General features: G+C 50.0%; 8 protein-coding genes across 21 annotated transcripts in view; 1 reads left to right on the forward strand and 7 right to left on the reverse strand.

Moving 5' to 3' along the window:
* The window catches only part of UQCRC1 (ubiquinol-cytochrome c reductase core protein 1), a 7,429-nt gene extending 5,018 nt beyond the window's left edge, over positions 1 to 2,411 (reverse strand). Inside the window, exons 1-4 of the mRNA XM_074914603.1 lie at positions 2,285 to 2,411; positions 1,630 to 1,770; positions 1,060 to 1,146; positions 6 to 88 (exon numbers count right to left, since the gene is read on the reverse strand). Coding sequence (XP_074770704.1) covers positions 6 to 88; positions 1,060 to 1,146; positions 1,630 to 1,770; positions 2,285 to 2,356 — 383 coding nt within the window. The 5' untranslated portion in view covers positions 2,357 to 2,411. The remainder of the gene's footprint in view (positions 1 to 5; positions 89 to 1,059; positions 1,147 to 1,629; positions 1,771 to 2,284) is intronic.
* A 426-nt stretch (positions 2,412 to 2,837) lies between these two features.
* SLC26A6 (solute carrier family 26 member 6) lies at positions 2,838 to 8,421 on the reverse strand. The gene is made up of 18 exons (XM_074914604.1): positions 8,294 to 8,421; positions 7,834 to 7,973; positions 7,618 to 7,728; positions 7,168 to 7,340; positions 6,909 to 7,073; positions 6,628 to 6,780; positions 6,373 to 6,455; positions 6,131 to 6,278; positions 5,910 to 6,023; positions 5,726 to 5,803; positions 5,489 to 5,584; positions 5,259 to 5,365; positions 5,101 to 5,170; positions 4,834 to 4,926; positions 4,617 to 4,721; positions 3,898 to 4,074; positions 3,719 to 3,773; positions 2,838 to 3,418 (listed from the first exon to the last, which is right to left on the reverse strand). Exons 1-18 carry the CDS (start codon positions 8,419 to 8,421, stop codon positions 2,838 to 2,840), a joined length of 2,577 nt encoding a protein of 858 aa, XP_074770705.1.
* A 2,973-nt stretch (positions 8,422 to 11,394) lies between these two features.
* Positions 11,395 to 45,607, reverse strand: CELSR3 (cadherin EGF LAG seven-pass G-type receptor 3). Of its 5 annotated transcripts, none has more exons than XM_074914729.1 (36): positions 42,490 to 45,607; positions 34,119 to 34,751; positions 32,276 to 32,498; positions 31,718 to 31,833; positions 30,757 to 30,845; positions 30,175 to 30,332; positions 29,799 to 29,962; positions 29,205 to 29,330; positions 28,859 to 29,028; positions 28,449 to 28,634; positions 28,192 to 28,302; positions 27,779 to 27,947; positions 27,392 to 27,533; positions 27,073 to 27,193; positions 26,570 to 26,753; positions 26,378 to 26,479; positions 24,029 to 24,123; positions 23,097 to 23,306; positions 22,524 to 22,707; positions 21,870 to 22,019; positions 21,482 to 21,647; positions 21,013 to 21,180; positions 20,555 to 20,681; positions 20,177 to 20,383; positions 19,897 to 20,071; positions 19,223 to 19,335; positions 18,842 to 18,921; positions 18,074 to 18,200; positions 17,301 to 17,441; positions 17,013 to 17,149; positions 16,808 to 16,919; positions 15,971 to 16,139; positions 15,634 to 15,834; positions 15,126 to 15,453; positions 14,373 to 15,047; positions 11,395 to 13,692 (listed from the first exon to the last, which is right to left on the reverse strand). In XM_074914729.1, the coding sequence occupies exons 1-36, from the start codon at positions 45,605 to 45,607 to the stop codon at positions 13,665 to 13,667; spliced, it is 9,405 nt and encodes a 3,134-aa protein (XP_074770830.1). In that variant the 3' UTR covers positions 11,395 to 13,664. The 5 variants fall into 5 exon arrangements, 3 of the variants coding, with proteins under 3 accessions (XP_074770830.1, XP_074770829.1, XP_074770828.1); XM_074914728.1 differs by adding an exon at positions 25,743 to 25,757 and having other exon boundaries at positions 14,373 to 15,453; positions 15,971 to 16,144; positions 16,813 to 16,919; ... (1 more) ...; positions 19,262 to 19,335; positions 21,482 to 21,659; XM_074914727.1 differs by adding an exon at positions 25,743 to 25,757 and having other exon boundaries at positions 14,373 to 15,453; positions 15,971 to 16,144; positions 16,813 to 16,919; positions 17,328 to 17,441; positions 21,482 to 21,659.
* A 5,004-nt stretch (positions 45,608 to 50,611) lies between these two features.
* NCKIPSD (NCK interacting protein with SH3 domain) lies at positions 50,612 to 104,923 on the reverse strand. Of its 3 annotated transcripts, XM_074913945.1 has the most exons (14): positions 104,676 to 104,923; positions 82,221 to 82,333; positions 81,367 to 81,568; positions 76,866 to 76,953; positions 76,551 to 76,568; positions 74,086 to 74,714; positions 66,203 to 66,373; positions 64,941 to 65,027; positions 63,354 to 63,492; positions 57,930 to 58,010; positions 56,530 to 56,658; positions 54,531 to 54,623; positions 52,818 to 52,990; positions 50,612 to 52,280 (listed from the first exon to the last, which is right to left on the reverse strand). In XM_074913945.1, the coding sequence occupies exons 1-14, from the start codon at positions 104,844 to 104,846 to the stop codon at positions 52,077 to 52,079; spliced, it is 2,298 nt and encodes a 765-aa protein (XP_074770046.1). In that variant the 5' UTR covers positions 104,847 to 104,923; the 3' UTR covers positions 50,612 to 52,076. The 3 variants fall into 3 exon arrangements, with proteins under 3 accessions (XP_074770046.1, XP_074770045.1, XP_074770048.1); XM_074913944.1 differs by lacking the exon at positions 76,551 to 76,568; XM_074913947.1 differs by lacking the exons at positions 50,612 to 52,280; positions 52,818 to 52,990; positions 54,531 to 54,623; positions 76,551 to 76,568 and adding an exon at positions 54,654 to 54,805.
* A 9,479-nt stretch (positions 104,924 to 114,402) lies between these two features.
* IP6K2 (inositol hexakisphosphate kinase 2) lies at positions 114,403 to 137,565 on the reverse strand. 2 transcript variants are annotated; one of them, XM_074914250.1, is made up of 6 exons: positions 137,484 to 137,565; positions 121,448 to 121,745; positions 119,116 to 119,338; positions 118,086 to 118,261; positions 116,605 to 116,780; positions 114,403 to 115,187 (listed from the first exon to the last, which is right to left on the reverse strand). In XM_074914250.1, exons 2-6 carry the CDS (start codon positions 121,647 to 121,649, stop codon positions 114,690 to 114,692), a joined length of 1,275 nt encoding a protein of 424 aa, XP_074770351.1. In that variant the 5' UTR covers positions 121,650 to 121,745; positions 137,484 to 137,565; the 3' UTR covers positions 114,403 to 114,689. The 2 variants fall into 2 exon arrangements, with proteins under 2 accessions (XP_074770351.1, XP_074770352.1); XM_074914251.1 differs by lacking the exon at positions 137,484 to 137,565 and adding an exon at positions 137,289 to 137,464.
* Positions 137,566 to 166,827: 29,262 nt separating this feature from the next.
* On the reverse strand, positions 166,828 to 181,956 carry ABHD6 (abhydrolase domain containing 6, acylglycerol lipase). Of its 2 annotated transcripts, none has more exons than XM_074914552.1 (10): positions 181,895 to 181,956; positions 178,174 to 178,243; positions 176,346 to 176,489; positions 173,198 to 173,354; positions 172,696 to 172,809; positions 172,338 to 172,470; positions 170,928 to 171,085; positions 170,032 to 170,086; positions 169,474 to 169,574; positions 166,828 to 168,738 (listed from the first exon to the last, which is right to left on the reverse strand). In XM_074914552.1, the coding sequence occupies exons 3-10, from the start codon at positions 176,462 to 176,464 to the stop codon at positions 168,562 to 168,564; spliced, it is 1,014 nt and encodes a 337-aa protein (XP_074770653.1). In that variant the 5' UTR covers positions 176,465 to 176,489; positions 178,174 to 178,243; positions 181,895 to 181,956; the 3' UTR covers positions 166,828 to 168,561. The 2 variants fall into 2 exon arrangements, with proteins under 2 accessions (XP_074770653.1, XP_074770654.1); XM_074914553.1 differs by having other exon boundaries at positions 176,346 to 176,492; positions 178,173 to 178,243; positions 181,895 to 181,950.
* A 7,971-nt stretch (positions 181,957 to 189,927) lies between these two features.
* On the forward strand, positions 189,928 to 195,807 carry DNASE1L3 (deoxyribonuclease 1L3). The gene is made up of 8 exons (XM_074914299.1): positions 189,928 to 190,062; positions 191,714 to 191,802; positions 192,434 to 192,526; positions 192,826 to 192,938; positions 193,486 to 193,598; positions 193,961 to 194,118; positions 194,994 to 195,090; positions 195,347 to 195,807. Exons 1-8 carry the CDS (start codon positions 189,931 to 189,933, stop codon positions 195,470 to 195,472), a joined length of 921 nt encoding a protein of 306 aa, XP_074770400.1. The 5' UTR covers positions 189,928 to 189,930; the 3' UTR covers positions 195,473 to 195,807.
* A 9,363-nt stretch (positions 195,808 to 205,170) lies between these two features.
* Positions 205,171 to 278,034, reverse strand: FLNB (filamin B). Of its 6 annotated transcripts, XM_074914681.1 has the most exons (47): positions 277,686 to 278,016; positions 253,584 to 253,832; positions 252,501 to 252,598; positions 251,471 to 251,618; positions 248,268 to 248,386; positions 247,436 to 247,513; positions 246,469 to 246,631; positions 245,014 to 245,211; positions 243,188 to 243,325; positions 241,843 to 241,969; positions 241,150 to 241,286; positions 240,593 to 240,786; positions 240,143 to 240,256; positions 239,469 to 239,612; positions 239,001 to 239,124; positions 238,582 to 238,742; positions 237,942 to 238,032; positions 237,520 to 237,689; positions 235,278 to 235,395; positions 234,369 to 234,631; positions 233,158 to 233,755; positions 232,753 to 232,926; positions 232,204 to 232,366; positions 231,665 to 231,825; positions 230,375 to 230,542; positions 229,711 to 229,800; positions 228,767 to 228,890; positions 228,338 to 228,494; positions 226,588 to 226,777; positions 224,449 to 224,696; positions 222,623 to 222,697; positions 221,797 to 221,899; positions 220,781 to 220,921; positions 219,056 to 219,184; positions 218,428 to 218,601; positions 218,118 to 218,276; positions 217,524 to 217,727; positions 216,764 to 216,916; positions 216,336 to 216,458; positions 215,486 to 215,752; positions 214,907 to 215,044; positions 214,701 to 214,816; positions 212,702 to 212,834; positions 211,487 to 211,663; positions 208,794 to 209,012; positions 207,641 to 207,844; positions 205,171 to 206,964 (listed from the first exon to the last, which is right to left on the reverse strand). In XM_074914681.1, the coding sequence occupies exons 1-47, from the start codon at positions 277,975 to 277,977 to the stop codon at positions 206,777 to 206,779; spliced, it is 7,902 nt and encodes a 2,633-aa protein (XP_074770782.1). In that variant the 5' UTR covers positions 277,978 to 278,016; the 3' UTR covers positions 205,171 to 206,776. The 6 variants fall into 6 exon arrangements, with proteins under 6 accessions (XP_074770782.1, XP_074770776.1, XP_074770778.1 ...); XM_074914675.1 differs by lacking the exon at positions 229,711 to 229,800 and having other exon boundaries at positions 277,686 to 278,034; XM_074914677.1 differs by lacking the exon at positions 229,711 to 229,800 and having other exon boundaries at positions 222,656 to 222,697; positions 277,686 to 278,009.
* Positions 278,035 to 282,570: the final 4,536 nt, after the last annotated feature.

Below are 282,570 nucleotides of genomic sequence, written 5' to 3' on the forward strand. Positions count from 1 at the left end.
TTTGCTCACGTGAGGTGTACCCATTTAGGTGAGCACCCATACTCTCCACCTCCTTCTCAAAGGCAGCGCAAGGACGCTTCTTTGTGCCCTAAAAGAAAACAGATAAACACAATTATTCCCTCTCAGGCAGAGCAAAAGTAAGGAAAAGAACAATAAAAACCTAAAACAATAAAGCCTGTCACATGATTCATAAAAGCCAGGAGCAAGTGCAAGAAGCAAGAGATTTAAAACTTGGCTTGTTTATTCTAGCTAAATGATGGTTGAGGTGTATTTTGAAATACAAATAAGAACTCAGCAGAGAAGGAGAAGACCTATGCTAAGAGACAACAGTGTCTGACAATCACATTCATGGAAGTAAACCAAGAACAAGCCTAAATCAAAAATAAGAGGTTTCTAGCTATCCAAGCAGCAATATTCAGAAGCAGCCAGAACAGGAGTAGAAAACTACTTTTACAACAGAGCTCGTCTCTTAAGGAGCAAGCCAGATGCTGCGCTGCCTACAAAAGCACAGGCTGGACTCAAGTCAACAAGTCCCAGGCTTAGATGCCTTCTGCCCTAGGGCTGTTCAGCAGACACACTGCTATAAAAGTAAGGGCCTCTAAACTTTGCCGGTCCACTAAGAAAACCAAAGAAAAATAAATGGTTACAAGAAATGCTGCTTTGAGGTCTGCCTGTTAACCTGAAAAAACATGCTTCATAATATAGTCCTGTATGTGCGCTACACAGTGACTCAGGGATTGGAACCACAGCATCAAAGACTCAGTCTCACTTGTTACTGACACCTTTTTTTCCTTTAAGAGGAGAAATACCAACCAGAAAGTGAGAGTTGCCTTAATTTGTGCATGCTTGCAAGTTGCCACAGATTCAAAGTGCACCATACAGGCTAGGTACATTCTGAAGTTTATTTTTATACTATGTGCAAGGACTCCAGGACTCAGATGACCTGATTTACACTCTCTTTTAACAGCTACAACCTTTGAAGTGAGAGTGCAATATATAAATGAATATTTAGAACAGCTCTCCACGCAGTCCTGTACCAGACCTACCATACCTCCTTACCTTAAAGGCCAGATGTTCCAGGAAGTAACCGGCTCCGTTGTTCTTCTTGTTTTCATGGCGGCTCCCCACCCCGATCCACACACCCACCTAATAGCAAAAGCATCAAGTACACATATTGAAAAAAGAAAACAAACAGCATGCTTAAGCCTCATGCCACAAAGGTAACAGCAGGGACAAGAAGGCTGCTCCACAGACACTGCACTAGTAGCACCAAAATAAGAGCAAGCACAAGCAGCTGTTTCCCGTACACATTTTGGCTTTTTATACAGCAGCTTTGCAAAAGCCTTTGCTAGTTTTTCCAGATGTATAACTACTACTAGTCACTTAATGCTTACACAAAAACAGTAAGGCTGAGAAAACTTGTAAAGCATGATCGCTCTACTACAGACTCATACAATGCCAGGCTAGGCCTTCTACTGTTACATTAATCCCACCAGTGAACAAAGAGAACTGGTAGGGTTTCTGTCAAAAACTTCAGTTCTAATGGGGGTTTGTCCTTTTTGGAAGACCAGCTACAAACAAGGCAAGGCTGACCATTTCAAGTAAGCCCTTAACCTGTCTTAAACTTACCGTACACGTTGGCTGATTGGACTCCTCTGAAGCTACTCGGAGACCGTTGTCTAGAGTGGTGACCTGGGTCTCAGGGATATTATGGAGTGTCTGGGCATAGGTGGCAGCACCTCGGTTCCTTGTCAAAGTCAATAAAGCTGCCTAAAAAAATAAAGGCTGTCATCACTATTAACCAGCAACGCGAGTCTGCAGACCTCCAGAATGCAGACTGCTGGGCAGAAATCTGATCAAAGCCAGGCCAGACAACCTCTTTCACGTTTATACTGAGATGTTCCTGCTATTTGTGAACCGGTGAGCTGGAAACCCTCCACAGTGCCAAAGGTTTCGAGCAGGCCGAAAACCCCAGGGAAGAGTCCTACCAACCGGTCAAAGCCCAGAACCGGAGCAGAAGAGGGGAGCGGCCAGCAGGGCCCCACAAGCCCCGTAATGGGTGAAGGCCGCCGCTGCCCCCCGCCTGGCCCAGCCCCTCTCCAGAGACAGGAGGTTTCCATGGCGATCGCCGCCCGCCCCGCACCGGCCGCAGCATCCCCGTGACCTTCCCAGCCGGCAGCCTGGGCCCGACAGCCCCACGGCACCGCAGAGCCTCCCGCTCCCCTTGCCGGCCTCCCCCCGGCCCACCTCGCCACTGCCCCCGCCGCCGGCCGCGGTGACTCACGGAGGGGCGCGGGCCCCACAGCAGGGCCCGCCCGGCCGCGCACCCCGCCCGGCACACAGAGGAAGCCGCCATCTCGTCCCTGTCGCCGCCGACCGAGCGGGCCGCAGTGCGCCTGCGCGGCCGGGCGGGGCCCTGCGGGCGGGGATGCGCATGCGCACGAGGCCGAGCGTCCGTCGGGCTCTGCGGTGCGCATGCGCACTTGGGGCGGGCCGCGCGGCAGGAGGGAGCCCATGCGCGAGCCCGTGCGGGGCTGCGGCGGCGCCCCCTGGTGGCGGGAGGGGGCGCCCCGGGGGATGGGGGGGGTCCCGGGGGATGGGGGTCCCGAGGGGGACTCCCCGCCCGTACTACTCCTTCGGCCGCAGCCCGACGGGCCCGGAGCGGGTCGAGGGGAAAAGTGGCAGGAAAGGACCAGAGGGAGGGGGGTGGCGGGCCAGCCTGCCCGTGCCGAGGGCCAGGCCCGGGCCTGGCCGCACAGTGCCCGCCAGTGCCAGGGTGCAGCCAGGCGGCCCTGCCAGAGGTCACCTTTATTGAGGAAACTGCATTAAAATGAAGCCTAAAAAACGCTACACCCTTTTAGATGCGACGCCAACCCGCTGCTGAGAGAAGCCCCCCCCGAGGCGGTGTCCGGGGGCCCCTCTGCCACCCCCCAAACCAGGGCCCGGCCCGGCAGGACAGGCCCGTGCTGGGGCTGGGCGGGGGCACCCAGCGGGTGTCTTGGCGTGGTGGCCGCAGCAGCTCCATCACAGGGGGAGCCCACGGCCAGGCCAGGGCCCCAGCTCTGAGTCCGGAGGGGCCGGTGGAGGTCCAAGGCCTCTGGGCCCTGGGGTGGGTGAGCTGGTGCCATCAGGGTGGCAAATCCCTCCTCACCCACCCGGCTCCTCAGGGAGACGTCTTCCTCTTGCAGGGCTACATTCTGGTGCTGACATCCACCTAAGGGGGACAGACGGGGAGGGGTTGGCTTGGCTGCACCCCCTCCATCACAGTGATGGGGACGGCGAGACTGGGTGCATACCGTGGCCCGGCGTTGCTCCCCGCTGATGTGCACCACAGCGTCGTGCACCGAGGGGAAGAAGCAGTGCTTGGTGATGGCCGTGCTGAAGAAGTTGCCCCGCTCCAGCTGGGCGAGGACGGGCACTGTGTGGATGGAGAAACATCTGAAGCTACAGCACCTGGCTGAGCCCACCCACTTCCCCCAGAGCAGCCTCACTCCCCCTGCGCTGCAGGGGACACCAGAACCATCACCAGGGATGCGGCTGCCTCACTGGGGGCTGCGGGGGCTCATACTGGGTCCATGGAACAGTCTGCAGCACCTGTCCCCTGGGGAGACCCTGGGGATGAGGACACCATGGAGGGAGCCCAAGGCCAGCAGCTCTGTCCCGAAGGGGTGGGCATGCCTGGCTGGGGCTGATGGCTCTGCAGAGCCTCCCTCCTCACCTGGGCAGCCAGCAATAAAAACGTCCACTTCTATCTCATGGAAATCCCTGAATATCTGCAAACGGCAGAAAAAGTTTCATTCATGAAGAGGGACAGGCAGCAGCCATCTGGCCACCTGGCAGCGCCCTGGGGATGCCCTTGGCAAGGCTGCCAGCCCGTCAGCTTCCCTGGCCCCTTACGTTCTTCAGGATCTTGATGGAGACGGTGTCCACGAAGCTGACGGGGCTGAAGTCCAAGATGATGGCGTGGAAGCCAGGCTGGGGCAGCCCCAGGGTGTGCAGGGTGGGCTCTGAGGGTGTGCCGCCCTCTGCCCCACTCAGCTCGATCACCGCCACGCCTGGACCATTGTGCCCATCCTCCATGTCCTGGGGGAGGGAAGGAGAGCTGGCTGTGCTGCACAGGGGCTGGCAGCACCCCTGGCTGGGCAGTGTGTGTCGTTCCCCCCTGGGCTCACCTTGCCGTACAGCACAGTGGGGCTTGGCGAGGCTCTTTGACTGCGTTAGGGCATGGGCAGTGGGTGACCCTGGGAGTGGTGCCTTGCTCACACTTTGACTCACTTTTGGGCTCTTTCCAGATGCATCAAGACCCACCCCTCACCCCAGTGACTCTTCAGAGCCAGGTCAGCCTTTGCTCTTGCTCTTAATTCTGATTAACTCACCAAATGGCTAATGACTCACTGGCTCCACCACCTAATCATTAACAGCCCGGCTTTCCCCACTGACCTTGGGTGTGATGCTATGGGCCAGCTCTGCCCCCCTGCCCCTTCTCACCCAGTGTCCCCAGACTGAACCAGGAGCCCCGCAGGCCACTGAGCCCGGCAAATGCACGGACAGGAGGGCTGGGGCCAGGCCTCAGGTACGGAGTGGCCCCCAAGGGGTCCCTGGGGGCAGGGAAGCACCTTTTTCCTCTTTGCCTTCTCCTTCTCCACTTTCTTCTGCTGTTTCTTCAACTTCTTAAGGGCCTTCTTCTTCTTCTGAATGAGACGGTCCACGTTGATGCCGCTCTGCAAAACAATGCAGCTCTCTGTGTCCCCAGATACCCCACTGCCACCCCAGTGCTGGGGGTGTGGGGGGGCATGGGGAGCACCGGGGTGGGGGGCCTGGTGGCTTTTCTACCTTCTTCTTCAGAGCCTCGGCGTACAGCTCCACATTGGCAAAATAGAGGGTAGAGGAGGAGCGGAAGATCTTCACACCAGGGACCTCCTGTGCCTGGGGGCAGATAAGAAGGGTACTACCCCAGGGACAGAGCCCCCTGTTCCCCTTCAGTCCCTCCCCCAAAATGCCCCCCACTCCTTTCTCTAGCAAACAGCCCTTGAGGGGTGCTTTGAACTGCCCCCCCCCCACCATTGCAGGCAGCCCTTCTCCCACCACCAGTGCTGTTACCATCTGGTATTCAGCCACGTCCCTGTAGACATTGGTGTCGGAGATGCGCCCCAGGATGGAGTAGTGGGGGCTGCGGGGAGCAGAACAAGGGACTGAGGTCACCATGGGCTTCCCCTGCCCTTGGGACATGACACCAGCCCCAGCCCTGGGGTACTCACAGCTGAGTACGGAAGATAACAGTGAGCAGCCCAAAGGCCACCGAGGCCCCCAGGCCGATGTCCAAGTTCAGCAGGAGGGTGGCCACAAATGTCACAATCCAGACCATCTGGAAGAGGGGACACAGTCAGCTGCAGCAAGGCCTCCCCACCAGCACCTTCAAGCCTCAGGGAGGTTGGAGAAATCTTCTCCAGGGACAAGAGCAAAGCCCTGGGGTTGATTAGTGCCTCACCAGGTCCACCCTGTTGGACTTCCAGAGCATGCGGAGATCATCGAACTGCTTGAACATGCCCTTGAGGTTGACAATGATGATGGCAGCCAAGATGGCCTAGGAGAGAAGTCCCTGCAGCTATGAGGATGCTGAGGGCAGGTCTGGGGAGGGCCCTTGGCTGTTCTCCTGCCACACCACCTTGCCATGGGATGGGTGCAAGGGTGGCATGTGACATGGAGTCTGTGGGACCAGATGTACCTTGGGCAGGTCCCGGAAGAGCTCTCCGATCTTCAGGATGGTCACCAGGATGACCAGGGATGAGATGACACCGGCTACCTGAGAGGAAGGAGAGTGGGAGGTGATAGGTGAGTCCCACATTGCTCTCTGCAGTCCTTGCCCCCGGTCCAGCCCTGTGGAGGGAGGCAGTGCTGCCCAGGCCCACCTGGCTGTTGCCCCCTGTGCTCTCCTGCACCAGACTTCGTGACATGGAGCAGCTGATGGCGAAACACTGGAAGAAGCCCCCCAGGAAGTTAGAGAGGCCCAGCGCGATCAGCTCCTGCAGGGACAGAGAGGTGGTGGGGGAGCATCATGCCTTCCCCTGGCTGCAAGATGTACAAGCTTGGTTTTCACCCAGCGAAGGGGCCCTGCATGTCAGAGCATCACCTGGTTGCTGTCCACTTTGTAGCCGTGCTTCAGGGCAAAGATCTTGCCCAGGGAGATGCAGATGGCGTAGCCCACCACGGCAATGGCAAAGGCATTACCCACCACCTGCCCAAAGTAGCTGACATTAGGGACCACGGGCGGCTTCAACCTACAGCCGAGACAGGGAGACGGGGCTCAAAAGGGGAGCCCATGGGCAGCGTGGTGCCCCAGTGCAGCCACCCTCACCGCCCGGCCCTGCTCACCCGCTGGGGATGTTGCCCACCACGGAGATGCCAAACTTGGCTTTCAGGTTGACACCATAGGAGATGCCGGTGGAGACGATGATCTGGGGGAGGATGGCTGGGGTGAGGCAGGGTCTTCCTGCACAGGGACCATGGTGGAGGAGGAGGGGATGCATGCCCTGGACCTGCACTTGCCAAGGCACCCCATCCCACACCTCCCCACCCTGGAGGGGACAGGGCTACATCTGCACAGGGAGCGGGGACAGTTCTGTGTACCGTGATAAGCTCGATGGGGATGGGCATGGGCAGCTTGGCAGCAAACTTGTGGTTGAGCTCTTTCACGATGAAGATGGCCACCATGGCAATGATGGCTGTCACCAGGGTGCCCACGTTGGTCTCTGGCAGCTTCCGGCAGATCTCAATGAAGGTCTAGGGGACACAGGAGGAGGGGACAGGCTCTGGAAAGCAGATGCCTCCCTGGCAGGTTTTTGGGAGCCTCTATGTGCCCCACAAGTGAGTGCCTGGGGGGTCCTGGGCAGCAGGGAGGCCCCACTCACCATGAACATTGAAAGCGGCCCTGAGTACTCGCCCACGGAGACCCCAAAGACATTCTTGAGCTGTGAGACGAGGACATGCACAGAGGCAGCAGTGGTATAGCCACGCACCAGCGGGTCCGAGAGGTAGGTCACCACAAAGCCGAACTGCAGGAGGCCCAGGGCCACCTGGAAGGAGAGGTGGCAGAAGTGACCCACAGCTTGTGGCCCTGGGACACCATGGCTCCCCATTCCCTGCCAGGCTAGGCTGAATCCCCCTTACCTGGAAGATGCCCGTCAGGACAGTGATGGTGGCCACCAGCTCCACCCTGGCAGCGTCCCGCTGTGCCTCATTGACTGTTGTATTGCTGCCATTGACAGACTCCAGGAAGTTCTCACTGGGCAGCAGGGAGTCTGTCAAACTCCCGATCATGACGGAGATGACGGCAAAGGGGCCTGAGAACAGGCAGGGTGTGGGCAGGGAGCCCGAGGTCAGCACCAGGACCTCTCTGAGGTTCACAGGCACCTGTTCCCTTGGGTCAGCTTCAAAGTGCACCCACTGTGCTTTGGCTCTGGTTTGGACAAGCACTTTCTTGGTGAGGTAAAGTAAAGGCACGAAAGGTCCTCCCCCAACCACTGATGCGGAAATTCTGTGCTGTAGATGAAGACTTGCACCTCTCATCCTTGCTCCCTCCCCACCATCCCCATGGGACCATGTGGCCCCTCAGCTCACCCACGGAGTTGTGCCTGGATGTCCCAAAGAAGAAATAGAGGAAGACGGGGTAAAAAGAGGAATAGAGGCCGGTGACAGGCGGCAGCCCAGCCAGCAGCGCGTAGGCAAGCCCTGGACATGGTGTAGAAGGGAGACACATCACAGATGGCCGAGCCCTGGCACCCCCCCCCCCCACCTGCAGGAAGCCCCCGGCAGCCTGGACATGGCATCACTCACCCTGGGGCAGGTGCATGATGCCCACACTGAAGCCCGAGACAATGTCCCCCAGGAGCCAGTCCTTGACTGGGTAGCGGGGCAGCCAGTGCAGGAAGGGAAGGAACCGGAAGAGCAGGGACTTGGCGGTGGAGGCCGAGCATCTGGCGGGGAAGGAGCAGGAGCCAGGACTGAGCACAAGCACCGGAGCTTGGGGACATCAGTGGGGGGTGGGTGGGGTTCCATGGGAAGAAATGGGTCCCATGGGATCCTTGGTCCAGCCACTGGAGACAGGTGTCCCTCCAGGCAAGAGGACACAGTGGGGACATGGGTGTTTGGGCTTGGGGGAACCAACCCCCAGGTCTGCACTGTGTCTGCCACAGGGCTTAGGACAGCCAGGGCCAGGCTCTCCGTGGCAGTGGGACTGGTGTTCACAGTGCCTGGTGGGGTCCAGGCACATCCCCCCTGGCCAGTGCAGTCCTACCTGGTCTTGCGGAGACAGCCACGCAGTGAGGGCTCGGCGGGAGGTTTCCGCTGGGCCACCTCCTCCAGGTCAGCCTCACTCAGCACCTCGCGGGGCGCCCGGTGGCTCAGCGCCATCTCGGCCACCATGGCTGCCCAGCCGTCCCACGTACCAGCTCACTGCAGGGGGGTGAAGGACAGCTCAGCCATGTCCCCGCAGCTGGGGGCACCCAGCACCCTACCCACCCCGCAGCCCCTCCTGCAGACCTGCCCGCCCCACAGAGCCATCCCATCCCAGCCAGGTGTGCAAAATTGGGCCCAGGGCCAGCAGTGAGCTGAGTTTTGGGAGTCCTGAAGCAGCAGCAGCAGCAGCTCATGATGGAAAGCGTCAGGCAGCCGGTGTGTGGGCAGGGAGGGAGCTAAGGCCTTGGTGATCAGCGCTGCCCGCTCCTGCCCCGTGCTGGCCCCATCCGCCCCGCTGGGGTACATGGGTGGGGGCTGCCAGCAGAGCTGCCCCGGGGGGGCTCCCCCTCTGCCTGCCCACGCAGGACCCACCTCAGTGCCAACCACTCTCCTCCTCCACATACCGCAGCGCAGCCAGGGCAGCAGGCCAGCGCAGCCACCGAGCAAAGCCCCAGCCACCCCACAACCCCATCTGCAGACTTTGTCCCTTTACACATGAGGGGAGCAGGAATGTCAACGCCCGGCAAGCGTCACAGGCTCACCATCTCTCCACCAGCGCCCTCCCCAGCCCCCCTGCACTGCAGAGAAGAGGGTGAGCCCGTGGGCATGGAGAAGCAGGGCTGGGCTGGGGGCTCTCCCTTCACAAGGCTGGAACGGTGGGACCAAGGTGTCTCTGTACAGATCCACCCGGCTGGTGGCCCTGGCTGGGTCCCGAGATGCTCTCCCTCTTGCAGTCAGACCCATGAGCCACTCACAGCCACTGTGCCAGCCCGAATCCCTGCACTGCCCCCGGCCCTCCTACCTGCTGTGCCCAAGTTGGTCACACCAGCCAGGTGCACACTCTGCTCCCTCCTATTTATTAATACCAGCCCGTGATCTTTGAGACACCGCTCCCTGCCTCCTGCCCTCCCTCCTGGCCTGCCGAGGAGCTGCCCACTTCCCAGCCCCGCTGCTGCACAGCACCCACCATGCTCCCCTGGTGCCCTGTTGTGCTGATTCTGCAGCTATGGCAGGCCCAGGGCTGTCATCACCGTCCCCAGGGCCATCCCATCCTGGGGACTGTCCTGGCCAGTCTCAGCTACTGGCCTGCAGCTATGTCTTGGGTGCCACCATACACCTCAGGTTTTTCTTACCGCTGGGCACATCCTGGTGCCAGCCCCCTGCCAAAACCTGCTGGGCGTTCACCTCCCCAGGACACTGCTTGGGGTCCCACCATCACCCTCCTGTGCCCCCAGGGCTCCCATGGGCATCCCCTCTCCACCCCATGTCCTGGAGCAGGAGCTGTGCCTGGGTTACTGGCAGCCTCCAGCTGTGGAATCCAGGGTATCTTCCACAGGCTCTGGCCTCTGCTTACCTGCTGGGAAGGGGTGTGCTGTGCCCTGTGGACTGCCCCGCTCTCCCACAGCACGCGCAGACCCAGCTGTTATCTTGTTCCAAAGGTCTCCAGCGGGCAGCAGTCCCGCTGAACCCATCACACCTTCCTGGGCTCCACCACGACCTGGTACTGCCATTGGTTTCGGAGCTTTCTGAGTCACGCTTGGCCCAGGCCCATGGGGACATGGCAGCGGAAATCCAGGCACCTGTGGGCTGGGCTGACTGGTGCCAGGGTGCAAGGTAAAGCCGGGGCAGGGCAGGTGCCTGGGAGTCCTGGGTGCCCTGGGTGGTGGGATGGGGCTGGTGAATGGCACAAGTGGTAACACCCAGGGTCATGCTCTCTAGGGTCAGAACCAGAGGGGCAACCCGTGGCCACTCTGGCTCTCCCTGTGGTTGGAATGACCCAGGTCTCACAGCAATCACATGCCTCGGCTGCCCTTCAGCAGTAGGGCTGAGCCCGCTTCCTGCAGCCTTTTGCACATCCCCAGCCCGTTGCTGTCCCACCCTCACGTCCATCAGTCCCACTGCGGCTGGGTAGCGGCACGCTGATGCCGACACAGGCGCCCGCACGTGGCTGGTGCCTTCCCATCATTTATCTGCTCACCTGGCACCGAAGCAGAGGCCATCACAGGGCTCCTGCTTGGTAGCAACTGATAGCACGGGGTGCCATTTACTGCCTCCTTATCGCCGCTACCTGTCCCCAGCCTGCGTCGCTGCTCCATGTGTTCCAGCCTCCAGGCCCCCACCCGCACCCTGGCCCAGCTGCTCTGCCTGTGGCTCCCCCTCGGCTGCCATGGCCCCCCACCAGCTCTCCCTGGCCCCCCACCCCCGGGCCAGCCTTGGGAAGGGCTGCAGGACAGGACTGCAGCTCTCCACAACACCAACATGACTCCCTGGAGGCCACTGTTAGTCCAGCCCCCCAGTGCTCAGGGGCTGCCCTAGGCTGGGTCAGGCTCAGGCCAGTGCTAAGGACGGAGACTGTGAAGGACTGAGGAATGACAATTGATGGTGACCCTTGCTCAGGGTGCCGTGGATCAATACTGCCCTTTGCTCAGCTGCTCTTTCCCCTCCAACAGCAAGGAAGGGAGGGACGGAAGGCACCAGGATCACTCTCGGCCTCTCCTCCTCATGCTTCTCTCTCCTCTGCAGCCCACATTGCCCCTGCTGAGGTTACACTGCTTTTGGACAGTCGATTTTCTCCCCTTGGCCTCTCCCAGGCTGCTGGCTGGGGGTGCTGGCTGCTCCAGACATGGGCCCCACAGCTAATCACAGCCACCATGGCACCGCAGACCTGCCAGCCATGGCCGGGGCCGTTTGGCACCACTGCAGCTGACCGCATCGCTTGGTGAACCAGCTGGAACACAGACAAGTTCAAGCAACTGACAGCAACTGAACTCCCTGTCACCTGGTCACCCTGCCCCAGGCCACAGTGACTCCCATTCAGCCCAGGAGCTGGCTGCGAGCTCCTGCCCAAGCTCCCTTACAGCATTGCCTTGAGCCCTGGCGCTGCCCTCGAGGCCCCAGCCATGAATCTCGAGCACACGGAGAGACGGCAGAGACCAGCAGCATTTTATATACTTTTATTTCCAAATCTGGCGCTTCCATGACACACTTTTACACAGCCAGGGGCGGGGGGCCACAGGCATCTCCCTGCTCCCTGCTCCCAGAATTGGGAGATGGAGAGAGAAAAAAAATACCCAACCAAACCCCCCAACAAAACAAACCCAAACCCAAGGAGGATGCTCCCCAGAGCCCAGGCCACAGCACTACAATCACGGACCAAGCCACAGACTGACTCCTGCTTCATGACCATCCCAGTTCTGTGGGGACAGCCACTGGCTCCGCTGCTCTCTTCTTTTTGGCACTTGTCACTTGCTCTCCATTTGGCATGAACACAGAGAGCCCCTGTGCCCAACTTGGCAGAAACATGGGCCCTACAGCATAGCAGGAACAGGACCCCAGGACTCTGGCACTAGTGCTGCACAGCCGGAGAGAAACATGTAAACGAGCTTGTTCCCAAAGGCAAAGACAGGCAGCATGTGGGGCTGGCTCGCTTTCCCTCTGTGCTGCTGGTCCTGAATGGCATGTAAACATGTCAGCAGGCCCTTCCTGCCCCACTCCTGGGAGAAGGGTGGTGGCGAGCCTGCCTCGTCAGGGCTATGCTGGGGCAGGCAGCCCCTGCCAGGCCCATGGCACCCCCATCACCCAGCCCTTCAGCTCCCTCCACTCTCCCTGCTGACTCAGGGAGGTAGCCGAGAGGCCTCAGCCTCCCTGGGGGCCTGGAGGACAGCAGCACAGGTCCTCCTGTAAACATGTCAGGCTAGGCTGCAGTAAGATGCTACAGCAGTATGGCAGTAAGGCAGTAAGGAGCATGCTGTCATGCAGCTCCGAGAGCACCATGGGGGCAACTGAGCAGAGGCATGACTCTCGTCAGCTGAAAGGGAGCGTGCCGGCCCCCCCGAGCCGAATGCTCCTGGTCCAAGGCTGGGGTAGGCACAGAGGAGTGTCACCTTGCAGCAGGGCCAGTGGAAGACCAGTGCCAGACCCCCACCAGAGCAGAGAAACCATCAGAGGAGCCTGGATTTCCCGAGGGCAAAGTGCTGTTCATCTCCCAAAATCCAGGCCACTCTGAGCTGGGGTCCTCTGCCAGCCCAAGAGCACAGGGACATGTGCGTATGTATGCAGAGCCCACAGGGAACCAGCTAGATACAACTTTTGTGGGCAATGCTGGACCCTGAGACTGGAGCCACATCATGTTCCTGCAGATGCTAATCCTCTGCAGAGTGAGCACGGGCTCTGGGAACGGCCTAATCTGCTGCTGAGCAGAGCTAGGGTCATCCAGCTCCTTACCTGGACCCACAAACCAACAGAGGTTTGCTCTGTAACAGTCAGGTTAAAGAGCACAACATACAGTGGGTACAAACAGTGCTCGTTTGCTGAGCAGAGGAAACCAGCACTTACAGGAGTGGGACCACCCTGGTACACGACGGGACTGAAGAGCAAAGTTTGCTTCCTCCCCCAGTGGGTGCTCAGTTCACTGCCCCACTTGTTTGTGCTCTCCCTGGTGCACAGTCCCGGCTCACGGGTGGGGGGCAGCCCCAAGGGGGTCTTACGGGAGGGCAGAGGGGTGCCTGGCTGCAGGGCCAGCATGGCTGCAGAGAGACTGAGTGCCAGGCAAAGGCCACATCGAGACACGGGTGGAGCTGCACGATGGGAGGGCAAGGGGCAGCGGGGCCAGCTGTCCCGCAGTGCGGATGGGACGAAGCAGTGCTGGCAAAGCCATAAGGGCTGCCTGGCACTGTCTCTCCAGTCCACCAGGATCACAGTCCCTGGTACCCCCAGGAAAGCAGGCAAAGGGCTGTTGGTGAAATAAATGCTCCAGGTCCTGGGAACAGACCATCCGTAAAAATAACCATAGAAATTTCTCTTCTCTCTGATTACAAAGATACAAAAAGGTAGAAAAACCCTCCTGCGCCCCCACATCCTGGGCTGTTTCTGTCCCCCCTGCCCTGCCCACCCTCCGTGCACACACACGCACACACCGCATACAAACATCTCACAGAGGAAATGCTCGGCAATGCCACCCTCGCCCAAGCAAGCTCCTGCCATACCTGTCACACTGGGCAGGCGACGGTGGGGAGCACAGCGGCAGCTGAGAGCCTGGAGGCTCCCAGCAGTGGGTGGTGCGGGCTGCTGGCCCCTCAGCCCTGAGGGCAGGGGAAGGCAGGGTTGGTTTTGGGCCCCTGACCCCTGGGGACACCAAACCTCAGCTGGCAGCGCCTGGCTAGGCAAAGGGCCCAGCTTCTTCTGTCTTTCTTGTGGACATCTTCGGCCCCTCAGGAATGGCCCTCGTTCCTTGCTATTCTTCTCGGAGGAAAGAAAAAGAGTGTTAAACCATGGTATCTCCCCTGGGCTCCAGCTGCCTCCCCCAGCTATGCCAGATGGGGAGAGAGCAGAAATCCACTCCTGTGTCAGGGCAGGAAAACTGTAGCCAAATCCCTGAGTTCAGGGAATTGGAAAGGAGTGACAGGATGGGATGGGACAGGATGGCACGAGTACCAACAGGGAGCAAAGCTGGAGAGGAAGAAATGAGATTGGAATGGGGTCCCTGGGGAGAAACATGGCTGGGGCAGGCAGGGCTCCTGAAGGACTCGGGCCCCCTCCTCCTCTCCAGCCAGCCCAGCCCTCACATACATCCGCTCGTGGGAACTTACAGCCGGCACTGAGCAAGGAGACCAGCCGTGAGGTCAGCCTGGCTGCACAAAGCATCTTCCCTGAGCCCCCACAGGCCACAGGTAAGGGCCATCACATCGCTGACGTTTCAGCCCATGCTGCACTGCAAGCGCCCAGAGCTGTCACACCTGAGGGTTCTCCCTACCCGGTCACTATTCATCACTAGGAGGCACCTGCCACTCACCCTGGGGGCTCATCCCTACACAGCCTTCTCTCCCCAGACAAAACCCACTTTGAGAGAGGGAACCAGGCAGGAGGACGATGCACAAAACCAGCTGAACAAGGCCTGGATGAGGAAGGGACACACTTACTCTGAGTCTGGTGACAGCTCTGAAATGCTGTGAGAGGTGGCGGAGCGAGGTGTTGAGGGGCACATTGCAGAGGGTGTCGAGGAGGTCTGCACGGCAGAGGGGGTGGCAGTGGTCTGGGGGCCTGAAGGCGTGCTGGAAGATTGCACGGAGGACAGGACGGAGGAGTTAAAAGAAGCAAGGATGGAAGAAAGGATATCTAACTGTTCAGTGGAAGGATGTCGGCTGGGAATAGCCTCCAGGTTCTCTCTAGAAGGCTGCCTCCTCGACAGCGGCTCTAGGCTTTCCCTAGACAACTGCCTCCTAGAGAGACTCCCCAGGCTGTCCTGCGAGGGATGCCTGCTAGGCACTGTGTCCAGAGGCTCTCTGGAATTAGATCTTCTGGACAGAAAGTCCAGCTGCTCCCTTGAAGTTTGTCTAGCTGATGCTAGCTGGTCCCTTGAAGGCTGTCTTCTAGAGAGCAAATCCAATTGTTCGCGAGAAGTATCTCGATTTGGCAATGTGTCTATTCGGTCTCTGGACACTTGCCTACTTGGCAATGTGTTTAGCCACTCTCTAGAGACCTCTCTTACTGGCCCACAGTCTAGCTGCTCTCTTGACCCAAATCTGCAGGGTAAAGTGTCAAGGTGGTCTCTGGAGCCCTGCCTCCGGGGCAGCGTGTTCCCATGATCTCTCTGACTGGGCCTAGCAGTGAGTATGTCCAAGTTTTCCCTAGACCCGTGTCTGCTCAGGATACTTTCCAGGTGTTCAGTAGACCCATGCCTGCTGGGGATAGTGTCCAGCTCCTCCCTGGAGCCATGCCGGCTGGGCAGGGCTTCCAAGCACTCTCCTGAGTTGTGTCTGTTCAGCTGCTCCCGGGACATCTGTCTCCTCATCAGCATGTCGAGCTGCTCCCGCGACGAGTACCGGCTGGCTGGCTGTGACAGACTGCCTGCCCCAGAGTAGATCCTGCCGTAGGAGGCAGCGGGGACAGCCCTGTGACCCAGCGTGGAGGTCTTGTACCACGTCAGCTCATTGGTCATCCTGCCGACAGACGGCAGGCCTTGGAGAGTTGGAGGGTACTGGAGGCGGTTCTTCAAAATCCCTGCACCAGACAGAAAGAGAAGTCAAATCTCTGCGTAACAGCGAAAGAAGCACGAAAGCTGGGGGAGACAAGTCATACCTCCCCAAAAACACGACAAGATGGATCTGATACTGAGCCTTCAGGGACATGTCAACCTGAGACAGGCAAGGCCACCCTTGCCCGCTTGCTCCAGGCCGTTACCTTTTCTTTGCCGTTGGGTCTGGGTGAGGGAGTTCTCATCCCCACTGGTCAAGGCCAGGTCTGGCTGATTATTGTTGGCTGCATCTTTGTTGATGTCGAATCCCAGCTTCCGCTCGGAGCCCCACTTCTGCAGGGAGCAGGGGTGAACCTCACACTCACCCAGAGCTGGCCAATACGACATGAGGTCGTTTCCATCCATGTCTGGCAAAGCAAAACAGGTCCCAGTGAAGAGGGAGAGAATACTTCTGTGAGCAGCAATCAAAGCCATCACAAGACATAGCTTGGCCCCCAGAGACCTGAGCTCACCCCTTTCACTGCCAGACCCCCCAGGACTTGCCTTTGGGAGTGGTGTTGGTGGGGTTAGTGAGGAGGCGCTCGCTGTGTGCCGCCCGCTTGAACTGGCGCTGGAAGCGGCCCCGCAGGCGTACATTCTCCTCACTCTCCGAGGATGGGATGGAGAGGCTGCGCTCTTCGTCCAGAGACAGGTCACTGTCCGAGTCTGAATCCTGGTCTGCAGGGACATGGTATATGTGGGAGAGACTCCTGGTGGCAGGGCCAGGAAGGCAGAACCACCCCAGTGCCGACCACCCTCATGAAGACAACAGCCTGCCTTGCCCCTCAGTGCCCTTCCCTCGGCAGCAGCCTGTGCCTGCTGCCTTGGCCCTATCACCAGGTGCCCGTGAGAGAAGCCTGGCTCCATCTCACTGCACCTCCACATAAGGCAGCTGCAAACAGCCATAAGATCCCTTTGCCTCCTGTTCCTTCAGGCTGAGCAAACCCCCCTCCCTCAGCCTCTGCTCGCCCGTCCCACACCCCAGCCCCAGTTGCGAGTGGCCCTGGCCGGTCTCACTCCAGTGAGTCAAATGCCGGTGCTGTACTGGGGAGCCCAGTGTCCCAGGGATTCTGCAACAGCCAGTGCCCCCCACCTTGCCTCCTCCATTTCTATCTCCTCAGAGACTGGCTACGCCCTTTGCCATCTGTCTGGGAGGAGGCTGTGCTAAATGACACAGTTGCTGCCTCTCCCTCTTGTCTACAGTATGTTTGGAAGTCACAGATAACACGGGGTGGAGAATGTAACCACACAGCCAGAGTTTGCACTGGGAAGAATTTCCTTGAGCCAAGTGTTGACTTGGGACGCACGGGGTCAGCCCCAAGCCCAGGCACAGGGCTGAGCCTTACCTCCCCTAGCATCGCGGTGGAACATGGCCACATCGATGTCCGTGGGGCCGGCGTGAGCCAGCAGGCTGTGATCTAGGACTGAGCCCTGACGTGCTGTCATGTTGTCTCTGAAAGACAGGAGGCCCACACCGTCACAATGGCAGGAGCCCCGGCTCTGCCCGGGCACTCCCGGCACCTCGGAGCCCTGCGCCGCTCCTTACCTGAGGTAAGCCCGCTGGCTGGAGTGGGTGCGGGCAGAGCGCACGCTGCTCACCGAGGAGATGGTGGAGGCCCCCAGGGTGATGCGGATGAGCCCGCTCTCCTCAAACAGCGCTGTGTTGTTGTAGGCATTGGGGCCCTGGCGAGGTGGGGAGAGAAGGCACGTGCCAGGTTAAGGAGGTGCTGCGGCAGCCCAGGGCATGACCTTCCCACCAGCACCTACCATCCCCCCAGGGAATCAGGGATGTCCCTGTCAGCTCCTGTCCCAGACAGGCAGCCTGTCCACAGACCCCTGGGCTGCTCCGACTCTTGCCCACCTGCGTGCTCCTCGTGGCCTCCTCACTCTGCCCCTTCTTGCTGAGGCAGGCCAGCTTCCAGGCCTCCCGCACCTCCTCGTTCAGCACACAGAAGAGGACCAGCACAGCCAGGCCCTGCGGAGAGAGACACCTGAGAGAAAGCCCCTTGCTGCCAGCTGACTTGCTCACCTGCAGCACCAGGGCAGTCCCTGGCTCTTCTGGACCCCAGCATGTTGGCCCAGGTAGCCACCAGGACTGAGATGCACCAAAGAGCCCCCCAACACCGATCGGTACTAAGCCCCATGGTGGCCATGGGTGAGGGAGGAAAGGATGGGGTGTCCTCCTGGCTGTCAGGGTCCCCTGAAGAAACACCAGCCCTGGTGGTGGCAGGAGGTCTGCAGGGTGCTGCTGTGGGTCATATTTGGGGTGTCTGACACCTCTGCTGCAGGCCGCTCTCCTGCTCTGCCCTCTGAGAGCATGGAAGCCCCTTCCCTCCAAAGACGGTCCTTGTTGCCCCTTGGGTGTCACCTCTGAACCAAGCGCCTTGCAGCCACCTCCTGCTCCGTGCCACCGCTCACCGCAGGCAAAGCAGCAAGGACTGACAGGAGTCACATGCTGCCACACCGGTGACAGCAGGAGGGACAAGGAGCCTAGCAGGATGCTAGGGGCTTAGCACAGGGCACCCGCTCTCCACAGATGGCCACGGGGACCACAGGGATGCTCTCCTGGGCTGACCCTTGCCCTCCCCTGCAGAGGCAGGCAGTTACCTGGAGGCTGCAGAGGACAGTGTAGAGGTAGTGGAAAGCCAGGACACTGTTGTTGACAGCCAAGAGGCCAAAGAGCCAGGTAGTGCTAATAACTAGAAGCAGAACAAAGGAGCTCCGTAACGTCATGCTGGAGAGAGAGAGAGAGAGAGACAGACAGGCACACACCGAGAGGTTAGTGTGTATTGTTAATCTACAGTCTAATGCTCACAGACAGAGATCCAGAGGGGAAAGTGTGCTCCTGCCCAGCCCTCCCTGCTGCGCCCAGCATGGTGGGCACATCCCTGCACAGCAGCTCAGCTCCCCCTGACTCTCAGGCCTTCCCTTCTGGATCACACATAGCAAACACAGGGGCCCAAACAACACAGGTCATTTGGAGCCAGAGAGGGCTGAGCCAAGCTCCAGGGCTGGCCCAGGAGGGAGTGAGGAAAGGTCTCAGAAGGAGCATGTAGGAGAGGAAGAAGTAGGTGCTGACAGTTGACAAGAGCAGAGTATTGAATCCAAGCAGACATGAGAGGTGACTCTGAGGGCAGGCAGTGAAGGGGGACAGGCTGGCAGAAAGTGTGGAGATGGGGGTGTAGGAACAAGAGGAAAGGACAAAGTTTAGGAAGGGTTAATGTGGCTGGCAGGTGTGGGAGAGGAGAGTGGCTGCAAGGCCGACACTGATGCACAGAGGGGCGCTCTGTGATGAAAGATGGAGGATGGTCACTGAAAATGCTAAAAACCATGAGCTACAGGAGGTCTGTTGGGAGTTTGGCCACTAATACTCACAGAACCGATTTCTTCTTGGTCTCCTTTTGGCCTGGGGAACAGGACATCTTGGCCACAAGCAGGAACATGACACCATTCATCTGAAAGTGTTGGCACTCATTAGAAACTGTGCCAAGGGCTGGTGACCTGACATCCCCAGTGCAGAGCATGGGCAGACTCCAGGTCTGCCAGGCCCACATGAATATCCCCTCCTTTTCCCTTCATGCCCGAGCCATGGCCTTCCCCAGGTTTGGCTGGAGCAAGGAGGGACAGAGAGAGGGCGTCTAACTGAGAAAGGAGAGTACAAAGAATGGGGCAGGCAATGTGCAGCTAAGGAAGGGACCCACGGTGTGAAGAAGGGAGGCAGGAGAGGGCTGTGGGTGAAACAGGACAGGGTTTTACCACAATGACGACAGTAATGGGGCCTGCAAAGCTCCAGACCAGCTTATCATGAATGGAAATCCAGCAGAAGTCGGGGTTCCCGTAGCCCTCAGGATCCAGGCCAACAGCCAGCCCTGTGGGAGGAAGGGAGAGGTCAGGTCCAGACCCAGCAGCCTTGGACTTGCCCAAGCCATGTCAATCCCATCCCAGCACTGAAGGCCATGAAAGGACTCTGTCCCTGCTCCTTGCCCTGCGCACAGGCTTCCCTGCCACAGGGGAAAGAGCCAGGACTGCGAGCTCCAGCATCAGGGCCTTTACTTCCTTTTCTCTAGGTGTCCCTGACACAGCCCAGCCCAGCAGACATTTACTGCCAGCCACGGGTCACCCAAGCATGCAGGCTTGGGAAACCAGGAGACCTTGACCACAAGCCCTGGGACAGCAGCAGCCCCGTGCCCATGGAACAAGCCAGGGGGAGATGTGCTGAGGAATTACTTCTCTCCAGGAGGCGAGACAAGAGCCCTCAATTTGCAGTCGCCAGCTGACCACCACAGCACTGCTCATTGCCAGCACTGCTGGCCATGGCAAGCCCACCCTCAGCCCTTCTCACTGGGTAAGTGAGCCAGGTAACACCAGGGGATAAGGGGACTGCTGAGAACTGGTGCTTTTGGCACAGCTGTAGGATGAGCACCTCTTACCGGTGATGATGGCAGGCACTCCCCAGCCGATGGCATAGTAGAAACGCATGGCCCCGAAGTTGACATTGCGGGCTTCCGTCTGCATGCGATAGATGTGGAGGCCCTGGACGAAGAGCCAGGCGAAGGAGGAGAGGAAGAAGCAGTGGAGGAGGATGGCAATCACAGTGCAAAGAAACTGAGGAGACAAAACCTACTCAGAGACGGCCCCACTGTGCCAACGCTAACTGCATCACCTGCCTTGCCCTCACTGCCATGGACATGCTTGTGCAAGCTCACAGACCTGATTTTCGGTGCGGTTGATGCCCAGGAGAAAGAGCAGCTCAGAGAAGAAGAGGGTGACAGATATGTTGGAGTGGATGCCACGTGTGTTGGACTTGAGGCCTTTGAGGCAGGTCAGGAAGGAGAAAGTCAGCAGCAGAGCCACCAAGGAGAGAGACACCAAGGAATAGGTGACAATTGCCAACGTCTCCAGGTCACCTTCCAGTTGCTGCAGCAGCAGAGAACAAAAGGCAAATGGTGGCGTTAGGGGGAGATACAGGAAGCCTGCTGAGTTCTCAAACTCTACTTGTGTCCCACAGGGAATTTTCTGCCTGTGCCTGCTTATTCTGGGACTCAGTGGCTAACAGCCCGACCTCCCTGCCCCGCAACCCAAGGTTACCTCTCGGTGCGAGCTGTCCATCAGAACCCCAAAGGTGCCGAACTGGGAGCATTGGCAGTGGACGTGTGTGGTGTTTCGATACACAAGTTCACAGTCCCTGGCTGTCCAGAAGCCAGAGGGGTTGGTCCTGCAGCCACCAAAAAGCAGAGGGCACTTAGGAGAGAAGACAGATGAGTGGGGTGTGTGGGGAAGAAACTGCAGAGAAGAGTGGTGATTGGCAAAGCTTTTGTACCAGCAGATAACAACTGCAACCTACAGCTGAAGTACTGGAGCCAGAGCCCTGCAGGGACTCTGCTGTGCCCTCCCAGCGGGAATGAACCCCCTGGGAGAGAGCAGAACCCTCCCACGCCCTGGTGCTGCCCAGGCACACAGCCCGTCATGGCCTGGGAGCCTCATAGAGCAAGGAGGTGCCTGGGGAAAGCAGCTCAAAGAGAGTGGCCCAGCTATGCTTGACTCACGGGTTGGAGTGGTTCCACTGGACACAGAGAGGTTTGCTCCTGTTAGCTGTCTCCAGCAGGTGAAATTCCAGCAGGAGAGGGGTGTCCAGGGGCCCTCGCAGGAAGGTGTGATTGCTGAACACAGAGACGCTCACGATGGGGGAGTTCATCACGGGATTCTTGGGGAGCCTGCAAGGAGTGATGGAGCTCTACTATCACCGTGCGTGGCAGCTGCAGCCCTCCGGGGACTTGCCAGATGCCCTGCACGGTCGCCTTCGAAGGAATATCTCTGCCCAGCACACACCAAGGGGTCAGGAAGCAAGGGGCAGAGCAAGGCCAAGGCGCCAACAGGCAGAGCACTTCAAGACCATCAGACTGGGAACCAAACTCAAGCCGTTGCAGAGAGACACAGCAACTGCCAAGGGAGCAGAGCAGAGTCTAGCCAGCCTCTCTCCACTGGTGCCTGTGGAGGGCAAAGGGGAGGACGTACCTGACACTGCGGCGATCCACCTGGTAGCGTGCAGGCAGCAGTCCCCCCAGGGTGCGGTACATGATGAGGATGATCACAGTGAGAGCAGGCTCAGGCTCCGGCAGCACCTGCCTCGGGGAGTTCTCCACAGTGTAGTTCCCTTCGCCCCCAGCCAGCGTGGGCACTGCTGTGGAGGCAGCTGAGGCACACAAGGGGATGGAGAGAACACACACACGTTGCTCTGAAGGCAGCTTGTGAACCCACCAGGAGCCTTTGGGATGTGGTGAAGTCAGAAGCTCTGAGCTCTCAGAGGTGACTTGTGGACCTCTGACAGCCAGGTCTCAGCAGGGGCACGTCTTTCCTTCCACGCCCACCCATGCTGTTCCCTGAGTGATGTTCACATGCTCACCTTCAGCTTTTGGGGGGCTCAGCACCGACAGCGGCAGCACAACATGGGTGTGGGGGTCCCAGGCGGGCTGGCCACGAAAGAGGCTGCTGTGGTAGCGAGGGTAGCGCCGGCGGATATGGGAGTGGTTCTCCATGCGATCAATGCTCAGCACTGCGGAGGAGCAAGGAAGTAAAAACCAGCTCTAGGATGGCCTTCTGGAGAGCAACCATGCTCCAGGGTACCCCAGGTTTGAAGGGACCATATGAGCCACAGGCTGGGTTGTAGATGTATCCCGTGGTTGGGTATGACATGAGATCCCAGTATCTACAGTGCTCCTTCCCAGCCCAGATCCTTGCTCTGCTGTAGGACAGGCCACTTCTGCCACTGGGACCAGTGGCTTTTTCACTAGAGACTTGGGTTTTATTGGGGGTAACTCAGAGAGGGCAGCACACTCGTGGCTCTGCTGGCTCTTGGGGGTGTGTCTGCTGCCTCAGGCAGGGATGGGACCAAGACCAAACACTTCCCCATGTTTGAGAGAGCCACCAAGGAGGTGAAGAACCTGTTCAGCACCCCTGCTGAGGTGCAGTGAGACAAGGAGAAGGGGACAGGGTGTGACGGAGGAGTGGCTCCAACACCACCCCAGTCAGGCCCCACCACCAGCCAGATCCTACTCACTGATGTTGGGGGTGACGACACCGACGGGGTTGAGGTAGGTGAGTTTCATGTTGCTGGCCAGTGTGCCCGAGTAGTCCCGCAGCTGCTCCATGAGGCTGGCACTGCCGTGCTCGCTGTGCGGCAGCATGGCCCAGTGCTCCCGGTTCTCGGGTGCCAGCACAGAGCTGCCCGCACGCAGCAGGTTCTGCATGGGAGAGACACAGGGCCGGGGGTGAGGGAAGCAGAGCCTTTGGGCCCCATCCTGACCATCCCCAGGCTGTAGCACTGTGCTCTCTGTCCAGCTTGCTGCACAAGGTATCAGGAAAGACGGATACCTTCTCTTACAATGGGCCCCCCCCCCTCAACGCTCATCAGCCAGCATCCTGCAGAGACTTTCACCCTATGCTCCAGCCCTGACCACGCAGGTGGCCTCCACAGGTCTCGCTGCTGTGGGTCAATGTCTGTGTGGCACTGGGGAGTCCTGTACTCTGACATGGTCTCACAACATCCTTGATCCCAACAGAGACCGGGGCTCAGGGTGGCTGATAAAGAGAAGCAGCATCAGAAGCCACCCTGATCTGGTGAAGGACTCACCTCATTGAAGTGGGCATCCTGGGTGGCTGTCAGGCCAAAGCCACGTTGCTGGCTCTCAAAGGCCATGAGGCGGGAGAGCAGGCGGAAGGTGATGTGCACGTCATTGCCGAAGTAGTGGTCCATGTGGTCTGTCACTGCTCTGAGCCGATGAGCCAGCTTCTTGGCTTCAATTGTGTTGAGCTCAGTTTCATTTCTCTCCAAGCCCTCCAGCTGCCAGTGAGGAGAAAGGAAGGGATTAAACAATTAAGCAGATTCCTCATTGGAAAACTGGGATGCTGCAGGCACTCTGGACCCAGACATGATTTTTGAAACCACAGCATAAGCCAAGGACACTCACACTAGTGGTCACTAGAACAGGGAGAATCTCTGGCAGACAACCAACCTCCAGCAACACACCAGAGGTTGCACTGGGCCGGGCCCAGCTAACCCAGTACGATACCTGACAGAGGCCAAGAAGATGAAAGGACATGCAAGCATCTAGCAATAATTCCCTGGAAACTCTCCTGGTTTCAGCTACAGTTCAGTCTTGGTGGGATGCAAGTGTTCAACAGACCTGCCTGGATACTTTGAAGGGATTTGTCACTGAAGGGTCTGGGGCTTACAGATGTCCCACAGGGCAGACATCCTGCCAGCTGCAAACAATTCAGCCCTGCTCAGTTATTTGCTTTCCTCTTAAATACTGAGGCACAACACACATTGTTTCTGATGGGGACACTCAAAGGATCAGACTAAACCAAAGTGAACTTCAGCTCAGACCAATGCTCCCACAGAATGGATCTGGGGGCAGGAGATGAGAAGAGAAAGGAGCACTGTGGCAAGGCCCTCTCCTACTCTAGGTGCCCACGGAGAGCTGAGTTCTTTGAAACCTGGACATGAGCCCTTGTTCATATGGCTCCTGCCCTGTCAGGGCTGCAGAGCTGAGAGAGGATTACCAGCATGGAGAGCTCCTTGAAGGCAGGTGAAGTGCAGTTGAAGAGATCTGGCTCCAGCCAGCCTTTCTCCTCATCACAGTGTCTGACAGCTGCACCTAAAGTCAGGAGGAAGGAAGGATATGTCTGAAATTCAGCTTAGGATACATGGCTCCCCTGCAGCATCCTCCATAGTAGGGACCCTCTGCACCAGCTAATACCAAAGAGCAGCACCAGCAAGTGATGGGGAGGGCCTGTAACACACCAGGGCCATCTTCCTGCTTTGCACCACTGCAACCCATTCCACCCTTGGTCTGCATCACCTCGGCAAGCTGTGGCTGTCCCCTCCCTCCAGAAGCTGGGTTCCTATGTGTGCTTCTGGGCTGCATCACACCAAGTGTCATCACACAGAATTGCAAAGAGGAACAAGTAACGTGGGAGGACATGGGCTGGGGAAGCCCCTGGTTCCTGGTGGGGACATGTCTGTGTCTTCAGGGCATATCTGATCCCAAACTACTGAAGCCCATGCAGCTCTAGGGACCCCCCAGCTGGCAGCCTGCAATGCCTGCTGAGGTTCTGCCTCTCTCTACAGGGCAAAGTCACCCCAGAAGAACAACAGCCCTGCGGTGGGGCTGGCAAACCCACCCCCGAGATGAGCCCCTGCAGTAGAGTGGGGTGGAGTATCCCCCTCCAGCAGCATGGGTTCAGTAGCCAGCGCAAGACCCCAGTCCCTGGCTGAGGCCAGCAGTGAATGGGACCACCACTGAAAGTGCTGCTAAAGCCGACACGGAGAGCAGTGTCCTGGGCTGGGAGTGTCACCACGCACAGTTTGGGCAAGAGGAACCCAGGTGATCCTAGTGTACTTGTCAGGACTGTGGACGAGGCCCTGCTGGGGACAGCAGCAGGGCACAGGGAGCCCTGTCAGGTGCCCATGGCTGGGAGAGGGCAGCAGCATGTCCAGGGTGGGGAGAGGGAGCCTGGATCAGACTCCAGCTGCTGCTCAGAAAAGCCTCAGTGACTAGTGCGCCCCTCCCACCATGTCCAGCTCCTAGCTGTCCTCCCCAACCACCTTTCTCCCAGCTGCACAAGCACAGGAACCAGTGCCCTTGCAGCTGGGAGCAGGGAGAACAAAGAAACCTTCACACTGCTGCCTTGCCCTGGCAGAGAACAGAGATCGGCTCAGCTGCAGATCTGGGCAGGATCTGGCCCCCGGGTCCCTCTGCCTCCCCCTGCCAGCCAGGCAGAGGGAACAGGACCTTGTGCTGTGAATGCCCACCAGTTCCTGCCCCCATCCGACTGCCCCCCTCTCAAACACCTCTCCCCTTCCTCCACCCCATGGCCATTCCTCCATGGCCCCCCTGGCCTCACCACCCATGGCTCAGCACCAGCTCCTTCCCCTCCCAGCCTAAGCAAGCAGGTACCAGCCCGGCAGAGCCAGGATCCATCCCAGCCGGGGAGCAGAGCGCAGACCTGCCCCAAGCCAATGCTGCAGGCTCAGGTCAGCGGGTGGCAGGAGCTGCATGCGGCTGCAGCCAGGTTTGTGCTGGTTAGAGTGTTGGGAGCAGGGAAAAGCTGTAGGAGCAGTGAGGCCAGGCAAAGCATTGGCAAGACACTTGGCAGCTCCAGAAGCAGTGGGGAAAGCGCAGGGGTGTGCAGGGTGCCAGGCAGGGAGCAGGGAGGGAAATCCACGTGACGCAGCCCTTACAGTACAGGGGGAAGGAGATGGGAACAACCTTACCTGCACCCCTCAAGCCTGAGCACGGAGGGCGAGAGAACCGGGGAGAGAAGCGACAACAGTTAGGAGCCAAACTTGCCTCCTCCTGGGGCGAACGGCTGGAGAAGGACAGGGTTTGTATTGTCCCCTGGGGCTTGTGCTGCCCTACAGTCCCAGACACTTTGCTCACGCCTTTGCCACCACGAGAATGGCCTCCTCCAGCTTGGGTCCCGAGACACTCACCTAACAGCATGCTGTGCTCTGCTCCCCTCGCAGCACAGGGCGAGGACGGGGCTTGCAGAGCCGCAGCAAGGCACTGGGGGCACCGAGCTACTGTGCCAGGCCTGACCCCAGCGTCAAGCCTGCTGAAATCAAAAAGCAGCAGGGAGAAGGTGGGGACTGAGGCAACAGCACAGCCCTGGGGGCTGAGTGATGGGCCTAGACCCCACATCCCGTTCGCAGCCCTAGCCCCATGGCCCAACCCCTCTGCTCTCCCCCAGGCTGCGGCATTTTCTCCTCCAACTTCCTTCTCCCAGCCCTCAAGCCCAGCTAAACAGGACTGGGACAGCATGAGAACAAGGGATATTGCTGGGGCTGCTACGGCCCCTGGCAGGACAGCCAGGCAGCCCCTTCCCCTCCCCATCGCATCCCCCACTCACCAAAGGAGCCTTTGGGACACAGCACTGCAGCAGAGAAGCCAAACTTGGTCTGGGGCCACCACACACCTGCCTTCAGGGTTTTGGGGCAGCCGTCATAGAGCACTGTGGAGACACGCACCCCGGGGGACTGGTCACAGAGGGGCCACTGACACCAAGCCCCACAGCACCAGCTCCCCACATGCCCACACTCACCCTCGCAGCCGCTGGGCGTCACCTCAGCAAAAGGGCTGTCGCAGCTATTGCACTGGCGCCCGATGACCCCGGGCCGGCAGTGGCACCGGCCTGTCTCCCTGTCGCAGGAGCGTGAGGTGGAGCCCACAGGGTAGCAGTCGCAAGGCAGGCAGGTGTCACTGCCTTTGGGGCGGTAGTGGAAGTCCTGGGGGGAGACAGGGACAGCCATCAGGCAGTCCATCAGGGCAGCAGCCAAGGACGGTGCCTGGGGAACCATCGGAGCCAGGGCAGAGAAGAGCCAGGCTCTTCTTATATAAAAGCACTCCCAGAGCCCCCACTGTCACTGTGCTGGGGCAGGAGGGCTGCACAGAACAGCTGAGTAGGGATCTGGCCCAGAAGCAGGCACACAGAGTAGGGTCTGGGCAGCTGCCAGGCCTTTGGAGGGGACAAGGAACAGCACCAAGGACAAGCAGGATTCCAGGCAAGCCATGGGCCACGTCCCCATGGGCACAGCTGCCCCTCACCTTGCAGTGGCACTGCCCGTTGGTTTTATTGCAGTCGGGGTCAAAGCCCTTGTTCACATCACAGTTACAGGGCCCACAGGTGGGGTTCCCCCACCAGCCCTTCGGACACTGCTGGTCCATCCTAGGGAGAGAAATGCCTCCACTGTTACAGCAACCAAATCTCCCCGGCCTTCTCCTCCCACCAGCCCAATTGTTCAGCAGCTCCAAGAAGCCAGGTGGCACCAAGAGGTCCCTGGTCACGTAGCTGGGAAGAAAGCACAGAGCACAGCACAGAGCCAGGCATGGAGTCCATGGCCCTGCCCTGTGCCCCATGTCTCACCTGTGCTCGCAGTACTGCCCGAAAAAGTTCCCTCCGCACTCGCACACGTATCCCAGGGGTGAGCCTGGCTTGCGGCGACACACCGACTTGTTCTTGCAGGGGTTGAGATGACACGCATCCACGCAGTCCCCTCCATAATACCCTGAGGTGTGGGCAGAGAGCACTGTGTAAAGCACCTTCCCCCTGAGAGGTGCTAGAGCACTGAGGAGTGGATTCAGCAGGCTCAGGAGAGATTCTGCCCTCCAGAAAAATTAATGAGTGTCTGACAGGGATGTGACTTGCCCAGGTGATGGACAGGATAGCAGTCGCAAGCCAGGAGGGAGCCATAAGGGGAGAGGACAGACAGGCATGGAGAGCAAAGGGGTGGCAGAACACTGCAGGCCCTACCTGGCTGGCAGATGCAGGAGTAGCTCTGCCACTCATCCTTGCACACGCTGTTGGCTGGGCAGGGGCTGGAGTCGCAGGGGCTCGGCACGCTGCAGCCAGCCTCCACCCGCAGGGCATGGCTGGGCTTGGGCAGCACAGTCCCGGTGATGCTGTCACCCAGTCGCACACCCTGCAATGCAGGTGACAAATCCAGAGTGAAGACAGAACAGACACACGAGGCTCCAGTCCTCCTGCCCTCCACAAACCCCCAGGGGCAGCCACCCCCCATCACCCCTGCTGCCCCGCAGCACCCCAGAGCCTTGAACGCTCCAAGGAAGTGTCACCAGCACGATGGATGCTGGCAGCAGCTGCCAGGCCTGTGTTTCCAGCCCTCCATGTAACCAGAAGAGGAAGGCTCAGAGCAATGGACTTGCCTGTATGCAGCCCCTCAGACCGTTCTGCACTTCACCAGAGCCTAGGACTCCCCCCACGTGTAGGTGTTTCACCTTCAGGCCATGCAGTTCATTTCCGACAACCACCGTATCCTGCAGAAGGAAAGGGAATAACATGGGGCAACTGGCATCAGCCCTGTCCCAGCCCTCTCTGAGGGTGCAGAGGCACAGCCCGGCCCATCTATCCTGAGCACCCCCACAGTTCCTGTTCTGGTGCCGGGGTCTCAAGCAGCACCTACCTGATAGAGCCCAAAGTCCAGGGTAAGGGTGATGATGTAGCGGGAGTCTCGCCCACTGCGGACATCCCGCAGCTCCAGCTGGAGGTCATGCCATCTCCCATCGCTGAGCCGCAGCTGGTCCAGGAGGAGGCTGGTGCTGCGCCCGGACCCTTTGCTCACCATGAAGGAGAGCAGGCCCCCAGCCAGCTGCAGAGGAAACCAGCAATGGCAGAAGTGAGCCAAGGCCTCACCAACTTTGGCTGCCTCCAGCCTCCCCTGCCTCTAAGCACAGCAAGGGAAACCCAGCCCTGCTAAACACCTCTCCCCACAACCACCCTCTGCTTGGGCTGGAGTCAACATGGAGGGCAGGGTCCTCCTGCTCTCATGGGGCAGACGCCAGCAGAGGTTGAAGCATGGTGCTGTGGCCCTACCTGGCAGAGCAGGGTGGTGTACTGGCCAGCATGGGCCTGCAGAAGCACCCCGTCCAGCTGGCGGGTCCGAAACGCCAGCCCCAGGTACCACGGCACTGAGATCTTCACATCTGTCTTGAAGTCCCAGGTCAGGACACTGTTGCCCTGGAAATAGTGGGCATGGTGCATGGCTGGAAAGGAAACTGGAGGTGAGAAGAAGGGATAGGGACTACACAGGGAGCACTAGATGCAAGGACAACAGAGCTAGTGCATCTCACATGGACCCCTTACTCTGCCTCCACAGCAACCCCAGCACAGTCTTGCACATACCCACCCTGCCCATGCCCAGCAGTGCCCGCTCACTCACGGTGACGACAGTCTTTGCCCCCAAAGCCAACAGGGCAGAGGCAGGAGTAGGTCCCCCAGCTGACAGAGCAGGTGCCACCATTCTTGCAGGGGCTGGAGTCACAGAACGTGTGCTTGGCATGGCAACCTGGAGGTATCAAAGTCACCCACATCAGCCTTGACCTGCTCACCACCTCCCCCAGCCCACACTGAGAAGCACCACTGCCCACCAGCCCTTTCCCTGGCTGCCAGAGGGATGCTTGAGCCCAGCTGCTCAGCCTCTCCACACGTGTCCTGCCTGCTCAGGGATGAGGACCAAGGCTGTTACTGCTCCTTATGCCAGAAGAAAGACACTGTGGAGCTGGACTGACTACCTAGTATCTCTCAAACATGCCAGCTCTGCAGGCTCTGCACTTGGCATCAGGGGACATTCCCAGAACATTAGCTGGGGTGGGGACTGGCTCGTGTCGGGGGCTCTGGAGGCCCTGTTCTCCGATGGGAAGATGCTCAGCTACAGCTGTGCTCCCATGAAACTGTTACAGCTCAGCAATGCTGCTGTGTGAGCAGAAGAGGCAATTTCCAGGGCAGGGGCTGGCAGGAGCAGAGGCACTGGTACCTGCAGCAGTTCCATTGTTGGCGATGTAGGAGGCCAGGTCAATGCGTTTGCTGTCGATGTATAGGTCTCTCATGCACCCCACAAAGTCACGGTGAGTGACAGGGAAGTTTTCCGGCAGGTTGGGGACCCCTCCGAGGAGCAGGGGACCTGTGAGATCCAGGGACCTACAAAAGACAGAAGTCCAGGGCTTTAAGAGCTACAGTGGCCTCAAGCCAGTCAGCTGACTCACCAGCACAAGGGGTTGGGAAGCAGTCATCCTCGGGGACAGGTACACACAGCCAAGGTCCCACACGTGAAGGGCTGACTCCACAGGGGACCCAAGTGCCCTGCTCCTCTCGCCACCGCAGCAGTGCCCAGCAGTCCCCAAGGAACTCACTTCTTTGAGCTGGTCTGCACACCCTCTGCGGCACAGGAGTAATTCCCAATCTCGCTGCCAAACTGCAGAGCCACTGAGGCATCACACTCGTCCACTGTCAAGATGGCCACTTTGTCCTTGGAGGGGCCCTGCACCACCCCCAGGGCGCTGACCTTGGGCTGAAACCAAAGGCAGGTCGTTAGCAGCACACATGCCTTCAGACCCAGGCACCCGAGGGCTCGCACAACAGCAAGGAAAGGGCCTGAGCATGGCCCAGGCACCACTGCACTGCTAGAGGTGGGAGCGAAGCAGGAGGGACATCTCAGCTGAGCCCAGCAAGCAGCGCCAGAGATGGACATGGGCGAGGACACTGCGTGGGGTGCATTCGTGCAGCCTCCGAGTGCAGTCCTGAGGGTCAGTCACCCCTGCACCCAGCCGTCTGTTCCACTGCACCCACCCCCAAGGACTGAAAACCATCTCTGCCTTCCCTCACTAGCCTCCCCCATGGGGCAGAGCCAAAGAACAGGAGAGGCAGAGTCGCTTGCTCATGCCTGGCAGGGAGAAAAGCCCAGGCGTGTGGTGGTACAGCTGGGGCACACGTACCTTGTTGTAGTAGTGGAGCTGCAGCGTGTGCCACTGCCCATCACTCACACCCCCTGGCAGGTAGGGGCTCACCACTGTGCTGGACTCTCCTGCAGAGACAGGAATGATGGCACACTGAGGGAAGCCGGACAGCCCTCAGACATGCCCTCCCCTCCTGTGGGCACCAAACCTCCTGCGGTACCGATGGCCTCATGCTGGGATGGAGAAGGGCTCCAGGGAGACAAGCTCAGAATGCTGGCCTCTGCCTGCTGCAGCCTTGCACAGGAGTGTGGCAGGGGGAACTGTAGCCCTGGGACTGTCCGTCAGCATCCTGGGATAGCTCCTCTGTCCAGGCTGACTGCTGGGGTGCCCTGGCACTGTGCATCTGACCCCCTGCCAGCTGCCCTCTGCTTGCCCTGAGGGGATCAGCCCAACCAGAGCAGTAGCAGCCACCAGGCACTGTGTGGAGGGGAGAGGGGAGGAGTGCTGGACACAGGACAGGAGGGAAGGAGCAGTTGTTAACACGAGGACCCAGGGCTCCTGGCAGCTGATCCTGACAGCCCTCAGGGCAGGCAGGATGGGCACAGGATGGGCGCAGCAATGGCACAAGGTAGCAGGGATGAGACCAACAGGATAGCAAACACCCTCCCAGGACGGTCCTCCTCTCCAGACTGGCTCACTGCAAGGCAGGAGGTGAAGCCTGTGGTGATATAAGGGGGCAGAACAACAGTAGAGGCCCCTAAAGGCTTTGTCCTGGTTTGTGCTCACAGCCTCCCTGATGCACCTGCACTCCTAAGCCTAGGGAAGGACCAGAGACCTACACCCATCCCCCGTGCCATCCACTGATGTTCACCAACACCTCTCAACCCTGTCTCCCTTAGCATGGGCTCCATCCAGGGCAGCACCTCGCTCTCGCTGCTCAGAGCAGGCCTTCTCACAGCTCCCACGGCACAAATCCCGCGACAGGCAGGGCCAAGCCTACCTGTGGAGTATTTCAGCTGGACCTGCCCCTGGATGATCTCCACTGCCAGGAAGTCGTGTTTCTCATTCAGGCGCCCGTTGTAGAGCAGAAGGCCGCTGGGCTCCACGGTGCTGAACCTGGGGCAAGGGAGGAAGCAGGAGGGCAGGGTATGCACAAGGAGCATGCAGAGATCCCTGCTCTCCATGGCATGCACCAGTGTCCCAGCACAGGGACAGGGCGAAACCTGGGCTTGGCCCTGGGTGCAAGCCCAGCTGGGAAGAGGCTAGGAGCTTGATCCAGCAGATGCTTTAGGGGCATGGAGGCAAAGAGCTGGCAGCAAGTAAGGGCAGAAATACTTAAGGAAGGGATGAGCTGATGCCAGGGAAGACATGCTAGTGCAGATACAGAGCCCTTTGCTAAAGGCACCAGGGCAGCCCCATGGCGAGGCAAAGCCAGTAATACAGAATCTGGAGAGCATCAGCGAGTCCCTGGACAGGCCCAGGGTACACAGGACCCACCAGAGCAGGGCCAGGTGAACCAGCAGGTGCTAGTGTCCAGTGGAGGAAGGAGAGGACTCACGAGAGGGTGAGGGTGAGGTGGAAGCGTTGGCGCAGGCCCCGGAACATGACGAAGGACCGCGGTGGGAAGGACCGTGTGGACACCTCGCAGAAGGGCGTCTCGAAGCCACCCGCTGGGCACTGGCAGCGGAAGCCCCCATCGGCACTGTTGGTGCAGGTGCCACCGTTGCGGCACACGCCGGGCACGCAGCGCCCTGAGCGACTGTCCACTTCACAGTTCTCACCTGGTGGGAGCAAGACGAGAGGCTTGGGACATGTCCTGGCTGGGAGGCACACACGTAGCGGCCACTCATCCACTCCTTGCCTCGGGAGTGCAGACCTCAGCCCAGGTTCGGGGCAGGGCAGCCAAGGCGCAGGAGCTTGTAGGGTGGCTGGGGGCAGGCGAAGGATGTGACAACCCAGGTGTCACTCAGGCGTTCCCCACAGTAGCCAGCAAGCTGGCTACTACCACAAGCCCTGCAGCCCGAGCCACTGGGCTGGATGGGATGCCAGCTTCAGCTGAAGGGGCAAGTTTGGACCCAGGATGGCACAGGAATGGGACAGGAAGGGACTGGCAACAGCTGGGCTGCACAGTCCTAAGGACGGAGAGGCAAGGACAAGCCAGGAAAGCCCTGGCGAGGCTGACTGCCTCCTTGGTCACTGCCACCGCACAGGCCTGGGACAGGCATTGCAGCCTTGGATCCAGGGTGTGGATAACGCCCAGTGCCACTGAGTTCCCCTGCCAATAGCTATGAAAATCTCACCCACAGCACCAGGAGCCTCCTAACGCTGTGTGCAGGCCTGAGGTAAGAGCAAAAGCCAAGCGGAAACCAGAAAGATAAGGGACACCAAATATGCTTGCACCTTGCTGGCATCAGTAACGGGGATGCCCCAAGGCAGCTCAGCAGTGCAGTGCAGGGGATCTGGCCAGCCCCTTTTCTGTGCTGCCCCCGCAGCACACAGGGAACTGCTCAGCTGCAGTCCTACGCCCCAGGCCCTGCTCCCATTACTTGCTCCATGGCACATAAGGAGGATGAGGAGACAGCATGAAGTGACAGGGAAACGAGCTCATTAACCCATCTGCTAATGGCTGTTCACGCTTCAAATGCCGGGGGTTAATTACCACTGACTCTGCTTATCTCACCAGGAGCCACCAACAGGAGAGCAGCTCCAAGGCAGCCATCTGCTGCCACGCTCCCTCCTGGCAGGGAGGGCAAGGCAGGGGCTCCCTTCCCAGAAGCCACAGGCCACCTTCCCTCACCCCCATGTTGCCAGTGGCTGGGCATGGATATCCACAGTCTGCTGGGGACTTGCGGTAACAAGACATTGGCCAGCCCAGGGACTCCCCTCGCAGCTAGGATCAGATCTTCCTGGATCAGATCCTGCCTGGTGGGGAAGCTAGGCCCAGCCTCCCCTTCTGTTTTGGGTGGGCAGCAGCTCACCCACTGCATGTGGGGCCAGCATGGGCTCCACACCTCTGCCAGACCAGCTGAAGACTGGCATAGGCTTAAACCAGCGCCTCTGATAGTTGCAGAGCCCATCACCCCACTGGCATGGGGCAGGGCTGAGGAGCCTCCTGTGCCCCTGCCTGGCATGGCCCAGCTTGGTCCTTCTGCTCTGTGAAAAAGGCTTGGAGGCAGTGGCCAGGGTCTTCAGGAGCCCTCCATGTCACCTCCCTACAAGACAGATTTCTATGGCAACCTCAGCCCTGCACATCCAGCACCATGGAAACACAGATAGCTGGGAGCAGAGCCGGACCTCTGCGGGCAAAGAGGGGCTCTGACACTGGGAAGAGCACCCTGACATGGTGACAGCAGCGCCAAGGGACCCGCTCACCCATCTGCCCCCCAGCCCCGGGCACTCACCGCTGAAATGCTGGCGGCAAACACATGTGTATCCCCCCTCCTTGCGGGTACAAATCCCACCATTCAGGCAGGGGTTGGAGTAGCAGAGGTTGATCTCTGTTTCACAGTAGTCCCCGGTGAAACCCTGTGGGCAGCGGCATCGCAGGCCAGTGATGGGGTGGATGGGCCGAAAGAGAGTGGAGGGGGAGGCAATGAAGGGTGCTGAGCTGTCAAACTTAAGGACAGAGATGCACTTCATGTAGTTCTGGCAGGGCTCCCGCAGGCAGACATTGTCATCAAAGGGCAGCACCTCCAGCATGGAGGCACCCGTCAGCGCCATGCGCTTCATGTACAGCTGCTCCTGCAGCTCCTCTGAGCTGAAGTAGCGCCCGCCCCGCGGTGCCAGTGCTGAGAAGCTGACGTTGAGCACTGTGCCGCCCACATCCGTGTCATTCTGGATGTTGAAGATGAAGATGTCCTCCTTGGGCGTTGCGAGCACTGTGGCCACCCCTTCCAGGAAGGTGGACAGCAGCGGGGAGAGGAAGCGCTCCTGCCACATGTTCTCCAGCCGCACCGTGATGCTGTTGGCTAACATGTCCTCCGTGATGATGATCACCCGCAAGACGCACTGTGCTGTCACGCTGTGGATCCCATCTGTGGGAGAGAACAGGGACACCCTGCAGGTCTTTGCCTGCTGCTTGGAGGATCTCCTCCCTCCCACCTCGGGGCAGAGCCCCACACCCCAGTGCAGCCCCCAAAAGGCCCAAGTCCTTGGCTAAGGAAGCTTGAAGCCACAGCCCCGGGAGCTAGCAGGGTGCCACCTGGGCTGGAGGGTGCCACTGCACCTTCTCCCTCCCCTCAGGCTCTCCACTGAGACAGCTCTCATGTTTCCTCCCTATCCTGGATCTCAGCAGCAAACTGAGCCCTCAGGAACAAAGATGCTGGTAAGACTGGGGCAGAAGGAAGTCCCAGCAGGAGGCCGGGCAAACACAGGAGCCGATGCCAGGGCTGGGGGTGGTTTGCTTCCCCGCTGCGCCCTGTCTGCCTCCCCCACGCTGCCTTTCCCTGTGCTCTCCTCCTGCCGTTTCCTTCCTTTCTCCTCCAGGTCTCCAAAGCTTTGTGCTGGTCTCCCTGCTTCCCCCCTTCTCACCATCTGCTCCACGTCTCTTCCTCCTTCGGCCCATCTCCGGTTTGTTTAATTCTCTTTAATCTTTATTTTCCTTGGAAACAAACTCCCTCCTCTTGGGACCGCGCACCACGCAAGCAATCTCCCAGGCGTGAACATGGAGTGTGCACACACACTTGGAGCATGCCCGCCTGCTCTCTCAGGACCTTGGCCTTCAGCAGCATCTCACCCCCACGTTTGGTACACTCATGTGCCAGAAGCTCAGGCTTCAGGGGTGCAGGCAGCATAGCACCAGGACAGGCAATGGTGCAGCTCCCACTGCAGCACCCACCCCAGTAGCCGTGCAATTTTTGGTCCCCTGCCGCACCCCATCTACTCAGCTCCCAGAAATCCTGCTACTTTGGAGGGTCACACACTGCTGCAAATTAGTGAATACTGGCCATGATGGGAGCTGGACAGACAGACAGATGTGACCATGCGCCTAATTCCTCAAAAAAACCCTGCTACAAGCACAGGCAGGCACATTGCACCCCTCCCAGTGAGACAGAGATGGCAATTACTCCAGCTGGGGACCTGCCAGACAGCAAGCCTCATACTTTGTCCAGATAAAACTCCCACTGGTCCCTTCCAGATCACAGTTGCCCCAGCCCATTCCCTGGCCTCACCACTTTACACTGCCCAAATGCAAGCTGCCTGGCCCTTTGCTGGGGCTGTCACTCTGCCCAGGCAGAAGTTTGAGCCGTGGTTTTATTTTCTAGTCATTAACTCTCCTTTCTACATGACCCTAGTCTGTGGCTTTGCCAGGAGATATCCCACAAAAGCAGCCTGCCAATGTCCCCCTCACTCAGACCACCGCAGGCACCTTGGCTAGCAGCTTTGGCCAGGGCACTCAGGGGGGAGAAGCCCATCTGCTGCTCCAGGATGACTCCTCTCTCCCAGTCCCCCTCAAGCACAGGCTCCAGCAGGCAGGGCCAGCCTTCAGCACGGTGAAGCAAGGACCATGCCAACCTCTGTGGCCCCAGAAATGCTCAATGAGGCTCATTGAGAGCCTCACTGCTCCTGCTGAAATGGGGTAATCTGTCTTCCAGCCCACTGTCAGCACCCCAACACTGGTGCCCCACGGGCTTCAGCAGCACATGGCTGTAGCCTGCTGTTCCCATCTCCCACTCTCCATCCACCTGAGAGACCCAAACCCCCAAGTTTCCTTGGAAACCTGGCTCTCCAACATACCAATACAACATTTACATCAGCACATCTCAATAGTGAGTCCCAGGACTATCCCAGGGTACAAAAGCCTTGCTGTAATATCCCCTACATGTGACCAATGAGTGGCAAACACAAGCCACCCCCTTCTCCTGGGGACAACGGGTCCAGCTGCCTGTGCCTCCCTGCAGGCAAGGTCACTCGAATGATGGGCAAGGAGTTTTCTGGGATATTTCCCTTTCCCTCTCTGCCAGGCTGACCCCTGGCAGGCAAATCAACTCGGCAGAGACAGCTTCATGCATCCTCTCCTGGGCATCCATGTAAGGTTCAACACTCTGGGCCCCAATTTAAATACTGACATGGGAGATGGGCTTGTGAAAAGGTAGGCAGGAGGGTGGATCTTGCTTCAGAAGAAGAACAGCTAAAGTACAGACCGCCAGCACCACCAAGGGCAGCCCCTCCTCTGCCTCAACCCAGCTCTTGCCCATGCCCCAGCACATGCTGACATGGGCAAACCAGGCGCCCAGGGCTGGGCTGCTCTGCCTCACAGCCAGAAAGCTGCAGGATGAGCCCTCAGCAGCTCTGGCTGTTCCCAGCCCCAGGGGCAGCTGTGTGGGTTATAACCAAGCACACTGGCATGGCCACCCAGTTAGAAGCACCCTGTGCCAGAGGTGTCATGGCCCGGCCTAGCCCACAGTGGGACCACAGTGCTTTACTGGTGTGAACACAGGAGAGCTGCTCCTTTACTCGCACACTGTAATCTCTGCCCCTCTCTCGGCCCAGGTACAACACCAGCCTGTGCTGTTCAGAGCAGGGAGGGGACACACAATCATCGAGGCGATCCTGTCCTGAGCCGTGCAAAGGCGCAGGACAGCCTCATGCTGCCACACCTCTCCTGCCAAGCAAGCGGGAAGTAACTGCACAGCACATCTCCCCAACACAGAGGTAACTAGGCCAGTTACAAATGAGCACCACTGCCAGGATGCACAGGACAGACTAAGGACCAGGTCACTGCCACCAGGCAGCCCTGGCCAGCCTGTGTCGAAGCCACACATGAAACAAGCCCAGCAAACCCCGCTCAGCACTGATTCATCTCCTGCAACTCAGTGCAAGGTGGCACAAGGGGCAGCAGGCTTCCCAGCACCCCATTCAGCACCTGCCCCGACGAGGACCAAGGGTGTACATGCCAGTCCCCCATCCCTGACCCGTGCCGTAGCTGCAAGCCTCGTGTGTAAAGCTGTCTTTACTGTTCCTCTTTTCCCATGGCTGCTGCGCTGCAAAGCCTTTTGATTTCCTTCAGCACCGTTTGAAGTTTGCAGTGCAGGAGGATTTAAAGATTGAAATGTCTCCCTTTTTTCTCTCCTTCTCTCTTCTACTCTTCAGAAGGTGAAAGATTTCTGGTGACCCTGCAAATTCCTGTGCAAGCACCAGCCTACACACCGGGGCTGGTGCTCTGGAGATAAGGCTTGCGTAAGGCTGAGGGAGCAGCAGTGCCAGTACAGTCACTCAGGAGCTAATCTCCTGGAGGAAGGGGGGGTATGCTTCTCTCTGAAATCAAACTGCTTCTGCCCCATGTAGAAACAAGGTGAGAAACCACTGCTCTGTGTGACATGCTGATGGCTCTGACATGGACGGCAGCATTAGCAGCGGTTACCAAACAGCTCCATCCAGCACCTGGCTGGATGTGCCAGGGGACTTAGAACTGCCTGGGCTAAGCACAAGTAACTGGCATCATCACCTGTGTCCCCTGAGGCACCTTCTCTCTGCAAGAGGCTCATGGGCTGCTGAGATCACCCAGCCCTGGGGAAAAAGGAGCAAGGGGAAAGCACAAGCTGGTTCAGCCACATATGCTCCCCAAGCTACCAGCAGCCTGGCATCCTTCCCTGAGGGACCACCTGGTGAGGCAGCACCAGCCACCACTCCGACACTAGCTTCCTTCTCAGCGCCGCGTCCCCACTCCCTCTCCTCTCCCTTTGTCCCCTCCTCGCAGTTTGCTTCTCTGGCCAAGTATGAGCTCAGTTTGAGCCCAGCTGCCTCCTACTCTCCTCTCTCCAGCTCATGGTTCACCCAGAAACAGCCACAAGGCCCAGGGGAAAGCTCACACCCTCCCTGAGGGCCACTCAGTGCCCAGCTATAGGCAGGCAGACATCTGCCTGATTTACGGCTGTTATTAGGCTGTGATGCTCAGTCTTGGGGCATGCCAGAGGCCAGCAACACCTCCCAGGAACAAGGAGGCTGTGGCTGGGGAATAAGGTGGGCTGCAGGGTGCCTGACGCCCAGTCCATGGCAGGACAGCCCAGGCTCCCCACAGCAATGCAGAGCCAACCCCAGCCCTACAGCCCTCCTTGATAAGCTCCCCCATAACATGCTGTCCCACCTCAGCATCACACCCAGGTCTGCCTCCCCCTTCGGCTCCGTGCAAGGGGAAGCAGATGGTTAAGAGAATGACCCTCTGCAAACAGGGAGAAAAAAAAGCTACCAAAAGAAAGCCCAAAGCTGGCTGGAGGCACTGACCCCCCTGGGAGGCATTTTAATCACGAATGCTCAGCCTTTCTGATTAAATCCTGTGACTGGAGAGCTGAAGCCTAGTGAATATTCATGCAGCAGAGCAGGAGCCCTGGAAACACGCCTACAGGGAAAGGAGCAGGGGCAAGGGATGCAAGGGGCTCTCATCCCCGTGCGGGGCAGCACCAGGTCATTATGTTTACACTTCCAAGACCGACAACTGCCAGCTTCAAAAGCAGCAAAACTACAGAAAGAAGAGCTCTGACCAGAGAGCAAGATATGTAGCTGGCTCCTCCTAGGGAGCTGCACTGTCCACCTGGGAATGAAGCTCCAAGCCTACACTGGAAACCACTTGGGGAGGAGCAGGGCTGCCCATCGCTGCCCAGCAGTCTCCTGGGTCTGCCAGAGTCCATCTCTCCTGTCCGCCTGTGCTGCCAGAGGCTCTCTGATCCCTGGGCAGCACCCCAGCCCACTGTGCAGCACGAGACATGGGCTCTAACCAACACTCCCACCCCAAGAGCCTTGGAGTCACTAGCAGAGGTTCCCCTTCCCCTACAGCAAACATTTTGGCCTTCAGCCTCCCAGGGAGGTCCAGGGATTGGGAAGAAGGCAGCTCAGCTCAAACGGCCTCCCTGAGGGGATGCACTCCTGTCCCTCATGTGGGGGCAACAGGAGCTGAGGAACAGGCTCGGATGCATCACCACCTGTCCTCTTCTGTGCAGCAGAGCCAGGGTCTGAGAGAGCAAAAGCCACTGCTCTGACTGCAACACCCTGAGCAGCCACCCCAGAGATGGCGAGGGTGCTCTGGGGACAGACAGGTAGCTTTCACATTTGCAGCTGAGGAACAGTAAAACACTTGCTGACAGAAACTGGGAAGGGAAAAGACAGGTATGGGTAAGGTGAACAGTCTTCACCACTTCTGAAGGGCTTTAGCAGACCTCTCAAGATTTTGATGATACTTGGCAGGTTAAGAGATCTCAGAAGTAAATCAGACTCCCCTCACCCAGCATAGAGAATGAATGTCACTCTCCTGGTAGCTCTAAAGACAAGGACTAAAATATAAGAATGAAGAAGACTCCAGAACTGTTCCCTAACCAGCAGCAGAAATCTTTAAGTCTCCCACCCTAACTGTGGTCAGCACCTCCAGCTGTGATGGACCCAACAGGAGAGGAAGGTGCTGAGAGTGGGCTCCTCAAGAGAGGAGAGACATGCAAGTTGTGAAAGGCCAGGGCAGCCCTGGGACCCTTACCCATCTTGAAAAGATGGTTCTGATGTGTTCAGACATTGGAATCAAGACAAATGTGCTCTAGGGGGTCTTCCCTGACAGGCTGGGATTTTAGGTGAGATATCCTGGACAAATGGGTCCCCTCACCAGGGCAAGCTCCTGGGCTGCAGGCCAAGGGGAGCTGTGTACAAAGAGCTTGAGGGGAACGGGGGCAATGCAACAGTCAAAGCTGAGTGCAACTGAGCCTCCACCCTTGCCACCAGCCCAGCAGCCTGTCCCAGTGAAACCAGTCTGGAATGGTTTAAAGTCAACACAACGTCAGTCTCCTACAATTCCCCAATTTCACACTGAGCTGGGGTCAGTTTCTGGCTGTCAGTCCCTGTGACAAGGCACAGGTTTGTGATGGCCCAAGTCTTCCCTGCCTTCTCCAAGGGCCTGTGCTGAGAAAACACAGCTCACAGGCAGGCAGAAAGGCCCCTTGCCCTGTGTTTTAGAGGGATCCAACCTCCCTCAAAGGAACCATAAAGCTCACAGGCAGGCAAGCTGCTGCCTCCTTGGATGCTGACCCTCAGGGCACACACCTAGGTGCTATTGTTGCTTTCCTGCAGGAGGAGGGTGCTCCGGCACAGCACTGCGCCTTGTCAAACAATGAAGCTGGGTCTGAATGTCCTGGCCGCCAGCTCTGCAAACCCTCCCGCCCACCCTCCCCCTGCACACAGCGACAGCATGGGGCTGACGGAGCTGCCAGCTGGGCGGGGGGCTTTGAACAATAAAGACGGAAAACCCAAACCAGACCTCCACCTCCACAGCCAGTATCAAAGCCAACAAAAGGCCCTTTTTCCAGTGTCTGACTTCCCTCCCCGGTTATAGCTCTTCCCCTTCCATCTTCTCCCCTCCTTCGTGCGCGCCCCTCTCCCAGTCTCCCTTCCCACTGGAAGATGACGACACTCTAATTGCAAGGGCCCCCTCGCCGCGAGGCGGCTCGACACAGGACTTCAGGACGTGATTGTCTCCTGCCTTTGTGCAGGGTTAAGTGTGCAAGGAGGCAAGGCTTGCATAAAAACACTCGGGCAGAAGCTGGAAAGGTCAAAACCACCCCCCATCTCCAGCAATGGGCATGTGTGCACCTGCACCCACAATTACATTTAACCCCCAAAGAACCCCAATCCACTGGGGGGCTGGTGCTGGCCATGCAGGATTGTCTTGAACAGGTCTCAAAGCCCTCACTCTATCTTTTGAAGGAAATCCTCCCCTCACTGCACAAGCCGGATAGAGAGAAGTGAAAAGGGAGGGCAGCTGGTAGCCAAGGACCAGGGAAGCATCACAATTTAATGTACAGCTCCCCAGGCACTCTTGGTAATTCGGTGCTTGGCCCCACCAAAGAGGGCTCTCGCCCTCCCTCCCCCAGAGCTGCTCCTCGGTTCAGCGATGGACAGATGCCTCCATTTCAGATCATGCATCTGCGAGCAAAGAAAGGCTGATGATGAAGGCAAAGCTCAGGCAGTGGAGAGCTCCAGGTCGAAACCCTGCTTGCTCACAGACAAGCCCCGAGGTCCATCTTTGCCCTGCCCTCAGGTAGGCTGGAGGGAACCCCAATACTCCCCAAAGCCACCCCAGCAGCTACCACTAGCATCTGCATTTGGATACTCTGGCAACACACATGATGCAAGTTTTAAGCACCGTACTCCGAGGTTCGTCACAGATGTCCCCTGCAACACTAAGTTGGCTGCAGAAAGGTGGTACCAGCTTTTAGAAGCCAGACTACCAAGCACAGGTGTTGGTAGGTGCCACAGCTAGAATCCAATCTGAACCATTTCCTACCAACAGACAGGCATTTTAAAAAGGGCTCTCCCGACACAGAGTTCAATCCCTTCCTCCCGAGCACAACTGGGAAGCACTCTGTCCTGGCAGGGAGAAGAGCCACCCCGGCTTGGGAGCAAAGCAGCATGCTGGTCCCTGGGCCAGCAGCTTGGCCACCCCAGAAACTGGCTGCTTGCCCAGGAAGCACCTTACAGCACACATCACAGCTTCGCTGGTGACAGCACCTCCAAAGGTGTCTCACTAGCAGCTACAAGCGATCCTCACAGCTGAGTAACGATGCTTTGTTCTTGCAGACCACCTCCGGCCCCTGCCCCCTTACAGAGCGCTCTCCTGCAGCATGCCCCCCGCTGCCACCCTTCCCAGCCCCTCCACTATTATCCCCTGATATTGTAAGGGACTCCCAGTCCAAATCTTGTTGCCAGTCCCCAACCCATCCCCCGCAGGGGACCATGCAGAGCCCCCTGAAGGTACTGCACTAAAGGTTTAATGATTCAATGATTTTCAGACCCTACCTGTGACAGTCACCAGCATGGAGGCCACGAGCGGACGGTTGTTGTCCAGCTTACGGCTCAGCCTCAGCTCCCCGCTCGATTGATTTACAATCAACAAGTGCAGTTCATTTCCCCGCTCAAAGGTGTAGAAGAGGCGATCAGACACATCAGGGTCATAAGCTGGGATCTTCCCTATGACCCCCGAGGGGAAGGTGTTGGACTTATTGGACACATAGTTATTGAACAGGATCTGGAAGTTCTTCAGAACAGGGCTGTTGTCATTCTGGTCAATGAGTTTGATGTGGACTGTGGCTCTGCTGACCAGAGGGGCAGAGGTGGCCTGCACTACAATAACATACTCGGGTTTTGTCTCATAATCCAGGTCTATCAAGGCTGTGAGCTCCCCAGAAAAGATGTCCATCTGGAATATCTCAGGGATGTTGCCTTCCACGATTTGGTACATGATCTGGGCATTGGGTCCCTCATCTGGGTCAACAGCCGTGATCTGGGCCACGACAGAGCCTACGATGCTGTTCTCCTTTACCAAGACCTCAAACTCTTCAGCAGGAAAGACAGGAGCATTGTCATTCACATCCTGAATGGTAACCTGGATATGGACAGGAGTTCGCTGAGGAGGGATGCCCCTGTCCACAGCATAAGCAGTCAGCTCATAGATGGGAACATTCTCACGATCCAGCCTGCGGACAGTGCGAATAATCCCCGAGGTGGGCTCTATAGTGAAGTCTCCATCCCCATCCTCCCCGTTCTGGAAGGTGTATTGCACTCGCCCGTTGGTGTGGGCATCCCGGTCGGTGGCAGAGATCTGGAGCACGCTGGTGAAGGGAGGTGCATCCTCAGATATCATGCCCTGGTAATGAGGGCTGACAAACTGGGGGGCGTTGTCATTAACATCATTCACCATGATTTCAACATAGGTGGTGTCTGCTTTCTGGGGGATCCCGTTGTCCTTGGCAGTGATAGCCAATGTGTACGTGACCTGGTCCTCATAGTCCAGTTCTGCCTGGAGAGTGATGGCCCCGGAGTCCGGATCGATGCGAAATTGAGGGACGTTGTCTTCTAGGTAGTATGTAATGCGGGCATTTTCCCCCACGTCATCATCCGTGGCACTGATCACCACTACGGTGCTGCCCACAGGCCGGTCCTCGTTGATGCTCACAGAGTAGTGGGCACTCTGGAACACGGGCCGGTGTGTGTTGGCATCAGTGATGTTGATGTGAACGTGGCAGTTGTCACGCAGGGTACGGTCGGAGGCCGTCACAGTGAGCACGTAGCGTCTCTCCTGCTTGTAGTCCAGCGGCAGAGACAGAGTGATGAGCCCCATCCCGCCTTGTGTGCTGATGGAGAAGCGGTTCCGTGTGTTGCCTCCCGTGATCTGGTAGGTGATAGCACTGTTCACGTCCCGGTCGATCGCTGTGACGCTGAGGACGCTGGTCCCCACAGCCGCATCCTCGTTCAGGCGGATGAAGTACTCCTTCTGGGTGAACTCGGGACGGTTGTCGTTGACGTCCATGACAGTGATAGTGACACTGGCAGAGGCAGATAAAGATGGAGAGCCGTGGTCCCGAGCCTCTACCCCAAAAAAATAGTGCTCAACCGATTCCCGGTCCAAGGGCCCACTGACGGTGATCCACCCCGTGGCACTGTTCACCACGAAGGGCGTGTCAGACGAGACCCCCGTCAGTTTGTACTCCAGGCGCGAGTTCTCACCGTAGTCCGCGTCCACAGCCTGGATGTGGATGACAGAGTGGCCAAAGGGAGCATTCTCCAGGACAGAGATTTGGAAAGGAGTGCTGACAAAGATTGGGGCATGGTCATTGATGTCCACCACCTGGATGCTGGCCATGCCAGTGTTGTTAGAGAGGGGAGGGCGTCCCGCATCCTGGGCCCGGATCCTCAGGGCATACTCTCGCTCCACCTCAAAATCCAGTGGGGCCACCACCTGTATCTCCCCAGTGATGCTGTCGATGGAGAACTGGCCCCGGCTGTTCCCGCTGATGATGTTGTAGTGGACCAGCGCGTTGTTGTCCTTGTCCAGGTCCGTGGCAGTGACGCGCAGGATCTCGGTGTGGGGCCGTATGTCCTCCCTCACCTGCACAATGTAGCGCTTCTCGCTGAACTGAGGGGTGTTGTCGTTCTCGTCAAGGACCGTGATGTAGACCTTGACCGTGGCGGAGCGGGGCCCCGGCTCCCTCCCCTGGTCGTTGGCCTCCACCACCAAGGAGTACCTCTCCATCTTCTCCCTGTCCACCGGCCCGCTGGTGGTGATGAGGCCGGAGCGTGGGTCGATCTCGAAGACGGCGTGGGCAGCCCGCTCGTTGACGAAGCGGTAGCGGATGTTGGCGTTGGGCGGGGAGTCGACATCGGTGGCCCGCAGCTGCAGTATGGGGTATCCCTCCTCCACGTTCTCCCGGATGGTCTCCCGGTACTCGCCCTGCTCAAAGACGGGGTCGTGGTCGTTGCGGTCAGCCACAGCGATGGCCACCATGGTGGTGGCGGAGAGACGGGGCGCCCCGTGGTCGGCGGCCGTCACGCGGAAGTAGTGCAGCTCCATGCTCTCGCGGTCGAGGGCCTGCGTGGTGGTGATGAGCCCGGCCTGCGGGTCGATGCTGAAGAGCTCCCGCGAGCGGCTGTTCATCAGGGCATCCATGGAGTACACCAGCCGCCCCGCCTCACCCCCGTCAGGGTCCTGGGCCGCCACGGCCACCACCGCCGTCCCCGCCGGCTGGTTCTCCGCCACCTCCGCCTGGTAGTTGTACTGGGGGAACAGCGGGTGGCGGTTGGGGGCTGCGCGCCGCCCCCGCCGCCCCGGGGGTAGGGACGGGAAGGGCAGCGGGCGCGACGGGGCGGCGGGGGGAGGGCAGCGCGACGGGGACCGGCGGCGCGGCGCCGTGGGCAGCCCCGAGGGCACCGCCGCCGCCCAGCACGGCGCGGCGGCGGGGCAGCCTCCGCGGGCCGGCGTCCCCCCCCAGCCCGGCGGCGGCGCGGCGGCCCCCAGCCCGGGGGGGAACAAAGGGAGCAGCAGCGGCAGCAGCAGCAGCAGCGGCGGCGGCGGCGGGCCCCGGTGGTGGCGGCAGCAGCGGCGGCGGCTCGGGGCGGCCACCGGCTCCTCCGCCGCCATGGTGCCTCGGCGGCCGCCGCCCGGCCCGGGCGCACGGCGGCTGGGCTCGGCGCCGCCCCCGCCTAGCGGCGGCGATGGCCGCCCCCCGCGCCGCCGCTGCTGCTGCTGCCGCTGCTGCCGGGGGTGGCGACGGCGACGGCTCCTCCCGCAGCCCCAACATGGCTCCCGCCGCCCCGCCCCGCCCCCGCCCCCGCCCGCCCCGCCGCCATCTTGAGGGCGGGCGGGAAGCCGTCGGTTGCCCGGCCGTGCCGTGGCGGTGCCGCCTGCCCGGGACAGCGGGCACGGCGTCAGGGGTGCGTGCCCTCGTGTGCGGGACGCGCCTGTCCCGGGGCGAGGGGCGCGTCCCCTGCTGCCAGCCGCGCCAGGCGCCGCGCGGGGTTGCCGCCGCCTCCACCATGTGCCGCGCATCTACCGCGGTGCGAGGCGCGTCCGCCCGCCCGCGCCTGAGACCCGCCGGGCGTCGTGCGGGCCCTGGCGGGAGCCCCGCCAGCCCTCACGGGCGCTGCCGGGCAGGACAGGGCAAGCCAGCCTGCGGCGTGGGGGCACCGGCCGAGCTGCCCGCCGGCACGGCCCGCTTGGCCCAGCCTGCTCACAGCCGCCCGCCAGGGCTGCGCCTCCAGGCGCGCAGCGCCAGCTCCGGTGATGGCTGCCGGTGGCACGGCCTGGCCTCCCCTCGCCGGTGCTCGCCCGCTGGGATGTGCTGAGGGGCTGGGTCCCAGCCAGCCCCTCGGCCTGCCTAGTGCCGCGGGGACGCTTGCCTGGGCCTCAGGGACACAGAGCCTCCAGCCGAAGGCAGGTGGGGATCCCGGGCCGTAGGGACGGCGGCCCTCAGCGTGCAGTTCCGCTTACGCCCACCGACACCGCTGCCGTGGCACTGCTGGGCACCGGGCAGCAGGCGCGGTCCTTGTGCCACCACAAGCATCTCCGGGACCAGGCTGCTTCCCCAAGGTGCCGGGAAGAGACCGTGGGGCAAGCCGCCCTGCCGCTGGCAGGAGGGGCGAGGCAGGAAGACACCGGCGCTACACCGGCGTTTTGGCAGGAGGCACTGCCGATGCTCCGCAGCCCTAACAGCTCCCTCCGCCCAGCCGTGGCCGTCTGCAAGCAGCACCATGTCTGGCATCTTCAGGCATGGGTTTTCTACGGTGTACATGAGAAAGGGCTTCCCCTTGTGCGGTGCCGCAGGGCAGTAGCTCTCCCAGGCAGTGCCCAGACACCTGCAGCAGCATCACAGCCCCAGTCAGCCAGCCTCACCACCCACGGGCACCCGCACGCGTGGCAGGGATTTAGCTGGCCCTCTCCTGCGCCCCAATGCAGACCTCAGCTGCCGCCACCCACCAGGTCAGTCATCACTGGAAAGAAAGTTGCAGGTTGTTCTTCCAGCATCCATGAAAAAACCCTGTTTTTCTAAGGAAAATTCAGTTTGTGGCCCTTGTGTCAGGATGGTTCATTAGTGCATCAGCCTTGCAACTTAGCTGTTGGTTTGATCTCAATCAACCAATATCGCAGCCTAATCCACCGAAGCTTGTAATAGGCTTAGGAATAACAGGGGTTTACGTCCTCATTGGTGTTCAGTTCACTGCAGCGGGGGAAACATCCTTGGCTGCATCCTGTTGAAGAAGAGGGGAGCGTGAGGCAGGGTGGCTGGGGCGCATCTGGAGAAGAGCCATGTCAGGGAGGAAAACACCGTAAATCCGGGAGATGGGGAGAATTTACAATGGGGTGGGGTAGGGAAGGGCAGGGAGTACATGAGACACACAGTGCCTCCATGCACATCCCAGCTCCAGGGGGGCTGCAAGAGCCCCTCGTGGTGCTGTGCTGGATGGGCTGTGGTTCAGGGTGGGTAGGCTGGGGAGCAGGGGGATCCCAGTGCCTACACCACAGCCAGGCTGGGCACTGCTGGCACACCTTGTGCAGCTTCTGTGTAGCTCCCAAAACCACACAATGTTAACAGCAGGATGGATTCACACTGAAGATGGGGCTTCTCTGCTGGCCCAGCCCTTGCTCCCAGCACTGCTGGAGTCACGTGCAGTCTCCAACACTCCTGGGGAGCCAAATCCACTCCCACCCTGCGGGAAACCTAATGAGGCTGGGCAAGGTCCCACGGTCCCTTGGCAGAAACGTGAGTGGCTGCTTTGGAGCTGCACGCTGCTTATGACAGCGCGAGCCCTCTGCACAGCAAGGAGGAGGTCAGAGATGTGTTGACCCCTGAGCACAGCACGTCTGGGGACCTCAAGGGGGTCCAGCTGCCACTGCCAGGGTGGTGCCCTCTGCACCAGCTGTGGAGAGGACTGCATCATCCCACATGCTGCAGCTGCAGTGCTGAATCCTGGTGTCACCAGCGCTTTGCCTCTGCCCGATGTCCCATGTTCCTGTGCTCCCCTGCCAACCATGACCACCAACTGGCTCTCACCTGGCTTCGGTTGCACTGATGATAACAGATGGTCCCCTATCAATTATTGTTAGTGTAAACGAGGAGGTGGGAAGAGCACTGCTGCTTGCTGATTTGGGGTTTCACTGCAAGCAGGCTCCCACTCCCAGGATGGAAAGCAACCACAAAGCAGGGCCTGCAACACGGCCAGCAGGTCCCCAGAGCACCTTGCACCATCCTCACAGCTGGTGGGTCTCTGTACAGGGCTGGTGCCTCCCTTCCACCACCATCAGCCACACAGAAGCCAAGGCCAGGCTTCTGCACCACCCGGGCAACAGCAGAGTGGGCAGAGGCAGCCTGGGCTGAACAAATGTCTCAGGTTCACCATGGGAAACACCAAGCAAGCCCTAGAGTGGTGCTAGTGCAGCTCAGCACATGCTGGAGAGAAATTGCCATGGTTGATGCTTACACCTGGTGGGTGTGGATTTCTAAGCCTCTGGAGAAGCTGACACGTTAATTTAAAAACTCCATAGGATTCCTGAACATCAGTACCTCAGCCACCACAAAATGCCTCCGGCTTGGCTGATCCAGCACCAGCACCGACAGGGCTGTGGCTATGCCAGCTCTGTGTGTATGGTGCCCCGGAGGGATTTATATTCTCCCCCTCCAGGCCCTTGCACACCTGCCGAAGCCCTCTGGGTACCGTCAGGCTTACACTGACCGGCAGAGCAGCCCCAGCCCCAGCCCCGCTCACAGCTTACCCAGGAAACCTCATCTAATAAAGGGCAGTGCAGCATCCGCATGTGACAGGAACATGCTGGCTTTGCGCAAGCCCCCGCCGCTGGCTAGATTATACATCACACCTCCTCAAACCGGGGATTTGCAGCCAAGAAACCCAATCAGGAGAGAGGCAATGCTTTTAAAAAATTATGAAGGCTTTCAAGTTTATTTGTTCTAATTACCCAGCTGACAGCTCTGGGGAGGAGGAGAAAATCATCGGGGTATTACTGCCACAAAATAGTAGTAATCGAATCATTCCAGACAATAAAGCAGAGGTGCAGGTCACAGGCAGCACATAGCTCCCTCCCGTGCCAGCCCCCCAACACCCCTCACTGCTGCACCGCAATAAAAACACACAGATATGAGGCAACACCACTCCAACGGTGGCCTGTTGTGGCTAATAGCAACACAAGCATGTTCTCTGTGTCTGTCACCCATGTGCAGAGCAGGAACCACTGAGCGGGCTTGGGGGTAATGAGCTTAGGTGCTGCAGCTTGATTCCCTGCGATGTGCAAAGGCCTTTCCTTGGCGGTGGGTACAGGTCTCCCCCAGGACCCCCACGGGAGGCTGCTCCCCAGCTCTTCCAGCCCTGGCTACAGTGACAGCACACTGGTGGTGCAGGTGGGGTGATGCTCACTGGGCAGCTGGGACATGGGGTGAGCGAGCCCCAAAGACAGCAAAGGCTCAGGGATGCTGAAGGGACCTGCCAGCTCTGCCTGTTCAGGCTCAGCCCAGCCAGGGCTCTGCCAGCCAGCCCCCCGTGGCAGGCAGGGTGCTGTCACAAAAGGCTTTGCCCAGGCTGTGCTCCTGGCTAGCAGGGCCACGGCTCCTGCCCGCTTCTGGGCTTCCACCGGGCTCTGGGCTTGCCCTAGCCTGGCACAGGAAAGCCTGGGCTGCGTTACTGAGAGCAAGTGCTAGAGGAACATCCCACTGCTGCAGCGGGGCAGGAGCCGACCACATGCCCAAGCAACACCCAGAGGCAAGCTGAGGCTAGCTCAGGGGGACGTGCACTGAGCAAGGGGGCACAGCAGAACTACAGCAGGGTGGGCACTCATGAGCACTGGCAGCCCCCACGCATTGTGGTTCCCCCCTAGATGTGCAGCTTGACTCACTGCAAGGCTACAGCAAGGAAACACTGGCCAAAGAGGCAGGAGCTGGGACACACCCCTGGCCACATTTCTGCAGGCAGCTGTGCTTGCTGCAGCCTCCCCTGTTTGAGGGGGTAGAGCCTGCACCTGGCATTTACACCTCTACTCTTGGCCAGGGCTGTAGCCCACTGCCCCTGTGGCTGCCCCAGGACGCAGCCAGGAGCAGACACCAGCTTCCCCGCTCCCAACTTGGTGCTTTACCAAGCACCTGCTGCCCTCCCACCACACGCAAGCCCTGTCATCCAAGGCACCCCCAAAGCAGCACACACGGGGCTGAGGTTTGGGAACAGACACCCGCAGCCAGAGCATGATTCATTAGCACTCGATACAGACCGTTAAACCCTCGCTGCACGGGCTTGCTGCCTCGGCAGCTCTGCTGGGAGCCAGCTGAGGCTGCGCTGCCTTGCAGGAAGTGAACTGCCGAGTCCAGCTCTGCTAAACCCTTAATCTGAAGCAGCGATGCTGGGCAGGCCCACAGGGGTGATGGCTGCGGCCCTAGCAGGGGTGCTGCCCTCCACCACTCCTTACCTGCCATCAATGTGGTAGGAAGACACAATGCGAGAAGCTGAGTGTGGGAAAACTACTGCATTGCTCGTGTTTGAAAATCAGCACCCACTGCTTTGCCTTAGCAGGCAGCAGGCAGCCCAGCCACCCCCACCGCTTCAGCCCCCCAACAGGATGGGGCAGGCAGGGCTACGTTCACAAGAGTCCAGTTTAAGACATTTTTATTTTTCTGCATGTTACACTTAGTGTTTAAGAAAATACAGGATCCCTTTTGACATTCATACATTTTTACAGGGGAAAAATAGGTTTCTCTGCGAGGGTGGTTATTAAGTTTGGGCATTCCCAGGCTGACTTCAAGAGGTCCTCACCTGCCTTGGCTGCCAGGCCAACCCCCTCCAATCCTGAGCATCACTGCCCCAGTGCCCAGAGTCTGGGCCTGCAGAGCAGAGCTCGTGTCATCACCTCAAGCTAAAAGAACAAAATACAGTTCCCAGCATTTCCAGTTCCACCTTCCAATAGCTCCTACTCTGGATACGGCAAAGGAAGAGCTGGGGACAGGGAGCGACCAGACTGTGCAGATACAAATATCTAAGAGACCCACGTTAGTGTGTGTGACTATCTGTAACAGGGAGTTAATCCCATTTGCTAGAAACCTAGAGGAAAGATAAATAAGGGTTCCCCACACTCGTGCATAGTCACAAACAGCTACTGGACACCAGGATCACACTGCCTCTGAGCGCCGCCACGTGCAGAGGGAGGGCAGCGAGGCAGAGCTACTATGAAGCTCAAGGCAAGAAATCCACACGCTTCACGAACAGAGCACGCCTGCCCACACGCAGCCCCTCTGCTCGGGGCCCTGGGGCAACGCTGCGAGAGAGGAGAGGTGGCAAGCGGCAGCTTTCACTTGGCAGGACACGTCTTTGCGCTGTGTCCGGGCCAAAGGCTTCCTAAGGGCAGCATCACTCATGTTGTTGTTACTTCTAGGCTGCCACAGTGTGCAAGAAATTCAGATTTAAACATCACTATAGAAAGCAGATTGAAAAAAGCAGCTGCTGGGGTAAGATCTCTATGACCCTAGGTGGGCTGCTACCCAGAGGCAAAGCTGATGGCCAGGAGGGAGTGAAGGGCTCACTAGACGAGGCGTTAGACAGCGAGCGAGCTACCTCCCCTTGGCAGGGCTGCAGCACATTGGCACTAGCAGCAGAAAACAAAACAGATGTTACAAAAGCTTCTTCCAAGCACCAGCAGACGCCACTTGGTCACTGCAGGGAGAGATATGCACATGGAAAAGAAGTGACACTCTAAGGCCTTTCTCTTTGGGACACCGGTGCAGCTAAACACCCCCCACCCCAGCTGCTAAGTCCCTCGCAAGCTCTCTGCCCTTCCTGCTAACACCAGCCCCACAAATACCTCCTGCCTGAGTCTTGCAGGCAAACCACGTGCCAGCGCCCACCTCACTCTGACTTCCCCCCAGCACCAGGCCCTGGGGGCACCCCATGCCCTTTCTGCCGCTGGCGTTTCTAAAGGGCTGGCAAACACTGTCCCACCCTTAGGCCTCGCACGGAGGGATATAAGGTATGAGCTGTACTGGAAGGGAATGGGGAGAAAGTGTCAACAAGGGACATCGTCGATCCAAGTGGTTCAAACTCCAGTCCAAGCTGAGGGGCGGTTAGCTGGTACCAGGAGAGATTTCTGGGAACTCCTTATAAATCTCCAAGATGATCAGTTTGTCCATCTGGCACTGCTGGCCCTCCTCCTCCTCCCCCAGGATGCGCTGCAAGATGCCCTGCAGGTCGGAGAGGCGGTGCTGGTGCTGCAGATAGGGCGTGGAGCGGATGATGGCGTGCATCAGAGATAGATACTCCATCCTCAGCTGCCAAGTGGGAGGGGAGACAAAACACAGAGCACAATGAAAGATTTAAAGTGAGATAAACAAGCATGCCAGCCTCCGTGACAGCATGAGCACAGGAACAGCTGCTGCTGCACCACCAGCCAGAGAGCGACTCCAGAGGCACCTGCTTTTCCTTAAGGCTCATTAGTAGCTATGGAAAACTCTGCTTTCCCACAGCAATCCAGTGCTGCTCTTCACCCGCTCTTAAATATGTACGCATCCCTGCCTCTTGCAACACCAAAACAGAGAGATCCCTCCTACTTCTACTACTCACAGAGGGTCCCTGTTCCCAGAGGGACCTGGTGCAGACCACCAGAAGCCTGGCAGATCTTTCTTCAAACACACCTTTCTACCACTGTGCACTGGGCCCGATAAATCCCCACTTACTCCTCAGCCCCCAAGGTTGAGAAATGTCGTGCCCACCCAAGGACTCCACTCTTGCCTGCACGAGCGGCCCCATGGTGGGCCAGGAGAAACATTGTGCTCCCTTCCCCAATGCCTATGGGTTACTGTGAGCACCTTGTCTCCTGGGGAGAGATCAGCAATCTGCCGCACCAGGATGTCTATCAGGACCATCATGTCTGTGTGGTAGAAGACGCTGGCTGTATCCTTGCTGGCAAAGATGTCCTGCAGAAACTTCAGCACTGAGTGCGGTGGCTGAGGCTGATGCTTGAAGATACACACCGGATCATCTGGGGGAGGCAGAGACTGTGCTAAGCCACATGCTCCCCATTGACCTCCTCCTCCATCTTCAGCACACATCCCTTCATTTGACCCTACAGGCTTTGGAGAGGAACTGCCCCTGGCCTCGGCCAGCCGCTCCCTGCCTGTGGCTAGCTTTTGTGCTGGCAGACCTTAGTGCCTTGCACAAAGCTGCGTAATCAGGATGGCAGCTCTGCAGGGTATCAAGCCGAGACCAAACTCATTAGTATTAGCATTAATCATTGTTTATGTTTCACCTACCATCCCAGGTGAGAGCTCATTAGCACATCACCTCTCAGTGCCTCCCCTTTTTGCTCAACAGCTACCACTCATTTTCTCCCTCATTTATTAAGCCTGGTCCAATAACCACTCTGAAAAGCCCATCAGAGCCTGTACCAGAAACAAGCTTTCACCACAGAGACCAGGCTAGTACCATCCCAGAAGCAAGAAAGAAACACTGCCATGTTTAAATGAGTCACCACATCCTGTTGTCTTCCAAAACACATCCTGTCAGACTCCCAAGAGGGGCTCTGGGACACTGCAGCCCCCCCAAACCCAGCAGTTGTCAGGAAGGCAGGCAAAAGAGAAGCATCTTCATTAGATTGGGGCCCCCCTCTTTATTCCCCCAGCCCCTTGCAGTAAGGTGATCTCTGCAGGGAATCTGGCAGGGAAAGGGCTAAACAAAGGCTTTGGGAGGAGGCCAGACAGAAGAGCACCGAAATGCCGGCTGCCCTCAAACTGGTATAGTGAGGAGACAGTGATTTGCAACCCCAAAGAGAGCTAAAGCCAGAGTAAGATGAGCTGCAAGCATCACAGATGAGTTATTTACCAGCAAATCAACAAAATGAATCTCAGGCAGCAAAGCCCCTGTGCTCCAGAAGGTATTAGAAAGCACAATAGTGGCATGCAGCACAGGCAGAAATACCTGGCACCGCTCTTCCTGCGGAGATCTCCAGCTTTCTAGCAATCTGCTTTGCAAAAGCTCTACACGTACAGTGGATTTCACTCTATGCTTGGAGCAGACACAAAGCTAACCCTCTGCCGGCGGTTCTGAAATGGGAAGTTCCACTCTAAGCAGCATTTTGGAAGGCAAGACCTCACTCTGGATCTGTCCCCTGGGGCAGATGATTGCCAGCACAGGCTGAGGTTTGTGTGCCAGTGCTGATGGAGCCCTGTCTGTCCAAGGACAGAAGTGGCCCAGGACCAGCTTTCCTCCCAGACAAGAGCTTGCCTGCGTTGCAGCCAGCCATGCCATGAGATGGGGCGGATCTGAGCCAGTACATGGAAATAGCAGCCCTCTCTTCTAGATGCCATCAGCATTACTATTCTTTGTGCAGTTCCATCCTCAGCAATGCAGCCTGTCACCCTCATAAACTCACCAGGAAGCAGCATGTCCTGCTTGAGCTGACAGCTCCTCAGCTACCTGCATCCCTGACACATCCCACCCCTTAACGAGCACCAGGCTCGTCTCCCCGAGTCACCATTAGCTGCACCCCCTGCCAGGCACGTAATAGTGCCGCAAACACTCACCTCCCCTGTTCAGCAGCAGCAGCAGCTTTTCTGTGAAAGTCTTGACATTCGAGTGCTTGCTTATTGTAGTCATGATCACACTGTGTTCTGGAACTAAGGGAGAAACCTGTTCAGCACATCCCTTTGTTTCCTGAAGACCACGGTAATAAAATAAATGGTGGAGGGCTCCTATTTCGCAGCAGTGCTCTGGGGAGCTTTGGGGAACCAGTCTATCAGGGCTACAAAGTTTCAGCCCCACAGGGTGGGTGAGCAGGGAGAAGGAAGGTAGAATAAACCTGGAAACAACACATGAAATACTTGAGACTTTGTGCTTTCTATATTCATCTAATTTACATGTGGGCTCCAGTCCTGCCAGCCAAATACTGTGAAATACCTTGAAAAGGCTTTATGTTGTCAAACAGTAGCTCTGCTCACAACCCTCTGAAGCCAAGGGCTCCGCTCTCTGCTATATTCTTACTTCATATCAGTAGTGCCCTGCTGGAATTTACTGCCTCTCAAGCTCTTATAAGAAGGGCTGACCAGGTCCCAGGAACATGCCAGAACGGAAATGTTTTTCTTCCCAGCACTTGGCACCAGGCTATGCAACAGTAGGGGCTGAAGAATTCTTCTAGGAAATGTCCCCTAGCCTGCTTTGGGAGTGATTTGTGGTAACTAATGTATGTTCATCCTAGCAGATCTTATGCATGTGTGTGAGCGTGCACACTCAGAAGCATCCAAACAACACAGTGTGGCTATTTCTGTGGCACAGGGTTGGCAACCCTATAATATTTCACAGGCTGCAAAGTGCTTTAGGATCCTTTATGCTGAAGGGCATCAAGATAATATGTTTTTAGAAGAGTTTTTGAACTAATGCTGCACCACTTAACTGTATAATAGATAAACCTTGCAGGCAGAGGAATAAAAAATTCAATCTACTAATAAGCAACCTGAACATCATTTAGCATGTTCTTAGAATCAGAGAACAAGTCACTGCTCTCAGCTACATCCCAGGTGGGCAATAATCCCCCAGAAACACACTGCCTGTCATGCATTATTGCCTAATTACTGCAGCCGGGAAGTATATGGGTAAGTGTGAGAAGGGGTAATGAATGAAAGTAGCAGAGATATACTTAATCAGTCTGCGCAATCAACTTTCACACGAAATTAGAAACTTTCCCATAAATTTTAATGAAGCACAACTCAAAATAACAGGTAAATTACTGGACACGTCCTTGTTGCTTTATCCTCCCCTCTCTCCACGAAGCCCAAGATAAAGCCATGAAGCAGAACAATAGGAAGTCTTGTTCTAAAGACAACTGGAGCAACAGGACATTTTGGGTTAAGGAGGGGCCGCCCTTGGCAGGACCCTAAACTACTCTCCAGTCTTCCAACAACAGGCTTCAAAACTCACAGGCAGCGAGAGGGCAAATGCCCTTCTCTAGGGACCAGATGTGTTGTCTTTTCTCATGGAGCTCAGGAAGGGAGGACAGAGAACAAGGGCAATCAGGAGAGAGCACAGCTCAGGTCAACATTGAAGAGCCTGGCCCCAAAACACAGGCACTGCACTGAATGAGCTTAGGAGGGGCAGATGGGCAAGCAGAAGGTTTGTCAAGACCTACAGAAGGCAGAGGACTTTCTTTCTGGACTTATACTGAGAAATACCTGCTAAGGCATCTTCTCTCCTAAATCACCTGTGCCTACAAGTTAACTAACCCCACTCATGTTCTGCAAGTGCAGTCCAGTAACTGCTTTGATCCAGGCAGTATGGAAGTACAGAGAGAAATCCGCTGGGCTACACATTGCTGCTGTGCCCCAGAGGGTCAGCTGGTTGGACATGGGCTCTCAGACAATTTTTTCCTCTAGGGTTTTGCACAATATTTAAACACAGTGTATTACCAGAAGCTACAGGAGCTGGAGAGGTTATCATAGCACCATGAAGACCCAGTGGATCCTCCTCATTCTTCATACCCTCACTCCAGACCACTGAAATCCTGCCAAGGCAGAGCAGCACCAAACCAACCTGGAATGTGAAGATTGAAGGCCAGAAGGACATTGACAAATAAGTCAGGCAGCTGGTCGGTGGTGTCCGAGGGCAGCCCGTCCTCAATCACATCCAGCAGAAACTGCACGAACTGAGAGTTGAGATGTTCTGTGCAAGGAGAAAAAGGGCATTTATAGCACAGTAAAAATAAACCAAGCAACAAGGGACCATGCAAGTCACTTATCCATGCTTTTATGCTTAAAAACCATTAACGGAGTGCCAGTGTCAGCCTCCAGGGAATTAACAGCCCTGCAAGAGGACTAGACAGACCACTGAAGTGTCTTTGTGCAAGAGATAAGTGGCTCAGAGAACTACCCACAGTGCAGGGGAATGCTGAAAGTTGGTCCCTCACTGGCAATTTTTTGGAGTAAATAAAACACCAAATCCTGTTCCAGCTGTTGTTGCAGCATCACTGCTGCCAATGAAGGCTGCTTCAGGTAGGAAGAGATTTTGTGTTCTTGACCACCGATTCAATCTATCTATTTAAAAAAAGTAATCATCCAGATTATTAGTAATAACCCGTTTTTCAATTTAGCTATTAGGAAAGCTCATGTAAATAAGTCCACCTGCAGAAAATAATTGCCAGGGTTACATGAGGAGAGAAAAGCGGGAGGTGTGGAAGCTCATTCCACAGTCTCTACTGCACCATCTTAAATCTGGTATGTATTTACTGGGGTATTAAGGGGAAGCTAAGGAGATGCTTACAAAAATCTCTACTACATTTCTAGGAGGATGAGCCCAGAGTTTCCCAAATACAGGGAACATAACATGGCCTGGAGAAGCAGCAGGCAGGCAGGGCTTTCTGGCTGAAGTTTAGAATGAAAGGACAGAGGATAAAACAGGCAGATCTGGCATGTTTGCACTTCCTTACTGACCGTTATACCCTTAATCATCTCTGCTTCCCCTAAGGGCTAGAAATACACAGGGCTGCACCCTCCTGTTAGAAGGGAGACCAGGAACAGGCCACATTATGCAGCTGACAGCTTTAGTGGGCGTTCATGGAGTGATCTGGGCTCTCAGCCTCATCAGCAGACAGAATGTCTCTGAGGCAAGTAAGAGGTGCGTGCTTTCACGCAGGGCAGAGGTAAAATAAAATGCCACTTAGAGCAATGGGAAAAAAAATCCACCCCTTCTGCAGCATGGCATCAGTCCTCTACTGCTCTAACCCAGATTTGTGCTGCTCTCTGGAAATCTGGCATCTCAGCCCAGAGTTCTGGCAGCCAGGCTCTGCTGATAAAGACCAGACCCCGCTCTTGCCCTTCTTGCGCTGGGCTTTCCCCCTCGCTGCCTCCACCCTGGCCACGGGGACAGGTCCCGTCCCTGTGTCTGCTGGTGTGCCCCACATGTCCCACCAAGCTGTAAGCGTAAGCTGCTCTTACCGTAGTGATGATACGGCAGGGGCTCCCCCATGGAGAACATCATTGCCAGCACCAGTGCAGAGTAACACATCTTTTGATGATCTGCAAGATAAAGGTTCTGCTATTAGTTGTTCTGAGGATGTTCCCCAGCTGCAGCTGGGAAGTCACACATTTAATATAGACATTTAACACTGATTAGACTGCTCCTCATTCCTGTATGTACTGAGCTATAAGGGTGTTTTTCCCCCTGTTTAAGCACACCACACACCTTCTGTGCCATGCGTTTCCAAAGCAATGTAAAAATAATCACAACAAGAATTCTTGATTTTTTTCCTCTCCACCTAAAGAGGATCTGGGCAAACTGGATCTGAATAATTAAAAACCGCCCCTGCACAGTCCCAGGACACATCCCATAGTTATGTAATTACTGAACCCAGAAAAAGCATCCATCTGGCCACCTCAAAATACTGACTGTTCCAACCAACACCACCCCCGGACAGCTACACTGCTTGTTACCATCTCTGCACCGCTCTACTTTCACTATCTCAGCTCTGCCTGGAGGTATAAAAGGTCTCTGGGGAGGCCAGATCACTGCTCATGGCTCAGGCTGTGCATCTGCCCACCTCCCAGGCCACACGTGTCTCCAGCATTAATACATCCCGCAGCCTGCTAGTCCAAAACAGTTTTTGCTGGCAGCAGCTGTACCTGAATGCTCCACAGAACCACAGCCAGTACCTTTCCCGAATTGTAATTAATGGATACACCTCAATAGCTATTTGCAGAAGCAAAGAGAGTCATAGAATAGGATCTATGTCATCAAATGTAGCCTCCATCCAGTTCAGCAAATCTGAAGATGATCAGAAAAGGAGCATTATTTTTATAAAGTAGGTTACCACACATACTGGCTAAATAAAGTTCAGCTATATCTCCCAGAAGGAGCCTAGGGACACTTTGTTACAAGGAAACTGAGGGTATATTTATAAAAAACTGACCAAAATTACTTTTCATTAAAGGAATATGTCCCTTCAATGTATGATACGTCTCCCAACATACTATTTTCTTGCACGATACATGTGGGTTCCAGAATCTCCTCAAAACCCTTCAAGACATTGCCCTTCTCTATGCACAAATCAACCCATCTCTAAGCACCTACATCCAGCAGTTTGGTTTTGACTGCACAGACTGACACCTTCACTGTCACCACATACTCCTGGACTTGGCCAAAGGACTTGCAACACTTGGCGGCTCTTAGATTTACTGTTAGAACAGGGGAAAAAATGCTAGTGAATCATTCCAGCCTTGTGTCCCAGGAAAGTCAGCTCTGTGAGCAAAGCCTCTACAAAGAACATGCAGACTTTGTCAGAGCTCCACAAGATGCCAGAGTTTTCAAATAGCAAATACTTTGAGTAAAAATAGATCATTTGGGGCTTAACCAGAGACACTACAGCATTAACAAGATTAAGAGTTTGTAGGAGAGTGCTCTAGACCATGTGGCAGCAAAGGAAAGCTGGAAACTGCTGTTTACTCTTGGTAAACAGAGAGGGAGGATATTCAATGACTTAAATATAATTCATACTTATATAAGAAGCTCTCAGCTATAAGGTGTCAGTGATGCCAAAGCTCACTGTAGCAGAAAAAACAATCTGACAAACTGTTCCCACACAAAACTTCTTCATTCTTCCTTCCACAGCTTCAGGAGCTGGGTATCAGAGGCAGGATACTGCAGTAGGTATGTCTACTGGACTGGCTGTTCCCATGTTCCTTGTAAGGCTTTCATGAACAAAACGTTTTCCCTCATCACATCAGGAACAATGAAATAATGATCTGAGAACCAGAAGCCAGTGATAAACATGTGGTTGTAGCAAATATGGAGGAAGAGATTAGAGATGGGAGGGGGGAGGGTAGTTTTACATGTCCTTGGCCCATCTGCCATGAATTGATGTCCATTCATCTTGGTTGACAGCAAACTCCACTACTAGGTGGTAAATCTTGTTGTATTTGCCTAAGGATGCTGAATCAAAGGAAGGTGAAACCAGTCAGAAAGCTGAACTTGGGGCAAATACAGATTAACCCAGTGCACTCACTCAGCACAGACTTCACAAGACTCACCATGCTGAAGAACAGAGAAACTGTCAGTCAAAGAACAGCTTATTTTTTACCTTTCAGAGCAGCACCAGTGGCTTCAAGAAAGTTAATAGCATTAATACAACCCTCCTGAAGCAGAGGAACTCTGCTGACAACAGACTGCTAAGCATCCCTCAAGTGGCCGTGAAGGGCAGGATAGATGTGGCTGTTTGCCCACCAGACTGCATCTCCAAAGTCTGTTGAGGTACTGGTTAAGAAAGCTGCTATTGCGTATGAAAGATATCTCTCAGATGCCTTCAACCTCTTAGCTTCCAACCTTTGCTTCCAACCTCTAAGCACAGCAGTGCAAAATCCAGGCACTGAGAGCAGACACAACTGTCTACAACTGAAGGGAAAAGAGCCCCACAGCTGACTTGCATGTATGCTGAGCTGCAACAAGGGACAAAGTCATGATTACAGACTGGATTATCCCTGTCTGTTTTCTCTGGAATTGTTCTGGCTAATTCTGCCTCACTGTGGCTTATTATAAGCTCTTCTGACACTGATAGATGTGCAGGCCAGCCACAGCAAAGGGAAGTGGCTGTCCAAAAGCAATAAGACCCAAGCATCTGGCAGAAGAACTGGCCAGCAGCCAACATGTCTGCATCAGCCCCAGGGTAACGCGCCTTCTCATCAAAGGCACCCAGCATCCACGCACAGAGCTTCTGCCTCGGCTGCTCTTCAGTAACAAGCCAGGAGGGATCCCACAGAGCTGCTGCAGCCAGTTCAAAGCTCCCCAGTTGCTTAGTACTGGCAGCAATTGCTCTGGCCCCTGTCATCCACAGATGGGATTAGCTATTCCATGGTATGTCACAGATAAACTGCTATTCCCCAGTTTTTAGTACCAAAATGAACTCAAGTTGTTCTAGGATTCAAGGTCATGTCTTCATGCAAGTTACCACTTGCCATTTGCTGGCAGAACAGGGAGCAGTAAGCACCAGAATGTTAGGATGGAACTACTAATGCCCTAAAACACCTCTGAAGAACAGACATGTTTGGGTCACTTCTATGCAGCTCTGCTGGGAAGACCAAGGGGACTAGATGCCACACAGATGACATCTGTGCAAGCACCTGCCACAGGCTTAGCACGAGGAAGGCAGCACAGGATCAGGGCACCGATTTGGGAGGCTCCTGTAACCAAAAGTGGTCTGTCAGCAAAGGAAGAGCAGCTTTCCACACTTTGACTGTACTGCTTATATATTACAGCAAGGAGGGTAAAAAAAAAAACAAACCCTCACTTTGAGACAAAGCTAGGGAAAGAAGAGATGCTGCAGAGCTGCAGGTTGGCAGTTTGGAGGACACAGCAGAGCCACTTTTCAGTCACTTCTGCTGCAATACTTTTTAGGTCCCCAAAGCAGAGCTAACGCTGGGAGATATGCCTGCTTCAACCAGAAGTGCCATGTGGAGATCAGCAAAGTCATGCAGGTCAGAGCTGAATGCTCCATCATGTCAAGAGCCTGAGTTAGCTGTGCTATCTGGGATGACACAGCCCCTGGCAAAACGCCCTGGACAGCAACATTGTGACCAGACAAGTGATAAGAAGGGCAACCAGCCCACCCTGCACAAAGGCAGTTTGAGGAACAGAGCAGGAAACTGAAGCCTGTTTGGGCATGGTACAGAAAACGCTCAACTGGAGACAATCTTTATGAATTAATGATGGATGCATGATAAAGTTTATTTTTGGCAGCACAAAATCAGGAGTAATGTTGCCACAGAAGCACAGTCATAGTCCCATAACCAAGTATGATTTGCTTCTTGAGCAGTAAAATCTCATCCCAGAGAAGAAGTTTCTCATGCATAACCAGATAAAACACCAGCAGTGTGGTAAGCTCACTACACAGACTTGATAAGCAGTAGTAGTACAAAGAGAAAGCACAGCTAATGCAGGCATAATCATCTTGGTTCCACACTACATCACCAGTGCTTTGTCCTGCTCCGAGCTGAAATAATATTTTTCAGGCACTCTTCACCTTTGAAATGCCTGCACTTCAAAGCATCTAAGCAAAGACGAGCACAAAGCCTTCTGCAACAGGCTTTATTTTCACCTCTCATACCCCTTTCCAGATTAGCCCCGTCATCCCTGTCCATCACACAGTCGGGTTGGCACAGTCTGTGATGGGATGCTGGGAACGGGGACTTCTATTATGCATGTCCAAGATGGTCATCTTGGACATTTACTTGGCTCACATCAAATGGATGTGACTGTCCCTGTTCTGCGCAGACTTGTCAATCCCTACACAATCTCTTCACAAAATTATAGTTCTCCACAGCTCCATGATGCCTGCAGCAAACCAACAGGCTAGATACTGCAATCAGGGCAGCAAGGCTGGGGCTCTTCTGATTCGATCCACATGGTCACTCAACAGCTACTGTAATTGTGGGTCATGATTAGTAGAAAACAATGGATTTTCAATATCCCTTTAAGGGGAAAAGTAGTATATGCCACTGCCAGCACTGGTGACCTACAGGCTGACTCCAAAATGGGGAGTAAAGCTGTGACTGCCCAGGGCCAGGCATGTGTGGGGACCTGGAAGGGAATGTCAGGGGAGTATTACTACACATTTACCTTCCTCAGCATCTGATCCTGGCTGCTGGGAGATAAAGGACACTGGGCTAAGCAGGAGATCTGAGGGACAACACTAGCAAAATCTGACCACTCCACCACCACTGAGCATTTGAGCACATGGAGCTCAAAGGACAGGAAGGACATTCCTGTTAACAGCAGGGACAGCTCATCCTAACAAAGGGAGCAGAAGCATGATCTAGAAGGAACATGAGGGTGAAGTCTGGGTATCAAAAGCAAAATGCTGGGGAAAGCAGGGCTGTGGCACTATCCTGCAGAGGACCAAGACTGCAATTTTGTTAACAGCACTACCATCTCCCTTGGTACAGTGGTGGAGAGAGCTTTAACCAGCACACATCTCAATCATCAGCAAGAAACACTGCAAAGCTCTGAGGTAGAGTGCAGAGAAAAACTGCCTATAAGAAGCTGCAGAGATCTTCCTTGAGAACTGCAGGTGTCTCTTGTCAGCATCATGAAACAAAACTGGAGCTCAAAATGTGCTTTAAGACATCTACAAGAAGCAATGCAGATCATTAATGGCATGTTCAAAAGCTTGCACCACTGGACTGAAACATCCCCTCCCCTGCACTCTCCACTTACAGCTGTAATAACCTGAGCAACTTCAGAACCAGACACCATTCTCCACAGAGCACTGGGCACACAGAACAGTCACACAATGAGGGGCTACCAGTGCTGCCATAAATCATCTAATAGAAAGACATGTTCCTGGGGACCTGGGTACAGCAGCACTGACTCACCCTGTGTGTGAGTCTGCATGTCCCGAGCCAGCTCCATCGGCAGCACAGAGTTTACAAGTGTTGAGATGACTGCAGCATCCAAGTTGCACATGGCTCCAAAGCACTTCAACAGCAGCAGCCGTAATGGCACCCTGTGCTCCTGCAAAAACAATTTAGTAGATGAAACGATGTCTCAGATGAGAGCTCACTCTAAGGCAGAGACAACTGGCTAGACATTCCTGCTGTTGGGAAGCTACAGACCCTCCCAGGGTGACAGTGAACCCAGCAGCTCTATGAGCTTTTAACCGCAGCATAGGAGTAATTTTACAGTAATGTTCAGCACTGGGCTGCCTACATGTTGTTGGCATGTGTGGTCTGAGGGCATGTGGCAGCCAGAGCTCAGATCTGAAATGCCCCACTTCATTCACTAAATATAATACAAATCAACTACCTATACCCGTCCCTAGCAAAGAGATTTAATTTGCTGGGTAGCCAGGTTTCTCTGAGCACAGTAAACTTTTTGTGAATGCTGCTCTGGAGGAGGTCTTCGGACAACACTGTATTTGCAAACCCTCTTCAGCATGTGATGGTTAATGACCAGGATGGGAGCAGCTCCTCCCCTGTGAAGCTGTTGGGTTTGTGCTGGGAGCAGAGGCTTTTGGGACATGCAGGGATTTCAGCAAAGATGACACTCAACCTGCAGCTCCCCACAGGAGCTCTGGTGCTGGGGTAACCTTCATACTCCAGCTTCAGCCAGCAGCGCCAGGGTTCAGAGAATGTAAGTGTGCCAATGCCTGGCACTAGGCATGACAGCAGCCAGAGCAGGAGAGCCAACTGCTCTCCACCTGGTCAGGCTTCCTTGAAATCTTCGTCAGAGAAGAGCAGGCAGTGAAAGCCAGCAGGCTGCGTTATGCCCAGCCTGCCTTCCCACTGCTCCCAAATATGCTACAGCCCCCTGATGCTAAACTCTGGGTTTAGACACAGAAGTGCCAGATGAAAGCTAAATGACACAAGGCTTGATGTGCTGTAGCTGGGGACTTAGGAACAAGACAGGGACAAGTTTCCAACCCCCTCAGACTCCTACAACAGCAGATTCCAGGAAGGAGCAGTGTGAAGCAACACTGCATAGGCAGTGAAAGCAAAACTTACATTTCTTCCTCTGAATGTTGATTTCCTTCCTCACTCGCAAGGCTTCTACTCACAATCTACTTTCCTAAAAAAAGGTATTTACTTTGATACACAGGAGTGCATCAATTAAAAAGGAGTGGTCACAGCCTGTCAGCTTTCCCAAGGTATCCTTGGAAATCCTTTCTCTAGATATTAGCAATGCTGATTTTGTCCCTCAATGGAGCTAATAAAAAGAGTAAGCTTTACCCTTCACACCACTAGCTACTGCTTCGAAGTCTACAGCATCCTCTGCTCTTCTACACAACCTGCATACATAGCACTGGCATTAGCCAGCATGCAAAAGGGATGTGCTGCAACTCCATCTAGTTCGCAGAACTGCCCTATCCAGGAGGAACATCTTACATATATTCATCAACCATGCTCTTTTGCATCTTCAGGGAAATGTCAAAAAGAGAGATTTGTTGCATTCTGTCACCTTACCATCTGATAATACGCCACAAGGGACAGGACAGATTCAAACTCATTCTTCTTGCACATTTTCTTGCAAACTTCTGGGTCTGCATCTGTCTGGAAGCAGAAATGAACAGGTCAGCCCAGTGGCACATCAAAGCAGCAAGGTGCCTGCTGCAGGGACCTCAAGGGAGGCCAGCTGCGTTCCGATCTCAGTAGCCCCAGCCCAACCATCTCACAAAGAAACTGAAGGAAGAGTGCAAAGGCAGCTCAAGAACTGCCACCCTGCAGATTCTGCAAAGTGAATTCCTGAGAAACATCTCTGCCATACAGCATGTCTTGGGCTGAAAACATCTAAAAAACCCATGACCCCAGCAGCACCTTGATGAGTGCATCATGCAATTACAAAGGGCAGCTCCAGCACTGTTCCCATCCTGAGATGTACTGTACAACTCCTACCCCTAAATTATGAGGAAATGGTTGCACAAAATCTCCCCCTCTGCCTTGCCCTGCAGGCCCACAGTGAGGCGGCACATGCCGTATGTTGAGTGACAAAGATACTGGCATTTATTACACAAAAAAGTATCTGCTCTGCTTATGTCAACTGGAGAGGAATACAAAAGAGCAAACCCCACACTGACACCCATAACACAGACCACGTCACTGCACTGAGCGGCAGCTCCTGTATCATCACACTTCCTCTACACAGATGGGGTATATACATGCTAGTGACAGCACTGGGACAGTATTTCCTACTGCTGCTCACTACAGGGATGTACTTCTGTGCACACAGATGTGATGAGATACTTTATATTTGCTCACAAAAATAGCTTTGAAGCTCACTTTCAAGACAACTAGAATTTTCTTTGTATTTAATGATCCTCACCCCACAGGTACTTCCCAGTCACAGAGGACATTTGAAATCAGACATTTCATATGGGCCTAGGAGTACAAAACACTCACAGCAAACTTCTAGGTTTCCTGCAGGATGACAGTTTCGTTTTGGAGGCGAGGGTTTATATTCTCCTATGATAAGTAAATAGCACAGCTACCATGAAGAACAGTTCTGTAACTCTCTCGGAATAGCTCTGTAAGGTGGAGTGGAAGGCAGCTCAAGAGACTGCAGGCCCTAGGGAGGAGGGCAGGGCTTCATGCTGACAGTAAGGGATGCACAAGAAACCGATGCCCTCCAACACAGCAGATCTGATGGCAACACAGGGGCAAAGGAGGTCAGAAAAAAGAAACTTCACCGGGACTGCCTGCTTTGCCTATAAAGAGAGAAATTTACTCACCAGGATGCGAAGCAGCTCCTCCAGGTAGCAGCAGATTACATTCTCATCCTCATAGAGTGCCCAGCTGCGCTGCTGAGCATCGTCCTTGTGCCTGGCCAGATCTGCAAAGATCACCTCCAGCCGTTGCTCGTCGTGGCAGATCTGTCCTGAGGGCAGCCCTGCACTCAGATTCTGCACAATAGCAAAACCACTGGTTAGTGGGGTCCTGACAGCTAGCTGTTGTCTGGGTGCCTGTTTCCTCTAATCTTTGTCTCAGGACTGGCAGCTGACCTCATTCAGTCAAGAGCTGGCAGCAAAAAGACAGCAAGTTTAAGACACATGTTATTTCAGTGCTCATACTTTTGGGGCCTCTACCCGCCTCCTTTCCTCGCACAGCTAATGCAGTGAATGAATCTGAATAGGTGCCAGAACTGGTGCATTGTCTTAAAGTCTTTAAATCCAAGCTGCCACCATCCTGCTGGAGCATTACCTGTCTTCTGGGGATGTTGAAGAACGCAAGAAACCTCACTCAAACAAAGCTACAGCCCTTTCTTACTGCTTTTAGTAAACCAAAGGCTGATCATGCCAACTAACATTCCCGAGGCTGTGGAAATTTGTACCCAAGTCCTTCCTAGAACACATAATTGTAACCTCCTAGGACACATGCACACCACAAACTTCTCCCCTTCGCAGCAAACCAGAGGGTGTTTCCAGAACACCACCAGCGGTCTGCCTGCTCAGGGAAGGGGGAACGCTGCGGTAAGGGGAATGCCAATGTTCTGTAAGAGAGGAACTTAAGGCAAGAAGCCAGCTCGGATGACCACAGCCCTCTGCACATTTCAACATACTTAAAAGCCCCAAATTCTTGGCCAGAATCCTACGTTCAGCGTCAGCTAAACCCTCATTCACCCTTCCCACAGACAACCAAAGATGCCACATCTATCACAAAAGCAGTCCAGCGCTCCAAGAGCATGGGGCAACCCAACCCTAATGAATCCGAAGGGACTCTCTTACCTCCCCACAAAAAACACTGCTTTCCGTCTGGATGCAGGCATTGGACAGGTGTTCAGAAGCCCTTTAGAGGAGACACTGTAGACTCTGAAAAATCATTCTGAGAATGAGGAAAGCCAAACCAGCCTGGCATGGGCCAGGACCACTGCCAGACAGTGGCTGAGCACAGCTCCAGGCTCACCCCCAGTAAAACAGATGTGTCCCAGGACACAAAACCACCACACTGCAGAACTGCCTCCAAGAAGAAGTTCTCTTCACTGCCTCCTCCCTCCAACCTGAAAGGGACAGATCTTCCTTTAATCCCTGACTCGGGAACAAACGCTTGCATGATACTCTACACACTAACTGCTCAACACTGGGTCTGCCATCTTCTGCAGCAAGGACAGGAATCAATCTTGGGCTGCTCTATTTCTGCTTTCTTCCAAACATGAGAGCTCAACCACCATTCACAGCAGCTCTGAAGCTTGTAGCTACAATTCAGACTAACTCAGCAAATCTTACTGCACGTACTCCTCTCAAACTGCTGTCATCTGCATTCCCACCACTTCCACCTCATACATAACCCTTGCCATGAAGGCCTTAGTCTTCAGTTGCCTTGCCCACACTTTTCCTCTCCTTCAAGAGAGAGGAGTAGTCAGCAGCAGTTAACCAGCCCCAACAGCTGCTGTGGTGTGCAATTTAGGATAACCCTCTAGGGCCCAGGTATATCATATGAACCACCCGGTTTCCTGAAAGCAGGGCAAGAAGGGGGGACCAGCATGTGGAACCAGGTTGGTTATAGGTGATGAGCCCAGCTGGCACCATTAAGAGAGTGTAAGGACTAATTTACAGAAGAACTTAAATTATATACATAAGGGTTTAGCATCAGTGACAGCAAGCAGCAGGAGATCAGCAAAGTGGAACAGAACAGAGCTGAGAAATTCAAACAACAGGGAAAACCCACTCACTGAGACCAAGTCCTTAATTTTTGGATGAAGCTGTCTTGCAGCGTGCAGTGACAAGTCACGATCATTCGGGGTGAAAAGGCCTTTACCACTACCAGTCAGGACACCCTGCTACTGCACAGTGTCTTCTGGGAACCTGAAGAAGACTTAGTCCTTTCCTGGCACAGCTCCTTCCAACAGGCTGGCTGTGAGGCCGAGGGCAGCAAGCCTTTAAGGACCTTCACGTTACAAGCAGAGTAGAAAGATTTTGTATGGAGACACGAGCCCACGTTTTGTGTCAGTGCATTACACACACAGTCGCACACCCACAACACAAGTTGGTGTCACACGAGACTGCCAAGTGTAGGAGTAGCACCTTCCTGCACATCTTCAAACCTTCAGATCTTTCTAGGAAAACCACTCCGGGTTTAACAGTAACATCTTGTCTGCTTTATTAGAGACAGAATTGTTAGTAATTTGCTTTGGGGTATTTGGGGTACGAACTAATTAGGACTTCAGTACTTTAATTATGTAACAAAAAGTATTCGTGTTGTCGCTGCTCATTACATAATTTTTGTCAGGCAGGTAATGAAGGAAGGAGCATGCTGGTTTAACACAAGCCTCTCTATGCCCTTAAAATTTTGTGAAGCTGTGGATGGCTAGCAGAAAACCAAGTAACCAGCTGTGAGAGAGGACAGCAGCTTTCAGGAGCTGAGCACAAACACAAGGAGAATCTCCCCCTGAATGGTGATTTATCATAGAAGCAAATACGTTAGTTAAGAGATTTGCTTGGTCTTGCCATCTCCTCCTCTTTTTAGGATGACCTACAGCACTGCAGTGTTACCTGCCTGTCCTCGTATGTCCCAGCTGCTTGGGAGAAGGTTCTCTGTTTATGTACCAACTCACATCCTCCTCACCAGAGCAGTGCAGGGCTGGTCCTACCTCAGTCCACTGCTGGGATGCCTTTTTGGATAAGCATTTTAATGAGTACTCGTTTTAATGATCACTCTCTTCAGCCTCTTATCACTAATCTCCTTCCTCCAACCCTTCATCTGCAGCCCTTATGGCTCCTAATGGACTTGGATGAGATCAATCCATTAACAAGCACTTCAATCCGACTGGTATAACTACATCACGCATTTCTCAGTGCACTCTCAGCACCATTCTCAGCCCTCCCACCACCAGGGCAAGGTCTCTGCTTATTAATCTTGGCAGCTACTTCAACCTGCAGCTTTGTCATATGGTTGTTTCCAGGAAATCTGCTGGAGAGCTCATAAGCAGGAGGTGGTTTCAGTATTTCTAACAATGCTGCTTTGCATTATCTTGCTGTTTCAAATAGTTCCCTCCTCCCATCCCAGCAGAACAAACTGCTGCCGAGATTTTGTTCCTCCTGAACAGCCCAAAATCATTTTGGGAACCTCATTGCACCTACACTGTTCAGAGGTGGTCATACCTGTCATGAAAACCTGGATGCTCTCCTGCCAAGCTCTTCCTCCTATTTTTTCCTTGCCTCCTCCCATGTCCCTCCCCACCACGACAGCAAGCGTGGCGGATCACCAGTGTCATGGGTATACACACCTACCAGCAGTTTTCCTCCAGATGAGTCCAGTTTTACCTTGGATCAACCATACAGAAGCTTTTCACACACATTTCAAGGGTCTGGTCTGGGAATTCCCGCCTCCTCTGGACAGCAAACCGTTTCCACTACAGCACCATCTATAAAAACCAGGCTGCTAACGCTGCTCTCAACACACACAGACTGCCAGGCTTCTCAGCAGTCACTAAACCAGCTGAAACACGGTGCAAGAGAGATGCCTGACATGAGCTGAGCCAAGCTCTGCAGGGCGGGCCTTTCACACACTCTGTCGGCAGCAGCAGGTCTGCTCCCGGCCGGACACCATGGGACACAGCCCTCTGCAGGGAGGCAATGCCCACTGCACACAGATGTGTGGGGAGTCACGGGGAGAGAGAAGAACTCTGCTTTCATCCACCGCGTTAGCTATGCTTCGGTCAGGTTTCCACATCCTTCGCTTTTCAGGTGCCCTGACCACCCGCAGCCCAATGCACATTTGCTGTGGACGTGCTCAGCAGCAGTGCTCTCTGGATGAGTGTGGCCCAGCTACAGCTGAACTGAGACGGCTGCATGTGAAGACTCTGGCACAGACCTTCATAAAGGCTCCTGTAGCAATTAGTGAGTAAAGGACTTGCCTAAGCACTAATGCATTCCTCCCACCCTCCAGACTCAATTCTGTTACAGTATTACACTAAGGAGGAGCCCTGCATAAGCACCCTAACAGCCCAGTTAAAGGACTCATCCTTGAAAGCACTCACCCTGCCAACCTTCCCATTGTCCCAGGCGAGCAGAGAGACAAAGCTCCCGCAGGGAAAAGCTGAGTCTCAGAGTAGCATTTGTGTCTTGTCAAAAGCAATTGTCCTTTAAGCAAAGCCGACTCAATGAATGAACAGGAACTGCACACAAGAGGCAGCCCATGTGGATTCAGGGGAAGGAGAGGGAGCTTGGCCATATTAGCCATGAGGTCTGTCAAGGTTTGTTGGGGACAACAGGCAGCCACTAGGCACTGGTGATGGGCAGCTGGGAGCAGGTCAAAGCCCAGCACTAGGGCACAAGGGAAACCCCCTTCAGAAATATGTCACCTCCCACACCACCTTCTTAACTTGTTCCTCCATCTCCAACACATCCAAGAACCATCTGACCCCACCCAGCAGCAGGGGCTGATCTGCAAGACTGAACTGAATTATGCACCTGTCAGCTGTTTTCAAGCTTAAATCTAAGGCAACCCAAAATGGGTCTGAGTCACAAGTGCAACACAGCAATGCTAATTTAATAAAAAGCAGATAAGTGATTTCTAAGCACTCCCTCTCAAGGTGTAGCTAGCTTGTGTATTAGGCAATTTTGCTTGCCTCACACTCAGTTTAATAAATCCTCAAATCAACCTCCCTAGACAAGATGTCTACAGTACCACCCCCTCCTCTCAGACAGGAGATAATTCAGCAGAACAGAAGGCAATCACATATCACCAATACATACTAATCCGAGTGATTCTCTAGATGCTTGAAAACCAGGCAGCATCTATATTATCTTTAGTTACATCCAAATTTCAAATGAGTTCCCATGAAAGCCATCTCCAGTTTAGACAGTCACTGCAGCAGTGCCTCTGAAAAGAGGTTTCATTTCCCTTTGCACATCTTGCCCAGTCACCAGGCCACGCAGCAGGAACCGGCTCAAGGACAGGAAGAGGGGCCACTTCCGAGGCCAGGCCAAAGCCTGAAACGGGGAAGCCAAGGTTTGTGCCTGCAGGTCAGGCTTCCCCAAGTAGTATGGTACCTCTGGAGCATCTTTCCTAAGGTGTGAGCACCTCAGCACCCTCCTTGTCTTTGTTGTTTCCACAGTGTAGCCTCATGTCTCTAAAAGCAGGAGCATGATACTGTCCCAGCAGAAGCTTCTTTTGTTCTCTTGAAAATGAATGCTTGAGCTGGCTCCATGCTGGAAGAGCAGCAAGGTAAATAAGAACAAAGTGCCACTACAATTCAACCTTCAGAAAGCACTGGGAATAGAAGCAAGGTAATGGATTCTGGAATTGATTTAGTAAACCACTGATCTGGCTTCAAATTAAGACTGGAATAGGAATAGAAATGATGTAACTAATTAAAGAATGTGATACAAAAGGTTGAAGCAGGTATGATATATACCATGAGCAGACCAAGGCTTTAAATCAAAGCTGACCTCTTGCTCTGTTTTAAGAGGTAGAAGAAAAACCGTGAAAAATACACAGAAGAGGAATTGATCACGTATTTGCATGGACTGGGGTGTAGAGGGATTTCAAAAGTTACAAATTAAAGAAAAAAAGCCCTTGACTTGGAACTGACAAGTCAGCAACAATTCTACATAGAAACCCCTGAAATTGTGAAATGATTTGGTATAATGAACACCACAAAGCCAACAATTATAATTTGTACTGTTAAACTATGCTAGTGAAACCACAGCAGTATAGCCACCCCACAACTACATCGACTGCTCTTTCAACTGTTAGAGCTGGTCTTCTACACTAGGTGAACAACTTCAGCTGGGACCAGCAGATGTATCAATGGAGCTGTACCTTCTGCGTGGGACATTCAGGAAAAACACACACCACAACATTTACACCTGAGCACTGTGCAAGCCCACCCAGGCTCCGCTTCTGAAAGTGGTACCACTCACGATAGGTATGATGAGGTATTACGAGATGGGACAGGACCTTCCTGCTCTGTCTCCATACAGTACTGGGCATTTTTAAGTCTTGTGAATGTCCTAGATGACAGATACCATATCAGTTACAAGTCGATCCATACTTATCCCTGCACCACCATCAGAATTTCTTCCCATCTTTTTCAGGCTGGTCTACAGCAATAGCCATGAAGTTCAGGTTTTCAAATCCCCTCTGCAGAAACCTGGCCCTGAATAACTTCGGTGGAATTAAGCTTATTGTATCCAAAGAACAGGTATTAAAGACAAAAATTATATTCAAATCTTGTCCAAGGTGCAAATAAAAGAAAACTGAACTTCTTAGCGTGTAAGTCAGAGCCAGAACATTTGCTTGAAACAGCTAAATTTTTTTGCTGAATCTAGATCGCACATTGACACGGTATTGTTATTGAAGAAGGAAGCAATTAACTGTTGGGTTATGGCCACAGACTTAATGATTGCTTATAGGACCTTCTATTCAGTGCAGACAGTTAACCAGATTATGATTTGATCTAAAATTTGCATGACATTAGTTTTCCATATTCAAATGCCTCTGAACAGTTCATTATAATCTTGCCATTAGCAATGGAACTCCAATCTTAGATGTTTATACGAAGCATGCTCCTCAGGGTTGTATTTAGCAAGCAGGAGCTGAAATTTAGTTCCCTCCTTGCATGTCTGCAGCAGAGGAAGGAGGAATATACAGTCATTTTGGCATAAGGTTTATTTAGAACAAGCTCAAGATAATGCTTTTCCTCCAGTGGCTGAAAAACTACTTTTCCATGGTCTTTAAAAAAAGTAGGGCTGGGGCCTATGTAATAGAATAGAGAGGTTCCCATCTACAGAAAACTAGTTTTCATCACTTTGATGAAAGACCAGGCCAGACATATAGAAGTTTTGAGTGCTCCATCATCAAAAGAGACAAGAATGCATGCAGATTTACAGTATGCAAAGGCATGCAGAATCTACGTACAGAATGTGTGGCACCAAATAAGAAAACAAGTTTATACAATGGATTATTTTATAAATGGTTTCTATACAGAAGCACTTACTGAGAAGGCTCCATTCTCCTCAGCTTCTATTTGTCATGTTCATAACAGAAAATACCTCTTTAAAAAGTCACTATTAATTTCTGTCTCTGATTTTATGCTGCCACAATGGTTCTCTGCGAGCTTTCACAACCAGTGGTCAACAACTTATCAGAGCTGTTTCAGCATGCCTCAAGTCCTGCTGCGTCCATTCGCACCGCTGCTTTGTCACCAGCGCTGCCCCTGGAACCTGGAAGGCTGTCATCTCCCACCTGATGTGCTGATGTGGTTCAATTCACTGCTGCCCATCTCATCACCCTCTCCTCAAACTGCAGCTTTATCTGAGACACCCACCCCTCTACCACAGCATACCAGTGCTTCCCAGCACGAAGGGCCCTCTCAGCTGGTTTCATGTCTCACCCCCAGCAACAAACTCAAGGTTATGTCATATATCTGCAGCTCATTTGGGGAATAAACTCACCAGTTTTTCACTACCCTACTACCAGCACTCGGACTTGGTTTAATCCCCTGGTTCCCTTGGCTAGACATTTACCCCCATATCGAGCACCCCTCCCCTTTCCTTTGGGATCTCCCTGCACTTCTCATTCCAAACGTTAGGAGAGCTCACTGAGTCGAAACACCTGCCCAATGCTAGGAAGTGGTTTGCAGCAGCCCCTGACCCTGCCCCATGCACATTACCTTACTCTCCACCACAGAGATGAGAATCTGCTCCATGATGCTGCTAGTTGCTGGGATGGAGGTCTGGATGTGGCCGATGACCACGCCAATGGCCACGCGGGACAGCTCGTAGCTGAGGTGGGTGTTCCTGCGCACCAGCTCAATCAGCTCAGCACCTATTGTCTTGGGCACAGACGCCACCAGACCACTGGGTTCTGGTGGCACTGTCTCCACCTCAGCTGCCTTCTTATCCTCCAGGCAGAGGGAGTTGAAGGCATCGAGGCTTGCAGGGGGGGCCGGGGCAGCTTTCTTCACCTGAGAAGTCTTCTCCCCGTCCACAGTGTTGGACCTCTGGGACCCCCCTTCAGCTGGTGGTGCCGGGGCAACCCTCTTGGTCTGGGGAGATTTGCTGGCCCCATCCTTTGGGGAAGTCCCATAGCGGGAGTGGGCCACGGATCCGGCGTCCAAATTGCGTGTTATTGTGGTGTGGACGCTCCGGCTCGGGACAGGGGGTGGGGTGTTGGCAGGACTGGAGGTGGCTGTCGGGAGAGCGGTCTCTGACACAGAAGAAGCAGTGTACAAGGTATCCAGGGATGTTGTGCTTATAGAGGAGGCACTAGAAGCTGACCCAGGGATAATTTCAACAGCATCTGAAAGGGAACAATTAAAAATGCCTTAGCAACAGCATCAAAGGAAAAAAGAAAAAAACCAAATTGCTACAGCACAGTCCATTAAAAGGCTCATTGTGCATGCCACCACAGCAGTTTAACTCCTCTTCCTGCCTCACTTATCTCAAAGCAAAATTGTACCAGTTCTCTCCGGAGCATTCCCACACAATCACCTCTTTAGAAAGGGGAAAACTACTCTATTGAGATGAATACCCTTCAAAGGGCTTAGTGTTTTACGCAGGGGAAGGAAGGGAGAGAGGGACAGAACTAAGGGACAGAAAAGTCTTTTCCCCCTGGCTTAGCAAGGGCCTTTTCCTGCGTTCAGGATCTAAGCCCTCACTTTTGAATGATGGTGCCTGAGAACTGCAAGACACGAAAGGCTTCACATGCCAGCCGGCACCTCCCTATTGCATGCACCTCACCAACTGCACACCATGGTTAGCACTCACAGTGAAGGAAACATTTGGCTGACAACACCTCTAGTCTCTCCCTTTCAACACTCTCCAACATTCCATCATGAGTCCTGCAGCCCTGCTAGCATCCATCGCTTTCACAAGCCTCCACATTATCTGCTCTGCTGTATTTCTCCCCCTATCTCTAGTTTTGACTAGTTCTAGCAGTGGCAGCTGTCCCATCTTCCAAGAAAAAAATCCACTACAGGCAAAGAGACAATAAGATTTTTCTTTCCTTTAAGCTGGTCTAATATATAGTTTTGGTAAACCTTATCCATTAGTTTCTAGGGGGCAGAAATGTATCCAAGTCCTTCCCTGACTATGAAGACAGTACTCAGGCAAATACTGGGCTACCTTCATCTACAGCTTCACAAGAGCAGCTGATGTCAGTGCTGGAAGAGAAGCAGCACACCCCATGGGGAGCCCAGCTCTCGGGGAAGGCAGTTTCCCCCACAGCAAAGGAAGGACCAGTGGGACAGACATGTGAAATGTCTTTGCTGCACCTCTGCAGGGAACTCCAGCCCTTCCTGCCCCATTGGTCCTGGGAGTTCTCCACTACTCCATCCACCACTCCACCCTAAGGCAAGCACAAGCTAGGCAGAAAAACAGGGCCCTTCTCTCCCACAGGGGTTCAGCACCCCTCTTTTTTCTTCCTTCTCCTCAGAGTGGAGCACTCACAAATCATAGCTCTCACCATGCTTCATTAAATAAAGATAATGAGCTGAAGGAAACTAACCATTGTGAACTCCCACTACCACAGTGAAAAACGGCTCAGTACCATGAAGTAAGCTGGTGCCAAACCCAAGTTTCACCTCTGCAAGTCAACAGCTCTGCCCTGCTCCTCACAAGGAGACACAAGTGGGCTTGAGATGGGCTGTGTGTCACTAATGGTGTGACTGTCACAGCACAGGAGAGCTCTTGGGCAAGCTGACAGCAGCTTGTCAGGATGACCACAGCCTCTGCCAGCCCAAATGTGCCAAAGATGGAGAAGGTCCTGCTCTGAAGTGCTCCTGACTAGTTGCTCCTCTGCCTGCAGGCAGCACGTAGGCAGCTGTGCCCCTAGTATTATTACTGCTCCTTATAGGCACCAGCCACCAGTTTTACTGAAATCCCATCTGAGCACCATACAAAAAAGTGCCAGACGTACTGGGAGCCAAAAGCAAGACTTGAGCCTGTCCCGAAAGTGCTACCAGTGAGCTCCCCATGGTGAACTACCACAGTCTGCACTGCCAGGAAAACTCCCTCTGCCTTGCTGGGAGAAGGCCATAGTGTCTGTGGGAGGACACCCACAAGTATCTTAAGTCACTGAGGTTGTGCACTGGCCAGACCAGCCATGCAAGCAGGCAGTTTGCTCCTCGAAGAGCACCATGTTTTCCAGGGCCACCTGCACCAGAAGACCAGGAGGATGCTGTATCTGGCACCCATCCACAGCATCAGGCTTCCCAGACTCTCTGAGATCAGAAAGGGCTTGAAGGTGCACTGGTCACCAGCTCACAATCATTAACATTGAAACCTATAGGAATGTAGGATATATACATATTCATATATAAAACCTATAGAAATCTAGGGTATATATAAAGATGCTCTTCTAAGCACAAAGCAAAATCATTTGGGCACCATGACAGTTATATTGCCCAGTGTCCATTTCATGCCCAAGATCTGGAAAGTGGTTTGTCCTTACTTTTAACAGAGGCAGCAATCTGTGCGTTCTTGCGTTTCTCTGGAGGTGGGGGGGTGATAGGAGCAGCACGCCGGGGCTGTGGTGGGATCTATAAGAAAAAATTTCAGAGCAATCAAAGGATGTTGACAATAAAGACATTTTCTGTTATGAAACCTTTCTCGTGTGCGTGTGTAAATTTGTCCTTACATCTCTCTCATCATTCCGGGAAGTTTTCTCAGGAGGACAGATATTAATAGGCGGCTTCCTAGAAGAACAAAGCAGGACTCAAGCCGGCTCCATCCCCTCCCTGTGACAGGCAAAGCAGCCCTTGTTTAATTGCTGTGTTCAGCAGCACACAGCACACACATCGTGTAGACCTGTCAAGCATTTACTCCTCCTTTATTCTAAATGCAATCCCACACACTCGCCGTGACTCCACATTACTCTCAATAGCTCCACAGAGGCTGCAAACAGAGTGCGTATTTAGACACTCTTCTGGAGAGATCCATTACATCAGCTACAAATACCCTTGCAGAAAGACAAAGCCAAGGACTGGAGACATGTAAATGCCTTTTCCATGCTTTCAGAGCTATTTCTGCCCATGCAGGGAGAAAATAGGGCTAGACCCTCTGTACAATCCTACACTACCTATAGCAAGATCAGCTGGGAAAAGCTTTTGCCAGGGAGTTGCATTAACTCTCTGCATCTGGGGTTTCTCCTGTAAGTCTCCTCTGCTAGGAATACCAAGCCAGCAGCATATGAGGCCCAAACCTACATTTCTACACTCATCTTTTGCTGTCAGATTCAAACACCACGATCATCAACATCGCTCCCACCCAGAATTACTCCAGTAAGGTGTAACCTTAGGGTTAACCTCTGATCAGTAGGACACCACTGAACACAGCAGCCAAGCTAGGTGGGCGCACATTGCATCAATATTCTAATCCTCACATCCCAACAGCTCAGGGCCAGAGACTCAGTTCAGGGTCTCAGGACTTCTGCGATTCTGTTTGCCTGAAACATGCCTCTGTTTTAATGGGATACTGCAATTGCTGCCTGCAACTGCACAGGCCAACGCAGGATGGGAAAAGAGGTGATGGCCTGAATGTCTCGGGTAGCCCAGGTTGAAGCCAGCTGAAATCTATAGTGACATCCAGGCCATCACACAGTACCAATCTTCCACGTTTGTTTAGCCCTGGAAGAGAAGTTTTTCTGTGACCTATCAGTGCTGAGCAGCCCTGTAACACAGGGCACAGAGCACTGCCAGTCCCCACAATGAAAAACTGAGACAGGCTCCTGAGAGGGCTCTACCTTAAATAGCTCAGAACAAGGAGAATGAAAAATGTACTTTTTTTTTCACTGGATCCAAAAAGGGCAGAAACCTCCTCTGAAATGGGAGCAAAGACATTCCTCTAAATAAGACGCCTTCAGGACCCATCTCAAATATTCAAGACTCAATGCCAAAAGCTAACAATACAGTGCTCGCAACCCATGTCTAGACCCTACCAGACAAGCAAAGACACAGCAGTTTGCACAACTTACAAAGAATTTTAAAATGGGATCTCTCAGTTCCTTTATCCCACCCAACACCTAATACCATCAACCTTTTACTATGTCACATAAGTCTCCTCTTCACAAGCGCCTCAGCTAGTGGATTAGTACGAGATATTGCTGCAGATTCCCAGCCTGAGCTCTTCTGCTCTTGTCAATCCATCCCACATTGTTCTCTGGGTAAAACGCTATATGATACTTGCATACAGCTTCAAAAATGATCTGTGTCAGTCCAAAAAGAGACTGCACAGCTGAGAGAGGCCAAACAGATCAGGAGGGGGCTCTACATTGCGTGGTTGAAAGGCTGGTCCCAAATCTGGAAAGCTCAGCTGTGCTAAGAGCAGAGCCCTCTCTGCAAAGCAACGGAGCTAACAGCATGAGTCGGAGCTGCTTAGCACGGCCACATTACCAAAGCAGCAGGATTTAGCACACAGGCAGGCTCAGAGCTTAGAGCAGCCACATGACGTTATTTGGAGATAGCTAGGGTTGGGTCATTCTGGAGTATTTCCACGGCTTCATTAGCCCTTCCAAATTTACCATGCAAATTTAACACAGCTATTACAGACTAGTGCTTAAATTAATAGATGTACAGCTAATGTTAGCTCAGAGCCCTGCCAGCCTCATTAGACAGCCATGCACCACAGTCCACGCGGCTGCCATGAGAACGTGAAGCATCACATGAATTTCTCTGTGCTGATGCCTGCCCAAGCTGTGAGCTGCCCCATGGTCAGGAGTTACGAGGGGTAATCGGCCATCTCCTCACTCTGCCCCACATCCCAGCCACCATGTGGGGCCAAGAGGAGGATATACAACACCAAAACCCCCTGATGGAAGGTGAGGAAAGGGGAGAAAACATCCTCTGTCCAGCTGCCACGGGGAAGGTGACCATGGAGGAGTCCCTGCAGCTAAGATCCCTCCTGTCCAGAGGGGAGAAGAGGAGGGACCTTACCAGTGGTCCAGAGAGAGGCACCTACATACATGTTGAAAGACTCTCTTTCCCCAGGCCTCTACAAGGGGCTCTGAACCTCCCCAAATCCACAGATTTTACATATGTGCTTTATCTCCTTTTCCATTTTGCAGGGACTGCTAGCAGAGACTTGGCTCCCTGTGCTGCTTGAGACCAGACCTGACTCAACCACAACACTCCCATCCCCTTTCCAGCTGGGCAGGCAGAGACCACCACCACTCCTTCAGCTCCTGGGAATAATGCTATTATATTAGAAACCTGTAAACAAAACAAAACCAACCAACCAAAAAAACCCAAACCAACAACCCTGCCCACCACCTCCTCTAGGCAAGCTCTGCCAAGCCAGACACACTGGTCTGCAGCAAAAGCTTCTGGAAACGAGCATCACAAAGCCACTGAGCATGCACAAATACAGCGGACTATGACTAAAATACCCCGAGAGCCCAGCTGCCTCCCTTAGCAGCTGGTAACTGTTCCAGCTTCCCACCTTATGTGAACTAGGGAGGAGCTGAAGAGAGGCTCATCACAGGTGCCATCACCAAATACTTCATCCAGTTCAGCCCTAAGAACAGAGCCACTGACAGGAAATTTGCACCTCAAATTTTATTTAAGTTTTCAAATGCGAACACTGAATGCACCTGAAAATACCAAGCAGTGAAAAGCACATCCCAAGACGTCTGCTTCTCTGGAGTTAGTGAGAAATTTTCATTTCAGTAGGTCTCCTCTTTGGCAGCTGCATAACCAGTGGAAGAAAGCAATGCTGCTGTATTTTCAAAGCACACAGGAAATCCCTCAACTGAGCTGTTAAAAACTCAAGGAGCCCTTTCAGCACAGGACTAAGCTGGAAGCCCTTCGACAGCATCCTCACTGCCACCCAGACAGAAACAGTTCTTTGTCAGACAAGGAATCTGTCTTGCTCCTTTTTGGCAAGTGACCAAACCACAGACCAGATAAAGACGAGGAACTGGCATGGAGAATGGGCCGTAAGGTGCTCCATTCACTTAGCCCATAACACACAGGCTTGAGACCAGAGCTGGTTTGGCTGCCCAGAAAAGAAAATGAATACTAAGGAGAAAAATGGGGTTTGTAGGGATTGCTGTGTTCTGCATGAGCCAGAGCTACCTTTCATTTCTGCAGACTCACAGTTCTTCAAGTGTAAAACAAACCTCATCTGCTAGGAGTGACAGTGTATCAGTACGTTATAAACACCGCCTCCGAACACTTATCGCAGATACATGAAGAAAAACTACAGTGCACATGTTCATCTGTAGGAGAAAAAAAATCTCTGTGCTCATCCTTGCTTGGCGCCTTTAGCCCTAACATCCAGCTATACCTATACAGTGTAATCGGCCACATCATTCATTCCCAACAACTGCGCATCCGTCCTGGGCGGCTACTCTGAAGTCTAGATGGCACCGCACAGTAACCTTGGAACTGCGTGCTGCTGAGATTAAAAAAAAATCTGCTCTAACTAATATTTCCTGCAATTTACCTTTAATTCACCATGACAAGCAACATTCAAAGCAGGATCTTTGGGGTTTTTTAATATTTTGAGTAGCAAAACTAGGCAGACACTGCAGACAAAATGCTTAAGGACCAAAGATTTTGTTGAGCAGATTTAACAAGGGGGAAACAAAGCAGTGCTGAGTACTCGGAGGGAGTTCTGCTGCTCACATCAGAACTGGTTTTCAAAGTATTCTCCAGGGAGCTTGCAACTCTTTTAGAAAGTTGTCAGGAGACAGTCACACAATATAGAGTGGATTTCACATGTCACCATAAAACCATGGACCCTCAAGGATTCCCAAAAAGCATCACAAGTGTAAATGGCAGAGGGACTGTTTCAGACTTTTACACAGAGACAGCATCAATTTACACTGCCGTAATCCCAGGTAAGCAGCACAAACACTTGATTTGTGACTTCAGCTGCAAAGGCACTTTATTAAACATGACAAGTGATGTCACGCCACCGAAGGAAGAAGCTAGAAAGCGTCCAGCCACCCTTACTTGATAGAGACCTTCATCCTCCTCCTCGAACTCAGTATTCGGAAGACTGTGATGTCGCTCGTATCCTGTCCGGCACACCCCATTGGGCTGCCGTGCCACATCCAGATGGTGATCACTGGAGGACTGTGTCATAACCATCCCCTGAGGGGTGGGAGAGTGACCTTTGCGGGACACTGTCTCCTTCCGGTGATGGATCAGTTTTCTGAAACAGAATGATGACATCAGGAACAGCAAAGCTAAAGGAAGGGAGTGACTGTGCTGCAACGTTTAAATGATATTTTTTAATGATTTATTGCATTTGGGCTATGTATACCAGAATGGGTTACAATACTCTGAACACCAACTCCAGTTTCATTAACAACTAAGGAAGCACTTCTGGGGGAGGAAGGAAGAGGTTTTGCAAAAACCCATGATTTATTCATCAGTTCGCCTCTTCCTCGGGGGAGAGTCCCATATTGCATTGCAAGCTTCAGAAATTGCCTGCACTTTAGAATCGCTGTTCAACTGAGATTAAACCAGTGTGCCTCAGCACAGAGTGTGAGGTATCACAGAAAAACAAAAATTCTCCTCCCAAGCAATTATTTGAGAACATATAAAGGGCCTTGTGTCACATGCCAACAACCTCTACAATTCCTGGCTGGCAGAGAGGAGAAAATGCATCTGGAAAGGCTTTGGATTTCTCCTCCAAGCCTACAATGCAGCGGAGTTTTTTTTCTTTACATCCACAGGGATAGAGGGGCAAGACCAAAGCACTACTTTGCTGGATGTGGTTGTCTCCCAAGAATAGAAAAAGACACAAGTATCATACACCGATCACCTTCCATCTGCCAGCTCTCCCAGACCATTGTACTTACTGGAGAACATCTCTCTGCTCCAGGTTGTACTTTCCCCCATTCTTCATGGCCGCATTGTGCACAGCCTCAATGGCACGGTCGATAGACTGGAGAACCACATCTTGCTCCAGCACCTGAGAAACACAATATTCCACACATTACTACACCGCTGCAGCTGTGCCTCTTTTGCACCAGAGCTAAGAGCGGGAGAGACCACAGTATGGGAAACCCCAGAGCAGGCACCACACCAGTTAAACGGCCAAACAGCTCCCAGAGCCAGAACCCCATCTCAGTACCTTCTCATTTTTCCCTCCTTCCTTCAGAGGAAATATATTTGAAGCTGTGCTTCAAACCCAGTCTCCCTATTCGAGATTTATGGTTGAAAAAGAAAGTCACTGTTTAAGCACTGAAGTCCCATGATCCCTACAAGAAGACCAGAGACAGAGCTTCAGGAGCATGCAACAGCGCTGAATATTCAGCCTCCTGCAGGGAGCTTTCGAGATCCCACAGCAGAGCTCAGTTTATCCCAAGCTCAATTATTTCTGCTCTTGCTGCCCTGCTACGGAGCAAATACACAGCTGTGAATGTTAAAGACAGAGTCGAAATCTGGTAGCCTTCAGAGTCTGTTGGCTTTGGATTTGCATTTTTGCTTGCTTTTTTCTTGATGGTTTTTATACTTGTTTTGCAACTTCAAGTGTCTTTTCCAAATCTCCACCCAAACTGTCATAGCAACATTTATTTCTCCTGCCAGCCAGTTTAGCACTAGTTACTGCAGCTGAAATAAACACCAGCCTTGAAACAAGAAATACCAAAGACATCATTCCCTGGGCTTACACAGGAGGCTGGCAGAGCTGTAGCCAAGGGGCATGGGAAGGTAAAGCCAGTTTCCACACTCGGGACATTACTCAAGGCTTTGTTTATCAACAGTTGACATATCTTCAGAAGACAAGACCTTTACAGGACTAAGGCTGAAGGCAAAGGACATGCTACCCCAAGTCTTTGCCCTGGATCTGACAGATCCAGTCTCCAATAAGCAGCCGCCGGTGCCTGCACCATCACCCCGGTACCACCACGGCAGCCTCAGCCCATGCACGCAGGGGAGGAGCAGGAGCGGAGGGGGTGCTCAGATTCCAGCGCTCATTGCGGCTATTTGAACATTAAAACCCCCTTCATCTTTGCTTGCTTTGCCCCTGCCCTGCATCAGAGCAACCATTTATCCAGTCAAGGAACGGCTGGAATCTCATCAAGGATGCACCTTAATTGGCCTTAGGGGGCTGTAGAGCAGCAGAAGGCAAAGCCCTCCCCATTGGGGCCCAAAGTGCCTGCCTCCATAGCACGGGCATGCAGTTTTCTGATAACATGCTATGTATTATTTATATTCTGATTAATTACTAAACCAAATGCGAATTAACAGCTACCACAGACTGCGAGGAAAAAAAACAGCCTCCAAACAAGGTGGGGACAAGAGGCCCCCTCTGCAATACTCAGCTTTGAAAAAGAAAAATTTAGGAGCTTTTTTTTTTTTGTTGGTTTGTTTTCCCAAGAGAGAGAGAGATGGGGAAAAAAGCAGCTGGGGAAAACCTTAAAAATAAAACCAGGTATGTTAAAATACATCTACCAAATTTGTTAAAGTGTCAGATCAGAATCCAGTCTTGGGATGAAGCTTCCAAGCAGGCCCATATGGCCTATGGAGCATTACATTACCTCTTAACTACAGATCTAACTACAGAAACGGAGAAAAGCACATTTGAACAGATTTAAAGAAGCACTGGAAGGAAAGACAAGTTATTTCAGAGAACGCATTTCGTTTTCTGAGAAAATTATGGCAAGTTGCATGCTTTCTCTGGAAAATGGGAGCAGCGCAGAAGTCTCCAGCCCTGATGTCCACAGGGGAATGCCAGTGCTGCTCTGAACACTGGAGACCCCTGCCCTCTACAGAGCCTGCCTGCCATCCCTCATGCTGCTCCCATGTGAGCTTCCACCCCAAAATTCAATACAGCTCCTGCTACAGCCTCCAAACACCCGCCCTAGCACACTCCCTGGTCCCCTGCTTGTAGTCCCTCCACATTCACCCCCCTCCCTCCCCCCCTCCAAAACCATCCCCTCCATGAGATGCACCCCTTCACACTGCCTTCTCTCACCCTCCCCAGCCTGCCAGGCTTTCACTGCATGTGTTTCAACCCTTTCTCAGTCTGATCTTCCAGGGAAGATCGCAGTACAGACTGCTGAGTCCTGCTGAACGGCTCAGCCTCTCTGCCCTCTTCGAGAGAGCATATTGACATCCACAGCCCACAGGAATACAGGCTGAAGCTGCTACATGCTGTGTGATGCCATTTGTTATGAAGAGGGCACTTCTTTTCTGATAAAACACAACATTTTCACACTAATGCAGCAGTGCTGTGACAACCAGCTTTTAGCTGCTGTGCTCCTTCCTTTGTTTCTGCTCCCCAACACTCTATTAACATGGCCCCGTCACAAGGGCTGGAATAAAAAAAGCAGCATTAACTTGCCACTTGCACTTTATGACATTGTTGATGCTGCTTGTAAGTCACCTCCTTTTTCCTTGCTCAACTGAGCTGGTCAGGGGGCAGGATCTTCAGCACAGGGGTCGCCTCACATTCAGGATTTGTAGGACACCCAGCATTGAGGATCCCCTGCACCATAGTCATAAACTTAAAAACCAGAGATCAGTATCCTGGATAAATCCTGTGATCAGAAAGAATTAGCATGCTCCTTGGGTTAACCAAAATGGCATTCCTTTGTTTGAAGAGGATGGACATAAAAGCACGTTGCGGCTAGAAGCATGGGTTGCACGGGGGCGAAAGTCAGGTTTGCCAATGTCTTGCCTAAAATCTCCTTCCCCCTAGGACTCAAGAGATTACCTGCTCACAGCAATTCAGGATAATGCACATGCCTCACTGTTCTACCCATGCAGCTTAGGGAGACCAGTCACTCTGCAGTGCTGGCAGGGGATTCCTGTCTGCATCCAGCACCTGTTCTCAAGGATGCTTGCAGCTGGGACTGGGCAGGCAGAGATCCCGAGTGGTACAGCCAGGCAGCACATGCCTGCACCTTCTCACACACTCACAGGCAATCCTGGCCACACACAGCTTCACAGTCTGCAAAAGAGAGGGGTCACAAACTGGCACCAAGGTAATAGAGCTGAGCCTTTGAGATCAGGCAGGAGAGATGGGTGCTCAAAAGTCTGCTCTTGCCCCTGCAGGGCCCTGCTCAGTGATCCTGCCCCTGACCTTCCCACGCTCCAGGATACCAAGATGAAACCCTGCTCATAGCAGGCTAATCTAAGGCTTACACGGAAGCAGGGAAGCGCATGAGAAGGGCATCGCTGTACAGCATGCTGTCATAGGAGACATACTAAGTAAAACCCAGGAATTCAGCTGGATTTACTGAAGCTGCGCTGGTAACCGCATGGGTGGGGGCTGCAGAGCCCCGGGCAACCACTGCAGCACGCTAGCTGTTAACTATATCCTTCACCAGTTACCAGCTCACCAGTGGCATGGCCATGCCAGCGACTCCCAAAACACAGAGAAAGCAGCAGGGATAGGGCAGTGATGGTGGTGAAAGTACTGGCCACGCGTGCCCAGGCTTACGGGGGTCTCCTTGGTCGGCGTGGGGTGGCCTGTGGCCAAGAGGCATCAGTAGGACACTCCATTCTGCCCAACATACCGTGAAAATAAAGGGGTATTTTGCTGAGGTATCAATCCACATTCACATGGCATCTCACCCCAGAAAGGAGTGGCCACCACCTCCTCTGACAGGCATTTCTGGTTTAATCAAATAAAACGCTGCAGCAGAGATACACTGGGCTCTATAAACAGCCTGTCACGACCAGCCTGGCTACACCAAGAGGCAGGGGAAGAGCAGAGCAGTGACCCTTGACGATCACGAGCTAGACTTGCTGATGGGGAGCCATATCAGAGAACCAGGGCCACCATCAGCACCCTGCAGGCGAGTTGCCCTGCAGGAACAAGTTACAGCTCAATTAGAGACACGAACATCAGCCAGGAAACAGAATTTCTTCCTTCATAGCCCAGTGTAGGAGAATCGCAGAGGCATCAATAAATCATTACTTCCTCTCTGCTTGCTAATAACATGAACAAACAAAGGGTTTCCCTAGAGCCCACTGCCAATTTCCCCCATCTGCTGGAGGGGGCTCCCCACCTGACAAGGGACAGAGTCACGCCTCAGCACTGCCCTAGGGTGCTCTGCACACCCCCCCAGCCCAAAGCAGGCAGGGAAGGATGCCTCTCCCAGGGCCAAGGCCAGGCTTAAGAACCATCCTTCCTTCCAGGATGTCTTGTGGGTGCCTGAGCACAGCCAGTATGAGGCACAGCCATGCACAGGAATGCATTCACCCCCACAGCTCACATTGCTCTCATCTGCACTGCCCCAAAAAGAGCACATGTGCACAGGACATGTTGCACACCTCTGCTTCCCCACGTACGGGCTGATGAGAGACCCAAGCGTTTCAAAAAAATACTGTTGGTGTCCTTGCTGCACAGGCAGCACGACCTGCTCTCCTGGGGCTATGGAAAATGTCACCCCCCTCCCCTTTTGTTTTGAGTTCTTCCACACATACCAACGGCGTTGTTTAAATGCACTCACACAGAAGAACTTGCTCAACAGTCTAGAATAATCATACCTTTCAGAAAAGCATTTTCTAGACAAACAGGCTGACAGCTGCATCAGCACAGACAGGCTGAGCCACCCTGCGTGTGCAAGACTCCCACATTTATGAAAGTGGCCCATTAACGTATGGCAGGCTTTTCTTTGCCTCCGCAGGGGGCTGATCCAAGAAAACATGACATTCTTTTCTTCCTGCCTCCCCAGTTTTTAGTGATCAAAGGCATTTGCTCTTCTGCATGTGCAGGAACCAGTGCCCTCATTCCTGCCGGCTGCTTTTGCAGCCATAGGGGTGATCAGGCGGGGCTGCTGATTTTCACCCTCACGTCATTGCTTCTGCTCTCACAACATGACAACAAAAGACAGACAAACTTTTGTCTCCAGTGACAGCTCTGTTTTCATACAGCTGCACTGACAAGGACCACTGCTGAAATTAGGATACTTAGTCCACTGGTGTACACAAGCACAGGCTGGTTCTTTGTTACTCAAATCAGAGCCACCTCTTAGGTCACATGCCCTTTGTCCCCAGTCACCACCAGAGTGTCTGCACCCTGTATTCCTTCCACATTTAAATTATTGCAGCAGCAATTTACAAAAATCAACTAGCCTTTGTCTGTGGCAGAGTGATGTACCAGATATGAGTTCCCCCTTCTGAACAACACAGCTCAAACAAATGGTCCAAGTTTTGATTTTAGCATTGCTGTGGATAATTCAGCTCCTTTCTCCTCTCCTTTTTGTAGCCCCAAACAGAAATTTTTAGTCCCCAGGCTGTTGGCTAAGAGATATGCATTAACTTGTGCTTGTCAGCATGAAGATATTGTGCCTTGCGGCACTTAAAAATGTATGATAAAAACACAAGTGAAACAATGGGCAACTGTCCTGGTTGCTGAGCAAATAAGATGAGAAAAGCTCAAACAAACCTGCAGCATCTCTGACTTGCTAGCAAGTGAACAAAGACATGGCTGAGCTCTTCTGACAAAGAGACAGCCCAGAAACAGATCTGGAATTCCTGCGGATATGCTATAGTGGGTTTCTAACAGATTGGTGTTTTTCCACTGTGTGCTGACAGCAGCCGCTCGAGCAGACAGCCTGGACAAATGAGAAATGAAGAGAAAGGATAGCCGGGGAAAGGGCTTAAGTTGTGCAAATCATGCTGAAGCAAAAGCCAGAGTTCCTGGCAAAAGAGATGTATGAGAGGCATTTGGAACAAACAAAACCCTGAAGGCAGCAGAGGGATGCACAGCCACCAAACTGCAACCAATTTCCCACCCTGGAGCAGGCAGCTTCAGAGTCAGAAAGAAGGGGGCAAAGACACACTAAGGAACAACGAAACACATGGAACCCACCACTGCAATGTGTACTTCCCAAGGTGGAAATGCTTCATCCTGGGTCTCCCCAGCCATGCTCACACCCTGTTTACTGGCTGCGATGATCAGAATCGGCCACTAATTCCTTCCCCTCGTAATTCTGTACCCTCCAGTAACCAGAACATGTCTCTTAAGCCAAAACACTCTAAGAGGATAAAAGCAGAGATAGAAGTTTTTAAAATAGTCAACACATACTTACATATCTTGCCGTTCTTTGCTGCCTGAATTCTTACTGCTCTCTATGCTTCAGGGGACACTTCTCTGGCTCAGCCTGACCCAGACAATAGAGCTGCCCCCCTCTTTAGGATTACCTATTTAGTATCCTTTTGGCACACAATGGTCAAGCCAAGTCATTATCAGACATCATCAACACTGCATCTGTGCAGGGGAAACATACCTTTCTACTTATATGCATGTATATATAAATTATACACACAATATATATTACACTGGAAAATAAAACTGCAGATAGCCTCTACTTTGATGAAAGCTCAGGATTATGAAGCAGGATATCTAAATGCTGAAGGAAAAATGCTGCAGAGAAGCGCTAGCAGTTATTCTAGCAGTTTTGACATATTAGTATTAAAAGTTGCCAAAAAAGCCCAACAGAAGGGGTTGTGTCAGTCTTTGCACGGTCTTCAGTTTGGTAGCCCAAAAAACTTCTACAGTTGCCCTTTGCTCACCGAGATTCAGTACAGCTCCAAGATCACTCGCATGCAACTAGCACAGGTGCATAAGAAAGCCCCTATATTAAGTATGATCAAAACCAGAACTAATTTCTAACCTCGAGTGCTGGGCAGACTACAAGGTGCTAGTCTCAGCCCATCTTTGTTTTGACTGAATTGGCAGAAATGTGGATGGGGGCTGAAGACCCAGCCACAGAAACGCTCTACAGTTAATCAGGTTTGCCAAGCGTTGCCAGGACAAGGGGCAAGGTCAGAGACTGAATGAGCCTGGGAAACTCTGCAAGTTCTGGCTTCTCTTCTGGCATTCAAGGAAGAAGGTTCAGTTTTCCCAAAATATCTATTTCCATAGCAGAGATTATAGCAAAATGATGGAAAGGTGACAGTTATATGAGAGGCAGGATCAAGAAATTCTCATTTCTGACACGTTCAGGAGAACTCTCTTCCTTTCCATTCACCTCCAACCTGGAGTATGTTTCCAGCACATGAGGATCAAGTAAGTAAAGTCTCCAGGGGTTAGGCAGGAAAAGATTAAAGTCAGCAATTCAACCGATGCACAAAGACAGATGCAAGAGAATAGCATGTATGTATGTGTTAACCAAAAGGGACTTTCCTTCTGCATGCCACAGACTGGCACTGATTTAACAGAATGCAGTTACCTGTTTGAGAAAGAGGTAACTCATGATTCATCTTGCAAGGGAATTGATGATTTATTACCTTTTCTTCCAAAATCCTCCCTCTCCCATGACCAACCTTCTAGCAAGAGACAAAAGGTGGCAAACTGCAGCTATGATGTTCTCTGGGCATAATTACCATGTTGCCCAAACCCAAAACGGTGGACAAACTGTAAAGCATATCTTACTGACTTAACAGGAAAGGGGAGACTGGAAAAGAAAATCAACCTCCCGCCTCGGCCCCAGTGAACATGGGAAAGCAGACCTGGCAGCAGGCACAGGCATACAACCCAGGAATGCCAGTACAGAGGAGAAAGGGTAAGGAGGGTGGACAGGTCACCATCCCAGGAGGCACAGAACCTGTGGGCTTGGGCATGAACAATTCAAGTCTGCCATGCAGAGAAGAACTGCCACTTTCTGGTATCCACTGTATGAACAGCCATATGTACTTTATTAAAGCCACTAATGAGGGAAAAGAGCCTCCATCCTCACAGGGCAAACACAGGAAAGTCATCACCTATTTTTATTCCTGGACAGATGTAAATTGCACAAAATTGTAAACCAGACACGAGTCCCCAGGATCTTTTTAGCAGCACCGGGACCAGAGCTGCCAGGTCCGGCACAGCTGATGCTCCTTCCTGCAAAGCTGTCACTCTGAAGATGAAAACCTGCCTTGTATTACCATGAACAAACCTGAGAGAGACCTCAGAAAGTTATCTCCAAACAAAGATGATTCCAGTCAGAAGGATCAAAGGCAGCTTGCTTGCTGCAGAATCAGTTAACAATCTGGCTAGAAAACAACTTTCCTGTGTCCTGGACTCCGCGTGCGGAGCAAACACTGCCTCTTCTGCCATAAGGGATGCAGCTGCCCCTGCACACCCCAAAAGAAAAAGAAAGCCAGCAGGGCTGGATCAGAAACCACATTAACTCATACAGAAAACCCAGCACTTCCCACTGTAATAAGCATTCCTCTTCTTCTTGTGCATCCTTCCTGAAACGCAGCTTATCACAGTGATATGATCAGATTGTATCTGTGACCTACTCCATAACAAAATGACCCCTAAACCACCATACTCAGGGTTTGGGTTTTTTTTCCGTATTTGTTAACCAGGAGCAGAATTGCTCCAAGCAACTACAGAGTAACAGCAACCAGAAAGCCTGGGTTTACGCTCTCCCTCTGCTCAAAGAGAGCAGCTCCACATTCACATGGAGCAAAGTTTGTTCCAAAGTGGAAGAGGGATCATTTACAACAGCCTTTTTACCATCACCCCTTCACACAACTCCCAAGCAATCAGGTAGACCAAGATCCTTGAGGACTACTCCTGCTAACAGTGTTTCAGGCCAGGGACCCAAGAGAGCAAGCACACTTACAAAGTTTCTCCAAAGCAGGTGCCCAAAAAACCCCTTGTTCCTATATAATGTTCCCATAATATAGATCACACCAGCAATTTCTCTTGGATTCACAGGCCCTCCTGGGTCACAGGCACAGGTACCTGAAATACCAGTACTAGGAAACCCCAAGAAACCCACCTACCCCCTCCCCAATGTTTTCAGGCTGTACAGACCAGTTCCCACTGGTGTGGAGGAAAGAGCTCCCCTGTGCTGGGCAGGTACTTCCCAACATGGGAATCCCAAAACGACTCTTCTATCTAAGTAGAACAGCACATCCACTCCCCACAGCCTCCTTCCAGCTGCCAGCAGCCTTCATGACTTTAACCCAGGTACAAAATACTCATTAAGGGATTTGAACAAGTATGACAGCTATGGTCCCAGTAAAAGATAACCTTTGAATGCTCATTTGTTTTGAGGTGGGCCATTGTAAAGCTAAGACAAGAGGGAACACCTCCTGAAAGAAAACAGGCATCTCCTTCACTCCCGTATCATGGATTCTGGTAGCTATATACTGTGATATGTGCAGAGTAGTGCTATCGAACAAGGGATGCTTTTCATGCTTTTGGCTTACTAGTGCTATACACAAAAATTACATGAAGTTAGGTGTGCCAGCTAATTATAGCAAAGCCATTTAAAGACTGTTGAGGGTGCAGGTGCAGGGCAGCAAGGGAGGGGGTATCAGAGGGGCTGAAATACTCCACATGAGCTGTGCTGTCAAGAGGTAGATCATGCTAATTGGCCAGAGACAAAATACTCAAGCATGCCAAGGTGCTTGTTAGCTCAGGGTTGCTCCTGCAAGCACATTTATTCCTGGTAAAGCAGATGTTTCTGCTGGAGCAATCAGCACCCAGACACTCACCAAATCCAACAAGTCAATGTAATCAAGCTTTATTGGGACAATGATAAAGTTAATCCTAACTCACGCCAAACTCATAAATGAAAATACCACTGAGATCTATAGCAGTGTCTCACAACTACAACTGTTATATGCATGATCATAAAGACAGAGCATAGGCCAAAAAAACGCCCAGAAAATTGTGAACTAAAAACCCTGCAGCTCCCCGAGTTACTTTTTCACCAGCAAACAGTGGGAGTGGACAGCACACAGTTTTTCTGTGCTGTAAAACTGAGACCGGCTGACAGTTTCCATTGACCTACAAAAGTACCTTGAGAATTGCAAGTTTAGCTATGTTTATCAGAGGAATGAGGCTAACTTGCTGTTATCTCCAGATTGAGTTCAAGAACAAATTCTGGGGTTTGTTTAGTGGGCTTTTCTACCTTGAAAAAAGATTAAAGGGTTCAACTGGATTTGCTGACATTTCACCTATAAGGAAGTAAGACGTGACTCACGGAAGAAAAGCAATTCATTAGTGTCCCACACTATCTGAAGCAAAAAAAATAGCCCACTGCTCAAGCTGCAAGTTATAATCCCATCTCCTTCTGCAGTTTAGAGTAGCACAGGCTCCCCAGAAAACATGAAGAAATGGGAACAGGAGGGGAATGTCCTCTTAGGACATTGTGCTACAGGCAGCAGAACAGCCATAATCTGTTTTCCTCACTTCCTGAGGCAGTGAAACAAAAAACCCTGCATTTGTGGGACTGTTCACTTCTCATGTGCAAAACACTCACCCAGATCACTTGTCTTATTACAGTATTGATTTCTTTTATCCACCTCTTCACATGCCACACATACCCATGTCAGCATCCACCTCGCTCAGCGACATCAGCGAGAATGAATTGCTGTGTTTCAGAAAATCTTCCCAGTCCAATTCCAGTGGGACAAATCCTGCAGGAAAGGAGACACCTCACCTCCACCCAACCCATCTGGTGGCCTTCCTGGAGCAGGACCCCTCCAGTGCACAAGGCCACCACAGGGCAGAGGAGGCGGAAGCTGCCTGACAGCAAGCAAAGGGCTACACTAACTCTCAAGCTGTGTGGGTTGCACAACCCATGTGCACGCTGTCTTTCTCACCCCATTTTTCCCCCCTTCTAAACTCCTCCAGGTCAAGGCTGATCACTCTGCTGCTTGTAACTCCCTACAGCTGAGCTAGGAGAGATTTGGGTGGTTCTCCACATCTGAGAAACCACATGAGACCAAACATTGCCAACAGTGGTTTTGTTGGGAGAACTTTTTGGTTAAGCAATTAATAGCACATCAATAGAGTTTAAAAGCTTTTAAAGTGACCAGAGCTCAGTACCCTTTTGAGATCTTAAGCTTCTGAAGGAGAGCCTAAGAGTACAGCCAGCTCACATGCATTCATAGATGTAAAAGTCTCACATGCCAGCCCGTATCACTGGAAAATACTTCTAAAGGAGCCCCAGACCACAGACAAGATGCTGCTTTCCAAAACTGGATGCTGGATGGGTTTCTTTCCATCCCTGATGTAAAGAATTATACTGTACAGGCTCCTTGATAATAACTGCACCATTATTTCAGTGCTGCTGCTATCTCTTCTCATCAAGCTAATGGAAGACAGACATGTGAAATCAATTTGAAAAACAAATTAAAGGGGACACATTTTTCACTTTAAGTCAATAAAGGTGATTCTGGGGAGGACAAAAACTTTATTACTTAAAACTCAGCACTTCAAGGGACTTCGTTTTTTTGATGTCAAATGGAAAAAGACTTCAGCTATAAACACTTTGATTTGGCCAGGCTCAAGGAAATCCCTAAGCTTCTGCATTAAATAGGTAATGATTTTTTATGATCATCATTCTTACTTGAGGTACTGGCATTTCACACAATTATTCTTTTTACATGCTGAAAACCGTGAATTTCCCTGATATTTGAGCTTCTCCCGAAATATTCCTCAGGGACAGCCAAGCCCAGGCACAGAGGGAAAGGGACCGGACCTGACCTGGTGCTCCCCTTGGGTGCAATTTATGACCTGGGCATAGCACACTTGATGTTCAAACTATGCTAACCCCTCCATCCCCCTGCAAACATACATCCTTCCCTCAGGAGGAGAGGGAAAAAGGGTATCTTCAAGCAGCCTGGAAAATCACAAATTCACTGAGTTTACCCAAACTGTCACCACATTAGACTGAGAGGCCACAGAGGTTTGCATTTGTCTGCTTGGTGAGGAACTTCAGCTTAATTTCTTTAGGCAGGTATGTAGTTTTTACAGGAGCTGTCACAGTTCTCTGTACAACCATCGCAGCACAGACACCACACTGAACTCGACTGACGGAGACCCCTTCACCCGGAAAACGTGTCCACCACCATTTCCATCTTCCACGTGCGAGCAGGTCAAAGTCGCCTGTGCGGTCCATCAAGGCTTCCTTCCCACCTCCAGAGAAGGAGGCTGCAACTCAGCAGCTGAGCCCAGCCTCCCAGTCAGCGAGCTCGAGGGCAGTGGAGCTGGAGCAGGCAGCAGGAAAGTGGGAGATAACACCTCATCCACATTAGCAGCTGTGGAGGTATCACCCCAGGCACAAACCCCATGGACAGGCATTCAAGACCTTTTCATTAAGACATTATCCAGGCTTCCACGTGATTCCCTCCTCCTCCTCGTGGGTGAGTGTCTATTTTTGCAGCTCTTGCCTCATCTTCTCCCTCATCCCTTTGTTTTTATTCAATATAATAGAAGGTTTGTAACTGGGGCCTGCCCTCAGGTTTCCATACTACAAGGCACTGTCCCCACTTGTGATAGAAAAGAACAAGAAATAATTAATAGCTGTTACTTAGAAGAGATCTAATCTTAACTTGGAACCAGTGATTTAGTAAGAAACAATCCGCAGCCTGGAATTATCTAGTGTGCTTAGTCCGACAGCTTTTTTTTTTTTTTTAAATTAAACCTCTTGAGCAGCTGAACAAACTCAAATATCAGCCTATGGTGGCATTTCCAGATCACAGGCACAAAAATCAACATCTCTGAGACTGCTTTTGTGCACACCACCACAGCCTGAGCAGGAAAGAGGGGCAAAGCAGTGTAGATGGGACCCCTTCATCATGACAGCAAAGGTAGGCACCTAATCAAAAGCACATCTCACTAGCATGAAAGGCAGTCTGAGTCAGACCAATGGGCTCACTACGTTCGCAGCTGGGTGACACTGCTCCTTTAGCTATACCAGACAGACAGGAGGAAGGACATGGGCTTCACAACCAGTAATCAACAAGTAAGCAGCTTCCAAGGAGGAAGGGAGTGACAACTTCTTCTAAACAATTTCAACAAGCAAACAAATAACCAGAAAAAACAAACCCATGAACTTCCCACCTCATTCTGAAAAGCCCACACTGCCAAAATTTACTTCCCCTTCTTGCTTAAGCCTTATGCTAAAAGGGAACAGGTATTAGTGCTTTGTTCCATTGCAAGGAAGCAAACAGCCCTGCATCGCAGGGCACGAACACAGAAGAGCTGAAATGAAGCTAGCCCTCCTCTCCTACTGCAAGGTGGTGGGTCTTGTCTTTGGGACAACTGTTAGCATTGATGGATCTTTGCAAAGAATAGTGCCCACCATACCCACAGCAAGAAAGCAATAGGAGGTGAGACGGAACAGAGAGAAGCAGCTGCAGTTATGAATCGTGTCCTCTGTTCCACTTCTCATATGACAAGCTTCAAAACCCCTTTTTAAAATCAAAGTTTTTGCCATGTGATAAAAATGAAGACAAATTAGGCTTGACAAATCTCTCCTGTAAAGGTCAAAACTTTATTCCCAAGCCACTGGCTGGGGAAGCAAAGTGATGCTCCTCCAGAAACACAGCTAGGACCCACCACAATTCCTGCTGCAACTCAAGACCAGAGGCGAGTGAGGGCAGACTGGGTCCACAAAAAGAATTTCCAATGGACCTAAGCAGACTGTAATTTGAAATGAGAATTTTTCCTCCAAATACAACAAGCATTTTGCAGTTCCACATGCCAGCTCACAGAAAAAGCATGAACTGAGGTCCTCCAATAGTGCCAGTGTTCATTTCTCTCTGTGACAGCTTCTTACACCCCATTAGCAAGGAGCACTCAGGAGCAGCCCCAGCATCGAGCTCAATTATTTCTCCCAGACCTCGTGACACAGCTTTGTCATTTCCCAGGCTAGCCTGGTGAGCAGAGATGGGACCTCCTTCCCCATCAGAAGTTAGCACCTGTTAGCACAGCAGTCTGCACGCACAGCCTCAGCAAAGGCAGCAACACCAAGCCTGAGTAGCAGCGTATCACCAGCCCAGCTGGACCAGCATCTCTCCCCAGTGGCACTGCAGCAGCCCCCAGCACATCTACCCATCACCAACCACTGCCCAGTGCAGGCAGCAAGTGGCACAGGCAGCTCTGCCCCATCCTCCTTGGCAAAGCACCAGGAGCACACCATTAGAAAGAGATCGGACGTGGAAAAAACAGGGCAGGTCTGCAAGAGCCTGTGAACCAAGGCTGATCTCCCAGTTCAACAGCAAACACTTCCAGCTCTCACAGCCCTTGCAAGTCCACATACAAATGTGCCTCTCGTGAAATAAACTGAGCCAACTGTTACCATCATGGCCAAGAAGAAAGCCTTAATTTAAGGTTTTCCTCTCTGGAAGAAATGCAATGCACATGCATTGTCATTTAAAAATCTCTGCACACAGAGCTCTATTAGAACCTGTGGCTTGTAACATTTTGGTTATAGCACTGGCCACATAGGATGTCAGCGTCTGTGAAGTCTAATCTTCCTGCAGACTATTTAATGCTATAGCTGCACGCTAAGGCTGCTTGTACTTCCCTCCTTATAAACCCCTTCTGGAATTTATCCTTTCTCCAGAACCCAGACTGACAGCTCATATGCTGAATACATAATCCTGTCTGGGAATGACAAAATTCAAATCCTTTGTGAGGGAGTGAAGCTGGAATACTCTTAAAAATTCTTTTTGTTTTTATGTACCTCTGAGCTATACAAGTAAGGGAAGAAAAAGAGGAGGCTGCTTCTGTTCCAGAACAAGAGCTTTCCTAACAATGACCTCAACAGACAGGTTCAGCTGTTTTCCATGTTTCAGCCACTGACAGATGTAAATACCCATTCTAAACCATGGGATTTGCCCTTTCCCACAGGCATTAACATGCCCCAGATCTTGCAAGAGATCTTCTTAGGTCAGCCAGTTACCATGATGTAGTCTGCTTTTGTCAAAGCCTTTCCTAGTGTACAGGCTGCTCTGAGCAGAGGTTACTCTTCTAAGGAGGACGACTCTTCACATTGTTTTCCCATCACCACTAACACCAGTAGATTTTTCTCCAAGGACAAGCAACATGAATTCCTCCCTGCTCTTCAGTGTCTTGCTTGCTCTGTACTTCACACAGAGCAACAATCACAAAAAAAATCAATTTCCATGAACTTTCTCGTTTATTGGTTTCAATACAAATCTCCCCTCCTTTATGTTGTTTGGGTTTTTTTTGTTGTTGTTGTTTTTTGTTTCTTTACTAAGACTTCACCTGATGGGATGCTGGAAATCCTGGAAGGAAACACAAGAGTAAGAGCATGTGAAAAAGGTGCACAAACACAAGCACAGAGAAGCTGCAGCTTGGCAAGCCCAGAGATGGTCAAACTTTGTGTTCAAAGACATCTGCCAATTCCCTTCAGCTCAGAAAAAGCAGCGAGGCTGAGTTGTTGGTGTCCTGCTCAAGGTGAGGGCAGCATAAGATTGATCTTCTGAAGCATCAGAAGGCAGTGATGGCTTAAGTTGGGACACCTTTCAGTAGACCTGTTGTGTAGCACATCCACCAGCTTGACTTGATGTTAGCACTGTTATTTTAGAGAGACATACCTACGCTGCTGGGCAGTCATCAACAACTTACTTTCCCACAGGCTGACAACAGTGTTGATCAGCTTAAGGCTGCAACAACTAAATTTCAACATTAATGAGAAATTCAGCTGAGCCACAACCTTCCTGTGGGGCCTCTTGCCCGTATCCTCACATACAGGCAGGAGAGCAAGGTCTGGCAAAGAAAGTCACTTACAGGGAGTCCCATAGTGAGCTGGTAGCAGATTTGAACAGAATCCAGATTCCCATATGTTAATCATAGAAGCACCTTGCTCAATAAATATAAACAATTCAGTCATTCCTAATTACCTTCTCCTGCAAATGGGGCGAGAAGAAGGGTGTCTGTGTTTGCTGTCCTCCAGCATCATCACCTCACCAGCTATTTTGAACAGATGCTCCTAGTTCAAAACCGGCAGTTCTTCCCTTTGAAATGAGAAGCTGATCATCTTTCAGATGTAAACCAGGGAAGGAAGTCTAGCCATTTTCCCCTGATGAAAAACATTCAAAATCCATACAGGAGGCAGCCCAAAAAAATCACAGATTTGATCAGTAAAATTGCAAGATAACAGAAGGTGATCACTTGTGCAACACAGTGAAATGCTCACAGCAAGAGTGGCACTAGAGAGTGGGGGTGCAAATGACCTGGCAGACACTGCAACCCCACGGGGAGGCTGGAAACCAGACTGTGTCTATCAGCTCTGGGCAAGTGCCTCTCCAAAGGCCTCGAGGAAAATGGCACATTTCTTCTTTCCAGTCTGCCCCCTCCCTCGCCTTGCCCTTCCTCCAAGGTGAACACAGCCCTAGCCACATCGCTCAGGAGCGGACGTGGGCTCTCAGACATCTCCCTACTGCTTGCTTACTTTGACCAAGACAGCCTTCATGTTGTTCAGCCCTGAAACAGCCTCAATGAGTCCAGCCCAAAGGAAACCCACCGGGACCATCCACACGTCCACCCGTGTCACTCCACCCACGCTCAGCCATTATGCAGCTGCAGGAGTGATAAGCCCAGACTGCCAACATCACTCATACATGGGCATCCAGGTCACAAAGGCAAATTTTATCTGATATCAAAAAACCTAATCATTTTTAATAAGAGTAAAAGTGAGAAGAACAAGTCTTTACAGCCAAGCAAAAAGAGAGGCTAAAAATCATTACTGTGTTTCTACTTTAATAATTCTGAACTGTGAAAGATTGCAGAACTTCTAAAGTTTCAAGTCTTTAGCTACAGTAATTAGAAATGGTTATAATTGCCTGCTTGTGTAATTTAGTCTCAAGAATAAAACATCTCAAAGCATTAGCAGCTCTGACATGACAGCATCTCTGTTACTGTGACAGCCAAGAGAAAAATGCTTCACTCTTTCAGTTTCTTGCATGTGTCAAGAAATGCAGCATCAGCGGCAAAGCACTACCAGCTGCTTATTCTCCAAAATAAAACTTTATTTTTAGCCTAAGCGCTTATTCAGGATCTGTGCGAGTATTGCAATTAAGCTCTCACGCCCATTGAAAGCTCCGTCAAATCTGCAGATGACAAATAACGATGCAGGCTCCAGCGCAGGAGATGGTCTGTACAACAGTCTGCACAATCATCACCTTCTGTTCAGTAGCATTGAGAGAAAATCTGCCAGGGTTCAGGAGCACCGAGTTTAAAGCTGGATTTTGCCTAGATGGAGGCAGAAACTCTTACAGCAAAGCACAATTGCCAAATCTCAGTTTCCAGTGACTTGCTATCAGAACATCTGAACATTTGACTGACACCGTACAACCAACTCAGTGCTCCACAACTGTCATCATCTCCATGCTAGCATGACAGGTTTGGCAGTACCTGACCTACCCCAGCTCACTCCTTCCCCAGTGAAGTCAGTCCTACACTGACACCGGCCTCGGCATGTGCTGCTCCACCAAACCAACGTACTTGCTATCCTGGCAGAAGAACAACCAGATTAGAAACAAAGAACTTTCCAGCAATCAAGTGAACTGAACTGAGAGTGGGAATGACAAGAGCAGAGACAGTGCAAGGGAAGGCTGGACCATGGGGCTGAGCGTAGGATGTGGGATCAGGCTCAAGTTGCAGCCGTGAGCTGTCAGACCCACGGTTTGAGCCCTGGCACACCCTGGTCTGCAAGGAAAGGCAGCTCCTATACTACCTCACTCTGCACAATGCGTCCCAATCTCAAACCCACGTCAGTGCTACAACACGGACCAGGACAAAGGGGTTTCCTGCAAATAGAGAACTCTCAAATGTCACTCCTTTACAGAAACCCCTTTTCTCTTTGCAGCCTGGGAGGTGAAATGCCATTCCTGTGCCTGCCCGTCCAGAACTACCTGTACCCTGCGGCTGTGTACTTGCTCATGCTGAAAGAGAATTTTAAGTTGTTGCTAGGCTGCACAAAGCAGTCTCTTATTTTTATCACATGCCTGTTTATTCTTGTAGAAAAAGATATGGCAAATAGCAATCCAAGGCATCCTCAAAATGCTTGTTACACTCTCGACTGAGTCCATTTTCTCACCAGACGGTCCAAAGTTTCTTGGCCATCAGCATACACACCTTCACACCCAGACAGCCCCCTTCTCACTCCTCCAGAGGTACAAGATGAAAGTGTGACCAACTGGAGAAGGCCTCAGCTAAGCAGAGAATCTAAACCCACACTGCAAGCATTCTTCAGTTATTCCAAATAAATTCCAAGTAATTTTGAAAAGGCTGTTAATAGTAATATCAGAGCTATTTCCTAAGAGCTTAATACAGCTGAGCAGCTGATTTGTAGCAGCCAGCATGCTAAATCATTCCCATTTCACCAGGAAACACCCCCTTGCAACTTAGCATTTATTTTTGCAACCCAACATTTACCAATTCAGCATTTTACGGCTGCCATTCCCCTCCTCAGCATGTAGTATTAACACTTCCATTGACCAGGAATACAGTCTGGGTCAGCGCAGACAAGAGACAAGGCAAGACCAGTCATGATGCCTGGTGAAGACGAGAGCTGAAGCAGACTGCTGCTCCTGTATATGGGTGCCACTGCCAGGAGCAAACCACCAAGGCCAGCCCCTGCCCTGCTCCCTGCCCCACTGGGAGCAGATCAGCTTTCCTGGGGTAGGCCAAGTGTCACCTGTAGTCTGGCATCCTCAGGACAGCCGCTCGCTTTGTGCTCCTTGTGCTGCTGCAGTACAGCCTGAAACCTTCACCCAAAGCTGGAATAATTCCAGATTCCTGTTACAAAATTACATGTCCCATCATAATGACAGCAATATACAGGCTATTTAACTCAAAGGAAGGACCCTTATTATTTGCTAGACTTGGCATTTGTCCCTTTCTGACACCGAGTGAACCTCCTGCTCCTAAGGAAGCTTTATAAATTGATTCTTTTACAGCTTCACATAAAGCTTTGAAAGGCTGGCCTTCTGGAGTGACTGACTTCAGAAGACACCCTAAGCTCCAACTGAACCTCCACATTTTTCTGCCACTTGTACATCACTTAAGCATCAGCACACATCTGGAGACCAAAGACCAACCTCACGCTGACAGGCACCTTTCCATTCAATCAGAAGCCATGGCACTCATGCTGACAGCTTTGCTGCAGCAGTATTTGCCTGGCATTAGATATTAGCATTTGTCTCTTGCTCCATCACTAGCTGGAGGCAATTATCCTACGTGCTGTTACTGACCGGCACAGCACCGGGTACACATTTTCACTTTTCCTGGCAGCAGCACCTGTCAGCCCCCAAGCTTGCTATGGCTTTGCTTGCTACCACCGTGCCTGCCAGCACCGCTGCTCAACATCTCTGCCATGGGCGTGCAGAGCCAGGGTCCAGCCATGTGCAAGGTCAGCATTTCAGCAAGCAGCTCATTCTGCTTGTGGCTTGCAACCCGGCTACGTTCAGCAGCACACAGCCCAATCCTTCCCTTGTGTTGCTTGGTGGCTTCAGTATCTATCCCCAGAATGGCACTCAACTTGAAATTATTCTTAATAACCCACAACAGAGCTAAAAGGGAACTACAGAAGAGTAAAATAATCAGGAATATCGGCTGAAGTTGGGCACCTCTAATTGACCTAAATTAAATACACATCATCTGCACCTTCTGGTGCCCTGGCTTAGCCCTAACTTGTTTCTTAGAGGTATTATATGTTTCTAAGAGGGGTTTGTTGAGGGTTTTTTCCCCCCTACAACTAACCATCTTTTAATAGCAACACTGAGCCACAAGGATTTCAGTACAAAATTCTGCCGCATTTGCAACAAGATGACATCAGCCAAGAATAAGCTTTAAATAATAAATGGGAATTATTTTTTCCTCTAGAGAAGACAAGGCATGAATTTCCTGTATCTGTGAAAGCTGAGCAAAAAAACCTGAAAATCGAGGGAAGCTCAGAAAAATCTAATGCTCCTAAGAGCGATGGCAGCAGCAACAGCAGCCCAAGCCTCTCCCATGAGCATCCTCTCAGCAGCCTGCTGCGAGGGGCTTTCAGGAGATTTGCTGCTGTTGGCTGTGACTGTTGTACAACCTATTGCTCACCTGGAACCTGACTGCACTGCTAACAAAGCCGAAGGCTTACTTTTACAATGGTGACTCCTGTTGGCCACCCTCTCTCCCTGCTAAGCACACTAACACTAATCATTAGCTGTGTTTTTTCTCTGTTGTGATTGAGGAAGCACTAATTGCCTCCCAAATCACTGTCACTAATTAGTCTCAGTGCCCTTATTAAATCAAAATTGGGTGACAAACTGTTTGCGTTCTCATCCTGGACATTCAGCAGCCTCAAGCAAGCAAGCTTTCAGCAAGCAGATGACTTCTTCCATGTACAAAAGGGTGTTCTGACTTCAGATCAGCTCTTCAGAGATAGCAGGATGCAACAGCAGAAAGTCAGTCACAGACACAGAGCATTACAGCAACTGCAGAGCAGCAAATTAGATCCTGCTGCCTCATGCATCATCAGGCAAGTTCTGGTGCCGGAAACATAATGGCCAAAAAAATATGAGTGGATGCAGGGAAGGATCTTCTGTTTCCTGCTACCAGGTCTAAGGGCACTTGGAAAGCTACATCTGAACTAGAGTGCTCACAAAGTCACCAGCAATGCTGCTTAAACATTAGTGCATTACCAACAGACTGTCAGGAGTCAACCTGGCAGGCTGTAAGCTATCTTAAGGGTGTGGCAAAATATAACCTGAGAAATGAATGTAAAGTCAGCAGAGAAATGCTTTTTCTGTAAGATTTTGAAACTAATATTAGCAAGGCGGAGAGATGCAGGAAGGCTGCTCCAGAAGGCACCCCCGGCAGCGAGAAGACATCATGCCACACAAACAAATGAAGCAGAGGACTGCAGAGAGGAAACTCATGAGCAGCAGCCTGAAGCAATGCCACCGTGGGGTTTTAAAATCTAGTAGTTTAATAAGGTCTTTGCTCTGTAACTAAATAGCTCCTGTAAATAGCTTAAGGGCTTATTGATCACAAGATGTCCCCTCCTGACAGGGCATTCTGTCAGGCTGCAGATGAGCCCCAGTCTCGCAGGCAGGATGGCTCCTGATCCCAGCAGCTGGCAGAGAGACCCGGCGTTAGGGCAACACATACACACTCGTCTCACTGAAGTGTTCTGCAAAACGCACACCCACACTTACTTACAGGCTGAATTACTGCTAATCAGAAATTCAATGGCATCTGAAGGAGCGTCAGCAGCACACTGAAATAAAGGGGGTTGTCACCATTTTCAGCCCGACATTAAAAGGCCCACTTGTACCATTCATATGCGTTTGTGCAGTTATCCATTCATTGATGCAGAGTTTTCAGCATGCAGTTCCCACAGCTATCCCCTGAGGCCCAGAAGTATAAAAGCCCCATGAATTAGCCTTATATGAAAGGCCTGTTTTAGTTTCAGAAGCTGCGTTGTCCATCAGAAGCCTCCACTAAACAGACCCCTGCAATGTAAAGCCATAAGTGACCTCCTCCTCCCTGTGACAACGGCGCAGGCACTGGGCTCACGCCTGCAGCTGCTGGAGGTGCCCTCTCTCCTCTGACCCCAGTTAGGGCTGCAGCAGCCTGCTCAGACTTTCTGTAATTACCAGTATCATCAACTTGTCTGTAACAGATCCCCGGGATGGGCCAACTGGATGAACCCCTCGGGCCGTATCCCCGGGGTGGACCCAGCTGCCATGGGATTTCCTGGCCCCCAGAACAGTATGGCTCTGCTATTGGTGTCACAGCATGTTGACGGAAGGTGGATGATCACCCCCCCTCACTGCCCTCCCAGTGCTGGGGTGCCACGCAAATAGGAAGTCCTGTGGCTGAACAGCTAGCACAGCGATGGCCACACAAGCACTGCTTACTTATACCAACTGGGGCTGCTAGTTGGGGAATTTCAGGGTTATCTAGTAATCATGTGCACTTCGGAGAAGCAGGATCCTCCTCACCAACTCCCCAGGGCATCACGTAGGTATTTTTCTGTCTTCCTCTCCCAGTTCATCAGGAATGAAGCCAGCCCTTTTGCCCCACAGCCTGTGAGTCGGTGCCCAGGGAACCCGTACCTCGCCCAGCTCCTCCAGATGAATGTGCTGAGCTTTCATTTCGTCCCTGACCTGCGAAGCTGGTGCTCCCTAGACCTCGTTCTCCAAAGATGACACCCACAGAAGATGTCTCCTGCCTCACTTCAAACTCCCGGTTCTCATTCCCGGGAGGTACGATGTACCCGGAGGTGCCTGTGCGCTGAACTCCACCGCAGTGGGTAACCACGGCCACAGCCACACACCCACTTCTCCCAGCCCCGGCCAGCGGCTCCCAGAGGCGCCAGAGAAGCGACCGTGAGCAGCCAAGGCAGTGCTCTGGGGTGCTCCACACCACCCAGCTGCTCCCACACCACCCGCCCCCCGCCTGCGAGGAGGCGGAGGGCAGAGCCGCCCAGCCCCGGGACCCCCAGCCCCGCCGGTGCACAGGACGGCCGGCACAGCTACCCCCACGCCGGCAGCCCGCGTCCTGCCGGGCCTAGGCCCGCGGCCCGCCCGGCCCGGCCCACCTGCAGCCGCTGGAGGTAGGAGGCCGGCGCGTAGCCCGTCTCGCCGGAGCCGGCGCGGGTGACGAGCCACCAGTGCTGGTTGCTGCGCTCCAGCAGCAGAAACGTCTCGCCAGCGGCGAAGGGCAGCGAGTTGGGCTCTGCCGAGCGGAAGCTGTACAGGGCCCGGTACATGGCGGCGGCGGCACCGGCACCTCCGACCGCCGCGGTCCGGCCCGGCCCGGCCCGGCCCGGCCCACCCCCGGCCCGGCCACGCCCCCACGCGTCACCGCGGCGCCACGCCCCCGCGACACCGCCCCCCTAGCGCCCCCTGGCGGCGCCTGCGGGCGCCCCGCGCGCCTGGCCCCGCCCCGCGCGCCTGGCCCCGCCCCGCGCGCCTGGCCCCGCCCCGCGCGCCTGGCCCCGCCCCGGCGCCGCCCGGCGCCGCGCGGCAGGGGGCACCCGCGGCTCGCGCAGTGCTCGGGGGCAGCCGCGGCGGAGCCGTGCGCGGGCCCGGGGGGACCCCGGGACGGACCCCACGGGATGGACCCCCCGGGACAGATCCCTGGGATGGGCCCCCCGGGGACGGACCCTCGGCAGGGTCCGTTAAGACTGACGCCGCCTGGCCGTGTCGTGGTGTTCCTCCTCCACCGCGTCTTCGCCGGGCTTTCTGCCGGCTCCTGGGGGTCTCTGCTCCCACCTCCTACCCATCGCCCGCCCTTGCACTGGCCCGTCTGACCACCACGTCCAGACCGAACGCAAGCACATCACTCCCCCCCAAACTCCTCCAGCCCAGCCGGGACCCGCTGTGAACCCCTTCATCTGGGAGTCCCGCATTTCACCAACCAGTGCCATCAACTCCCCAAGGTCCCCAAGTGCCAGCAAGCCCCCGCCCCAGGCGCCAAGCGCTGCTCCCCGCGGCCCCTTCCCCCTCCAGAGAAGGAAGCGTGGCAGTAGGGCATGGCCAGAGCGGCGCCTGGCCCCACACGCTGCCCCACGGCGGGCACAGTGACCTGGCACATGGCCGTGGGGACGCGGGTGCACTGCCCGTCAGGCCAGGAGCGCTTGGATGTCCATTGCTATGTCTTGACACCTCATTCCAGGAGAGCAACCCTTTGGGCCACCACCCCAAGTAGCCCAAGACCCCTGTGAGCCCCCCAGACATCAGCTACTCCCTTCAGGCCCCTGGTGCTCTTGCTGGGGGTCCAAGCCCCTCCTGCTGCCCTGGGCAGGTGGGTGGCAGCCCTTCAAGCACATTGCCCCCTGTCCCTCTTCCCCAGGCAGGACTTTCTCTGTGCTGCCCTAGGGACAAGAGGAATTTTCTACCTGGAAAAGCCAGCACTGAGCCCAGGAAGGTGCTGATAGCAGCAAGGCAGGGGTGTCTGGTTACAGCATCCAAGCGGGGATGGCATAGACATTCCTGCAGCCAAGCCCACCGCAGAGACACCCCTCACCCATCCTGCCCATCCCTGCCACCCCGCTGGGATGCAGAGATGGAACAGTCCACAGGGCCCTGCTCTCAGCAACAGGGGAGTTTAATTCATCCAGAAACCATCAACAATCAAATCCAGCCAGCGGTTATACAATAACAAGCGGCTTCTGGCTGCCATGGCCCCCTGCCTGCTCCCAGCACAGTTCCCCCAGTTCCCCTGGTTTTCCCAGCACTGGTGAGGTAATTGTGGCTGAGCCTGGTTACAGCAGTGAGGATGGAGGATGGGCTGGGAGTGAATAGTTTCCTAGGCTCCCCTGCTGCAGGCCTACCCGGAATCGCCATGGTAGGCACATTCAGGCTGAAAAAGTGATGGGGCACTTTGAATGGGAACCATGAGATGTAACTGGGGCTAAATCCCTCAGGAACCTTGTGGGGTCTGGGCTTCATGCCTGGTCATGGTCCTTTCCAGATGCCCAGCAGGACACGGCATGACAGTGGGCAAGAGGCGAGCAGACGGGGAGCAGCACTGTGGGACGGCAAACCTTCCCACTTGTGGGGTAATTACTCCTGGTATTACCTGGATCCTGTGGGGCCTGTCCATCCCCTGTCCGTGGGGCCACAACCTGCCCTGGTTTTGGCTGCAGTGTTTGTCCTGCCTCGGGGTCTGCTCACAGCCGCGTCCCTGCTCCAGGTGAGCCCCGGCCACTCCCTGGCATGAGCCCAGCTGCCGTTTGCACTGGATAATGGCGCTTTATTTCCATGAAGTCGGCAGCACAGGCTATGCCGGCAGGCAAAGGAGGCTGAGGGGGCTGCAGGCACCCACCTCCCGCACTCACAGCGGCTGGACCCCAGCCTCTCCCTCTGCTCAGCGCAGCGTGCCGGCTCTGCCAGCCAGCAGCCAGGAAGGGGCCTGGATTTCCTCTGCAAGGGCTCCTGCGAAGCCTCCTGCACTCAGGTACAATGCACTGGGGGCAAAGAACCTCTGAGGGCGTTGGGAGCCCAGGACAGATTCCTGCTCCGGAGGAATCAGCTCTGAATTGCAAGCGCCAGGTGATTTATCTTGGATAGGGAGGGGCAACGAGCAAGGCTCCCGCTGCGTCATTTGCAGGTGACTTTTAAAGCCGAACTTGAGACTTCAGGTAGTAACACTTGCATCCCTTACCCTTAGAGCCATGGGGACCAGGATTACCATAAGCCCTTGAAGGACTCGGCGCGTGCACGGCAGCCTCTGCTGAAGCACCGGCAGCCCCCACACACCCTCTTTCCTTTGGGGCCATGGAGGGGAAGCATTGCACAACAGCACTCATATGATTGAAATACAAATTTGCCAGCTCCACGTACACTTATATAATTCTGCACTGCGTGGTCGTCAACACATTGCAAAACAGCAGCGGGATCAATCGTTCTACTTTTAGGTATACAAATATTATTGTACCCTTGCCAGCGCTCTCTGGGCGAAAAGTCATACAGGGTGGGAGGTACTGCAGGACCCTGGGCCTGCAGCTCTGGGGACTACACCATCAGTGTATCGTGTGGGGCCTGTGGGTGTCCATGAGCAGAGCAGGGAGGCATTGGGATGTCTCCTTGGCATACCCCTATTTCCTGATGTCCTGGCAGCCCTCCCTCCTGCAAAACCTCATTAAAAGGCTGTAGATGGGACACCCCCACCCCCACCCCCCCACCCCCCCCAGCTGGATGCCTCGAGACCTCCCCTGCCAGCATCGGCCCTGCTACCCTGCTGAGTGGAGCGGGGTCACCTGGGAAGGGGACAGTGCCCTGCCTGCATTACAGGTAGCCCTGTCTCGCTCCTGCAATCTCACGGCACAACTGGCAGAGTGGGAGCAGCCCCAGTCCCTCCGCAAGCAGTGCCATGTGCCCTCGCCTGCTCCAGGGATGCTGCCAGCAGCTCCTGCAGCTCTGCTGGAAGCTGGGCCGGCCACTTCCTCTTGAAGAGGAGGTTTGCAGGTGGGAGAGCTGCCAAGGTTGCCATGGACCAGAGACACCTCTGCAGTGGAGCAGGAGGGTGAGGTGTGTGAGGCACAGGGCTATGCTCTTGCCTGTCCACCCATGGCCAGGCCAGCCCAGACTGCGACGCGTGGGGCAGCTGGGCAGTGCAGGGAGTTGGGCGGCTGCTCCGTGGTGACTGACACTCAGGACGGGTGCACGTTCCTGCTCCTGAGAGAGATGCGGAGCTAGGCTCACACACAGGAGGCAGGGACAGGTTTGGGCAGCTCTGCGCCCTGTGTCATGTGTATGGCCCTGAGAAAGCTGGAGCGTCTGGTGGCCGGGAGGGCAGCCCTGTGTCCAGCCTGCACGGTGCTCACACCGCATCACTTACAGGAGGTCTCACCTCTCCAACTACATCTGCTCCCTTACAGGAGGAGCCCCCAAACCAGCACTGCCTGCCAGCAGCAGGGAAGGGCCCTCTGCCAAGCAGGAGCAAACCCCGCTGCTGCCTCTTGCCAGGGACATAGTGCTCTGCACTGAGCCCCAACATACCAGTGAGGGGCTGCTCACTGTGGAGCCTGATGAACAGAGGAGCCGAAGCCGTTGGGGTGGTGGGTGGCTCTGGGTCCCACTCTGCTCTGCCTGCACGCGGGGACGGGGTGTCCACAGGGCCTCCTTGCGCAACCCGTCCTGCACAAAGCCCATAGCGGGGCTGGCGGGGGGCCCAGGCCCCTCCCGTGGCCGGGAGGAAGGAGCAGCCAGTCGCTGCCAACAGCTGCACTTCCAGGAAAGGAAGAAGACAGAAGGTCGGGAGAGTTGAGGGATGGCGGCGGGGGGACCAGGGGAATGCTGCAGGAAGGATTGAGGCACTGCAGGTTGCGAGGGGAGCAGCACACAGCCTGGCCCACCCTGAGACTCTGCTTCAGGAAAACAAGCTCTTTGGCTTCACACAGTGGTGCCCTGTTCTTTATTAAGCTCTCTGCTTGCATCCTGACCTGATGAGCCCCTTGCTGGCCCACGCACTCAGCCTGCGGCACGGCCCCTTCCCAGCTCTTCCCTGCCGGGACAGCGCTGCAGGCTGCAACACCCTGCTGCAGAAAGAGCTGTTTCAGGGGAATACTGCTTTTTCTGCAATTGGCTCAGCAGCCAGGCTCTTTGTCTCACCTTCCCTGTGGTGTAAAACCTGGGTGCATGGCGAGAGAAGAGGCGGGGGGGACCTGGGACAAGGTGCTTGGTAGCAAGAGCACAGGGTGCACTGTGATGTGCAGCACCATGCCCATGCCATCCTTCCTGCTGCAGGGCTGCCCGGAACAAGAGACACGCTCTCAGGCTCATGTCTCCAACCAAGACAGTACTGCATTGCCCAATATCACCCCTCTCATGCTCATTCTCTGTTGCACACGTGTCCATTGGGGAAGAACTGCGAGGTGAGGGTTGCCTGGGGTGCAGCAGATCCTGGCCCTGCAGGCCAGAGGAGCTCCCCTGCTTCCCTTTCAAAGAGAGGTCAAAATGACCCTGTGGGGCCAGTGCAGAGCAGATGCCGGTGGAGACATTGCTACAGTGCAAACCCAGGAAAGAAAAGACGACAGAGCCTGTGGCCTCATCCGGAGCTGGCAGCCTGGCGTGGCAGACACCAGCCTGCAGCGCGTGAGGCTGGCTGCCGCTGTCACCCTTTGCTGCCCACACTGTTCATGGCAGGGGGGGCAGGGACTGTGTCCCTGCTTGCACCCCTCACCTGAGGAGGAGCCCTGAGCAGATGCGTGGCTGCAGGAAGCCCTGGTGGGCAGGTAAGGGGTGCTGGGATGAGGATCTCCACCAGAGGAGCAGGGTGCTTGGCATGGTGGAGCCTGGCTCCAGGCACCCACTGGAGTTTGCTTTGCCGTCACACAGGCGTCTGAGTCGCAGGCTTGTGAGTGAAGGCTGGGCAAGAGGCAGCTGTGAGAGGCCCCTTAGCCAACCCTCATTTCCATACAATGCAGGGAAGGCAGCTTTGTCCCTGGCAGCTCCCAGCCAGGGACAGAAGCCACTCCTGGTGCCTTCTGCCCTGACCTGCGTGGCTCCAGGCTGGGGCACCACTGCAGCTGGCCAAGTGGCAGCACAGGACCCTCAGCACCCTGTGCCGAGGATGGACCCATGTGTGGGATGGATGGGTGGAAGGCCGGATGGATGCCCACCCTCAGCCCCACTATGTCATCACCATGGAAATGGCTTAAAAGCAGTTTTATTAGTGTCCAGTTACACAAACTTGACCCCAGCACCATTAGAAACAACAAAGGCACAGTTGCTTGGCCACACACAGCACCTGCTGTCCTCAGGGCAGTGGGTGCCATGGAGCCATGAGGGCACAGGGTCCCTCTGCCCCCACACACTGGGAGCCCCTTGTCCCCAGCAAGGCTTGGGGCAGCAGGACATGCCCTATGCCTTGCTGAGGCCCAAGCTCTTTGCAGCCCAGGGGCCATGGGGTGAGCCGGGTGCACCGCTCTCCTCTGGGCAGGTGTCACAGCAACATTGGGCTGCTGCCCTGCAGGGATGCTGCTGCCTGGCCACGAGGAAGTATTTTGTTCTTGCTCCATAAAAGCCATTTGTGTGTCCCTTCCTGCTGGCAGAGACCCAGCTTGGGGGAAGAAGTCCAGCAGCTACTCAAGAGGCGGCAGCACAGGATGGGGACAGCATGGAGACAGAGGCATCCTCTCCTCCAGGGGGGTAATGGATTGTCCCTTGTCTTCTTGCTTCTGCCTTGCTCAGCTCCAACACCAGGGAGGCCACCAACCAAAACATCCTGGCAGGTCCACAGATCCCCGCTCAGCCCCCCACCTCAGTCCCCAGTGCCTTGCTATCAAAGTGGATCACAATTCACCGGAGAAGCTGGCGCCGGTTGCAGGAATGTGTTTTATCTCTGGCCAGCTGACCTGTGGCGATTCCCAGCAGCCACCCCAGTTTTGGGCTAGAAGTGACCTATTTACATAGGACGAGCTCCTCGCGAGCCCAGGGCCAGCATCGCATTGCGCAGGGGAGGCTGTGGGGAAGCAGGGCTGCAGGTGCTGAGGGGCCTGAAGAACCCCTGGAGCAGGGCCAGGCCTGGCACATTGCAACCACCCTGGGCAATGGCCTGGCTGGGGCTGGGCTGGCAGGAAAAGGTGGGTCCTCTCCGAGCATCAGGAAGAAGCCAGGGAGGAGACCAGACACAGGGGAGCCGAGAGGAACAGGGACGTGCGCTCAGCATCATCCTCCATGGAGCTGAGGCTGCAGTGACCGCAGAGCAGGGTGTCCCTGGTGGGGTGCAGGCTGCCTCCCTGTCCTGCTGCGGAGGTGCCTCTGCTGGGGTTCAGTGCTCCCCAGGACAGATCGGGGAGCCAGCCCAGCTGCCCCTTCCCTGCACTCCTGCCAGTGCCCGCAGGGAGCTTACTGCCCAGGGAGGAGCAGAGCTGCAGGGAGCCATGCTCAGAGCACACACAGTGAGGGCAGAATATGTCCCTGGAGGGGAAAGTGCTTTCTGCAGAGGCAGAAGCACGGGTACCCCTGGCACGGATGCCCTGGAGCTTGCTGGATGTTTTCTCTCACAGGGGCACAGAGGCCGAGCTGCTTCATCACTGCCCCGCTGCCAGCCCTGGCCAGCAGCGGCATCTCCAGAGCATCTGTCAACGAGATCAGCCTGGTGCCGCCTAACAGCAGCTGCCCAACACCGATGGAGGAAAAACAGGAACAGAAAAGCCCTCAAGCCTCTTCCCCAGCCAGGCTGCTGCTTTCCCATTATTCCATCACTCTATCTTTCGCTGCATCCGAAAGGCAGGCGACCCCCAGGTCCCTCAGCAACCACAGGCACCCTCCCTAGACCCATAACCTGCTCGCCTCAGTCCTGTCCTCTGAGAAGCCCAGGCGCAGGGGTGACAGGCAGCGTGGCAGTTCACAGGCAGGGGCCGTGGGAGCCCTGCTCCCACCCCAGCGTGTCCCAGGCTGGCAGTTACGCAATTGCCTTTCCACAAACACAAGGAACTGCTCCGAGGGATTTGTGCATAACAGCATGGAAGGAAAACAAACCTGCTCTTGAACTCCGCAAGACAGTATGTCATTCTGAGGGACTTGCCATCTGGGTCGCCCCCTCTTTAACCCTTGAGATCATGGTCTGGGCCAGGATACCTGCAGTTTAAATCAGCATGCAGGTGAGGGAGGTTTTTCCTGCTGACATTTTCCTCTTGCAGCTTTTCAAGCAACTAATGAAAAAGGTCATCTCTGTCCCAGCCCACCCACCCCACGCCCCCCGCATCACACTGTCACAGGCCCAGGAAGCTCCCAACCACCTTGTAGTCGCTTTGCAGCGCTGGCACAGCCTCTGTTAATCCTCAGACAATGTTGGCAAAAGGATTTTAGTAGCACAGACCAGAGCCCACAGGGGCCAGGTACGTCCCCCTGACTTCCTACAACAGCACCAATTCCACCTGTTGATTTATTATTATTATAGATGCACCCCAAAGTGCTCCAGGCCAGGCTGCTGGCACCATACTGAGCTGAGAACAGGTTTAAACCCAAGCTTACACTGCTAGCAGCATTTCTGAGAGGGCAGCTCCCTGCCTGTACCCAGCACCCTGTCTGCAGGCAGCAAAACAAAGAGGACTTGTTCTGGAGGCAGCTTGCATCAGAACAAATGCGATTGTTCTCATCGGATTTTATGAATTCCCTCCAGAGTTCCTACGTAACACTAATGCATTAGAGGACTTTATCCCTGCTAATTTCAGACTACAAAGTCAAACCGTGTATCAGAAGAATCTGCACAGGCAGGCTTATTCATATGCAGCACCAGTGACAGAAGACGGTAGGGTAGCGCCAGCCAAGAGGCTCGTTATTAGCTCATTAGCAGAGGGCATCGCATCCTAAGCAACAGGACAGAAAAGTAAACATCACCTTGGAGCTGCAGCCCCTCTCCCTGTGCAGGGCACTGACACTCACACCTACGGCACATGTCGGGCCAGCAGGCAGGAAGGGCCCTGACCCCTGCACATAGCATCTTGCAATTGAAAGCGCCAAGAATAAACAGCCCCATCCTCGCCCCAAGGCTTTTTACAGCCAGTGCCTGTGCCAGCTCAGGGGCAGCACTTGGGGCCCTTTTCAGTGGCACCCAGCACCGGAGACTCATGAGGCAGCAAGAATGATCAGGTTAAGGATGGTAAAACCCACCTCAGAGGGAAATCCCCCATGTGAGGTGACTGCAAGATGTAAAAATACATGTTTAGAACTGATATCAGTTTGTGCCTGAACACTATGGAACAAACAAAAAAAGCAACCACAAACTAATGTTCTAAGAGCAAAGGTAAAAAACCTCTTCAAAAAGTACAAAAGAGCACAGGACAGCCATCAGAGAGACTTTGATCAGGAGAACTTGATAGCAACAGCTGGGGAATATGAAACTAAAGCTGCAACTAAAGCTGCAGGGCTACAGCGGATTGAAGAGGGTGACCTTCCACCAGCAACCTGCAGCTTTCTGGTCCCATCCCACCTCTCCTCTCCTCAGGAAGCCGAATGATGGGCTGGGGAGATGATCCCGCCATCACCCGCCTCCCCAAACTTTCAATTCTGCATAAACTGGCTGCCTTACCCTGAACAACTGTAACAAGCAACATCCCCCACACTTACCTCAACACTTCCACACCCGATTTTCTTTTGCCCTATCATGATGACTTACAAGCTTCACAAAAGCTGAAGTCATTTATCTAAAAATGGTTTGACAAAGCAATGTTCCTTTTGAAAGAAGAAACTGTGGTTTAGAGTTACTCTGTTATCTTTCAGTTATTCACTGTCCTCTCACCTTCTGACACTTCCTTCTTGTCTTTGTCCCAAGTAAGATTTTAAGCCTCTTAGGATACTTTTTCAGGCTCTGCAGCTCTCCCCTAGTTGCTGCCACTGCAGCTAATCCTGTAGGAGTTTCTTACGCATGTTTTGGCTCAGCTTAGATTAAAAAACGTCAATAGCTCTCTACAAATGGGTTACGCAGCAAGAGATCTAGTTTACAAGATCCTGAAAGAGGAAATAGGTTGTTGGGAGATTCTGAGAGACAAGTGCTCCCTTATGAAAGTCACATCATACTGGCTGGAAGGGACCGCTACAGGTATCTCATCCAACTTTCTGCCGTTTGGTCCCTCTGTGTCAGTCTTTTCCCCCACCTACCCAAGCCTCTCCTCAAAGGGCAGGTGCTGGGGGCTCTCTGCTGGACTCGCTGGTTGCTCTTAACGGGAGGCCCAGCACAGAACTGCTGTCCCACTGGCAGACTCCCGAGGCAGGTGAGCCTTGCTGCTGTTCATACACTGCTTCTGCACTGCACCGCCAGAAAAACCTGAACTTCAGCTCTTCCTCAGTCACCAGCAACAAAAGCAGCATCACTTACAATGAACAAAAAGAATTTTATTGGAACGTATACACACAGGGATAACAGAGGTATCTGAGTAATCAAATATGGAATGTTTAAGAAAGTTAAAATAAATAAGGATACCAAGTTTTGTCAGTGCTAGGTCCAGCACCAATATAAGTAAATGCCCTCTGAACAAGTCTGACTCTGACAGGACCATCCCTGCAGAGCCTGTAAAGATTCCTACCACCAGAAAGTGGCCAATAATTTTGGAATACAAAGAGTCACAATAGTGCCTTCTACTGATATGCATTCACACTGTTTATTCACTACTTTCGTCTCTTATTTCTTTAATAATATCTATTAAATTCTGAAGTCCAAAAACATAACCCGTGTCTTGGCCCTCATGCACCACACTATCTTCTCCATAGTACTTGCATGTTGTGTGGGCAAAGTCTATCATACGGACATCCACAGTACTAGCAGTTGGTTTGTAGGCATATGCTCCTGCTGACTCATCTGAAGACTCCTCTGAAAGGTCCTCTAAGTCCTCTGGGTCTGAGTCGACAGAAACTTCCTGCCTTTCCTTTCCATCATAAATGATCAGCAAGGAGCTTGAATAGAAGCGGTAAGACTCCTGTTTCTCTAGGACAGACTTGAGTTCAGTCAGTTTTTTAATAACAGATTCAAAGAGTTCCCTGCGCAGGTATTTGCCATTATGAAAGAACTGGTAAAGTGCTTCTTTAAATCCTTGAACTGAGAGTTTTCTTCCATGGTATTTATTCATGAACATCAGCTGGCCAGTGCCTGCCTGGTAGACCTGCATATACAAACACACAAGACAAAAGGAATAGTTAAAATTGCTAGTAATACTGACTCAAAACCTTGAAGAACAACAAAAAAAGACATGCTACAGAAAGCTTTTACAAGACAACATACTACTCTCTTAAAATTGCTTTTGCACAGTTACAGAAACTGTGAACAACAGATCCAGCAGTGTCTGTGGAACTCACAAGCACGGAGGAAATGGAAAATTCCTTCAGTTTAGATTTGAGCTTTCCCACCGGGAATGTAATAATGAGGAGTTTAAGTGAGATTAGGAAAGCTGCTGCCTCAAAAGTCAAGCTACAACTTGTACCACAGCCACTCATCCAGCTCATTACCTGTCTCTGCTCTCTGGCATACCAGTTGACTCCCAGAATGCTGAGCTCTAACTGACAGCAAACATTCCTATATAAAACTAAGGTGTGCCCCATAATCCTCTGTACTTAAAGAAGTCAGAGGTGCTCCTGCAGGATGATTCCTTCCTATAGGAGAGGAGCCTATACACCACACAGCTTGATAATGCTTAGACATCTGGGTCAAGTAAGGACTACAGATGCCTCCAAAGTTCCTCCTGGTTTTCCAGCACAGGTCTATACTGGAAGGTGAACAATGAACAGGCCCTGCTCAAATCCCAGCACACTCTGGTTAGAAATGCAGCTCCCACACTTCCATTTCTGCCTTGTGCTTTTCTCCGAAGTTAAAGAGTGAGCCAAACACCGAACATGCCAATAGTCATGTTGTGGAACAAGTCCTAGCAAACACTGCTGGCATTCCTGGAATCTACTGGATGGGAGGAGAGAGGCTTCGGAAAAGACTCAAATACAAACAAGTTGTTTCTCATTTGTTACTCCAGGAATACAGAAACAAGTAAACAAAAAATTCAGGTGAAAGTCCACGCAACTCTATCTCCTTATTTGACCATGAGTCTTATCACATTTACCAAGCCACTTCTTGTCTGCACTTTGCAACAAGTCTCCTTTAAGCAGTGGAAGATTTGTAGCTTTTCAGCATCTGTAAGACAGAACTGATTGCTTCTTAATATTCTGGCAAATTTCCACATGCTTTATTCAGAACACATGTACTGGCAGACCTTCCTTTCAACTGTTTCCTACAGTATCTTGAAATCTTAATCAAATCAGTATTTTTACTACACAGTTTTGCTTTGCTGTTATTGTGCAGGAGACTGTTTTTGTGCTCAGAGAGTGATTCACTGATGCAGAACACATGCCGCAGGTTGCTCCTGCAGATGGTGCCAACCAGTGATAGCCAAAAGCCTCGTTCCCCATACTGAAGGAAATGAAGCACAGCATCTCAAGGGCAGCAGCACATGGGACGACTATGTAAGCCAAAAATGCCAATAACAGAAATGGGTGCAAGTCTGGTGCCCTACACATAATTAGTTCTCCTCTCACCTGCATGCCACAAACTCGGACTCCAATAACAGCTGATGTACTCTGCTGACACTTGCGGATCTGATTAGCCTTCTTCTCTTCGGATGCATCATCTCCATGCTGTCGGGTTCCCATCTTAAGGTCCAACACACATGGTACTTCATACCGAGAGGTTAGGTTTTCCAGCAAAATGAATTCTGGTTAGTTAAGGAACAAGCTTCATCATGAGGAATACAGGTTTTAAAACCATTATCACGGATTTTATAGTGCTACAGTCTTAACTTTAAGCATACCCCAAACATGCCCGCTATACAGCAGCCTAACGAAAACTGCAGCTACATAAACCTGGCATAAAGCAGAGTGGATATCTAGTTCTAGTTTCACTGGGCTCTAGACAAGACAAGTGAATTTCCTCATTAAGAGGAAAAAAACCCAACCAGCATCATATAGAAATATAAACTGATGGTTGACTTGGGAATTATGAAGTATTTCCTGCCTAGCAAGAGGATTTTTTTTTTTTCCAGGAAGTTAAGACTTTGTGTGCTTCAGTTACCATTCAAAACCAGTGAACGATTTTCATAGCATCTCTGTAACACAGAAGTTAAAAAGCTCTTCAGAACATTTGTAGTAATACTGTTCCAGAGATATCACACACTTTTACTTAGGTAATTTAATAATCATCTACAGTGAAATGGTGAGGATACCAGGCATGAAATGCTTTCTGTTGTTTTAAACAGTTTATTAGTCAGTGATACTCTAGCAATCCATTCACCAAAACTCCTCTCACGAGGAATTTGTTTAGTATACAGATCTTCATATTTTTGCAGGATATATCAGTTGCATCCAAGCCTGCATACAGTTAAGATTTTTTCCACAGAATGCCCAGGGTGGATGATGTTTGCCTACAGTTCCATAGCCCAAAAGCAGTGTGCTGCACTCTCATGGATTTGGTCACTTCTTGCATTTCTCATGCTCCAATCCTACACAACAGTTTATATTCGGCTTTTCTTTATCAAAAAGGTTCCCTACAAAGAGACTACAAGAAGCAGACAACTCCAGGCAGTGGAAGATCCTCTATATTTAGAAAGTTACTGAAGAGGCGAAGATTACCCTAGTTTTTAAGATCACCAATATCAAAACCAGTAACAAAGTGACAGAACCCTTCTCCTTTGAAAGCTTTCCTTAGTAAACCTTTTTTTTTTTTTTGTGGTGAATCCCAAACACATTATGTTGTAAAACCTGTCCACTAACTAATCCACAATTTGTAGACTGGAATTAAGTTATGTGAATTTCCTAGCCTAACAACTTTATGACATGCCGGAAAAGCCCATATTCTGGAAAGTGCTGGCAATCCCTTCAAAGTCACCATATAAATCATGGCTTCAGAGTCTCTCTGGATTGCAGTTAAGCCTGTTATGTACTTTTATCTGGCACGTTCAAGAAATAAAAAAAGCAGAGCCCTACTCATTCCATTGTTATGAGGTATTTTCAGGAAAGGATACTATATTGATTCCGGTGTTTTGCATTTTCCTTCATCCGCTGTAACTGCTGCTGGTGACACTTCATGCTCCACGGATTATGGTGTTTAAACTGTGAACTGACATTTCCTTTTTTCTCTACAGTATAATACAAGACTTCAGATTTCTTCAGCCACTCAAATTCTTCCTCCAATTTGTGACTAGTAAACAGAACAAAGCAGCAAATTAGAAGCCAAGTAGAAAAATAAGCACTTTAAAGGGGTTGTCAGTGGATTTAACTTTACGAATTATTTTGCTGAGCTTCACTAACAGCAAGCATAAGCTTTATTTTGCTTTCTGTACAAATGAACAAGTTGCCCATCAGTAATATTTCAACTTTTAAAAAGCTACTTCCATATACTAATATAAATTAGCATATAGCCAAGTATGTCACAAAACATTTAATAATTATATATTCTTTGCCTGTGTGAATTACTTTCACAGAAGTAATGCAAGAAGCAGCAATATGCTTTAAGATTTATCCTTTGCTAAGGTCACTGTTTTTAGCACAATACATCACAGCTCACAGTTTACAGTGGGCACAATTAACAAATGAATGAGGGGAAAAATGTCACTAAAAAGGATAAAGCAGGATTCCTATATAAGTATGCCATACATAGAAACACTGAAATAATTTTTTGGGTTTGTTTTGGTTCTGGGGTTTTTTTCAACTATTGTGCTTTTGCAGGTGGGGTTTAGGTTGGTTTTGGTTGGGTTGTTTTGGGGTTTTTTTTCAGAGCCTTCAAAAATAACATTGGGAAACATTTTTCAATTGACCAGAGAGGGAAAAAAAAACACCCACTTAACATGTTACTGGGCTGAGGACATACTAGTTTCACTACTGAACCTGTCTGCACTGCAGAGGTCAGGAAAAACAAAAGAAACAAGAGAAGAAAAGAAAATGAAAGTTGAGTTCTAGAGAATTCTCTGGAATTCTGGAGACCAGATCCTAATCTGGCAGTAAAAAATGTTATGCATCAACACTCCACATTCCAGTTCCTCCTATTAAACTTACCTTTTCATTTTTTCCTCTTTCCTGTGCTGTCGGACCCATTCCTTAGATATCTTCTCATTTTCTAACAACATTGTCTTTTTGTTAGTCCATCGCAACAGCTTACTTTTGGGTTCACAGTCAGAATTATCTAAGTTTTCTAGGTTATCGTGGTCCCCATTTAATGGATATGCTATTAGACATAAGTTTCCATCTTCATCCTCTTCAAAGCTCACCGACACCACACCTAAAGAGAGAGAGAGGATGCAGACAGTTATGAATTGCTGAAGTGACAAGCAAGCCTTTTAGAATGCATGATTTTACACTAAGAATATAGCAACTTTTGTTTTTTTCTCTTACCCTGGTCCTTAGTTTCTATCTTGCCACAGGCCAAACCTCATCTGCCAACCTAACAAATATCAAAAGACCTAGACAAAAATGACACCTCACAAAAGACAATTTATCATATTGACAAAACAACAATACAAAAGTTTTTTTTCTCTCTCTGATGCAGTCAAGTAAGAATCAAATAATAACAGGAGACAATTTCAATTAATAAAGGTTTTTATTAATTTTAAAAAACCTGACTGGTCTGACCCTAAGTGAGATGTAAAACATTTGTTAACATCTTGCAGTGAAAAGTGACCTGCACAAAAAAACCCCTCACACCAAAAGCTTTAAGTTTTGCATGACAGCAAAGCAAAAAGCACTTATCCAAACAAGACTTGGTTAATAGATCCCCAGGGGAAAGGAAAGATTTGCCAGTAGAGCAAAACAAGGAAAATGTCACATTACAACAGAAACTAGTCCAAAAGCTTCCACTTAGAATCACCACGTTTAATTATACATTTTCTTCTCCTTTCTGGAATATATTTTATTGATATTGGTTATGCAGCAATCTTGTGAAATAACAAAAATGCAATACAAAACAAATCTGTTTGTGGTACAGAAACATGGTGAACCTTGAAAGCATTTTTTTTTCTCATCCTCCCCTCAAGAATCTTTAGAGCACTGCATTTAAGAGTCTTAGTGGAGCACTCAATGCTACATTAGCAAGTTTCAGTGTTTAATGAAGAAGTCATAATTTAATTTTTATTTTCAGTCCTCTCTCTTTATTCTCAAATCAATCAGTCTGCACAGTTCTTGCAGCTCATCACTAGGCCAGAGGGGAGAGGTCTCGTCGAGAGATTAGCACTTCTGAGCTGGGCAGGCGGCTCCGAGACCTGCTGGGGCAGGGAGCAAAGCAGCTCTGCCTGACAGTCCTGCTGCCACAAAGGAAAGGACAACAGGAAAAAAGGGGGGAGCCGGCTAGCAAGTGACCTTTGGATTTATCCTGGAAAAAAATAACAGAGATGGACCAAGTGAGGCCCCTTACCCCTAAATCCCTCCCCACACTCCCCAAAAAGCCACATACACTAGTACAATTGTTCTATTACATTGTGAGTAGTATCATTCAAAGATGACATTTTCTTCCAGTCCAACAGAACTTGCAGTTAGATGTGTCAAAAAGTCTCTGTAAGGGTGCAGGGAGTATTAACTTTTGAACCATCTCCTCTGAAGTCTTCTGCCAGTTTCACAAACAATATGCAAAACTTCATCACCCTTATGGTCGTTAAAATCAATGTGCTTTAAAAAAGCAACTCCATTTTAAAAAGTGCTTCAGACATATTATTTATTAATCACCAGTCAGCAGTTGGATGGAATAGTGAAGAGAAAAAGTGTTTCTGTTAACTAGTGCAATTTTTAGGAGAACTGGAATTTCCACTCCTACATAACATCTGACTCAGCCTCATCACGGTTACTTGATCCTTGCCTACCTAAATGCCATGAATTTTCATTTCCTTAATGGCAAAAACAACACTGGAAATATTCAACAAGACACCTTACTGGCATGTATTTATTGTGATCAAAATGAGAGAGTCAGAGAGAAATCCAACAACAAGAGCAACCACAACTAAGCTTACACAAAACACTGTCAACCAATCTTAACAAATCCCTGTAAACAAACATTAAACAAATGGCAAAAAAAGTAGAAATCCAAAAAAAAAAAAAAGCAGCAGAGAATTACTGAAAACATTCATACGCTCTTAGCTACTTACCGTGCCTAAGGGAGATACATGGGCTATCACCAGCAGAGCTGCTCTACTCTAATGCTGTTAGTCAGCCCAAACACCAACTTGGCAAGCATTTCCACCCTGCATCTCCACAGCCTGCCTCAGACAACATCAAAATACATGAAAAGAAAACCCTAAAATCTCTTCCACACAGAAGAGATTTCAGAGATAACAGAGAGCACAGCACACTTGTATTTACAGAAGGAAAAAGCCCAACCCCATCCTAAGGTTTGGCAACTTACCCTCATATTGCGGAGTGAATTTACGCATTTCTGTTGGGAGAGTCTCATAGAACTGGTGTTCCCTCTGAATAAGGGGTTTACAAATGGTCTTGTCATTAAACCGGAGGACACAGGAGTGTCCTCCAACCTGGTGGACAAAAGGCTCGAGCAGGACTCCCTTGGAATAGTGCTCCACTTCCATAGCTCCAAATGCTGGGCTCATCCTTGTAGCACATTAGACAGAGGGCGGCGACAGTAGTGTAGGCAGTTTAGAGCCAGAAGCCTCCGAGTCCTGAAGGTGTTTATTCGATTCAAAAGTCTGTTAAAACAAACACAAGAGAGCGCCGGGCCGTCAGTGCCCCCGCACGCTGGGGCCTGGGTGAGCAAGGCCGAGAGCCGCTGTCGCGCGGTGTCGCTAACACAGCCGGCCGCGAAGGCTCCGCCGCGGGGAGCCGAGCTGGGGGGAGCCGAGCCGGGGGGAGCGGAGGGGGGAGCGGAGCGGACGCCGCTCGCTTCACGGAGGCGGCCGACTGCGGACGCGCGCAGAGCGCAGCCAGGCAAGCACGCCGCGGACACGCCCTCCGGCGCGCCACAACCAATAGGAGCCTCCGCGCGGCGGGACGGACAGCCCCGCAGGGCGCCCGCTCGCGCATGCGCACCGGCGGCGCTGGGCAGAGGGCGAGTACCGCTAAAACTCCTGACTTTTTTTTTTTCCTTTTTAAATTAAAAATTATTGATGGTAAGTCCTGGCGAGTTCTACCGCAAGTTACACCTAACGCCCTCCAGCGTCCGTTCAGAGCCAGACGCACCAGCGTTCCCAGCGATCCCTCCCGCCCCCGCGCTGAAGGTTACCAGCACACTGCCCAGGCCGGCCACAGAAATTCCTAATTAAAACCAAGTTTACAATTCCCCCCTTCCAGTCAAGGGCAGCAATCACAGAAACCTGCCGAGGTCCAGACTGAACACTTATTTCACTGGTTTACTCACCACAACATGTCAGATATTTAAAATATTACACAGATACTAACTTTTCAGATGAAAAACAACGCTGAAGCCGTTTTCCAAGAACGAACTTTTGCGTAAATACAGCAGAAGGCCAAGTGTTTCATGCCATCTGCATCCAGAGGATCTGCTGCCGTACCCCTGTGACTACACACTGCTCAGTTTTGGCCAGTCTCCAGTTTCATGCAACTTGCACTTGAATTTACAATTAAAGGAGCAAAGCTAAAACACAAAACATGACTCTCTTGCTCTCTACCTTCCGGTAAATTTTTAAGACGAGTTGCTCTAATTTTAGACCTGAGCTTTAATGATTAACATTTTGCAGCCAAAATCAACCTCATACTTATTTTGGTTCAAGATCATTACACGAACAATAATGCACTTAATTCAAAGAGACTACAAAGTGTTCTAGGTCACAGGTCTATTTTTATTTGTCCTCCTTAGATATTTAACAGCTTTACATTAACTGGAAAAGCAGAGACCCACGGGCTTAAAGCAGCGGCTCTAACAACTACAGACACCTACAGCATGCCCTGTACGTAATGGCATTGATTGAATTAAACTAAAGTGTTTAAAGAAACAACATATCGATCAACTGAACTCCATCTCCTGTAATGTTTACCTGCACCTAAGGATAATAGATCGATAGAGGTTTTTACTCACTACACATCAGTTGGCTTTTTTCCACTCTCCTTTCTTTCCAGAGCCTTAGCTGACAGAAAGTTACCAGCTTTTTTTTTAAGTGCATTATTTAATACAGAAAACAATACTCAGGCTCTCTCTGCAAGAATATGTAAAATTGAATCTGGAATAATATTTCCCACAAACAATACTCTCTTCTGATATTCTATTTTAAGATTAGAGTAAAACCAGTAAACTTTCCATCTCTATTTGCACTACTTTCCTAGTATTTTTCACAATGCAGCTACTGCATCCCCAGAGAAGTTTCTCATCGACCTCAACATCAACAGCTTGACAACGTGAAGACACACAGGTAAACCGCTGCCTGTTCCACGCAGGACACAAGCCAGTTCCAAAAGCCTATTTAACTACGACCAAGCAGAGCCGCGCTGTGGTGCCCAGGCCTGACCTGGAGCACAGGGCGGCACAACCCGTCCCGCAACCGCCGCCGGCAGAAGGTGGCACTGTTAGTGCTTTAGTCACAGATCGGTTCGACGGCTCCCCACAGTACCACCCACACCACTCAGGGCCATGCTACTCCTCACGTAAGGCTCGACTGTAAGGCGGCTTACCAGCAGGTATGTAACATACCTCCACCTTTCCCCAAACGCACACCTAGCAAGCAACATCAGCTCCCGGGTAAGTTGTTCCTTCCATTTCCTATTAGAGAAATCTTAAGTCTGTATAACGCACCAGTAATTTTACAAGTCTCAAAAGTTTTCATCTGGATTTCCCAGAGCCAACAATGTCTCCAGTCTTCTGGAATTTCCCAGGAAAAACTAGAAGAGTGCTGACTTTCACTGGGAGGCACAGTTACATAGGGACATGATCTTGTGGTGACAAAGCTTTGCACTGGCACAGCCACTTTTAACAGCATCACAGTACATCAGCATTACAGGAGTCACCCTTTCCAAAACAGCATTACCATCCCGTGGCTGCCTTCCTAATTACACTGATGCAGAGACACTGACTGGGAGCTGCAGCATTTGAAACTGAGAAAGCACCTTGCAACATCCCTTAACCTCAAACACCTCATTAGTCCTAGTCCTACTGCATCAGTTGCATCAGGAGTTAAACCTACAAATGTTTACGCTATAGAAATGACTAGCAAAAAGAACCTCCAACACAGACAGTGCCCAACACCTTGTTTACCCAACACATCTCCAGGGAGCTCATTAGTAGCAGCTCAACTTGTTTGCTTTCATATATACCCAAGTGGTCTGGACAATACTTGCATGTGGTGCACCACATTCACTCATCAATGGAAATGCCAAAGCACAATTGGACAAGACTACTCACACTACTGTTTCCTGAAAAAGTAAGATCTGGCAGCACATCACACAGTCTAATTTCCCATTGGAGGGATAACAAAGCAAGGTTTTCATAGCTCTGATATTATAAAAGTATCAGTTATTAAATGTTTAGGTTGTTAGGGGTTTTTAAAGAGAGAAATATTAGAAACGTCTATACCTAGTCGAACACAGTGTATCCAGTCTGCATGACCACAAGGCAAATGTGAATCTGCCAGAGATAAAAGGGGAAACTCACGCAAGTGAAGATCGAGTTTACTGTGCCTGCATTACACTAAGCTCCCCTCCTGTTTCTATCTTCCAAAACCACAGCACAACTCCCACACGTTCTGCTCCTACTATGAGATTTCTGTAGTATGTGGTCCTGCTGAAAAGGCTGTAATACAGCTATGTAGTGTAGAGCTGTGTGCAAGAGGACTGCTGAAAAGTGTCAGCAAGGAGTTCCTTGCTATAAAGCCTTTAACCAAGCTCTTTCATTGTGCAAAGCAATTTACTGCATTCTTATAAACCTATAATGCATATATGATTTGAATAGAGCAACAGTGCTCAAGAAGGCAGCAGCAAGCCCACACAATCTTGTCAGTAATTTATATTTTAATGAATCCAGGTTTTAGTTTGCACTTTGAACAATTAATGTGTTTTAGCCTGTCAAGATAAACAGCGCTTATTTACCTAGTATATTGTTTGCTTTCAGCCAATGGAGTTGTTCTCACTCATAAAAAAAAAAAATCTGAGTAAGATCTTAATGGTTTTTTTGCTGCATGCTTTAACATTACCACTACAAACAATCAGGATTTGTTTGTCATTCTGGCTCTACTTAATATTGCGAATCTTGCCACTTAGATTAACAGGATCCAAAGCACAACTGCCCTGCCCATCAGAAATGCTTTGCACTGTTTCATTTATAAATAGCTTACTTCCATAAACACCTTACTTCCATAAACAACCTCATAAGTATGGTTGCACTTTCTCAGAAATAAAAACTTTGACCTAAGACCAACAGCTTCAAGTGGCACTGTTGTTGACCAGCGTAAGCACAATGCAGTTCTTCACTGCCTATCCTCTGATCCTACACTCGGTTTGTTTTCAATGTTCTTGAGCAAGAAAAAGCACAAAACAGCTGTTTTTAGGCAGTTTTCCCAGATACCAAACACAGGCTCAGTGTACCCTGCCCTTTTCCTCCTACGTGCTTTTAAGTGCCTTTAGCCAAGATCTTTTTTTCAAAGGACACATCAGCCAAAAAAAGTAGATGTACTATTCCTTCACGTGTCAAGCATTTTAAAAGAAAAATCTGACATGGAAACAAGTAAAAACTTGTCTAGACATAATAACAATAGCTTAAGCAATGTCATTCTTACAGTAAACAGCAGATGATGTTTAAAATCCAAATCTGTAAAAGAGAAGTGGCACTTCAGACATTTTATTGGCATTCACATGTGACAGTGACCATCAAAAGAATACTGCAATGCACTCATGTATTCAGACTTTTAATATTAATCTCAGGTGACAGCGTTCTTTGGAAGGCATTTCATGTCATTACCAATTCTCGACTTAGTCCCACACATAATTGCATTAACGAACACATCCTCTAGAGAGCACAGCTCTCAATTAAACAGCAGCTCATTCCTTCATAACAATCTCAAAAATAACACCTTTCCAAAACTTTGTTAATAGTAGAATTACTGATACAGAGCTGCCCTACTAACCAATCTGTTAAAACTGGGTTCTGTCAAGTGTAGGCTTTTACTTTGGGTGGTCAATAACTGTAGCTCCAAATAGCCATAAATCAGCTTTAGAGTGACAGAAATAGCAAGGCAGAAAAGCTTTCTGCCTGTCCTTTTCTCAGTTCACTGGGTAGTGCGAAGAGGAAGCTGATGGGTGGGATAGCTACCTGCAGACCTGCTCCAGGACTCCATAACCCTCCTGAATCGAAACTAAGCTCCTTCCCAAGGTTCCAAGGAAACAGAGGAATGGCACAGTCAGCCAACAGGAGAAAAAATAAAGAGTATTAGTGACCCAGTGGAGAAGTCAAAAAGAAAGCCACTTCAACACAAAAAATAGGAAGAAATGAGTAACAGCTGAGAAAGGACTAATATCAATGTGGAAAGTGGCATGATTGTGAGAGCCCACCACCTGTTTCATGCACAAATTGAAAAGGTACATCAGGTCTGAGTTGGTAAGTCATTACAATGCTCACAAAGAACAACCCTTCACAACTGCAGCAGAATAAACACACTTTAAGAACCTACAGTACACCTATCAAACTGGAATAGTTATGGGAATTTTATATGTACTTACATGACCAAGCTACATGTTCTGTTACTAGTATTCTGTTACTTTACAAATAGCAAGTTACATTCCTTGAATCAAGGAACTACAAAGCAGAGGATCCAACATCAGAATATTAAAAATATTAGATATGTTAAATAGGCCCAGGCTCAAAGTTCTTGCAAAACTTGTGATGCCTTTTGATAAAAACCAATGCCATTCCTCCACACATAACACTATTTTATTAGCAAATTTGCCCAGTCTAACATTGTAAACAAACTGCTTCTAACACTCACTTCAGCTGCTGCTTGGCTGATGAAGTAAAGTTACTCTGGTGTGCTCTGCTCCAGAAGTCCTTGAGACTAGAATGGAGATACTAAATCCTCTAGTGTCTAGTCAGCTGCCTTCAAAGAGTATCAGAGATATATAATTACATTTTTAAAGATGAACTGCATATAGATTAGGGAGGAAACCCTCTACAATGGATGTTTCTCATTCTTAATGGACAAAAGACCACTGCATTAATTTATCACAACTGTTTTAATTGATTCCTTACTTGGAGGATGTATTATACATCTAAATGAAATGCAAGTCCCACACTAGGATGCTTCTGAAGCCTCCTATATCTTCAGTAGTAACAACTTAACTAAATTTAAGCAATAAAAGCTATAGTTTCTAACTTTTTCTCTCATTAAGGTAGAAATGCAGAACATGTGTAATAATGTACTCACATGAATCCTATGGTTTTGGAAAAAGCCTAAGAGAAGCCTGAAATTCTACATGATTGAAGGAAGCAAACACTTACTTTATTCTGATAACTAATTTTAAAGAAAAAGTTTATCTTCAGTACAAGAGTACATTGACATTGTTGATCTTCAGCTTAAAACAGTCCCCTAAACAGTAAGTAAAGCAAATTTCATACAGGAGACTTAATAGCTTTCAACATCATGGAGAGAAGAGGGGCAGTTCCACAGCATCAAGTGGGGGAAGGACATCACACAGGTAAGCATATTGCTTTTTAGTCCTCTGATTTTTGGTTTTCTCTAAATGTAGGAACAAAATACGACACAAGGTAGCAACATGCTGTAGCTCTTTGCAACATTCACTAACAAAGTTGGCTATTGTCTAGAAATACACAGACCCATAAAGTATTGAACATACTTGAAAAGAAAAGAGTAGGAAGAAAGCCCTTCTTTTTTGTTAAGTATAACTGTAAACCAAGTGGCTGTGATAGAAAAAAAAAAGATGCTGAGCTGTAAGTTTCTACACAAGTCAAGGTTATTTAAGCTCTTCTACAGCAAATCAATGTAATGATCATTATTAAGTTATCTCCACATGACTTGTACTCAGATATGAGTAAGCATGAGGTTTTGTAAAAATACCCAGCAGGAAGACTTGCAAATCCAAGAGTAAAATACCAACTCCTCCACACCTACATATTGAGACTACACGTGCATTTCTTTTCCAAGGAGAAATACTTTTGCTATAGCCTTCACTGGTAAATCATGAGGGTGATGGGAGTCAGGCACAGTAGTTATGAGTCTATCATAACCACCTACAGATACAACAAGCCTAAAAAGAGTACATTCTTCTTGGTGAATGTAGGGTGCCTTGGCTAGACCAATAAAAGAAACCACCTGTGCTTGTTAAAAGTGCTGATATTCTCTCTGTCCTTATTAAATGGCTGGTAATTGCAGCACCACATAACTTCTCCAGTTAAGAAGGAAAAAAAAAATCCTTGAATGAATTTACTTAATCACAAAAAACAGACTGACTCTAGGAACCCTGAATAACACATGAACTCATGCACAAAGTTTCTACAAAACATGTTTGCAAAACTCTTTGGGAATGTGACAGAGCTAACTGGATAGCAGTCTTGGCCCATCAAGGTAGAATGCTAATCCTATTTTTAACATTAGACTGTGAACAAAAGATTCCCAGCAAGAAAGAACACATGCTTATTATTGGGTAGAAAGTATCTATTCATCAGTTCAATAAATTAAAGCAACAGCCCTTATCCTCCTCCACACCCATTACAGGAACTCCCTGTATCAAGTTGTATACATTTTCCTTGCTGTATTATTGGAGGAATTTGACAATAAAATTGAGTAACATCCACTGGGATTAGATTTTAAGAAAATTCTATGCTCTGTGCCAGAGCTCATTTATCACTGGCACATGACAAGCCAAACAGAGCTGAAATAGTATTTAGGGTTTTTTTAAAATGTTCCCAACATTTTGGTAAACATTTAACATCTCTTCAAAACCACTAAATAATTTTTTAAAAATTCTTAGGCAGTTTAAAACTACAGAAAAAACATTCTGAAATGCCCTAGGTTATTCTGAGGGCCTCAGGTCAGAGATGTTACACCTAAAGGTACAACTTCTCCAGATCTTTTTTCCCCTCCACTGAAAGAGAGGAAGGACAGTGCAACACTGGCTACAATGGCAAAGGACTCCCAAGTGCTACATTTAAGGTCCTGTTCTGCTATGAACTTCTCAAGACTGTAAGCCAGCACCCTTAGAAATCCTTTTCTTTGTAAAAAGAGCATCAGGCCTTTTCTATCTAGTAAGAATTTTGTCTATAATATAGAAATGAATACTATGCACTGAGATGCTCAAAAATGTATAGAAAGATGCACTCTCAGCACAAACCTTTTTTTTTAAAACTAGCAACATGTTTATGCTATCTCCTTTTACTTGCTAAACATGGAGTTAATAGTTTTGTCTTCCTTTAAATATAACTCAAAGAGACCAGTAGTTACTATGAGAAATAAACACTATCATACAGGTTAAGACATTTATTTACACCTGTAAATTTAACACTACAGCTGAAGAGCCACCTCTTGTAGCAAATACCAAAAAGACTTTTGAATACAAGTTTTACAGATTAAACTGAGAAATACAGAACATTAAGCACAACATATCAAGGGAGCAAACTATAAACAAAAAAATCTGAAGTTGTGTTATGTTCTGTTATTGTTCTTCATACACAGTCATTACCCCTATCTTCCTTAAACCAGCTCTACATTACCAGGAGAAACCCAGTTCCCTAATCCTTTTGTCCGGGAAAGCCAGGCAAGTAACCAAGGTGGTCTCCAAGAGCTTCTAGCTTTCTCTTAACAGAAGCATGCAGAGCAGACCCTCAGTTGCAATTTCTTAAACCTCAGTGAGGAGGTTATGTACTCAGTACAACTAATATTTCAAGATTCCAAAGACAAACAGCTTTCCCTACACTATTCGTCATCTGTAAATTTAAGAGCCACCTACACAAAGCACTGGAGAAATGCCAGCGTTTTACTTCTCAAGTAAAGCTATTTTATCTGCCTAGAACTAAAATAAAGCCAAGTTACAGGTTACTAAGCATATTCAGCCAGAAAAGAGCATGCAGTTCTGTCCCATGCAGTTTTTTCCTGGGATTGTGTAATTTAAGAACTAGCCTCTTTTCCAAGTAAAAATGCCATGGAAACTTAAGAAACCCGAACCACCAAAACTAAGCTACTTAAACTTCCTATTTAGAAACTGATCCATCTTAAAACAGTATCTGGCACCAGCAGCTAAAAAGACCAGTTGCTACAAAAAGACAATACTGCTCTTTGTTGTTGAGAAACCAAAAGAGCACTCAGCTTTTAATCTTCTGAAAATATGACAGCAAGAGCTAAATTGTGTGGATTACACACATGAAAGTGTTATTCAAGATACCAAAACCCCCAGAAATTCCAACATTAAGATCAAAATAAATCCAAGGCCATGCATTTCACATTACCATGAATTTAGCAGTCTGGGAATGATATTTCTAGGCACTCAATAAAAGAACATGGTATCTTTGTGAACTGGCCCTTGATTTGTGACCAATTTGCCATATACAAGAAGTTGCTCAAGAGGACAACTCTCAAGTCTTGTTCAAAGATCACATTAAATTAACTACACAAAGCTCTTCTCTATCTGTATTCCCTTCAGAAATCCTAGTCCCTAATACTTTTTAAACCATAAGCGCTAGTGGCCTACAGGACAAGATTGTTAAATTTAAGCTTAGATGCCAAAATCCTACAATCCAGTCTAACTCCTTAAGCAAAAATTTCCAGAGGAGCACAAAGTAAAGATAATCTATAAACAAACTATTACAGGAAGAATGGTGCCCAAAATGCAGTTATATATTTTGTGCATCCCATTTATGTGTATATTCATCTATACCATCAACATACTGCAAATGAAGATATTTACTAACTTTTTGTAGAAAATAGTTAAAAAGTAGCCCAGAAGGAGAGAGTCAGAGTTGACATGCCCATCCATTCACATTTTTAACTAATTCTTCAAGTGCAGGTTCTGAAACTTTACTTCTGATGATCATGATAGATGAAGTTTTTGCTCCAGGATAGCTCAAGTTCATAAGATGCATTTAACATATCTTTTAAAATTGTATTTCTGTTTCAAAACTTTTCAAACTACTGAAAACACATCTTAAATCAGGTAACACAACACAGACTTGCATCTTAAAAGGAAAAGTTTGTATGATTCAGTGACTTCTGCATGCTCTTTCCCTAGAAAGAGTTAGGATCCAGTTATTTTCCTAAAACCTTGACCGTATAGCTCGTTCCAAGATGACTGAGCAACTACAGAAGTTTAAACCCCCAAAACATTAAAAAAATAATTTCACTGTGCTTCTTGCTAAACTGCAGCAGACTGGACTTGAGCAAGTAAGAACAAGAGAGGAGTCTTACAAGACAGACTCTGATGTGGCACAACAAAACCAAAGGGAAGGTTGTGAATGCTTCTCCTGGTAAATGTAACTCATTACAAGCACAGTTTCTCCCCAGTAAAAGGGACAAGGACATTTTGTACAAGCACACCTGCACAGTACTTCAAAATGCCTTTTTTAAAAAATTATTATTTACGTATTTCATGTTTTATCTTTCAGTGATCTCATAGTACACCATCTGGGGCCAATTACAGGCTCACCATAATAATCACTGTCAAAGAACTAATCCATTTTAATCTCATACAGTTTACATATTCAAACAGCAGTAGAAACCACTTGAAAAAATTCTTATCAATTTCAGCAATCTATAAAAGGAAGCTTTCGCAGGAGCTTGGCTGTATTGCTCTCATCCCCCACAGGCTGAAATACATTTAATGATGCAAAAGAACCAGCTAGTCTTATTAGCCCTGGTAATGGGAAACAACTATAGTAAGTTAGTAAGCTAAGAAGTTTATTCCCTTAAATACATCTGTTGATGTACAGGCAATTTTTATACCAGCCAGTGACTCTACAGCACAAGCAAGTGTAGTCTGCACAACTAACCAAAAAGGGAAGACTCAGACAGGATGATTGCCAAAAACCTATTTTCTCTTCAAAAACCTGCAATATAGCACCACCATTCACACTGTGCTCACGTTCCAAATCTGTATTTCTGAAAAACAGCATAGTGTCAGGAAAAAAAATAAACCAAGAAGACAAGCTTATGAAAGATCATTTTATTTTTTGGAAGCAAACTGTGTGTAGTGAAGTTAAATCATTATTTGCACTTTAAAACAAGAAATAACCATTCAGAATTTATGTTTAAATAAATGAAAGGTTTTGTTTCAACAGAACAACTGGAAGACAGTCCTCCTCTCACCACACAACTCTCTGCAGTTCAATCAGCATTTACTTCATTTACCCCTCACCCTTGAGACTACTTATTTCCATGAATTCCGAAATGATTCTCCAAACCATTTTGTTCCATCCCCATCTAGAACTGTACCCTCAACTTCAATATTCATAGATGTATCTTCAAAAACTGACTGGATCTGTTAAGCTAGAATCAAATTTTTCTCCTTAAGTTAGCTTGAACAGATTCCCAGTTACAGTGCTAGTTATAGCCATATGAACCCACCAATTTAACTCCAGTTAAACTGAATCAACCTTCTGAAATAGCTAACACCTCAGAGACATCAAAATGATGCCTATCAGCAGTTTCACTTCTCATCTTTGTTCCAAAGAACTACATTAATCTAATTGACGTCACCATTAAAAAAAATCAACTGCCATCACATTATCCCCATCTATCCATAACACAAGGCAAATAAATTACTGTTCTTTTGGAAAAATATATGAAAAAGGAAAAGAGCAAATGTTAAAAGAAAGAGGTCATCTTCAATAAGCATGAACTTAGACAGCACTCACAATTCCTGATCAGGTTTCAGGCACTGCAGAAAATTTCTGCATCACAGCACTGCACAGCTATTTGGGTACACTCAAAGCCCTCTGTGCATCAAGAAAATAAATTCAACATTTTTGCTGCGTTCATTATAACAGAGATTGTCATAAACTCCTCAAACTTCTAAGCATGATTTTCTAGGGAATAATAGCCTAAATAATTGTATCTTCTGTCTTGAGCTTGTTCACTATAAATCTCAACAACATGGGTCATCACTAACCAGTTTCAGGAAGTCATTCAAATTTTTTTTTTTCTGTTCCTTTCAACTTTTTGGATGTCAACACAGCAGTACAGAAGACAGAGACCAAGTGAGGTAGTACAACTAAAAGGCTACTCCATGAATTCAGTACTAACCTGCTCTGTTTGGCTATTAACTGGCTGATGAGTGTGTACACAGCTCCAAACCAGCCACCACCTGTCCTGTCTCTTGCTCAACCATTCATCACGGCACATGCACAGTTTGTCTTCATAAAGCAAGACCTCAGTGGACAAAGCCATTTTATGCACAAGCCTTTCCTTTTCCAGTAAAACAATGCAAAACCGGGCACTAATTGGTTCCAACTATCTCAAATAGACAATCCTCCATATATACACACCAGCAATCCAGATGCAGGGTCAGCAAAGACAGCAGGTTAAGTATCTGATAACCAGTAGAGTGAATGAGTACTTTTCTGTATCTATTGCAAAGATTATCATTACTTTACATTAACACTGCCCACCTTTCTGAGACAGAGTCAGGACTCCAAAGACTACTGCAAAAGATTTCAGTGATGATTTCAAGCTCCTAAACATCTGATTAAACACAACCAATGTTAGACCTTCATTTGAAGAAACTATTTTGCTTGCATTTTGTCTTCCAGTATTTCAGACTTTGCAGGAGGAGAAATTTCTAGCTACTTACTGCACATCATATTGTGTCATACAGCTTTTATGCAAAAGGCAGGAAGAAAGAATTATTTTGAAACAATATCGTTATTATGAAAGGCCCAAAAATGACATTCTAATGAGATATGTCTAACAAAAGCTATGGAAATGCACATCTGCAGATATATCTTAAAACCCTAAACTGTGGCCTCTTAATATTTGAAAACTATCTCTATATTGTTTCAAAGATACAATAACCTTGGGCAAGAGAGAAAGCCAGATGAAAGAAATGGTGAGAGGAAAAATCCTCTCCCCGCAATGGAAAATTTTCATCTCTTCAAGCAAGGCAAAGAGATGCTCAGCCGGACCTGCGTTGCCTGGAGACCAACCGCAGCTTCTTGCCAACAGGGACAAGCTAAGCATCAGCAAATTCAACAACTGATAAGTGGATGAACTGAATGAGAGGTAGCAAGTTTTTTCCACACACCAGTGTAAAAACCTGATAGCTCTCAGATAATGGTTCTAGCTCATGTTCACTAGATACACAACAATTATTATGAATGTAAAATGTTAGCCTAATAAAGCTTCAAACTCCACTGTGCTTAGCTCTTACCTCCCCACACTTCTTGGTACAGCTAGAGCAGAGGAGCGCATTCAAGTCAAAATTTTTAGTCACAACTCGATTTCTGTGCTTTCAATCTTTTTGATGCAGTATCTAAACTTTTGGAATATGTTCCTACCCATTAAACAAGTTCTGTGTTTAAGCACTGGTGCAGAAATATTAAGGAAACCAATGAACTACATCAAAAAGGAAGAAGCTACACCTCAGCTTGGTATTAAAAACCACATCAAATCATGTTTCACTTCAAAACCCTGCCTTTGCCCCTAGCCGTTCCCATCCAAAGTGCAGCTCCCCAGGCAGGACAGCATCAGAGGTGTTACCAAGGAGACACTTGTTTTACCTATTGTGGATCTGCTCCCAACCTCGGGCAGGCACTGACTTGGCTGTGGGAGCAGTGCTCTTGACCCCCCCAGAGAAACACCTCGGCTGTCTCCAGATTTCCAAACACCATCAGATGAGAATGGTCAAAAGTAACTGACTTTTAATACCAGCTACTCCAGAATTTCCCCAGACCATATCAAATTCAATTCACTGGAAGTATTCAGATAGTAAAGAATTTAAGATTTTTAAGAGTGGCTTCTATTTAATTTATCCCTTTAGATACAACATCCTTGTGGGATTTATGTTGCTAATGAAGTAGGTCTTCCACCATCAACCTGACAGCATGCACTTGCCTGCCTCCACCTATTCCTAAACCAAAGGGGCAGAAATTTGTGTTCCTAGCACCACAGCTGACAGACTGAGACACCCTTTTAGTGGTCTTTTCTTATCCTTTGAAAAAAAACCCCATCCACTCCCTAGCTCATCAGAGAACAATTAAAGTACCACCATACCAGCGACCTGGCTGGAAGGCCATCCACTGACAGGCAGCAATAAGTTTCTTTCTTTAACATCTTTTCTCATCCTGTTTTTCCAAAACTGCAGGCCTGACAAATCCAAAGCCTTCTTGCAAGCAACTGGTAGGGAAAGAACTTTTGAGAGCATAAAACCCATCATTCATATGACTGACCACTACCCAGTTTTCCAGCTCCTTCTGAAATTACCATATGACATGGTTACAATGACTCTGATCTACCTTTTCTCAAGAAGAAACAGCAACGTAAAGCTTACCTTACTTGTATGATGAAAGTACCACAGACAAGATAACAGATTATTACTTCAGAAAGGTATAAACAGCAAGGACAGAAAAGGTAGGAAAATAAGCTTTTTAATTAAATGAATTAATATAAATTCATGAAAAGCTACCTGGCCAAGTTTAAGGTCTGAAATTTTTACAAACCAGTAAATATGAATGGCTGTAATCCTTCCCTGAAATCCCAGGAGACAGAGCACTTAAGATTATTCTTTTCTGAAGAAATTTTCCCGAATTCTGGAAGCTAAATTATTAAGTTCTTCCTCATTTAGTAACATAATCAAGAAAAAATTATAATAAGCTGGAAGATGCTAAACAGGCCAAAGGTAAACAAATGAATCAGTCCATTTAAAAAATACACATATTTGTGTGTGGATGCATGTGTAAATAAACCCAATTTCCATTCCTTAATGTTATCATAAATCCTGAAAATAGACAAGTTAATTTCAACTTAAAGACAATTTCACATTTTACAAATAGCTTTTATCTTATCTATAAGCAAAGATATGAGGAAAGATGACAATACTTATGCGTTTAAAAGCCAAAATAACCCTGACCTTGTTATTCTCAAGTGTCATATTTGACCTGTTCTGCTATTGTTTCACTGCTGCATGTTAAGTAATGACCAATAACACATCATCTGACTGAGAAGTTAAAACAAACTCACATTAGCTTTTATGTTCCAGAGCTAAACATTAAAGCAAAATTCTAATTACAGAATTTGACACAGAACTGCCCCCTTATATATTCATGAGTCTAAAAAAGCATATGGGCAGGGCACTGGATGCATTTCCAAAACACCTGAGTATATGGGACACATAAAGGCACTGTGTCAAAAAAATAAAACGACAGGCTAGAAGTAGAGGGCAATTAAATTCCAGCATATATCAGGAAAGATATCAGTGTTAAACAAGCATACTTTTCACAGTGGAATTAAGGCCAAGGACATATCAGGGTGTAACTACCAACAGGCTGTTATTCTATCAACAACGATAACAGTTATTTTCTTAAGTGGAATGCCGATTTCCAAAGCCTCAACTGTGTTTTTGTTTAAGAGCCCGAGGGCCGCAAGCCGCGTTAACAATGTATTATATATAAATCTGTGATGCTCAAACCAGCTGGTAACAAGACATCACCCAGTATTTCCGTTTTACACAGAAAAAGGTTATTGGTGAGCAGCACGTCCAATTATGCACCACATCCCGAAGGACCCTTTTTTCATTCTGTAATATTACCAAATGTATGAAACAGTCGTCAAACTGGCAGCACATCCATCACTCGGGCAAAACGGAAAACCAACGTCTTATGATTCACAGATGAGAACTGCTGAGTAACAGCAAGGGGCGACAACCAGCTCCGGGGTCACCTAGCCACGTAAGCCCGCATAACTGCGGCCCCTCCGCGCTGAGCGCGGGCCGGCGCTGCGGAAAGCCTCCCGCCCCGGTAACCCCCCCGCCGCGTCGCGGGGGAGGGCACGGCTCGGCAGGGAGCGCGATGCGGTGTGCCAACGGGGATGCTCCGTGAACGCCGTTGCCGTTGTCTCCCCACCTTCCCCGAACCCGGAACAAACCCGCATCTCCCGGGGTGATGCCAGGCCAGAGCCCTGTTCCCTCTCCGCCCGGGGGGGGGAAACCAGGACAGGCCCCCCCCCCCCCCCTTCCCGCTGAGCCCGGGCAACGCCCCTCCCCCTGCCGCCGCCACACGCCCGAGGCTGCTGCCGAGCATCCCCAGCGGTTAGCCGGGCAGCCGCCCACCCCCCGCCTCCGTCGGGCCAGGCACCTACCTCCCGCGGCGGGCGGGGCTGGGGCCTGCAGAGGCAGGGCCCCGCCGCGCCTCACACGCCAGCGGCAGCCCCCGGCCGCCCCCTCAGAGCCGACCGCCTCAGGGGAAGGGGAGGCCGCCAGCAGGTTCGCCAAGAGCCCGCGGCACCGGGCGGGCCAGCCGGCGGGCCCGGGGAGCGGCGGAACGCGCCCGTTACCTGCTGTTAGGCCAGCGCCGGCGGCGGCTTCGCCTCTTTTGTTCCTCAGACGTCAAAATGGCGGCGCGGCGCCGGCCCCCCCTCCACCCCCAACCGCACAACACGCCCCGCCCTCCCGCCTGCCTCCCTATTGGCTCGGCCCGTACCGCCGCGCGCTGATTGGGCGGCCGCCAGCGCCGCTGTTGCTAGGGGCGCCGGGCGCGGGGCAGGGGCGCCCCGGCGGGCTGGGGGCGCGCGGAGGAGCCGCCGTCCCCGGCAGTGCTCGGCCCCGCAGGGCCGCCCTGTCCCCGCTCCGCAGCCCCGCCTGGCTGCGCAGCCCTTCCACGGAAGCCACGGGGCCTGGGGAGCAGGACTGCGGGGAGAAACAGCCCCTCTGTGGCTCCTTGCCGCAGCCTCCCCCGCCTTGTCCCCTGTCTTGTCCCCAGGCTTCGAGCATCCACCCGGGCGCCCTCAGCCTGGTGCTGGCCCTGTGCGGAGTGGGTTGGGTTTCTTCTTTCTGTGCCCCTAACCGAGAGTAGCATCTCCTTGACTTGCTGCAGCAGCCATCGACAGGGCTCTCGTTAACTTTGCCTCAGTGCCTGCTGTGTGCAACACATGCCATTATTTTGGACGTGACTGGGGACTGGCCACAGGGGCACTTTGGCCACTCGCGTCACTGAGGAAGCAGAAGAGCATCTGTCAAGTCCCTGAAGCAGGGGAGGCTCATAGGGCCGTATGCCCGAGCTCATCCGTTAGGTCCGCATTTTTGTTTCTATACCACCAAAAATCTCATTCAGGCATATGTAACCACAAGTTCCGCATGCTCCCCCTACTCAGCTTTACCCTGAATGACTTCTCAGAGCCCGTGACTGAATGTTTTAAATGCCATTGCAGTTGTTGGGCTTTGCATGCAAGCCTGTGAATGTGCCTGTAACAACAGAGCCACCACCGTTGTAAGGAAAAAAGACTGAATAATGAGATTATTGCAGTTTAAATTACTAAGCAACAGTCTCTCTGACAATGAACTTAGTAACGCACTGCCATCTATTTAATCATGCTAATGAGACAGAACAACTCCACTTAGATACAAATTACCCTGCATTTCATTTAAATAAAGGTCAGAGAGCTAAAAGCCACACAAGCCACCACAATTCTGCTGTACAACACACCCATCAAAAGGCATCCTTTGTTTCCAGTAGGGACCCAGCCCTTCTGTCCACGGGCTGCCAAGGCAGTGCTGCACGCACAGAACATCTCGCTCAAACCTCCCCCACCTCCGCTCCCCAACTGCTGGCCCCTGCGTGGGCCCAGGGCCTGTCAGGCTCAGGAACAGCTCCTGGGTTTGGAGAGGTGAGCATTGGATTTGCCAAAGAAATCCAGAGGGTGAGAGATCTCTGATTTCTCCCTGTTCTAAAGTACAAGCACGTGTACAGTTTTGTGTAAGAAACAATTATACCCTTTGATTCTCACTGCTTAAAATATGTTTCTTGTCCATCGGGCTGACAGTCAAAGCCAAGCAGGGCCGCCTCATTTATCTGGCTGGCACCCTCATGATTATCTTAATTTCAAAATCTGTTTTTGTATGTGTCTCTCACCATTTAAAACTAGTTACTTTCCTTGGATATTTAAAGATTTTGTTTTAAATCCATGCCTCTTTGGGCTGAAGCTTGTCATGAGAGAGCAGGTCTGTAATTCACTCAAGAGATTGGCAGTTATGGCTGGAGATTATTGACACATGCTACTAGTTTTAATCTTCGTTTGCAAGCCCAGATCCGTCTGAGGGCTCATGTCTCATTTATGTTCCCCAGCCACAGGGAAAGGGGAGCTCAGGTGCCACCCCATGGGATCCCTCACCAGCGTATGGCTGCACAATCCCTCCAGAGGCTGGGAATATTCCCACATGCTCATGATGGCATTAGGTTTCCTCAAGCCTTGCTCCTCACTGTGCTTCTTTCCATTCCTTTTAATTAGCGGGGGAGCAATTCCAGGCTATGCAAGTCACTCAGCCATCTCCTACCTCCCCCGCGATCAGCTTCCCTGATACAGTTCATGCCTGTAATAAGACGTCAGCATCGAGCTCAGCTTGGCAAGCCTTTCTCTCCCCCACTGCCCTTGCCCGCACATGGCTTGTGGTCACTTCCTAAATGTCCAGCCCCCATCCCATCAGCTTCAGCTAGCTGTGCTCCCAAGACACGCAGGCAAGGCTGATCCTTTGGCTGCCTGGCACTCCAGGTAACCCCATACCACTTCTTGAGAACATTCCACCCTGAGTAATGGTGTGCGGCTGTTGAATATAAGACGCCTAGCTCTAGGATAGGAGCTTGCAATACCAACACTCCTCAAGCCTCCTCCTCCTCCTCTCCAAGCCAAAGGAGATGCAGCATTTAATCCAGTGAGGATCTGCTCACACAGGCAGTCGGAAAGGCGCCAGTTTCTCCCACTGCCAAAATCATTCACAAAATAAACAGGCAATAAACATCTCGCTTCCACAAACACCTTCCTCTCCCTTGTGTGCACTGTGTATGCATACATATATGTATATACATATACATTTTTAAAGAGCTGGTGAAAAGTGCCAGACTGACAGTTGAAAGGAACAAGCACTTCCCGTTATTTACAGAACTGGTACAATATAGGAAGTAGCAGAGCAAACTTCTCCCTCTTGGGCTGTGTCAAATCCATGATCCAGAGGAAACACCCTTGAGCATAAAGTTCATGTATATTCATTTTTTTGTCTCCCCTGCTAAGGATCTAGGAATTATTCCTTTTACAGGGATCAGAGGGCTGTTAAGAAGTTCCCTAGCTCAATATTATTCTTGCTGTAATGAAGGTCGCAAAATTTCATTTCTATGAAAACTATGACCCTGAATCAAAAAATGTAAGCCCCCAAGATTCAGACACTTACCACCAAATCAGCCCAGTTCCAAGCCAATGCAGTTTTCTAACTGCATAGTCCTCATCCACAATCTTAAACCCGTGCTCTGTCTGCATACTGTGGTCTGTGCCATTTTTACCATGCCTGTGGTAGTTCAAATTAATGCACATGGTTCTACTTATTATTTACTTGCAAAACATTTCATCAGACAATGTGTCTGATTCAGGACTCAAAAAGCCAGGCCACTGAAGGAGGACAGCACTTAATTTAATGAAATAGCAGGGAAATGTCATGCTTTAAAGATGTCTTGCACGGAAATAGATTCCATGCTCTATCCTCAGTCCTCTCAGGGTCAAAAATAATAATTATGAGAACGGAGCTGAAAGAAGAAGGATAATGATGGGACTTTTTTCACACAGGGCAGCAGCAAAGCCAGCTGTCTGAGCCCCAGCATTTAAGTCACCTGCCAGGCAGGCCTGTCCCTTGCCAGGCACTTTCTATTACTCCTGTACAACTACAAATTGATGGATGTCACAGAAGAAAAACACAACTAGACTTTGTTTACTGGGATGGAAGCTCAGCTCTGGGATTTCTCAAGAGCTGCAGAGATGGAGAACTGATAGCTGCTGCTCGACAAGCCAGGGCATGAGGGATCACAGGTGAAGGATCTGTGCTTTTCTGCAAAAGGCTGATTAATGGAAAGGTTTTTCTCCACCCCAAGTTCCTTTTAACTGATCTGAACAGACCCAGGAACACAAGCAAAAATATCTGTAACTCATGGTTTAAGATTTAATTGTTGGCTATGCTTCAGGCAAGTGGAGAGCACACATGATCCACCATGTGCTGAAAATGGGGATGGCAGCAGTGCCCAGCCAGGCAGGCTGCTTACCTGCCAGGAAAGGGCTGGATGCCACAGCCCAGCTCGCCTGTGCTTGTTGGGTTTCTGCTGAAGGCCTGGACTGACTGCGTATGCCTGCAGCCTGCTGCAGCGTGCTCCACTGCCCAGAGAAGATGCAGGAGAGCAATCAGAAAAGAGGGCAGCAACAAAGCGCTCTGAGCCAGCAATGGATGCAAACCACTCCTTGGCCCGTCCCAGGGAGATCTTCAGCCTCTTCACAGAGCAAGAACTCTTGCCGGACCCACACCTGGGGATCCTGGATGAGCATCCCAGCCCCAGAAAGCCTGCCTTGCCCACTCAGCCGTACTGAGCTCTGGAGATGGTGTCTGTGGGCTGCTAATAGAGACCTGGCTTGGGCTCCTGATAACAAAACACCCATTAGTGCTATGTCCCTTCATCAGTCCTGTCTGCTGAGGCTGTAACTCTCCATCAGGACTCTTACCTAGTGAACTGCTGCCACAGCAGAATTCAAGTGTTATTGTAGGATAAAACAATCACTTGCCAAAAAACACAGGAAAAGAACAATACATAGATAGCAAGTGCCCAAAGGTTAGGAGAGGCCAGAGGGTTTTTTCCATGCAGTCTTTTCTAAGTTTTCCTGCAGGGTAAGGCAGAGACTTTAAATGCACAGGCAGAGCTTCCCGTGGGACCCCACCTCCTGGTGTGCACTGACAACACTGGTGGGATGCAGCCGTGGCCTCTCCGGCATGGTGGCATCACCCACACGTGGTCTTCCAGCTCTTCTGGGAGAGTGTGCTGAGAATCTGAGGCTGGTGGGGTGTGTGTTTGGAGCAATTCACAGCCCTGCTGTAGAATCTGCAGCCAGAGTGGAAACCCAAATACACAGGTTTAGGCCAGCCCCTTGCTCCTGCCTTCTGTGTCAGCGCTGCTGTGCTTTGTGGGCCACCATCTTAGCCACAGCTGAAGCCAGAAAGAGCTGACAGTTTTGGTTTCCTCTTGTGCTCATAGGCTTGCAGCAGCTCTGTCCCCTGGAGCCTGCCCTCCTGCAGCTTTGCTATCCGATTCTCCTTTTTCTGAGCCTCCTTCAGGTGCTCCTTGGTGAAAAAATCCCCCCACTCCTTTACACATCCCACAGGGCTGGGCAGCAGCACAAGGGCCATTCCAGCAGGCTGGAATAATTATCTCTATTTGTGATATTATTTGTGGAATAATTATATTTATCATGGCAGTGCTTAGGGCCAGACTCCCATGTCTGGGATTGTGCTTTCTGCTCCAGGCTTTGCCCAGAGACCCTGGGTCTTTGTTGACACACCCAAAAGCAGATCATGTGTTTGCTCCAAGGCACTGCTCTCTGCCCTCTATATAGTCACAGTTTCATGGCTTTGCCTTCACTGAAACAGCCTCACCTCCCCAGCTTGCAAAGAGGAGCACGACTCAGAGCTGATACTCCTCCAGAGAACAGTTTGGGAACTTCCCAAGCTGGGTGATACTGGGGTTTGGCTGGCATCCTGTGGTCGCACGCCCCGCCACACCTACCTGCCTGGCACTGCCAAAATGTCACTGGTACTGTTCAGCTCAATTGTGCAGACTATTTAGGGCAGGGAAAAGCCAGTTCAGATATAAATATCAATCAAAATAAGTCAACTTGTCCTTCAGCTGCTTTAAACTTGCCACCCCCAGCCTTCAATTTCCATTTTCACTTCTGCAGCTGCTTTGCACAGCCTGGTTTTGCTCAGAGATACACCACAAATCCTGCTCCTGCTGCACTTCTGTGGGATCAGGGCCAGTCCCAGCAGACCCTTTGGGAGGCATTTGCAGGCAAGAGAAGGTCAGAAGCTTTGGCTCAGCAGCTACAGACATCCCTCATCGAGTCCCCCTGGGTGAAGAACCGGTTACAGAAAACTTCTTGTCCCCATTCAACAAATTTAATGCTTGCAAGATTTTGCACCAGTAAGTCAAATGAGAGAAATAAATGCTGGCAAAAATAGAGATTGGGAGGGGACTGTCTGTATTTCACACATCACAGGGTGCCTTTTGTACAGGAAGGAAAGAGCTTGTGATGCTTCACTCACCGCCATCCATCTCACTGCAGATGGGCCAGCACTGTCTGTGATACCTGCTTTCTTGCAGAAATCAAGCGTGGCTCTGGCTTGTGACAGCACAGACTCACCAGCAGCTCCATTCCCTGCCTGACAAGCCTCCAGCAATTGAATAGCCACAGGCTCGTGCTGCAGATGCTCCGACATTAAACTGCTGCCACAGGAACCAAAGCCTCCTTCCCTTTCCTTTTCATCCTCTGCTCTGTCCCTGGAGGCAGCCCCCCATTGCTGTCTCATTATATCTCCTGTGGGGGAGCTTGAATGTGTTTTTCCCCCTGTTCCTTCCCCTTGCCTGCTCCTCCTGGTAGCTTTTCTCTGAGTAGCCACCTACCAGTCTGCCCCTTACTCCAGCCGTCATCAGGGAGGAGATGATGCTGTAGAAGTCAGAACGTACCCCCATGTATCTTTTAGCTTTGCAGGTGAGCCCTTTCATTTCACTTTGAAGGGAAAAATTCTACCAGGTGCTCCTAAACAAGGTCCAGCTTGCCTCAGAATAAATCCTCTTTATTCATGGAAGAGCAAAATCCTTCCCCTCACTGGAGTTGCCCCCACTGAGGAGCAGATAGTGCTCGTGGCAGAGCCCACGGTGCTGCGGGGCAGGCTGGAAGCAGCTGCGAACCCCAGGGCTACAAGCCCCCTCAGGGCCACGGCCATGCAGGGAAGCTCAGCCTCATGTGATAGGTGCCATGGAGGAATGGGCTCGGCTATTGCAGATTTAAGTTATTTCATGGAAGACTGCTCTATCGGATTGCTCCGCTTGATAACGGACCTGTCTTCTGCCAAAAAGTGCTGTAACATGCATCTGTGCCTGGGACCTGCACCTTCCTGCTAGCCCACCACCCAGCTATAGTTTTCCCCACCAGCTCTCCATGGCTAAGGGTGCAAACCAGAAGACCAAGAGTTGGGAAGGATGGGGACGAGTGGTGCTCTCTCCCAGCTGGGATGATCACGCTCCATCAGGTCTCCAGGGAGCTGGGAGCCAGCATCAGCCAGCGCTCCTGGCCCACCACTCCTGAAACACCAGCACTCCAGGCAATGCCAAGAGGACAGACTGAATCAGCATCAACTGGGTATGTTGTTTCTTGTGAATTCAGCCCTCCCATCTATCCCTTCCCTGCAGTTTCTCCTGCTGATTCAGGGACTCTTCCTCGGGCTATTTTTAGTGCTGGATTACATCATTGCCAGCTTCTGCCGCTTTGAAACAGTCACTGTCTGCAAACATCCAGGCATCAGTGACCACGAGCCGCAGGGCTGTAAGGATCGCAACTTTATCACTCACTCGGCAGACAATCAAGCTGCACTTGCGGGCTGACGGATGGAGCCTGGTTTGGGAGAGCAAACAAGGAGCATCGTGACTGTGCTGATGCCTGATGGGGAGGAGGGGGGCCCTGCCACGAGAGCCCCCATTTTCTCCAGGACCAGGGGATGCTTTCCAGCAGCACTGACATTGCCTTGCCTTGCAATACCAAGCAAGTTAATTAACCCTCTGTGCTTCTCCTCTTTCCAAAGAGAGAGTTTATGTTGACCTACTTCCTACAGAGAAATGTGCAAAGGGCTTCAATGTCCATGACGAGCAAGTGGCACCAAAAGCTCTAATTATGGTGGCTGTTCCCAGTACCCAGACCACTGCGGAGCCAAAACAGCAGAAAGCAAAAACAGAACATTGCGGCTCTGGAGCAAGTAACAGAGAAAGCTGCTCCTGCGAGGAGATCACGATATCCAGCCTGGCAACTGGCTCTTGCTTTTGGGCAAGAACAACTCACGTGCTGACTGGCCACGTGGAAGGGTGGCTCAGGCTGCGAGATGGCACAAGCAGCCACATGCAAAGAGTAAAGTTCGCCTTGCACTTCTGCAAAGATGCTGTGTGTTGGGCATGGGAGTCCTGGCAGCCCCTGGGTGGAGACCTGTGGGCAGCTAGCTCAGGGCAAGTGATGCAGCCTTGAGGCAGCAAGGAGAGGCAGGGGATCTCCACGGTGAGCCCTTGGCATGCCTGTGAGGCTGCAGATGCTTCACTTGCCTCCCCAGGCACGCCCCAGACAGTGGCACTGCATGTACCACCACCTCTACGGCCCCGCAGGGGCTGCCTGAGCCATGGCGAGTTTTAACCTCTCTCCTCTCCACCTCTCCATCTCTGAGCCTCCCTGGTAGCCAGGGCTACAGAAACTTGTGCAGGAGCCATTAGGAAAAATGATGAAATAGAGGGATCCAAGCTGGCTGAGCACCCTTCCCCAAGCAGTACCCCGGTCCCCACAGCCACCCTCTGCCCTCCCACTGCACCCCAACTGGCCAAAATCCCACTCCCAGAAGACTCTGCCCAGAACAAGGGCTGGAGCTCTTAACGAGGAAATTCTGAGTTAAATTCCTTCCTCCCAAGTCATTTGCAGAAGGGAACAGCATGTGCTCCTAGCACAGAGATGACGTCTTGCTGGCCTCCTGCCGCTACTTGGCTGCCTGTCACTGCAGGACCAAGGCTCTCCCAGCGAGGCAGCGGGAGGATTTGGCCGATCGAGAAGGACTGGAGAGCATATTCATGGTGCCTCTGCCCGGGGAAGGGATGGCAGGGGGTGCACTGCCAGCAGCACAGGGCAAATGCCTCGCCAGAAAAGCCCTGCATCCTCTGGAGGGAAGAGGATGCAGGTCACCAGAGAGCTGCAAAGATCCCCTCCATCCCCCAAGGGAAAAGGAGTAACAGTTACACTGCAGATTACACATGAACCCAGCATAAAGCAGTTATTAGTGAGGGCTCAATAACCAAACCCAGGATTAAGTAGAAGGACCAAAGCCTCATCCAGTGCAAACAGCCACAGCTGCGTGGAGGCTGTGAGCCCCATACTAATTCATCCTCAGTTCCTCAGCAGGAATAATGAAACAGTTAAAGCAGCCCAAGGAAGCTGTTCATTTTATATTTGCATTGAGCTGCTTAAAAAGTAAACACAGTGTAAGGCCAGACTCACCAGCAGCTGTCACTGACCTCAAAATCAAAGATGTTGTGGGCTGATCCAAAGTAGGGCAGGCTTGCAAGCAGAGCAGGCGTAGCAGCCACACTAGAGATGGGAGGAACGTGAGCTGTGTCTGGCACAGAGCAAAGGCTGCTACCCATCTTCCTTGGCCAAATCTGTCAGTGGGGTCACAGAGCTGGTGAAGTTATCTGAAAAACTATTCCTATTTTCTGTCTCTCATTTTAGAGGTGAGGCAAATGCTGCCCTGATCTGGGCAATCTGTGTAGGGATTATTAAACCAAACTGTATCTGGGCCAAGGTTAATGAAAGAGCCTGCAAAATCCTCCTGGCCACAGCGTTTTGGTTCCATCACTGGTGGCTTGGCTTTGTGCCGGCAGGCAGGCACGAGGCTGGAGGCGTGCATGTGTGCCGTGAGCCACAGGGAGCTGACCTGGGCTGGCGCTGATTTCCCGTCCTCCCAAAGGCGACAAGAGGGTCACTTCACGCTTGCTTGTGAAGCCCATGGAGCACCTCTGCTGACAGCTGGCAGGGATTATTGTCATTTGTTACCATGATCACCCTGTGGGGACACGCTTTGTGCTGCTCAGTGAGGGCTGCAACCCCCTCGGAGCAGCTCCAGCCCTGCTTGCCCCATCTGGGGCTTTCAGGACAGAGCTTGTGCTACCCTGCCATGGCCGGTGCCAGATGGGAGAGCCACAGCTGATGGGCATCGCAGGCAGAGCCAGACTGCACCTGTGTGATGTGTGGGTACCCATCCAGGAGTTTTATTCAGCTGCCTGCAGAGTCCCAAATCCTGCATCTCTACTTAGGCAGCATCAAGGTGGCCTCACTGCTATGGGCTCTCCTGGGGAAGATGGGGAACGTGTTCAGGATCTTTTCCCTTTTTAGGTGAACAAAGAAGCTCTTCAAAGTGTGGGCTTGTGGTTCTTTCATTTTCCTGCCTCGCTGAGGACTTTGGAAAGGGAGAACTGGGGGCATCACAGCATGAGCTCCCACATCCCTGCTCTGACAGGCTCCTTATCACTGGAGAAGTTTCCAGAATCTGAGCTCTGATGTTAAAACCATTAAGTCTCTGGCCGTCAATGCAAAGAAAAAAACATGGCACAGCAGTAATCAGAGCACTAAGGTTTTCTGCTTCCACCAGCTTGAGGCTGTCCAGATCCTGCTGCCTAAATCTGCCGGGAAACCCAGCCTCTCCGGTCTCAGCCACTTCTCCAGGGCTCTCACTAGGGTGCTTCTCTTCAAGTGCCAGCTGCTTAATAGAAACTGGTTGTTCCCATCACACTTCCTTCATGCTGGCCAGTGACGCCAGCCCTGCTGGCAAGCAATCAATTCCCTATTCACCCAGTCACAAAAATTCATCAAAAATCACCCTGGATCCATGGAGACAGGCTCCTCAAAGTGTCAGAGGAGGCTGAGGGCAGAGCTGCAGCAGTGGTTCATGGTTTGTAGATGCAGCCCCATGCAAGATACTTGGCACCAGCCATTCATCCTCATCCTGCATGGCAGGGCCAGGAGGAGCTGCTGCAAATGAGGGAAGCAGAGCCCATAACCCATCTTTTGTCTCTTCAACATCCACCCTTCAATAAGGCACAATTATCTGTTTACTTAAGAGCAAGGGTAATTAACCACCCAAATGGTGACTGAGGAATGTGACAGTCACAATAGTCTCTATTATGGAGCAGATCCACTAAATGGAGATCATTGTTCTTCCTAGCCTTGTAAACCTGGCAGCGCACCCCAGCACCTTCACCCACTGCGGACTGGCACTGAAAACATGCAGGGAACTGGTATCCCTCAAGGGCAGCACTGGGAAGCAAGGCCAGCCGGGTCCACGCTCTCTGTGGCAGGACTGGAACAGGACAAAGCCGCCAACTTGCAAACATTTCTGTGCAGCGTAGGGATTGGTGCAAAAGGTTTCCAGCCCTGCAGATCACAGCGCTAATTTCAATGCTGTAAATATTTGACTTTCATTTGCAATTTAACCTCCCTGCCTTCAGCTGAGAGTAATTTCCAAGTAAATAGCTGACTTCACTGTGCCTAAGGGGATGTGAGCTGCAACACCAGCCCCCAAATTCCAAACTCTGCAGAGACTGCTACCCCAGCAAACATCCCTGGGACCACAAGGCTTGCAGTTGGGGTTAGCTCGATCCCTGTCAGGATTTTCAATGTCTGTGACTCCCCGGGGGTGGATCTCAATGGAGGAGGCTGAAGGTCTGCATTAGATGTGTTGACTCTGACTGCCATCCCAGCAGGGCTGCAGGCTCTGCTGGCACCTTCATCCCTCTCGCAGCCATGCTGGGTATATTTCTGTCATCGGGCCATGCTTGTGAGATGCCAGTCATGTCACTGAGCTGCATTTCAGGAAGGACCCTTTTGGCCGACACAGCAGGCACCTGTGTTTACCCATTCCCGTCTCGTGCTGGCACGCACACGATTACAGCTTTCGGTTTCAGCCTCCCATCTATTTATATCAAATGCCTTTGAGTGATGTGCCACAAACTCCCGGGAGAGTTACTGTGCTGGGCCAGCCTGCCCGGCACCTCATCGTCAGAGATCACTGTGGGGTGACTCAGTCACAGCCTGAGAGCACCTACGCAGGGAATAAAGCTACTGTAATGGTCTTACTGCCATCCCTGGCACACTTACAGGGCTCTGAAGCCGCACTCAGGAAATATGTTGGATCCTGCTGAGATGCAACTGAAGCGTGGGATGCCAAGTGACTGCACGACCCCTGTCCCCAGGGACAGGGACATGCCATGCTACCCAGTCACCCACAGCTACTGCAGTGCAAGGTCACAGCCTGGATGGTTCTGCTCTGCAGCCCCAGGGCTAGGAGCTAGTCAGCAGGACCCTGACACATGGCAGCAGGATTTTGGGGTCGGCACTTGGAAGACAGAAGAGATGGAGCGAGTAGCAGAAAGAGATGCTGTGGTGAGATTCAATCAGAGGCACCTACAGAGCTATTGCCATGAAAAATAAAGAGGTAGCCCCAGACAAGCCCACCCACCCATTCCCATTCCCACAGTCATAACGAAGCGTTACGCATCCCTGCCAGGAGGCTATCTGCTCACGTCACGCCTAGGCAAGAAATGGTAATTGCTGGGCACATGTAATCAGGAGCAAAGCCTATTTATAGCCCCATATAATAAGCTACTTCTGAGAGAAGATGAAAGGGAAGAAGATGAGTCAACAAAGTGGGGCTGAACTTTCCCGTTAGCGGAGCAGTTGGTTCATGTAAAGAGAGATGTTACCAGGAGAGCTCTACCCAGCAGCATCACTTCCAGTGGATAAGGGCTGACAGCCATGTCCTATCCAGGACAGATCCAGCTCCCATGGAGGCAGCTCTTGGTGCACACCTGGGGAGAGATGCTGGAGCTGGCAGCCAGGCAGGGACTGGCCAGACCCAGCTACCGGGTTATGGCATTTTAGCTTCATCCTGCTCATCAGGTCCAGGCTTTTTCCTTCCTGGTGGTGGGGAGAGGCTGGGGGCTTTGGCATACCTCGCTGACACTGCCCTGGCTGCCTTGTGCACTCTGTGCCATAAGAAATGGTTCTGTGGGGATTCTCTATGTCCCCACCCAGCCAACAAGAGGTCATAAAGGGAAAGGGGGTGTCTCTGCCTCAAACACAACATAACCAAGCTTAGCTCCAAAGAAAAGCAATCCAGAGCTTGGCCCACGAACCAGCCCACATGCTCCAGTGCAGGGAGGGTTAACCATTGACAATGGTCCCCATGGTCACAGCCCCGGGACCACTGAGTCCTCTCCCCAGCTCAGTGAGCAGGCAGCCCCTGCCTAGCCCAGCTGCTCATGCAGCCAGTGGCTCACACGGGGCTATTTTTAGCCTCCTCACTCAGCCTTTCATTTTAAAGCCACCCACGGGAAACATTTCCATTTTTTCATGAAAACAACTCTGCTGCAAAAATAAATTATAAGGACATCAAAGTGCTAAAATAAAGGAGGAAAGAAAGGCCTCCTTACACTGGGGAGCAGGGAGACCAGAGGGGTGGCCCTGCTTCCTCCCAGCAGGTCGGATGCAAAGTGACCTCCTAAAGCTCCTTCAGAACAAAATAACAATGCATCAAATGAGAAAAGCAAATTAAGATAAGAGGGTAGAGCTACAGCAGCAAGCGGATGCACTGGCAGTGACGCAATGAGCCCTCACAGGGCAGCTGGCTCTCCTCCATCTGGGGTGGGGTGGGCCTTCCCCAGCCACCTATGCCAGGATTTCACTGGGTTGCATCCCAGGGAAAGCCTGGCTGCATGTCACCTCTGCTCCAGATATGGGCTCTGGGTCCCCAACAGCTCATGAAGATGTGGTACCTCCCACCAGGGTCCTCAGAGCCCCCCAGCACCAGCTCTTGGCTCCCTGCACCTTTCCAGGTCATGAGGAAGCTCTCATTGATCTGATCCATCCCAGTACCTTTGCTAACCCATGGCATTGGGAATGCAATGTTTCTGAGCTGTAAAAATAGCTGTGGGCGTGCTAGGAATGGGGATGGGCTGCTGCCAGTCCTACCATCCCACTGCCACGCCAGCTGGCAGCACGTGCTCCCTCCTTTGCCTGGGAAAACTGGGAACAGCCTGAGCATGGGGTGATGCTAAGGTCACCCCAGCCTCTGTGTGGTCCCCCATGCCTTGAACCAGAATGCTGGGGGAAGTCCTGGAGACCTTCTGTGCTCCTTCCCCATCTCCAAGATCTCAAGGAGAAGCTTCTGCACCACCACCAACCATACCAAGGCATGCCCATGCCAAGCGTGGGGCAGGCAGCAGAGATACCCCCACTGCCCCCGTTGTGGCTGCGGGGAGCACAGCCTTTAAATGAGGACAGGCAGGGCAGGGGACAAGCCAAGAACCTGACCTCCATCTGACATCATGGTGGATGAAACCCAAACCTTGACCAATGGTATCTGTTACCTAATTAATAGATTATAGTATGTCCGGGAAAATGAACCTTTCCCAGGCCAGTGGCAAGGGCTCTTGGAGGGGGGAGGAGGTAACTGCCCATGCCCCCACACTAGTATTCACTTGTACATGCAGCCCAGCTGGGCAGGAGCAAGTTCTGGGTTTGGCTGTTCTAGTTTCAGTGATTCGAAGCCTGCATCCCTCTGCAGAAACCACACAGGGAGAAATCCTGAGAGGAGCAGGGCATGGGGCCTCCTTCTCCCCTGCCTGGGCTCCCACGGCAGCCACCACTGCCCTCACAGCACCCAGGGCACAGCGGTAGGGAACAGGCAAAATTGGCCATCATCTGCCAGTGTGCTGGGGAGAAGCCACAGAGAAGTCACCCCCCAGGCTGGTGACACACAGAGTGAAGACCAAAGCCTCTTCCTTCTGGCCCGGCACACTCACAACTCCTCCCAGCGTGGGGTCCTGTCTGCTGGGAGCTAAGCAAGCTGCAAGGACCATTTAATCGTGGTTTACAAGGCGTCCCCCTGTGCTGATGCTGCGCAAGGCAGCGGTGTCCGGCACGGAGGTGGGGCTGTGTGTGACCCTGACAGATGTGCCATCACCTCCCTGCTGTGCAGCTCAGCCTCAGTGGGACCAGGCTGTGCTTGTTTCCTTCGGCAAATGACTTGAGTCAAACGTGTAATGTATTTCCAGGAAAAGGCCCTGAACTGTTGCTCCCTCTCTGCAGCCATCTGATGCTGGAGCCAGCTGGTGGCTTCTCTAGGAGACTCACCTGCCTCAGGGTACCCTCTGTCCTGGGCAGCTGGGTAGGGCTGAGCCACACCACCCTGGCAGCAGCTCTGGGTTATACCAGCTCTGACTTTGGTGGCAGCCCCAGAGCATCCTGCAGGATGCATCACCATCCTTCACGCCTGCCAGGCAGCCCTGGTCCTAGGTGTGATCCCTCATGCCCTGCGCTGCTGGGAGTTTCCTCTCAGGGTCTGTAGGAGAGATCGTTGCTCCAACTGCTGCCATCAGCTCTCTGCCAGCCATGGACCTGTGTCAGCTGGTACGAGCCCCGGCATGGCTGACTGCAGTAACTGCCCTGGACAAGCACTGCAGTGTGTCCTCCCCGGGATGCCTGCAACTTTGCCATCCCCCCAGGGGTCTGTGCTGTCCCCCTCTCTGCCAAGTGACACTTACATGTGACAGAATTTGCCAAGGACATGCCTGGGACAGGCAGACATACTGCTTAGGCTGCCTGGCACAGAGAGGGGCTGCACCACGGTCAGGTCCCCCCTGCATCCCAGGGGGTCCTGGGTGCTGCGCACTCAGCGGGTAGTGGCTGGGCTCAAAACCGCTGCCTACGGCCGAGCACCCAGCATGGCTGTTGTTGCTGCGGGTCCCCCTTGCTCACCAGCAGTCTGGCAGCAGGGCAGGGGCAGGTCCCCATGCAAGGTCCTGTGCCACTGCCATAGGTGGCTTGTGGATTTGATGATTTAGACAGGGCTTGTCAGTGGAACGGGCCTGGGGACAGTCCTGGTGACATCAGGTAGGGAACGTGCCCCACAGTGAAATATTGTCAGTGTTCCTGACCCAGGAGCAGTTACTGGCCAGAAGCAAATGGGGACATGAGAACAATCAGAGGGAGTGCCCTGCTCCAATAGGGAGCTGCTCCCAGGGCTCGGACCCAGCCAGGGGTTGGCACTGAAGTGCTGATGGGGTCCCCAGGGGTGGCTGCAGGCTTGTCCGGCTCAGCCCAGCTGCTGGTAGGGCAGAGAGGAGAGGGCAGCCAGTGCTTGCTGCAGGGAGGAGTCCTGCTTGGAGGCCAGAGCAGCATTTGGTGGGCTCAGCAGCCCCCTCTGCCATATCCACTACCCCTTCCCTGGTACCTACCTCCAGCTGCAGCATTCCCCTACTCAATTAGGCCACGATACAGCTTTCAAGAGCCTCTCCAAGAGCATATCCAGCATCCTCTTCTTCTTTTTTTTTTTTTTTTTTTTAATAGTGTTGTGAATTTACCTGAATGGGAAACGAAAAATGAATTACCCTGGCCCCCCAAAACTCCCTGCTTCTGTTAGCAATTAACTGTGTTACCTGTGCAAAACAGTATGTTTGAATAAGAGCCTAGGTTATAGTGACACTATTCAAGTTAGAATTAGATATACTGTATTTAACTCCTCTAAGGACAGGGAATCAAGGCTTCATTGTGTGCACAAACAATGCAGGCCTTAGTAACAACTTGAAGAGAAACTAAAAGACTAGACTGATAAAGAGGGAAGGTGCTGAAAGTTGAGTAATTACCAAAGAAGCAGAAAGTCAGCAAAAATCTATGGTAACTGGGGGAAAGGTAAAGGCAGTAGGGAGACTGTGACCCCTGACTCAATTTAAAACCAAAAAGACTTGCCCCCCCGCCCCCCCTCGGTCTTTGTGCAGAATAATTAGAAGACACTATAACTTTAAAGGGAGCAGAGGCATGTTGTTAAAACAGTGAGGGACAAAGTGATAAGAAACTACCCAATGGTCATTACAGTAAATGTGTATTCGTTTAGTCTGAAGTATATAAATACACTGAAGTTGTTTTGCGCGGTGTGCTAGCTTTGTGGACTTACCACCTAGCACCCATCTTTGTGCAAACTTGAAATAAATAACATACCTCTGTTCTATGTGTATACTGGCGTATTGCACACCAGGTAAACAACCCTACTTGTGGGACAACAGCTGTACTTGGTGGAAGGTCTCTCCTCAGCCCGATTTTTAAATTAAAGAAATACCCTTAGGGGGAAAAACCCACCTGTAGTATCATCAATGATGACATCAGCCTCCGTTTGCCCCAGGTGAGCCCTTGGGCATCCCTTGGAGTGGCATGTGTACTTCAGCCTTGCAAAATATCTCGGTGCATGGCGAGGTGGGCGAGGCGATGCTGCAGCTTGGACAGCACGCCTGCACAGCACTCCTGGAGCCCTCCCCTTCAGGATCACATGGAAGAGAAACTGCCTTTGGTTTAATCTCCTTGCACTCCAGTTATTTAAAGAAGCTGCCATGGACATGGACTTTCTTTGGAGTACCGACCTGCACCAGCTGCTGGAGCCAGCCAGCCTCGTCATTAGCAGAGGTGCAAATTTCAGGGGTGTGGGTGGCTTTGTTTGCTTTGGATTTTGCACATGCACTTGTTTTCCTGAGTATTTGTTCCTGCGGCTCCAGCTGGGAGCTTACCCAGGAGCCCAGCTCAGACAGCTACCCCTGCAGTTCTGACTTCCCCCGCATTCCCCCTTGCTCCAGTTTCAGGTAATTTCAGGCTTTGCTGGCTAAAATTACCGACAATCAATTAATCCCTTTTTGCAAGATGGGACTTTCCCCACTCCATGGAGAGCAAGTGGGGAGGTGAAGCCAAACCACACCAAGTGAAAAAAACCCGGAGTGAGTGAGAAGGCAGCTGGCGAGGCAGGACATTTCTGATTGAAAACACAGGGCTGAAGTTCACACCTTCCTGGGGACACACATCCTCTGTAGCTCAAAACCCTTCCACCAGCTGAACCCCTATCCCTGCACAGCCAAGGCTCAGCTCCGCCATTAATTCAGACAACTCGGGATAAAACCAATTTCGAGTGCTGCTGACATGGGGTTTCTGAGGCCCCTAGCGCTCCGTACCCTGGTGCCCCACCACTGCAGATCGTTTAGTCCTGCCCACAGCCAGCACTGCGGGCAGGACTATGCCCATTTCCCAGGAGGATGTGGAGGAGAGGTCAGATGCTGTTACTAAGTGCCTGACCCCATGGGCAACTTTTTAATTGCTTTTGGCCACAGGAAATCTGCAGTGGGGCCAGAGCTGAGCGAGGCTGAGCCCAGTGCCCTTCCTAACGGAGAACGTTCCTGCAGCTGCATGGCTGCTGGCTGATGCCCCATCCTGCCCCAGCAAACACACTGGGGTTCCATCCCCTCTGACACACTGCGGAGGGCTTCCTTTGGTGCTTTGCAGCATTGGAGAGTCCCTCAGCTCCTGGTGGAGTTGACACTGGGTATGCTTCCCAGGTGCCCCCTGGAGCATACAGAAACCCACCAGAATAGGTTGTCTTTGCAGACTGTGCTGTATGAATGTCACCCCCCCCCCCCCTCCCTGCTGCCCAAACACACGCATCACCACACTCATAAAAGCAGCTGGTTTTCTTATCCATCTCCCTATGGTCACACCTCTGCATGTGGCAGATGCCAGCGGCACGGTGATGCGCCAGAGGCCTTTTAATAGCCACGCGGTGATGCTCAGCATCACTCAGAGGTGATGATTTCTGTCACCTTGCCCAGCAGCATGGGGAGCTGGAGCTGCCTCTGCTTCAACTCGCCTGCCTGCTCTGCATCACACAGTGGCATTTCCCGACTCAGGGCTTCCCCCAGCTGCCCAGGGCATGCCGAGAGCCACAGCAGAAACACAGTTGAAGGGGACATCCCACAGCAGAAACACAGTTGAAGGGGACATCCCACAGCAGCAGCGCCTGGACCCCTCCCCACGGCACATCTGCTGCCAGGCCAGGGGTGGCACCACCCCACAGCCTTTGCAATGGACTCTCCAGGGTGCACCGCCCCCTGAGTCCCTGCTACTAAGGGTGGTGACATATGTTTCCAGTGCCAGCATCCATGCCAGGGACACCAACAGCCATTTAGGTGTCTCATGAGAGACAGGGTGATAGGAGGTGATACTTCACCTCCTGCAATCCTGGCCACACACATAAACTCCTGGGGTTTTCGTGCCCCATACAACAGCCTGTTTGGGTCCCCAGCATAAGTCCAAAGCAGAGTGGGCAGACAGACATACACATATATACAACCCCCTTGTATACAAACACAAGCAGACCCCACGCATACAAGCACCCCAGCGCTGCCCTGCCCACCCGGGATCACAGGGCTCAGCACAGGATGACTTTGTCGTTTATTGCCTGACGCTGGAGCGCTGCAGGTGCACTTCCCTCCCACCGCCCTGGACTTCACCCCACCTTCTCTGCCCTCCCCCAGATCAAGCTAACCGGCGTCCACGGCTCTATTTTAGCATGAGAGACCGGTTGTTTCCCTGTCAGAGGTTCACGTTTTTATTTAACTCCCTTTCAGCTTCCCAAATTAGCATGGACAGGCTTGTGCTCTGTTTGCTTTGGAAGAAGATGCGTTGCCGCAAATTATTTTTGATTCAAGTAAACAAAGCCTCTACCTCTCTTTTTTTTTCCCCCCACACCTCTTTGATGTCAGTGGCTAATTTCAGTGCTCACAGAAGTGAGCGCAAGGGTTCTGGCTGGGGCCCAGCACTGGGAACGCTGTGGGGTCTCTGCCCTTCCTGCCACTGCTGCAAAGCCTGCACAGGCCCAGCCCTGCTGCAAAAGGCTATTTGTGCCCCCAAGCCCCAAAACAGTCCCACGCTGGGGGCTCACCCTGACAGCAGCACCTAGAGCACCTGTTTCCAAACCCCTAGCAGGTAGCACAGTGGCTGGTGCGGTGCCAGGCTGCTCCGTCCCTCCTGCTGCCTGTGCCTGCTGCAGCCAGGACAAGGGCCAGGCTCCCCGCTGGCACACTGCAGATCTCAGTATCATTTTCCCCACCCAACATGCCACGGCGAGGGTTTCCCAGCTCAGAGCAGCTGGGGAGAGCCACAGGTGGGCAGGCATATGACTGCCCCTGCCACTGGGCATCCTGCAGCCAGGCCAGAGAAAACCACACTTCGAGACTGGTGTGAAATGTGCCAGCCTGATATCGCTCCTCAATGATGGGGATGAGGACGCATGGCCATGCTGTGAGCCAACAGCAGCCCATTCCCAGCACGCACACATGGTTGCGAAAGCAGGGATTTGTCCCAGTTCGGCTGTTCCCAGTGGCTGAGCCAAGGGATTAACTGGTGCAGTAACTCCTCTTTAACCTGTGGGAAGCAGCTTGGGTTCCCACTTCCCAGCCGGTTGCTTATCCCTCTTCACAGACCCACCCAGCCCCACCGCTCTTCCCTCCAAAGAAAGTTTCTTTTGCTGCCTTCATTCCAAAGCTTCCTCTATGTTTGCAGCTGGAAGGAGGCACACCTGGGGCGGGGGGGCTGGCCACAGGGGCACAGCCAAACCTGGGGTGCAGGTATTAAATTAGAGGGTGCCAGCAGTCTGCCCTTGGCCATCATGGGGCACCACAGAGGCTGCAGCAAGCCTTGGGTGGCACAGCCTGGCACGGCATGGCATGCCAGCACCGGGTGAAACCATGGGCAGGATGAGACTGGGTAGGACCCCCACAGTGGCCCCTTGGGTCAGAGTCCTGCAGCTGTAACGGTGCTGGGGGACTTTTCAGGTAATGAGTTGCGCAAAGCCCCACGTCAGTGAGGGTACATGGGGCAGTGTTTATTTAGCACTCATCCTAGACTATTTTTGGGACCTGTTTTGCAACTGGATAGAAACTCCTCACCCATCAGCACGCGGTTACTTCGGGGACATAGCCCTTCCCAGCACGGCGAGGGCCTTAGCCCCATGGCAGGGACAAAGCAGCAACTCTGCAGCCTGGTGCAGAGCCCCCCTGCAGTGGGGCCAGACCCCCTCAGGGGACAGTGACCCCACCAAACCCCCGTCCCCTGCAACCCGCCCTCACAGCCTCCACGGACAGCCCTTCTCCCCACATTGATCCACCTAGACACACACAAGGCTATTTATAGCTGGGGCTGATGTTGATTTGGATCAAGTGGAAGATAACAACGTTATTCTTAGGTTTATCTCTCAACCCATAAAGGGAAATAGGCTTTGCTGGCTCAGGCAGGCTCTGCCCAACTTGTCAGGACATGGCTGGGCACTGGGACAAGCGACTCCCACGGTAAGGATGGAGGAGGGATGCACCTCAGATGCACCAAGAGCACATCAGATGCAGTAGGACAAGCCCCAGCATGCTCATCCCCATCTGCTCCTGCCACTCTTGGTGGGGTAACAGTGGCATGGGGAGCCCACGGCTCCAGATTCACAGGTCTCAAAAAAACAGAGCCCACCTTGGTTGTGCCCCCTGAGCCCCTCCATCCCTCCTGTCAGGGCAGGCAGGTACCCATGGGGACTCTGTCCCTTCCAGCACGACCATGCACTCACCGGGATGGGATGCTGGCATTGTGCATCCTTCTTTGGGAAGGAGTGTTCAAACTAAGAGCTCCAAATGCCAGAACAGTTGCTTTAATTATAAAGTCCCAAAGTGCTTGTGTTTGCTGTGCTGAGCAGCATCTAAAAATATCAAAATCTCTAACTCACCCTGTAATGAAACATTTAGCAGAGGGAGCCACCACAGAAACCAAACCAGTGGCGCCAGGAGGCTTTTCCCATCAGGAAAGCTCATGAAGCCACCATGTGCTCCTCCAAAACACTCCAATGAAACCATGTCTTTGGAGGGAGGGAAGACAGCTTCCTCATGGCTGCATTTCCCCTTTGCTTCAGTTCCCTGCATGAACCCAGGGGCACAGGATCTCGGTGTGATGGGGTCCAGGAATAAATGTAAGGATGCCCTAGGTCAGGTCAGGTGTGCCTGAATTCATCCCACAGGGCCTTAGTGCCTGTAATGACATAATATCTTCTATTTTCTTTTAGATTTTATGTTTCCTTTCTGATTACACAGAGATGATGATGTGACTAAAAGTATTTCAGCAACAGCTGCCTCAGGTGGGTGATTTGTCCTGTACAGTGCCAGCCCCACAGCCAAGATGGGGGTAAAGCAGCAAGCAGTTGTGAATAAAGTTTCAAAAAGGGAATTTCTGAGCAATTTTAACACTAAGTGGTGCTGGTCAGCCTAGCCTACGACAGCCAGATTACTTCATGAGTACTCAGACAAGTTTTAATGGCCAAAATTTGGCTGCACTGAAGGAGGCAGTTGCAGGGCTGCAGCGGGACAGGGGTCCAGCACCAGCTCTTGGGTGCCCTCAGCTCTGACATGCCCACAGCCACGCATGGGCTGATACAGGGTCTGTAATTACCTTGGGGCAGATTACGGAAGGACACAGGGATTGTTAAGGACAAGTGGTGTCACAGAGCCTGAAAATGAGGAACCAGCTCCTGCTGGAGAAAAAGTGGGGGGAATCACTCCAGCGGCAGTAATGATCCCAGGAGAGGGACCCCCACCCCCAGTGACTAAATCTTAGACAAATCACTCCCAATTTCCCCAAAGAAACTACGAGAATCTCATTGCTCCTGGTATCTGGAACAAGGCCTCCATGTTCCCACCACCCACCAACCTTTGTCCCTCCAGACATTCAAGGCCAGGATGCCAGCTGTGGTCCTGGCACGGGGAGAGGTGTGAGTATGATGGGAGCCAGCTTTGGCCACGAGCACGCTGTGGAGGAGTGCCACTGTTACATCCCATTCCTGCTGTCTGAGACTTGAGGGCACATCCCAGGAGAGTTCCTGGTTGTGGTTCAGCTTTTGATTTACAGCAGCTCTTATCAAGAAAGCTTTCCGTGTTCTTTGTAATGGGAGAAAGCAGCTGGGACCATATAAAGGTTTCTGCTGCTCTTCCAGTCCCAGCACTTCCCAATGCCACCCATATCCTCATGCTCGTCTCCCTAAGGGCTTGTCCTTCTCAGAGCGGGGTGATGCTCCCATCCCAGGGGTGGCCAATGCCACTGTGGTGGCTTTGCCCCCTTTCCTGGGGATCCCTCAGTTTCTTGGAGCAACATGAATGACTCCAGCTGAATCCACCAGAACAGCCAACAACCTTCCCAGTTACAGGAGTGATCCACAACCCCGATGCTGACACATGCAGTTTTAAATGCAGCTCAGAGCAGGCAGGAGGGTGCTGCCTGGGCATGTTGCCTGCCAGCCCTCAGTGGCCTTTCACATACCATCTTCCCTCAATCAGCAGGGTGAGATGTTGGCCTCCCTCCTCCCGTGCCTGGCATGGGATCTCACCCAGGAAAGTTGGAATTGACCCCAAACTGCTCTTTTGGCAGGCGCCTCACTCACTCGATTAAAGGCAAACCCACCAAGAGCAGTGCCCCAGGGCTGCAGTGAAGTCAAGTGACAAGTGTTTGGTTGCTAGTGGGCCCAGCACAAGGGCACGGTCACCCAGCTCCTGAGGGCCGTGGGGATGAGCTAAAACAAGAGCCTGAAAAAGCAGAGGAATTTTTTGCAGGCAGCCACTCCCTGCCTCATCTGACCCACCACTCCCACCCCAACCCTGGATACCTCTCATGAGCTGACTGCTTTTCACTGGTGGACCACTGGCATGGTGGGGGGGCTGGAAGCGGTGGGAGGGGAGCACTCCTTCCCCACAGCACCCACCCAAAAGTGAGAGGCCGAGAGGACCACCTGCCCCCCATGGGATGATCTCAGTGGCTGGTGTTTATGCCACCAGCTCTCGGTGCCTGGCACACAGAGATGAGGAGAGAGCTGCCCTGCACCCCACTGCTGAGACAGCATCCCAGCCCAGGGACAGAACACATGCCAACAGCACCATGAACAACCATGCTTCATTCCACAGAGGCCAGGACACCAGCGGGCACAAGGTTCCCACCAGCATCACTACCCTCTCCAGGGTTTGTTTTTCTAAACGCTGCCCATGCCCTGATGCCCCCTGAACCATGGACGCTGTGTGTCAGCTGCACACCTCACGCCCTGGCCCCCACCTTGGTTTTTGTAACTTTTCCCTGTCTTTCCCCCCACACATCATGAGCAGCTTTGCCCCAGGAAGCCCGATGCCCAGGGCAGCCAGCGCTCCTGCCCCCCACCTGTGCCCAGGGGCACGCTGCCCGCAGCCCAGCCACCCTGCCCCAGGAACCGCAAGCAGAAACACAGCAAGGTCAGGGGTGTGCACAGCTCAGACACCTGAAATCAAGTAAACATGGGTGTTGCTAGAAATTGTTGGTTAGAATACACAGCTCTGCACCTTACTGCTGGCCCCAGCTGTACCCCAGGATCAACCAGGGGAGGACCAAGCTGGAACTGGGGATCAGGGAAGCAGCAGGTTTCGGAGCAGAGAGAGGCTCACATCTCAGCCCTGGCAGGAGGCTGAAGGCCCATGGGCAGAGCTGACCTGGGGCCCTGCACACAACTGGGATGAGCTCAGCTGTCCCTTGCCCCCAGCACAAGGTCTGGGGCAGGGGTGTTGGTACCTAAAGCCCAGGCAGGGGATGGATGAGTGGGCTCATACCCCGGGCTGAACTATTATATAAGAGCAGGAACACATGCAGGCTGCCTGGTGAAATCGTAAATAATGTTTGTGCCAGAATCCCAGCTCCAGAGCCAGCAGGACTGGGGAAAGCTGGGGCTGGGCAGGTGAGGGCTGCTGGGATGAGCATGGGGAGCCCCCAGGGCAGGATATGGCACTTTAGGGAAGACTAGACTGAGAGGCTCCCTCTCAGCCTGTCACTTGTGAAAGCAAGACCCAAAACAAACAAATAAATATTATCTGGAAACACAAAAGCCCTGACAAATCTCCCAGATCTCTCTCTCTCTCTACATAGGCTGTGTGGCAATTGCACAAGAGGAAGAGGCTGTTGATCCCATCTGCTCTGTGCCAACACTGTGCTAGCCTCCACCCGGAGCCACCTGCTTGGGCTTCAGACATAGCTAAACCCAAAGGCAGTCAGTGAGACAGGTAATATTTCCAGGTAGTCTGTGGCCAGATGTGTCTCCCACTAACCAAATCCAGCTCAGTAGCTTCCAAGTACTGCAGTGAGACTTGCAGGAACCCTCCCGGCCATGGCGCTCAGGTTGCATGGATGGGAAATGATGGCAGGGGAGTGTGTGCTGAAGAGAGATGTGGAGAGGAGGATGTTGCATGGGCTCTCCCAGGCTGTGTGGGATGGGAGGCCTGGCATCACTTCTCTAGGGGTACAGGGGGCTTAGATCCCACATGCATCACCCCCATCTCCTCCAGCCCCCCTGGGGAATAGGGTGCACATGCTGGCACCACTCCTGGCAAGGGTGCTCTGGCCCAGCACCTCTCAGTTTTCTCCTTTTGCATCCCTCACACCATACTCTCCTCTGAGCCAGAGCCCAGAAACAGCCTTTGCGAGTTGGTGACAGCATTCCCAGGAACACAGGGGGGTTTGCTTGCAGGCCAAATCAAGGCTCTTGCAAAACAAGTTAATGATTTAACTCCTTTCAGGGGTGACCTACCCTTAAACTTCAAAGTCTGGACATCTTATGGAAGGAGAGAATTTGACCCTGAGAGTACCCAGCTCCCAACACAAAAGACGAATGCTGGGCTTTGTCCCTGAATGGGTGACACACAAGTTAGGGAGGAATGGAACACCCAGCTCTCACGGTGAAAGCTGCCAGACCCTGCCTGGACATCAGCCCAAATCAAGGAGCAGGACCACAAGGGCGTGCTGGGCTGTGCGGGGTGCAACTTCAGGGCTCCCTTCTGCCCCTTCAGGGTGCTGCATCAACGCCCCATGCTGGTCACTTGCTGCCACCTGGTGCCACCTCGCCACAAGTGCTGGGGACCTGGGGTACTGAAACTGGGGATACCACAGGCGTCAACACCCGTGACTCCAAGCAGCCCCACTTGTCCTCCAAAGGACAACCTTCACCCGGTTCTCCAAACAGGCCAGTGCCCTCTCTCCTGCCTATGGGGTCAAAGCCAGGACTCCAAATATTTCCCAACCTCCTGGATGCCACCAAGGGTTATTTCCCCTAAGGCAGATTGTTCCAGGCACCGGATCTGGAGGTGGCCCCAGAACAGCTTGGGAACAGGGAGGCAAAGCACCTAGAAACAGGCACGGTGGTAGATAACAAGAGTTATTCATGTTACTCCAAATCAATTTTGTTTTGAAATACAGTAATAGGACCCTAAGGCCAAGAGAGAACTGTAGGGACTGTACTTTAGTACAGTTTTTGTCAAGCAAGACTGTGTTCCTTTCCACTGGAAAAATAAGGAAACTCAAGATTAACTCAAGCGGCAAGGTAGCTGCAAAACATGCAAAATTATTCTCACTTGTTACCAGCGGTTCCCTGTGGAAGTGGAAGGAAACACACTGTTTTTCACAGCTCCATCAGTAGCTTACTAATTGAGCTGGAGGACAGGGTTCTTAATGAACACATAGCTGAGATGGCCCCAAGGGAGTATGCTGGAGTAGGATACAGATGATCTTGGCAAATAGACAAAAAAAGGGGGATGGAAAGAAAGGAGGATTTAATTCATGAAAGACCAGTACAGAATTCTGCTCTCAGGTATGAATAATCAGTGTGCAAAGGCAGGCTAGAGGGCAGGATTGCAGGAAAGGGTGACTCACAGGCTGAGCAACGTCACTCAGGGGGGTTGGGGGGATGTTATTGTTACTATTTATTTATTTTAAAGTCAAGCTGACTGGGATGTTTGCTCTTAACACGCACATGAAGCAAGAGACCTGCTGTTTGAAGCCAGCAAAATCTGAGCCCAGAATTTGTGCTCAGCTGCCTGCATTAGCCCTCCAGGTACAGGAGGAGCAGCTGCCAGAGCCTGCAGGAATTTATTCTGGACACACAAGTCTGCAAACACATGAGCGTGCTGCAGGGAGTTATGAACACACTCCCAACATCCGATGGGGTTAGGAGAAGTAATAAGCTTAAATTTCATCAGAGATTCAGGCTACCTATTAGGACACCCTGTGCACCCAGCAGCTCCTGGGGACCTGTGGTGGAATGTCCAAGACCAGTGGGGTGATTCAGGGCTGATGCGGGAGTCAATCTAGTGGTGGCCTGGATGATCTCTCAAGGTTTCTCACAGACCTACATCACTACTATCCCATGAAATGGCTGTGAAGAAGCATAGACTGTTCCTTCAGGGCACAGGCAGGCTCTGACCTGGTGCCTGAGCTCTCCTGGGCTTCCCCAGTGCTTGGGTGGCAAAGGCAGAGGGCAAGGCAAACCTGTGTGAAACCTCCCCTGCAGCTGTATTTGCCTTGCAAGGACTTTGTGTTATCCACCCAAGGAATACAGGTCACCTGCACTGAGTCAGTCCAGAGCCCAGGCCAAGGAAATGTCTTGCAAACTTGTGGAGAAGCACAAATCCCTGTGCTTTTACCCGAAACTTGCCAGCTCACTCAGTACTCCCATCCACCTTTTCCCGGAATGCAAGAAAACAAATAAAATCAATAGAGCAACACACCAGGGCTGTGCATGGGTCCTGCCCTCTGGAGCAAAATGGAATTTTCTGGGAAAGAGAGGGGTTCAGAAAGCAGAGTGATGTCATTGTCTTTACTGGGCACCTGGCTCCAGGCAACAGCCAAAGCCCTTGTCAAAGCACCCTGTTAACAGCTATTTGATGGGCATTATAAAAAAAATAAAAATAAGGCAGCGACCCTGTTGAGATGGCTGAAGACAAAGGTTTTCTGTAAGAAAAGAAAATCAAGATTCCCTCTCCACATCTCAAGCTGCGGGTGGGAGGCAGCAGGCAGGCAGCGCTGTCGGGCAGGGAATGGCAGGGAGAAGCCACCGAGTGCTGGTGGCCCAGCAAGTATTCAATGAACAATCCCCAACCGCCCCCAAGAGGCCGGTGTTCGGAAAAGGGCCTCCCAGAAAACAAACAAAAGCCCCACCAGATCCTGTATGTTTTCCTTGCGTTCGCCATATGTCTCAGCTGGAGAGTCCAGGCAGGGGAAGCATCCTCCCATCAGCCACAGGCGTAACGGGGATCGTGTGCCCCCGCTGCTCCCTGGCCTGCGGGGACACGGGTGGGGGCACTGCAGTGCCCACTCCCACAGTGGGTGAGACGGGCCGTGTACCAGGGTGCTCCTATCCAGGCTTCCGTGGGAAAAACACAGTTTGTATCCAAGAGGATTGTGACACACATTGAGTCAGGGGAAGGTTCAGGTGGGTGATGGGCTCCTGAGGTGAGGGACACCCATGGCAGCACCCAAACCACAGTGCCAGACACCCTGAACATCACTCCACCTGTCAGAGGATGCTCTGCAGAGGGCCACACTGGCAAAACTCCCCTGCAAGGCATTAAATGCTGTTACTCTCCTTTGCTGGAAAAAAGGGAGAACAATGCTTCTCCACTGCAGACAAACACTGCAGCTGTGCAGAGCGGGACCCAGCCCAGGTTTCCCCAGGTGCCCATGTTTTGCAGGGACCACATTTTCGCCTTCAGCAGCAGCTGGACACATACCAAGTGTCCAGGAGCAGCTGCCACCAGGTCCATCCCTCCAGCTCCCAGCAACACCCCTGGAGCAGGGCAACTGGTACCACCACAGGCCTGGATACTCAGCAGCAAAACAGCTTGCTCAGAGGCATAATTAGATTTATTAGCAAGCCAGCCTTGTGTTTTGCAAGCTCTTTTCAGGATGCAGTGAGTCAACTATGTCAAGACCCATAACAACCAAGGGCCAATTCCTTACTTAGTTTTTATAGGAGTTTCTACCTCTATAAGCCTTGCCACCCAGCCCAGCCCCAGCACAGAGCTGGTTTATTCACATAATTGCAAGGAAAACAACACTTAAACAACAGGCAACAAACCAAAATGCAAACTCCTCCCTCCTGCCATACCAGCATACTCAGACTATGTTCAGATTCCCAGTGCCCAGACTCACTGTGAGTGGGATCCACCGGCTTCCTTGTTGTTCCTCCAGCTCTGCCCACAGGATACCCAAACCCACCAGGAGGGGCAGGAGCCTCTGCCCCTTCCTAAGCCCCACACGCAGCCTGGGGATGGAACCTTACCTGGGTGGTGGCCAGGGCTCACTGGGGGCTCAGTGCCAAGGGGGCAGCAGGTAAAAGCACAGAAGCAGCCTCTGCGTGGCATGGGGCTTTTCTGGCTTCCAGCAGGAAATGAGGGATAGTGGAAATGGTGACCGCTGTTACCAGGTGTGCTTTCAGGTGTGTTTCAGGTGCAGGCAGTTCCCCTCCCTGACTCTCATCAGCAGGCTCAGCTGCTGCTACTGGCCAGTCTGGGCATGGGCACAGCTGAAATGAGCCAGCAGCCACCCTTGGCCGTGCAGCTGGAGACCCCTCCTCCCAAATAGACCTTGAGATTTTTATTATTGAACCATAAGAGGCTGCAACACATGATGAAGATGCCCTGAGCTGCTCCAGCCCCTGCCTGCATGCAAGTGGCCCCCTCCAAGCCCCCTGAGCTGCAATAATTAATAGGTCTCCTGCAGCCACTGTCACCTTGACCTGTGCATCACTGTAGCAGTGGGGCCAGGGTGCCATGGCAGGGCCAGGGCTGGAGGACAAGGTGACAGGAGGATGCTCCCCCCCTGTCAGCCCTCCCTGCAGCTCCTCTGTTACACAAAGCAGCTGCCAAGCCTCAAAAGCCACCCAGGGAAAGGAGAAATGCAAATTATTTTGCCTGGATATTGATGTAACACTATTCCTAACACACTGTATGAATTCAGTAAGACTTGTACTTCCAGCTGAAATTGTTTTTTAACACACTTCCAAGAGTTTTAAGATGAATCTTGGTACTTAAAACCTAACTCCCCTGCCTTCTGGGCTTTTATTTTGCTTCTTGAGTGTTTAGGTTCACCTCCTCTTAATAAAAACAAAAAAGCAAAATTCGTATTGTCTTTGAAGAGATGAGACTTGAGCCTTCCCAGACTTCATCTCTCTTGACATTATTAAATACTCCTTGAGGCAAAACCTGCATCTCCCAGAAATCTGGGGAGGAAAGAAGAAGCAGAGCAAGTCCCCTGTGCCATGCATCATTCCACACTGCAGCCCTCTTCTTCCTCAACGCAAAAAATAATCATTGCACGGTGGACTCCTTAAATCACTAGATTTTAATAGCCATATAAACCCTTTGCATACAGCAATCTGTGACATATGAGAAACCATACAGATACCCAACAACTATTTCTGGCTTTTACCACATAAAACTATCAGCAATTTTTTTTTTTTTTTTTTTAAATCAACTCCTGTAGTAGAAACAATAATCAAGCAATTAACAGCAAATTTCTAATTTTCTAAAAGAACAATGTTTCTTCTCTTAAAAAGAGTAGAGAAGCTGATGGGGAGTTTCACATATATGTACAGATCGGGGTACTTCAGAAAGATGGTGAAAAGAGGGCTGTCAGCACCGCAAGCATGTGTACCCAGTCTGTGGGGGGGTCTAGCAGCACCCAGTGTCAACCCCTGAGGAGAGCTGGGGGTGATGGAGGGGTGACAGCTGCCTGCTGCTTTGCCTTGGAGAGGACCACGCACCCCCTTGCCCTGCAGCAGCCATAGGTCCTGCCCGAGACCAAGACCAACCTTCTCCCCCTGGGGCACATGGTGAGGGATCACACCAGGGGAGGTGCAGGATCTGTCCCTGTACATCACCTTGCAGGCTGCAAAGTGTAGCTTGTCTGGGTTGCCTGTTTCTATCTATAATTTCACTCGTCCAGGAGTTATAAACCATTGAGAGGACACACGAGCACACTGTACCTTTCCACACCACCACCCAAGCACCTCACAGGTAAGTTATCCCCCTCCTCAGCACCCAGCAAGCCCAGAAGCCCGCAACCCTGTCCTATTCGAAGACAGAGCCCACTCCTACTCCTCACACCTGGTTTCGGTGACATCGACATTCACAGAATTCACGGAATTCATTAAGAAAATCATTATTTACATCAACGTGTTCAGCAGCGTACATAGTAAGAAGTGAGACAAGAGTTTGCCCAAGTTTGCTGATTGTCCCTTTTCCTGTCCCCGGGCTTATTGCTGACTCAGGCTCGGGGACCAAATTGCCTCAGGTGGTTTCCATCCCTCCAGTTCACATAACGGTGGTGAAGCTGCTGTCAGCACCCCAAGTTCCCACTCGCTATGTTCATCCTCAGGGGGGGACCATCCCCTGGGCAAGGCGGGCTGTGCACGGATGCTGTACCCTGGGCAATGTTAAGGCATTACATATATGCAGGAGCTGTTTGGGGATTTGAAAAAACCCACTCAAAGTGTAAACATTTTTGCACATACAGTCATTGGACTTCCACACGTGGAGTTTTCTGTTGTTTTCTGGATAAATCACGAGTTAAGGAGCTACACAAGGAGCACTCGAGCAGATGCCTAGAGCACTGGGGTTCTCTTACAGCACAGCAGCATGCAACGCAACGGACTCTAAGTAGTAGAAATATTGTAAGTCTCAGTCCAGGAAGCTTCCTCCTTCCTACGCTTCTTATATAGTTTAGGTAAATGCCATTAACAACTACGTGCTGGTAACTCGGGTACGATGGGTGGCTGTGTAAGGAGCTGCAGCACATGGCATGGCTAGCGCTTGGTGATATCAGCTCATTTCTACTTTATCTCTAAGTAGAAAAGGGAGAGATTCTGCTTCCGTTCCTGTATCTATGGAGGTTGCTCAATGACCCCTAGGTCGCTGTGCCGACAGTGCTATAGGTTTAGGTATCAGTGATTCTGCCTTCCTCAGGGACTTTGGCACATTCACCCCGATTCGTACAAGATCCCTGAGAACTTATCAAAGCTGCAGTACTTTACAATTTAAAACATCCAGCATGGGCACTTGGCTCCCTGCCAAGCTCACGCCTGCTTCTTGTTGTTGTCCATGCTGTGCAGCAGTGCCAAGAATTCCAGGATGAGGTTGGCCGTCTTGCGGGGCCGCTCCACCACCACCGAGTGCCCACAGTTCTCCAGGATGTACACGTGGCAGTCCGGGATAGCGCTCGCTAAAACACTGGCACCAGAGACATCTAGGACCTGGATGGCAGGGGGAAAATAGTCATTCCCATTGGCAGAGATAGGTTTTGATGGACAGTGTAGAACCCCATTTGAGCTGCCTTTGCAAGTCCAAGTGAGATGATGAGCAGGGATGTGGACACAGTCCTTGAGATGCCAGCCCCATCCCACGGTACCCGTGCCTGGGGACGAGACAGGGAGGCTGCATGGTGCAGGTCTTGGCACGTGGCAGGGAGCTGTCTTGGATGCTTTTCGCAGCTGGCTCAGTACAAAGGGTTCATTGCAAGCAAATTCTTGCATCTTTGCATTTAAAGAGCCCTTTGCATGCCTGCAGCTTACGTCTTTCCTCCTCCCACTTTCTCCCTCTGTAACCAGCCCTGCAAAGCCCCATTGCCTTTGCCTCGCCGCCTGCCCACAAACGGCATATTTCTCCTCAGTTGCCAGGACAACTCTCTTTGCCGGCACTTTATTCCTCTTCCCAGCCCACGTCTGCTGCAGTGCTGGCACCTGCCCCCCACCTGCCCCCTTGCCCTCCCCAGCCCCAGCTCTGCCCTCTCCTCCCTACAGCCCCACACTGGCTGGCAGCTTTCTGCCCATCACCCTGCCGAGCCCCTGTGTCCAAACACACTGGGGCTGGGGACACACGTGCCGGCTCACCGCAGAGCAGCAGACAGCTTGGGAGCACAGCCCCTGCCGTGCCCCCATGGCTGGAGGTGGAGACGTGGTCCCGTGGGGGAGGCAGAGGGGGCCACATACCTGGTCCTGCTTTCCCCAGATGACCTGCGTTGGTGCTTTGATCTTGCTCATATTCTCATGGAGAGAGTGCCTGGACTTTTCATCCACGATTTCTAAAAACACTAGTGGGGGAAAGAGGAGAGTCAGTCCTACAAGGGGGATGCTTTGCCTTCCCTTTTCACAGGGGTCCCTGCAGGACAGCCTTGCCAGTGTCTGCTCACTGGGAAACCCAGGCAGGGCTGATGGGCAGAGCCCCAGCTGGCTGTCCTGGCACTGCCACCAAGCCCCGCTTCAGAGAGACCCTCCTCCAAGCCCATCTTCCCGTAGCTACGAGTACTACTTAACCCAGCTAGGAGGGTGAGAGTGAAGCAGCCATCCCATTGCCCTTGAGACCAAGGTGCATCCTCAAATCTGTTAATGATGTTGCCCCCTCCCCTCCCACCCTCAGCAGGGCAGCAGAGGTGTACGGGGAACAGACAGCAGCAGGGGAGATGAGATGGTGACGGGGACAGCCTGTCCCCACACCCCCAGGGGTCTGGCTGGAAAGCCCAGTGAGAGGGGCTGCCGCCGCACACTTACGTTTCCGGTAAAAATCATTGTGTGGGATGCGAACGTCGACGAGGCCCTGAAGGATCTGCAGGGAGAGCAGAGAGTTGCTGGGGGAAACCCACTCCCCACACTGGGCTGCGGGTGCCCAGGAGTGCCCAGAAGCACGGCAGGCGGCTGGGACTGCTCCCACCATGCCCTGTGCAGCCTGGCCCCGGCGCCAGCTTCTTCCTAAGCACATCTGGCTGTCACAACCATGCTTAAGTAACATGTATTTCAGCAACAACTATTTTTGTCTTTTATGATGCAAACCCGAATTTCTCCCACAGGCCAGCTATCCATGGCCAGCAGGCTGCCTCAGCCATGACTGTGCTTTTCTTCCTTCTTTTATTCTTTTGCCAAAAAAAAAAAAAAAAAAGGTCTTGGCATTACCTTACATTTTTTTCTTACTCTCCTATCTAGTCATCCCAGACTTCCTAAGGAAAACTAGCTTAATGGCCAGCCCCTTGCCAAGTTCCTCTTGCCTGACAATGAGGTGATGAACATTTCCATGGCTTTTGATTAAAAAGCAGCAAACAAGCTCTCTCCAGGCTGGACAACAGCTGCCTTAGTTATTTAATGCTTCCTGCCAGTCATATTTACTAAAAAGCCCTTTGACATCCCAGCCCACTGCCAAAGATCTTGCTGGAGGAGGAATTTCAGCAGGCGCTGATGGAGGGTGGTGGAAAAAGGGAGTTTAAAGGGAGAGTGCTAGAAAGGTGCTGAGAGCTGGGCTGGGGGTGTCCTGCCTGGGTGATGGGGGGATGGAAGCACCGGCTTTGCTCCCAGCATCGCTTTGGCTGCTGCCATGCAGGCTTGGGAAGAAGTAAACCTGCCCCCCACCTTAAGCCCCCCTTTGCCAGCCATCACAGCCAGTCCAGGCTCCTCACCTGCTGCGGCACCTTGAAGCGAACATAGGAGCAAAGCTTCAGCATATCCGCCATCTCCTCAGGAGTCGAGGGAATTAAAGGGATCCTGTCGATGCGTTCAGACTCTTGCAGCTCCCGGAGCTGCTTAATGAACTTGCTGTCAGTGGTACTCGGCAGGCCTGGGTTGAATGAGAAGGGGGGAACAAGCTAAAACCTGGATGAGACCCCAAGAGCCACAGAAACAGGGCATCTCTGTACTGACCTCCATCATCCCTGACTCTGGCCTTCCACTTCCTCAGCCATTAAAAAGAAAATTAAAATAGAGGAAAAGAATAAAATCTGTACATACAGCAACCTTAATATGTACCCAGAGGTACCCCAGCCTCCCTCCTGCTCCAGGGCTTGACACCGCTGAGCCCCATAGGCTGACACAACATGTCACAGGCGTGAATACTTTGGTAAAAAATGTAGTGCTTATTTTTATGTGGACAGTAGATGCAAATACTAATGGCTGTGCCCAGCCTGCTACAGCAAAGGGTCAGACAGAGTATTTCAGAAGCGCCGTCCACATGCACCACTGCGAGGAAGAAGCCCCCAGCAGCTTAACCCCAACCCCTCCGCAGCCCCACACAGAGGTTTCACATCCAAAACCACCCAGAGAGTTGGCTGACACCTCTCCCAGGGAGGAGGGGGAACCTTGCCGCCCCCAGAGCCTGGTAGCTAGGTAACCTTGTGCTTTACTTCATTACTTATCTGGGAGGCACTTTGCTCGCGTAGGGAGAGGAAGGAGCTGCTGTAACAACCGGGATGCAGCAAAGCCCTCCCCGGTAGAGAAGGTCCCTGGCAAACACTCCCTGCCTCCTGCAGCATGTCATGCCCAGGCTCCCCCGAGCCCCCCGGCCAAGGGGACAGTGGGGACAGAGGGGTGGTGCACGGCACAGGGACACCCTGCTGACCTGCGCCTGGCCCCAAGGCACTCTTCCTGCTTGGAGCACCCAAACGCAGGAGGAGCGAGCTCGCCAGCTCCCAGGGTCCCAGCTCTCCAGGGCTCTCAAGCAGCCAGACTGGGGAGACTTTCCCCATTGCTGCCTGGGTTCTTTCTCCAGACCAAGAGGCTATGGTCATTACCATGTAAAACAGCTGCCACCCCAAGGAGAAAGACATTTTCCTCCAGAGCAGGACTTGTCCCATTTGCCCTAGTCTCAGCTCTAACCACAGCACAGCAGGGCAGACTCCAAAAGCCTGTCAGGACAAGGCTGTGATTTCCTCCCGTGCCCTGGAAGCGTGCCCTGCCATAGATTTTCAGACTATACATACAAATTATTTCAAAAAGCTTTGCACTAAAAGCCTATTTTGCCTCGAGCACTGCTCTGGGCTTTGCGCTGGCTCCTGCTTGCCCTCTCCCCATCTCGCTTCCCCTGCCTTGCCCACCTGCGGGACAGATGAGAGTCAGGCTGCAAATGTCTTCTGGATACTGAGCAGCATAGACACCGGCAACGTTTCCCCCCATGGAGGTGCCAACCAGATGAAAGGGCCTTCTGTTCAGCTTGATGCATTCCACGAACTGTCAGGGGAGCAGAAAGAGCATTATTAGGGGAGAGGAAGCAATGACATGGGGTCATTAGAGAAATTCAGCTCAAAAGCTTGAGGTCAGTGGCTGTGGCTGCCTGGGAAGGGAGGGAATGGGGCTGTATGAGGGAGCGCTCATGGGGCTTAGCATCCCTCATGGCCCCACATCCCTCACATCCTTGCATACCTCTGCAAAGACGATGCGACGCTGGGGCATTACCTGGTGTATTCGCTTAGCTTGTCCACTAATGGAGTAATCGTCCAAGGCTGAGCGGGTCGTGCCCTCATGCCCCGGCATGTCAACACACACCAAATGCAGGTTCTTGGGCAGGAACTGCAGAAACAAACCGGGGTGGTTACAGCACAGGGGAACCACTGAGGAGCCCAGGGATGGAAACTAGTGACCATTGGTGGGAGCAGGGGGGTTGCTCTCCTTCTGGTAGCCCCTGGTTACTCATGCACCAGAACAAGTCAGCTCACGTACCAAGGATGACATGATGAGAAACCACGGGCAATACTTGCTTCCCATGGAGGGGGTGCTCTCCCCCTGCAGCTCTGCATTTCACAGGGATCCAACAAGCACCGAGCTAAGGAGGGTGTTTCTAGCACGTTACAGTGATCGTCATATCCCATGCATGCAACTTGTTGGGTCCCCACACTGCCGTCAAGCCCAGGACCACTGACTCCCACTAAGTAGCAAAATGGTAGAAATGGAGACCCACCTTGACTATAGACAGCCACATGTCTTTGTGGGCTGAGAACCCATGTAACATCAGGATGGATGGTCGGTATCCAGGTCTCCCTCTATAGGAATAACAAAACTGATAGTCATCGTAGTTTGCATATCTAACCTGCATACCCAAGGCTCGGCGCCAGTACCTGGAAACAAGGAGAAAACACCACCAGTGAGTGAGGCAAGATCAGAGCCCAGCAATAATATAAGCCAGGTGACATGTCCAAACTCAGCTGCAGATTTACTAAGGCCAGTTAGGTTTGGCTCACATTAGTGCTGTTGTGGCCCTAACTGGGACTAATTCTGAACATTTCGTCCCTGGCCAGACCCTGTGCTTACATGTGATCCCTTATGGGTGTAGTACAGGCTGCTGGCTATTCATGGCAGCACTGCAGATGGCTGGTGGAGATGCCCTGTTTGCTAAAAACTTAAAAAAAGTACCCTAAGTTACTAATTTGCACAATTCTCTCAAGACAATGGAAATGGGCCAAAATAACAATTCTGAAACTGAAAACACTCAGAGGTTGGCATGAGGAGAGGGGCTCAAGGGAGAAAGGCAGCACACATGGCAAGGCAGCATGCAGGGCAGGCAGGCCAAGGGAGGCACTTATTCCAGGAGGGTAAAGTGGATTTGTCACAGGTTTATTTGGGCACATCCCTGCAGCCATCAAACAACATCACACCACGGACAAGCGCATTGGATCCCAGACAAAACAACTGTGTCGTCCACAAGCACCACAGGAACCCATTCACCATATACAAACTGGATGATCTTTAAAAATATATTTATACAGACTCAAAGGACTGGAGGGGGCCATCCTTATATAGGGTCAAACAACCCAGAATATACCAGGCTAACCCAAGGGAAACCTAGGTTATTCCTCTGAAAGTGGAGGCAGACAGCTCCTGCCAGCCCACGCTTGGAGCCTGCTCAAGGAGATACAGAGAAACTGCAGGCCAGAGGGGACCTGGGCAGAGATTATCAGTGACACTCTGGACATGATGTGTCTGTGCAGTCCAAGACAGAGGAGCAGGCACGCTTTCTCTGCATTTCCCCTATGCTCAGACATAACCCTTGCCAGTACAACTACCAGGCTACTTCTGATGGCCAAGATACCAGAAAATACTTTTATATGCTATACCAGAATTTATTTCAGACACAAGAGCAAGGTCATCAACATGCTGGGCTGTCCTAGCGCTCTGCCCACTCAAAGCTTATGCACAGTGCAATCCTCTTTTAGCATAAACCCTTTTTAGAGGGAGTTAGTGGGATTTAAGCAGCATCTCAGCTCTGTGCTGGTCCTACAAGGAGAGGTGAATTTCTCCTTGAATAAGTGTCTTAAGAGTCCTCGCCTCAAAGGCATCAGTGTAAACTATTAATGGTCAAGGTGATAACATTTTTAGCAACTGATCCTGATGGATCAGTTCAGCAGAAGGCAAAATAATCTGTGCAAAGCTGAACCGATCGCTTGCAAGGTGTTAACACTCTTAGCAGCAGTGGCTAAACTGATTAATCCCTGGCAGCAGAGCAGCCAGAAGCCATCAGCAACGGGGCCTGGCGTGACCCTTGGCTGCACCAGCAGACTGGCAGTGAGGAAGAGGAAGAGGGCAGCAAGCAGTGAGAGAAGGGAGAATCATCCCCAGGGATGTCCTGGGGACTTCCCAGGAGCATTCCTGCAAAGCTGGAGCCGCACAGGGATGAAAGGGGGGAACATGCTGCCTGCCCCCTCTCCTGCCTCTGCCGATGGGGAAACAACAATTTCACCCCAAATAAGCTGTCTCAGAAAGAAGCAAATGGGAAAGGAAGAGTGAAGGTCAAACCTGCTCTCCTCACCCACTGTCCCCATGAAAAGAGGTGCCCATGAAACACAGAGTGTTGCAAGATTCCAATGCTGCCAGAAACATGGGAAGAGAGGGAGAGATGGGGGCACTTACCCTTCAAAAGAAACCAGCCCTGCTGATCTCTGCTCGCACACTCCCTCCCTCAGCCAAACACAGACTGACCTACCGACGGTGCATATTCACTGCCGTCCCACTGCCCGCTCCTTTTTGCAGAGCAATGTCTGGCCTCACAGGTCCCCACACAAGGCACAGTGGGAAGAAATTCTCCCCATGCTGATCCAGTTGCTGGGATTTTCATCCCATTCTCCCTCCTCTCTCAGCCCCCAGATGCTGTGATGAAAAGATTGCTAATAAACGTGCCGTTAGGAACAGGCTTCATCACGCTGCTGCATCCGAGTGCTGGGGTGGGCCGATGTCCTCCTCTTACAGGAGGTCACTTTGATGTGAGCAAAACTGCGGGAGCCACCATCTGTCAGGAGCACGTGAGGGCAGCCTGCCATGCTGCCTGCTGCTGCCTGCGCCGGGCAATGAGACACTGCACCGGCTTCTGAAGGGAGCGTTAGTTATTTCAGCTTTCCCCTGCAACAAATTCAGACAGGAAAGCTGCCAATGTGCTTATCACTGATTTCCAGGGATGGATGAGGACTGAAGGATGTAGTTCCTGCCTCCCAGTATCAGAAAGGATGAGATGTAAGGTGTAAGAGAAAGCATCACTCCATCTTCTCTGATGCTCCAGCCGAGAAGAGAGAGGGAGAATGAGAAAAGCCTTGTCTGTAACTACTAGCAAGAGAAAAGTCCCTGCCAGCCGAGCAGGCTGTTAACCAGGAGGGAGAGTGTGAGCCCAGGCAGCTGTGGCAGAGCTGAGGACACCCACGCTGCCTTGACGAGTTGGGAAGTCAGCAGCCTGCCAGGGCTGCCAGGCTGGGGGACGGGCAGCAATGGCAATGCTTTCGCAGCTGCAGTCCTGTCCTTGAGGGAAACAACCCAGAAACATTCAGAGACATCCCGCAGCCCAGCTGACTCAGCCCTGACAGACATAAGCCTCAGCAGCAAAAAAGCAATATGAAAATGCCATTTTCTTCTCCTAGAGATGCTTAAAGCTACACACAGCCAGTATGCCTGTGGAAAACCCCACCTCACCTGCTCATATCACCATCACGGGCAGGGACACCCAACTTTGTCCACCACCTTGCTGCCTGTGAGCTCTTAGAGCACCTCTGTGTGTGCCAGGGCACAGGGACCTGATGGAGACCAGCAGTAATTCCACCCCCGTGATAAAATGAGAATGAACTCACCAGTAATAGATGCGGATGAGTGCTGAGGGCCAGAGAAGGAAGGAGGCCACAAAGGCCAGGATGGGGATGGCCAGGGTGCCACCAGCGATGACAAACATGTTCAGCACATCCAGGTCCATGCTGCTCTTCACCACCTGGCCTCACCTGCCCGCATTTAGGGAAGGATCACAAGTTAAACACCAGAAACAATGACAAGTCAATGCTAAACAAGATTTCTGCTGCTAGGGAGAGAGGAAAGAAGCTTTGTGAGAGAAAAGGATACCTCTCAGGAGCACAGCAAAGCCTCTTTCAGTTTTAAAACTCGATTATTTCTTCTGGCTCCTTAATAGATCTAATTAATGCAGTGTTATCCTCTCAGGAGAGCACATCACAAACAAGCACAGATCATGTCTGTGACAACAGGGTGCAACATGGCTCTTGGGGCACTTTGCTGACGGGGGAAGCACAGCCCTTCTCCGCAGGGTGCAGGCAGACTTTCACCACTATGGATGCAGGCAGGGCTGCTTTAATGCAGGCTCCACATTGCTTTTTGGAGGCAGGCATCCAGCTCCAGCTCCCCTCCCCCTGCCCGATCCCAAATCTCCAGCACACAACCACTGACCTAGAATTGATGATGGCTTGAGCCTGGCTCTCATTAGTGGTCCACACAGGCATCAACTAATCGAGGGAGCAGAAGCTATTAATGGGCTCAGGAACTGAAGGAAACAACCTGGCAGGCCACTCTTTGGCAACCAGCTCTTATCTCAGACAAATTTATACCCTCCCCCACATCCTCGCTCCTGCCCTACAGGGCATTTTTCACTTGCTGTCCCATCACAGGTCCCCATCCTGGCTCCCGAGCATCCTCTGGACAAATCTCAGGGGAAGCAGGCAGAGGACACAGGGCAGAAGGGCAAGATCTCACGCAATGCTGCACTCACCCCTGAACTCACCCCACCAGATGCAGCTGGGATATATTTTTCTCATTAAGAGATTAAACCCTGTCGCATACACATCTGCTGTAATTCCCCCTGCAAACCAGTTTATGTCTCACCCTTTCCTCAGTGCTAGCTCTTTTGTCACACATTTACAAAATGAAACATCCTCAATGCCTGCTCCCCCTCTCTCACCAGCCATCTTCCCCATCACCACCACCAGATTTTTCCGTGCCAGGACAGGCAGATTTATTTTTGCTTCCTGCAAGACTGACAGCAGTATGTGGTATGTCGTATGTTATGCCATGAAACAGGAACAGAATTGCTGCAGTCACATCCTCTTCCCCTCTGACGCCATCACACTAGATCACATCAAACCCCCACATTTCATGCAACCAAGAAAAACAGTTTACAGAACCTCTGATGCAACAGCCAGGTTTGCCCACTTCCCCCAGGGAAAATAGGAGTAAGTGAAATTTGAGGAATACTGTAAAGATTTCCACCAGGCGCCTCCTTAACAAAGCTAAACCTTATTTCCTTCTTCAAGCCTCAACAACACGCTGTTATTCGTGTAATTAACATTTTGCAAAAAGATCTTTGATCTCTGCACGGCTTGTTCATAGATAAACACTTTGTGCAACAGATAAACCTTGTACGTGAGAGCAGGGCTGCACAGAGCCCACCCGAGAGCACTTGCTGCCTTTTACTAAGTCACTAAAACAAGGAAAAATTAAGCACAGAAAATCGTCATCATTCCCATCAATGACCCATAACATGAGAAGGCTGAAGCACGGGAAAAGTGTGGGGTGGTGGGAGCCCTTGTGCTCCCTGGCATGGGGTCACCGCCTCCGCTGCCTCCACCGCTCTTGGAAAGCAAAACAAGAAGGAGAAAGCCCTTGAAAAACCCAGCTTACTTTGCAGAGGTCCCCTCCTCCTCTCGGCACAGGTCCCGCTAGCTGTGGGTAGCAGCAGTGTCTGAAAACACTGTCAGAAGAGGGAAAAAAAGAAAGGTCAAAATCACAGTCCTGATTTTTCTCCTCCTTTCAGGCTCAGTAGCTGGGCAGACTGCGAGTTTGGACTATTTAAGCCACCAGCTTCCCTTCAAGATGCCTCATCTTCACCTTCTGACCAACCTTTCCCCTGTTTATGTAAATATGGTCTTTTGTACAATAAAGTCAAATGAGGGCACTTGTTCCAAGCAGGAACAAAGTGCAAGCTGCCATCAGAGATGAAGCAAAAGCTGGCGCAGTGGGGAGAGCCGATGCCAGCAGCCCCTGCTGTGGCAGGGCTGCACGGCACCCACAAAACGGGGCGCATGGCTCAGCTTCGGGTGATTGCAGCTATTAGAACAAAGCTAGCTAAGCTGCTATCTTCCAGAGGAGCTGCTTCCTCTTTGACTTAAATGTAATTTTGCAAGTGCTCTGAGTGCTCCCCACAAGTCTTTCCTGTGCGAGTCGGTTGAAGTGTAGCACAGCCGCAGGAAATTACTGAGAGGAAGGAAAACATCAGCCTGAACTCACCGGCAGCTTTTGGCTGTGGACATTCATACCTGACGTGCAGCGGGAGCACTGGAGCCCCCCGACATGAGCACTGAGGGCTGTCTCAAGCCAGAAAATCCCCAAGAGATCCCCCCTGCCACGCCTGCAGGGCTGGGGGTGACCCGGGGGGGGCTCCCGTACCCATCGTGCAGGAGTGTTTTGTCAGGGCCATGGCAGCCACCACTCACCATGTGAACCCAAGCGCCCAATGCTGGCCATGTGCACCCAGCAAGCCCCGCTCGGGGCCCCTGCTGGCCATGGGTGCCCCGGAGGAAGGATGCTTGGGGAGCCCTGCGTCACAGCCAAGCCTTTTTCTGTGTGGGCAGAGCATCACCACCAATTTTCATGGCTTCCACTGAGGGAGATGGTGAGAAGGAAAATGCCAGGAGATCCAGCTCCATGGTCAGGGGCAGCCACGATCATCATGCCCCAGCACCCCCCGCCCATAAAGCCACCCCTCCAGCCAGTTGTGCTTTGGGCACGCTGGCTCCCCAAAGCCACAGAGGAGCACCTGTGGTGCCAACCTCCTGCGATGGTGGGGATGTCCAGGGGATGATCATCCTCCTGGCTCCACCAGTACAAGGAACAGGAGCCAGCAGCATCACCCCGGGCTCCAGCACAGTCCTTTGCTACCAGCTAGAGAGATATAGTGGGTTTAAAAATAAAAGTGAGCCCCTTTGTAACAGCTGTAAGTTTTCAGACCACAGCTCATCCATCATTTTGAGGTGCCCTGTGACCAAGAGTCACAGCAAATGACCCCAAGTATTGCTACTGCTCCTTGGAAGGATCTCCAAGTACCTCATAAATTAACTCACAAACATCAATTAGGCAAGTCTGATAAATGCCATGTGATCACAGCAGCAATAAGGCCAAGTGGGCTGCACACCTGGCAGGGCACGAGATGCCAAACCGGGAGCACTGGTTCCCATGTTGGCAGCCGAGCTGCAGGCACTAACCACCACGGCCCCTGCATCCTACCTAGGAGGTCCCCCCCAAAACAAGGCACCCCAGGTAACGGGATGAACCCCAGACAGACGCTAAGGGGAAGCTCCATGTCTCCTACTTCCTCCCCTGTGCCAAATTCAAGTAGGGGCCTCATCATCTGCAAAAAGGGGCTAAGGGCTGAGAGGGGTGCAGGTTGCTACAGAGGACAGCATGTTGATGACAGTCCCCAAGGCCACTGGCACAAAGGGACAACAAATTACTGTGAGCAAGGTTTGAATCTGCATTGTTATTTTTTCCCTTTCAAGCTCAGTGAGTCACACTAGGGAGGCTCGAAAAGACCCAACAGTGCAACTCAGGTGTCTATATCGATTTTTTCCAAGCCCCACATAAGATACGGCAGCAGCACTCCAATATGTGGGATCAAAAAACCTGCACTTAGCTCAGACAAAAAGAAAGCAATCCCAGAAATGTGAAAGCAGCTGGGATTGTTACCCAGGGAGACAGAAGACTCTTCACCAGGATCAGCATCTCTCGAAGAGCCAAGCACTCTGACCAGGCAAGAGCTGGAGGGGGGCACCTGGGGGGACCATGTCGGGGGGGCTGTGGCACAAAAGCCTTCACAAGGTGGAGGGGCTTGGTTGGGAAGGGGTGAGCGACAGCCAACGTGCTGAGCAGCCCCATGCAAGGGCAGGGAGGGTTTTTACAACGCAGGAATCACTCATGTGCGCTCACTGACCAGATGTGCCAAAATTCAAGCTCAAATGTTGTATGGGGCTGTGCCCATCGGGGCTGGGCTGCAAAACCAGGGCTGCTGCCTGCACTCAGCATTTCACTTACTGCTCCCTGCACCCAGAGCCACCCATGGCCGACCAACAATAGATTTTGAAACTCTGAATAGCTGAAAGCTAAGCAGAACATTGAGGCATACTTTAATTATTTTTGAAGAACTGAAGAAGAAGAAACATTAACCAATTTTAGGATCCCACTGCACAAACAGGGGGCTTTGATGGGCCTCAGCGGCTGAGAGGGGGCCCCCAGAAACCCTGACTCACACCACTAACCGTGTAAGAAGAAAACCCAAAAACATTCAAGTAAGCCATTTCCCTTGGAAACCGCCTCCCCCTTGGCATCCTCAACAGCCAGAATAATAATACTGACCATAGACGACATAACTAATATTATGATTCCTCAGTGGTATATTTTGCAACATGATCTTTTAGATGCCAGTCACAGTGAAGTCATAATTTAGGTTCTATTAATATTTGAAAGATCTCTGTCCATCAGCCAGCCAGCTCTTGGTCTTAATCCAGCCTCTGGAGGGCTGGGAGTAGGAAATGTGCCCTTTCACCTTCATTTATTTATAGAAGGCAGAAATGAGATCATTATTTCTGCAGTGTCGTCTCACAAAATGTGCATCTCTGACCCATTTGTATCTGTGCAAAACGGCTCGTAAACATGAGCCAGAGAGTCTGGGCTGGCCCCAGCCCCACCGCTGCACCTCGGGCTGGGAACACAGGGACGAGCCGTCAGTGTCACCGCCAGCCGGACTGGGGACAAGGCGGCTGAAAATCACGACCGGAGCCGGCTGTGCTGCCAGCCAGCCGCTGGTTTAGAAATTCATAACGTGCCCGTCCTCCTTCCGCACCCCGTCGCCATCCCCATCCTGCCGCACACGCACGCAGCGCGGGGTGCCCAGCACATCTGGTGTCACGAGTGCGCCCGGGCTCAGCCCTCTCCTGGCGTGGGGGGGTGGGAAGGAGGTGGAGAGGGATGGGGTAAGGGTACCAGGGGCCACCTCTAGGTCCCCTCTCCCAGCACACGGCCCCTTCCCTCCCCAAAGCATCCTCCTCCAGCAAAATGATGGCATCGTCCAAACAGCAGCAGCTGAGATGCAACGCTGCTCTCCTCCCCTTTGTGCCCCGTTTTCTGATGATGGGAGGCGGGATTTTAAGTAAAATTAATTAAATTTTAATAAAATATATTTTAAAAAAATATTTCTTGCGTTTTGGCTTTTCTCCAGCTCTCCCGCCCACCCTCCCTCTCCACCCCCAGCGATGCCAGGGTTGGGACCGGAGGGAACTGCCCCCCCTCCCCGGTCCCCCCCGGTCCCGGCGTTGCTACCGTCAGCCCCGCATGCCCCCCCGCCTCTCACCGTGCCGGGCCGAGCCGAGCCGAGCCGTGCGGGGCCGCAATGGCAGCGCTGAGCGGCGGAACGCGGCGGCTCCGCTGCGCCCTCCCTCCGCGGCAGTGCCGGTGCCGGTGCGGCTCCGCGGGGGCGCAGCGGAGCGCGGCGGCGAGGCGGGGATGGGGGAGGCAGTGCGCCGTGAAGGGCGGGGGGCGAAAGGGAGGGTGCAGAAGGGTACAGCTGGGTTAAAAAGGGGGTGAAAGAGGGATGCAATAGGGGTGGGGGGTGTGAGGGAACAACGGGTGGTGAAATGGGGGTGCACGGAGAGATGCAATAAGGGCTGCAGTGGGCGTGCAAGGGGGGACATAATGGACTTCCCTAAGGGTACAAGGAGGGGTACACCAGAGGTGGAAGGGGGGGCTGCAATGGGAGAATGTGTGGAGCTGTAATGGGAGATGTGACAGGAATTCAGTGGGGGTGCAAGGGGGGCATCAAATGTGATATAACAGGGGTGCTGGGGGGGGGACATAATGGGGCTTCTATAAAGGTACAAGAGGGCTGGAAAGGGTGTGTGTGTGCAAGAGGGGGATACAGTGCAAATGGGAAGATGTAATGGGACTCCAATGGAGGCCACAATGGGGCTTCCATGGGGGATACAAGAGGGGAGAAAGGCCGGCTGCAATGGGGGGTCACAGTGGAGCAGCAACGGGGGGGTGATGGGACTTCAGTGGGGGTGCAAGGGAGGGATGCACTAGAGCCACAGCAGGGGTGCAAGGGGGATGTCACGGGGGTATAATTGTGGGACATAATGGGGTTTCCACAGGGTTGCAAGGCCGACACAGCGTCACTGCAATGGGGGGGTGCAACAGGAGGGCAGTGGGCGATACAAAGAGGCTCCAAGGGGGGTACAGCAGGTTGCAAAGGGGATGCAAGGTGGCTGCGATGGGGATACAACAGAAATACAACAGGAGTGCAAGGGGGCTGCAATGACGTGCAAAGGGAGTGTGAAGGGGTTACAACAGGGTGGGAGGGGGCTGCAGTGAGGCTGCAACACGGGTACAAGGGGGATACAACAGGGGTGCAAGAGTAATGCAAGACAGGTGTGTGGGGATACAGTGGGAATGCATAGGGGGGGTGCAATATCACTCCAGCTGGGGGTGCAAGAGGCAATGCAACAGGGAGCACAAGGTGGGGACTACAACAAGGTGCAAGGAGAGACGTGACAGGGGTGCAAGGGGTAAAGTGGGGAATGCAGTGCAGCTGCAACAGGGATACGAGAGGGATGTAAGGGGGTATGCAAAGGAGACACAGCAGGGATAAAAGGAGCATGTTGTACAATGGGTTGCCATGGGGATGCAACAAGGATTAAAAAAAGAGAATGTGATATGACTGCAACAGGGTTACAACAAGGAGACACAAGGGTGGATACGACAGGGGTTGCAACAGGGATGTAAAGTGCATGCAACACAACCGTCACAGAGATACAAAGGGGAATGCAACACTGCACCCCACACAGAGACCACACAGCCCCCTTGCGCGAGGCCTGGAGCGAGCCTGGGTGTGGGAGATACCTGTCCCTTCCCCAGGTTCTGGGATGGGGCTGTGACCAGGGAGCACAGAGCTCTGCCATGTTTCCTGCGGAAAGGGCACAAAGGTTGAAATCAGAGCACCCCATTGATACTTTTACACCTGAAATAGGATTTTTAAGCCTTAGGTCACAAGCCTGTTACTTGCCCTCTCTTCCCAACAGATAACACTGTTTGCTCTCAGGAGCTGTATTTCAACCTACATTTAAAATCTGCTCTGTTTTTTTCTTAAAGCTGCCACCCAAATCCTTTTGCTATAAGCAAATTTACTTTCATTCCCCCTGGGTCATTTATCAGTGGTATGCACCTTCAAGATATGCCCAGAAATATGAGAAAACTTAATTAAATTGGAAATGAGATCAGCTCCTGAGTAAATGTGAGCAAATTGGGTCAAATCCTTACCACATCTGTGCTTTGATAAAGGATGTCCCTTTGGTCTGGCAGGCTGGGAGAGCCGAGAGAAGAACTGGTGTAAAGGGCTTTCCAGGTCAGAGTTTACTACAATAACCAAAAGCTTTTGATAACATGAGCTGTCAGAAGAGATTTATAACTGAAATCGAGGTTTTTAGGTGGCCTGGTGAGGGTGAAGAACATCTTTGTGAAGCTTTTTCGGGTTTTATTTGAAGATCTTCCCAGTCAAGCTAGACTAAGCAAAGCTGATCTTCCACTAAGATGACCTAAGCAGATATGGGAGGTATTTCACAAGCCTTTAAATGTTGTCTGCAGTTGTATTTGTTTGTTAGACTTTCTCGTGCACAGCCCTAGGCTCCCGTGGGACAGGCACAGGGCAGGGCTGACTATGGCCTGGGATAGATTACCCACCAGTGCTTATGCAAGGCCACCTGGTGGGAACGCCCCTGGAAATAGTCATAGCAAATGACAGCTCTTAAAATAGAGAAGCTGAAGTGGAGACCTGTGGTGATTTTATGTCGAAACATAGCATGAGCTAACCAGGGAACTCGCTCTCGCAATACCAGCATGCAGCCACGGGGAAGAGTCAGATGTCTCCTTTGGTGGTGATGGGTAAAGGAGGAATTTTCAGGGCTCTCTTGAGCCAGCCACTGCCAGAACAAGGCAATGGCTTCAACAGGTCACAGCCCGGGTGAGGTGGTTGGCAACACCGTGATGACTTTGCCGGGTGGGAGCCAAGGCTGCTCCTCTGTCCCAGCACAGCAGAGGAGATCTTGGGCTCTCCAGCTGGCATGGGAGGCTGCGAGGGAACACAGGGCACGGCTGGGCCCCTGTCCCTGCAGAGAGCAGATAGGCCCTGGGCTTGAGGGTGAGCCCCAGCAGCTCCCTGGGCACCTCCTTGAGGACCTTGCCAAGTCATTTTTGGGGTGGCTGAAGCACAGCAAGCTCAAAGTCAAGGCCAGCACCCGCACTGACCTGTCCCATGCATTTTGTTTCTCCTTTCAGCCCACAGACACAACTCATCACACAGCTGCGGCAGTTGGCGAGGACCGAGTCACCCACACGTCACCCCCTGAGGCTGCTGACATTTCGGAGCCCACTGCCAGCTATCCTGGCCCTCAGCCGAAAATTTCTCATTCCTAATGCCAGCATCAGGAGCCGGGTTTCCCACCAGCACCAGAGCACAGCTTTGATGCTGTGAGCAGGTAAAAGGATGACTTATGATCCAGTTAGAAACAAAATGTCTTTCTAAATCAGAGTAACCACAGGAAAAAGAAAATTTAAAACAATCAGAATTAGCTGTCCTATGTCCCCAGAAACAAGGCAGTGAGACTTTCACATAAACTGACTTGTTTTCCATAGGAAGGTAGAAGCTCTGGTTGGATTTAGGCCAGGGAGAACTGAAGCTTCAACCTCACCAAGCCGAGGAGCAACAATGCTCCACCAGATGAAAGGTTTCCATGTTATTTTCCACTGCTGGGTGATGACTCCCCAGTGAGCACAGCGGGATTGTTTGCAACCATAACAAGTGACGGCATGCTGCTTTGGCAAAGTGAATCATCTTCCCAGGGTGACTTTTCCCCATCTATTCTCACTCACGCAGTGTTGGCCCTATGGCATGATGCTGTGAGCAACCCCCAAGGGACCATGGGCACAGGAGAGCACGGGGGCAGGCAGGTGCCCCACCAACCCAGCATGGCCCCCTGGCCCATCCCTGGGACCCGCTGTTGAGGAACACCTCACCATGCCCGAAGAGAGGGCAACTTTAGTGACATACAGCTGCCAAAATTCACCCCCCAGGGCAGGGATAAGATCTCATCTCACCCCAGTTTGCAAAGAGCAGCTCTCAGTGAGCACAGGGGTAAATAACATCCCTGGACACAGCTCTAGGCACCTGCCCTGTCCCTCTTCACAGTCTTCATTGCACAACCTGGGACAAACGGAGGAACAAATGCTCCTGACTTTTAAAATGTTATAAAGCAAGACCTACTTGCCTGTTAACAGCTTTAAAGAATACCTTCTTAACTCTACTCAAAGTTAATGCATATATTACACACATTTTAATTACAGCTTTAACTGCTAACAGTAAGGGCATACTTATTGTCACAAAAACCTACAATATCTTTCTGGAGGGGTAACTTCAAAGCCTTGTCTAATGGTCATGTGTCAAAGCCTTTATTTCAGATTACTGCATGCTCTCCTACATCTCAGCTAAGTGGCCTTGTTCAAGAAACTGAAAATATGACATTTTTCCTTGAACTGGTTTTATGGGCAGGCTTACACACTTTAAACCACTACTTGAACGATACTGATGTATTAAGTTGAAAAAGAAAACCCTATCAGAGTCCTGTACCAGCAAAGGAGCTATGCCCTAATAGTAACTTATTAAGTAGAACATTTACCTTCCAGAATTATAAATAAAGATTAAGTATCAAAGAAGACCCTATGGATACAAAACATATCGGGTATCTTGTACACCACATATTTTTACCCTCAATTATACTGCATTTCCAAAGGGTCATACCAGGACACTTATTATCATTAGACTGACAATGAAGCCACTTCCCAAATGACCGTATTTGGTCTGCAGCCCAGTTGTGAACTTTAGTAAAACAAAATGACCCGAGTGCTTTGCTACTTATTAACTTGAAATTCCAGGAGAGCACGATAAAATATTCTGCCCAATGTTTGTGATAAAGTCACTCAGAGCCCAAAGGTCATTTCATTTGCCCAAAGGAACTTACTTTTATGGTGATGTTGGTGACTTTGGGGCTGGCTCTTCCTGCTTCTCCCACAGACCTCCCCTCGCCACAGTGGATGTTGACAGAGCTGCAATTTGGCTAAAAATGTTAAAAATTAAGAAACACCCAACACCTTAAAGCCTGGCACATAGGAAAGGGAGCACATGGGCCCCTTGTCCAGAAAACAGAGCTGTGGTGGCATCTGGGGAGCACCAGCCTGGAGGTGCTGGTCTCTGCAATGCCCTCTTGCACCCCCCCCCCCCACCTCTGCTCACACTACCAGTGCTTCCCCAGAGCTACAGGCTCCCCTTTGGGGGGACAGGCTTATGGGGGTGCTGGACAGGGCAGCAGGGACACCCTGACGGGCTGGGGCTTGGGCAGGCTGGGCCAACCTCTGCACCCTTTGAAGAAGGTGCACAGCAGCGCTGGTGTTCCCAGAAGCACTAAACCCCGACCAGCACACAGACACCACATTCTGCCCATGGGAGGAGACATAAAGACATAAAACTTCAGTGTTATTTTCAGGCACCAAGCAAAGCCCCAGGGCGACCTCATGCCCCACAGATTCTCCCCCCACAGGGCACCCCATGAGTCATGCTGCCCTTCAAGCCCAGAATAGGCTTCCCCTGCCCAAGCAGAAGGGGATGTGGTCTCTCCCTGCAGCCCTCCCAGAGAGGCACAGGAAATATCAGAGATCCTCTCAGTCCATCTCTGCCAGCAAAAACAAAACTGCGGGTGCTCCATGAGGAAGCTGGGGATGCAGCTGGAAGGAGGCGGCTGTGCCTGAGGGGAGAGGAGAAACCCCTAAATCACTGCCAGACACTTGCACCCCTGCTGTCACAGGGAGACCCTAAGCAGTCATACAAAATGGGGACACATTCCACCCCATCCATCCCCCCAGCACCTTCCTGGGAGCAGAAGGGTGACAGAGGGCTGAATCACTGCTCCAGAGGTAGCAACACACCAGCCACAGCCCCCACATACCCAGCACAGGCTGTCAGCAAACCTTGACTGAAGGGCCATCAGGAGAAGCAGGCAGGACCTGGCAGCATCTACTCACTGCTCTAACTAAGCTCTTGCCCAAACTGACTTTGGCATTTCCTGGAGCCTCATCACCTGCCTCTTCCCCACTGGGAGCAGGGAGAGATTGAGGAGGGGCTTTATTAGGGAACGTTCCACAGGTACTGCTTGGCTGGTAGTGGCATCCCTCACCAAGCATCTCTCAGGGTAGGGGCAAAAATTCAACTCAGGTTAGTTTCACCAGCAGCTTCACCCTCTTGTGCAAGACCAGGACAGCCCTGAACTGGCACAGTTTGTGAGCTGGCATGGAGTGGGATTTATGGTCTGATAAAGAGCAAAGGGTACATGCACAGAAAGTGCAGTAAACAGAGAGATAAAGCGGTGCAGAAATGAGCATGAGCTTCCCGTGCCCCCCTCACAAGTCACCTCGCTGCTGCCTGTCCTGATGATAACGTCTGGGCTGGAGGGGAAAGGGGAGGCTGATAAGCAAGCAGTCCTGGGGACAAACATGGCATCCACGAAAGCAGGTCTCTGCAGTTCAGGGCTGAAGCCCTCATAGGCACCACAACAAACATTTGCTTTTTGATGAAAGGGTAGCCAAAATGAGCTTGGGTTTTTTTGGGGGAGCTCTGGGTTTTGATGACTCTGACCCTGAGGCTGCAGCCGTTGCCGAAAGCCCTTGGTTCATGCTGCACTTTTAGCAAGGTCAGGCAGGAGATTTACAACCCCTGAAGCTGTTGTTTTCTCTCCCTCTTTATCAGTTTCCTCCAGAGCCTGTGCTGCCCAAGGCTGGTTTATTAGAGACCCAGCAGAGAGAAAGCACTGTACAACCCCTGTTATTTCAGAGGGTCTTACACCTCCTCCCCAAGTAGCTGTGCTCATTAGCAAGCACCAGAGCAGCATGGCAGCACACCCCTCACTAGGAGTGATTGTTCCAAATCCCTGTCTAGCCAAAATGGATTTGTGGTGCCTGTTCCCACACTCACAGCACATGCCCTGGAAAGCTGCAGACACCTCCCCAGCAAGGCTGGGATCTCACTGTGGTCAGCCATGTTGCATTTTTGGGAGCCCCCCACGTGCTGTGTTTTGTGCCAGCTCCATCTGACCCTGTTTAACTGATTTAGACAGTGTCGAGAGCCATGAATTGGTGCTTCTGGATCCAGATCTGTTATGGGCGACCATGCAGACAGGGCAGTGGAGTGCAAGCAGGCTGCGTGGCTGTTCTAGGAAAAGGAGGGAGGATGTGAAAACATCCTGTAAGCACAGAGAGAAAAATCCAAGACACTTAAAGACACCGTTTAGCCTGATTTCTTGTTATACCTCCCACCGTTATACCTGATCTGGGGCTGGCACATGGAGAGGAGTAATGAAGGACAGGGGAATGGATTCCCTGCAAAAGCCACCCCAGTGTGACCAAGCTGTCCCAGCTGCAGCATCCTCACTTGAGTGTCATCTTGGCCAAAAGCACATGTCTTCTTCCACCATGCAGCACAAGCCAGACTCCTGAGACTGCTGTGCTGGGGACACTTGGCTGGGAGTTTGGAGGGAAGTGCTGGGGACATCACGTACCTTACTGCAGCTGCACTGTGGTGACTGAGCCAGCGGGCCCTGTTAGCTGTGGGAAAACAAATGTGGCTGTCCCACAGCAGGGCACATCACAGCTCTGGGTGAAGGGAGAAGTGGGTAAGAGTGTGTGGCCTGGGGCGATGGATGGTTCACCACTTTCTCACAGTGTGACTTTCCGACCATGGAGAAAACAAAACAAAACATGGACATGGTCAAACTCTGTGTCCAGGATGTCCCACCACCATCAGCTCTCACCAGGGCTTCTGGTGCCCACTACCAGTGCCCTCCAAAAAAACCCCTCTCCCCACTGCTGCTTACCAGGCCCTTTCACCATCCACCCCCTCCACCTCCTGGTCTTGACCTTTTGCTTAGGGTGGCCCAGGGAGCCCAGTTCTGGCCTGGCACTGCCCTGGGGTGGTCCCAGCTGGTGCCCAGGCATCCCACAGTGGGTGCTTCCCTGTGGGGAGGGATGCAGTTGCTCCTCCAGATGGGGAGGTTGGCTTGGAAGAGCTGGTTTTCTTCCAAGGCAGAAGTTCAAAGTCCCCGTGCTACTTCGTGCTGGGAGATGGAAGTGAGGGAAAGGAGGAAATGGTGATTCCTGTTCATGTTTGTGATTGACACAGCTGACTGCTCAGTTTGACCTCCCAACTGGCCGCAGAGGGACGGATGCACAAACACACACACATATATATATTTATAGCCACACTCACAGCGACTCATTTTGTCCAAGTGCCTGAAGATGTTGCTCTTCATCTTGCTTTCGCTCCTCAATTTCAACCCATTTCTGAGCCTAAAAATCTGCTCCTTCAATGTGAGGTCTTTTGGAGAAACAAAAATAGCTAGACCTGAAGTCATTGATGCCGTGGTAAAGGTACGTTCATTTGCCTGGATGAGACAGACATTGAGCTGTCCGAGGATTTCTTAGCTATGTAATCTTGCACTTTATTTATTTTTCACTGTTGAATTTCAATTAAAAAAAAATTTTAATCATTTTATATTCTTAAAGTAAAAATCAGCCTGTGGCTGAGTGAGGTGTTTGCTCATATTTTAGCCAGCATGGGAATATAACAGAAACAACATTTGCTGTTTCCTTTGGAAATGGAGTGAGGAAAGGAGGAAAATCTCTGTGCACTGTAAAAATAATTTTCACTTTGAATCCACAGAGCTTTGTTTTGTGATACATTATTTACCTTGCTTATGTGCTAATTATTCTGAAATATTCTTGTCTAATTAAATGTATTCTCAGGACAGCAGAGTATCATATTAGAGTGTGGTACGAAATTGAAAAACCTGATTGCTAATTTATGTAAATAAACCCTCACCATCAGGCTTCCTCTGCAGCAGCTGAAGATAACTCAGCTTTATAAAAGAACCATGTTTTGGACTTACAGTTTTTGCAAGTGCCCTCCGAGACGCCACAGTAACGGAGGATGTAACGTTAGCAGGATGGCTGCATGTGCCGAATGGCAGCAGCGTGGAGTGACACTGTTTAGTTGGGCTTTAGTCCTTTCATTGCAATCAGCTGGAGAAGAGGGGTTTGCATTTCTGGATCATTCTTCCTGTATTGTCAGCACTATGGGCAATATATACTAAATTATAGGCAATATATTAATTTCTTTCAAGTTTCAGGGGGCAAACCCAGGCTTTTTTCAATGAATATCACCCACAAAATTTAAAGCGTGACAAAACCAGGGGCAGAAGGAAGCCTCTGAACGTTCGAGGCTGTGGGGTGAGGGAATCCCAGCAGCAGTGGTGGGAGCTGAACCAGGCGAGGGCAGTCCCCTTCTCTCCCCAGCACCCTGCAGCTCCTCTGTGGTGCTGGGACCCTGTTTTCAGACTGAGGGTTGCTTTGAGCTCTACAGGCTATTTCAGAGAGCTCTGCAACAGATGACTGGGATGGGCGAATGCTGACAGCACACACAGCTTTTGGAAGGCGCAACATAGCGGTAGGACCTTAGGGGTATATGCACCAGAAAAAGGATGGCAACTGTTTCAGTGGATTGATGATAAATGCAAACAGGCTCTCCCTGATGCCCCCAAATACTGCTGCGACATCCATCTGTGCACCCAGTGAGCTGGGATGCTTGTGTGCAGCACCAGTCTGAAGCAGAGAAGAAAACCTACGTGGCAAGGGGAAAAGCACGAAAAGAGAGAAAAGCATGACCGACTGTAGGTGTGTGTGGGGGGGTCAGGGACAGCACCCCAGCAGTGGCAGGGGGAGAGTGACTTTTGCTGTCCCTTCCCCTCCACACTTCCTCCTCAAGGGCAGATGCAACAGTTTTCAACAAACCTGAAACTGCTCTGTTTCCGAGTTCCCTCTCCCAGCTCCCTTGGGAGTGTGAAGCAGCTCTGAAAGCAGAAGAGTTTTGCTCCAGTCACTGCCCACTTCCCATGACTCCAGCCTGGGCACCACTTCTTCCACAAAGGACTTCCCCTGCATCAGTAACCACTTCTTTCTAACCTCTTTCGAATCCTCCAAAACCCATCACATGCAAACTTGCTTTTGCTCCTTCCCCTTGTAGATCATTTCTCGCTGTGACATCATGTTGCTGATGGAAATAAAGGAGAACAAGAACCGGGTTTGCCCTCTCCTGGTGGAGAAGCTCAGCAGGTAGGGTGGCCATGAGCAAGTAGGCAAACATTGGGAAAGATGGTTGGCAAGAGCCTGTGCTCTGCTCAGTGCCACCTTACTGGGCAAAAGCTCAGGGTCTGGGCTCTGTCCCAGACATTGAGGAAGGACCAGGCTCTGGCAGCCTCGCTGAAGGTCAGGTGCAAAGCCAGCTCCAGACCACTCCAGAACATGTATTTTAAAATCAAAATAATCAGGTTAAATTTCTTAAAGACTAATTCTCAAAGGAAAACAGAAGGGAGGGAAAGGCCCTCACCTGGCTAGCACTGGGCTGTGGCAGGGCAGCTGCCTTTCTGCAGGATTAAGAATTGCTTTAGATTGGGGATTGCCTGCCTGGACTGTCAGCCCGCAGGAAAGAGCAGCGTATGCCTGGCTGGATGTGAGATCGAGCTGAAAGAGGGACAGTGGCTGCAATAAGCAGGGAGGGGGTAGAGTGAAAGGTCCAATGATGAAGTACAGGTCCAGACTACAGGTCCTGAGAAGGGTTTATTGTCTCTATCACTCGCTTCTGAGGTCAGGCAGGCAACATCCCCTACCCTTGGGCACAGGCAAAATTATCTCCTGGGCCCTTTGTGAAAGTAGAAATACACTCAGGAACACCACTTTCCTTCAGTCAGGTGAAGGGGCTGGAGGAGGAATACAGCTGTGTGGTCAGTGAGAGGCTGGGAAGGAAGAGCTACAAGGAGCAGTATGCCTTCATCTACAGGTGAGTGAGCTCCCCTCACCAACGAGCCAGACCCTTCCCCTGCCCTCCCAGATCACAGCCCCATAGATATGGGCTGGACACGGTGGTGGCTTGGCTCCAAGGGATCTGGAGAGGTGCAGGATGCGCGGATGGGATGGGTTGTGCTTGGGCGTGGGGGATCATCCCAGGCGCAGCCACCAGCACGGCTGTATCTGTCCCAGACCATGGCCCAGAGTCTGGGTCAGAGCACGGAGTCATTGTTAGACATGTCAACGCGAGGCGGAAGGATGACATCCCCTATCCTGTTTATTCCGCTGCAGACAACATCTGGTATCGGTGAAAGAAACCTACCAGTACCCTGACACCCAGCCTGGGGACGAGGATGCCTTCTCCAGAGAGCCCTTTGCCATCTGGTTCCAGGCTCCAAAAACTGGTGAGACATTTCAGAAACAAAGTGTTCTCTCACTGGCAAGTCTCATGGAGCAAGATGGTGCCAGCTGGACCCAAGTGCATGGTGGGGACAGGCAAAAGGGGCCGTGCCCTGACCCCATGCTGCATTTCCTTACAAGAGCAACATCTGCCTTCGGGGCTGCTGCCTCCAGCACCGCCTGCAGCTCAGTGCACACCACAGCCCCGCGGTGGCAGTCCTAGGAAAGCCTCTGCTGCCAGCACGGGCAGTGGTTCAGTGGATGTGCTCCATGCCGCTGGCGTGGCCGTGGGAGCAGCTACTGCTGCGGGTGTCGGGGCAGGGTTTGCTTTGCCCTCACACAGCACTTCACCACGTCACAGCTCAGCCTCAGCAGGGCAGCTCATGGGGAACACACCGCAATTACACAGCAATTGCCTCTGCAGCCAGAACAGAAGCTGTTTGTTTCCTCTTCAGAAAAACCTTCTTGCTTCCAAGTGAATTTCTGTCTCTTTGTGATTCAGTGTGTGTTTAACCATTACATTTTTCCCTGTTCTTTTGCTTTGGTTTTAAGCTGTCAAAGAGTTTGCTATAATCCCTCTGCACACCACACCGGAGACAGCAGTACGGGAGATTGATGAGCTCTATGATGTGTATTTAGACATAAAGCAGCGCTGGAAAACCGAGGTTAGTTGACACATCTATGTTACTAACAGCAGCTTCAGTATTGAGTCACCTGGCACACTATTCACTTTTCACAGCCTAATAACCTTAAAACCATTGATAACAAACCCTAGATTTTGAGTCTCTCTTTGATGTATTTTCCACATTTTAATCTGTAAACTTGATCTCCCAATAAAACTGCTGTTTTATCAGCATGCCTTGGTGGTGTGCCCAGCAGAAAGGAGAAGTCCTATTGCACTCAGTGAGCACTTGCTATTTGAGCTGTATGGGCTATCAGGAGCATCTGTTGAGCACAGAAGTCCTTGCCAGTCTTCTTTTGAAGAGCTACCCTCATGATTATTTTTGGAAACCCTCCTGTGTTCCAGAACTTCATCTTCATGGGGGACTTTAATGCTGGGTGTAGCTACGTTCCCCAAAAGCAGTGGAAGAACATCCGTCTGAGAACTTACTCTGAATTTGTCTGGCTAATCAACGACAAAAATGACACGACAGTGAAGGAAAGCACAAGCTGCCCATATGACAGGTAAAGGGTTCACTGACAGACCATTCTTTGTTCATGACTTTCTGAGAAAAAAAATATATGGAAAGGTGTCAGTGACCATCAGATAAAGCATGAGGTCTTCAAAGATGAAACAGCATCCAGGGGGAAATGAGATCAGAATACTTCTAGTCAGGAGCACAAAGGACCTTTTTCAGGCTTGTTGGCAAGCAGTTTGGCAGAAAGGGCAACATTTCAGGCATGAACCAGCCATTGCTGTGGCCTAGGTGGAGATAAATGACAGGAACAGTGGTTCTCATCTGCAGAGCTCTGCAGGCATCCAGGTGGAAGGTGCTGCTGCCTCCTCCATGCCAGCTTTGTGCCATGGTTTTTGCTCTTGCATTTGTAATTTGGATTGACAAATGCAAAATCTGTTTCTGCTCATGCCTTGCCTTCCCTGGACATGTGGTGAGTCTTGCTGCTACCTGCAGCTCCCTCAGCAGGGACAATAAATACAGCAGCTTATCAGAGCCCAAAGTCAAGACTTAAACCTCTTGCAGAACGAGCTTCTGGATCAAAGCCAGACTTCACTGAGACTCCAGTCATTGCTGTCCTATCCAAAGTATATCTTTGAGCTTTGCAGCATTGTTGGGGTGGGTTTAGATACAAGTCATTTACAATTGGCTTCCAAGGCCAACATAAGCCAAGGTATTTAGGTGTCTCACTCCCAAGGAAAGCAACCAGCCAAACTCAGCAGAAAGGATGTGCTGGCATCTCTCAGTAGGCAGCCCAAGGGAAAGGACAAACCATAAGTAGCTGTGACTCCATCAAAGCCACCTCTCTGGCCACTGGCTCAGTGCAGCATGGCTGCCACTGCTCAGGCACCCCATAACAGCACCCCATTCCCTTGTTCCTTGCAGGATCGTGGTCAGTGGGCAAAAGCTCATCCATGCCGTTGTGCCACAATCTGTCAACATCTTTGATTTCCAGAAGGACTTTCAGATGACTGAGGAGCAGGTAGGCACAGCCTGGCCTCTGCAGCAGTGGGGCAACAGCTAACAGAGGAGTGCAAAGCCAATGGTATCCAGGCAGTTTTGAACATGGTCGGGTCCATAAAACCATTGCACTCTTCCAAAGTGATGCAATACTTGCTCTGCACCACATTCACCACTGCACGTCCACCTCCCAACCACCACAGCGAAACCCCCTGGGGCAGGGTTGGGAAAGAGCATGGGGAGCCAGCTCCCAACCCCTCTGTGCTGTTGTCTTGCAGGCACTGGGGGTGAGTGACCACTTCCCTGTAGAGTTTGAGTTAAAAGCAAGAGGTGGTTTCCTCAACTGGCTGAAATCGAAGTTTTCAAAGAAGAGACCAAGAAAGAGCCGCCGCTTAAAATCATGAGCATGCTAAGTCCTCTCACATGGTGTGGAAATACACAGATGCCAATAGAGCTTGTTGAAGACTAGTGTATATATACTCACAGCAAGTGCAATATTTAGTGGAAAAAAAATCCAAATATTTGGTTAAACTTCAAATATTTTGAGTAAGAAGGTGAATTAAACTGTCAGGTTATTTTCCTTATTGTACATGAAAATAAATCAGCTAGAAGCAGTACACTAGACTTATGTACTGATCCCAAATGTAAAGAGCTACTGCAAGGATAGAATACTTTTGTGTGCTTTATCTGTAAGGGCTGAAGGGCAGGGATCTCTATGCATTCATGTGGGCTCTGGAACTCTGCCATTCCTCTGCAGGGGCAAAGGGAATAAAAGGACCTTCCTGTACCACGTTTGTGTGTGGGTGCTTGAGCTGCAACTGGTGGGACACAGGTCTGTGCCTGGTGATTTGCAATGTAGTGTTGTTGAGCTTAGAGGATTTCTCTGTATGAGTTTGAAACTGCTCACAGCATTGAGGGCTTGGGAAAACACAGAAGGACAGGAAAGGAAAGTGAAAAGCAGAAGGAAGTGAAAGCCCCTTTTCTGCACTAACCCAGCCAGGGAGCTGCAGGAACAGAGCACTGGTGGTTCCCACCCCTGCCTGCCTGCCAACTGCCATCACCTTGCCTGCAAACCACAGGTGAGAAGTCCTGCAGATCCCAGGTGACAGGGCTGCCAACAGAGAGCATGAACGGAACTTAAATTAAAATCTGATTTCAGCATCCTGGAGTGGAAGTGGGTTGTATCTCACCCCCCAAAAAACCTCCATAGCAGCCTAAAGTTCTCTGATGAACCAGACTTTAATGATGATTATTTAACGGAGTGGTGCAGCAAATCTGTTTTCTCAGCTCAGCCCACAGGCTGTATTTAGTGCAAACCAAACCCTGTCACACAGATGGCATCTGAAAAGGGGGAATAATCCAACTGTTAGTAGAGGAAAATATTCATCTCCCTTCATCAACACCCCCTGGTTTTGTCTGCTGATGGGGTAGGGAGGGCTAGCAAATGAGATAGGCTTTCAGGGGAAGAAAACAGTTTGGCCTTTGCAAAACTCACTGTCTAGGGAGAAAGAATTTGAGGAAAGAAACTAAATCAAGAGGAGATTATCCCAAGGGGGGGTCATGCAGGGCAGACAACAAACCCCTCAACTTTCAATAGCAATTAATCTAGAAACGATGCGGCATTTCATAAGCTCCCTCAGTTATACTCCAGCCAAGGCAAAAGGAGAGAAAAAGCCTGATTTAGAACAAATATTTACACTGGGATTTTTATAGAAATGCCACTGTCTGGCTGACAGCAGTGGTGGTCCATGTGAATGCTGAAATCAGACTAAGTCTCTGGCCTCATGTCTTAGTCCTGCATAAATGTCTACTCTCTTCTGGCTTTCAGAAAGAAGCAACGTACAAAGGAATAAATCACACTCCAGGAAAGCAATAATGGATAAATTCAATCACAAAAAATACCTACATATGATTAAGTTTTATTGAAAAAGATTTATCCTTATTTGTGACATTGCATATAATCCTTTACCCAGCATTTAAAGATAAGAGATGTGGCCAGAGAGTAGCTGCTGCAGCAGCTGCAGCCTCAGGCATGATGTTGGCAGCTGTCGGTCTGGAGATGCTATTGCAGAGAGGCTGAACATTTGACCAGCAGAGAGACATCTTAATGCAAAATGGTGCTCCTCCGAGGAGACCTGGGATGCACTTTTGTGGGACTGAAAGCAGACTGACAACATCTGTGTTTGGTTCATAACGTTTGATAGGGGCCAGGAGGTGTCCAAAGCTCTTACAGTCAGCACAGTTGGTGTCTATAGATATTCCTGTGTTTATTCCATACATTCATTAGACAACATTATAATTAGAGCCTAAAAGATTTAACAGTTCATGTCATCTTTAGACTTTCCTGACCAGGGGATCTTTACTCAGCTGTTCCACCTGCAAAGGGGTTTTTAAGTTGTTCCAGTCTGCAGGAACCTCGATGTATTTTGCAGCCAGAACAAAGTTTCTCTTTCAATGAATAAGGCTTCTTGATCTTATTTATGATCAAATAGAAGATTTATGCTGGGAATCCGAAATGGCCTGGAGAGACTGTGTCTCATGCAAGCCAGGTCTCAGATCATGGCTGGGAGAGAAACAAAGAGGCTCTTCAGAAGCTGAAAACTGTTTCCTCCACAGCCACCCTGGTCAGGCAAGAACACAGAGCAGATAGGGTTCATCTGAAGAAAAGTGCTAAGATCTCCCAATCCCTTAGGTTTGGGTCATTGGGAAGCCCTTCTCCAATGCGTGATGCTGGAGTCATCCTCACTTCCCACCTGAGGTCTCCACCACCCCACAGAGATCCCCTCCCCAGCACCATGAGAGGTCCCTGCCCCCAGGATGGAGCTAGGGCTGCTCCTCGCCCTCTGAAAACCCAGATGAGCATGGTTTCTGCTGCCCTGGGGGAGTGAGTCCCCTGGCAGGGAAAACCTCCAGGAACCCACAGCAGCAGCCAGAGCCAGGATTGTCCTTTCTCCATAGCCTCCATCATCAACACTGGCTGGGTTTGTCCATCTGCACCTTGGATTCACCTGAATAGGTCTCACATCCTCTTCATCACCTTGGCACTGCTCCCCACTAACCCTGGCGGGCCCCAACACCTCTCTGCCTGTGCCATAAGGTGAGAGACCCTTTGGCCCTGGGCAAGGCTCTGCAAACCTCCTTTTGCCTCCTTTTAGGTACTGGCAGCAATGAGGATACAGGAGAGCTGGTACAAAACCCCACAGGGACCCACCTGGCCTGTTTGGTTGGGGTCTGTATATTCCCAAACACAGACCAATGGAGCATGCACTGTGATTGAACATGTAGCATTAGGGGAACATTAAAAAAAAACAACCAAAAAAACCAAAACCATCATCAATCAAATATGCTGGGACATACTGTTTAACAAATGGCACAGAAGGAAGGAGTCAGCAGGACCAAGGACTGTCCCCTCTCTGGATCATAGCAACTGTCCCCAGCTCTTAAGCCCTTTGTCATGGCAATACCCGTGCACAACACAGCCTCTCATATTTTGGTTTACATCCACATTTTTTTTTGCTTTCCTGAAAGTTTAGCTGTGCACGAAGCCATGAGCAATTCAAGCCTGAACACCCTCCAAAGCATCCACTACTTCCCCATCACATGGGTGATGGGCGAACAGGAGCAGGTGCCAAAGCCACCATGGATGGGGTTTGGGCTGGGACCTGTATGCATCCAGTGTCTGGACATACAGATGTACACGTGTACAGATGTACAGCCACATACAGATGTGCAGAAGCAATTAAGCTGCAGCTCAGAGAAAGGCTGTGTGCACAGCAGGACTGATAGCAATTTCAAAGGCAGAAAAATATAGAGAGCCTATCAAAATCAGCAGTTGGTCCTGGCTGAGCTGCTTCATGGCTCCCTCAGCATCTGAAGGGATCACGGGGTGCTGCTTGGTGCCCCAGGTTGGACTTCGCCACTTACTGATGGGGCATCTGCTTCAGAAAAGGACCAAGAGCAGAGCAGGGGCTCACTGGGCAGTGCTCACATGGCACCCATGGAGAACTTATTCCCCATCTCCCTGTAACAGTGTTCACTGGTCCCTGGTGGGGGGTTTCTCTGCCCACAAGCCAAGGAGATGGAGAGCAGGAGGTGAAGACAGCAGTCATCTTTTTCCTGCCTTTGTTCTAAAGGAAAACAATTTTAAAAGTCACATTTTTTTTCTCTACCTATGGGTCATTAGAAGTATTTCCACGTCCTCTGTCAGCCCCTTGCCCAGGATAACACACATTTTTCCCTTCCGTGAGGGCGTCTGGCCACCCTGTGATGCGGCGCCATACGTGCATTAAATATTATTATGGCACCCTCTGGTGGCACCGCTATAAACCCCAGTATCTGGCGGGGTGTCCCATGGCATTTAGACTCAGACGCCACAGCACAGCCGGCAAACCCAGCTGCAGCAAGGAAACATGATTTCACCCTTAGCTGGGAGCTCATACATCTGCATTCATGTGTCTATACAGACCTTTTCTATTCAGCGTTGAGAGCTGGCCCGCAGCTGACCCCAAAGTGTCCCTGGTCTCACTGTGTCTGTAAATGAGTTTTGCAACAAAAAAGTAGCACATTTTTTGGCTCCAGGCCTGTTTATTCATTGCCCGCAGTTATTTAACTAGGAAACACGCTGCGATGACCTTTACAAGACTCTGCTGCTTGCAGGCAGTGGCTCCCAGGACCAGGTGGTGGCAGGTTACGGGGCACATGCACCCCGGGGACTCCTTGGTGTCCCTTGCTGCACCTGCACCAAGAGCATCAGGGCGGCTGGCTTAGCCCAGCAGCGACCACAGCCTTTCCAGCCTGCCCGGCCTCTCGGGATGTCTCAGTGACTCTGCTTCTGCCCTTTGGTGGTTTGTACTGGGTTTTGGGAGCAATGTGAGGCTGCTCTGGCACCGGCACCACCCTTCCCTCTCTGCCGTGACCACCTGAGGCAGAGGCTATCGACCCCCTTCGCTGGTGCTGAGGGAAACTGCGATCTGGATCAGTGGCTCTTTCTGCAACCCCTGGGGCTGGGTTTAGCCCACATTTCTCTCTGCTGTCCCAAGGGCGAAGTAACACCACCTCTCTACTATCACCTGGTATAAAACTATGAACGCCCTTTCTATGCAGTCTGGTTTTCTAGCCAGTGTGAAAAACAAGGCTAAATACTTCATGTGTCATTTTAAATATAGTGCCTCAGTTGTCAGTGTTTGCAGGGTATTTTCTGTTAGTTGGGAGACAGATTTATAGGAATTAATTTCCATATTGGCAAAGGAACCAGGAACCTTCCATGAAAAGCTCTGCAAATGCTGGCAATTGAGATGTGACCGCTTTCTGCATGTCTCAGTTGGAAGGAGGGCCTGACCCCAGCCATTTGCAGTGAAGCCAGATGCAAAATCCCACCCTCCCCCCAAAAATACCCTAGCAGAACATCACTGTCAAAAAGAAACACCCTCCTAGCAAAGCCAAGTCCTCCACGGGGCTCAAAGGATTCACAGGCTTCCAGCTAAGCATGGATGTAAATATTTGCAGTACCAAGGTCCTGCAGAAAGGTAGTTAATCACAGGAAAGAGCCATCTAACAAACCTCTGGGTCCTGCTAAATCATATTTTGCCTTTTTTTTTTCTTTTCAAATTAGATATATTATCCTTTCGCTCATGTTATATAAAGAATGCGCTTTAAATCCTGGTCAAATTAATAGCAACACGAGCTATAAATCCAGACTGATTTAGCGACAGGTTTTTTTCTAAGCATGCAATATAAATTCACAGCTATGAAAATTAACTCTGAGAGTCTGAGAAATTCTGAAAATCCATTTAAAAGCATTTTCCCAGGAGGCCCTGGGGAAACAGCCCTGCACAAGAGGGAGAGCTGGCAGTAGGGCTGTTTTGATAACCTGTGAGAGGGACCTGCTGAATATTAACGATTACTGCAGGCTGTGAAGAAAAAAAATTGCTTCCTCTCCAGCTCAGATGGAGCTATGAAGATGTGGCACCTCGTGGTGGGATGGGAATATCCCTAAGTTATTGTAACACAGGGAAAAATTGTTTTTTAAAATAAACATTTGCTTTCAGGAGTTGGGGAGTTTGATATTGAAAAGTGTGGGTACCAGGTGGGTTTGGTCCTGGCCCACAGCAGTCCAACAGGGCTAGGTGCTCCAGCAGCACGCCCTGGCACCACTGCTGCTGGCAGCAAAATTTCAGACGCTGCTTTCTGCTACTCTGGATGTAGACAGGAGATGTATAAAACAAGAAAAATAATGAAAATAAGACCCTTCAAGCCAGCTGGCATAAAGCACAGAATAAACACCTGGGGATGCTGACAGCAGCTTTGCAAGACCCCATCCCCTGTGTCCCAGCGTGTCCAGAGCTGTCCCTGACCTGGCAGAGGCCAAACTGAGCAAGCAGTTTCATTTGGCCTGTGGGAGAGAGCAGCACAGCCAGCTGTCATGATAACAAATGCTTTGGAAAGAGTCTTTCTTCAAAGAAATAAAAAACACAGTGTAAAAAAGCACTGTGCCATTCCCTGAATTAAGAGTTTCATGCAACCCCATCCCAGTTTCTGTCAAGTGATATCTGTTTATATGTAACCACTTTGGCCAGGCTTTTAAATGTGATTAATACATAGTTTGTTTCCTTTTTTTTTTCCAAGTAAGAAAGGTGCATTGTCTGTACTGCAAGTACATTTCAATGTGGGGTAAAAAAAATTGAAAATTAAATCAGTTTAAAACAAATACATTTAGAAGTTAAAACTGAGAAGAGAAAAAAGTAGATTCTGGACTGGAAACCACAACCTCACTTTCCACAGACAATGAAAGGAAGAACTAATTACAAGGTCTGCATAATCTGACCAAAACCAGAGTCCTGCTAAGCAACAGCCTCCCCCGCCCTGCCCCGCATTGCTAATACACCCGATATATGTCAGAGCAGCTCAGTGCTTTTTGGTGGGTGAAGGGCGATCCATTTTGGACACACAAAGTACTCTGTGTAGTCCCAGGCCTGGCAGGGATTGGAGACTTACTGCTGCAGTAACATTGCCAGGAAAATTAAGTATACTGGATTATTGTATATATATATATTTTTTTTTTTAATAAAGGATTAATCGGAACTAATGTAAAGATGTAATAGTTTCAATTTTTAAAATAATTTAAAGATATATATCTCTTATTTATTAAAGATAATCACTTGCACTGATACTGGGTACCATCAGGCCCAGTCTGCCTGTGCACGCCACGCTCAGCCCAGCTGGTCACCAAATGCCCCAGCTACTGCAAGTTCACAAGCACATCTCAGCACACAAGTCACACAATTTAGCCCATTAATAAAGCAAGGCACTTGGTGCTACACACCAAACAATACCATCCAAAGTTTACTATATTGCAAGAAGAAGAATATATCAGGTGCTACTTTACAGGCACATAAACGCTACAGGAGATGACCAGCTCTTGGCTGGCCCTGAATGGATCACCTTCTCCCTTGCCTGAGGCAAGGTGCTGAGCAGAAACAGCTCCTTACAGCTTCTGGAAGGAGCTGCACCTTAATGCTTTATTTCGAAAAGGCTGAAGCTAATTTGAAAAGCAAATCCCCATGCTGCCGGGTAATGCTGGGGCAAATGATAGAGCGGGCAAAAGTTAAAGTGTGTGCTGCAGCCTTGGACCAGCCACCTGCTGGAAGCACCCATACCCAGGGTTTTCCCCCCAAAATGATGCACAGCCAGGCTCTGGAGCTCTGCAGAAGGCAGCTTTGTGCCCAGCATGAAGGTCACCCACAGCAAACCAGGATGTTTACTGCTGTCAAGAGTGCCTGACAGAGCTGGGTCTGTAACAAGCTACCTCCCCCAGCTAACACAAGACCTCTTGCATCTTTTGTATCAGACACAATAAACCAAAAGGCATCCATTCACATTTGTGAGTGGTGAAGAATGCAAGAGCCCTGCTGTCATCAGGTTTAAGTACACTATATGTGTGTGGAGGGATCATCAACCACCTCGCTTCCCTCCAGCAGCCTCTAAGAAGAGAAGTGGTGGATGCTCTCCTGATTGCATTTCTGTAATAGAGCTGCACACAATGAAATGCAAGTCTCAGCTTTGAGCAACACCCAAGTATGTGACATCTTTGCTACGCTGGCTCCAGTGATGGCCATCAGAAACAGAGTCAAGGCCAGGGACACCCAGAGGGGTCTGAAGAAGGAACTCCCAACAGCTCCCCATATCAAAGGAGAAGGCCAGTGGGCAGCAAATGCAGGCGAGACCCCAGGTACAGCAGGAACAAGCACAGCACAGGCACAGGACTGCTACAGGACAGACCTGAACAGTGTGGAATGTAGAACAGGCTGAGTATGCAGGATGTGAGGAGCTCCAGCTCCAGGAAGGACATCGTCTCCAAGGACCCCTTCACCTTGCCCATTGAGATGAACAAACGCTTCTGACATCAAAGCCCACCAACACCAGACAGGAGGATGGGATGCTCTTGAGAGTTACCACCCCTAGGTAACTGGTGTGCTGCAGGGACTTACCTTCCACCATCCACTAAAACATCCAGTAAACCTCCTGGAGATGCAATGGGTCACAGCAGGCTTTCTTATGTGGTGGTGCCCTGACTTACAGGCTGCCCTGAGTCACTGGCCACCAGCAGGCAAGGGTCCATCTTGCTACCAAGAGCACTGCCAGCCCCCCCCCCAGTGCTCACAGGACAGTTTGTGCCAGCTCGGGAGGGATGGATGAGTTCCCAGTGGGACTCACAGATACAGGTGGCCAAATCCTACTGCAAACTACCACCAAGGCAAGAGACTATAAACAAAGAAAAAGAATTTAAGTTCAATCAAACTGGCAGAAAAAAACACTTCCACAACTAGAGGCAAAAACCCCCATGCCAGTCCTCCATAAATAACTGAGAAAGTGCATCTCGTACCATTGCAAGTCTACCCAGTGAAAGGCACTGGGATGCCAGTAACCCAGTACACCAACATATCAGCCCCACAGCTGCCTGCTAAGGTAAGCATTGCAAATGGAAACCTTTGCCAAGGTGCCAAAGACCATAAGTAGAGCACATTGCCACTAAAAGCGCTGCTTTGTGCCCAACCAAAGTCAGTCCTCAGCTGTGAGAGTTAGCAGAGTTGGCTGAATGTTGTTGCTAAAGAAGATCAACACAGCCAAGTTGCACCAAAAGCTCTTTTCATCAACATCACCAGGTCCTTGCTGTCCTTAGCAAGTTAATTTTTGTGGCCACTCCACAGCTGTTGGTGCCCAGACAAGGCAGAATTGCTCGCTTGAAGTAGAGCTCAGCTTTTGCTGGAGGTAACCTCAGACAAGGTAACAATCATGGTCCATCAACTTCACCAACAACTCCCGTTAATTTCAGCTAATATGATTAGAGCAAGACGCCAAGCGGCAACAGGCAAGAGAAAGCTAGACAGGGTTACTGGGAAATAGGAGTTACACACGCATGATGTTACACACGCTCTCTACCCAACCCAACAGCTGTATCCAGGTTTTTTTGTTTTGTTTAAAAACATTAAATAGGAGGTTCAGGCTGACGTAGCACAAAGCTGATGAAACACAGTTAACTATAAAAGGGAATAATCTGATAAACCTGGGGCAGGAAAGTCATTGGCAGCTGCTGCATCTCAGGTTTCACCAAGGCTTCCAGCACAAGCCGTGTTTGGGAAAACATGGGCTGGTTTCCACGGTCATGGACAGAGCCAGCCAGCCCCAGGTGCAGCACCATGCCGGGAACCACCCCCTGCAGAGAGCCCCGGAGAGCCGGTGGGTGCCCCTGGCAGTGCCCCGGGATCAGACCAATGACCCTGCCCAGGACATGCCTCTCCCCAGCAATGCTGCCCCAGTACCAGGGGTCTACACAGGGGAAAACCAGCACGGCCCTGTCATGGCTCATTTGCACTCTGCCCGCTGATGTCCAGTGCATTTATGCCATGACATAACTTTTGCCAGATATTTTGGTTGAGGAAAAAATGTTTTAAAGAAAAACTGAATGGAAGTGAGATTACACCCAAGTTTTTCATTTCCACCTGCACAGCTCATGGGGTGGGAGTTATTCAGTCTGTCTGAAACTGCTGCATGCTGTAGTTTGAGCTTGAACTATATGAAAAGAATCCAATGTTGTTTTTAACATGCACATTTTAATGAAGCAAACAGTTCTATTTAATAAGTTATAAGATACAATTTTACAATCCTGCATTTTATTCCAGTTTATTTTGTTTTTACTTCCTAGTTTACAATGTAGTGAGCATTTCACATTAAGGCACAAAAAAAGCACAGTAAAAAAACCCCAACCTTCCTTTATTTCCCCAATAACTGTGCTGGAGAGTAGTGCATCCACACGTAACTACAGAACCATAAGCATGAACTTCTCCATAGGGACAGAGAGCGACATTTCAACAGATTTTCAACAAATCCTACCTTCTCCTAATCACAGAGTTAAAGCTCATTTGGAGAGTTTACTAAAGCCCCAGCAGCTGACAGCAATTCAGATATGCACTTGGGATGTAGCACAGAGTAATCCAGGACAAACAGACAAGTTATAATGGAAGTTTTCATTCCCTGACCCTCAGCAAGAGTGCCTTTTGCAGCGCAAAGGGGATTTCAGGAGAGAAGAGCATGCTTCAGGCATGTCCTTGGACTGAGATATAATAAAACAACTTGCAAAGACAGATTTGTTGATTGGTATTGCTATTACGGGTAAATTCGCACACCCGCCCTCCCTCCCACCCTCTACCCAACTACAGATGTGGGGTCCCAGCCGCAGGCTGGCTTCTTTGCACCATCCCAGCTACTTGCCTGGCCTGCAGCCTCCAGGGAAACCACTGATCATCTTCCCAATACACCACTGTCAAAATTGATGCAGGTCAGAGCAGTCATGCAGGTGAGAGCTACGCCTGGCTCGGCAAATTTAAGGGCTTCATTTAACACAGCCAAACCAGGGGTTGTTCTTAAAATAAATCAAAAAGTGTGGGGAGTTATCTGTAAAGTTACAGAAATTTCACTGGAATCCCAAGCTAATTAAAAACCATATTGCTAGCATCATGGCCAAAAAGCTACTTGTCTAGATTCACAAAGCGTTAACATAGAAAGGCTGAAAGCTCCCAGGAAGTCATTTTCAGTCTGCTTTTGGTTTGCTATAAACGATAAACTTTTCCTAAATGTAAACCATTAGCAAAGCATTTTTAGAAACATTTTAAATTTGAGTGGTAAAGCCACTTTTAGTAGCTTTTTATAATGTTAAGCGTTAAAATTGATCAAGTATACAAAGGCACCTATTATAGTACCAGTTTTACCTCATTTCTTTACAGAAAAGAATTTGAACTGGGGACAGCCCAAGTCATATTCCATAACTAAAATGTAAAGTCTCCAGTCAAATAAAATCAGTAGTTAAGATACCCAATTACAAAGACAAATTCCAGTTTTCAATTAACATCTAAAGTCTTTAACATCCGCAAGGGAAATTAGTGTCTAGTTATCCACATGATTCTCCAAACATTAACAGTGACTCGGACAGGACTGCAAAGGTACAATTTGAGAAGGATATTAAATAGATTGACATTAGGTTGGTAAGTAGGATAGAAGTGAAATGCTTGTAAAAAATAGTTAAGAGTTTACTTCTGACTGTATTGAAATGTGAGCCGTGTGTATCTAGATACTGCATTTTGCAACAGGACTGCATCCAGTATAACTCTGCATCTGAATTACAAACACAAGATCGACTCTGACGTTTGGCGAGTTTAGGGAACGGTGACATGGAAGGGACTCCCAGGGATGTGCTCATCACCCCATTTCACCGCCAGAATATAGTCACCCCTTTCCTTGACGACATAAGTTACGTTGTACTGATGGCTGCCCAAATGCTTGATGGATACCTCTTCGCATGGTATTGTAGGTCCATGGACACCAACTAACAACATATTTGAACCTACAGCAAAATAAGAGACTGTTAGCATTCCTAAGCTTAAATAAACAAGAATGGCTGTACCATAATATATTAGCTCCATAACACAAGGATTTTGTTATTTTAATTCACAGAAGGGTAGTCTGAGGTATGACTAGGCTAAGTTAAGAAGGAATTTTATTTAAAAAAGCCTTCAACCTCATAGAGACAAGGGTTTATATGTGCATTTTGCTGGACCTGACAGGCTACCACTATCTAACTAGAGCACAGGAGACATTAACACTGCTAGTGAAAGGGAGCAGGCACGGCCTTTCAAGTACTTCATTAGAAGTTAATAGCTAAGATCAGTGAACATGGCTGGCCTGTAATCCACCCACCACAAAGCTCCCGGATTATGACAACCAGCGCTCAAGGCTTATGGGAACACCTTGCATTACATGCTGCAATGCACCATGAGGGTTGCTTAAGTTCAGCAACCTGTTTGTTCTCATGCCATAACCCTGTGGTTTCTTTCAGGTGCACCTGGCATCTTTACATCCTCTGTATTAGGACTGATTTGGTGAGCACTGTGTAACATTTAGAGTTTTTCTTCAGAACCAGATCATCACCACAAGCTCTGAATTTCAACTTTGCAAGTTAGTTTAGAGTAAAAATGTCCCGCTAAACCACCCTGACATCCAGCTGGTTCCTGTACCCATACCTGCTTTGCTGCAGTCCACGGAGAAGGAGCTTTTCTGACCCACAAAAGCCTTTGAGAGTCCTGCTCCCCGGGAAACCACTTTGCTAGCATCCGAGGTGGATTTGGGAATAGCACTATAGCAAGTTTCAGTCGACGACCTTGTCACTGACTCTACCAGGATGGAAGAAGTTTCGTTGGCGCTGCCTGGGCTAACCAGTCGCTGTCCTGGAAACAGAAGAGATTTCTGACATTCAGATTCACCCCATCTGAAAGTCATTTACAAGGAGATGTCAAAACCCTCCTAATGACTAGCATGCATTCTGCATCCAAAATGCATTTTTGGAGAGGAGCCATCTCCTACTTCAGTTTTTAAGCTGACATCTTCCAGCAATGCTGGCAACAATCCCATCCCAGAGCCCTCGAGTGGTTAAAAGACCACAGGAACTTCAGGATTCATTAAGCAAAGCTGGCTGCTTAAGAAGAGTTAATTGTGCTCCAATCACCAAATGCCAAAAATTACCCGAGTTGGCAGAAAAGCAGGTGCAATTTTGCAATAACCCATTTTGAAAGCAGAGCATGTCCCAGCCTGGGGGAGTTCAGTCCCTGCCATCGACTCCCAAGAACATCACCGCGCCACGGGCACCAGGAGCGGGTTCACTAGCTCAGGGGTAGCAGTAGAGATGAACTCCAGTCTGTGCTTATACACAGCACTGAAGAGAGAAAGAGCTTCCTAAACCACCCTTCCTCACATCATCTAAAAGCCTCCCAGACACTGCTGACCTTTGGTTAGGTGACACCTGCACCAAAAGGAGACCAAGAGGGGCATCATGCTAAAGGCGACCAAGTTTCAGGCTTGGGGGGGGCGTAAAAAGGGTACGTCAGTCACATTTCCCTACTGCTAATGCAACACCCTAGGGCTAGATCAGGATTTAATATTTCCCCATGAAGCTGTGTTACATCCCTCCACTGAGTCAACCTGGCAAGCTCTGTGACTAATGCTTCTGTAGCCTCTCCTGAGATCCCTCATCTAGGCTTTGGAGACGATGGGGAGAAAAGTTTTGCTTCTCATGTTTTAAGGCATCTAGACTTGAATGCCACACTATCTCAGAGGGACATATTTGCTAAATGACACAAACTACTTCAGGCACACAGTAAATACTGGTTAGCTTTTTACCTGTAACCTTTGCCTTGAAGGGGCTGCCCACTATGTGGTTAGGTCCACCATATTTAACTCCAATTAAATAGTTTCCTGGAGCCATGGGTGTGTACATGACTTTGTAACCTTCTGGAGTTTCCTGGCAGTCCATTTTCACCTTTGATGGCCCTTCAATTGTAACAGAGAGGGTACCTGGACCAGCCTTGGTCGTGTTAATGAAAAACTCCGACTGCAATCCTAGAAAGACGTAGCACAGTAAGACACACTCTTCCTCATACCCGATGTTACAAAAGCAGCCTGTTGTCAAATGGGAACAGGTAATCTGGTGCTGGATGAGGTCACACAAGGCTGCAGGCAGGGAGGGACAGCATGCCTCCCCCCAGCATCCTTGCACAGGCCAGCCCTGACCAGGGGCTCCACGCCCCAGCAGTCTCCCCGCCGGCACCCTGGCTCCCTCCTCTGCTCATGTTGTGTGACTGTGAGGCAGGCAGGAAAAGGGGTCAAGAGATCTCTCTAGGACCAAAATGAAAGGATCCTGGCATCAAAAGACTGGCTTAGAGAGAAAACTCTTAAAACAAGAACCTTTCTACCCAGCGTCAGAGCCTGTGCAGGCTCAGTCTCCCGCATGGCTAAGCTCAGGAAAGCTCAGTGCCATCTCGCTGCCTGGACTGTAAATCAGGAGCAAAGAGCCCACAAGAAAGCAAGAGAGATGAGGGGCAGGGGATGTGGAGGAGATGGGTGTTTGAACTGCTCAGCAACAGCACTCCAAGCAGTTTGTGGAAACAAAAGCTTGTTTAATTGCAGCATCTGGTTAACACAACTGGATTATTGCTGCTAATACTAAGCCAATGACACAATGCCAGCAACACAAGAAAAACATTAAGTAAGGCTTTCAGCCCCCAAATAATTTACTGTCAAACTCTGGCTTCAAACATTTACGATCTTTGGGTTGTTGTATCAGACACTGATGAGGAGGAATAAAGTGTTAGAGCTCAATCAAAACCAGGACGGTTGTGGGAAAGTTTACTACAGCTGCAAATGAAGCATGCAAGCATGGTGATGAACTAGGGAGTTTCTAACCTCTCCACACAAGAGGCTGCTGTGTTGCAATGCTGGAAGAACCCAGCTCCCACAGAGGGACTGTACCATCTTCCAGTGCTTTAGCAGTAAATCTCACTGGCACCGCCTGCCTGGGAGGTAAGGCAGGCAGCCTGCAATGTGCACCACTCAACCAGAGGAAAAATAATTTCCAAAGCCAGCAAGCTTCACAGCTTCTCACTGAAGACTTCTTGCTCCGAAGACACTGCTTTTTCCCTGTGACCAAAATGAAGGCTCGCATTGTTGGAGGCTGCAGACACGCACATCTCCTGGGGGGATGTTTCAGGTGCTCAGCCACTGGCTATTGAAACCTCTACACTAGATCATTGTTCAGAAACGCTGCTCAGCAGCTCCCAGGGCACTGAGCTTTTGGCAGCTGCCAGGATTCAACAAGGGGGCACAGAGGAACTTTGCTGAAGTTAAACAGTCTATTTAGATTAAAAACAACCCCAAGCACCTTTATAGATGGAGAAAAACTCCCCTGTCCCTGATGCATCAGTGGCTAGTATTAATGACTGCTTTTGTTTCCACCTATTAAAGCAGAACTGGCTATAATACCTTTATTTTACATAGTGTATCCACATGTTTCCAAAACCAACTGCTTGGTTTCTCCAGAACAGCAGAAGCTTTGACTGAAAAACTGCAGTACTTTTTTTTTTTTTTTCCCCAGGGAGAAAAAAGTATGAAATGGAATTCACAAAAGACAGCAGTAGGTAGGATAAGAGAACCTAGCTATCACCTTGCATATTAAAAGGAAAAAAAATACATCAGTTTTTCTCTGCTATTCACCTGTGTGTGTGGCCCAAGAAAGCACACAATTAAATAAATCAAAGCACATATCCTGGAATGTTTCCATGCTTTCTTATTAAGGCCGTAAATCAATATAAATAAAAAATAAAAACTTAAACCCTACATGCTTGAGATAAGAACTATCAGATGGGGCAGTCACAGCCAATAACTGAGTGTCAGATTTCCAAGAAGAGTCAGCATTCACACTGCATCTGAAGCACATATAGCACACTACAAACAGAACAACCCACTGTACTCCCTAAAGTTAACACATCGTATTACATTTAACTTGAAATTTCTTAGAGGTGCAGGCACTGAAGAGAAGGTTACTGGGTACACCCTCATACCCATTTAACTAACGGGGGTATGCAAGTTACACAAGACTCCTTCAACCAGACAGCCAACTCAGTATGTGCATTCACAAAAGCCTCTGGCCTTTGCAGACATTGTGTTCACATGTGGAAGGGAGCCAGAGCATTCCAGAGATCTGAGGGACCACCGATGCAGAACTAAGCTAACCAGCAGAGTCACAGCTCAGCTGCTAACCAGTTCAAGTAAACTCATACTGCAGTTGCTGGTTTGCAGAGGTTTTATGTTTGTTAAGGCTCAGCATAGCCCGGCAACTCGCTGATCAATAGTTAAAAGACTTGAGGAGCATGCGAGAAAGCAAAATTAGCCTGCGCCCAGGTTGGCAGAGAATGTGGGTTAGTTCAGCTGCCTCAGCAGGGAAAGTAATGTAAAAATATGCCTAAGAACAGCTTCTGTCTCTGTCATAAAGTCAAAGTGCAAACACATCCGTATCAGAGGTGTAAAAGAAGGGTTACCCGTGGTACCGCTCTCCAGGCCAGATCCGTACGCTGTGACGAGCGCGGGATTGCCCGCCTGCCCGGGCTCTCCAACACGCACTTTGAAAGGGCTGCCCACAACGTGGCTGCCATTGAACTTCACGTCAATTGAGTGGATGCCATTTTCGTGGGGGATGAACCGAACGGCATACTTATCTGCAAGAGAGAAGTGGCTTTTCTGATACATCAGAGATAACAACAGTAGAACAATAAAACAGCAATGAAACCCCATGCAGGGCTGGTTAGCAACCCAAGCAAGGCTTCTGTAACGCTTCAACGTATTTTGGTCCCAGCTTCAGGAAACTCAGCTACACAAGCTGCTAAATTCATATTTAAGTAGAAAAACACTGTATTTATCACAGGAGGTGTCACGGGCTGCATTTTCACCTTGTCTACTAGGATCCGATCTCAGTTGTCATCTAGTCTGCAGGGTGAGTTTTAGGGTTATTTGCCTCACACATGCACTAAACGTGACAGCTTAATCACAGCTCAACCTGTCAGTGGTCGAGGGAGCAGCGCAGAGAAGAAAAGCAGCTGGTAAGAGCAAGCCAAATCTTACCAGCGGGCTGAGTGTGCTGCTCTGACACTACAGACACAGCACCTCTGTTTAAGAAAGTAATTTAGCAATTTGCTGGTATTTAACATTTTTGATTGCATGTTAACCCAGAGGAGGGACTGATGTTCCCCAGCCGGACAGCTGCTATCTGTCCACAGTACAGACTATAACTCATTCAGACTTCAAGTGAAAAAGAAAAGCTCATTGCTGAAACAGGTGTTGAGCTTTCTGTAGTGTTTGCTTATATTCAACTTTCTTGACATTTAGTATGAAGGACTGACTGCGAGTTAAAAATAAACTATTAGTCAAAGATGGAAGCATAGCTTTGAAAAATAAACTACTTCTCTTGCTAAATTCAACAACCACATCATATTTCATTTATGACTAGTTTCACTGTACCTTCACTGGCAAGCCAAGACTTAAATATCTGTATCTTACACAAGTCAGGCTCAGTCATTTCAAGAGCTATCTAGGAAAAGCATGGACTCTTGACACCAGGAAGTCATTCTCCAAGCAAGGTGCTCGTCCCTCGGGTACACTGCTCACAAACCAAAGCGACAAAAGCCCCTCGCTATGTGTCAGTGAGTGTGCTTTGGAGGTCACCCAGTTTGTTTTGACCAACATAAAGCCATGCTCACCTGGCTCCAGCTCAGACACGTGACACTCTTCTACAGCTCCGGAGGGGCTGTGGACTTTAGCATCAATCTTGCCCTTTGCCCCATTTAGTCTTATAGCAAAGGATGCCGGCTGATTAACTTTTAATCCAGACTCCTGAGAATGCAACAGTCAGATTATCAAATTTAAACTTCTCGTTTCAGACAGCACAAGATTTGTGGCAAGGAAATAACAACTTCAGCACAATTTTCTTTTTTTAAAGATTTCAACAAAAGGCATAAAGTTGTGACTTGCATTAACTGTCAAATTAGAAGCTCTCTCCCTCTTAGGGGGGTGGCTGATTTAGCAGTCACCCACATTGGCTAGGCTGATTCTTCCCATGGTAACAGGTCGTTTTTGGAAGTCAGACAACTCAGCCAAATCAGGCAGAGGCAGATTTAAGAGACTAGTCACTTGTTATCACTCAGGTCAGTCTCCAGTATTCAGGCACTTGATCTAAAGGATGTTTAAGCTATAGCTCCATTTTCAGTGTGTTCATTCATTCCAGGTTCATTCAGGGGAAAAGCCTCCCTCTGATCATCCAGTTTTCTGAAAGAGCAATATGCATGTTTATATTTGCCACAAGAGGCTGCATTTAGAACGCCACCACAAGATGTCTTAACATGAGAAAGTAATTTAAAACATGAAACCAGATGTTGCTGTGCTGTCAGGCCATTGGTGGAAGGCGAGGCAGCTCAGCATCCATGCTGCAATGGTCCTCAACCAGAGCAGCCCATGCAGCTATCCAGCAGTAATATTTTATGCTGAACATACTTTACCTGATCTTGTTATCAATTAAATCCTGAAGAGGGAAATAAATGCAACTGAGTAGAACTGAGATACAATGTATAAAGAAAGTCCCTGATGCAGGTTTAGTGGAGGCTGATGTTGCACACTGCGCTCCGTTACCGAATACTCAGCTTTATCTGCCTCTGCAGGACTTAATTGAAGCGAGTATTCCTGTCAAAGAGTCTTTAAATGAAACACAAGAGAAACATCAATACCACAGTGACTAATTAACGCCCTTGTAACTCCTGCTTAGAAGAGATACTATTGGATCAGGCTGTCACGATTCATTTACACAGCCAAGGTAGAGGAGTCCTGCAGCCCAGGCAAATTCCTGGGGACCACAGCTGGGACATACCCAAAAAAAAGCCTCAACTGAAGTACTAATTGCTTATCACAACTTGATGAGGACTGAGGTACGGTATATTTAGACACAGATTCTCAGTCTCATATCCAAGTTTCTGGCTTTGGAGATTTAAGTCAGGCCTTTAATGTTGCATGTATTTTAATGCACGTAACCACACACACACAAAAATGATATGGTGAGGTTAACAGATGAGCCCAGACCAAGTACAAAGCTGTGATTCACTCTGAGATTGGCTACTGTTTGTGAATCATCTGAGCTGCAACTGTGTGGTTTTGTGATGTCAGCCAGAGTAAATCTGTGCTCTGACCTCACGGTGGGGCCCCCTCCATCTGCCCATGCAAATGCTCCAGCAAGGCTGCAGCAATGTCCCAGCCGTGTGGCCCTACACTGCTTCACCTGTGGAAACCCAGCTCTTCAGCCCACATACCAGCTGAGTAACTTGGTACCAGCACAATCACCGGTGGTTCATGTTCATGTTTCAGTTCTCCCTGGCACTCCCCTAGCTAATGGGATGAAAAGCAAGTTTTAGCTCCTTCAATGCTACTTCTATAGCCTCTTATTCTTAATTCCCAAGTGTTACCACCCGTAATACACTCAGTTGAGCCTTCTGCCTTCAAATTCTGGCTAGGCAGAGCTGGGCCAGCTCTACTGGCCCAAGTTACCAAGGGGGCCGCTGCCAAAAACCTCTCTGGCTGCACACTGAGCTTGGAAACAAGCACCAAACAAGGCCAGGCTATTACTAAGAAGAAAGGACAACCATTTTGGTCTTGGAGAACAAGGACGAAATCAGTCTGTGTGGCAAGTTATGGAGATGTTTCCTCATGTCTCACCTGAAGGCTAGTGACAGTGAGCCTGCGAGCATCATCGGATGGGGCGATGACAGGAACCAGGTAGGGGCTTTCAGGAATGTGCTCATCATTGAACTTTATGGACACCTCATAGTTGCCTGCAGGGAGAAAAGAAGCAGTGAGCGTCCTTAGTTTCTTTGAGCGTAGCATTCAGTGTTTTTTCAGTATGATTTGGTCTTGGTACATACCTGGCTCTTGAACTATGTATGATACACCACAAGATCCATCTTTATGGTCCTCAAAGGCAATTTCTGCTTTACTTGGGCCTTCTACAGCAATAGATAGTCCTCCAGCTCCAGCTTCCCGTGTCCATATACTGAACTCGGCTGTTGAAGAACATGAGAGCACACATAAGAGTAAGTTTGGGGCTGCTAGGTTACAGTTTCTTTCTAACAGACTGTGCAGCATCTCATACTTATGTCTATGAGGAATGGTACCTCGTCCCATCATCCTGGGTGGTAACACTTAGCAGTTTCTCCAATAGGCTCCTATTAGTCTTGAATTAGCCTATCAGCCCCATATAACATCCTTTACAACCTTAAGCTCATCTTGTGAGAGCAGTCAGTTTCCTAAACGTGGATTTCCAGACTTCTCCATCTGCATGATGCAGCAATATAATTTCTTCATGTTCTTCCACTGATCACCCTTGGCTTGGGGCAACCTATGGTTCAAGCTCTCAGAGAAGAGGCCAACAGAAACCATAGCACTGTGCTGCAGACCTGCTGTGCATGGTGGGCACTGGAGCCTAGCGAGAGCAGAGGACTCACCTGGGACACCTGTCTCTCCACGCTCCAGCCCTGGGCCTCCAGCTCTCACTTTATGGGCTCCTCCCTCACCCAACGGCCCCACGGTGAACTGGAAGGGGCTGCCTGGCACCGGCTGCCCTCTGTATTTGACATCCACAGTGTGGACCCCCATTTCTTGTGGCACAAAGCGGACGCAATAGGTGTTTTTGTCAGCTTCTACGATTTCAGCATCAAAGTTTCTTCCAGAGGGACTAGTTACCTGGGCTGTCATATCCCCACAATCAATTTCTAACCAGAAGAGAATTAAAAAAATGCAGATTAGAAAGTGACAAAGGGTTTTGGTATTTTGTTTGTGCAATTAGGACCTGAGCTCAAGTGATTACACAGTACAAATGACAGAAGAGGCATGTAGGTGCCAGTTTGTATGCTCAACTAGATGTGTGCTGCCAAGCAGCAAGCCCAGCCAATTACAGCTTACCAGGTGCTATGGAAGGCAAATGAAAAGGCTGGATAAGTGCAGCCAGCTAAGACTGGTCTGTGTGATCCACATATGCCAGACAGCAGTACAAACACTTAACAGTCAACATGACGATCTTAAAACCCTGGAGACAGGATGAGCTGTGCAGCCCGTTCTCCAGTCTGCTGTACACAGGATAGATTAAGGCCTCCCTGGTATTTATTTCTCCATATGCTGACCATGGTTATGCTTATTTTTAACCGTTCAAAGAGACCACACTACCAGCATTTCCTCCTTTAACTATCTTAATGTGAGGATGTCTTAACAAGACTTAAGTTTCTATTTACACTGCTTCAGGTACACCCAGGCTATACAAATGCAAGTTATGGTTATGGGAATAAGGACATTACTTACCTGGAATTTTTAAGTTCAGATCACATATACTTCCTACTGTTGCAACAGAGGGAGCCCGTCTTGTTCGTGTGATGCTCTCCTTAACTCTTCCTTCCCCACTTATCTTCACAGTAAATGGGCTGCCTGTAGGTACCACAGCAAGTCATTCCTCCTCCACTCATTACACACTGCATTGAGGGGAGGAGTGAAAGCCTCCTCTCCCATGTAGTGGATTGATCATAGGGGAAGTTTTAGAGTCAGCTAACAGTCAGGTCCAAGTGAAATACATCTGTGTAACCAGAACAGTTTTGGATGCTTGCTGCTTGTGGAGGGTACTGGTAGGACCTCCTTGAATCTTTGGGACTTGCAGTCCGAACCAGATCACACTGCCCATCCACAGCAAGACTTCTGTCGTGCTAACCAAAAAGTTGCTCAACACCTCTGCTTACCTGGAATATGTTCATCTGCAAATTTAGTAGACACAATGTACACGCCAGGTACAGTTGGAAAATAGGACACTTTGCAAGTTCCATCTTCTAGGTCTTCGGTTTGGATATCTACCTTGCTGGGTCCTTCAACTGCCAGTGAGATCCCACCATAACCTACAATATAGCTAAGTTAGCCATACATTTCCATAGTGCTATTATAAATTTGATGTAAAATAGTCCAAACCCATAGCAGTAGCTAGTCAGTAGCTTTGCATCATAATGGGCACATGGAAGTTGCATCATGCCTTAATGACATTTTTGTAGTCCTCATCAGTCAGGTATTGAAGGCACAGCATGTATTCAGCTCCTAAAATGCTTTGGCCATATCCCTTTTATTTCATTAAAGTTCAAAAGTCAGCTTCAAAGACTGTGGCCAAGGCTCCACATTAAACCAACAGGGAAATATCTTCCTCATTTCCTTCTTGCTGTACACAATGCTATAACCAGCACCATCAAATGAAAGAAAAGCTTCATCAGTGCCTCACTGACAGTCCTTGTTGGCTGTAATGGAAGACAACTTCTAAAATGCTTTGCTTTCTTGGCTGATAATAGCATTGTCTGTAGTTAATAACTGACAGCAATGATCATGCATGCTTAATACACTATTTGCATCTGCTGCTTTGTGGCTTGTGACCTGGTGGTCACACTGAGGGAGACAACACTCATTTACGGAGGATACATATCTCACAGCATCCCACAGTCCCTTTGCAATGGAACTAACCTGCATCTCTTGTGTCTACAATGAAGTCACACATTTCAAAAGTTCGTCCTTCTACCAAGCCACGTCCAAAAACTCTCGCTCGTCTGGCATCTCCTATCTCAGACTGGACCACCATGATTGTTACAGGGCTGTTTGGTACATGGCTCCCATTTTTCTTAATGCTAACCAGATGTTCTCCCACTTCCCGTGGAATGAATGAGATGCCTACAAAGCAGAGAAATGTGACAAACTTATTCACTTTTTATGCATGTTATACTTGATTTAAATGCCTTAACTACACCAAGAAATGGAATACTGAAGGAGTACTCTCTTTACACATGTTAAGTGTTGCTCTCAAATGGGCCACAAAGCCATTCATATATGTTGACAAACAGCACTTCAGTCACAACCTGGCACATCACATGCAAGCTAATATAAGAAGTCATTCTTCATACTCTTCTGTCTTTGGCCAACTGTACCAAACAGTATCAACACCTGGTTTAACAACGCTCTTCTTGGAAGGATTAAAGAAGCCAGTCATTTTACATAGCAAAGCAAACTGGAGTAGAGGCCACTACTATACTACTCTTTCAGGTCAAGACTGTCAGAGCTTACCAATGTGGTTATTGGGTAGCCTTTTCAGAAGACAAGGCTCATCACGACCTGATGGGGCTTTAATGCTGGCTGTTAGGAGACTGAGATCAGTCTCATTGATGTCCAACAGAAAGTCAGCAGCAGAACCGAGCTTAACCTGGGACCGTCTTCTGTTATCATCTGAATATAAAGAGAAACAAGTCAGAAAATACTACAAGGTTAAGTGCAGAACAAGTTGGAGGACTTCATGTTCCCGCCACAAGTCAGGTCCCCCATGCTATCACAGGTTAGTTTTCATTATGAAGTGCTTCCAGAAGTCTAAACTTTATACCTGTGATCTTGGCCGTAAACGGACTGCCCGGGATGTGCTTGTCATTGTACTTGACCAGGATGCTGTAGTTCCCAGGTAGAGTAGGCAGGTATGTGACTGTGCATGTCCCATCTTTGTTATCAATGCAGCTGATCTCTGCTTTTGAAGGTCCTTCAATAGCCAAGTCCAGCCCACCTAGGAAACAAGGAGAACAGCACTTCTATAAACCTTCGTGTACATCAAGTCTAAAGATCCAGTACTTGGTACTGAAAATGCAGGTTAGATACATGTTTTCAAAGAACAGCAGCAAAAATAGCTCAGGCCAATCCACTAAGACCACAACTCTATTCAGCTTTTTAGCTAACAGTGATTTCACATCCAGTCACCATCCACTAGATCTAAGCTACCTTCAGTCTATTTTTAATGAAATGAATCATTTGCACCCTGTACCACAGGATACATCTACTGCTCTCGGGAAGAGGTAATAAAACAGTTTTTACTGCAAGTTACAGCCTGATATTTACACAAGTCATTTGTATCACACCAGAGATTCATAGTTGGATAGATGAAGGCAAATTAATGATGATGTGCATTACACTTCCAGAAACTTCCTAGCTTAGGGTAGGATGGGTTTAAAGAACAGACTTACCCTCTCCTGCGTCTTCTGTGACAATGGTGAAAGTTGCTGGTTTATTGGCAACGCCATAAATGAGGCCAGGCCCATAAGCAGACACACTGCCGCTGTTTGGATAATTCACATAGAACTGCAGAGGGCTCTCTAAAGGCAAAATAAAACCAAAAGCAGCACTTTTAAGGATGAGTGGGCCTGAACTATGAGAACAAAATAGACATCAAGCTGCTCCAAACCAAGAGGATCTTATGCTTACTGATACGTATGTTCTTCAGTGCCATTCTCACTAGATATTTCAGGAACCTTTATGGGACTGTAATGCACTTAAAATGAATAAGCCTCCTCTTTTATCTTCAAAAGATACTTCTCCACTATTTGTTTCACATTCAGTCGTGACAAAGTAAGTGCTACTCAAAGTACCAGAGATAAGCTTCAATGATGTTGTAAAGGATCTTACTCATTACAAGTTTATTTTTAGCACGTTAAATCAGAACATGACTCAGAAGGAGGCTTTCAGTTCAGGCACAGATCCTGAATTTTGGTAGCTCAGAATTAGGAATTAGCACAGCACATTATCTGACTCAATGGACCTGAACTAGCAAATTTGAAGGGTATCCAAAAACATATTTGCCAGCCTCAGATTAGCTAAGCTGGTGCACAAGAACAAAAAGTACAGTCACCAACAGCCAATAATGGTTTAAAAAAAATTCACTGATAGCTCTTAAATCCAAAGATAGATTTTGCAGTCAAGACAGTAGCAAGCTTGATTCATGATAGCCTTCAAGAAGGGAATATTACGGCACACCATCCTTCTGCACAGGCACCAGGTAATGCTGTTAGTGAACTGACAGATTTGACAGTTTGGCACTTACAGAGGTGCTATATCCATACAAAGGGCCAAAGATATTGAAGTAGCACCATCCATCTCATTAATGAGCTCCCTACTTCAACCAAAGTTATCCTGTGTTTCTGTACAACATTAGAACCAGCAGCCCAGTCCAGGCAGTGTTGAAGGTATTTCTGTTTCATGTCTACACATTCTTCTACAGATCTGCCCCTTTTTGCCCCAGCCCCATACAGCCGGCATGCTCGGAGAACCGTGGGATAGCCCCAGCCCCCAGGTGAGGCAGAGCTTTGGCTGGGGAGGTGCAGGAGCTGGTGAAGTAAGGACAAAGAAGAGGAGAGAAAAAGAATGAAAAGCAGTGGTTTCTGTTTGTTAAGAAGCAGCCAAGAAGAAAGAAAGATTACAGCACAGTGTGCATATGTGTTTTATTTTATTGCAGTGAGATGGGAAGAGTAACTATAGTGTTTTAACCACTTAGTCTTCCCCACAGATTGGAGATTTTATGCCAATGCAGTTTTAAGGATAAACATATACTGTAACCACTAGTTTTGTCAAGCACCACAGCAGTGTATTTCAACCTGAAAAAAATGGTAGTTCGAAAATTGTATGTTTCTTCTTCATAATAAAATGCCAGAAAAGCCAGTTTCCCAAACCAAAATCCATTTTAAGCATGGCTGGTACTATTAAACCACAATGGAAGCTCACATGTGCCGGCACTTACTCCTTTGCTTTAGCTGCTCTCTGGACTGCTTGCAGATGAACTGCTGCTGAACGGTTAAGATGTCCAGGGCAATTCTTACTGCAGCACACACAACTAAGCTATAGAAACTCAAACACGGAGCAGATGCATCAGCAGGACACTGCACTCGGATTTGTGTCACCTGCTTTGTCAGACTCACCTGGGATGTGCTTTCCCATGTATTTTATGTGCATTTCATGCAGCCCAACCTCAGTGGGAGCATATCTCACTGTTACTGTGCCGTCTTTGTTATCCACAATATCAGGCGTATCTGTCTTTCCAGAGGGCATGTGTACTTCACCTGCAAAAAGCCACCATGGGAGTTACAGAAGGAGAAGCTGCCTGCTTACCCACAAAGAATTGTCTAGCCATTTTAAACAAGCATTTTAAATTGTTAAACCCCTTACCCACAGGGACAAATAGGAAGCTAATGGGAACACTAACCAGACATGTTTTCTACTTAAGCTACATGAATACAATGCAGCAGTAGACATCTGGCAAACAGTCCTGTGACCTTACAAACTCTACAGAGGCAGGGCTTCAGTCACTAAAATTTCCACGGCAAACTCCAGGAAAGGCACCGATCTACCTCACTGCAAGATGCTCCCTCCTCTCCTGCAGCTCTTTTGAAAAGGAAAGATCGACTGACTCTTCAACAGGGACAGACCAGGGTTTGGGGTGGAATTGCTGGGCTAGAGGGCAGAAGGGGACACAGACCCTGTGTGCAGGAGCTTAGTGCAACCAAGATATTACTGGGGTGATGCTCTCAGCTGCCAGACCTGGGGAAGAGGTGCCTCTTTTGGAGGTGTGTGACAGGAATGCAGGATTAGACTCTTTTGCAGCATCTGCACAAAGTAAGTAATGGAGCTCATCAGGGATGCACGTAGCTGCTCTAGGGGGGAAAAAGCAGCAACATGTCCTACAGCAACAGTCTAGCACCAATGACCACAGCAGCACCAAGAATCCCCTCATTTAACTCAAAACCATTGACAGGGTGTATCCTGCTCACCCTCAGCGGGTGCCACTTGATATGAAATTAAACAATTAAGTTGCTGGCAGGATACAACACTCCCCCACACACTGTGGTCTAGACCACCCAGACTGTTAGCTGCAAATGGATAAACATGCTAACAAAAAAGCAAAACCTCCCTGAGAGACTACACATACTCCAGGTACCTGTTATTTCTCCTTTCCTTACGGCAAAAGGAATAACCATATCGAAGGGCCTGAATCCCATGCCATTCATGTCTCCAACTGGGACATAAGCTTCTTCTGTGACCTAAAGTAAGCAAAAGGATGGGACACTTCAAAAAGGATAGTAGACCCAAATGAGCACGGAGCAACTCCACTGTGAGCACAAGCAGAAGAGAGCATGTGGTGATTATCACAGCCAGCCCTGGGACTGGGCTCAACCAGAGCAATGTCCAGCCAAGCTCTCCTTCATGACACCACCACACTGCAGAGCAGAGCGAATCAAACATGGTGTGCATGGAAGACATGCTGGAAAAAAGTTAAGAGATAAAAATGGAACACAAAGGGATGGAAGACAATGTAGAGCACGCAAGACCCAAAGTGGCTCCATCTGAAAGGATTTAGTTGCTTAAGGCCTGGAAGAGAAAGTGATTTTTGAATGGGGCAGAGTGATTGCAACACAAAACGGACAAAAGAAACAAGTTTCACAATGCAACTCTGGACTCAAGACACTGTGCTGTTTTACTGAGAAAACAAAGCAATGAACTCAGGTTGCTTTTGCCAACAGGAAACATTGCAGAAGTAGAAGCTGTAGGTGTAATGATCCTCTTTGTGTTTAAATGAGAATTTATTTGGAGACTCCCTTCAAGCAGCAAAGAAAAAACAAGGTCTGGATCCCAAGAACAATTGATCAAACAGAAAGAATGAACACAATGACCAGAGAGATTCAAGCAGTCCCAAGAAGCAGGCTGTCTTCTGAAATGGAACACAGATGGGGGAAAACCAGCTGAAAAACGTAAAAATTGTGTACCCAAGGGCGGAATCCGGGGGGGGAGGCGCCCACTGGCTCCTGCGACTGCACGGCAACATCATCTGCATCTACAGCCTGGGCAGGGGTAGAGGCAGGTTAGGTGTTATTCTGGCATGGAGGCATTCCCACCTTTCACAGTACAGACACATCGCTCCTTCCAGCTCCTTGACACCTTCCTCCCACTGTGGAGCCCTCCCAGTCCTCTTGCCATTGCAAAGACCTGGTTCCAGCCAATGGAGCTGGGAAACTGCCTGTATCCACAGGCACTGGACACTGAAGGAAGCCACCAGCAGTGCAGCAAAGGGACAAAGCCTGTACATGCCATTGTTGGGAGCAAAGCTGGAAAGCAGTGCTTAAACGCTGGTGGAACTGAATTTCAGAGTTGCTTTTTTATGGGACTGGTGCAGGGAGGGAGGTGAGAGGTTTAAACCTAAGATGCAAGTCCCCACATGCTGTGCAGCATGGTGTGCAGGCTGGGAGGCAGGGGAGCCTGCTGCCATGGGAAGGCTGCTCCCGGCTCATGCACTTGGGTGAATGACCCAGCCCACGACCAGTCATAGCTGCAAAGCTATTATTCTGATTCATAGCTGGGATAGTGTTGTCAAGACACCAAATGTGTTTTCCCCCAGTGCAGCCTCCCTTCCCACCAGGCATGCCAAGACGATGACTTGCAAATTCCCATCTCCCCACTTAACCCAAGAAGAATGGCCGGGGCTGACACCCACACACAGAACTCCACCGGGCTCAGCCACGCCAACTCCTCCTGCCCATTTACACCACTGCAAAATACCTTAAAACAACCCACTGGAAATCTACGCATGGGAAGACTCCACTAAGAAACCCAATGCAAAACAGAACTACTTGCTCTTTCACTGTCTTCTGTCTCCAGCTGAGACATCCAAGTCAAACACGTACTGTATCAGTCAGCTAGGAAGTGGGAACTTTGGCTGGCTGGGAGCAGGCTCCCTGACCTTGAGAGGCATTTCCTGCAGTGAGCTTTGAGTGGTGACCAAGGGAGTCATTTTTCTCACGGAAATCTTCAGAGACACTGGTCGTGATCTGCCAGGGTGGCAGGTAGGAAGAGCCAGTGTGCCTGGCCCACAGGCTCTGGCCAGACTCCGCGCAAGTATGGCTGTGTAGTTTCATGGACCAAGATGCGCTGGAGGCCGCCTCAGCTGAGATTACAAGACCAAGGCTCATTTTGCCAACACTGAGAGCTGTTCTTCACGTGAAGGGCTTTTGTGAGCCTTGCAAGGCACCTAGTCTGCTCCTCTGGGAAGCTGGGGTTTTTGTTTGCTTTTTAAACCTAAACATGCTGAAGTACTGCATGTTGGAAGGAACGTAATTAGGAGGGGGATTTGGCTGTAACAGTTTAACTAGCACTTTCAAATCATTTTTTAAGTGTGAGCTAACAGCCTGCTTCCCTGGGATCTGTCAGCAGACCATTCCTTAATTTGGAGTTGACATTATAAAGTGAGAGAGATGGACAAATCAGAGCACCATATCTGACAACAGCTGAAGTAATTAGTTGTAGAATCTGATTACAACCACTCTTATATAATTTAGAAAAATAACTACATGGTCAGGAAATGAAAAATTAATTTGTTCAGAGAAGCCAAGTCTTCATCCTCTGATGGTTTCTATCCCTCTTCACTTAACTGTATTACCTGCTCAAAAAAATCTCTGCAAGTAACAAGGATTCATTAGCTCCTCCTAGTCTAATAGATGCCTAAACAAATGTTTATACACAGAGTTAACCTATCACTAAATAAAACGTGGTAGCAGGAATCTGAGTGGGAGGTATTTTCGGAGCAGAGCTGGCTTACCATGACGGTGAAAGGACTGTTGGGAATGTCCACCCCACCAAAGCGGACATAAATCACATAGGTTCCTGGTTTAGCAGCAGTATAGAAGATATCATAAGTCCCATCCTCGTTTTCAACAACATCTGCTTCAGCTTCTGTCCCATCTGGCGTCAGGACGGTGCACGTCACTTTTCCCTTCCCTGCGGATTTGGCATCTACCACAAAACCAACCTCCTCACCAGTCTTCACAGTGGGTGCAATTCCAGGACCTACAAGGCAATTTTCATTACAGAAAGCATTCAGAGGACAGTTTTCCCAGGCAGGCCGCCCACGAGGCACCTGGGAAGCACAGCACCAAAATGTCGATCCCAGGGACCCACAGATGTGGTTTTAGGAGCAGATGTACAAGGGACGTTCATCACGCTGGTCAGCACAGTTGCACACAAGAGTTGGCTACCAGCTTTCCTTCTCCTCTGTAATCAGAGGCTGGATGAGAACAGAATGGGGGGGAAAAAAAAGAACCCTATACTGGAAGAAAGAAATGCCTTAACCCATACTCTTATCATCATACTCCTTTATGCAGAGCCAAAGGCACTATCTTCAGCCCTGGCCAGCGACTCTGTTGTTACTGCTTTAACATAAACCTCCCTGTGTAAGCAGCTATAAAAGGGCACAGTAGCAGCCATGGCTGTTTCCTCCTATATTACCCACAAATGATTTTCCACTGTTCTGCCGCACATGCCCCCAAAAAAAGAAAATCATGAAACAATGCCCAAATTGTAGCAATCAGATCCAGCCTAAAGAACAGTGTTTAAATGAGAACTATTAAGTCTCATTTGCAGTACATATTTAATACTCTTACTTTTTGACCAGCACTTCTTACCAGATAAATGGCTTGTTTTCAAGTGGCAACAAACCTACTATTTTAATACCTTGATGGTATTCCAGCATCTACTCCTACTGCGATTGTATTTCAGCTTTACAGTGGAGAGTCAGAGGCGCTTGATGGAAAGGGGAAATTTAAGCTGGCATCTGAGAGTAATCTCCATCACAGTTATTTTGAATAGTTAGCGACTTGAGTTACTTGGAAGAGTATCAGATTCAGCCATTAAGGCCTCTTTTAAACAAATTTTGAAGCAAAGAGCATATCTGCCACTCTGTGTTTTCCATTGTGTCAGGAATCTATTTCTGTTTAAGCAGGCTTGAAAGCAACCAGCTGCCAGATGGCCACCAGGTATGCGTTAACTGCACCATGCAGGTCAGCACAATCCCCAGACACTCTTACAGGTCTACGACCGCAGATTGTTTCCCTGTTCAATCTGGTCTTGTCTGATTTACTTGTTTTAACATCAGGGGATTTAACATTCAGTGGCATTCTTGTAACTAGCTCCTGTCATTTCTGCTCCTTGCCACAGCCTCCAGCTGGCTGGGAAGTCGCAGTGTGCCATGGTGGGCAGCCCAAAGCTGCATGATGACCACCCACCCTAAAAACAGGTAAGGGCTGAAGCTGTAAGTGTGTACAGCAACAAATTTGGAGTCCCTTCTCTACACCAAGGCACTGATTTTTGAGGCAGTGATTTTTTTGAGTTGTAGGAACATCTTATCTTCAGATTCTCCTTCTACTCACACCTTCCAAAAGTCTGTTCAGACCCTTGCCAACCTTGACCAGGGAGAAAAGCATCAGAAACCTCCACTAATAACACCTAGCCTAAACAAGCTTTGCTAATGCAGAAGCACATGGCCAGCTATTTACTTCCTCAGAATTAATTCTGTCCTTGCTCGGAATGAAAAGCTTCTTGCAACACTCACAGAGCAAGGAGCATGATACAGTCAATGTGTGCAGATGTGTTATTTTTAAATCAACCTCACTGCAGTTCTCAGCAGGATTTATCTAGGCCAAAATAAGCATCAGACTTTAGTTGCATCTGGCTGTTTATAACGATCCAGGCAGTTTGAAAGATTCTGCTAGAGACTGCAAGAAATTCCGGCTCACCCGCAGAGTGGACACTTCATTACCTTTAGGAAAACTTCTCTTGTAAGAGCAGCCAGATTACACAAGTCTCTAGTATCTTCGACACCCATTACATCAACTGGCTCATGTTCAGAAGGCAGCTTTACACCAAATACAAACTACAGCAACAGAGAGGAGCCAACACTCACCTGTGGCCAAACACTTGCTGGCATCCCCAGCTGGAGATGCCCGGATCCGATAGGGAGAGGATGGGATATCATCTCCACCATACTTCACACCAATCGTATAGCGGCCCGTTTTGTCGGGGACATAGGTGACTGTGTAAGTACCATCCTTGTTGTCATGAATGTCTACTCTCTTGGGTTTGCCCTCTTGGTCCTGAGGAAAGCAAAACAGAAGATTTAGGCACTATGAAGTAAGTTATGAATTCCTTCAGCAGGGCAGAAAATCTGTTCCCAACTATATTCAGATAGTCTCAAACAGATTCAGAACTGCATCTTTTTGAGGGTTAAATACATTTCACTCAAGGACTAGTACCAGAAATAGACTATTGGGAGAAAAAAGGTACCAGACCACTATAGAACAATCAGTGCTATCATTAACGACCCTTTGATACATGAATGTTTATGACATGCAGCAAGCCATTTTAATGAACTTTATAGTAATTGTAAGAAGCTTTAAGCTTCACTGTAGTATCACTACTGGAAATAAAGAACACTTCCCAGGTCCCTGAGGCACCTAATGGGAGTCAGACTGTGCAGCTCTGTCCCAACAAAGCACTGGGTAGCCAGCTGCTCCCAGAAAGGGTTTAATTTCAGAGGGAAGCATTACTGGGTTCTGCTGCCAACCCTCCTGGATGAAGCATCCAGCTCCTGACACACTGCAAGGTCTACAGTTAAGAGCAGGTCTATGTAATCCCTTCAACTACCATTTCTATGCTGAAAACAAGAATTAAAGAGATGCATAAACAACACAGATCTGAGCTTCAGCATCAAGCTTTCGTACCTACCACCAAGAACAGCACTGTGCATAATGTTCCCAACAAAGCTGCTCCCAGCCTCAGCTTTCAGGGTAACTCATCAGCTTCAAAGCATGAAGCATTTTAGAAAGTCTTCCAGGCCTGCTTACACAAATGCTGTGAGGAGGATCACCTATGCACTCCCACCATGCAGGACTTGTGGAACTTGAACTTCAAAGCCATGGCCAGGCTGGGAGCTCTAATAAGCATTTTGGATCCTTTAAGAGCACACTTGCATGCCAGAATAAAGGCAACTGCTTTGCTGCACCTGAGAAGACAGCGGGATAGCAAGGGAGCAAGAATGCAGAAGGGCAAGTACAACCGGCCATGCCATGACCTAGGCATGCCAGAGCTGAGAAATGCACTTTATGGCCCACTAACCAGAGGCCTTTTTGCTGTGGCCACAGAGTCCAGGCACCAGAAATTTCAGGAATAGAAATAACAAAGTAAAATAAAAACATTCCTGTAGTATCTTCTTAAGCAGCTTATGACTTCTGGCAACCTTGAAGGAGACTTGTTTGTTAATTTATCATCACATAATGCTCAGGGCGGATGTTATCTCATGGCCTTGCTGCACTACACTGCCCGAAGGCTGTCTCCATTTAAAATTCCAGCAATTTCATAATCTTACAAGAAACTGTTTACCTCATTTTGGGCATTTGCAGAATGTGAGGTTAACCAAGAACCAAATATAGCATGGGTGATGACTTTAAGACAGAAGTCTCACAAAAGCAGCATCAGAAGCTTTACAAATGCAGAATACAAGACCTTCCTGTACCAGAGCTCAAGGTCCAGCCAGCAGCCCAGTCTCTAGGACACTGGGTATGGCAGGGTACAGCTGTAGACACTTCTAATAGGAGCGACTCGTGCCCACCTAGGACAATGTGTTTCCGCTCCTGTTTGGTTTTATAGTTACTTACAGTGATCTGTACAGCCAGAAGTCCCTGCCCAGCATCCTTAGCATCCACAGCGAACTCCACAGGTAGGCTGGCTGGTATGCCATAGGAACTGAGGCCTGGTCCGCTCGCCGTCACTTTACTGGCATCATACGTAGGAAGCACCTTCACCTTGAAGGGACTTAAAGGGAAACCTGTTATTGACCCCTCCTCTTAAGTCAATGGCTGATAGTTACTGCAGTGCATGCTGGGGTGTGGTTACACCTCCCCTACAGAGTCTCTCCTGTAGGTACAGCAGGCTCAAACCACCGCTGAACCCTGAAGTCATACAGGGAGCTGCACTGGTTAAGTAGAAAAGGCCACAGATAGCCCTTAAGTGGTGCTCATGGGCAGGGAGAGCACAATCAAGTCATTAAATCTATAGTTCATTTAAATTTATCTTCATCACCTTACCTGCGAGGAATCTCTTCATCAGCATATTTGACAGAGATCATATAGGGTCCCTCCTGCGTCGGGGTGTACACCACTGTGTGGGTGCCATCTCCATTGTCTACCACATTAACAGGCTCCACAACTCCTAAAAAAACAACAGACCATTTTCTCAGCTGTGCTATTAAAACTTAATTCCAGGCATTTGCTGCACGAAGCTCCAAGATGCACTGCTTATTTACAGTTTGCAACAAGCTAATTTTTTTTTTTTTTGAATGAAGGCAATGAAGGCATGGATCAGTGATTAGTTTCCCTTATTTTATATTCAAGAGCCATTGACTTGAGATAAATTTGTTATCCACCACTCCTCAGACTCCCATCTTCTCACTGTAAACAAAAACTAGCATGAAAATACTGGAAAAAAAATCTGCCTTTCTGTACAGTACAGGTCAAAAGCAATTGTTCAAAATACACTGAAGATCTTTTGAGAAAGAAAATGAGTAATGGTTATAATTGCTTGAACTGTCATTTACAAGATTACATACTGTTACTGGGATTCACTGCACAAAATTGAGCCCTAAAGCCAGTTGGTGTGTAGCATTCACCAACTGAGTCTTTCACAATCAGGTACTTGGAAAGGCAGGCTCACTGCCTAGGCAGGAGAGCCCTGCAAGCTGCCAAAGTCCTAAGAAAGCAGGATCAATTATTTCAATTTGCATTAAGCTAAATCTACAGCAGATTACAGGACATATCAGTTCAGATCAACACACAAAGCAGCCTACAATTACAAGTTGGCTTTAAAACACAGGAAGGATTAGCAGTAAAGCAAGCATAAAAGAAACGTATAGTTGCCATGCAAGGCTTAAAAGCAACACTGTTGGTTCCCACTCCCTCCTCCAGATAATTATTGCTATTGCCAATTGGATTTCCAAGAGCCAGAGTTGCCAGTAGTTAGTGAGAGTTCAAACCTGTCTCAGTGCCACCCTTTGGATCACCTTTAAAGAAATCCGAAATTGCTTTCAATGGGGAGCGCCATCCCTGGGAATCCGTCTCATCCGCTAAAATTAAAGAAGGGTTACCTGAGGGGCACCTGCAGCACCGTGACCTGACACTCGAGTGGGGAAGCAGCTCTCACCTCCTAGCAAGGTGGTGAGATACTGTGCCACCGAGATACAGCTTCCTAGGTTAATGCAAACATCATTAACACTATCGCTTGAGGGCCTTGCCACTCTCTGGGAACCACTGAGGGGTTCCACCATGTTTCAGAGACTCCTGCAGCCCAGTGACACAGGTTTCCCAAGTCACCATTCACACGTAAGACTTTGCATTTACTTTTTGATGTCTAAATCTAAGCCACAATTGTTCACCAGTGATGGTTACTGACATCACTTATCCCAGCTCTGAAGATTAGGATAAAGACACAGCCCAAAGCAGCACTACCTAGGACAGTTCTCATCCTTATACAGCACGACACACATGGGTCAGCCGTCAAGGCGCACATGCCAGATGAAGAGGAACAGAGGGAAATGTATATTGAAGTGGTATCACCACCTTTGCAAGCAAGGCCAGGACCATGTTACCCACCCAAACGCAGAGATGGGGCCCAGCTGGATGGAGTACTTTGGTTCTTACCTCTGGGTCCTGCCACCACCACCTCGAGGGGTGCTATTCCTGCCTTGCTGGTGTCTACAGTGAAGGACTGTGGGATTTTGGCTCGAACAGCTGTTCCCAGACCTGGTCCTGCTATCTTCACCTTGCTGGGATCCACAACATCCTTCACAGGAACCTTGAAAGGACTGCCTGGAAGTTAATGCAGCAAGAGTTAAACACCACAAACTTAACAGTTACAGGAAACGAAAGATCTTTTTCCCTACTTTTCCTTGGGCTTTGTTACTACTATCCCTCAACCTCAGGCAGGAATAACAACCCCACGACCTCCATACTCCTCTGCTCCTGCAAAAGCCAGAAGTATAATGATGGTGCATCTATATTTTCACTGTCTACTCAACAATTCAATTGCAATCCATGTGCTTCTCACACCTCAGAGAAAAAAATGCATGAAAGAAACCTGAAGGAAGTGAAGCGTCACGCAGGCACTTGTTTCCTTCATATTTTACCAAGTTCAGTATGTTGAGAAATAAAATGGGACCACGGGAAGGAACTGACTCACTCACAATGTCTAGGAATTAATACCTAGATGTACACTGTAGGACAGCACTTAAGAACTCAAACATTTCAGCAAAATGTGTCTGGCATTTAGGGGCATTTAATTCTTGGTATCAAGCAAAATATCCTTTTAATTGTGAACTGCTGGATGTCAGATGTATCTAGAACATTCCTTAAACCTACTTCATCTCAGTTTAACATCCAGTGCAAACGCATACACAGGTAAACATCTGGTTTAGGAAACAGTTATCATGCTTTTTGCAGTGACCAAAACTTGCAGTGTTTAATATAATCTCCATGACAAGCTCACCCATTAGACCATCTTACCGCAGAACAGTCTTGAAGGCATCCACAGACCAAAGAGCTGTTTTCTTGACCTAATGTATTACTCACCACTTCTGCATACCAGTTATTAGGCAAGGGCTAGTGTCCCTTTCCCTGCCCCACCCATCCGTCTCCGCTGTGGGTGCTACAGTCTTGGTGAGATTCCCCCACATCCCCACAGAGGCTGTTTCAGAAACTAGAAGAGACTGCAGCCCTTCCTCAAAACTACCGCACCACAGCACAAAGCACTCCACACTGCTCTCTCTGCCAGGTGGGAAGAATAATCGCCATCACTGTTTCTGCCTGAATTCCCAGGAAAAGTAGAGAGTCAAAACCTCAACATCCCCCAGCACGAGTGAAATGCAGCCAAGGCACCGAGTCCTTAGCTCAAGGTCTTTCCTCTTCTGAAAGCCACTGAGCAAGAGCTCTTACCAGGAATATGTTCTCCCCCGTACGTGATGTTAACATCATAGTCTCCTGGAACATAAGGAACGTACTCGGCACTGCAGCTCCCATCCTTGTTATCTTTACAGCTAATTTTAGACTCTGAAGGTCCTTCAACAGTTATTCCAAGGCCACCAATTCCTGCTCCTCTGCAAGACAGAAATGTACATTGTTAGAATTACCTGCTTGTAACAGCACATTTGTAGCCTTCACACTCTCTGGCTGCAATTTTATCCTTGCTGGAAAAGGAGGAATCCAACTTCTCATGTCCAGCCTTCAGCACGCTCTGCCATGCAAAACTGTTCAGCATAACCTCACTTGCGTTTTCCTAGAATTTTATCCTCAGTCACTATCAACCCCTAATCTTAGCGGAGTGCTCAGTATGTCATGAGGTAGCACACACAGTAATTAGGGCACAGTCTGTTTTTTTATAAATATTTGTACTGGCTTTCGCATTCTGCATCACACAGCCCACTACACTCGTTCCTCCCTCAGATATTCCCTCAAGATAAAATAGGCCCAGTTACCTGGTGACAACTGAAAAGGCATTTGGCTGATTTGTGAAAGCTTCTTTGAGTCCAGGTCCTTGTGCCTTCACACGTGATGGATGGCAGCCCTCTGTCACGTTCACTCTGAAGGGACTGTTTGGCACAGGTACACCATCGTACGTTACACTGACTGTGTGTGGACCTGAGGAGGAAAACATGTCCCAAATTCCCTAAATATTCTCATCACTTAACATCACTTCTACAACATGCTACAGACTTAAATGTCAGTATATGGGTAAGAGCTTCCTCCTGCATTTTACAGGACTTCACCAGTGTTTCACAACCAAGACAGTGTCTACACACCATTCTTCTGAAGCCAAGTTACCATAAAAGTCAGTTCTTCAAGTTAAAATATAGCTTACTTCCTGCAGAACTAGCTCCTCCACTGGCAAAAATCTTGCTAAGATGCCAACAGTTTACTGGCAGAACTCAGCAGTTTGCCCAATGAAAGTGTTAGAAGAGTTGCTTGCTCTTGGTTTTCCCCATCTCAAGTAAAAAAAAAAAAAAAAATCCAAACCCAGAGGTTACCCTTTTCAAATGGCGTGTACTCTAAAGAGTATGTTCCATCAGCATTGTCTTGGATAAGACAGTCTGTGGGGGAGCCAGATGGGCTTGTGACCTGTGTCCTGATGTGGTCACCACCAGCCTTTGTTAGAGGTCGAGCATCCACAGTGAACTCAGTTGTAGCTTCTCGGAAGACATCTGCAGGATACATTTTGAAGAGTCACTTCAACAACCGCACGTATTTCCAACGACAAAACATTTTGTGAACCAGCATGATAAACAACTCATTTGGGAACATCATGAAACACCCCCGTCTAAGGGTCACCAGGGGAACACGCAAGGCTATTACAACTTTCAATGCTCAGAATACTGTGTGCAGGATAAAGGACCACAGGTCTTACAAACTCTGATAACAACAGTTATTCTCACCTTTCCCTTCCACTCCTGGCCCAAACACTTTAATTCTGCTTGTGTCCACAGCTGGCTCCACTTTGACTCGGGCTGGGAATTTAGGCACTTGCTCTCCTCCATATCTCATCTTGATTGTGTACATGCCAGCCGAGAGCGGCACGTACGTTACAACATAAGTACCATCTTTGTTATCGTCGATCTGGACCTCAGCTTTAGAACCAGCATCCGACACCATGTCCACCCGCAGGTCCCCAGGACCTGCTTCCGTGCAGTCGACGTTCAGCAGTCCTGCTTCACCTACTTTTCCACGTTCCAGACCTGGGCCAGTGGCAATGACTTTAGAGACATCAAACGGCATTTCTATGTCTGCCTTAAACGGCGAACCAGGAATGTGAACTTCTTCGAAGAGGATGTTTACAAAATACTCTCCAGGCTTTGTTGGCAGGTAGGAGACGGAGCAGGTTCCATCACCGTTGTCTGAGCACTCAATTTTAGCTTCACACGGGCCTTCTACTGTCAAACCCAAACCTCCAGTTCCTGCCCCTTTGGTATCTATTACGAATTGGGCTGGTTTTCCAACAAGACCCCCTCGAAGACCTGGACCGTGAGCTTTTACCTAGAAGAGGATATGCAGTTGGACTAAACTCATTTTTTCATGTTATTGCCAGAGCAGAATGTCTAGTTAGACTTGTTTGTACGTGGGACTCAATAAGCTCTTAAAAATACAAAGAAAGCAATGTCTCCTTTGCCACTCCTCCCAGTTCTACTGTAAAGTTGGTATATCTCCTCCAAAGAGGTTTCTAGGCAAGGATATTCATATTCTCACCATAGCTGTTTTTATATAGCCATGGGATAGAAAAGATAGAAATGGTAAAATATTTGATGGCTGTACACACATTTTTCTTTAAATCTATTTCCTTAGAAAGAAGCATCTCAATTAATACAGTTGAGATGCTCATGAGGCCAACTTCTATTAAATCAGGAGCAATACTTTTATTTGCCACACTATTCAGGATGCCTAAAATATTCTTAATTAGTTCAGTGTTTTTTCAAATACAGTGTTATAAGAATGACTTCCATGTGTCATGGGGCTTCCAACAGGAATGACTCAGAGCTCTGAGTAAGGATGTTCCTGGGTCTGGTTTGGCCAAAACTAAAGTCTCATGCAATAGCCCACAAGTCAGTTTTCAGATATCAGTTGCTGTTATAGCCCTAAACAATTCACTCACCTTGGAGGGGTCTGGAGGTAGCGTGGCCTCCACAGTATAGGGGCTCCCTGGGATTGGGTTGCCATCATAACTCACATCCACCATGTACAGCCCTTCTTCCCTTGGGATGTATTTTGCAGTGCTGCACTCCTTACCCAGAACTGGTTCCACCAGACATGGCACAGCTTTCCTCACAGGACTGGAAATATTAACATCTAGTTTACCTTGCCCACCAGCTCCTTTGGTGTCAATTAGAAATTCCTGATCCTTCCCTACTTCCACTCCTGAAAAAGACAAACCCCATATTACTACATTAAGTACTCAACACCAGACATTGCTCCAAGAATCTCTCAGGCACATACCACCGAGGGAGCAAGCACTGGCAGACCCTGCTCAGTCTGCATCCCTCTGCATGCAAAACAACCTGCCAAACCAAACAACAAACAAGTGCTTCGGTTAATTGGAGCTACAAAGTTACAGTGCTAAACAAGCCTGTAAGACACAGCCTTGTCACAGTATCAGTGGCTCATTTCAGGAATGCAACAATATTTCACAGCCTTAAGTTCTTCCACTTTTAGAAAACAAGAGACTGTGAATGACTTCTGCACTGTAGCAGTTACGTGTATTTGAACAGTTATCCAGTCCCAAGGAAACCAGATTTCATCAGCAGGTGCCCCGCTTGGTGAAGAGTCCAGCTCTGTTCACCACAAGGGACTAAACCTCAACATATGCTTTATCCAAATTGCTATGTAATTTTGCATTAAAAAAAATCTAAATTGAAATTTAATCCTCAAGAAGACCAGCTAAGTCAGAGCAGTCAAGCTACAAAAGTTGGCACTGGTTGATCTACAACTGAAGCAAGTTAAAAAGACGACTGTTTTGCCCGCTTCTGGAGGCAGGCTATGGGCCTTGCAGCCCAGAGGTACTTACTGTTTTCAAGTCCATTGACTTTAACTTTGCTTAGGTCTAGCGGAGCAGCAACGCCCACAGTGAAAGGGCTTTTAGGGATAGGATCACCACCGTAAGTTACCAAAACCTTCATTGGACCCTAGTTAGAGAATTTACAAGTTAGCTCAGTTCCTCACTTCATACAGACACACTAACATCCGAGCAGTACATAACCACTTCACCTAATCCATTTTAGCTGACCACAGCCAAACTTACTGGTTTATGGACTCAAGCTCCCATCTCACTGCAGCCCTTCTAAGTATTAGATGTTTTTTATTTAATGCAGGAAGAGAGAAAAAGACAGTTCTTTCCAGAATTTAATTAGACTATATTCAAGCCGCCTGGCAAAACCTCCGGCTCAGGCCTGACAGCTGAATGAATGTCCCAGTGCTCCAGACCAGGTATCCCCTTCCACTGCACAGAGAGGCCAGGCCAAAGCCAAGCCTGCAAAGAGGCAGTATTATTACAGCATCTGAAATACCAGGGTTTTAAGCTCTACAAGTCAGAAAGATTAATGCTCTTGTGTATTTTGGCTGGAATACTGCACAGCCATGGCAAGTTCCAGCCCACGATGTGTGCTCCTTTTATTCTCTCCTACCGCAGTCCATATTTTAACTATATTCACTGTTTGCTTACTTTTCATTCTTGGCCAGTTCAGCTCCCAAGTGAAATAATCATGGATGTTTCACACAAGCTAGTGAATAGCTTCCATGATTATTCTTGGTTGTTTTTAGAAAACACATACATGGGTAGCTGTAGCAACACCATGAGATAGATAAGGCTGAGTAAACAGCATTAAACCAAGGCTCCTCTGCTGCTGACGCGGCCCCTCAAGAATTTAACTACCTAGTCCATCCTCCCCCATCTCTGAAGAGTCCAGACACTCATTTGTACACTACTGCTTACAAACCCAAGAATGACAGGGTCCAGGAACGACCTAAGTGCTCACAGCCTGGAGGGACAACAAGGTTACTCTAATTATTGAGCAGTCTATTTTTATCCCCTCTTTTTAACCATTGCTTTCCTGTCACTGCTATCTGTGAACATCTTCTCCAGATGGGAGATCCAAGGAAGAAACCTGTTTTGGGCATCCTGGCTTGTTTCATCACTGCTTTTCTTGTGAAACACAGCAACCTGGTACGGCTCACACGCACATGCATGGAGTTCAGATGACTTTCCTCCCTCCTGCACACCAACCTTGACTGAACAAGCAAAAGCTTCTCCAAACAGGCATGCCAGCCACATCCTGATCATGCAACTGCCTTACCCAAAACCAAACGTTAGCTCTGTGGTGCTTCCAAGAACACTAATCCAGCATTATCAGATAAATAATGCTGCAGTCCTCCATATCAGTCTGCTTTTATAGAGCTACATTCAAGGAAGCTGGTGCAGACGATTGAGTAGCTTATGTGTTTGTTCAGCAGGACAATAGCAACAACATGCTTTCATCTCAGCACTACAGCACTGATGTCTTCAGAAATACATGAGATTTTTGCGTTGTGGCATTTAATGGCCCTTTACAAACATGCAAGCACAGTATAAGGAAAAATATTTCTGGTTATTAGCAGTTTCCACATTCAGCTCTTTAACAGTGTTGCTAAGAAGCATCCGTCTGTGAACCAAAACGAGTTAGACTGAATTTCTTCCCAACCCAGGGGTAAACCTCAAATACAGAAAAACCCTTTGACGTTTAATCTGCAGCCCAGCTTCCCTCCTCAGCACCAACTCACTCACCTTCCTACTAGGGAGCTGCTGCACCACCACCCAAACGTTGTGCTTTCTGTCCCTGCTCTGGTTTGCACTAAAGTTCCTTTGACATCAGCAGCTTGCTGAGAGGTGACAGACCACAGCCCTGACCCTGCAGGTCCGTGGCAGCCCAGAGCAGCTGGTGCAGCAGCCAGCTCTATTTCAGATGCTGGGAAAGTTCATCACCTTTTCTCTTCAACTGATAAGGTGTGGAATAACAACATGAGCTGTGCATTACTGTTTTGGTATCTCACTGGTTCCCAGAAAACAGTGACAAGCTATCAATAACTACACCAGAAAACTGCATTGCTGCTTTCCAATCCCAACTGTCCTGCAGGCTTTAGGGATTCTGGGGAACAGGACACCCTGGCAAGTTTTATCTGCTCATTCCTTTGTGCATGGGTACCAGGGAGGGAGGTCATGGCACTACAGCAACACAAGCCATTCACCCTTGTACTCCTACAGGAGTTGGACCTACCTGCTGTATTGGAGTGTACCTAACAGTGTGGGAATAGTCATAGTTGTCAATGATATCCAGATCTGCCACCACCTCTCCTGGCACTGGGCTGCTGAACTGCACATCCAGTGGTGCTTTACCAGCTCCCTTGGTGAACACTGTGAAGTGCGTTGGTTTGCCATTTTCCACACCTGAAGAAAAATGTTAATTCTAATTGATGCAGAGCTCACACAGAAACTCTTCCCAAGAAGCATTCGGTACCTACAAAGCCCAGTCAAGCAAAATGCCAAGGGAAATGTGTCATTCCCAATAGCCTGGCATCCCACCCCACTGTACCCAGGACTGGATTGTTGCATCCCAGCAATGCTCAGCCAGGCAGTGGCTACCCCACAACAGCTCCTCATGGTCCAGCACTGTCCACACCACCTCAACCCAGCTCTCACCAGTTTTGTTCAGCCCAGGTCCTTCAGCTTTCACTTTGCTGGCATCATGTGAGGGGTCCACTTTAACTCTGAAGGGGCTGGCAGGAATTTCCTGCAACAGAAACACAGCTCTAAACATAACCACTTCACTTGTCACTAGCCAAAACTAGACAGATAATAATTTTAAGATACTTCTGCTTTAACTCCAGCACCATCTTGAATAAAATTTCACCTCAAACACTCTGCCCTGCCTTATCAAATAGTATCACTCAAAGCCTAGGGCAAAGTTAAGAGTTGGACAGTTTGCAGGGCCCTCTCTTTTTTTTTCTTTTTAAGGAAAATTTATTTTTATTCCCATTTTCCTTGGTCTTCTATCCTTTAGAAAGCAGCTTTGGCCCATCACTGAGACCACACTCTTTATGTCAGCTCAAAACATCACATACTTAAACTTCAGTGTCTCCAGCCAACCCCTCTCATTTGTGTACCTTCAAGTACTACAAAAGTGTTTTTAGAAACAGTGACCAGACGTAGTGCACATGAGCTGAAACGGAAGGAGCCAGCTGTAAACTGCCACAACCAGCTGTCAACCGGCACGTGCTCAATGATCAAAGAGCAGAAACAGATTCTAGAAACATCAGGCTGTAAAATGAAGATTACAAACCTCTCCTGCAAAAAGCACTTTAATCGTGTAGCGCCCAGCAGCAGGTGGTGCATATTTCACTGTGAACGTATCATTAGCATTGTGGATGATGTCAAAATCTATGTCTTCTTCCTCATCGCTGACCACACGAGCATCACATTTAATTCCAACACTGACATCACCTAAGAACAGCAGATGGAGGTTTTGCTACTGGATGGTAGAGACATTGCTAGCCACACAGTCAGCATATTCCCATTTCCAGTAGTTGTTCAGGTCACCACATTAATTGATGTAACAGATCACACTGCAATTCCTTGCAATGTTCTGCTTCCAAGGTGTTTCAATGAAACAAGAAAAACCAGCATGAAACAGTACAGAATCCCCCACCCTTGCATGACCTATGGTTCTGATACCACAGCAACAGCCCAGCCTGCCTTTACCTTCTCCTGCATCTGTGCAGTCAACAGTGAAGTGGGTCGGCTCGTTTGCTTTCAGGCCAGTTCTCTCAACACCAGGTCCAAACACTTTCACTTTCTGAGGATGACTCCCTTGACCTATAAGGACCTACACAGATTCACAAGGGTCAGAATCACACATGTATGTCATGCTCAAGATCAGTCAAGTCAGTGTGTTGCTTGGACAGAGGCTACAGGAAAACAGTATCAAGGTAAGAGTCAATTGCCCCAACTCCCCCAATTGCAGTTGGACTGATAGGAGACCTCCGACATGTGAACTTGTAAAAACAGAAAGCTTTTTTCAAGTGGACAGATTCTTAAAAAAAAGGGAGGAGAACGGCACACCTCCTCGAAGCTCACAGAAGGGTTTTATCATCTAGTTGTAATGACAAGTAGTTGCGAGCATGAATGTCCTACTTGGTTAGGACTAGTAATATCTGTCTCTGTACTTACCCTAAATGGGCTATGGGGTACATTGGCTCCTCCCCAGACAACAGAAATTGTATGTTTGATTGGTTTAACTGGCACATAGGAACAAGCAAACACACCATCAGGCTTGCTTTTCATCTGGATATCGATAGGGTTTCCTTCTCCATCCTAAAAAGCAGTAATACAAGCAGAAGGTTCAGATACTTTAAAAATCTTTGTATAGTTTGAACAGCCCAAGACTGTTCCAAAATGTGAGGGTTTTTTTCCCCTAGAAACTGCAGCTCAGAAATACTGAAGAAATATGCAAATTACACTCCTGGCAAGTCTTCCTCATCTAACACTTGTTCATGCTAACACCATCCTACAACACATTTTAACAAGCTTGCTTGAAATTCAAAGTCAGAGACACTTGAGGTGCTTCCAAACAACAACTCCAGGAAATTACAGCTTGCTTTGCTGAGGACACTCCAAGTAAGGAAGCAAAGCCATGTATTTCATACGGCAGGGAGAAGTCACCTTGTCTTGAATTAGGTTTGTTGCCTGACTATATTACGCAGATCAAAGCACAGAGCTTTGAGAGAATTACACATGTCCAGAATTATGTGGTGTATAACTGAGTAGAAATACTTAAGGCATTTTTCTCATCAGTATTAAAGCCCTTCTGCTGAAGTTTCACATAGCTGCCTTTGGCTTTTTACCTGTGCATACATCTTCAGAGGTGCTTTCCCAGCGTCCTTGGTTTCAACTGTGAACTCAGCAGGATTGTTCACTATACAGCCAGTCCTCTCCAAGCCCGGGCCATAAGCCTTCACCTAAAAAAACACCCCAAGAGTCTTAGCTTGCAGTTCAGAAAGAGAAGTAAAATTAAGTGATTTATTTCTAAAGACCTTCCCCTTCCCACAAAACCCATGAAGCATGGAATACAAGCAGAGGCTAGTGTGAAAGCTGAGAATTTGAACTAATTCAGCAAGTTTTCATTACATTAAATCAAAACCACAACAGTGTTATTAGAAAAAGCTGAGTAATACCTGACTGGAGCATGGCAAATTGAGAGCTTTAAGTAGAGGCAGCTGAAGAGTCAAGTCTGTTACCAGAAGCCTTCAGAAACATTTCTATTGTAGTTATATGGGTGAACTCTCACACACTACCTTATCTGCATTGAAGTCTCCTGAAGCCGGTCGGATGAAGGCCATGTAAGGGCTGTCTTTTATGTCCTCATCATCACACATGATGTGCACAGCATATTCACCAGGCTCTTTGGGCCAATACTTCACATCACATGAGCCATCGTTCTTGTCATCACACTCAATTTTGGCCTGAGAAGGGCCTTCTATGGCAAAGCCTGAAAAAGGAACAAGTGGGTTCCTCATGTTAGGTTTGTGGTGGCTGCTAATTCAACATCACTTCCCCAAACTGCTTTTTATTAGCCATAACTATGTCTGATGCTCTCTATCACCCTTCTCCAGCAATATAGGAGAGAATCTACCATTCTCTTCTGGATCTCATCCCACAAAGCCACAGATTAACACTCCCCAGTCACACACATTCCCGTCTCTAGGAATTGCCTTTGATATAAGTTTGTGTTTAGACCAAAACCATCTTACAGACAAGTTTCTATACTGCTGGGAAAGCTATTGTTTCTCATGAGTTCTTGCTACCATTGCAACATATAAATATTTCAGGCAAACTAAGCAAAGTAACATACCAAGAGAGCCAACTTCTGTGCCAATGGATTCTACCACGAAGTCAGCCGATTTGCCCACAATCCCCTCATGCAGTCCTGGCCCCCAGGCTCGCACTTTCTGAGGACCTGCTTCATGACCCACTTGAACTTCAAAAGGGCTACAAGAGAAAAACAAAGCATTGGATTAGAAATGAGGATAAATACAGCATCCATGTTTTTCCCCAGGCATTTTAATGAGGCTTTACATTGGGTTTCCCAAATTAATAGATGCTATCATGTGGTGGCACAGTGCCCAGCAGCCTGTCTTTCTAGCACAGAGGTCATCCAACACATCACATGCTTATATCTTGCACCACAAATCCCCAGTGTCAAATACTTGGCCTGCACTGCTTGCTGTAGCTCTGGACACTAAAATAACAGATTCATTCAAAAAGTCACAGAGAAGTCCAAGCTGCATGATCCACCAAGGTTTATTGGGTTTTGTACTCATCATTTCAGGTTTAGCAAGACTGATGCAAACCACCCTTCAAAGCTTTCTCAATATAAGCCACTGCAGCCCTAAAAGAGGCTGTAGGTAAACTGTCACAGCAAGTGCTTGCCACTAACTTTGTCCCCCACAGAGTTTCTTCAAAGGTCAGCACTGCTTTAAAAGCCCACCAACTACACAACCCACTGAAGGGCACAAAAAATCCAGAAAAGCTACTTCTAACTCACCTTTTGGGGATGTTGTGCCCACCCCATGTAATCATGACAACATACTTCCCCGGGGTAGCTGGATAATATTCAAATGCGTATACACCATCCATAAAGCCTTTTTGTTTCACCAACTCCTCCAAGCCCTCTGTTGAAAGATCAGTTCAGCATTAAACTTAACAGCTTCCATCCTGCCGTCAATTACTCAAGACAAGTTCATGTTTTCTAGTATTTATTTTAGCTTGCAAGAATAAATTTCTTCCACCAGAAAAAAAAAAAGAAAAAAGGTCATGTTATAAGGAAAGTTAGCTCTAGTTGCCCTCTAGGACAAAGACAGCAAACACTTCCAGAAGAAATACAGCAGAAAGTATTTTAAGTTACCAGACTTAATAGGTTCCCTTGTGTTTTATTTTCTTAGTCTGCAGTATGATGCATGTCATATGTTAAAACAAAAAAGCTTAACATTTGTCAGACTTTGCAACCACAAATATGCAGGGAATGCCTACTTTTCATTTTCTTCAAGATGAAGAATTTAGGGAGAAAAGCTTAATACGCTAAAATTTACATCGATACATCTGTTGCTTTTTTTCCCCCTCTAACCGCATTAAGCCACACAGTCAGAGCACTGTGCGTGTGGAGGAGGTGAAGGCAATACAATGCACCTTTTAATACCGTCCCAGCCCGGGGGGAGGTGACTGGATCACAAGTACCACATGAGCACAGCAGCTCCCCGAGAGCAGCAGCCCAGCCACTTGTGCTGGCAGCCTCAGGAGCCTGCTGCAAGGGCCAGCGGCTGCCGGCCCTGCCATCGCCCCAACCTGCCACGGTCCAGACAGGGGGCCACATCCAGGGCTCAGGACACGGCAAAGGACCTGGGGACGGCTCCTGGCCGAAGGTCTCCATGTAAGCCTACAGGTTCTCTCGACCCTCTTCTCCCCTGCTCTGTGCCCAACATCTAGTACCGCCAGGAGGGCTGCACTGAGCCATTTCTAGCTTGACAAGAAAAGGATTTTCACCCTGCCAACAACTGGAGCATGACTTGCTCCCACAGATCAGATGAAGATGCAATGCAAATCCATAAAGCTTGGAGGCCATGGCAGGCAGACAGATTTTCTGTTTTGCTAACTGATATGCATTATAATGGAGAGACCTAAAACCAGGTGTAATCTTACCCCACCCTGCAGACTGAAACCTTCTCACTAGATACAAAGCATCAGAACATCCATCTGAAATTTGGCTTTATATGGTGATACAAATCCCAGCAGTTCCATCAGGCCACCATCTCCTTACCAGTCCTCTTTTTCAGTCTTCACTTCCCCCTCTTCTCCAAAATACATCCACAGCACAAATTCACCCAAACACTCACTTGGTCCCTTTATAGTCACTCCGAGATCTCCGCTCCCTGCTGCTCTTGTATCAACCTTGAAGTCAGCCGTTTCCCTCATGCGGACGCCCTTGGGCTGCAGACCTCTTCCAGTGGCACGACACGCATTCGGATTGCAGGCTGCAAGGGAATTTCAGACATCAATATCTTCTTTGATTCTCAACAAACACATAGCCTAGCCAGTCCAGAACAACCTTTAGTTTAATGTTGACTCAGGGCGACCACAGCTTAGCTTTCAGCACAAGTTTCAATGTTACAGCATTAAGGCAGACAGACAGGAGTCTGCCCAGCCGTTGTCTATGTCCCATGGCTTTCGGGCAGTACTCTTTGGTGCACACAGGCAATGCTGACCCCCTACAAGGGCCATCTTTTAGAATGAAAGCAAATGCTGAAGCCCTGTTGCTTTCCAATTTGATGCCAGTTATCAACAGAAAACTTTTACACGGCTATCACGTAGATATTCACCATACTGGGCACAATCTTCATGCTGTGCCTTTCATACTGAAAGGCACACTGCAGCATGGGGTGAAGTTTCCCTTTGCACATAAGCCCCAGTGAACGGTATTATTTAGCTGTTCTTTCAGAAGCACATGACTGGAATAATGACTATTAGCAAAGCCAAGTTCTGCACGCGCTTTGCTAAGAGATGTCACATCAAACCCCCCCTGCTTGTCACAGTTCATATTTTCAGAAGCAAAGCCACCAAGCCCTCTGCAGACCAAAGCAGCCACGGGTAGGGGCAGTAGGTTACATTTTTACTCAAAGTGCTTCTCCAGGCCTGCAGAGTGGCTACATACATAAGTAACGTGCACTTATGAACAGTTTTCGTTACACAATCCCAGTTATCACGTGGTCTTCAACTCCAGAGACCTGAAGGGTTTGAAGAGACTTACAAATAACCACAGCTTCCCGGCAGTGTAAACCCAACATGCATTTCCCCAAAACACGCTGTGCTGACAGCAGGAGCACGTCTGCCAAGCAGCTCATTAGGTTTTAACTCATTTCAATAGCTTAAAAGTTTTACCCTTACCCCTGCAACAGCCAGCATTGCTCCACATCCTACACCACAGGGTGTAAGCAAAGATTGCGTGCCATCTGCTAGCTCCAAAAACTCGGTGGCACAATACAGGAGCGTGCCCAACGTGGGGTGGGAATGGCTCGCAGTGCCCTTACACAACTGAGTCAGGCAGCTTGTGGTTAAGCCAGTTTCACTGACTAGGTCAGACACCGCTTCAGTTTGCTTGCAACCTTCTTCCCCAACCCCAACAAAACCTAAAACCCTTTCGGCCAGAACAAGCTGCAGGCTAGAAGCTTACAAAAAGCAAACATGACGAAGCATCCTGCACACCTCTTACCAACTATGAAGCCATTAGCAGTGAAGTCCAAAATTCCACAAATGGAGGGTAGCTCAGGAGAGATGAGCAGAGATCTAAAAGCATAGGAGCACGTAAGGATGGAACAGAAAGCAAGTTAGGTGTCAGTTAAGGAGGAAAACAGTAAATATAGTCATTTGAGGAACAAAGGTGGAAAACTGCAAGACACTGCATAGCTGCATAAAACACTTCAAAAAAATACAAAGGGAAGCTTAACATTCGGAGGTCTAGGCAGAAAGAAAACTCTAGCAACAAAAGCCATATTACTGTTAGAGAGCACTGTTTTACCCTGTGAATCCTCAAGTGACCCACCGAATCAGGTGCAAGATGTTGAAAGGTACAGAGAATGCCCAAGGAAAGATCCAAGCATATTCTGTGATCACATCAAAAAGAAAAGTGGCCATCTACATTTAGGTGCATTTTTAAAAAGCATACCCTCTCCGACAAGAACAGCGCAAGGAGTTTTGGGAATTGTCTCCCCAGCAAAAGTCACTTTGACAATGTGAGGACCAGCTTGAACAGGTTTGTAGGTGCAACGGTAGACTTGGTTGCCTTTGTCTTCTACTGCAACTTCAGCAAGGCTTCTCCCCTGAGGATCCTCCACTTCCACATTCACGTCACCCACACCAGCACCTGCAAAGGAAACAAGACCAGCTAAACCTTGGCTTCCCCACAGCAACATGCACTACATCTTGGATCTCAGCCAGCTGTCCTCTGCTACCATTTCTAGGCACAGCCTAAACGTTCAGCTTCTGCTGACAGCAACCAGTCATTCAAGAGGGGAGAGGGCAAGACAGGATGGTGGCAACTCCATGAAGCCATCAAACTGACAGGGCTCTGCTGCTCCAGCCACAGGGTATTACAGTACTGAACACACATATAGCCTGATTACCCTACTGCTACCACTCTGCAGCACTTCTATCACAGACTAGCCCACAACTTTATCAGTCCATTCAATCTCTCAAGCTTTGAAGGGGTTTAGATTAAGAGCTTGCTCAACGTGCATGCTGGTCTGGACAGGGATCCTTCTCTGCTGGACTACATGTATTCACTTTTGTTCAGACACCTGCTCTTCTCACATTTTATTCAACTCATCATGCAACAAAAACAGTCTTCCAGACACTTTCAGAGGCCAGACATGTCTTTACATGATTCAGACTACTCCCTCTCCCAATTAGAGGCTGAACATAACACTTCCCCTCACTATAACCACATTTAATTTTATTTCTAAGCACCCTCAGGCAGAAGGCAATTTAATATACGCTACTCAGCATATTTTGGTGTTTAAATACTTCAAGTAACTGCCCTAAGTAGTTTCTCATTGTTCTAAATGAATTAGCATTTGTAGCATCTTATTGACTCGTTCCTCTAGGCTACAGCATTGGCCTAACAGGCAATAAGTCATGTGATGGAGATGCCCTCATGAAGATAGTAGCCCTCTAATAATTACAATAGAGGTTGAAACCAGTTCATCATTGAAGTACGAACCAAAGTAGCACTGCAACAAACTCTTTCTGTAATGCTAAATACAGAACACATTAAGCATTTACAGTTTACTCATAGTTCATCCTTCAGAGGTGGGCATTTCACATTCCTTTTTAAAATGAGCTGGAGAAAGAAACCAGCCAGGAACTTGCCTGCTGCCATTCAGCAAGTTCATAGCAAATTTCTGGGTAATGCTTAATGCTTTCCTTCCCCAGCTTAGCTCCATGCTTCAAATGTTTCACACATAGCTGAAGTCTCCAGAGCACCTTGGCTATTATTTCACCTCTGAAGTTGATGGGGCTGCACATCCTCATTCATTTTTCAGTTTGCTTATTCCTCCAAGTCTTAGGTTCTCCTCACACTTGGGGAAGCTACAGGATTTTGACACTCATTCATCCTGCTTACCTGCTGTGTAGAGGTCAAAGTAGGTAGGCTTATTGGCAATGTTGCCTGTCGCCTCCAGTCCCGGTCCCTTTGCTGTTACTTTGCTCGCATCTCCCTGGGCTTTGTCAACATTCACTTCAAAAGGGCTCTTTGAGATGTGTTGCCCGGCAAACAGCACTGAAACCTAGAGACAGACAGTGTCAGCTCCAACCCACTGGGCAGAGGCAGAGTTCAGTGTCACCACCACGTAGCCAAGCGTGGGGTAAGTGCCTGTGTTCCTAGCACTGAGAGCCTATATCTCAGAGATGAGAGAGGCCATCCATCCCACAATGTTCATCTTGTCCATGCAGCGTAACTTCTGGCTACCTCCTTAAAGTGCTACTTATCACAGGGTCAGCCGCACCAGTGAGGATGCTTGAATCTGGATGCACCAATATGAAGCAGATCACCATCCAGCAATGAAGTGGCCACAGAAGTTGTCTTTATCTTTTCAGGCTGGCTGTGGGGACCAGCAAATCAGGCAAGTGCCAAGCAATGGGATTACCCATCATAAACCTGCTTCTGCAGGTGTCTGGGGACAGGGCTAGGCAGAAAACATTCTCTGCAAAAACCCTTCTGTATACCATATCAGCAAAGAAACGCCTTATAGAAACAACCTGGTACTTTCCTCTGTGTCCCTGTGACAACCCACAAAACTGGCTTCATGAGCTGTGAGAAGTGGCGCGGCGTGAGAGAAGAGCCAGCTGTTAGCACCTGATACCCAAACACCCACACGCTTTCTCCCAACACACACCCCCTTCCCCCTTGAGAAGGGAGCAGCCCAATACCCCAGATGGAGAATTAAGGCCACACCACGTTGCCTGTCCTTCAGGATGCCCAGAGTGGCTATTACATGGTCTGTAAACAGTCAGCCCTCAGAGGCTCAAATTAACAACCAGCAGACCAGTGCGTTTAACAAGAGAATACTGGTTACTGACACACAACGTACCTTGTGAGGTCCAGTAACCCTTGGCATATACTGAACTGAATAGGTCTTGTTTTTGTCACTGGATGGCGTTATCTTTGCCTGGGAGAGAAAACACATCCAAAGTTGAGCTGTGCCTACGCACGCGTGCCTGAGACTTTTCTGGGTAGCGCTTGATACTGCAAGCTATTTCCAGAGTCAGCAATGCCAGCGACACATTGCTGTGGGAAAAGGGGTCCTTGCTACCCTCTCTTCTCATATGGAAAAATCCCCTTTGGTTTTGTCTTTCCATGAGACGAAGCAAGCTACCTTCTCCCCACCCGAACCCTTTCCCTTGCTGTTAATTGCTCTACTAAGCCAGGCCAAAACTGAGGAGACATTAAGTCCAACGTACAGCTGTATTTTTCTGGAATGTTGTAACATGATCAAGTGGAGCACTTGGATGAGAAGTTTCTATAAACATTAAAACCAGCATTTTAACTCAAAATGATTCATGGCATCTAAATAGCTGCTTTAGCCATTCCTGCAGAATGAGTAAGGGCAGACAGTGATTTAGTGATGTGTGTTATCTAAAAGCATGTCAGAATGTACTTGGCCAGTCAAGCTAAAGCACTGTAACTACTGGACATCAGAACTGTGTTGCTTAGTTGCAGATAGTGACTTTTTTTCAAGTTCATCCAGTAAGGCAATTATGAGAAAAAGCTTGAGGCTTGCACTTTTGACAGATGGTATTTTGCAACTTCTTTTTAGATTATTTATCTGTTAAGACCTCACTTGTGAAAGATGAGGGTTACTGCAAAAACTTCAGTTTTCAGACCAGCTTTACTTTTCCACACAATATATTTGACAGACATACCTCCTCTCTGTTTCCTTCTGGATCCTCTATGAAGACCATGAGGTCTCCCTGCCCAGCACTGATGGTGTCTACCGTGAAGATGGCAGGCTGCTTCACCATGTTCCCATGAGGCTCAACCCCTGTGAGGCAGAGCAGCACATCAGCTGTTGCTACAAACCCAAAAAGGTAGTTTGGAGGCTACCCATAAGTTGTCCAAGCCATTCTCCCACACAGACCCCCAGCACCAGCTTCTCCAGGCCACTGCATGACACCTCTTCACCAGCTGCCCAGAGCACCATGCTCACAATAACCCCTGCGCTTACAATACAACCATTTTTAAAAATTGGTTGAATCATGGCACTCAACTCATCTCAGGATCTCTGGCTGAGTCAGGAACCCAGCTGGCATTTGACTTTGGGTGAAAGTCACTGTTCGCCCCCACAGCCGCCGAGTGCCCCGCCGATGCTGGCAGCGAGCAGGGTATGTGTATCAGTTGCTCTTCAGGAGCTGCTCTGCTTCACACAGCTAAATGCTGCAATCATGCAGGAAGGGCAACCAGGGAGGCAGGAGAGAAATCCTGGGGAAGCCTTTTGGTAAAGGCATTACCCTAGAGCCAAGGGTGAAAGACTTATTTAAACAACACGGTTCTTACCTAAACTGTCCCATTTTACTCCATTTTCAGAACTCAGCTGTACAGACACTGCTCAAATTTATTATTCTCTGAAAGCTGCTCAAACTGCTTTGCCAGAGCAAACACTGTACAAATGGCATGCAGGAACCTCTTTAAACCATGAAAATTCTATAATTCAGTGCCACTTCCACTTAACTTTTAATCAGTTTCCTTATTCCTCAGCACAGGGCCTGCTACAGCACGCATTTACCAGCACGGTTTCATCATCTCCCTGCATGTAGCCCCAGGTCATGACACCTGTCATGGTGGTGTCAGACTGAGTGGGTGGAAGAACTTCCCAAAGTTGCTGGTTCCAGACTAGCCCAAACACATATACCCTTCCGTCCAAGGGAATTACTCCTCAGCTTATTCATAAAACCGTGGGCACTACTGCTCCATAGCACAATTAGTGGAAAGTGCATCGTCTGATAGATTATAAAGGAAGTGGTTGTGAACAACAGAATTCCTGAACTTGTTTATCTTCAGAAAACAATAACTTGAGAGCAATGCAAGGAAGATCTTGTTTTTACTAGGAAATCTGAGCATTCTGATAAGGTGTTAACAATTGACATATTCATTCTTTCAAACTAAGCCTCAGACTATCCTCTGTGGTTTAAACAGCTATACATTTGTTCCATGGATCTTCAGTCCACCACACAAGAATTAGGATTTGGTATTTGAGTTCAGATTCCCTTCTTCTGCAAGTACAACGAGAAGGACTGCTTATCCTCAGAAGCCAGCCTCAGCCAGGACAGCATTAGTCACAGCACTTTCTCACATTTCATCTTCTAGATTTTACTCTCTTATCAGAGATCTGCTTTGGCTGGTTAAACAAGAACCCATAGTATATCACTGATGATCTCCACGATTCTGTACAGCACCTCTGCAGGCTCATTTCACATCAGGTCTACACACAGCTGCCCTTGAAGCAAAACCCACAGTGTCCACTGTGGTGTACTACAGCTAAGACTCACATTGGGAGGTTATGAGAACTTACATGGAAAAACAATAATACAAAAAAAAAAGCTAAGACTGACCCACTTCACACCTGACAGTCACCTTTTTTTTGGAAGCATAAAGACCTGTTACTCATTTGTCCAAAAGACCCTACCCAGTTTCATAGTCAGTCCCTTGCTGCCGAAGTCACCTTTTAGTTCTGACACACATCAGCAGTCAGAATTGTCAATTATATTTAGTGTCTCTGTTTTGGCAATTAACTTCAGGAAAACATCAATCTTTCAAGAAGAGCTGCTCACCCTTTATAATTTCCATACAATGGCTCCAGAGCACTGTACACATGAAAGCAGACAACAAAATAATTCCAGTTTTTGAAAGAATAAGAACATGACTAAAGCCAGACTTGACAGACTGAGGCAGGTTGATCAGTCATTTAGACAGTAAGGGGTGTGTAGTCTACGCATCTGGGGTCTGACAAGTATGTCTACGTATCATGGCTTGCTGTGGAAGGCACCAACACAGGACATAAACCCCAAGTAGGGTAAGTGCTAAACCCACTTCCAACTATAATGACTGCTCTTCAGTGCACAGATAGTGTCCACGTCCATTCATTTCACTAGTTAGGTTTCACTGGAAAATCAAGTTAGGAAAAAAAAAGCGCACAACAGAAAAAAAATAAGTGAAGTTTTGTTTCTTTCCATAACACTCTTGTACACCCACTAATTCTAAAAATCTTGAAGGACTGACAGCAGCCCCCAGATCTAAAAAAAAAAAAAAAAAAAAAAGGAATGGAGAACAAAGTGTAATGCTTAAGTGATGTCTTCCTACATCCCAAGCATATTAAAAGTAAAAATCTGTTATTCATTTAGTTGTGACAATTCCAATCTAGAGTAGAACCACATCAGAAGTTACAGGAAATTATCCATTTAAAAGGTAAGTTAAAAAAAAGAATGCCTATGTAGATCTACAGTGGCATAAACATCTATGGACAAGTCTATCCAATTATCAAATACAGCCTTTACAGCAAAGGCTTGGCACTATTTAGCGTTTGAAGGGTTACCAACCCACCTTTGTGCATGTGCAAACAAAGTATTCACACCTACTGATCAATTCAAATAATTTATTTAGAATTAACCTACCCTAATACACATATGCCATCAAGCCTGGGAAACTGGAGACTGCCTCTACAGAGAGCCTGCTCAGAGACAGATGTAAAGAGATTTTTCCTCTTTAGAAGGGCTTTATAATGAGAAGTATTCACTGCTAGATCAATGACCATCAGCAGCAATACTGCTAGTTTAAATTTCACACCAAGGTTGTTTGAGCCCCATATCATGCTACTTCTTCCAGCTGTGGACTGCAAGGCTGGCAGCTTGCAGAACAGGTTCAGAGACTTTGGGGAATTTACATGTTAGAACTAGGAGTGTCTTCTGGACTATATCCATGTATTTCTGAAACTAGGCACCACACCAAGAGTACACAAGTGAAACTTTGAAGTCAGTTACAGTAGGTCTGGAGTTCAACACAAGCAAAAAACCCCACCCAGCTTTCTGAAGAGTTAAATACTCCGTGCAGCTTAAGCTCACCAAGTCCTTACCTTTGCCATAAGCCCTTGCTTTCTTTGGATTCAGTTTGGGTTTTAAAGGAGCTCCTGGTTTCAGCTTGGCTTTGGGGAACTGGGACAGGTAAGTCATTACAGAGTGCTCATCCACATCAGGGTGGATAATTTCTTCAGGGGTAATAACCTGAAAGACAGCACAATTAAATATATTGTACCAGTCCTTGGTTACTGCATGTCAACACAGAAACAGAGCTATGAGACAGAGTCTTACATTTCAAAACTCCCACATGCTAATGTGATTTCTTACATTTATTTTCCCTTTGATACGCACAACACCATTTATTATCTCATGGCAAGAAAAATCAAGAAGCTCATTGTGTTCCCAGTGTGGTTTGCGGGTTTTTTGTGATTTGATTATTAAGGGTTCTCAGGAGACTGTGACAAATTAAACAGCAGAAAGGCACAATGGTAGCTATGTTCCCCTTGAAAAGCAATATGGGGATAACAAACTGAAAGACTTAGCAATTCATAATCCTGTGTGCTACAGCTCTGAACTGCAGCACTTGCAAAGTGAAACTTGTGCTCAGTCTCCTCTCCTGCTACCACAATACAAGCTACTGCAACAACTTTGGAGACTTCAGTAATTCTGTCCAGCTTTATCATCATGAAAGCAATCTGGTTTGCAAATACAGTGTTCTCTATCTGAAAGTCACCTTTGCAGGTGAGTTCCTAAACCAGTGAGTTTTTCTTCTGTGGAATTCAATGCAGTAAAACAAACTCACTCCATGGACTAACAAAGCAGGCACCACTGCAGGAGCATTTTTTCTCCTACCCCACCTACACACTGTCTTCAGCAGAGACACCTACACAAAATCTCACAACCGGAGTTCTGATATGTAGTAGTGCATTGTATTACAATTTTCCTTTTCTCAGGCAATTTCATAAGTAAACTATAACTTTTGAAGTGTCCAAGCGACTTCACCTGCTTTCCTCAACCTAAATTCAAGCTGGCTGCAAGTACAAAGCGAAGCGCTGCGCTCCCGGCAGGCAGCCTGCACAGCCTCACCTGCGGCACACCCAGCCAGTCGTCCGCCTGCTGCATGGCTTCCCGAGCATTGTCAACGGGTTTCTTTGGGTCCCAGGTCTCCCAGTCAGGGCACAAGCCTGCAAGAACATTTCAGTTGTTAGGTGTTATCTGCAAAGGAGCTTCCCCAGCCAAAGAAACCAAGTAAAAAACTCCACAGCCACTTGTATTATGCTTTCATACAGAAAGACATTCAGAGCTTTGTAGAAGTAACCAAAACAAGATGAGCGTGTGTTGCTCACTGAAATGCTTCTGAGACAACCACCAGCACCTCCACGGGCCTTTATGGCACAGACAGTAACAGCCATTTCAGAGAGACTCCCCACCCACCTTGCCTAAAAAAGATGGATAGCTTTCCAGTCAGACATGCAACTAATACTGCTTTAAATTTAAGCTGGGCAAGACACCCTCCAAATTCAGCATGAATCCATCTAGCCATCCTTTATGTTTCACTGGCTCTCCTACAGCAAATTTGGAAAAAAAAATTCAGCTGCTTGCCATAGCATCCCAGACTACATTAGATGAACACTAGCAATCACACTAGCAAGGCTGTTTTACAAGACAGTGAGGAAACTGTGCTTTTTTCACACTTCATCACATTACTTGCTTTAAGTAGCACAGCCTCAGCTTGCTGAACACTGAAGTTTCAGGTGAAGTGCAGCTTCTGGCTGCTCTGTGCTCTCTCTCCAATCCTATTTCAGGAGAACACATGAAGCCTCCTGCTGCGCCCTGAAGTTGAAAGGTTGTTGGCACTTGCTGTGGGAACAAGTCTTTCTTGCATTTAGGAGCCAGCATTTGCGCCTTTGTCCCTTGCATCCCATACAAAGCTTAGACGTGGCGCCTCCAATAATGCAATCACAAATCCTGCTTTACGCCAGTATTTCTCTTGGCCAAGTCGTTTACAACTTGCTGTTTCCCACAGCTGGCCTCTTTGGACTCAGGTTTTCTTGACAGCCTCATTCCCATCTCCAGCTCAGCAGTGAAAACCTGCTCCCATAGGAGCAGCAGAGCAGCCATGAGGACAGCAAGCAAGGAAAACACTGACCATCAGAGCAAAGAATTTACCTGGAGCACAGCTGTCAACAAGAGCCCCCAGCGCTTTGCCATCCTGCCAGTTTTGATTGAAGTTTGTGATGGGCAAGTAAGGAATTTTGTTCTGGATCCAGCCCAGCAGCCTCTGCTTAGGGGTCTGCTTCTTTGCATCATCATCACCTTCATCCTCCCACACTGGCATGGAAATGGAGTAGTGGAGGATAAGGGTCCATATCAGGCCAAGGATCAACTTCAAGTTTCCATCAACTATGGCTTTACTATCTGGAAGACAAAAGACATACAACTGATTATTTCCCACCTTAAAGGAAAGAGGCATGTTTTTAAAATACTGTGCCTGCCCTCATGCCCAGGTAACCAAGGACAAGAGAAGCAACCCAGGTCACTGCAGGCAGTATTCAGGCAGAGACACCATTCTTCATGCCTGGCATTAGACAGGAGGAAAGAAAAGAATCCAAGGACTCGGTGCTCTCCAAGGGTGCTGTGACTTGCCCTTGAAGTTTTACAGTCTTAAGCTTAGGAGAACTGGCAGTTTACGATCTCTGCTATTGTGCATTTGGATGATAAGGGCCACCTAGGATTTTTAATGGCATTTGTATCTTATGGAAGAGGTCAAATAGCATCTGATGGTGTTCACAAGAACAGCATCCCAACAGGGGTTAAATACCCTAGGGCACACCTAAAAGCACCGTTTAGGAAACTGCATTTATAATACAGTAACATGCCTTCATACACAGAGTAATAATTTGCATTAAAAATGGCAGCAAAAAAACGTACTATATGATGAAGTCCAGCAAAGCCAGAGTTTGAAATTAGAACAACATCCAGATACATCACAATCTGGGTACAAATGACAAAGCGGGGAGTGAAGGTCCATTGGGCATCTTTTGCACCAACACACTCCTGCCTGCACAAGAAGTCATCTCCTCAAGCTACAAATTCAGACTTAAAAGAAAAGGAAAAGCCAGCTCTGGCTTTTCCATGTCATGCTCTAGCTTAGTGAATGTTTATCACGGTGGCCATGCCACAGCTCTACTTTAAGACACACCATGCAGTTAAGTTTAAGGCTGCTAGGTATCTGCATCAGTTTGGCCTTATGAAGAGACCTCTACAGTTTTGTGAATACTCTCACAATTTACTTTGATTTTAGTGAGTCACAGGTTGGATGCACTCCCTCTGAGCTTGTAGCTGCTACTCAGGTTGTATTTTAACAGCTCCAGTTTGTCCAAGCTCACCCAAACCAGCAATGCCGCAGGATGCCCTCCACCTGACTGATCCTTTCATTCACAGCAGCATGTTACAGCAAAGCATTTTCTGTTCTTTCCTCCATTTCAGTGCAAACTGTTACACAAATTCCTTTTTAGTCAACAGAAGTTACAAGTGACCTGGGAGCTTTTGTCTGCTCTCTAGCTCCCAGAGCAGATGGTGGAGTAAAGACAACTACAGCAGTACAAACTCACTTTCACAGCCCCAGAATAATTTTACAGGGATCTCACTGAGTCCTACCTAGCAAAGGAGAAGCGTTCAGTTCTCCAGTTCAAATTCAGAGTGTTAACATGTAGAGTCCTCCAAGCCATGCCCAACATCCACTAGGCATGCCTTCCTTGCTCCTCTTCGGCTACAGAGACTGCAGCAGCAACCCAATACCATCTTACCAATACAAAAAGACCGCCTTTCAAAACAAGTGATTATACAGAATAGCGACCAAGAAAAGTGAGCACCAGGGTGTTCCCTTTAACCCAATGCTCAGGCAAAGTGGTTAATATTTACATGGTTTCACAATAGGGCGGTATGTCCTGAACAGATAACACTGTAACTTCAGACCCTGAGTGGCATTTGGCTTCCTGGACAGTTAATGTCTGGTTTCTACTCAGATTTTATTTGTATTGGATTATTTTAATATCAGTTTTGACTAATCTTACAGGATTATGATAAATGTCTGCCACTTGACTGCTCACTACTGATGTCACTTCCAGTCTGAGATATACAATAAATAGCTATGAGGTGATTAAGCCCCACTGGGTTTTAATTACAGGTTCCAAGGTAAAAGTCTGCATCACATAAGCAGTGAGTCTCCTAGCAACAACTAAACAATCACTGCTGTTACTCATTTTTCCCCCCTCTTTCCAGGTGAGCTGCAAACTGGTCAGTGGAGAGAAGATGCTCCCTTACAACCTATTAGGGTTTTCTTGAAAGAAATCATATCGGAGCAGAAGGAAGAGATGCATTTTACATGAAAGAGACCCAAAGCCCTGCTGGCAGGCTCATTACAGTGCCTGAGCTCCGCAAACTGGAATGAAGATTTACAGTGTGCAAGACCCAGACCATCAGTGCAAGCCCGCAGTGCCTGCCCACTCCCCATGGCTCCAGCACCTCTATCATGTGCCCCATAGCAGAACCACCCAGTCACACCATGGCGCTGGAGCACATTGCTGGCCATCGTATCCCTGCACCAGAAATGCCTCCAAGCTTCAGTTTCAGATTTATACTGACATTGGCATTTTTACTAGGGTGAACACAGTGATGATTTAGTACGCTACAAGTAAGCTCACTTTAGAAAGCCATCCAGCATTCCCAGGGAGGAAAGGCAGTGGGACAGCATCACCTTGAGCACACTGCTCCACACATGTTAATTGAGATATAGCCCATTTCATATTTACGATAAATAATGTCTGTATGTAGATGTGCTGCAGTTACTGCAGCAACCAGCCACATACTCAGAGCTTCCTTCAAGCACCCCATTGACATCCCTGGGGCATGGCTGCAGTCGTCCTTGACCTGGGGAAAAAGACAGCTTCACATCAAAGGCAAGAATATCCTGTTTCATGAGCCTTGTCCAGAGAGGCCCGGCATGGGGCCGCTGCCCCAGTGACAGGAAAAGGTCACCACAGGAACAGGATGGCTCTTCCTCCCCAGGGCTGGTGCCATCCCCACGACTGCACTTGGTTAGCGAAGTCAGCAAGCTCTTACAGCCTCACAGCTTCCTGACAGGCATAAGGATCTCATGACGCAGTTTTTTCCAAGCCTGCTTGTAGGAGGGTTTGTCTGCTTTCATTTGGGGTGGGGAAGAGGGAGGTAGAAGAACTCCTGGGCAGGACAGGAGACCTTATCAGCACCCAGCAGAGCCACCCTACATGCCCTTCCCACAGGCACCCTGCTCCCAGCTACAGGAATCCCACCAGCAGCTCAGCCCTGGCTCACAATCTCTATCACAATATAAAAGGACCCTTCATGTTCAAGAAGAGATGAGAGTCCAGGCCAAAGCAGGCTTGGTTTCCAAGCGCCAGTGTAAGACTCAGCTCCATGTGAGCATTCAGACACTCCAGAAAAGCCTCTGCTTTAGTGCTGCCTTTTTAATTAACTGCATAAAAACACTCAGTGTGTTCTCCTTGAGGTCTCTCAGGCATTGAGATGCAAGCAGCAAGACAAGCATCTGTTAACTGGTCCTGTACAAGGCGCACAGAGCTGGCCCAGAGAACCCTGAAACCCTCTTAGTACAACCAAGTGCACAGGCATCCCCCAGCTCCAAGTGCACACTACCAATGTAATACTGCCAAGGTTTAGGGACAGTGAAAAAAAGATGTGTTTCCAATGACATTTAAGCACCAACAATCGTTACTGCAGGCACTATCATGTACCACAGCTCAGACAGCTTTCCACTGGATTCCTCCCTTTCCCTGGTCTGCTTCAAGACACATTTTCTGGCCACCCCCGGCTGGGAAACAGATTATATGAACAGTAGATCTTGTAACATTGCTTTCTTACTATGAACATTACTTGTAGGCATAGTTATTATTCTCACAGTCTGTGCTCTGAAGCTTTGCAGATCCTTTCAAGCTACATTTTTCAATTACTCCTCTAGAGCTTATAGTAAATGTACAGCATAAAGACACACACTTGTGGTCGGGGCTTCAGAACCACAGTGCAAGGGTCTGGCCCCTCAAGGATGCGCCTCCACCACCAGCAGCGTGAGCATTTGGCTTTCAGTTTTGATGAATTAGGTAGATGGGAACAAATTGCCTGCTTTCAGCTGAAACGGAGAGCGTGTTTACTCCATGGCACTAGGCGAGTTTCTGCAGATTAAAGGAGCCCTCTCCACACAGGCGACAGTCACCAGTCCCCGCCTTCCCACAGCTTGGAGGAAGCGAGCGAGCTGTGGCATCTCATCCGTCAAGACAATTTAGCAGGGCTGAAACAAATTATTTACAGCACCATTGTAGACAGCTTTAGTGTAACTTTTTTTGGAGAAAGCTTGGTCATCTGCATAATTTCCTTTATTCATGTTACAATGCCTGCGTTAACACCTGCAAATGTACTTACACATATGCCAGAGCACACTCGCTCACTGTTTCGTTGTAACTGGTAGAAGTGTGCTTTGGAGATCAAAGTTCCTGCACAGCTGAGTCACACCACCACACCAGTAGCAGAGCAGGATACCTTCTGACAGCCATTTGACTTCTACTTTCAAAGGACACATTTTTATGGGGAGCCCAGGCATGAAGCCGGAATCCATGGCTGGAGTGCCACAGGACCTCTCACCTGCCCCACACCAGTATTTAGGAGGATGACTTCAGCTCAGCTGGAAACACAGGCAACCAACTTCAGAAGCACCATCTAGAACAGCCAAAGGGTGAGGCGTTTGGAGGGTTTTTTCCCCCCTCATTAAAACTCAGAGGTTTTCGGTTGTTAAATGCAAGTCCTACTGATACTCAGCTGCAGACTCCAAATTTGTGAATGCTGTTAGGTTATCACTTTTAGTCAGTCTGCAAATGGTCCAGAACCAGAAAGAAGTAGAAACACTCAAGTTTGGCGTTAACAGGAACCTTCATTCCCACGTACACTGCTCAATGTGTATTTTAACTTCAGTTACTCCACTCTAACTTGCTTTCCTCCTTTAAAAGTACCCAATGGCAATTCAATGTAGATAAAATAGCAACGGCCGTGAAGCAAGATGCAGCCCTCATTCAGCTGCACCGCGGTCAGCCTGCCACCGAGAGGTCCTGGCATCAGGATGCAGCTCGACAGGACCCGCACGATGACTGCTGGGAAAAACCTGCCAACGAGACTTAAGCTGTTCTGCAGAATCAACACTAGCATTGAACAAGCGAGCACTCTCTCTTCTGTAAAATAATAAAAAAAGCGCCTATATATAGCCTACAACATTAAGTTTTATGTAGGAGTATCCTGCTTCTTAGTCAGTTATTAGGATTTAAGTGGCTGCTTGGTAGGGTGAAGAGGAAAACAGATTGAACCAGAGCTCATTTGCTTCCCCCATCACACCTCTGAGTCTAGATTATAATTCTTACCCTTTTATTATCCTATTAACTAAGTGGCAACCAGCCCAAAAAATGGATTATGGCAATTCCATAGCCCAGCAGTACACACCACCAGTCTCAGGCTTGAAAAGGAACCAAGTTTTAACTGCTCAAGCTGATTTATAATTGTTGCTCTACACTAAATATTAATATGATATGTTACACTTGGACTGTTAATATCACACTCCTCAAAGCACAAAGATAGACATTACAGTGCCTAGCCTTTAGGCTGCAGTGTGACTAGCCTGAGCCAGCAATGTGACCATCTCAAGACAAACATGTCACTTTTACAGCTTGGGCCACAAAAGACTTCCCAACCCAAACTACCAAGTGGAAAACTGCCAATGCTGCAGAGCTTGGTCCTCTGTATTTGTGCTTGCAGCTGCCCCACGGGCAAGTGCCAGAACTGAAACCTGGCATTGATTTGAAGCTTGCCAATTCATCTACTCCAGAAGAGATCCCTAAACTCTACTTGGAGTGTTGTGCCATAGCCAGCAGCAACGGTAAGATCTCACTTGACAATGGGTCTTTCAATAGGGCTGTCTTGGTGCCTATGACTAAGTAAATTCAGCATCTTTTGCCTTTAATCTAGCACCTAGGGCACATTACAATTTAGTTTTAGCATCTTCAGAGCTGTAAGAATATTTATTAGACTTATAATCCATCATCGCTTAATTTCAAGAGCTGGCGCTGCAAAAGAAATCCCTGTGACCTCGTGCATTTTTCAGAACTGCTTCACTTGTCCTTCTTGGGCTTCTTCCCAGCCCAGTGTACACTCTTTATTTCAGTCAGCTCTATAATGGAAAAAGCACTGTTTCCAAAGGAAAAAAAAAAAAATCAAAATAAGATCTTGCAGACTGAGTGTTGGGAGTCCTGTCACTTGTCTGCTCAAAAGGATTTCCAAGTTGCAACATGGAAAATTCCAAGCAGATTTTTGGGAAAAAGGGAAAAAGTCTTCTCCGTGAGGGCTGTCACATACAGGAACAGAAGCCCAGAAAGCCCATGAGGTCTCCATCCTCTGAGATACTCAAATTTAACTGAATAGACCCTTGAGTAACCCGATCAAGTTGGGTCTGCTCTGCGTACATGGATTGAACTAAATGACCTTCATGAGGTCTCTGAAAAACTAAACTGTTCTACAATTTAAAAAAAATGCACTGTTATAAACATCTTTGGGACTGGTACCTTTTGCTTATGTGCAAGCCTGCTTTACATTCAGATTAAGCACAATTATTACCCAAACTGTGGCAATGCTCTCTGAACTCTGCCCTACAGCAGAGCTGCAAGTCATTTTCTGTTGGACAATTAGTGGAAACAAGATAAGCTACAGCAGCAGACAGCTTCCTTACTAAATCAAGCTAGCAGTCTTGTGAAACGAATGAAGGACAGAAAAAGCAACTTTTGAGTAGTGAATTTATTGTTTAAAAAGTTTCTTGGCTGAGGCTACAGTCAACACAGGTTGTTCATGGTCTGAACGGAGTCATCTCAGAAGTTTTGATTTTCACATGTGGAAGTTCTGCCACAACCAGCACTGATTTCTGCATCCAGCTTTTCTGAAAAGTGGTCACCGTCTCTAATCTTACATCTTCCCCATTTACAATTTTGTTTTATGCATTGTATGGAGGAAGAACCCAAAACGCGTGGTCCTTAATACAAAACAAAAGAGCTGTCTCAACAGCCCTTACTCCCTATTTCCAGACACAGAAGGAACTTTGCATAACACACAAAGTTCATCTCAGTTATGGATCATTTATGTAGACACTGTAGGAATTTTAAACCTTGAAGTTTGAGTACTTTCCCTCCTCTAATTATTCTCACCTATTGTTAAAAAGTTATAGCAATTGGGGAACAGCAAAATTAATCATTCATTAGGGCTTGATCTTCTGCAACAGTGAAAACTCCACATTGAACCAAACTCTTCCAAAGCCCTGCTCTGCACTGCACGCATGCCAAACAGAAATATGCAGATGAGATGGAGCTGAGCAAGCTAGGGACATTCTTTGCTGAAGCATACAGTATGTGTTCACAGGCTTACTGTGCCTGCTAAAGACATTAGCAACATCCTCTGTAAGGGTAATATGTCTTTAAATCAATTACTGGGGTTCCTCTGTGCTTTGAGAGCATACTGCAACTATTTCCCCCAGTGACCCTTAAGCCCAGGTCCACCTCAGAGGTTCCTGGGGCTGGGCACACGGCTCGCTGCTGGCGGCGTGCAGCTGGCACACCCCGCGAGAGCACAGGCTGCGCCCATCGCGCAGGGCGGGCACCGGGGCGGTGGAACGCAGCCACGATCGTGGATTCCTAGCTGTGACCCACTAGCCTCTAATGGCAACATGCTCTGGCCCCACTGCACCTCTGCTTCTCAGCAGCGTTTGCAGTCAGTGTTGTGACCTGAGGGGAGCCGTTCCTCAGCATCCAGCTTAGCCAAATACCAGCCGGCTTTCCGGTCACTGGCTCCCAGCTGAGGTCCTGCACCCTGCCAAGGCACAGCCAGTGGTCAGTGTCACTATCGAGCCTCAGGGCATTTGTTACCTGAGGAAGTGTATCTTCAGGAAGTGTAAGTGATACACCATGTACACAGCAGATCCACTAAGCTTTTTACAAGGTGAGTTTTTCAGAGGAGGAATGCCATTTCCCTGGAGGGTTGTAAGAACAGTGAGTGCTGATCTCAGTACAGACAGGAGGATGGAAAAAAAAAAAGCTGTTGGTTTGGTTTGGTTTTGGGTTTTTTTCCCCACAATGGGACAGAAACCATTTTCCCCTATGCTATCAGGGTGTCTGGTTATTAAAAAAAAGTAAGATTCCTTTGTAAGACTCATTTTGGTATTGTAGATTAAACAATACAATTCAGAGGTTTTCAATAGTTTTCACTTTAACTGGATTTGAAACCATTCAGATCAGTTAGAGAATTTCAGGCCACTATTGCATCCATCACCCTGTACTGTCCACTGGTGCATTGGGCCTCTGGAAAGGATCTCCCATGAGAGAGAATAGGCAACTGTAAAAACAAGTTCAAATCCAGCCCTTTCAGTGTAGGTTTGGCAAAGAGAAAAAACACAAAACAGACTTTTAATTTCAAAAAGAATAAAAAGAACCAAACTAGGGGAGCTCACAGGAGTGAAATACAGATTAAAATAGCTCTGCCCAACTTCTTAATGGGCACCCAGAGACCACTTACATCTCACATCCAGAGGAGAAAGGCATAGCATGAAGCAAGTTTAAGCCAGCCGTATAACAGCAACAGCAACCAACCCAGCTTCTCCAAGAGAAACTGAAAACGCCCAAGGGGGCTGGAAGAAGTGAAGAATTTCAAAATTAGGAATTGTTCGGGTGGGTGGGGAAAAAAGGCAAACTGCGGGTGGCTGATGATCAAATTCCTTAATGCTTTCAGTCTGAATACACCTAGGATTTTTGTTGCCTTAAGAGCCATATACCAAGTTATGGATATGAGAAGGTAAGTGTGTTGATCTTATGTTCAGGAAAAACCCCAGGCAGGAGGTGTTAGTGCACATCCGACTCTTGCTGTGAGTGCTCCTGGGGAGCATCTCCACCACAAGCACAGGGAGGGCTCCACGCTGCCTGCACACTGGTGGAACAGGATTAGCAGCAAGCAAGGATGCAACACAGAAGAGTAAGAGCTGCCGTTCACACCGGGTATTTCAGACTCCGTCACTCGCTGCTAAGCAGGTCCCCGCATGCAGCTGCAGGACAGCGGTGCAGATACCCAGCCAAACTGCATACAGGAATGCTGTGTTAATAATTCAAGGTCTTTTTTTGGGTGGTGGGGAGGAGAAGGAAGAAAACAAAAAGGACTCCAAATGTTCAGACTTTGTACAGCAGCAAGTTTCCATGAGTGCTGCTTTGTTCACAGCAAGCGCGCCCCTCGCCAGCTCCGCGGGGCAGCCCGCCAGCGTGCCACTGCCACGCTGACCCCAAAACCCCATCTCGGCTCGTTAACTGGCGCGGCCGAGCGCCCAGCGGCCATGGGGTGGGGGGTACCATAATGCTCCCCGCTCTCATAAACCCCCTGCGCCCCACCTGCGGCTCCCCGTGTCCCGCTGACGGGGAAGCGGGCTCTGGCCGCCGTCCCGAGCGCGTGGGGCCTGCTGCGACACGCCGCCGTCCATGACATCACTGCCAAAACCGCCCGACAATGGGCCCTGTGAGCGCGGCCCCCCTCGCGCCCAGCAAAGCGCATTCCCCGCTGCTGAGCTCATCCCACCGCCCCTCCGGTGCCGGCCCCGGGAGCGGCCGGGACACCGTGGCTCCCGGTTGCCTCTGCTGGAGACGGTAGAAGTGGCCCACGCCGCTGCTGAACACAACGGTTCAAGTCCAGGACCCTCGACTGCAAAACGCTGCATTTCAGGGGAGGAGCGAGCAGCAGGAGGGTGGCAGGGGCAGGAACAGGCTTGCAACCCCCCTGCGTGCCTCACCTCGGTTTGGCGTGACACAGCAGCCCCCCATCCCCCAGGACAGCATGGCTAGCAGCACCCCAAAGATAGGTTGCGTTGACCCCATGGGCAACAGGCAGCTTGGGAAAGCCCCCAGACAGGGCCAGGCAGTGTGGGATCGGGCCGCGGGAAGGGACGCAGGATTGCACCCACACCGCTGCTCACCCCCACTGCCCCAGGGTCAGGCGCCGGAGGAGGGAAGCACCAGGAAGCCGTGGGGACAGGGCAACGCAAGCTGTCCGGGTACTGATTAGTCATTCGGGAATGACTTGTGAAGGAAAGTCCCTGCAGTGGGGAGTGAACATGCCAGAAAGTGGATTTCTGCTAAATGATGGAAGGAGGGGGGAAGAAAGGAATCCTTCTGCCTTTGCCGTGCTCTGCTGATAAATGTTTGACTCAGCTTTCAAAACCAAGTGACACCGCCTAAACTACACCTCCCGCCTCTGGGCATGGGACAAGAGTGACAGGGGAATGATCCTGTGCCAGGTCTCTGCTCCCAGGGGTCAGTACATTTGTTGCCACAGCAGTGCAGGGTTTTGCCATCCCACCAGAGCGGGCTGCTACGCCTGAGTCAGCAACACCACTACCCAATTCACAGGAAACAAGTTCCACTAAGACATGAAAATTTTAGTCAAATGCAAAATTGTCTAACCTTAGCAAGAAATACTTGTCTAGGAGTCTAATAAACTGGAGATTGTTATTTCATGCACACATGCAAACAAAAAAAGCACCCCCTTGCAACACATAATGTGCTTACACAACTAGAAAGCCAAGCCTTGATCAGCAAGGCTGAGCTGATAAACATGGCTGTAGAGTCAGATTTCTGCAAGTGTAACACAACAAATCTAAGAATTGTCTCTGAAGCATGTCTGCTGTAACCATGTCTGCAGGATTAAAGTAATCCTAAATCTCACCAGGTCACTGTAGGTTGCATCAAGGTTAAAAACCTGGATAGTTCTTGCAAAAACCTCCTGGGGCTGGCAGAGGCATTAGGTGACAAGTCACAAGTGCTGCGATGCATCTTACATTGATGAAGGAAGGTTACCAAGCTTCAGTGCAGGGGACCAACAGGGAGGTCCATCCTCAGGCACCAGCATGCACTGGAGATGGAAAAGGTGCAAAAGATGCAGCTGCAAAAAAATGCCTTGGCAAGGCCAAAGAGCTACAAGTAATCCAGAGGTTTCCAGACGCCAGAGTGACCTCTGGATTACTGAAGAGTGTGTTTACTCACACTGTGGGTAGGTCAAGACAGCTGAAAGAAACAGCATGTAAAATCCTGCCGAGATAAATGAGCCCATTCAGATCAGGCTGTCTAACATCTTCTGTGCGGCAGACGCCAGGCACGAAAGCTGCAATGGATGGAGTTTCTGAAGCCAAAACCAACACATAGGAAATTATCAGAAGTGATTACTGTTTGGGGAAATCCTTGGCCACAACATACACCAAGATTCAATTTTTCCATCCGAAACCCAAATTGCTGTAGTGACTGTGATTCACTGTGCATAATGCTGTTTGAAGGAAATCCCCATTCATACAGCCCTGCATGGCTCAACCCATCTCCACCCCATGCTACAGCACCAAAGAGCTCAGGATTGGAGCATACTTTGTGGTCCAGGATTGCTGACGCATCAGAAAATACTCTGCCAAGTTACTTTAGCTGTGCAAAAGATTTGTGGTTTGTCTCAATTTTGATAGTTTCTGATTCTAATCACCTAACAGTTCCACACAGGTTTGTTTTGAAGCACTTAAGCACAGATACCCTGCTACCGATGCTCTGTAGCCCTCCGTAGCTTAGTGACAAAGTTATTCCTGAATTTATCAGCAGGTCAGCTATCTGTCCTACCATTTCCCTGAGAAGCAATAGGAAATGTGATTAATGTCTAACATGGAATTGTACCTCCACTGCAGATAGGAACAGTCACTTTGAAAATCTCCCTCCAACATCTGAGCCATTTCAACAATTTATTCTGACATTCAGACATAAGTATGCACTCTTAAACACACAGGACCAAAAGCAGCCCTATACAGTGTCCACCAGAACATGTCTTGCCACAACACTGCAGTTCAGTGCTGCTGTAATGCATCAGGAGGGGGATGACACATCTGCAGCAGCCTGCAGCTGTGCACCACCTGAGGATGCTTGGGGCAGCCACACAGTCACTACAAACACATGCATCCACTGCACGTCCCAGCAGGCGCTGCTGCTTTTCCATGACCAATATGAAGATGTCTTACGGCTTTTGTGTGTAAGCCAGCTAGATGTTATTTTTTCATGAGCTTTCACGTACAGACACTTATTTTCCTCTCCACTGGAAACCATGACCATCCTTGTCCAAAAAGGAAGAAGGCCACTTTCTTCCTGGAACATCAATTCTTAAATAAAAAATATTGTGTTGTGCAGCTGCTTCTTGAAGGAAGCAGCTTTCCTTTCTTTCTGAAGAAAGCAGTGAAGTTATTTGAACATATTTTTGTATATTTGTGCAACCCAGCAGCAAACATGCTTCCATCTGCACACAGCACAAGGCTCACCCCTGCACAGTCAAGATCTAAGCCCTGTGTGTTTAACATCCCACATAGGACAGCCCTGTGTTTACACAGTTTCAGCTACAAGCTGCTAACATAAGGAATAGACGCTTGGCTTGAGGCCCAGGTAATTCATCTGACAGTGGCAGCAACTATCAGACAGACCTCTTTTGAGAAGAGCCTTCACCAACAGGAGCATGGTGGTGGATCTGCAGAGGCACAGTCTGCACGGGTGGTCTCGAGCACCTTAAAGAGGACCATATGGGATTAATGGTACAGCTTGAGCACATATTTGCCACAGCTGTGTGACGCACACTTGTGTGGACCACATACCTGCACCTCCCACCCAAACTCACTCGCTGCACAGTGAAGCTTTGCATCACTTCAAGCAGCCTGATGGACCCCCCCCAGCTGACACCAGCTGCCATGAGCTGGCTGGCCCCAGCCCCCAGAGCTGCTCTCCCACACCACGGGTCCTGTGCAATGCTTGAGTTCTGCTCAGGGGCCATCCTCCCACTCTTCCTCTGGCAGGCTGCTTCTTGAAAGAGGTAAGAGATAACTCTTCTCAGTTGACACCATCAGCGTAATCAAACTTTGTCAGGAGCTCTTCAGACATAACAGGCTCTGGCTGCTAACAGCGTTTCCATGCTAGCCAGTGCTCAGAGGGATACCACCTTCCCCCTCTGGAGGCTGAATTTAAAGTCTTCAAACTAAAGGCTTTATACAAGTCTTTCCAAACTTCACAAGCTCACAGCTCTCTCCCTAGTCTTCAGGGACAGCACTCCACCACACACAAGCTGACTGAGCAGGATGCAGGCAATTACCCAAATCCTCACCAGCTAGAAAATCTCATTTTTAATCTGCAGTCTCACATTGTTCACATTTGCAAGTCTACTGTATTTTATAGAGGGGCAATTTTGCTAGAGCTGGAATAGTCACAGCAACATTGCAAGCTACTCTGCTCTGCCTCATCTCCCACATGCCTTCCAGTTACCTAACAGGTTATGTACAGCATAAGGCCATCTCAATTGTTATCAAGTCCTCTATTTCACCATGAAAAACGTTTAGTAACATTCTATTACCTCCATCCAGACTGAACAAAGTGCCACACAGCGTTCATCCTACTCCTAGATGAAGACTAGGCTGCTCCTTTTAGCTTCTACATTTGAGCTTAAATACTTCTACTGTCCAGGTACTGCTCCAGAAGCTTGAGCTACATTTCTTACAGGTAGAGTATGAAGTATTCTGCAGCTTGTTAAAGCCTATGTTTAAGTAATAATCCTGGTTAATTAAAATATTTAGGCTTCCTCTGCCTCAGGCAGTGTTTTCAACAAATAGCTGCAACACTTCATGTCAAGCAGTTAATTTTTCCTCCTTGCAATTAAAAACCTGTGAAAGGTACATAGTTTCCTTCAGTTATTTACATCAGAATAGGTATTGCTTTAGTTTTAAACACTGGACTCACAGCTAGACTACAAGAGCAGAGCTAATTTGAAGTAGATTTGTTGAAGTAGAGTTTTATGCCACTAACTTTAGGGGGCTTCCCTGGTTGAGGAAACCCCAGACATCTCTGCTGTTTCCAGGGCCTAAACTAGCAGATCCTCACTGGAGGCTGCTGTTCCTGGTGCTTTCATAGCAGAGCAAGCCATCTCCACAGGCTGACCCTCAGAGAATTGCTCCAACTGGCAAGCCATCTCCACAGGCTGACCCTCAGAGAATTGCTCCAACTGTTTCCTCCCAGAACGCAGTATACTGGGATATACTCATGAGGATCCTGGTGGTGATACGGTTAATTCTCTGGGACAAGGTCTTTGCAATACCCTTTTCCAAGAGTCCCACAAGCTTCTATCTCTGTAACTGCAGATGCCCACAAGTCATTAGCCTACTCAGTAATGCTCCCTTAGCAGCCACCAGCCATCCGGTGGGACCGCACCAAGGGCAGGGCTGAGCCAGCTCTGCTTCACAGTGGCAGCGAGCTGAATGCAGTTAGTGCTTTTTCACTCATATTTAGAGGGAGAATCTGAACTACTGGAAGACTCTCAGGCTTTTGTAACTTTTCTGGATGCAAAAAATATAACTGGCTACCTGTGAGCTGTGCCTGCTTCTGCACAGCTCTGGGGAGCCCTGGGGCACGCTGCAGCTCTGTGCTGGGGGGATAAGCAGGCACTCCTCAATAGCCTGATTCTGCAGCTCCTCAAGTAGACATTTCACTTGGTCTTTGGCAGCTTGACTGAGCTGGCAATCCTCACTCTTGCTCACTACTCAGGTTAGGTCAGAAAAGTACTATTAATACAGGAGCTGGTTTATCAACACATAGCCAACCTCTGCCAGCCAGGTCTTCTCTAACAGCAGCTATACTGGATTTGTGCAAAGAGTTACACTCTTCCCTTTGGCCATCTGTATTTGATGTAGCAGTTCAGTTGCCCAGCACACATGCTGCATCTGCTGTTAAGAGTGTCAAATCACTTCAGCCAGCAGTGGATATCATGGGGCTACCTAACCACAAAGCATTAAGAGAGCATTAAGATAGCACCATTACAGACAGTCCTGTGGTTCCAGTTTAAAAGCATCCATGTCTTTGCCCTGACACCTGACAGCCAATGTCCAGCACTGCTGACCTCAGGCTGTGGCACTGGAAGACCCCAATCTTTCAAGAGTCACCACAAATTTTCCTAGCAGTCACCAGCCTAGTTTTTCTATTTCTTCATAGCAGAATTTTTACCACAAGCCTGAACAAGTTACCAAAAGAAATAATCCTCACAGACAACTAAAGCTGTTTCTATTTGACTTTTAATTAGATCATCGATCTTGTTCAAGCAGTTACATAAGCTATCAGATATCTGCATGCAGCCACACTGCTAATCAACAGCCGGAAGAAAGCTGAAACAATACGATTAGCATCCTAAGTCTTCCCACAGCCGGTATGTTAAATCTGCTCAGACACCAACTCTTCCCCCACAGGGGAATTTGATAACAAGCAACGTCTGAGCAAGTGACAACTGCTCAGAGCACAGCAGCAACCAGCAGGGGCTCCAGAAAACAGCAGCTCTGCAGGAGCATCCAGGTGTTGGAGCAGGCTCAAAAGTGCCCAGGCTTTAGATTATTCGGGAGACCAACAAGCAGAATTACCTGAACCTCACAGAGAGAGGGAAACCCTGCAGAATTTCACTGTCTAGCTATGAAGGTGAAGCAACACGTGGTATCTTGCACCATCAAAGCAACAGTTTAACACCAACTTTGTTTAGCAAGGTAGTGTTCCCCATTCTGTAGCAAGCATCAAAAGCAGCCAGGTTAATCCAAGATTTGAGTCTCACACCAGGACAGATACTAGGTGTATTTGTTACACTGCCCATTCATTATCCCAGCCAGGGAGATGTATCAGAGACACACAGGACAAATGCCCCACAACTCAGGCTCTTCACTCCTACAGTTCAAGCCCAAAGAGACCTTCTGTTACCACTCACCTTATAATAAAGAAAGCATCTGCACAAAAGTAAAGGTCACCTCCAAGACACTCATCAGCGTTTTAGCCTTGAGAGCTAAAGAGACCTGGCTTGCCAGTATTTGCCTGTGGGAAGTCCACTAAAACCATGCTGCACCAACTGCTGCAAGGCTGTTGTGAGAAAAGGGAATGTAAACCAGTTAATTATACCAATTAGAGGAAGCAGAGATAGAGCACGTTAGTATCTAGCCAAGGGGAACAGAATTTCCTCTCCTGTGTTTGAATAACCTTCAGATGCACATATCATGGGTGTTTGCTCAGAGAAGTTCCGTGCGCTTCGCCTTCTGCAGCAGGGTTCCAGAGGAGACCTTTCAACGCTTGTTTACGTAACATAGCTCACTAGTTGCCACCTACAGCTCATTTTAGGCCCACCAACCACGACAGTGCCCTTTAATGTAGGCTCAGAAACACAGACACATACATTGTCTCCTCACAAGAGTGGCCACAGACTAATCAAAACCAGTAGGCAGCCACAAGCACCCAGGGCAGCCCAAAATCGCCAGAGGCTGCGAGCCATGGAGAGCTGGCCACCAGCATCCCACCCCCAGTCAGGGTGGAGCAGTCCCAGGGTCCAGATGTGCTCACAGCATATACACAAGGCACAGGAGGAGTTGGCATTTCAAAGCAGCATCCAAGAGCTCAGCACCCAGAGCTCGTCTTGCAGGCAGTCTGAAGTGCCCCACAGATTTCAGCACAAAAAGCGGGTGGAAATGTCCCAGCCATGGGCTAGCAGGAAGGGTGTCTCCATCGCTTTCAGTTACTGCTCCGCAGCAGGGCAGCAGCACAGAGTGCCTGTGGCCAGCGTTGCAAACACTTGGACCCCACCCAGGCCTGCAGAAGACAGCAAGAGCCTCCCCAACAGCACGGCGGGAGCAGAGGGTTACTCACAGCCTCTGGCCAGTTGCTCAGCACAGCACCCACGCCATGCAAGCACCACCTGTAGCAATGCACTGCCTGCTAGCGTGCACCTGGGTGACACCAGGATGTGCTGCTGCAACAGCCCTTGCCCAGTTTTTCCCTCACAGCAGGCAGGCAGGGTGTCAGCACGGCAGTCTGTCTGTGCCCACCTCACCCTCAGAGGACCCAGGGTTTGGGAGCTGTGCTGCCACGCAGCCTGGCCAGCTCATGCTGGAGTAATTTAGTGCTCTGACAAATAAATGCGTCATGATTTACGGCATACCCTGAAGCAAGGGAGAAGGAGCCACAGCCCATGATGTCATTGCAGCCCACAGACAGTTTTGTGCTATTGCTGTTTAACATTAGCAGAAGAGTTCATGCAACCTGTTGCTGTTAGATGAAAATAGCTTGCCCCTTTGCATGAAAGATTCCAGCCTGGATCTTCAAAGCTCTGCTACTACCAACCTGGCAGTGTGATCAGTAAAATTTGCCATATTTCAGTGACCCAGAATTATCAGCTGAATTTATGCTTCAGAGATTGCCTTCAGTATTCATTGGTTCCTTCCCATTAGATTAGGTATCTACTTCTGTAAATTGCAAGGAACAGCAGAGTACCATCACCTATCTGACTCAGAGAAACATTCCATTAGCAACCAGCTGTGTGGCCACTCAGACAGTTTATTAGAGAGCCATTTCCCACAAGGGCAGCATCAGGAGGAGGTCCAAACTGCCCCAACCCATCACACCAGGGGAGACAGGATTCAGCTGCTCCATCCTCTGCCCACCCCCAGGCAGCTCCAGGGCAGTGCCTGCTGTGTTACTCAGCACAAGGAAGGACATGCAAAGCAACCCTTGCTTCCCCAGGAACTTGGACAAAGCTTCATTTGGCTGTTGTTTGAAGTGGCCTAGCTTGGTTTCGCTAACACAATAAAAATCCAGTTTATTCTTGCAGTGGTTGTATTACAGTTGCCATGTACCAGCACAGTAGGAACTAGACATTGCATACATCTCACTACGGATGTTAGACTTCAACTGCTTACAGCAGAATAGTGTTTACACAAGGAATTGGAATCCATTAGCTGAACCCAAAGCCCACCGCAGTAGATCCAGTCCTCACTATGATGTACCAGATATTGTGCAGACACCTCCAAAATTCAAGATTAGTTGCAGGAGGGACAGAAAACTTAGAGAGGCTCACAGATTAGAGACCATGTCAAAGCCTGAAGGACCATCTGGTTATGATACAACATACACTCACTACAAGGCTTTCAAATACAGGAACTAGGATTTACCTCCTAATAATGACCTGGAAGAAAATGTTTTCCCTATTAGATTAGAACCCTGGTCCTTCCTCAGGAGGAACACAGGCAGGAGTGTGAGCCTCTGTCTTATGAGGGAAAAAAAATCTGCACCAAGTTCCCAGAAGCAAGACCTAGAGGAAAAAAAAACAAACTCACTCAAGCTTCATTGCATTAATTCATATCAACAGGCAGCACTCAGCCCATTGAAGAGAAAACCTCAAATATCAGTTGACTCAACTCTGAACCCGAGGTCAACCTCCCAGGAAGAGCAAGGGTAGCTCTGCTCACCCCACCCACGAGGTGGTTGCAAGAAGGGTGAGTATCCACCTCTGCCACACACACACTACCAGAGCAATCAAGAAAAGATACAGGAACAGCTAGCACAGGTTTCACTGACAAAGTATTTTCATGAAAACTGCTACTCTTACTTCTCCGAACGCAACATGAAGGTACATATCTGTGCCCTCCCATCACTAGCACAAATTCAGCCTGAACAAACTAAGCCTTATGAGCAGTGCCATATCATGAAGGCTGTAGCAAAGACTGCTCAGATCTCCTTACAAGGACGGGCAGTGCCTTCCCTTAGCCTTTTCTATGTATATTTTGTTTTGGATTCTTCCCTCAACAGTTAATACTCAGCTACACAGCATTTCCTTCCTCCAGCAGACTGCAGGAACACATCCTCACCTACTTCCACTTACCATGCGTGCCCATCACTACCTTGGTGCACCTGCACAGAGATGACCCCCCCTGCCCATGGGGGGGTGCTCTGGAACAGGACCCACAGTACTATTAGAGTACACACCCAAAGAGCAGGAAAACCTCACAGGAACCTACAGGTTTCTGTGCAGAAGGCCTGGATACCTGACCCAGAGCCAAATTCAGGCTTGATGCTTTGTAAGCAACAGCTGCTGGGTCAAGCGCTTCAGGCACACTGGTACCAAGAGCTAAGAGAGCCAAACCCTAGGTCACTGAGCTTTGCATCATCATTATCATAAGGACTTACAGGTCAGGTGCCATATTTGTGAGCTGTGTACCACACCAGGCAGTAAAGGAACACAGGTCCACAGGCAGGTCTGCCTGATGCTGGTGGCAGACCTGGCAAGTGTCACAGTACAGCAGAAGTCTATTTACACCAGCATCACCCGCAACGCACCGTTTTGCTTGTTTAGCATGTATTAGTGGTCTAAACTTGACAGGCCCTTCTTCAGGTCCCAGACTAACTGCACATCAAAGTCTGTTTCTCAAGGGCAGAGAGAAACAGAATTCCTCTACAGCCTGGGGATTCAGAGATCATTGTTTTACTTCTCATCACTTGGAGCAGATGTGGAACAATACTGGCAATGCAGAAGCATGGCCACACACAAGGCTAACCATGTTCTTAGATTACAGTTGTAGGCCAGGAAAAGAGTTATCCTGACCCATTTAGATTTAAACATCCCCACTGTAAGTCAATACAAGACATGGCATTAGAATATGGAGCAGTTAAGACTTCAGTCCTTCTTGAATAGCTGGCATAGTGTTCAATGCCTTAAATGAAAAAGCTGTTTAGCACATTAGTCTAACTGGTCCCAAGTAATTTTACTGAAGTTTGATCACTTTACAAGTTTCCGCTCATATGTAAAAGAATGCAAGAACAGTCTGTGTAAGCTACCTTAAAGTTTCCTGTAACTTGGAGAAAATAGCTCATACAAAGCTACTTTTTCTTTAGACCAGCAGTCCAACTATCACAACAGAAGGTCCTGAGGAGACCAACCACCTTCAGAAACTGAAGCCGTCTGCAGCAGTGAGGTCCACTGCCAGTCTACCAAAAATAATTTGAGGGGAAGGATTAAGTGTCACATTTCCAAGAAGCAGAAACCTGCTTCCAAGACACACTGGATATTTTTCAGAAAACAGTCTTCAGGGAAGTCACAGGTAAGTGGTAGACAAAATGCAAGTGTATTTTGACTACCTCCTTATGATGTGTTAATAGCACCTGAAGTGAGACAGTGAGACATAAGTGTATACAGGCTGAAAATACATTTTTCTTTTTTCAGTTTTCAAGCACCTAGTTCTAGGCATTACAGGACAACACATTTACCAAGTTTTAAAAGAGATGAGTCTTCCTCTAGACATTTAAGTTTTGCTTTGCTTTTTCAGTGTATCAACAGCCTAGGGAATAAAGTTGACTTTTAACTGTTTTCCTAAAACGAAATTTCCATGAGGTACTCAGACTCACAGGTCAAGATACTTTCATCTTTAGAGCATGCAGGAGGTCTGTGCTACAGAGCGCAGTGCATGCATCAAGTACTTCGTCATTAACCAAAAAACCCACCTGATAGCCCTTTCAGAAGTACTGCACTGGGACATCCCAAGACCTCCAAAGTGTCCACAAGGCAAGTACCCACAGACCATGATTATAACCCCATCATCTCCTCAGCCTGGCATGGCTCAACTGCCTCCAGGTCCTCACAGGACCACCACAAAGGCAAACCTGAAAACCACCTAACCAACTGTAGCCCAGGCTGGCACTGGATCCCAGTGCCATGGCAGCAGAGCTGCGACACAGCCCTAGCTGCCCCTGCCCATTCATTTACTTGCATTGGCACTTGACACCCTGCAGTTGCAAGGCAAGACAGATCAGCTCATTTACCTGGTGAAAGCACAACCCCACAAAGAGAAACTACACATTTTTCAGTCTGATTAGACTGCTGCAGTCTAAGGCTGCAGTTTTACCAAAAAAATTAGCCAGTGGCTCAGCACCCATCTTGCCTCTGCCAGCGACACAGGGCTGCCCTGTGAGCACTGGCCATGAGGGCATGGCCAAGAGGCACCAAACAACACCAGAGCACACACCTAGAACCTGCTGGCTGCAAGCTTGGGGGTAACTTGGGAGGCCACAGCCCGAAACCACCTGCCAGGCTTCAGACACCGAACTCCTCTGTTTCTAAGCTAAATCAGTTGACTCCTATTGCCAAGTATCAGGGTTTCTAAGGACAAGCTCAGTGCCAAATAAGCTTCAACCCCCCTTCCTCTGCCACTTGCTACGGCTGTTACCAAGGCACAATGTGGCTCCCGTACAAAGTAATCTGCAGAGTCGATCAGCTCCTTCAGCCAAGAGCAAAGCCCTTGTGCTCTGCATTCCTGGCATCCTACTCCCCTGCGCCTGTCACGCCACACGCCACTCAGCACCCAGGAATCTACAATTATCTCAGTCTAGCAGACATAAAGAAAGCTAGACTTAACACTTGTTAACACTTGAGTAACACAGCAGCTACATCGCACTGAGCAGAAGACTCCATGAAGTCACCCGCCCTCACGGCAGCTTTCTCAGAGCTTTCAATCCACCCTTTGCTGGATGGCACAAAGCACCTATGTGCTTTATGACCATTTTTACAGTAAGACAAATCTGCACTGAAGTGAAGGCACTTCATGCCTAGAAGAAAAGCATACTGAAACTACCAAAAGGCTCTGAGCAGAGACTAAACAAGGTGTAACTGCAGCAGAAGAGGCTGGACTCCTAACTGTGCATCCAAAAAGGGCTGTGGCCAAATACTGTAAATGTAACTGATTTCTCTGTATAGGCAGACTTATTTTAAATGGACACAATTTGAATGCCAAAAGCTTGCTACTGAAAAAGTTTGAAAGTGCAGTTGTAGTATAGCAGCAGTAGCTGAGCCATAATACATGGCTTCCAAAACATTCCTGGAAGTTAAATAATAACTAGAACAGACACTGCATCCACTTAGCAGAGGTCTGATGGCATTATTAATGCCAGAAACCCAGCAGCTGCAGCTGTCAGGTTTTGCCAGCTGATTTGGCTCAGAGCTGGCCCTAAACACCCCAGGCCCTAAAGAGCAACCTGGTCATAAAAGTTCTCCACCTAAAAGCCTTTACTGGTACATAGCTCCAGGCCCTGTAATGGCCCTGGTTTTGTTCAGTAACACAAAGGAAAAGACTAGAAGCAAAAAGAAAGCCCCAGGTTCTTCAGAACCTGCATGGAAAAACACATTAGGGGCAGGGAGTGATCCCAGCAGATACTGCACCTGCGGGAGAGGTACCATGGGCTTCAGCCCCTTCAACCAAGTGGGTCAGCACAAGGCTTGCTTTGGACATCTTTTTGGAAAGCAAGTTCAGGGTGTTTTTTCAGGAGTGGCTCAGTTGACCAGCACTGTACATTAGGGCTCCTGTGCTACCACCTGTCTCCAGCTACAATGGCACAGCATGGATGGAGCTGTAACCCCCTTCATACAGAGGCTGGGATATGGCAAAGGCACTGGCACCCATTGCCATTTTATTCTCCCAGAGCTTTGACTACAAGTTTTTTCAGGGTTCTTTGTTACTTTGATTTATTTTTTTTAATAGCCAACACAAGACAAGTAAGCTGCAACACAGTCATGTCTTAAATGATTATGGCCACCCTGCAGCTCAGTCTAATCCTGTAAGGGAGCTGTACTGCTGCAGCAGCGCTTCTAGAAAGGAAGTTGCTGGAAGCCAGGCCTGACGAGACTAACCTTGATCTCCCAAACCCACAGCCCTCAGGAAATCCCACAAACAACATTTTTCCAGGGCAAACAATACAATAGAAGGGGAGTACTGGCCTGTTGTTAGCCTTGTGGCTGGTAAGAAGCGATTCCAGTGGCTGAAGAGGAAAGGTGAGCTCCGACATTAGCAAAAGCAAGCTCAGCCCAGGAATCAGCAGCTGCAACTTGAACCCCACTGCGTGCAAAGGGAATGCATCTCCAAGTAAATAATTAGCACCAGCTCTGTTCCCAGCTGCAAGTACAATAGCTGTTTTCCCCCAAGAGGATAATTAGCCATTCGGGACCCAACAGTCCCCATTTGTCCAAAGCTGCTTTTTACACATTAGTAGAGAGGAACAACAGGGTACCCCCCTACTGCACCCAGCCACAGGTTTCCAGAGAGGGCCAGGTCTCTCCCAAACTGGAGAAGTTTATATTTTCTTGCTGTTGTAGCTAAAGCCTCTGAAGGGAAACAGCTTTCACCTTGGCCAAGAGTTTTAGATAACTGAGGAGAGCTTCACTCACCCAGATTCAGCTGTGCAATTCACTGAGGCCAGAGTCATCAGAAGGCAGTAATTAAGAGTTATCTGGCAAAGAGCTAGAAAAGGCATTCGCATTCCTTCCCAGAGATCTCCCAGGCATTCAAACTATTGCTTTACAGACTGTGTTGTGGCCACACCTGAGCTATTCCCAGAATGGTCACCACATGCATTCCTGAGGGATCATCTGGAATTTAACATGCATAGCAACAGCTTTCATTTCCTGAGCAGCCCACCCGTTATCTAGCAATTGCATCCTCCACTATGGCATGGACAGTCAAAACTAGCGCCAGCCAGGGCAGGCATTAGCTCAAACCACTTCTCCTGGAGTTTGCAAAGGTACATTTTCCACCCATGACCTACCACAGGAGAAAGTTCAAGGAGAAAGCGCAATCCTGTTCAAAAGCTGCAACTGCACTTAGGCAAGCATCCATGTTCATCTGAACACTGGCATCATCTACTGGGTTCCGGCGAGCAAGAAAAGTCTCCTCACTCTCCTGTACCACCTACGGCAGCACCGATCTCCGCACAGCTTCCCCCGCCCCACGGGAGCCAGGCTCCAGCACCCTGCCTGAGCCCCGGTACCCCCGGCCAAGCATCGTCCCGGCTGTACCTCCTGCCAGGGCTGTCCAAGGGGTCAGCGCCCGGGAAAAAGGGCTGCACCGGGAGAGAACATGCTCTGGCACCGGGTTTTTTTCAGGAGAAGACTTGGAAGAAAAGCCTCACCTATGAAATTGCGACTAAGAGGGAAGGCTCAGGAGGAGAGGAGAGTACTGCCAGTGCCGACAGCCGAGCTGTGGGACACGCTGCACACCCAGCTTTAGACCAACGCTATGTTGCGCCCCCAGAGCGTGCTCTTTAAAGACAGAAAAAGCAACAATGCCTCAGCATCCGACCCTGCAGCCCCAGGGAGCCTGGCCGGCAGCACCCCACGGCCACCCGCTGCCCCGAGCCCATCCACGCTCTGCGAGGCAAAGGTCCGGCACGGGAAAACCAAAACAAAATACACACACAATAAAACGAAGGGGGGGAAAAAAGCGCCAAACAAACAACAAAACCCATCACCCGCTAGAAATGCGCTCACCGATGGAGACCAGCTTGATGCTCTCCCGCTCCAGGAACTCGAGGGCCACCGAGACGTTCTCCAGCTGCATCTGGCGGAAGGTGGGCCGCTGGTGGTACTTGCGGTACATGCGCTTCTGGCTGAGCACCTCCAGGAGGGCGATGAGGCGCAGCCCGTCGCTCAGGTCGTGCTGCAGGTTGCCGATGCGCTTGTTGACGCAGCGCAGGTGCTCGTTGCACCAGCGGGTGAAGGTGTTCTGCTGGATCCGCTTCCAGGGCGCGTCCTCCGCCAGGTCCTTCTCGGTGGCCGGCATCTCGCCGTCGGGATCGGCCGCTCTGCGCCCGCCCTGGCCCCGCGCCTGCGTGCTCATGGCGCGGCACGGCCCCGCCCCCGCCGCCTCCTCAGTCCGCTCCGCCCGCGCCCCGCCCGGCCGCGCCCGCCCGCCTGCGGGGAGTGAGCGCGGCGGTCAGCGGCGGCCCCGCTCCGCGCCGCTCCTCCGCTCCCCGGCTCTGCGCGGGCCCCGCGCCGCCGCCCGGCCTTTATCCGCCGGGAGCGGCCCGCCCTCGGCCGCATCAGCCTCCCGCGCCCCGCCGCACCGGGGCGGGGGGAGCCGGGCGGGGCCGGGAGCGGGGGGGCTCTCCCTCCCCCGGGGGCCCCCGCTGGGCCGGCCCTTCCCTGGCCTTGGCGCCCGGGGGTGGGCACCGGGGCACACGCGGGCGTGCAGCTCACCCGGCGTCAGCCCCCCGCCCGGCGTCAGCCCCCCGCCCGGCCTGCTGGCCCCCTCACAGCACGAACACGACCGAAATCCGCGGCGCAAGCGGGAGCGCTGCCCCCGTTCCGCCAGCGCCGCGCCCGCGGTGCAGCAGAGGTAACGCCGCCGGGCGGGCGGCGGCTGGGGGCGAGGGCAGACACGGGTGGGCGAGCGGCGGCCGGACCTGCGTGGCGGGGTCCCGCAGAGCCTGACCGGCGGCCCGGGGAGCCCGGGGAGCTCTGCGGGCCGCGGGCGGGCTGTGCGGGGACAGCCCGGGGCAGGAGGGGCGAGAGCTGGCACAAGGTGCAGCCCGCTGCTAGGGGTACATCGGTGCGGGTACACAGGACTTAATCGACCATTTAAAGAAAATAGAAACTGCAAAAGGCAATCAAGTAAGGCCTGAATTCTCGAGGGGGACCTCTCCTTTTTTTCCCCACTTTTGTGACTGATTTCCTGGCATGCCACTCCCTGCCGACAGACAAGACCGTGACTTGCCGCTGACTCATTTGATGACAGCAGTCAACAGAACTGCCCATCTGCCGTTGCTACCTGCGGCCTTTGTGCCGGTGCCGAGACCTCTCCTGACACCGGGTCAGCGACAGCTGGAGCGAGGCGTCCCTGCGTGTCCCTGCCCCGCGGGAAGCCCGCGCCCACCCGTCGCCCTCCGCCCGGGGGCTGATCCCGCACACACTTACAGTGGCTTTGCTACCGGGAGCTGCTCCGCCGATTCCAAGCACAGTGTGTGCGTGCGCACCTATTTACACCAGGGCCGTCCCAGGTGCGGGAGTCTGTTAGAGAAAACAAACCCGTTAAAACACAACCAGTAAAGTCTAATTTAATTAAATGAGCATAGCTGCTCTCGGCTAAAATTAGAGTAAGGTTTCCAATTATTTTCTTTCAAAGGTTTTATTCTAATTCCTTTACTGAACTGTAGCACTGTAGTTTCTCTCCAGTGACCTAACAGCTCCTTCCCCCAGACTATGTGAGTTATATTACATAAATCTGTTCACAAGTAAGAAGGAAGCAAAGATGAAGGTGAGGGGAAGTGGAAGTTACGCCTAAACTTCCATTGCTCCCCAGCCACCATCACCTCCTGTTTTAAAGCTATCAAAGAAATCAGAGATCAGATTTAATACACTGAAATGATGAGGTGCATCTCATAGCACAGCAGCCACTGCCCTTTCCTCAAATTATTGAGCCAAGCAGCAAGAAGAATTTGAATGAAAACTGACTTTTAACTGAGGGATTTTATTTACAGAGCCAAACTGGCGACAGGCCATAGAGTTGCCCCAGCCAGGGCAGGTTGTGCCTGTGAGCAGCTCTGCCATCGGCACAAACTGGTCCAGCCCTGGGGAAAGCAGGCTGGGAAGATGGAGCTGAGCCTTTTTTCAAGGGCTTTTATCCCATCATCCTATACTTCATCTTTTAACAGATGCTAATTGCTTATTCACTTTGGCCTGGGTTGGGACTCCTTAGCAACCGTTCCACATCCGGATTAGCTGATTGCTTATAACATTTAATTTCAGTTCCCTTCCACTCCCACACTTAATAATGCACACTCCCTTTAATACCGTTTTGTGCTCATGCCACAGTCAAAGTTTAAGCTTTAGCCATTTTTTTCTATAACGAAGTGAATAAAAATTAGACAGGGAAAAGGCAGAATCAGTATCAGGACCTTAATTTCTAACTTAAATATCTAGCTAAAATTTTTTAAAAAGATAATTTTTTCCATAGACCTTGCACAGAAAATTTTCATCCCAATGACATATTGTGCAACGAAATGTTCTGCACACAGAAGTACAGCAGTTTCTTCGAGTGGTTTTGCACCGCTCCACTCATCCATCCATCCAATCCAATCCATCCAATCCATCCATCCATCCATGCATGCATGCCACCATCAGCATTGAGGCACAAAACCAGATATGAAGAGCGCAGCAAACCGCTGTTGTGGAGCTGTAAGATCATCCCATCAGCCCTGGGAGAAGGGCAGCAGCCCAAGCAGGGCTGTTGCTGCTCAGAACCACGCAGGGTCGGCAGGATGCCGGTGGTCTGGCTGCAGTAGCCCATGTCACAGCTGCCCTTCCCTGCACATCACAGGGCTTTTGAACAGAAATCAGCCTTTTGCATCCTGATTACTTTCACGACTATTGGGAAACAAAGACTGCTTTATGGGAAGAGAATGAAAAAAGGCAAAATAATTTCTGCTCTGAGGAATAGATCTTGTTTCCTTCCTTCCTTCCTTCCCTCCCATTCACAGATGACCCTCCCAGCCATGGTCTGAGCAACATTGCAGTGGAGGGGGCAGCCCCTGCGTGCTTGAGATCAGGAGAGGCACTATAGCTGAGAGCTGCCTGGCCACAAGCATGGCACCAGCTGTGGCAGTGACTGCTGTGCCAGTAGTTCCTCTGGCACCAATGCCTTGTCCTCCTCTACCAGTGAGAGAGTTGCCCTGTGCTGCTCTGTGATCGGGTTGTTCTTGGAGTCATGTTTGGCCTGAAAAACTGGATTTCTTTTGAAACGAAGTTGGAAGACACTAACACAAATGAACATGCGTTTCAAGTTTCATCAGGAGGCAGAGAAATAAAAACAAGCTAACCCAGGAATCCATACTTGCCGGAATACCATCTTGGTACTGTATATTATTACAAATGAACTAATGTATGCCTTGCAGAAATATGTGTATATTTATATGGGTAGACGTTTGTGTGGACGTGTGTATATATGCTGAGCGGGAGGGAGATTTCAACAGTACGCTCTGGGGCAGATACTTTTTTCTTTTGCTTTGTCCTGTATGACGCGGATCTTTCCATCCTGGCTCTTCCTTTGCTCACTAGATGCAGATATAAGGAAGGAAGAACACTGTCATTGCTTTTTTCGTTCTCTTTAAGCACTTGCAAAAACACAGCTTTGAATTTTTTCCACTGTTTTAAAAACACTCTTCCTCCTTCTTTATGATAATTCATTGCAAGGCTGGATTTAAAAAGACCCTGTTTATTCAGCAGCAGAGGTCTTCCACTGCCACATACTTACTGTTTTATCTTAGCTCAGAATATTTTGCATTTGAAAATGCAGCGTTGACAAATGGAATTAATTGTAATGGCATTTGGTTTCTCTATTTTTAGCAAAATGACATTGAAGAATGTCTCTCAAATCAGAATATGGCATTAGGCTCAGTGAATTTACAGGGAATAGACAGGAATAAAAAAAATAGGAGCATAGTTTAAACTGTGAAGGTAAACAAAAGTTGGCTGGCCTTTACAGGTCTGCTGCTGCTCTTGTTGGGATCAGTGATAATCCTTAATGGAACTTTAATCTCAGCACAGATTATTTATCACATTTTTGGGGGCCCTGGAAGCATGCAGTGGGACTCTGCGGTGGACACTTGCCATTAGTTTTTTGGAGCATCCTAATAGCAGGGGGAAATAACAGCTCTGACCACTGACTGCTTCGTTCAGGAAAGGTCTGTTTAAGCCTGGCTTGCAAAAGCAGAAGGGTGTGGGGAGCAGTGGCGCAGGCCCTCGCTGACATCAGTGGACAGGCAGCGCATGATGGGGTGACTAATAAAGTCTGAGGTCTCCTTCAGGGTAATCAACTTTATCATGGTCTCATGTGATGATATGTTCTTGGATTCCTCCAAATCATGGGCTATTTATGAGAGACCCCAGCCATTTGGGACACTGTGTGTGCTCTCCGATTGACACATTATTTAGGAACAGCTTGCTTTGATTGTAAGGGGACAAGAATTGGAATTAATATTCCGATTATATTAATAGTTTGCTTAGAGCAGGAATTAGCTGTGGCCAAGCATTCAGGGCTGTGTCTTTGCAGGTGGAAGGGCTTTCCTCTACCACTGGCAGACTGCGGTTCAGTTATCACCTCTCTGAGGATCTGTGCAACTAGAAACATCATCTCTTAAAGACTTCAGTGGCGCTGCTAATACATGAGGAGCACTCATGTATTTTTTCCCACACTACAACTAACCCTACACAAATGACTTTGAAGATGCATCATATCTCAGCAGAAACATGTGGTGAAAAGCTAGCAAGATGCCTCCCTCCTTTCCAAAGGCTTCTGTCAAATCTGCAAAACCCTGAGGGTTTGTACCCCCAGGGTGGTCGAAGCCTGGGAGTTGTCAGGCCAATGGCTTGGAAAAGG

Source organism: Athene noctua, chromosome 10 (assembly GCF_965140245.1).
Source record: "Athene noctua chromosome 10, bAthNoc1.hap1.1, whole genome shotgun sequence".
Taxonomy (NCBI): Eukaryota; Metazoa; Chordata; class Aves; order Strigiformes; family Strigidae; genus Athene; species Athene noctua.

Bases quoted from the DNA above. Each gene is read 5' to 3' on its own strand.
- SLC26A6 (XM_074914604.1), bottom strand. From the start codon at position 8,421: ATGGTGGCCGAGATGGCGCTGAGCCACCGGGCGCCCCGCGAGGTGCTG. The intron at 7,341-7,617 runs GTGAGCTGAGGG...GCCTGTTCTCAG, and splicing joins ATCCAGGCACAACTCCGTGG to GCCCCTTTGCCGTCATCTCC. The intron at 4,722-4,833 runs GTAGAAAAGCCA...ATTGTTTTGCAG, and splicing joins CCGAGGCTCTGAAGAAGAAG to AGCGGCATCAACGTGGACCG.
- CELSR3 (XM_074914727.1), bottom strand. From the start codon at position 45,607: ATGGCGGCGGAGGAGCCGGTGGCCGCCCCGAGCCGCCGCCGCTGCTGC. The intron at 31,834-32,275 runs GTGAGTCCTCTC...CCCTTGCCCCAG, and splicing joins CACCTCACCCTCACCCTCTC to GTTCAGCACCGTGGAGCCCA. The intron at 18,201-18,841 runs GTGAGTATTAGT...CTCTCTCTCCAG, and splicing joins ACCAAGAAGAAATCGGTTCT to CATGACGTTACGGAGCTCCT.
- NCKIPSD (XM_074913945.1), bottom strand. From the start codon at position 104,846: ATGTACCGGGCCCTGTACAGCTTCCGCTCGGCAGAGCCCAACTCGCTG. The intron at 58,011-63,353 runs GTGAGTCAGTGC...TTTATCTTGCAG, and splicing joins CATGCAGACTCACACACAGG to ATCATCAAAAGATGTGTTAC. The intron at 54,624-56,529 runs GTTGGTTTGGTG...TTTCTCCCTTAG, and splicing joins CTTCAATCTTCACATTCCAG to TTCCAGAACACAGTGTGATC.
- IP6K2 (XM_074914250.1), bottom strand. From the start codon at position 121,649: ATGAGCCCAGCATTTGGAGCTATGGAAGTGGAGCACTATTCCAAGGGA. The intron at 119,339-121,447 runs GTAAGTTGCCAA...CTCTCTCTTTAG, and splicing joins ATTCACTCCGCAATATGAGG to GTGTGGTGTCGGTGAGCTTT. The intron at 116,781-118,085 runs GTATCCTTTCCT...TTAACTAACCAG, and splicing joins AAAACACCGGAATCAATATA to AATTCATTTTGCTGGAAAAC.
- ABHD6 (XM_074914552.1), bottom strand. From the start codon at position 176,464: ATGGACCTGGATGTGCTGAACATGTTTGTCATCGCTGGTGGCACCCTG. The intron at 169,575-170,031 runs GTAAGTGTGCGG...TTCCCCCACTAG, and splicing joins CAATGATTTTTACCGGAAAC to TGTTTTTAGAAATCGTGGAT. The intron at 168,739-169,473 runs GTATGTGGCCCC...CCTGCCATCCAG, and splicing joins TCTGGGGAAAGCAGGACCAG to GTCCTAGATGTCTCTGGTGC.
- DNASE1L3 (XM_074914299.1), top strand. From the start codon at position 189,931: ATGTTGCTCTTCATCTTGCTTTCGCTCCTCAATTTCAACCCATTTCTG. The intron at 192,939-193,485 runs GTGAGACATTTC...TTTGGTTTTAAG, and splicing joins GTTCCAGGCTCCAAAAACTG to CTGTCAAAGAGTTTGCTATA. The intron at 193,599-193,960 runs GTTAGTTGACAC...CCTGTGTTCCAG, and splicing joins AGCAGCGCTGGAAAACCGAG to AACTTCATCTTCATGGGGGA.
- FLNB (XM_074914681.1), bottom strand. From the start codon at position 277,977: ATGCCGGCCACCGAGAAGGACCTGGCGGAGGACGCGCCCTGGAAGCGG. The intron at 238,743-239,000 runs GTAAAGGCAGGC...TGCTGTTCTTAG, and splicing joins CTGCACAGATGCAGGAGAAG to GTGATGTCAGTGTTGGAATT. The intron at 224,697-226,587 runs GTGAGTGTTGGC...ATTGCCTTGTAG, and splicing joins CAGCAAGTGTTTGGCCACAG to GTCCTGGAATTGCACCCACT.